At 39.7% G+C, this 288,358-nt stretch overlaps 3 protein-coding genes, 1 long non-coding RNA gene and 1 pseudogene across 16 annotated transcripts in view; 2 read left to right on the top strand and 3 right to left on the bottom strand.

Moving 5' to 3' along the window:
- The window catches only part of KLHL31 (kelch like family member 31), an 18,267-nt gene extending 1,514 nt beyond the window's left edge, over positions 1 to 16,753 (bottom strand). Inside the window, exons 1-4 of one of the 2 annotated variants that reach the window (XM_015136564.3) lie at positions 16,486 to 16,753; positions 8,841 to 8,996; positions 4,975 to 6,179; positions 1 to 3,208 (exon numbers count right to left, since the gene is read on the bottom strand). The exon at positions 1 to 3,208 is cut by the window's left edge and continues 1,514 nt beyond it. In XM_015136564.3, the coding sequence (XP_014992050.1) occupies positions 2,476 to 3,208; positions 4,975 to 6,146 (1,905 nt within the window). In that variant the 5' untranslated portion in view covers positions 6,147 to 6,179; positions 8,841 to 8,996; positions 16,486 to 16,753 and the 3' untranslated portion in view covers positions 1 to 2,475. The remainder of the gene's footprint in view (positions 3,209 to 4,974; positions 6,180 to 8,840; positions 8,997 to 16,485) is intronic. The other variant, XM_001109056.5, reaches the window with a different exon arrangement.
- LOC710769 (coiled-coil-helix-coiled-coil-helix domain containing 3 pseudogene) lies at positions 84,437 to 85,912 on the top strand (annotated as a pseudogene).
- Positions 88,853 to 157,788, bottom strand: LOC114677585 (uncharacterized). 11 transcript variants are annotated; one of them, XM_077999805.1, is made up of 4 exons: positions 156,769 to 157,458; positions 156,104 to 156,226; positions 102,586 to 102,635; positions 98,736 to 99,688 (listed from the first exon to the last, which is right to left on the bottom strand). In XM_077999805.1, exons 1-4 carry the CDS (start codon positions 157,160 to 157,162, stop codon positions 99,566 to 99,568), a joined length of 690 nt encoding a protein of 229 aa, XP_077855931.1. In that variant the 5' UTR covers positions 157,163 to 157,458; the 3' UTR covers positions 98,736 to 99,565. The 11 variants fall into 11 exon arrangements, 2 of the variants coding, with proteins under 2 accessions (XP_077855931.1, XP_077855932.1); XM_077999806.1 differs by having other exon boundaries at positions 98,739 to 99,688; positions 156,104 to 156,172; positions 156,769 to 157,788; XR_013416327.1 differs by lacking the exons at positions 98,736 to 99,688; positions 102,586 to 102,635 and adding an exon at positions 88,853 to 89,551 and having other exon boundaries at positions 156,104 to 156,172; positions 156,769 to 157,701.
- A 103-nt stretch (positions 157,789 to 157,891) lies between these two features.
- Positions 157,892 to 287,936, top strand: LRRC1 (leucine rich repeat containing 1). 2 transcript variants are annotated; one of them, NM_001266506.1, is given in 14 exon segments: positions 157,892 to 158,251; positions 203,610 to 203,727; positions 240,849 to 240,927; positions 245,565 to 245,654; positions 259,580 to 259,636; positions 259,913 to 259,976; positions 260,370 to 260,444; positions 262,833 to 262,977; positions 265,697 to 265,815; positions 267,438 to 267,521; positions 277,253 to 277,368; positions 283,182 to 283,354; positions 284,305 to 284,441; positions 286,459 to 287,936. In NM_001266506.1, coding segments are annotated over 14 exon segments (1,575 nt in total). In that variant the 5' UTR covers positions 157,892 to 158,092; the 3' UTR covers positions 286,618 to 287,936.
- Positions 237,370 to 240,503, bottom strand: LOC144340336 (uncharacterized). Its single transcript, XR_013416336.1, has 2 exons — positions 239,842 to 240,503; positions 237,370 to 238,900 (listed from the first exon to the last, which is right to left on the bottom strand). It is a non-coding gene; the product is annotated as an uncharacterized LOC144340336 (long non-coding RNA).
- Positions 287,937 to 288,358: the final 422 nt, after the last annotated feature.

The raw sequence follows: 288,358 nt of genomic DNA, 5'->3' as shown, positions 1-288,358 counted from the left end.
ATTTTAAATGATTTGTCCAGCTCTAACATGTCTCCAGTTTCATCTCTAGAAAGCCACTGCCAAGTTTTTGCACAATCTATTTTATCAAGCTTTGATAGACGAAAAATCCTCTAGTTTCAGCATCTCTTCTCATTATTCCATCGTGTAATGTTACAACTGATTGATTCTCATTTCATTTCAAGCCCTAGGTCCTCCTTTTCATACAATACTTCCAAGATGTCAATGGGAACACATCTATTAGTGTGCATCAAGGAATTACATCTATTCGCCCACTTATGATGTGTAGTCCACAATAAAACACCTTTTCTCTAAAAATTAACCATATACTATAGGCTTCTCAGTTGTATGAGTGTGTGCGTATACACACATAGACATACACCAAGGCAATATACCATATCCACATACACCAAGGTAAAAGATTCTTTGTGTAGGATAAGGAAACAGCCCAGTGCTTTTACATTAATAACGTCTTGTTCTTAATTTACAGCGTTTGTAGCCCTTACCTGAGTGTTATCATTAAATACCCAGAGATTGAACTTTTCATAAGGGGCAATGATATAAAATTGTTCCACAAAGTGTACTACATGAACCACTTTTCACAGTTCAGATAACATATTTTAGAAATAAATATCATAACTCTAGCAACAACCTATCTACACAAAGTGGAGAGGATGAGATGAATGAAAACCAAATTATATTTCCATATAACTCATGTTCAACTCCTAAATAGCTTGTTTTATTTTTCAAAATCCAATTGCACATAACCCATAATTGATAGGCCACTTCCTCTCCAAAACAAATAAACTGTCAAAGAATAAAGTGATAAATTATAAAAAAGGAAAATATGTATCATTTACTACAGTCATTCCCTTTCCTCAAAACTTGGCAAACATATAAGAAAAATGCTGTCGGCCGGGCGCGGTGGCTCAAGCCTGTAATCCCAGCACTTTGGGAGGCCGAGACGGGCGGATCACGAGGTCAGGAGATCGAAACCATCCTGGCTAACACGGTGAAACCCCGTCTCTATTAAGAAATACAAAAAACTAGCCGGGCGAGGTGGCGGGCACCTGTAGTCCCAGCTACTCGGGAGGCTGAGGCCGGAGAATGGCGTGAACCCGGGAGGCGGAGCTTGCAGTGAGCTGAGATCCGGCCACTGCACTCCAGCCTGGGCGACAGAGCGAGACTCCGTCTCAAAAAAAAAAAAAGAAAAATGCTATCAAGTGGATATACTTTGATTATAAATCCAAAGCTAATTTGGAGCAGATGAGATTAATAAAAATAGGACAGAATGAGCATATATTTTTATATATGTGAGATGAGTGTTTGATTTTTACTTAAGAAATCAGGAGGATCCATATGAAATGGGAAACAATGGCATTTATCAACAGGAGAACCCGTTCATCCAGTTACTACCAAATCTGCAAATTCCAAATGTTTCTTTCATTCTTGTCTTACAAAAGATTGGGGCAAATAAAATTATTATTATTAGTTGTATAAACTTCAGGCTCTCTAAGCTTCAAGCTAATGGTCCTTAGGGACATAGTTTTATTTGGTGATCTTTGCAGGGCGTACATTAGGGCCAAGGTTGCCTTTAACCAGGTTGGTGTAGCTTTTACGGTGAGGGTAAGGCTCCCAGGGTATGTGAAATTCTTCTTTAACAGAGGACAAGGGATAAAATGCAAATCCTTCTAGTTGAAACAACCACATGACTTAAGTTTACACTATAAATTAAATGACTCAAATCAATTCCTTGATTGACAGCAGGATTTTATGGTAGAAAATAAACTGGGGCCTGAGGCATGGAAAAAGAGAAATGTCCGCTAACGCAAAGGTTATCAACTTTACGGTCCCTGGGTGGAATCCCTATTCCTTTTCGGTCAGATCTTGTTTTAAGCTTTATTACGTTGTCATGGGATATCTTTCAAAATCCTTTACTCAATCACATTTGGGGGAAAAATTGCGTTGAAATAGAGAATTAAATCTTAAGTCTACGTAGATCGACAATTTCCATTTTTAAATAAAATCTATATGAATATCTTCAACTTCCTAAAGAAAAAAGAGAGAGAGGAAAATAAACTTTTGAACACGAAATCACTTACATAAACCTCAAGTGTACTAAAGTGTAGAGGAAAAAAATCTCAAATGTGGGTGTAACCGCTATACATTTAGGAAACATGCCGCCTTGGAACAGTGCCTATAACGAATTCCGTCTGCCACCCAGTGGCCGCTGAAATAAATTGTTTCTTTTGTTGGCCATGGCCCTGTATTTTGATTAAAAAAAAAAAAAAAAAAAAAAAGAGGTAGATTATGCCATACCAGGAATTTAAAGCCATCAGGACATGTGCCTCGACATATTTTACAATACAATCAGTGTAGTAAATGTTAAATATTTTCCTTTTCGCGAACTCAGAGGTTAACCACGTGGCTCTATGAATAAATAACGTATTCTTTCTGCGTCCCTGCATCTACCTGGGCTCAGATACTGACTGGCACAGAAGATACCGAACTGGCCCGGGATTCCCGAGTCACGTTGTTGGGCATCGAGAGGGTGCAGCAGGACACGCCGACGGTGGCCTCGGGTAGCTCGTCGTCCTCCGTCCACTCGTTGAGCTCGGGGCTGAAGCACTGGATGCACTTCTTGTACTTCTTCTCGCCCTCGTTCCAGCCCCCCACCAGGTAGGCGCGGCCGTGCAGCGCCGAGACGCCCGCGGTGCTCACTCCCACCTGCAGCGGCGCCGCGTAGCTCCACTGGCCGGTCGCGGGGCTGTAGCACTCCACGGTGAGCACGTCCACGCGCTCCCCGCGCGGCCCCAGCTGGCTGCCGCCCATCACGTACACTCTGTCGCTCAGCGTGACCGCGCAGTGCCAGCCCCTGGGTGTGCTCAGGCTCGGCAGCTCCTGCCACGAGTCGCTGGCCGGGTCGTAGGCGCACACAGAGCGCGAGTATGCGTTGGCGATGTAGCCTCCGGTCACCAGCACGCGGCCGTCGGCGACCGCACTGGCGTGGCAGCAGCGTGCCACCTCCAGGGGCGTCTTCGGCTGCCACTGATTGGTGGAGGGCACGTAGCATTCCAGAGAGGCCAGGCTTCCTTCTGCGTTGCGGCCGCCCGCGGCGTACAGGAGCCCGTTGAACACGCTCAGGCTGAAGTGCGTGCGCTTCTGGTTCATGCTGGCCAGGTGTATCCAGGTGTTGAAGCGGGGATCGTATCTGGAAATGACAGAGAAGGTGTAACAGCTTTGTCGGCGGCAGCTGGGGACCCCATGTTACTCCGCAAACCATAGTGGGAAGCCTGACACTACCCCTGCAAGGAGGCGAGGACCTGGTCCAGCTCCTCACCTGGAGGCTGGAGTTTCTCTCTCAGCCAGTAAAAATGTGTGACACTTGCTAAAGACAAAGCAGGCATTGACTACCCCTCGCCCCCGCCTTTCCTCCGTTTATAAGCACTCCCTTTATGGGGCCGCTTGGAGAAGAGCCCACAGAGACTGAGCTTTCAGCGCCCGTTTCCTCTATATTGAAATATCTACATACAGCGGGATTTATGAGATGTGCACATGGGGGATACTGGGCATTTGTGGTGATCAGAGGAGGGCAACGCCATATTAAAGTCAATTCTGCATATCTTCAGATGCCAACCATTCCCAGCTCCCTCTCACTGTTTAAGATACGAATTGACTGATTGGATTTCTCAATTTCTCGCAAACCCCTTATTTCTACACCTCTCTTGGCCATTGCGACAGTAAAGCCCAAGCCACTCAACAAAGTCTTCTCCTGTCTGTTAGACTGAGAGCAATGGAACTCATGTCTAAAAGCATCATCAAAGGCTTAACTTTGGATACTTTTCTATTTTCCAGCACTTATTGGTAGAGAAGACTTTTTAGTTTAAGGATAAATATATATATATATATATTTTCAGTGCTTGGAACTATCCATGTATAAGCACTGAAATCAATACCTCAAAAAGCGACTTGAGTACTAATAGGTGTCTTTTCAGCAGGAGGAAAATAAGCATAGTGAACTGATGCTTTCCTGTTGACATAGTTCAGATATATTGTAAATACAGAACTCACTCCTTCAGTCTGATGTTCGTCTTTGTCCCATGTAACTTTGTCCCATAGTTAAGATTAAACTTAACTATAGTTACAAATTAAACACTGAAAATCAGTTAATTGTGTTCTTTTCAATGCATACACACATAATGGAATAATAAAGAATATTTTTCATGAAATGCTACACAAATTTTCAGATCTTGCTCATTAGTTATGTTTGACTTCATACTACTACCATGATATAAGCATGATTTTCTGAACATTTCATATAAATGGAAGTTTAATTTTTAATCATAAATATATAAAATAATATGGCATTTGAATTCCATTTTTCTGAAGGATGTGTTTTACTCTTTTACCCTTTTCTATATGTGTCAACAATATTGACACATTTTCTGTTATTCGGTTTTCAAATAAGTATTTCAAAAGAATTAGCTGCCACAGTTTTAGTGATCTCATTCTATTTGCCAATTATGAATTTGACAGTTGTCAGTAGTAGTCACTTAAAATAAATTTTGTTTTATTCTATTCTTTCTTACTACTTAGTGTTAAAAACTAAATTTGTACCTAATTTCTATCAAAAATCAGTATATTGTGACGAGTACCCAACTAGAAATGAGTAAATGTGAATTGCCGCTTACTGGTGTTATAACTTCTCTGGGTATCAGGTTTCTCATATGTAAAATCAGAATAATTATCTCTTCCCCGCCCACCTCACAGGCTTGCTTCAGGAATCTATAGTGCAAAATATATATGAATGCACTTTATGTAATGTAAAGTGCTGAACATACGTAAGGTGGCATTATTATTATTTTTGATTTACTAAGCCAATGGACTAAGCTAATAAGCAAGATTAATTTATTTCTATGTTAGGGCTATTTCCCTATAATATTGAACCATTTCAGTTCCTAATAAAAGATCAAGTACCTGCAGAAATTGCTGACTGCATGCTTGGCTTGATTTCTTGCATCATTCTGGTCTTCACCACCGGCTACATAAAGAAATCCATCCATCACAGCCACACACTGATTAAAACTTTTGGCTGGCATTTCTGTAAGCTTGCTCCACCCATTTTCAGGGTCTCTATACAAAATGTCTCTGCTAAGGGACTTCTCAGTAAGGCCTGGGCGTCCCCCAATGGTGACGAGGACTCGGCAGCCGCCTCGGATTCTTGTTCGCCTAGATTGTAATGTGTTTTGATGATATGGAAGCAAGTGGTAGTTCATAGCATCTACGAGAAGTTTGTGACAATCAGCATCTTGCATCATTCTTGGGACGGATTGAACATAATTGACCAGGTCTTGTGCAGAGATGGTACCAAAGCGAATATTGCTCAAAAGATCTGCAGCGTATTTTACTCTCTTTTGGTCAAATTCTAACCATTTCATTGCAATCTGGAATGCTACTATCTCAGAAGGCAACTGTAAGTCATCATCTATAAGAAGTTCATTAATTTGTTCAAATGTAAGTTTCATAAACTGATCCGATTCTGCAAATTCAAGGAAGTTATCCCGAATAAATTTCTGGGCTGCTGCTTTTGCATTTTTTAGGGAGTATGTTTCAGCAATATTAACAACATACATGCAGTTCTCAACACTCATCTCCCGTATCAGAAAATCACTGCACATCTTTACAAGAGTATGGATCTGAAGATAAACAGCGGCAGAAATAATACTTCCTATTGTATACAAGGAGAGAGTGAGCTTTCCAGTGTAGGCATAAGCAATGACAGTGGCCAGGCCTAGTGGTGAGATATCATTGAGATCCACCCTCTGAGTTGATGGGTCTTTTTTCAGGATGTTGTAAAAATACTCACTGCATGAAGCCATCACTGACTTATGAACGTCAAAGGATTTGGTTTTGGTACCAATGACTAAGTCACATAGGAAGTTCTCCTGCCGCATTTTACTTAAACCTTCCAAGAGGTTGGGGCCATAAGAAGCATCTGTTAGTTCAGAGGAAATGCAGCTAAGGCCATTGCCTCCCTCTAGGAGCCCATTCAAAGCATTCAGTTTGTTTAGGGGGCTATCTTCTACGATTATAGTCATCTCATTGATATCTCCTTTGTTCTTTTTGGCAATCTTCTTTTTGGGTGCCATGTTGGCAAATACACTGTCACAGGCAAGAGCTTGCTAAAAAAAAGGAAAAAAAGGCATAGTTTTATTTTAATTGTGCTTTAGACTTTGAAATACTACACTGAGAAACCTTTTCATAAGATAACAGTTTTCGTGGCATAAAATAGATTAATTTTAAAAAATAGATTTAAAGACATATTAAACTAGATGCACATTTTACAGATAGGTTACTTCAGCATGAAGCATTGAAGACAATTCTAGGAAGATTTATGTTATCAAATGAAATCTCTCCATAACTGTATTGCCAGGTAATTATACAGAAAAAGTGACCACGTTTTCTTTCTTTTTTTTTCTTTCTTTTTTTCTCTTTTCTTTCTTTCTTTTTCTTTCTTTTTTTTTGAGACAGCCTCTCTCTGTTGGCCAGGCTGGAGTGCAGTGGCGTGATCTCAGCTCACTGCAACCTCTGCCTCTCAGGTTCAAGCGATTCTCCTGCCTCAGCCTCCCAAGTAGCTGGGACTACAGGTGTGTGCCACCATGCCCAGGTAATTTTTGTATTTTTAGTAGAGATGGGTTTTCACCATGTTGGCCAGGCTGGTCTCGAACTCCTGGCCTCAGGTGATCTGCCCGCCTCCACCTCCCAAAGTGTTGAGATTACAGATGTGAGCCACTGTACCCAGCCAACATTTTCTGATTGAGCTATACAGTAGAATAGTAGTTAATTATCATTTAAAGGGTTTAGTTTACTCTCATGAAAAAGTGAATTATAAACACTCCGAAGATTTTCCTCAGTAAAATACTAAAATTCAGGAATCCATATGAAATGTAGAAAATATTATCGAAAGATTATTTTATTTGCAGTAGCAATGAAACCTGTTATATTTTAAGAGATATACACACTTGACTCGAATTTAGTGAGACACGTATGATAAGTACTATCAGATTTTGCCAGAGGATTTAACAGAGAGGGACTCTAGAGTCCTATATGAAGAGATGGATGTCAATTCAGTGAAATTTTAATTGCTACCTCTATATTTTTTCTTTTTGGAAATTAATGAAATGATTTCAGAGTTTAACTGAGGGAGTGAGTACAAAAGAACATCTAGGAATATTGTTTAAAAATAAAGGAATTCTTACCAGATGTAAAAAAATTAGAGGAACTAAAAATTTTGGATAAGGAATAAAAAGAAATTCAGTGGAATAAGATAAGAGGTCGAAACCTATAAACTCACCAGAACAAAATAAAGGGTAGAAACCCGTATATGTGTGTATGTGTGTATAGATATATACAGTATATATGTGTGTGCATATTTATATATTTATATAGTGTATGTGTGTGAGTATATATATTAGGATAAATGTGGCGCTTAAAAAATCAGTGGGCAAGAACTTGTAATGATAGCATTAGGTCAACTGATTTCCTACTCTATATATTCACTAAAATAACTTCCAGATGAATTAAATATCTAAGTAACATATACACATACACAAACTTACATCAATCAGAACAAGCTAGGGATCTTGTTTTTGTTTTTGTTTTTACATCTTAGGGTAGGGAAGGCCCTTCTCAGCTGACACAAAATCCAGAAGCCATAAAAGGAAAGACTGAAATATTGGAATACAGAAAAATAAAAACATGAAACAAAACTGACTCTTTAAAAAGCAAGCAACAGACTGGGAAAACAAGTATTTTTAACCTTTTGGTTTTTGAGATAGGGTCTCATTCTATCACCCAGGCTAGAGTGCAGTGGTGTGATTTTGGCTTACTGCAGCCTTGACTTCCAGGACTCAAGCAATCCTCCCACCTCAGCCTCCTGAATAGCTAGGGCTACAGGTACATGCCACTATGCCTGCCTATGTTTTTTTGTATTTTTTTTTTTTTAAGAGAATGGGTTTCACCATGTTGCCCAGGCTGATCTCAAACTCCTGGGCTCAAGCAATCCACCTGTCTTGGCCTCCCAAAGTGCTAGGATTACAGGCATGAGCCGCGTTGGCCAGCCTAATCTGATGATTTCTTTGGTGCAAATACACTCATCATGGCTGATTTCAAGCTATCAACTGCTTAACAATCAGCTTGCCAAATTTCTGAAAATTCAACAATCAGCTCTTGTGAGCCAGTGTAAGCCAGCTCCAACATAACACTATGGAAAACTTATATCAAAACAGGTTTATGCTAATTATTCAACAATTTTCTCTTTTCGCTAGCAGTAACTCATGTACATCTTTCCATAGCAGTATATGTATAAATCCACCTCATTCCTTAAAATTGGTGCATAGTTACACATAGTAAGGGTATATCATACATTGTTCAACTATTATCCTGTTGATAAGCATCTACGTATTTAGGTGGTTTACAATTTTTTGTTTTTGTTGTGTGTGTGTATGTGGGAGGGGAGGGGTGGTGTGTGTTTTAAATCCCACTGTAATTTTATCCTGAGGGGTAAAACTCAGCTTTGGCTCTCCTTGAAGGGTTATCAATTTGATGGGTGGTGTATGTGTTAAAGTAATTTTGTAGCCCTTCTATTGTATTTGCTCCTGTTGCTATCCATGCAGAAGAAGAGTAGCAGGTAGGCAGAAAATAGAGATGGTCTATTTCTTTTCCAGGGCTTTTGTTTTCTTCTTTAAGCTCCAGTTATCATATTCACATTTATATTTTCTACAAGACTATAGCACATATATCCTTCATTCTTTTTTTGCAAACAATGCAAAATGCGTCCTTACCTTGTGAAAATAGATTATGAACCCACTATCATTTTAATGCTCAAATGCATTAATTTATGTGTTGAGTGTCTCCTTGTTGGATTTTCTGGGAGAAGCTTTTGAGTATTTGTCAGCAAGCGGTTATCAGATATCCATCTTGGTGTGGGCAGCACAGTGCTGGGAACGATGGAGCAGTACAAGATGTAATTTATTTTAGAGAGACAAGACATGGCAAATGTAAAATATTAATAAGGAGCTAGGTAAGCATAGCAGAGTAAATTTGGGGGGAAAAGTCCTGTCTGTGTTCCTGGAAGAACTCCTGTGGCCCATTTTTTTTCATTCATATAGATACAGAATTTGTAAATGCTCATCGTTTAGAGGAAATCCTGAGTCTGAGGAGTAATCTGAGTGCCTCAAACTGAAATCCTAAATATTCTGTTATTCATCATTAAGATGTTGTTTCATAAGTAGCATGTAAGGGTCATATTTAAAATATTAATTACTGATAAAACAGGACATCTACTAACCAGAATGGATTCAGGCCACAGTGCTGGACCTGGGTCCCAGTGACTCCCTAGGGTACACTGTGTAATTCTTCAGTTACTAGATAATAGACCCAGGAGAGGGTGGAAGGGTGGGAGGGACTCAGAGAAGCTCAGGGCAGCAGCTGTTTGGCTATTTCAATTTGTCTGATATACACATAATATTTACAGAGAGATCTTAATATTTTAGCATACTTTCTGATCCACATGGAATTAAATTAGAAATTAATAACAATAAGTTGTCTAGGAAAACCATTTAATTTTCAATATTTGAAAATTAAACAATTTCCTTTTACATTATCCATGAGTCAAAAAAGAAATCACAGGAGAAATTTTGATAATATTTCAAATAGAATGACAATGAAAATATAACATAAATACCAATTTTACTACTTATCTGCCGTGTGACTTTTGATAGATTACCTAGCCTGATAGATTACGTAGCCTCTTACAGTCTCCACTGACTTATTTCTTAAGAGAAGATAATAATAGTGCCTGCCTCTAGGGTTGTCAATGAAAGCCTAATGAGGAAATGTCTGTAACAGCATTTTGCAGAGTACCTGACAAAAAGTGAATGCTCAAAAAATTTGAACCATTTTCATGACAAGCAGTAGCCTATGTTAGTTGTCTTTGGGAATAAAGAAAGGAGCCTGTTTAAGCTTTAGAGTGAAGTGAATCAGAGAAAGCCACCACATCATGGACAAGCAGTCGTGAGGAGCAGGAGGCAATATGGGACAGTCACATAGTGACTCAGAAAAGAAGTGGCAAACAGCAACCAAAGGAAGAGTTCTGGAACATGTAAATATTTCTATGAGATTTTTAAAAAACGCCAGGGAGAGAAAGGGAATACATACAAATACACAACCTGAGAAATAGTTTTTCATTTTGATAGGTCGGGCTAACCCCAAAAGTTCAGAAAACTTGGGGCATTTGGTTATAGGTTAGATGAGCAAAACAACAGAGTACATGGAACAGATTGTGTATCTGGATTTAAGGATTCAAATAAAAAGGACTATTGTGGTGGGGTGGTGTTAGAATGGGAGGTTTTGCAGATAACACAAATCTTGTTGGGTCTTGGTAACTGAAGGGTTTTAAAGAGCAGCATGTATAGGAGGGAGAAGGTTATTAGAAGTACAGGAAATGTTTCAAGTTGCAGCAGGGAGGCGTGGCTCAGCCTGTCACATGCATTCAGAGATGGCTGAGGTCATGAGGGAGATAGTTGGGCAAGTAATGTTCGGTCAATACATATAGGAAGTTGGATGCCAAGAAGGTTTGAACCTGATAAATTCATATGCTCTCCGGAAGGACTAAGAAATCTTCAGGAAGAGAGAGAGCAACTTGAGGCTAGATGAAATAGTGAAATCAGTAAAAGCTTGCTCTCTCTCCATTTTCTTTCTCTTACTTCCTATTTTGGCTTCTCTTTCCTCCATTGCCTGACCTTCATGCTACTCCTGGTGTTCCCACTGTTGACCCAGCCCTGGCCTGTTCCACTCACGGGAACTTTCATGCCCTTCTTTTTCTTTATATTCTCTTGCCCTTGTCCTATTTCTCTAAGACCCCTCTGGGTAATACATTAGCTAGTCTGACAAATGAATCCAAGCTAACCAGTTAATGGGCAGATCTACTCTTTTTCTCAGATATGCATGGTTTTTGTTTTATAAATAAGTGTCCTTCTATGACTCACATACAAATTTCTATCAGAGTAGCCTTTGTAGAATACATATATTCATATATATGTACTGACTTGCTGAATATACCACATACATTTCAGAAGAATTTGTATTCTGCAGTTGTTGGGTATAATGTTCTATAAATAGAACATTATAATCAGGGCAATTGACAATGTTGTTCAGGTAATCTATAACATTACTGAAAACGTATAGATAGATACACACATGCACACACATATGTATTTATATTTTTTTTTTTATTAAAAGAAGTCTTTTAGAGCCTGTGAAATCACTTTTTAGAGGTAACTGGCTTACTTAGCTTTCTCCAAAGTGGGGAGAAGGAGAGGAACAGGCAGTAGACCATTTAAGAAACTTGAAGTCAGGCTGGGTGCCATGGCTCACTCCTGTAATCCCAGCACTTTAGGAGGCCGAGGTGGGTGAATCATCTGAGGCCAGGAGTTCAAGACCAGCCTGGCCAACATGGCGAAACCCTGTCTCTACCAAAAATACAAAAATTAGCTGGACCTGGTGATGCGCGCCTGTAATCCCAGCTACTCGGGAGGCTGAGGCAAGAGAATCACTTGAACCTGGGAGACAACAGAGGTTGTAGTGAGCCAATATTGCACCACTGCACTCTAGCCTGGGCAACAAAGTGAGACTTTGTCTCAAGAAAAGAAACCATTGAAATCAAAGCCTGCAAGCAACTTTCTTGTGGCCAGATTTTCCTATCTATACTCATAAATTCAGTCTTTCTTTAGAGCTACCATGATATCTCATTGCCGGGTCTGTAACTCATAGGTAAGGTTGTCCACCCACCCACCCAAGTGTTCTCATTCTGTGCCATGCTCCTCCAATAAGGACACTGCTGCAGATCCTTCAGAGGAACCAGAGGATCAGGATCATTGCTTTGAAGCTGAGCAAAGCTCTGATGTTGACTTCAGGGCTGCAGAGTTGTTCATTTGTTCCTATGTCCTAACAAATGCTCTGCCTGTGGCCCTGCTCCTGCATCTCCCAAAGCCACTGCTTTTCTCAACTTGAGGAGAACTGTGGTCAACTAATAATTAATAAGCCCCATCTTGTGCTGCAGGCCCTGTTACAGAAAAGACTAGCTCCCTCTTTATGGGGGATCAGAAATCAGAGGCTAAGTTCTCATGGGGCATACAGGAAAGGCTTTAACAAACTCTCCAGGCCCCTCACATTGGAGCCTTTCTGGGTACAGACACAAGGCATGTCACACTGGGTGCAAACAAACACACACCTGCCTAAACACACAGCACACCACTTGATGAACCAGGATTTTTCCACAATCATGTTTAAGTTAAGAGCAAGGGCAATCTTCAAGGAAAGAAGTCATAAAAGGCCAGCAAAGTAATATATTTGCACAGGAAAGGAAAGTGGAACAATTTAATTTACTTCCTTTTACTAATTTGGTCATAGTGCTGGGCTTTGAGGCTGATGATATGGGCTAATAGATGACTGGGAAAAAATTGAGTATTTTTAAAAACATATTATCCAGTAACCAGGTCACATGTGGACATGTAGTCAGAGCAATTCCTACAGGAACTCTCACTGTTTTTTCCTACAATGTTACCAATGTTCACTGTGCACTCCTAGGTCATCATCAATGATGGTCACAATGACAGTCAAAATGTGGCTGTGAGGAAGAGGTGTTACAAAAGTGAGTGACATGTATGTGTTCATATATAGAGTATAACTTACATGCTGAGCAATACATTTTGAAACATTCCGTTCTTTTTGATTCAATTAATACTTTAACTTGGCAAAGTTGGATGAGGGTTTTACTTACTCTTTTTTTTTTTTTTTAATTTTTAATATCTCTCTCTTTCTTTTCTTTCTAACAGAGTGAATATCTTGTTGTCAGCTGCTCAGGGCGTCCCAAGCTGGGTAGCCAGGGCCCAAGCTTGGTAGCCAGGGCCATCAGCCAGGATATGATTACTATACCCTAGGGAGGGCTTTGACTCGGATTATGGTCTGCATGGCAAGGCATGCATCTTTGCTAAACTGCCCGTGGCTGGGAGAGTGTGAAGGCCGTTTCTCCATTTTTCCTAAACCACAGCAGGCTTGGTTCTCCCTGGCTACCTAAGGGGGGCTCTAACACGTTGCCTTTTGGGATCAAAGGGAGGAAGAACTTTACAAGCTTCTGCCAGGACTGTTGGTGGCTTGCACTTTTCACACTATTCCTACCATAGTAGGAATTCTGGAAGGAGGAGCAGGTTTAGCCACAGCAGCTGAGGTTGTGTAATGGGATGAACAGCTATTTGGAGGCACTGCCAGTCCCTTCCCTTTTTGGGTCAAAGAAAAGACTTTGCACAGGATGCCGAGGGTTGTAGAAGGGTCCCTATGCTACTGGAGTTATCCTTTCATTCTGTGGAGGAAGCCCAGAGAATTCACCTTCCCTTGCTATGCACTCCACAGTCTCTCTCCTTCTGCTCTATCTGTTATCACGCAGAGCAGCCTCTTGACTACCCTGGAAGAGCTGCCCATTAGAAACTGGGCAGAAGGGTAACAGAGAGGCAATTCCACACTCCCCTCCCCATGCCCACTGCAGATCCTGGCTCTTGGGCCATTTCTAGTGCCATGTATTCAACACCTGATAAGCAGCTGGGCAGAATTACGTAAATCATCACATTTTGCATCATCTTTTCTATTTGCCAAATTTAAGTATATTAATTCTTAAATATACATCACCAAGCAGGAATCTGTGTTATGTATTTAATGTAAATTGATAACTCCATTTTCACCTAAAAAACAGCTATATAGCTAGTGTTTATTAATTGAGAGTATACTACGTGCTGGGCCCCGTAAAGTATGTTAAGTACTTTACATAATTTTAGTTTTTAAATTTAAATATTACAGATATCCTAAAAGTTAGGTTATATTATGTTCATTTTACAAATGAAGAAATTAAGAATCAGAAAGAGTAAAAAAAAAATTGTCCAAGATCACATAAGTAAGTGTGCAGTGTGTGCTGGGGCAAAAATTCAAACCCATGGAAACCCTGGTCCCCTATATTGTCTTCTTTAAATCCAGGGTAGAATAAAAACTGTAGTAGGTTAAAAGTTAGCTTTTTCTACCATGGGAGGATAGAGACAGTGCAAGGTATAGCTAGTGTTTATAAAATTAAAATTTTGATATGGAGAACATGAAATGGTTCATTCTGGTTCCAAATAATGGAATAAAATAGTTACCTTTTTGAATGTAAAATAAATTTGTTTGGGGACACATCGATCCTGTGGATTTCTTTATCCTATCAAGGGTATTAAGAATGTGAAAATCCAATAGGTTAGGTAAGCCAAATAAATAGGGACAAGGAGGGCTTGCATGACTTTGTTTATCAGATAATCAAGCACTTCCTTTAGAAGTATTAGATTGAATATGAAATTATCATTTTTTTGTTTAAAAGCAAATACTTTCCATTTCATATGGTTCCACTTAGCTAGAGGCTGTGCCTAACTTTATCTATAAAGAATACAGACTTTGTGCACAAAGTTAACTACAATTCTATTCTCTAAGGCTGGATATAGGACACAAGGACACAGTACGAAAGTTTTTGTTTGGGTTTTGTTGAAAACTTTAGTAAATTGACTCTTTTTCTTACCTAGTATTTTGTGTGTTGGAGGGAGAGGAGGTTAGAAATTGAGTTTTTGATCATCATAGAACTGAAAATTGGATTTCGGTGTTCATTCTGCTCTAACCGCTTGATAGACCTATGTCAGAACGTCCAACCTATCAGGATTTCAGTTTAATCATCTGTCAAACAAGGAGATGCATTACTTTTGCTTCTATAATTTTGCAGAGAGTTATGAATACACAGCTGACTTTTGCTGTCAGAATTGTCAAAATCTGTTCCTACATCAAATGTCCCTTTAATATGGCCTTCCATATCTCTAGAATCTACTCATTATCAGATAGGGATGAACCGACTGAGACAAGGTTTCTTTACATGGGATCTATATGTATGTCTGGGTCTGAACAGTTGGATTTAACAAATAAAAATACAAGATGTCAAGTTACATATGAATTTCAGATAAACTATGAATCAGATTTTAGTATAGGTATGTCCCAGGCAGTGTTGGGGACATACTTATACTAAAAGTTGATTTGTAGCTTACCTGAAATTTAAATGTAGCTGGATGATCTGACTTGTACCTGGCATTCCTGATCTGGGTTGGGTATCAGGTGAGTCCACGAGTCCTATGGGATAGTCTGAAACATACTGTGTGCATATGTTTATGTGTACTTTCCACACAGTGGGCTCCGCGTTTTCATGAGATCCATAACCCTAAATAGATCCAAAATGACTGGACTGAGAATAATGCTGCCAAGCGATGGCACATAATTGGACCCTTGTCTGTAAGTGGGCAAGTCCATGTGAAAGCATGGCACTTAAATTCTTCCTGGCCCCAACTGATCCCAGAAGAAGGCCCCCAGAACTGGTTACAGAAAAGTGTTGTTACTTCATATTTGAGAACATTTTCCTTCCCACTGCCCTGCACCCGTGCTTCCTGGGAGAGCGTCCACAACAGGGCAAGCTGAAAAGCCATGTGTGCTAAAGTGTCACTGTCACTCTCATGCCAGTATGAACTGGGATCCCAGAATGTCTTTTTGCCAAAGGGGCGAATCAGCTGCTCCTGCTCCCTGTCCTGGCCACATTCCTATCACTGCATCTGTCGGGGCTCATCAGCCCTACCTCCAGGAATAGCAACCCTCCTGGCTTCTGTCGCTTGCCATTTTAAGTCCAGCTTCGGGGTGATGGGGGTGGGGGGTGGTTTCCACTTTACCATGACACTTCCAACATGATTTTAAATATAAAATATATGTCAGCATAATGACATGTGCACATTTAAGACAAATACCTATTTTTTAGCCAAACAACAATTTTTTTTTTTTCCAGAAAGGATATTTCCATTTTGTCAATAGGTTATATTTCTGGGAATTCAGAGTTGTCCGATATCTGTGCTACAGATTTAGTTAAAACTGGTAACATTTTATGCAAACTGATCAGTACCAAATGTTAAAATGATTCTTGATAAAAATAAAGATAGAATTCTAAACTTTGTGAACAAAGCCTAAGAATTTTCTCTCCTTCTCCTTCTCTATAAAGTAGTGAAAGAAAAATATATCTTAAGCTTTAGAGATTTAGAATTTTTGTTAGAAATTACAGGTGGTTTTACATTTATAGCGCATCGCTGTCATGCATTTCTGTTACTGTGACATTCTCCTAACACACTACATTTCTCAGATTTCAAAAAAATGTTTTCTGTCTCCCAACTTCAGATTAGGGACATGAACCACCTGACCCAGCTGTAGACTCCCTTCAGTGAAATAGCTCTACAACCACAAACACTCAGCCCACCGTCTCCCACCCACACATCCACACACACCCCAGGATCTAGAAGGCAGGAATTGGAGACTCTGGTCCCAGCTCCTTACCCTCCTTGGGTGAAGTGGCAGGTCAACTGGAGATGATGAAGTTTTAGCAGGAGACTCCTCTTGGGAAGGGATCTGTGGAGACAGAGAGAGGGAGAAGGAAAATCCAGTGGGGAGCCACCAGCAGCCACCTGACAAGACCCGACTGCAGCAATTTTTAGAGTGACCCTTTGCCGTCCCACTGGATAAGGCAGGCCGAGCCTGCGCTTTGGCCGGGAGCACAGCAGCGAGGGCCCTCCTCGCCGTCTTTGGCCTTCAACTCTCCGGGCCAGCCGGGGGCAGGGGGCGGGGCTCCGGTTGGTGGAGAGGGATTGGGTTTCTTGACCTGACCGGCTGTTCAAAAATAAAAAAAAAAAAAAAAAGAAGGAAAGAAAGAAAGAAAGTCAAGAGCTCAATCAACCTGTGTGAGAGGAAAGAAAATTAACTCGATGGGTGTTTAATTGTTGGAAGCAGGGATTCTAGTAGAGTAAGGAGAAGGGAAGGCTGTGGATTAAAAATTAGTTTTTGGAAAGGTAATTAGCCTGGTCACCTACGGTCTTTTGAGAAGAGAGTGGTTATAAATAGCCTGTTCTTTATAAGAGGAGCACTTATCTATCAGACATGGTACTTTCTACAGCACCTCACATGTGGTTCTAACATTATTAGGTTCATTTTATAGTTTAATAACGTGAGGTTTATGGCCAGCGATTTTCCCGTGATCACAGAGAGGTCTGAGATTAACACACACTCTGGTACACATGCAGGTTGGGAAATACCTACCTTGGCAACACTTCATGAGAAAAAAAAAAAAATTTAAGGATTGTAATTGACTAAAAACTTTTAATGGGCACCAAGAGTGTGAAATGGTTGCTTAAAAAGTTAGCATGATATTAAGCTACAATAATAGAAAAATAGTTCATGGAAAATAAATGTTCTAATTATTCTTCATTAGTCAGACGATGTGTTAAGCATCGCTTTGCCATCTTGGCACTCTGAGAACTTACTCTTCATCCTACAGAAGATAACCGGAACAAAAAAACTTCAGCGGCGGTGCATGTTGGAGGCATCTGAAGAGAAGTATGACAAAGAGAGGAATTTTAAGATAGGTGAGACTCCTGAGAGCAAGTGTTGTGGGGGCTGTTGTACAGCAAGGGGATTCAATCAAAATTTCTGTAGCCTAAAATGTCAAAATTTGTAATGTGCAGTAATTCTGGGGAAATACCTTAAAATAAAGAAGAGTGCAGATAACAGCTGGGTTCTAATGATGACAATGTCAGCCTTGTAAAAGAGCCAGTTCTCTATAATTAGAAGGGTGGAAGTAAAAGAAGTTGCAGGACTGGTGTGACATTGAAGGGACTCTGTCTATGGCTGGGGGCTTCACTGCGTCACATCTGATATCTTTCCGACTCTAAGCCTCTTTGATTCTACATGTACCAGTCTCCAGTTCACCTGAGACTCTCATTTCACTGGATAGCATCTGTCTATTCACTACTTCTGTTGGAATTCCCACCAAGTTTTTAGTAGGAAAAACTATTTTGATTTTTTAAAAAATTCTTTGCTTCCACCCATAGATCTCCAGCACAGAATGCGCTGGGAGTAAATCAAAGAAGTTTATATTATGGTTTGCTTCTAAGCAATTCTACTTGGTCCCACCTCCTTGACTCAGGTAAAGGGTCAGAATATTCCATCTTTTTTTTTTTTTTTTTTTTTTTTTTTTTTTTTTTTTTTTTTTTTAGAGACAGGGTCTCACTATGTTGTCCAAGCTGGTCTCAAATTCCTGGTCTCAAGTGATCTTTCTGCCTTGGCCTTCAATCTTGTTTTATTATAATAAAAGTCAGCCTTATATCAGTATTTATGATAATGATGATATAATGATAGAAAGGGCCTTCAAGAAGATGTTGGTACCAATATTATCATCTTCAAGGGTTCAGGACTATTAATTCCAGTTTTGCCAGAACATCACTGAGATGCTCCTTTCAATAGAATATAGTTTAATGTTAAGATACGAACACAAGTGGAAGAATAAAAGGCAAAAGATGGAAAATCTAAGACACTTTAACACATCATTTTCAGAGTAGCTACTCTCTGTAACCATTCAACTACTGCTATGGTAGATACACTGGAGACACAGCTTGGAACAGTAGGTTATAGTGAAAACTAAGAGATTTTGTCTTCATCTTTAAAGCAATGAGCCTACCAATTGGAGCATATTTAATAAAAAAGAGGGCCATGATGAGATTGGCATTTTAGAATGAACATTCTATAATTTGGGGATGTAACCTTAATGGAATTTAGATTGAGCAATTATTTGTTTCTATTGCTACTACCTGTCTCTCTTCCACCAACCTCCCAATACCCTCTGCCATACAGCCAGCTCAAATGTAAGCTCCATGAAGGCAGGGCTTTTTAGCTGTCCTAAAAGCAGACTTTCTCTTTTGCTGGCTTTGATAAAACCCAGTGCCAGGTTGGAGATGCCCAAGCAAGAAGCAGCCAGCTAGAAACTAAAGCCTTCAGTTCAACATCCCAAAAGATGATGACAATCATCTTTTAGTGAACCTGGAAGTCAGTCCTTCCCCAGTAAGCCTTCGGTTGAGGCCCCAGCCCTGTCTAACACCTTGATTGAAGCCTTGTGAGAGAGCCTAGAGCAGAGGACCTAGGGAAGCTCTGCCTCCATCCCTGATCCAAAGAATCAGTGAGCTTATAAATGCATGTTGTTTTAAGCTGCTAAGTTATACAGCACTAGGTGACTAATATGGTATGCTTCTATTTGCCTTTTACTAGTTTAATTCTTGCAGCATCTTTGCCAGATAAAATTCCTGTTTTATATATAAGAAAACTAAGGCTGTTTTAACTTGTTTCAGATCACATGGCTGGTAAGGGATGGAGTCAGAATTTGGACCCAAGTTGTCAGGCTCCCAAGTGTGCTCTCTTGATTACTTGACTTTACACGAAAGCAGTGGCTGGGTCTGATTTGTTCACAGTTGTCCCATTCTCCAACATAGTGTATGGCACATAGTAGATTCTCAATAATGGTTAATTAATTTCTTAATCTAGAACATTGCTAACTGAATGATGAATAGATTTATTTTGTTCATGCAAGATAATTTTATAAGCATTTTCAAAAAGTATAATTGTGCCTGTTTGGTCTCAGAGGTTTCTTCTTGTTTTGTGGTATGGCTTCTTCAGGGCCACATACTAATTGACTGAAATTTACAGGTGCATTTCAGTGTGTAGAGTAGTGTAATATAAACATGATGCAAGCCACATATGTAATTTTAAATGATCTAGGGGTTACTTTTAAGAAGTAAAAAGAGGCTGGGCGCAGTGGCTCACGCCTGTAATCCCAGCACTTTGGGAGGCCGAGGCAGGCAGATCATGAGGTCAGGAGTTTGAGACCAGCCTGAGCAACATGGTGAAACCCCGTCTCTACTACAAATACAAAAATTAGCCAGGTGCCGTGGTGCGTGCCTGTAATCCCAGCTACTCAGGAGGCTGAGGCAGGAGAATTGCTTGAACTTGGGAGGTGGAGGTTGCAGCAAGCCAAGATGACACCACTGCACCCCAGCCTGGGCAACAGAGTGAGGCTCCATCTCAAAAAAAAAAGAAGTAAAAAGAAACAGGTGACATTTATTTTAGTAAAACATTTTATTGAAGTCAATATATCTATATTACTATTTTAATATGTAATTAATATAAAAATTAGTAATGGGATATTTTACATTCAGAATAAATACTACAGCTGCAAAATTTGGTCTGGTTTTTACATTTTTTAGTATATTTCAAAGATGGAAAACCTAAAACACTTTAAAAAATCATTTTCAGAGTAGCTACTCTCTGTAGCCATTCAACTAGTGCTATGGTAGATAGACTGGAAACACAGCATGGAACAGTAGGTTATAGTGAATATTAAGAAATTTTGTCTTCATCTTTAAAGAAGTAACCTGGATATTCCCTATTACAAGCACTCAGTAGCCATACCTGGCTAATATTGGAGAGTGCAGGTGTATGGACAGTGCATGTGCATGAATGGTGTAGTTGTATAAACAGCGCATTGTGTGAATGGTGCAGGCGTATAGACAGTGCATGTTTTGAATGGCGCAGGTGTGTGGACAGTGCATGTGTGTGAATGGTATAGGTGTACAGACAGTGCATGTGTGTGATGGTATAGGTGTACAGACAGTGCATGTGTGTGAATGGTGCAGTTGTATGAACAGTGCATGTATGTGAATGGTGCAGGTGTATAGACTGTGCATGTTTTGAGTGGTGCAGGTGTATAGATAGTGCTTTTGTGTGAATGGTGCAGGTGTATGGACATTGTAGGTGTGTGAACAGCACAGGTACATGGACAGTGTCAGTGTATGAATGGTGCAGGTGTATGAACAGTGCAGGTGTGTGGACAGTGTGTGTGTGTGTGAATAGTGCAAGTGTATGGATAGTATAGGTGTATGAATGGTGCAGGTGTATGAACAGTGCAGGGCAGGTATGTGAATGGTGCAGGTGTAATGCTTGGACGGAAGAGTCAACCTTTGGGAATCTATGGAATATCCATTCCCCTTGTGACCGCTCTCTCTGTTATAATTCCAGGATACATCAGAAATAGCTCAAAATAAAAACTGAATTTTAGGGACAGAAGTTGTCTGAAAGTTGCTCTTAAATCATATCTAGAACATAAATGACTCATCACTTTGGATACCTGAGAAAGCTTTCATTAATTTTGGGCATGGACCTTCATGTTTTTAAAACTGGGGTTAATGAAATAGGCAATTTCATTTCAGGCAAAAGAAAGGAAAGGTTAAGAGAACAAAATTGCCCAAGATTTGGGTTATTAGAAGGTAAGACTTGAGAAGGTGACCTTTTAGCAATGACTATATTAGGTTTTTGGTTGTACAGAGTAATTGAGGAGCCAGAAAGGCCAGGAGCCAAATAGGCAGTGGAAAGGTGAAGCAGACAGATTTTACTTCCAGCTGCCCCACATCTGAACCTCTTTCCTATGGTGGTGCATTTTCCCACTGTGTGAGGTCAGGCAGAAAGCAGAGTCTGTCTTTCACCATAGAAGCCAAAAACCACATGCTTCATTTGTCAGGCTCCTGTGCAGCTATGGCAAGAAGGGGCACAAGACATAGGCTTGACCTATCAGATGCCTGCGTCCAGCCTAGAAATGAGGAGCTAGTGATGCAAAGAAGCAGGCGGAGAGGACGCTGTTTTGGCAGTGGGGGTTGCACAGACTGAGCAGTATCAGCAGCACTGGTTTGTAGGAACAGCACTGGCAGTAGGGCAGTGGTGGCATCCCTGGGTCGAGAGCAGGAGGCTTTAGGACATGAAGCTGTGACATGGAGGCAGCTGTGGTGTCTGGAGCTGTTGGCCTTGACCCTGGCTACAGAGTTTTCTCTTTCTTTTGCTCCCTCCCTTTTTCTGGCCTGGTTCTCTGATCATACAGCGGAGGTTCTATGAGCTGCCCAGCGCCCTTTCAAAGGATTCTTTCCTCCTCAGTTGCTCAGTTGGCTAGCTCCGGAGCTCAGCTGCTCTGCATAATAAATCGCAGGGGACCTGAGGAAGAGAAGCTGAGAGCAGACAGCCTGGAAAACAGGGAAGCATGGAGTTGGTAGGAGTCTTGTGGGAGACAGGGGCTGACGTACATCACAGGAAGCTGTAGTGTGTGAGAAAACAAGGAATTACTGATGGTTGTGTGGTTGAAGGGCCTGCCACCACAAAGGTGCCTAATGATTCATTTTCAACTGTTTGCATTTTGTTGCAACAAGTGCTCTCCATAGCACAAAAGTTTCAGTAAAGTCTGCTATACATAAATGCCTGGGCGGTGTGTTGAGTGGAATCAATGAAAAGTCACCGCAGTCGGCACAGAGCAGACGTGAGGGGAGAGCTGTGGCTGGGCCATGAGGGGCAGTGCAGCAGAGCAGTAACTTGGAGTCAGTGGTGACAGACATGAGCCTACAACCTGGGAAATTCTCTGAAATCCTGGCAAGGGCACAGAGGTCCCCCATGGCTGTGACTTAGAAAGGTCAAGCCAATTTTATGGGAGACCTCAGCTGACATCTGGGTTACACCAGTGTTAATTTATCCGTCTTCACTAAGAACAGCTGGCTCAGGGATTGGTCACACGGGACAACAAGTGCCATTTCTCATCTTTTATGTGGCAGAAGTAATCTTTGTCTGAAAAACGAACGTTAGTGACTCCCCAAACAAGTGGGAGGAAAGTCTGTATTCCAAGAATTTTCTGATAATAGAAACGAAACATCGCTTTTTTTTTTTTTTTTTTTTTGAGATGGAGTTTCACTCTTGTTGCCCAGACTAGAGTACAGTGGCATGATCTCAGCTCACTGCAACCTCCACCTCCTGGGTTCAAGTGATTCTCCTTCCTCAGCCTCCCAAGTAGCTGGGATTACAGGCACCTGCTACCAGGTCCAGCTAATTTTTTTGAATTTTTAGTAGAGACGGGGTTTCACCATGTTTGCCAGGCTGGTCTTGAACTCCTGACCTCAGGTAATCGACCCACCTTGGCCTCCCAAAGTGTGATTACAGGCGTGAGCCACTGCATCTGGCCAAAATGTTGCCTTTTTAAGGAGAAACAGAGAAATATGTTTTATTATTTCAAACACATGAGTTTTAAATGAGAGGCAATGGCTAAGATAACTCCAGCAACAAGTCAATGTGTTCAAAAGTCTGATCGAATTTTTACTTTGGAAAAATAAACATGGGGCCAATCAATGAAATAAAAACTTTAATGGAAACTGCGGCTAATTTGGGAATTCATACAGCCTATCCCAATAGTATCTAGAAGTGCTAGTTGTACTTGGTCTGTGCTCAATATAGTTAAGAGGTTCTTGACGTAAGTGGGCACTTGCAAACCACATGCTCTGTTGTGACATTTTGGAGGCAGCAGCACCATTCTAGTGTAAAGGCACACTTGCAAAGGAGAAAACATATTTATTGCAAGGATTAACACATTATGGGCATAGTTTTCAAAACATAGAAAACATGTTTTTTTTTTTTTTAAAATCTGCATATGAATGCTGAACTCTCATTTGCTGTAGCACCATCGAAGAGTCAACCCTTAGGCCAGGCGCAATGACTCACGCCTGTAATCCCAACACTTTGGGAGGCTGAGGCAGGTGGATCACGAGGTCAGGAGATCAAGACCATCTTGCCTAACATGGTGAAACCCTGTCTCTACTAAAAATACAAAAAATTAGCTGGGCATGGTGGCGCATTCCTGTAGTCCCAGCTACTTGGGAGGCTGAGGCAGGAGAATCACTTGAACCCGGGAGGCAGAGGTTGCAGTAAGCCAAGATCGTGCCACTGCACTCCAGCCTGGGTGACAGAGAGAGACTCCATCTCAAAAAAAAAAAAAAAAAAAAAAAAAAGTCAACTCTTTTAGGACGTAGGAGCCTATTATTCAGAAAACCTGCTTTCCTGGCATAGCGCTTATCTTAATAAAAGTTAGAGACTGGCTCGTGTGGCCACATTAAGTTAAAATGATTTAACTTTTCCTTTTTAACAAGTTTTGAATGGCTTACCTATTCTACCAATTGCCTTCTTCTTGTGTCTCCTTCCCTGACCTGCATGGGTCTCCCCGACCCCTGCCCATCTCCCAGCCTGTGAAGTGCCTTCTTTTTGTTTCTGTAATGTCATGTGTATACCTGTCTCTCCTGGCACTTACTACATTTTAACAATTTGTTTGTCTCCTTCCTGGTCTTCATTTTTTTAATCTCTCTATCCCCAGCATGGTGCCTGAACACCTGGGCAATGCTCCAGAAAGCCTGTCACTCTAGTGATGAGTCATTTGCTTGCACTAATGACCCTCTAACTCTGGAATTAAACAAGATTGAAGTAAGATTAAACAAGACCCCAAAGATCACCCACACTTTGGTTGCACTGTCAAATTTTCTTAAAAAGGTGATTAAAGGACTAAAAAGTCCCTTCCACTCTCTGCCCTAATGAAGAGATGGCCCTATCCAGTGCTTGCCTGCCACTCTGTCCCATTTCACCCACTTAGCTACAGTCTGACCTTTGACTCTATTAAAATATTTCTGCTTGCTTCACTCTGATCAAGAGCTACATGATTATGGAAGATTTATAGAAGCTGAGAAGTGATATGCAATCCCTTTTAAGTAAAACCTTAGTAATCATTTTTTATTCCTGTTCTTTTTTTTAAGACCCCAAATCATAAAATCTTGAAACCATATTGGCTTGTGTTGAGATCAATTACATGTTGTCTTAAGATAGTTTTAAATTGCAAGAGTTATTTCTGAACAGAAGACTATATTAAAATTACATTCTGAAAGCTTGATGGCAGTCTGTGAGTACTTTCAGGTAACATAGTGACTCCTTACTACCTGGAAAACAGCTGGAAAGAACACAATATGCCTCTGTTCACTGTTAAAAAAAATGCCTCTGAGCTGCTAAAATAGATGTTATAAGTTATAATATCTATTATTCTGAAATCCATGCTTTCTCTACATAGGTGTCCCTTCATATCCTCACTCAACGCGTTTTAACTGTTTTTTTTTTTTTTCCACATGTTCCAATTGAGCTGGTTCCTAAGCAGGCAAGGAGATAGGCACAGCAAGAGGTGACCAGGTAACCAGAATGGAAGAAAGCTAGTGAAAACTAAGCAGAGGAATTCTGACATCTTGTCCGTCTCAGATTATTTAGGGTAGGGCTACCCATTTCTAAACACATGAGGACTCCTAACTATTGCCCTGTGGGCTCAGTTTGGCCTACATGAGTATTTCGTTTGTCTTTTACAGTGTTATTTTCTATTTTATTGAGCTGACATTCAAAATTAAGTAAGTTTTCCATTGACATATGAATTTTAGGCCTTTCGTGAATCATCACACTATCTAGTAATGCTAGGCTTGTTCATCTCATGGGAATGACAGCTGAAGCTGAGTGGTGACTGCTCCCTTTAGATAGGGCAGTTGTCCTTTCTCTTCACAGTTTCCATCACCCACCCACAGTTTGCACTGCACCAAGGCCCTGGGTGATTTTACTCCTTCTTGCCTGGTCATGAAGGCAACTGAGTTTGCTATGAAGGGCTTCCCATCAGGGCACATTTTCTAATTGTCATACAATTTTGAAATTAGAAGCACCTTTATAAAAGTGACTTCCTTGGGTAGGAGACTGGACTAGAATATCCTCAGCAAGCAGTCACCTAACCACTTCTGGTTTTGCAATGACAGGGAATTCTCTGCTCCACCAAGAAGGTCTTCTTGCCTTTTTTTTTCTTTCTAGAATTAATAACTTGTATTTATGTAAAATCAGTGTCTCCTAAAGTATGTTCTTAGAACCGTTTGTTCTAAGGTATGTTAAAATTGATAATACATTTTTTAAAGAATCCAGCAGTCATATATATACACACACACATATATATACACATATATATATACACACATATATACATATATATGTGTGTATCCTATCCTCAGAACAGATAAATTACTATTTTTTTAGTGAAAGACTTCCCAGAGCCTTTAGGTGCTATTCTGCATTGTTGATCTCTAAGCCAAGGATAAATTTGCAGTCTTTTTTCATACATATTTGATCATAAAACTTAATTTTATGGGACTGTCATGTGGCCCAAGTATTCTACAGAATAACCTTGGAAAATGCACATAGGAATTCTTAGTTTTGTCTTAATTGTTCATAAAAGTCAGTCATAAGCAAAGTAAAGCAATTTGCCCAAGAATACAGGAATTGTGGCTGTTATGAAATTGGGTTGGAATTCCAGAATACTGTCTCCTAACAGGAATCAGTGGAGTGTTTCACTGAGTATAATGCACTGATCACTAAATTTAGGGAAATATCCACGGATAAATACACTTGGTTAAATCCAAAAATGTGGAGGAAGAAAGCATTGGTAATCTTAAAAGAAGAATACCAATGTTAAGATAGAATCAATGATCATAAAAATACATAGTAATCATAAAAAATGGGAGATCATAAAGAGATTAAGGGAGTAATTAATGGGGGTTAGCCTTATTTTCATAAAGAGCCTTTCACACTACTTCCCTTAATGTTCACATTTTATATAAAGTATAGTATGTTATCAGCCTATCCTTTATAAAAACAAGCCATTCGATGATTATGGTCTAATTTCTAGCTCCTGTGAAAATTAAGTCCCAATTAATGGAAAATTGAATAGAACAAAACAAAATTTTATAATATCATTATTAAATTATCATTATTAAAAATAAGCAGTCTAGTTAATGATGTATTCTTTTGTATTCAAAGTTTAGTGTTAACCCCAAAAGTAATGGCAACAAAAGCCAAAATTGACAAATGGGATCTAGTTAAACTAAAGACCTTCTGCACAGCAAAAGAAACTATCATCATAGTGAACAGGCAACCTATAGAATGGGAGAAAATTTTTGCACTCTATCCATCTGACAAAGGGCTAATATCTAGAATCCACAAAGAACTTAAACAAATTTACAAGAAAACAACAAACAACTCCATCAAAAAGTGGGCAAAGGATATGAACAGACACTTCTCAAAAGAAGACATTTATGCAACCAACGAACTTGAAAAAATGCACATCAAACTTGAAAAAATGCACATCATCAGTGATCATTAGAGAAATGCAAATCGAAACCACAATGAGATACCATCTAATGCCAGTTAGAATGGCAATCATTAAAAAGTCAGGAAACAACAGATGCTGGAGAGGATGTGGAAAAATAGGAATGCTTTTACACCGTTGGTGGGACTGTAAACTAGTTCAACCATTGTGGAAGACAGTGTGGCGATTCCTCAAGGATCTAGAACTAGAAATACTATTTGACCCAGCAATCCCATTACTGGCTATATACCCAAAGGATTATAAATCATTCTACTATAAAGACACATGCACACATATGTTTATTGTGGCACTATTCACAATAGTAAAAACTTGGAACCCAAATGTCCATCAGTGATAGACTGGATAAAGAAAATATGGCACATATACACCATGGAATACTATGCAGCCATATAAAAGGATGAGTTCATGTCCTTTGCAGGGACATGGATGAAGCTGGAAACCATCATTCTCAGCAAACTCTCACAAGAATAGAAAACCAAACACCACATGTTCTCACTCATAAGTGGGAGTTGAACAATGAGAACACATGGACACAGGGAGAGGAAAACAATCAGCTACTATGACTGAGCTGCTAGGAACACACTATATAAATTACCATCTTTTCCCCTCAAATTGCTCACAAGTCAGTCATGGAGACAAATGAATGATGACTACAGAATCAGAAAAAGGTAAGTAGTATTTTGTTATAATGCAAACACAGGGAATTGGCCTGAGGAAACTGGGGCAGTTTCAGTACAGGGGACAGTGCTTCTGACTGGGTCCAGAAGGAGTTGGAGGAGTTTGCCAGGTGAATGATGGGGACTCCAACAGAGTATGTTTCATCCTGGGAAGGGAATCTACAATGCATTATTGGGAGTCTGGAATTTTATGTTTGACTTTTATTTTCAGGAAAATCTTTTTAAAGTTACTTTTAAGTGTATTCATTCACCTTATCACTGGACACTGCTGTACAATTTCGGGGTCCACATTTTCAAATGCGTTTATTATCACAGGATACCAGGAAACACTTTAGCTATCTTTTGCCTTGCAGGAATTCAGGCCCAGAATGTGGAGAGAGATTCTAATTTCTAGATTATAATACAAGTTGGAAATTCAGCTTTTCGTGTGAAATGTTCTAATTTTTAAATGTTGGCAACTAATTTTTTTTCAACATTGTCCATGGTAACAAAACAAAAACACAGGTCACATGTTTGCAGCTCCTGCTCTTTGGATTTCAGTGTCATTAACAAGGTGTTTTCCACCCAGTGGCTGTGTATTTTTACTGCAGTTTGAAGGGCTTCAAGGGAATTTGCTTCTTGCAGTGTTAACCTTGAAACCCCCAACATATAAAGCCCACCAAAAAGGACAAGGGCCTAACGAGGAATTCAGCAGGAGACAAGAGGTGGTCTGGCCACTGGGTTGAGCTTGCACCACGGGGAAGCCGGTTCTGGAGCAGCGCAGGAAGGAGGGGTAAAGCCCATCAGAACCCAGGCATGGCGCTCTGCTTCGGGATATGTGGCTGAGCTTGTGGAAGGGGAACTGTCTCATAGCTCAAGCAAGGGTATCCGTGAGCAGTGGTTGAACACAGGATGTGTTTGACTGTGACATCAGGTGACTGCCACCACAGCAGTGATTGTCATGGAGACTGAAATTTTTAGTTTTCTCTGCTGGGTTGTGAAAGTGATGCTTTTCTGAGTGAGAAAATCCTTTTGATTTGGCAAATTTGGGGGTCTGGATGAGGAGAGGGCTAAAGAGGGAGAAAACGGATTGTGGCAGAGGTTGCTAGTTGCTTCTCTTAACATCTGTTTTCCTTTTTTTCCTTAGTTATTAGCACTCCCCAGTTTTCAGCTGGGCACACAACCACCTCCAGGTGACTGTATCACTAATGCCTTTTAACGGGCAGAAGAAAACTAATTTTTAAAAAGTTCAACAGCACCATTAATTTCACCTATTTATATTTCAAATCAGCCATCACTGTGAAACCTCTAAGAAAGTCTAAAGGCATTAACTTGGTAATCCCCAAAACTAGAGTAGCAGAGCAAAAGAGTCAAAACCTCCTCCGGTATGAAGTTTGCAAAAATAATAGTTGACAGGTAAAATGTCACCCTTTTTTAAATTGTCTGAACAAAGAAGGCCATGATTCGTCTTATATCCAATAAAAAACATTTTGTAAAATTATGATACATAGTCTCCTCTGTAGGGAGGGTACAGGTAGGCTTGTAGAATTAGAGAGACATGGATTCCAATGAGGAAAGGAGATTACTTGACAAGAGAACAGACAGAATTAATAAGATTGGCTCTTGCCCCATCCTTGGTGGTTTAGGGCCATGGTTCTGAGAGAGTTCAAAGCTCTTGCATGAGGCAAATTGGTAAATATTCAACCTGACACTTCTTGCACAATCATCTTAAATTATAAAGCAGTAAAAAAAGCTAAGACTATTCCATTTTTGTGTCTTTTTGATGTTTTCCAAACTGAATTTTAACAGAAATGATAGCAAATGTGAACATTCAAAGTCAATCTCTATACCAATAGCACCCCTCAGCCCAGCTTCCTTCTCTGTCTATTTAGACTTGTTCTGATAGATATTTCAAGGGTGATCTCAATTGTACTCATGGAAAATAGCATTTCTGGAGAAGATTTCTACAAGGCTGAATTCTTCCTGTTGTCTAATTCTCCTACATATAGTATTTCCATGTATAGCAGCAACTTCGTCCACAGTTGGTCAGATAATTTTAAAAGCCACTTAAAGGTTTAACAGGAACACTTTTGGTCCCATCTGTGGGGGTGGGAGGGCTAGGCTTTAAGAACAGAATTAAACTCATATTTTGAAGTATAGTATGCAAATCAGGTTGCCAAAACAATTGTTTTTTATGACTCTTAGAAGAGATTTAAGATGGAGCCAAGAGTTGAGATGAAGGCTAAAGAGATCAGAGAATGAGAACTGAGGATTCCTAAGGTGAAAGTTTTTGGAGGATTGTGGCATTTTCCCATTCTTTTGCTGAAGGAAGAAGTGTGCTTCCCCTCTTCTTTTTTTTTTTTCTGTTTCCCATTACTTTATTTATTTATATATTTTAATTTTTTATTATACTTTAAGTTCTAGGGTACATGTGCACAACATGCAGGTTTGTTACATATGTATACATGTGCCATGATGGTATGCTGCACCCATCAACTCATCATTTACATTAGGTATATCTCCTAATGCTATCCCTCTCCCCTCCCCTCGCCCCACAACAGGCCCCAGTGTGTGATGTTCCCCTTCTGTGTCTAAGTGTTCTCATTGTTCAGTTCCCACCTATGAGTGAGAACATATGGTGTTTGGTTTTCTGTTCTTGCGACAGTTTGCTGAGAATGATGGTTTCCAGCTGCATCCATGTCCCTACAAAGGACATGAACTCATCCTTTTTTATGGCTGCATAGTATTCCATGGTGTATATGTGCCACATTTTCTTAATCCAGTCTGTCATTGATGGATATTTGGGTTGGTTCCAAGTCTTTGCTATTGTGAATAGTGCTGCAATAAACATACGTGTGCATGTGTCTTTATAGCAGCATGATTTATAATCCTTTGGGTATATACCCAGTAATGGGATGGCTGGTTCAAATGGTATTTCTAGTTCTAGATTCTTGAGGAATCGCCACACTGTATTCCACAATGGTTGAACTAGTTTACAGTCCCATCAACAGTGTAAAAGTGTTCTTATTTCTCCACATCCTCTCCAGTGCCTGTTGTTTCCTGACTTTTTAATGATTGCCATTCTAACTGGTGTGAGATGGTATCTCATTGCAGTTTTGATTTGCATTTCTCTGATGACCAGTGATGATAAGCATTTTTACTTGTGTCTGTTGGCTGCATAAATGTCTTCTTTTGAGCAGTGTCTGTTCATATCCATTGCCCACTTTCTCATGGGGTTGTTTTTTTCTTGTAAATTTGTTTGAGTTCCTTGTAGGTTCTGGATATTAGCCCTTTGTCAGACAAGTAGATTGCAAAAATGTTCTCCCATTCTGTAGGTTGCCTGTTCACTCTGATGGTAGTTTTTTACTGTGCAGAAGCTCTTTACTTTAATTAGACCCCATTTGTCAATTTTGGCTTTTGTTGCCATTGCTTTTGGTGTTTTTGACATGAAGTCCTTGCCCATGCCTATGTCCTGAATGATATTGCCTAGGTTTTCTTTTAGGGTTTTTATGGTTTTAGTTCTAACATTTAAGTCTCTAAGCCATCTTGAATTAATTTTTGTAAAAGGTGTAAAGAAGGGATCCAGGTTCGTTTTCTACATATGGCTAGCCAGTTTTCCCAGCAGCATTTATTAAAGAGAATCTTTTCCCCATTTCTTGTTTTTGTCAGGTTTGTCAAAGATCAGATTGTTATAGATGTGTGGTATTATTTCTGAAGGCTCTGTTCTGTTCCATTGGTCTATATCTCTGTTTCGGTATCGGTACCATGCTGTTTTGGTTACTATAGCCTTGTAGTATAGTTTGAAGTCAGGTAGTGTGATGCCTCCAGCTTTGTTCTTTTTGGCTTAGGATTGTCTTGGCAATGCAGGCTCTTTTTTGGTTCCATATGAACTTTAAAGCAGTTTTTTCCAATTCTGTGAAGAAAGTCATTGGTAGTTTAATGGGGATGGCATTGAATCTATAAATTACCTTGGGCAGTATGGCCATTTTCACAATATTGATTCTTCCTATCCATGAGCATGGAATGTTCTTCCATTTGTTTGTGTCCTCTTTTATTTCATTGAGCAGTGGTTTGTAGATCTCCTTGAAGAGGTCCTTCACATCTCTTGTAAGTTGGATTCCTAGATATTTTATTCTCTTTGAAGCAATTGTGAATGGGAGTTCACTCATGATTTGGCTCTCTGTTTGTCTGTTATTGGTGTATAAGAATGCTTGTGACTTTTGCACATTGATTTTGTATCCTGAGACTTTGCTGAAGTTGCTTATCAGCTTAAGGAGATTTTGGGCTGAGATGATGGGGTTTTCTAAATATACAATCATGTCATCTGCAAACAGGGACAATTTGACTTCCTCTTTTCCTAATTGAATACCCTTTATTTCTTTCTCCTGCCTGATTGCCCTGGCTAGAACTTCCAACACTATGTTGAATAGCAGTAGTGAGAGAGGGCATCCCTGTCTTGTGCCAGTTTTCAAAGGGAATGCTTCCAGGTTTTGCCCTTATTATTTTGAGATAACTTCCATCATTACCGAATTTATTGAGTTTTTAGCACGAAGGGCTGTTGAATTTTGTCAAAGGCCTTTTCTGCATCTATTAAGATAATCATGTGGTTTTTGTCTTTGGTTCTGTTTACATGCTGGATTATGTTTATTTATTTGCATATGTTGAACCAGCCTTGCATCCCAGGGATGAAGCCCACTTGATCATGGCGGATAAGCTTTTTGATGTGCTGCTGGATTCAGTTTGCCAGTATTTTATGGAGGATTTTTGCATTGATATTCATCAGGGATATTGGTCTAAAATTCTCTTTTTTTGTGTCTCTGTCAGGCTTTGGTGTCAGCAGGATGATGCTGGCCTTATAAAATGAGTTAGGGAGGATTCACTCTTTCTATTGACTGGAATACTTTCAGAAGGAATGGTACCAGCTCCTCCTTGTACCTCTGGTAGAATTCGGCTGTGAATCCATCTGGTGCTGGACTTTTTTTGGTTGGTAGGCTATTAATTATTGCCTCAATTTCAGAGCCTGTTATTGGTCTCTTCAGGGATTCAACTTATTCCTGGTTTAGTCTTGTGAGAGTGTATGTGTCCAGGAATTTATCCATTTTTTCTTGTTTTTCTAGTTTATTTGTGTAAGGTTGTTTATAGTAGTCTCTGATGGTAGTTTGTATTTCTGTGGGGTCAGTGGTGATATCCCCTTTATCATTTTTTATTGCATCTATTTGATTCTTCCTTTTTTTCTTCTTTACTAGTCTTGCTAGTGGTCTATCCATTTTGTTGATCTTTTCAAAAAACCAACTCCTGGATTCATTGATTTTTTTGAAGGGTTTTTTTGTGTCTCTATCTCCTTCAGTTCTGCTCTGATCTTAGTTATTTCTTGCCTTCTGCTAGCTTTTGAATCTGTTTGCTCTTGCTTCTCTAGTTCTTTTAATTGTGATGTTAGGGTGTCAATTTTAGATCGTTCCTGCTTTCTCTTTTGGGCATTTAGTGCTATAAATTTCCCTCTACACACTGCTTTAAATGTGTTCCAGACATTTTGGTATGTTTCGTCTTTGCTCTCATTGGTTTCAAAGAACATCTTTATTTTTGCCTTCATTTCGTTATGTACCCAGTTGTCATTCAGGAGCAGGTTGTACAGTTTCCATGTAGTTGAGCAGTTTTGAGTGAGTTTCTTAATCCTCAGCTCTAGTTTGATTGCACTGTGGTCTGAGAGACAGTTTGTTATAATTTCTGTTCTTGTACATTTGCTGAGGAGTGCTTTACTTCCAACTATGTAGTCAATTTTGGAATAAGTGTGATGTGGTGCTAAGAAGAATGTATATTCTGTTGATTTGGGGTGGAGAGTTCTGTCGATGTCTATTAGGTCTGCTTGGTGCAGAGCTGAGTTCAATTCCTGGATATCCTTGTTAACTTTCTGTCTCGTTGATCTGTCTAATGTTGACAGTGGGGTGTTAAAGTCTTCTATTATTATTGTGTGGGAGTCTAAGTCTCTTTGTAAGTCTCTAAGGACTTGCTTTATGAAACTGGGTGCTCCTGTATTGGCTGCATATATATTTAGGATAGTTAGATCTTCTTGTTGAATTGATCCCTTTGCCTTTATGTAATGGCCTTCTTTGTCTCTTTTGATCTTTGTTGGTTTAAAGTTTGTTTTATCAGAGACTAGGATTGCATTCCCTGCCTTTTTTGGTTTTCCATTTGCTTGTTAGATCTTTCTCCATCCCTTTATTTTGAGCCTATATGTGTCTCTGCATGTGATATGGGTCTTCTGAATACAGTATACTGGTGGGTCTTGACTCTTTATCCAATTTGCCAGTCTGTGTCTTTTAATTAGAGCATTTAGTCCATTTACATTTAAGGTTAATATTGTTATGTGTGAATTTGATCCTGTCATTATGATGTTAGCTGGTTATTTTGCTCGTCAGTCAATGCAATTTCTTCCTAGCATTGATGGTCTTTACAATTTGGTATGTTTTTACAGTGGCTGGTACTGGTTGTTCCTTTCCATGTTTAGTGCTTCCTTTAGGAGCTCTTGTAGGGCAGGCCTGGTGGTGACAAAATCTCTCAGCCTTTGCTTGTCTGTAAAGGATTGTATTTCTCCTTCACTTATGAAACTTAGTTTGGCTGGATATGAAATTCTGGGTTGAAAATTCTTTTCTTTAAGAATGTTGAATATTGGCCCCCACTCTCTTCTGGCTTGTAGAATTTCTGCCGAGAGATCCGCTGTTAGTCTGATGGGCTTCCCTTTGTGGGTAACCCGACCTTTCTCTCTGGCTGCCTTAACATTTTTTCCTTCATTTCAAGTTTGGTGAATCTGACAATTATGGGTCTTGGAGTTGCTCTTCTTAAGGAGTATCTTTGTGGCGTTCTCTGTATTTCCTGAATTTGAATGTTAGCCTGACTTGCTAGGTTGGGGAAGTTCTTCTGGATAGTATCCTGCAGAGTGTTTTCCAACTTGGTTCCATTCTCCCCATCTCTTTCAGGTACACCAATCAGACATAGATTTGGTCTTTTCACATAGTCTGATATTTCTTGGAGGCTTTGTTCATTTCTTTTTACTCTTTTTTTTCTCTAAACTTCTCTTCTCACTTCATTCATTTGATCTTCAATCACTGATACCCTTTCTTCCAGTTGATTGAATTGGTCACTGAAGCTTGTGCATTTGTCATGTAGTTCTCGTGCCATGGTTTTCAGCTCTATCAGGTCATTTAAGGACTTCTCTACATTGGTTATTCTAGTGAGTCATTCATCTAATCTTTTTTCAAGGTTTTTAGCTTATTTGCAATGTGTTTGAACTTCCTCCTTTAGCTTGGAGAAGTTTGATCGTCTGAAGCCTTCTTCTCTCAACTCGTCAAAGTCATTCTCCGTCTAGCTTTGTTCTGTTGCTGGTGAGGAGTTGCATTCCTTTGGAGGGAGAGAGGAGCTCTGAATTTTAGAATTTTCAGCTTTTCTACCCTGTTTTTCCCCCATCTTTGTGGTTTTATCTACCTTTGGTCTTTGATGATGGTGACATACAGATGGGGTTTTGGTATGGATGTCCTTTCTGTTTGTTAGTTTTCTTTCTAACAGTCAGGACCCTCAGCCGCAGGTCTGTTGGAGTTTGCTCGAGGTCCACTCCAGACCCCGTTTGCCTGGGTATCAGCAGCGGAGGCTGTAGAAGAGTGAATATTGCTGAACAGCAAATGTTGCTGCCTGATCATTCCTCTGGAAGCTTTGTCTCAGAGGAGTACCTGGCCATGTAAGGTGTCAGTCTGCCCCTACTGGGGGGTGCCTCCCAGTTAGGCTACTGGGGAGTCAGGGACCCACTTGAGGAGACAGTTTGTCCATTCTCAGATCTCAAACTCCATGCTCGGAGAACCACTACTCTCTTCAAAGCTGTCAGACATGGACATTTAAATCTGCAGAGGTTTCTGCTTCCTTTTGTTTGGCTATGCCCTGTCCCCAGAGGTGGAGTCTATAAAGGCAGGCAGGCCTCCTTGAGTTTAAGCTTCCTGGCTGCTTTGTTTACCTACTCAAGCCTCAGCAATGGTTGGCACCCCTCCCCCAGCCTTGCTGCCACCTTGCAGTTAGATCTCAGACTGCTGTGCTAGCAATGAAGGAGACCCTGTGGGCATGGGACCCTCTGAGCCAGGCACGGGATATAATCTCCTCATGTGCCACTTGCTAAGACCCTTGGAAAAGTGTAGTATTAGGGTGGGAGTGACCTGATTTTCCAGGTGCTGTGTGTCATGGTTTCCCTTGGCTAGCAAAGGGAATTCCCTTACCCCTTGCACTTCCCGGGTTAGACAATGCCTTGCCCTGCTTCAGCTCTCACTTGATGGGCTGCACCCACTGTCCTGTACCCACTGTTTGGCATGCCCCAGTAAGATGAACCCAGTACCTTAGTTGGAAATGCAGAAATCACCCATCTTCTGTGTTGCTTATGCTGGGAGCTGTAGCCTGGAGCTGTTCCTATTTGGCCATCTTGGAACTGCCCTCGCTTCCCCTCTTCTTAATCCAAATGAGAAAAACTTTTGGGGAGTCACATAAGCAACTTGATCTATGTCCTCTGGAATTCAGTGGACTAGTGTCTGAACTGTGAGGATAGCTGTTCAGGTTGTACACTGCACAACACTAGAAGGTCCCATTCACATAGACAACAATGTTTAGAAATCTGCAAACTATATTTGGAGATTCTGGGTGTCTGATTCTCCTAGAGGTAAGCTATGGTGGTTGGAGCTGCAATTAATTAATTGCAAAGAGGAAAATAAGGACACTAGGAGCAAGTTGGAGTTTCATCAACAATGAGACAAGGATGTGAGAGTTTTTCAGCTTAGCCATGTGGGTCCATGTAAGGAAACCAGTCTGAAGCCTGAAGCCTTCTTGAGAAGACCCTTAGGGGAAAAAACCTAGAGAGGACCCCTCCAACTGAAAGCCAGAGGGCCAAGTGTTGGTAGTGAAAGTGGCCAGGCATTGGAGTGACTGTCCTCATCATGGACACTGCAGTGGGGATTTTCCATGGGGTAAAGAACCCCATGAGAGTCCACCCTGAGCACTCAAGCTCAATGAGCAGCAACGCCAGATCACAGAGGTTCCATCCGTGTGCCCTTTGCATAGCCCCAGCCCTGGGCCCAGTCCTGGAGGGAATGGAAAGACAGCTTGTGAGGGGAAGCATCAGAAGAGGAAAAGATGCCAACTATGCCCTAAGCACCCAGCCCCTGACTCCCAAGACCCTCACTTTAGGCTTGTTGGCCAAAATCAGGTGTCAGCTCAGGGAGGGTAAAAAATTTGGAATTTGGTTATTACACTAAATTGAACATTTTAATTACTAAAATAAGACTTGTGTTAAGACTAAAGGTGAGCTCAGGATATTTAATACCTTTAATTGAGAGGGAGATCTGCTTGAGACTTCATGTAAGGACAGAGAAAGAATCAGTCCATGCAGTAGGTATAAAGGAGGAGGGGTTGGGGAGGAGTCGGTATTGCTCTCTTTGTAGCCTGTTGAGCTCCAAACCTTCAGTAAGCGGACCTGAAGCATTTTATCTTAACGTGAGACACATAAATCTACACTTATCCCCAATCTTTTGATGTAGAGCCAAGACCTTTTGTGCAAGCACAGGCAACTGATCTTTCTTCAACTCACCCACAACACAGCAACTATGAGTTCCAATTTTTGTTTCCTCACATTGGATTGAAAATGCTAAGAAACTTGCAAAACAACCCGAATATAGCTTAAAATGTATATGATTTATTTTCTCTTGTCTTCCACAGTTGTCTCACCCACACTCTTTTTTTGAAATGAAAATGGGTGTGGGTGAGACAACTGTAAAAGGCCTTTTGAAGGCATTTAGTTTAGTGGTTCATAGAAACAACCACTCTTTTTGTACTCATATGTCATTGGTTTACATAATATTTAATTAAATTATGTAATTCAGCAGCAAGTACTGTTGGCATAAACAGCAGAGCACATGCCCAGCTGACCCTTGGTAAAGGCACATTTGAACTTGTGGGAGTAGAAGCACATGGCTGTACTGGAGAGTAGCCCACTCATGGTGAGCTTTCCATGTGTCCTGATCATCCATCTGCAGATCTTACTGAGAGACAGAGCATGCAGGATTATCTAGGGAGTTGGTAAGTGGACATCAGTCTACTGAGGCACCATTATTTTAGGTCCAATATTTGAGATATAAACACCATCATAAAAGCTACCATCGACTGAGTATCTGCTATGTGCCAGTCAGGGCACTGGGCACTTTAGGCACACTTTAAATGAATAAAACTCATGTAGCTTTCACAGATAATACTTTCCTTCATTTTACAGTTGAGGAAACTGAAATTTACAGAAATTAAATAGCTTACTCTAGGTCACATAGACAATACATGAATAATCAGCGCTTCTCAAACTCTAAAGCGCAAATAAATCACCAGGGGGCTATTATTTAAATGAAAATTTTGAAATTGTGGGTCTGGGGTGGGACCTGAGATTCTGCACTCTTTTATTTTTTATTTTTGAGATGGAGTTTCACTCTTGTTGCCCAGGCTGGCGTGCAATGTGCAATCTCGGCTCACCAAAACCTCCACCTCCTGGGTTTAAGCAATTTGCCTGCCTCAGCCTCCCGAGTAGCTGAGATTACTGGTGCACGCCGCCACACCTGGCTAATTTTGTATTTTTAGTAGAGACAGGGTTTCTCCATGTTGGTCAGGCTGATCTCAAACTCCCGACCTCAGGTGATCCACCTGCCTCGGCCTCCCAAAGTGCTGGGATTACAGGCATGAGCGACCGCGCTTGGTCTGATTCTGCACTTCTAACAAGCGCCCAGATACTGTTGCTGCTGCTGGTCTGCAGACCATGTCTTGAAAATCCTGATATCCTAACTTAACTGCTCTGAGATGGAGCCCAGGCATCCCTGTTTTCTAAAAACTCTTCAGGAATCTTTCGTAAACAAAGTGGAGATAATTGTTCCTCCAGGAAAGGCAGAAAAGTTGTGGAAGTGGATTGACTTAGTAATACTTAGTTTCAAATACTTTAATTTAAAAAAAAATGTGTTTTAAAAATACAATAGTGGCCAGGCGCGGTGGCTCACACCTGTAACCCCAACACTTTGGGAAGCTGAGGCAGGTGGATCACCCAAGATCAGGAGTTCAAGACCAGCCTGGCCAACATGGCAAAACCCCATCTCTACTAAAAATACAAAAATTCGCTGGGCGTGGTGGCACGTGGCTGTAATTCTAGCTACTCAGGAGGCTAAGGCAGGAGAATTGCTTGAACCTAGGAGGCAGAAGTTGCGGTGAGCTGAGATTGTGCCATTGCAGTCCAGCATGGGTGACAAGAACGAAACTCCATATGAAACAAAACAAAACAAAACAAGCAAACAAAAAATAGTAATGAATTTGAACCAATATACAAGTTCATAAAATAAAAGGTAAAAATCTTCCTCCTTTAACAAGAATTTTTAAAAGTAAAATATAATCAAGCTATTTACTGTACACCCTTATGTAACAATTTTCCAATTCCATGATATATCATAAATTTCTTTTGTAATAAGTACATACTGCTATAATCTGCTTCATCTTACTTCACCCTTATTGACAATGCATTATATTCCATAGCACAATGCAACCATTATTCATCTATTCCTTCATAGGTGGGTATTAAGTTGACTCTAATTTTTTTCAGTTTTACAGATAATGCTTTGTGCATATATCCATGGGCATGTGTATAAGTCATTCTGTAGAATCGACTTCTAGATGTGAAATTGTTGGGTTATTTAAAAAGCTATTCTCAAATAAAAGGTTTGCTGAGTTACACTTGTGCCATCACATATAAAAATGCCTCCTTTCCCCCACCACCTTGAAATACTGGGTATTATCAATCTTTTCTGTATTAAGCAATACAATATGTGAAAGGTGGTTCTCAGTGATTCTTAATTTGTGTGTCATGAATGCATGAGGATGAAAATCTTTTAATATGTGCATTAGACTTAGTATTTCTTATTTTATGGCTTGTCTGTCTATATCCTTTTGCTCTGTTAGTTATTTGGTTGCTTATCTATTTTATATTGTTTGTCTCATATATGCTGCAAATATCAGCCTCCCAGCCTACTACTCGCTACTTTTTTTTTTTTTTTTTTTTTGAGACAAGGGTCTTGCTCTGTTGCCCAGGCTGGAGTGCAGTGGTGCAATCAGAGCACACTGCAGCCTTGACCTCCCAGGCTCAAGCGATTCTTCCATCTCAGCTTCTCAAGTAGCAGCTGGGACTACAGGTGCATGCCACCATGCCCAGCTAATTTTTAATCTTTTGTAAACACAGGGTCTCACATGTTGCCCAGGCTGGTCTCAAACGCCCAGACTCAAGCCATCCTCCCACCTCAGCCTCATAAAGTGCTGGGATTACAAGTGTGAGCCACTGCTCCAGGCCTACTGTTCACTTTTTAAATTTGTTTTACAATATTTTACAGAATTGTTTCATTTCTTTATGTCAAATCTGTCAATTTTCTTCCATGACTTCTGTTTTACTTCTTATTTAGGAAAGACTTCCTCATCCCCAAATTATAAAATACATATCCCTGTTTTTTCCATCTATTACTTGCATAGATCTGTCACTCATTAATACATGTGATCATTAATCCATATGCAAAAATATTCTGTATACAAAGTAGAATTATGACTTGAAGTTAGAGGTTTTTTTGTGTGTGTCTTTTACTCCCAAATACCATTCTCAGCACCATTCACTGAACAGACCATCATTAGCCCTGGACTTGAAATGTCCCCTTTATTAAATGATAGAAGTCTCATCATTAAATTTATAAAATGATAGAAATCTCATATGTAGAAGTCTCATCATCTCCTTTCATCCCTTTTCTTCCATGCCTGTCCCAAGTTGTTTTAATTTCTGCAGTTTTATAGAACTGCTGGGAAGACCAGTATGTTATTATTTTTTAGTTTTTCTTCCTTTTTTAAAAACAAATTTCTTCTCTACTTTTCTTTAGATGAATTAAAAATGCCCATATCTTGTTCTAAAGCAAAGTTGCATTGGAATTTTTACTGAAATTTTTTTCTACTGGTCCACTAGTATGGGGAAAATTGACATCTTTATAGTATTGAATGTTTCATGCAGAAACAAGGTATGTCACTTCATTTACTCAGATAAATATTTTACATAGTCTTCACAAATGTAGATTTGCACATAACAAGAGTTAGGTTTATGGGAGGCCGAGGCGGGCGGACCACGAGGTCAGGAGATCATGACCATCCTGGCTAACACAGTGAAACCCCGTCTCTACTAAAAATAGAAAAAAAAAAATTATCAGGGTGTGGTGGCAGGCACCTGTAGTCCCAGCTACTCAGGAGGCTGAGGCAGGAGAATGGCGTGAACCCGGGAGGTGGAGCTTGCAGCGAGCTGAGATCATGCCACTGCACTCCAGCCTGGGTGACAGGGCAAGACTCCATCTCAAAAATAAACAAAAAAAAGAGTTAGGTTTATTCCTGGATGAATATGTATTTAAATGAAGAAATATATCTTTATATATATATATCTTTTTTTTTTTTTTTGAGACAGAGTCTCACTCTGTTGCCCAGGAGTCCAGTGGAGCCATCTCAGCTCACTACAACCTCCACCTCCCGGGTTCAAACAATTCTCCTGCCTCAACCTCCCAAGTAGCTGGGACTACACGCACATGCCACCACATACGGCTACTTTTTCTATTTTTAGTAGAGACGGGGTTTTGCCATGTTGGCCAGACTGGTCTCAAACTCTCAACCTCAGGTGATCCGCCCGCTTTGGCATCCCAAAGTGCTGGTATTACAGGCATGAGCCACTGCACTTGGCCTATATTTATCTTCAAATATATTTACATATATACATACATATATACATATTTATATATATTTACATATGTATATATGTAAATATATGTATCCTTTTCCAAAGCATCATTCTAATTGATTATTGCTGATATATGATAGCTGCTGATTTAAATGTATTTTTCTTCCAATTAAGCAGCTTACCAGAGTCTCATAAGGTCTAATCATGTCTTTGGAGCTATAGAGCTTTTATTTGGCAAAATTCATTTATTAAAATTTATACTTTCAACTGTGAAGCTAATAAGTACTCAATAAAGAAAATTAGAAATCTAGAAAAAAATTACCCCAACAACTGATAAGGACTAGTATAATTTTGCTTGCATCAGTTTTCATTCTTTTTATATTGCGTAGTTTCTTTTACATAATTGTAATCACACAGTACAACAAACTGGGTGTACTTTCTCAAAGAATACATGCCTTCAACATGCAAAGCTCTTTTGCTGGGAGTTTGTTTTATAAGGAGCTGGGTGCTTCTTACTAATGTGCAGAAATGCTAATGCAACTTCTGCTACTGAGAGTTACTGAGTTCAGTTTGGTCCCTTCTTTTGCTGCAGGCCTGGCTTGGTGACATTTCTACCACCCAATTATAGTTCAGCATAACAAACCCTCTCTCTTCGCACCACACATAGCTGCTGACCTCACTGCATACTCAGCCGTTCCATTTCAGGCTTCAACCAGAATCGCTCTTACAGCACAGGTGATGCGGAGATTGCTAGGGGTTTACAATTCCATTTAGAAGGCTGAATAGATCACGATTCACGTAATTGAGATATCTTAAGAAAATTGTCTAAGAACTTAGAACTAAGACTTGTTTACACAAGTGTGTATACAGTTTGGGTTTGGATGGGTTGATTTGCTTTTTCTTCTGGATTGAAATTTGATATCCTCACTTGTTCATTTTGTTACCTATATGAAATGCTCTTTCTTTCTGTAACTTTCTACTTACTCACCTTCACAGAGGATTTCCCTGCCTTGCTTATATAAAATAGAAACCCTAGCTCTAATTCCCCTGGCCAGATCCACCTCAGGCTTATGCACAGCTGGACAAAGGTATAAATGGAGGCCCACATATCCTATGTCTAAGGCCCAGTATGGCTTCATGCACACACACGTTAACACCTCAGTCAGCCCGTCCTAGTGCCCTCGACACGCCTCTTCCAAAAACTACCTTTGACTTCCCACTGGGCCTACAGGCACAGAGGCCTGTGGTAAGCTTCATTTTTGAAAGGATGAGGCTAATTGGGCCCTCTCTTAGTGCAAGTAATTCCACGATCCTGGGCAACTTGGAGCATAATTGTCAGGCAGTGCTGTGGGCTACATGTGGCCATGTTCCCTTGGCTCTCAGAATTCCAGCTCCGTGAGGTGGGTCATGGCTGGAGGAGGCATGTGCGGGGCCCAGGGCTCCTCTTGACTGCATCTAAGGGTCTTGCCCATTGGCACACCCTATTTCCCTTGCTCGACCAAAATAGTTTTCCATTGTAATTACCACCGTTTATTTATTTGTTATTTGTCTCTCACTAAAGCAAGCTCCACAAGAGAAAGAACTTAATTTTGTTCACGACTTTACTCATAGCACTTAGAAGTGCCTTTGATCAGGAAACAATAAATACTTTTCAAGTAAGTGAATGAATGGATTCTGAACTATTGTGAATAACATATATAGCATTAGTAGAGGGAATAACACAGAATTTATATGTCTGAAAATTTACTCCTCTTTGTGAGATAGCAACAGACAACATAATTAAATACGTCAACAGACAGAACTGTGCATTATATTCCCTATGTTTTACATCTGTCATTCCCTAGTTAAATCCTCTAATTTCTATATAACATTAACTGGTGAAGTTATGAGAATTAAACAAGATAGCATGATGGGTCTAACCTGATTTTTTTCTTTTACTTTTTTTTTTTTTTTTTGAGACGGAGTCTCTCTTTGTCACTCAGACTGGAGTGCAGTGGCATGATCACGGCTCACTGCAACCTCCGCCTGCTGGATTCAAGCGATTCTCCTGCCTCAGCCTCCCAATGATGTTTTTCTTATTATTGTCCCCGTTCATTTGCGGAAAAGTCCAAACTTTCCCATTTGTTAGAAATGCTTCTTTAGTAAAATAAATTGAATTTGCTTAAATTGATTCTCGTTCTATTAATTTATTTTTCTACTACTGAACCAAATACCACACTTTTTTTTTTGGGTGGGGGGACAGAGTCTCCCTCTGTTGCCCAAGTTGGAGTGCAATGGCACAATGTCAGCTCACTGAAACCTCTGCCTCCCGGGTTCAAGTGATTCTCCCGCCTCAGCCTCCTGAGTAGGTGGGATTACAGGTGCCCACCACCACGCCTGGCTAATTTTTTGTATTTTTTTTAGTAGAAACAGTGTTTTACCATGTTGGCCTAGCTGGTCTCGAACTTCTGACCTCAGGTGATCCACTCACCTAGGCCTACCAAAGTGCTGAGATTACAGGCGTGAGCCACCTTGCCGGCCTACAACACTATTTTAATTATAATAGCTTTAGAGTATGTTATGATATCTGGAGGACAATTGACACCTCACTGTTTTTTCTCTGTCAAAGTTTCTTCGTCTAGTCTTGTGAATTTTATCTTCCATGTGAACTTTACAACCATCTTAAAAAATTCTCTAAAATAACCCGCTTATAATTCTGATTGGCATATTTATTTCAATGATTGATTTGTGACATGTTGACATTTTTGAATACTGAAGCAGCCAATGCTTTTATTTAGGTCTTCCTTTTATTTTATTTAGGTCTTCAACAAAGTTTCATAATTAAAATAATACAATGTGCATTTAATATTGGTGTGGTTTTGTGACTTTTAATTTTTTACTACAGAATCTTTCTTCCATTACTTTATCTAGTTGATTATTGCTGGAGTAGCAAATGTTTCTAGCCTCCTCCCAATAACTATTCTCTTTTTCCATTTCACCCTTCCTTTTCCTTTCCAAATATAAGATTACCTTTTCCAAACTCTCTTGACCATGTGACTAAATGAGCGCTTCTGGGAAGTTTGCAGTGAGACTTCTAGGAAGTCTCCTTTAATGGGAAAAAATTAATGCTTCATTGTGAAGTAGGTGTTCTTATTAGTGATAGATGCGTAATTGGTTTCTTTGTTTTCTCCTGTGGTTATTGTTCTAGTTACTATTCTGTCTTTTTGAGTTAATCTTAATAATTTATATTTTTCTAGATAATTGAGAAAAATTATATAGATTTATAAACTTATTGGTATTAAGCTGACTGTAGTATATTCTTGTAATTGTCTAATTCTCCACTGTCCTTGTAGTTATAGACTCTGTTTTTTAATCCCTAATGTTGTTTCTGTTTCTTTCTGTGTTGACCATGTTTGCTGACTTAGATTTGTCTATTGTATTTTTCTTTTCAACTTTTGATTTCACCAATTGCTCTTCATTTTTTGCTTTAAATTTCTTATTTATTTGCTTTCTGCCTTTATTTTTGTTATTTTCTTCCTTCATTATTTCTTTTCTTTGATTTTATTTGTTGCTATTTTCCAGTTTCTTAGATTTTGTGCTGGATTCATTTGTATTTAGTTTTCCTTGTTTTACAATGTATATACTTAAAGCTATACATTTTCTTTTAAGTATGATTTTGGTCACATGAGATAGCACATGTCAGGCACTGAGAAAAGTCCAGGCACATAATAGTCACCTCTTTTTAAAAGTTTGTTTTCATGTATCGTGCAAAAAGTATTTAAAATTAAAAGAACTGCTCAAGTTAATATTATCTTATTATCTTGACTAAACATTTTCTTAGTGATATTTCTTTATATATTTACTTTTCTTACCACCAAATTAATGAAAAAATTATTTTTTTATGTTTTGGTCATTCTCAACTGCTTTTTAGAATTACCTGGACAAGAAGGGGACACTTTAAAAAATCCTGATACTGAGGCCTCAACCAGACCAATTTTATCGGAATCTCTATGTGTAAGACACAGTATATTTTAAAGCTCCCTAGGTGATATTAAATTCAGTGTAATTAACTGCCATTTAGATGAACTTGGGCAGCTGTCTATACCCTTTCATCCTACCATCTTTAAATATAAAATGGGATGACCTATCCTGAAGATTTCCTTTAAAGGATAAATGGCACTTAGTAGGTCCTTGGTGAGAGTTTCCACAAAAAGTTGATAGTACTGCTTTTTATCATTTTAAAAACCTTGTGACATTGTTGTTGTTTTTTTTCTTTGCCACAGCGATATCTGCAGGGCTATTAGCCAGTCTTGATGAATTGTTTAGTCAAGAAGGAAGAAAGAAATGCTTTGAGTAGTTGCCGTTGACCTTGGCTAGGGTTATATTTCAGCTGAGCCTGAGGAAAGAAACGTTGTGCAACCAAAATGCTTTCATGGCTGTAACACAATTAACAACAACAACAAAGCATGATGTTCAGCAGTTTTTCCCATTCATCTGCAATAAGTTTAAGAGTGCTTTTGAAGAGTCTGCTGGATTCTAAATATATATATATATGTGTGTGTGTGTGTGTGTGTGTGTATATATATATATTTTTTTTGAGACGGAGTCTCGCTCTGTCGCCCAGGTTGGAGTGCAAAGGTGCGATCTTGGCTCACTGCAAGCTCTGCCTCCCAGCTTCATGCCATTCTCCTGCCTCAGCTTCCCGAGTAGCTGGGACTACAGGCACCCGCCACCACGCCTGGCTAATTTTTTTGTATTTTTAGTAGAGACGGGGTTTCACCGTGTTAGCCTGGATGGTCTCGGTCTCCTGACCTCGTGATCCGCCGGCCTCGGCCTCCCAAAGTGCTGGGATTACAGGCGTGAGCCACTGCGCCCGGCCTCTAAATATATTTTAAAGAAATTAGTTACATTCTTCTTTTGGTCTCCCTTGCGTTATTCATAAAATCTAAATAATCAAAATTATTAGTCCATACAGCAGATTGACTGTCACACCAAGATCATAGATCCTAAGTTCTGAATTAATATGTATTAAAAAGGGCCAAACCAAGAAATATCAGTTACTGAGAAACTTAGGTAGGCACACACAATAATTCAACCCAAGCTTTCTTCTAACTCTCTCACTCTACTGACTAAATCCCACCCTATTATACAAGCATTGATGATTATTTTTTAGTCTACACAAAAGGATATATGGGAAAAAAATGATGATTTTTTTTTTTTTTTTAAAAAGACAAAAGTGTGCCTTACTTGCAAAACAGGCATTATGTAAGGTAAACAACATATTGGTGCATACCACAAAATCAATTTGAAAGGTTAAAATCAGAATATTTTGGTGGGAATTATTTTCAAATCTGTATTTGTACAAACACACAGAATCTGTTTCTTCAAATATATGCAGAAATATATGCTATAAATATCTTCCATACACATACACACTCACATGATTTTTACATACTGAGTATGGCTTGCATTCCTGACTCCAACTCACAATTTATGTGATATCCAAATTGTTTTAATTCATCCATAGAAATAATGCAATGAATGTGACAAACCTATGATGAATGAGATGTCAACATGATGGCAGTGACATGATACAAAAAACTCCAACATGTATATAGAATTATACGTATACAGTTGAGAGATGATCCAATTTTCAGAAAAGATATCTTTCAGTGGGACTTGTTTGGTCTTTGCATTGACACAAAACATTAAAATAGCGGTAGCACGAAGCCACTGTCACCTAAAAGTTTGAACCTGAAAAGCTTACCTTCAAAGTGCACATTTAACCCCAGAATATTCTTAACAGGGTCATAAGAGAAAATCTTAGGTGTTTCATGTGTTCAAACACAATAAAAAGCTTCAAGAAGAATTTTATCCTGATAATGGTGATTTCAGTTTCTTGGTCACAAGGAAAAATTCTTTGGCAGTAAATAGCACTTGCTCGTTATCATATACAAAACCATTAGGGGGTGAGTATGGAGATGCCCTTATCTATAAATTGTTTAATATCACTTTCTTTAGTATTTAAATTATTCGAACCATCTAATTGAAATATCAATAAACACTTTCTTCGTCCTAGTCACTTTTTACCCTCCTACTTCATAAATATCCTAGAAGCACCATATTCTGATATTTATATGTTTTGAGGACTACCTGCATTACAATAAAATGAACACCTATGATGTACTTTCCAATGCTTACTCTATTTCACCCCTTGCCACCTCTTGCCACTGGGTGGCTGTCTCTTGGGAGAGCTATCAGAAAGACAATCAGTCCTGGTAAACTTCCATGTTCCCCACCATTCAAGGGATACTTGTGTACCCTGCCATGCCAAATGGTGGATGTGTAGGGTGTTCCTCTGCTGCTCCCTCTCACTCCTGCCTTCTCTCTCAATTCTCCTTTCCCTGACTCAGCTTGGATAGATCTATTGAAACAGAGAAAAGAGAATCAAAACTCCCTTTCTACCCAGAGTCTGGGGAGAGGAGACTACCTTCCCCTGTGCTACCTGGTTGTCTTCTTATAATGACTAGGATTGGGGTGGATGGGTTGGGGCATAAAGAACTGGTTCTTTAATTGGTGTTACTCTATCAAATCTGTGGCTGGCTTCAGCTGCTAGACGTAGGGTGTAGTAGTGCCTTTTTTCCTCCTCTTTGAGCCTTAGCAAAATTCTCTACAACAGGAGAAAGCATTTACCGGATACACGATTACTCTGGTATAATAGCTATCACTTTGTGAGTTTGGGAGGGTGACATTCAGGGTGTGAGGAAGTGTTTGTGAGCCATTCAAGCATGAGAAGTAGATGATTTTACAATGTAGCTGCAATCACACAAGGGACTAACACTAGGAGTAAACTTGGGATGTGAGCCTGGGCCTTGCTCAAGTGGAAATGAGCTGAAATGTCTGCAAATGGCAGCTAAAATGTTCAGTTAAGATGAGGCTTTTGCCATTTGGAAGTGGGCCAACCTCAATGAATGGCTTTGCACCTGTTTGTCAGAAGAATCTTAAAATGATAATCCCAAGAGAGCAGAAATATTTACCCAGTTGAATAAGTCAGGGTTTGTGTGAGGTTTTTTTCGTTCATGCCAGTTAAACAGGCTTTTACTTTTCTTTTTGTTTCAGTTGTAAATGGTCTCAGTTCTTAGTGTAACTCCGTAGGACCTGATGTGTAATAAGTGGTGAGCTGAGCTTTAGATTCGCATACCTACAAACACTGCATAGAGCACGCTCAGACCTGTACTCCACAAAAGCAGCAACAAGGGTAATCATTTCTAATGAGCTGACTGGACTAAGTATATCCGCTACTAATAGACACCACAGCAGACTCCAGAAGAGTTCTCAGAATCTGAGCCACTCCTCTCCAGCAAGTAAAATTTTCAGTTGAGAGCACTGAGTAGTACAGCTGGACAGAGTTTAACAAGGACAAGACATTCCCAAGACTTATCCTGGCTATTTCCTATGAATTTCTAGATTAGCACAAATCGGGAACCAAAGCTCTTTGCTCACAGCTGGCACTGACCTAAGGCATCTTCATTTGTTGCAAATGGCTGCCAATACTAAAAAAAGAATTCATTTCACCAGCAGCTTAGATTACTGATTAAGGAGGCTTCAATTGAAGCTGTTTTAAACAACCACACTAAAATTAATCAAATAGCTATGTTACTTTAAAATAGTGCCTGAAATATATAGGCAATCAATAAATATGTGCTCGATGGGAGAATAAAGCTTTGATATTTATGAGACAAGCAGGGAGATATAATGAGAAGATTGGAAGAGCTATTGGATTTAATGCCTGTGACATGAGGTTCTGCTAATACCAGCCCTTGTGACAACAGCATTCATTCAGCTCCTCAATCTTGATACCCAAGAGTGATTCGGAATGACTCGCTTTCTTCCCCCGACCCAACAATGTTTCAGCAAGTCCTGCCAGGTCTATCTCCAAAATATCATCAAATTTGCCTACTTTCTCCAACTCCACCACCCCAGACTCCCTGCTGCCATTCACACGCACTCAGCAGACACACAGAAAGTTCCACGTCATTTCTCTGTTACCTTCCTCCAGTGGATTTCTATTGTCAGAGTCCGCACGGCCCTTCATGATCCGACCTCTGCCTCCTTCGCTCACCTCCTTTTGCACCTTCTCCTCCCTTGTCTAACGCATTGCAGACATACTGGCCTGGTTTTTTCCCTCAAACATGCCCTGTGGCCTTTGCATTTGGTGTTCCCTCTGCTTTGAATATTCCTTGTATGGCTTGCTACTACTTCTCCCTCAGGTCACGGCTCAAATGTCATCTCTTCAGAGATGCCCTCTCTGGCCTCCTTAGTCCCTACTCAATCACTCTTCACCGGATTAGCATGCTTTACTCCCTGCAGAGCACTTACCACAATCTGCCGTTCTTTGTGTACTGTGTCCCTCTAATACAGTGACCTTATCTGTCTTATTCATCTCTGTATCCCCAGCACTTACTTTTATCTCAACTAACAGTCGTTGAGTGAATAAAGTAGATGTTACCTTTTCTCTGTTGTTTTCTTTTATCTGGATTGCGACCAAAAAATGTCCGAGAGGGCACCATGTGGCACTTGGTAGGAAATTGAGATCATCTGTTCCCATCCCTTTACTTTGGAATGGGGAAGTAGATGCTGGAGTTCCATGTGACTTGCTCGATGTCACTCAACCCATCAGGGAAGAGTCCAGAATAAAGCCAGGTCTCATGATTAAATCTGGGCTCCCTCTCTACAAAAACTGTGGGCAGAGCCAGCTCTAAAACAATTGGATTTTGTGGCTAAGTAAACAGTAACAAGGAATGTATGATAAAAGGTGGAAGGAGAGGCAGAGAAAAAAGCATTTATAAGACCTCTTAAAACAACAGGCATGGCTGAAAAGATCATGTAATAAATAAAAGAAACTATGTGTGTGGTTCTACGTCATGTACGCCACAACAGACAATGTATGTAGAAAGGGTGTGGTGGCTGCTGGGGGACAGCAGAGATGGGAGGCACTGGACCAGCCTCGGGAGGGCACATCCTGTCTGCAACATTCACATTCACTTCCTAAATGCTTTGTTGGACACATGCAAACATTTTTAAGGGGCTGGATTCAGCCCATAGAGCCAGTGAGAGAATCTTGACTTAAACCCTCAGATTTGGGGTTGATGCTTGGGTAACATATACCACATCTGTAATGAATTTAAGTTGTGGTCCAGTGCTGAGCAGGAGAGGCTTCTAAGTCATCTTCTTTTTCTCTCAAAGTCTTGCCCAGGATATGGCAAATAAGGGACTTAAAGTGACTCAAGCAATGATAAGAAGAGAAGGCTTGCAGGCTGGGCACGTGTAATCCCAGCACTTTGGGAGGCCTAGGTGGGAGGATCACTTGAGGTCAGGAGTTCGAGGCCAGCCTGGCCAACATAGTGAAACCCTGTTTCTACCAAAAATACAAAAATTAGCTGGGTGAGGTGGCAACCGCTTGTAATCCCAGCTACTCAAAAGACTGAGGCATGAAAATCACTTGAACCCAGTAGGTACAGGTTGCAGTGAGCTGAAATCATGCCACTGCACTTCAGCCTTGGTGACAGGGCAAGACTCTATCTCAAAAAAAAAAAAAAAAAAAAAAGAGAGAGAGAGAGAGAGAGAAGACTGACTATGCACTGTGGGCTCTCCACACAAACACCTGTGCACACACGCCCCCTTTATTTTTCTCCATATGTGCTCCAGGCTGTGACAGATGATGTCTGGGCCTGAAGACTGTCAATTACACTAGGAAGAAGTCATCCTTGGTCTCAGGTGGAATCCCAGAATTTATAATTATATTAGGAAGGAATTCCAGGATTAGATTGGAGAGCAAGATCAAGGGAAAAAGTCAGGGGCAAGGGTTCTCAGGCATTCATATCAAGGACGGCTATAGTGAGAGGAATCAAAAGAGTAGAATGTCATTAAATAGAGGAATCAAAAGGGTAGAATGTCATTAAATAGAGGAATCAAAAGGGTAGAATGTCATTAAATAGAGAACCCTGCCTTACATTAAAGGATCTTTGGAAGGTGAGTACATTATTTATGTCTCAGGGTTCCATCAATCAATCTACTTTTAGTAAGTTTTAACTTATTCTCCTTATGTAACAAGCTCTGGGGAGTCTTCCAGGTAAAAATAAAACAAAACCAGCCAAACAAAAGACCTTTACAAGTGGCCCACTGAAGTAGAACTTGCTTTCTTTGTAGGTCAACCTGACCCCAGAGGAATTTTCTGAAAAATAGCAACACAGGATCCTTAGATATGGCTTATTTTTGATGGAAAAATGTTTGGAGTACAATAGAGTATCCTTTAACTTATTGCCCTGGTTACCAATGATCACTGCTGTTAAATTTCAATTCGATTAATAGAAGATGAAGGTCTTTAATAAACTAGGGCAGTACAGAGGAGAGAAGTTAAAGAGTAAAAAGGTTGCTTTGTGGCAGGAGGAGCTGTTTGACATCCAAAGTTTCCTCTCCTGCCCTGCTCCCTTAAATAATGCATATGCTAGCTTGCTGGTCTTTGTTCTTTATTCGTATCACCTGTTTGACAAGGTAGATAAGATTGAAGGCTCAAAGACCAATGAGGAGGCTGTCCACTTGGAAGAGTGGCCTGTTATGGGGTTCACATTGGAGCTCAAGTAGAAGGAAGAGGTACGCGTGGGAGAGCAGCCTGACTCAGGGTGTTGAGGCCAAAGCAGGGTGAGGAAGGTGCCCCTGCAGCGGCTGGCTCAGTGCAGGCCATCAGGGCACAGGTGGCCTGTGAGGAGGGCTCACAGTGAGTGAGGAGGGCTCCCACTCACCAGTGGGGTCTAGCGTGGATATGACAGCATGGGTGGCGTGAAGGGAGCATATGTGGTAAGGGAGGGTGGCAGCAGCAATAAGAACTTGGTTACAGGGAAGGATTGATTAGGTAAGTAAGCAGGTCAGGAATAATGGGTGCCAGCTTTCTCATTGTCTGTGAAGGGCGATATACATATGGAAAGGGAGAAAACCAGAATGAACCTTGTGGTGTTTGAATAGAGTTGGCATTATTGGTGTAAATTTATTTTGTGTGCATGTGCAGATAACAAGATAGAGCTCTGTTTACTGAGAGCCCCGGAACAGCGGCACTCCGTTAGCAAGAAGGCTTTAAATTCTACTAAAAGGAATCATGGTTCCTTGGAGAAATGGCTGATTCCAGAGCCATTCTGGAATCCAGAGCTGTATTTCAGGAAAATATAGGTGTAAATAACCACTTTTATATATTCAGTTTTTTTTTCTTTTGACGTCTCCCATCAGAGAATGCTCTTGAACCAGAACAGCCTATGCTCTATGTGTTTTTCTGTGTATCTCCAGCTTGGCACACAGTACGTTCTCAGTACAAATATTTTTTAAGTGAATAAATGAATCAATGAATGAATGACATGTTTACTTTCATGTTTTAGATGCTTACTTTCAAAATACAGAAAGCTTCACAAAACCTGTGCCTTAAGTCATTGTGAATTAATATCTCCACGCTTAATATTTTAGCAGACATTTTATTTTCAATCAATTTATTGCTATGACCGAGATATTGAACCTGAATAAGTTTATATTGATTACGTTGAGGGAATAGGAGAGTTACACAAGGCAAGATGTTTTCCTTTCCTTATAAAAGCATTGGGAAATTCTCTAAAATTTAATTTTACTGGTAAGTTAAAGAATAGCTTAATTTAATTTTTCTGTTACTCAGTTCAGTCTGGGTCAAGAGATTTCCATGGAATTTTTTACATGCTCACCTCTTGCATATTATTCAGGAATATTTTGCTTTTCTTTGAAAGTCAACTGTCCCTTGAATATGGAAGTGTACTCAGAGAACAGGCAAGTAGAGAACCCGAACTGAAGGAGACAAGCACAGAAACGCTCTTCTTCCTCCCTGCATTCCCTATCTGGGTAATGGCATCACCATCCCTCTGTCACCCAAGACAGAAAACTACTGGTTGTCATAGGATCCTCGCTTCACAGCATGCCTCCCACTAAATACACAGCCACAATGAAGCCCGACATCTTATCATTCTTACTTCTTAAGTACCTCTTATCTCTGTCCAGGGCCAGCTTCACGGGCATCCAACGTGTGCACTTGCACAGGTCCTCTCTCTCAGCAAGATTACTTACTTGGGGTTTAATGCTCTGCACTTATCTTGAAATTCTTAATAATGTTTTCTTCACATTTCTGCTTTGTAAGTCAAGTTCAGTGGGGCAATGGAGCATGTGCCGGGGGCTAGGAGCCTGAGTTCATGCATGATCCCATCTCCCGCCATCTCCACTGGATGGGTTTGGGGCTGTTCCCTCCTGTGCCTCCTAGTGTCCTGCCTGTCCAGCCTTAACCTTCCTACTCAGGACCAGATGGGTCAGACACAAGCCGTGGCGGCTGTCCCTGTCCCAGACTAGCAGGTCTAGGATAGCAGGTCCATGAAGGGCAGCTGGAAGTTGTCTCTTGGTGGCAGCAAGCTTCCCTCCTACCACATCCAGTACCCAGCCCATACTGGCATAGAGGTTTAAGATCCTTGGGAGTTACCTGTCTGCCAGGGTTTGAGGCTCTAGGCTAGTGGGAAGGGGAACCACCTGGTTTGACTTCTCCAGATCCCACCCCTGATGTGGGTAGCACATTGACTCAGTGGCTGGTGGGAGGGGAAGCCCAGAAGCCAACTGACAGAGCAAACGCACTCATGCTACACGTTGTGGGATGAGGCCCCTGGGAAGCTGCGGGAATCTGCACTGGCCCCAAGAGTGTTGTGGTGCCCGGGAGTGCTCCCTCAGCCAGCTCTGTGCCTTGGGACCCTCTTCTCTTTCTTCCATCCTTCCTGAATCTGACCTATAGTTGTCTCTCTGGCCAGCTCCAGGCACCCACCAGGATAAGCCACAAAACACGAATTGTGTGATTTTGGTGATTCTACACATGAGTCGAATGCTCATATTTGTATATAAAACTGGCATTTGCACAGTTTAAATTGCACATTGCATGCTGCCCATCCGAGAAGTCAATTCAGGTAAGATCACCTGAGCTGAGACGTGAAGGGTGAGCTCCTAATATGGAGCCAGTGCCATGGAGTGAGCACTTGAGGCAGAGAAAGGAGCGGTGCTGGGACCCAGCATCGAGAGAGCGTGGAATGCACAGACAGTGAGAGAAATCTTCTGTGGGTGGGTACAGGAGTCACTGGAAAATAATAGGGCTGGAGCAGGGCAGAAGCTAGATCTTACAAGAACTTGCTAGGCTAGAGTGCAGGTCACTAAAATGGTATTATGTAGTTTACACATGGCAGAGAAGACATTCGGAGATGTTGCATTTTTAAAGATTCCTTTTGCAAACTGGAGACTGTGTTGTGGTGGAAGGGTGCTAAGATGGGAGGCAGAGAGATGGTAAGGAGGCTATTGAGCCTGTCCCGGAGGTAGATTTCAGTCTGAACTGTGGAAGTAGCAGTGAGGATGGAGAGGAAGAGGCACAGACAGGACCAGCTTCATAATCTGTGGGGCCCAGAGCAAAATGAGAGTGCAGGGCCCATTGTTCAAAGGGAAAAGTGCCATGATAGGTTCAGATAAAGCTTATCCTTCCTTCCATGATCTCTCTCTTCTTGTCATGATGTCATGATGTTGTTATTTTATATCCTTCTCAGTAAAGAAAAATGAAATTCTACATTATTAGCATGACTTTTACTCCTCAGCATGAATTTTATCCTTCCAACATCAAGCAGAATTTAAGCACGCTTCCCACTGGTAAAATTAAAAGCATTTGGATAATACCAGCCAGGGTGAGAGTATCAGAAACCAGTGCTCCTATAGAAAACTGAGGCACACCTTTCTGGAGGACAATTTAGGAATGTGTACTATAAGCTTTCCAATAATACTCTTTGGCATAACAGTTCCACTGCTAGGAACTTATAGTAAAACAAAAATCAGAAGAAAGCACTAAGATAATGTCATTTAGACTTCGCATGAAAGAGAATTTCACAAAAGGGAAGTTGTTACTTTTTCCCCCATAATGAAGGAATTCCTCTTAATTTTTCTTTCTTAGTATGCAAATAAATTTACTTACCTGAATACATATATATTTTTGGCCCATGACTAAAACAAAGTACTGTAATCTCAGATGTGTGTGTGTGTGTGTGTGTGTGTGTGTGGGGTGCCCATTCCCTTTAAACTACCACAGACTGCATGGCTTATACATGACAGAAACTTAGTTCTCATGGTCCTTAAGGCTTGGAAGTTCAAGATCAAGGTGCTGGAAGACTCAATGTCTGATGAGCCCACTTCCTGGTTCATTGTGTCCTCACATGGTGGAAGAGATGAACCAGCTTCCTTGAGCCTATTTTCTAAGGGCCCTAAGCCTTCATGACCTAATTACCTCCCAAAAGGTTCTACTTTCTAATACCATTGCCTTGGAGATTTGGGTTTCAAAACATGAATTTTTGGGAACACAAACATTCAGACAATAGTGACGTCATTTCATCAAAAGAATCAGATAATATAATGCTCATAGAAAGGCAATGCTAAGTCATTTGGCATCCTTGGGGAACTGTGGTTTGATGAACATACACCTTACTACAAATAAATCATTGTTAGTTTGACCAATATCTGAATTGATTCCAAATATGATAAGGGCATTTTTTGGGAATGTAGAAATATTTTTAAAATATTCAAAAATTAAATGAATCCAATTAAACCAAATGTCTCAGAGGATCTTCTTATTTAAAATGTTGTTTGGCAGTCACAAATCATGGCCTGCCTGAGGCAACCGTTTTAAGTAATATGATTTTGCAAAATCGTAGCTTGGACACTGTGCTGCTTACACCTGCAAGTGATAAGGGTCATATAATATGTCACATGTGAGATGATGCTCCTGGCAGAGAGATTATAAGGCTGCAGGTCTGCAAATATGATTTTTTAAAGTGGCTTAAGTGTGTTTCCATGAATTTTGGAATGTTATCAAACACTAGAGTAGATACAACCATGAAATTAATATTCTGTATTGTGGAACTCAGCAGGGTTCATAAAGGAGCCCTAACTCAACCCTAAGATTTAAGAACACAGTTCTGGCTGCTTCTAACATTTACATAACTAGGAAATAAGTGATAAATTAATTTCTCTGAACCTGTTTCCCAGTCTCCACTGAAGGCAATAATACCATCCCATGAAGTTATTTAAGAGGATTAAATGAACTTATACAGAGATAAGGAACTACAAGCCATGCCTGGCTCACCATAAACCTCAAACATCAACGATCCCTATTCACAATAGAGAGGTGCTATGAGAGGTGGAAATTTTCCAAATTAAAATAAGCATTTAAACCCACTGGGAGAAAAATGCAGTTATTGGGAGGGAAAAAGAGACATGTCTAAGTCTGCCCTTGAACTTCTGGCTTCAAGCAACCTAACCTTTTTGTTGCTAGCCAAAAAATAGAATCAGAACTGCTGATTTCCAGGTACTAGAGGAAGAAGGTAGCTGTCGGGATCTAAGACGGGGAAGAGGTGGGGGCTAACACTATTTTCCTGGTGGGGAGGCCATGGGGGAGAGTTTGTGGAGGCAATTGAAGGGAAGCAAACTCTGACTCAACATAACGGATACATGTTACCTTGGAAGAAGTCATCTCTAGATGGTCATTATTACATAGACTTCATTGAGCTGCTATAAATATTGAGAAATCTATATAAACCATTACCAAAATGCTATTAGTAGTAGTACTGTTATTTCTTATTTATCCTCCAGTACCGAAACCCCTCATTATCTATTCATTCATTCATTCATTTTTTAGAGACCTGAATCTCACTCTGTCACCCCAGCCGGAGTGCAGTAATTATAGCTTACTGCAGCCTTGAACTCCTGGGTTCAACTGAGCCTCCCACCTCAGCCTCCCAAATAGCTGAGATTGCATGTGTAAGCCACTGTGCCTGACCCTCACTATATTTGTTGATGGTCAGCACCTGTTTTTTTCCTCCTTACCTATCCTAGGACCTAATCTGTCATTTTATAGGAACAGCCTCCAACACTCCGGATCCTCTACCACCATGACCTAAAGATTGGTTGCTGAAATGGAGTGGATGCCATGAGAATTAAACTGTATTTCTATGTTGTCAAACAAGACATCAACATTTCTGCAACGATGCTGAAGCTAATATTGGTTGACAGCAACAGCTTTGGAGTCAGATGGCCTTGGGTTCAAATCCTAACTCTGGTATTTGACAGTAACATAGCTTTAGACGACTTAGTCTCTCTCTGCCTCAATTTGCTCCTTTATCAAATTGGGCTCTACTATCTACTGTGCTGAACATCTTGCATGTGCTCTGCCAGATGTTGCCTTATACTTCACCCTGTTCTGTGCTCCTCAAGGCATCAAAAGGCTTCCTTGTCTTCTGGCTTCCATATGGGGTCATACCCAGAGATTAGCTTACATAATGGTTCAGATTTTTTTTTGTTTGTTTTTTGTTTTTTTTTGTTTTTTGAGGCAGGAACTCACTATGTTGCCCAGACTGGCCTCAAACCCCCGGGCTCAAGCAATCCTCCCACCTCAGTCTCCCAAGTAGCTGGGATTCGAGACATGCACAACCATGCCTGGCTTGCTTCAGACTTCTTCAAACAAAGCTCTAATGTCACTACTGTGCACAAAGACACCCGTGGAATAATGTCCAAACATATAGCCTGTAATTGAACAGAATCTGACTCCTAATCTAACAGGAGTCTCACTTTTATCTCTTCTTGTTCCTCCTAATGTACCCTCATGCTGAGGAAACCAGATTACTCATTCACTATTTCCTGCCAATATTTGTGCAATTTCCTACCTTCATGCTTCTGATTCTGCCATTCCCTACCAGGTCCTGACTATACATAATGAAATTCTACCCATTGCTCAAGGCCTAGCTCCAATGCCTTGAAAATATCCTCCCTGGCTCCCAGATTTAGGAATTGGTCTCTTGCAAGAATTCCTATACCACTGCGTGTGTATCTTTCTTTCTGCACTTCATCACTTCTTGCTTATATTATAATTATATGTTTCATCTTCCATGTGTTTTGTAAGGTCTGTGGAGGATGTCAGTGTTTTATTCATCCTGTGCCCCCCACCATACCTGCCCACAGAAGCTGCTCAGTAAACACTTCCTGCATGACCCATGTGGATTCTGTTGGTGGGTGAAGATCATCAAGTAGTTGAAAGAATGATGCAAGCTGGCATTATGAATTTACGTACCGCACTTTTTCACAAGCACTTCTTTGGGGGATGGGGGGTTGTTCTTCAGCTTTATGACTACATGTTGCATTTCTGTACTGTACTGCTCAGGTCAGGTAGGGAGGAGAATCAGTAAATTCATCTTTAATCTCTCTTCTGGATCATTGCTACTTATAGTTCATGACAAAACATTGTCTAAAAAGGCTCACTAGGGGTAACCCTGCATGAATGTTGATATTCCAGAACAGATGGCAGGCTCTGGGGGAGGGGAAAGTGTGAAGGGAAAGTGTAAAGGGAAATTTTCACTCTCCGCCTGCCAAGCAGAATAAATAGAACACATTCTCTACACGGATGTCTTTTAATTCTGTCTTAACATTAGAATGCACCATGATGAATTAACAATTAGGATTGACTCAGCCAAGCTGTATTGAACTTGCACTGTGTCCCAGCACTGCCATGTGTTTGGGGAGGCACCAAGGACTTAAGGCAGGTTCTCCGGTCCTAATTTATTTCTCAAGTTTATGTAGGAAGCAAGATCTAAACACTACCATCAAAATGAGGAGACATATAGATGGCTGCATATCTTCAAGAGTCGAAAGTATTTGAATAAATTTGAAGTCACATTATTGTGAGCCAAATCCTCCATGCCTGAGTTACTCTCTGGTAAGAAGAAATATGATTCATTTCATGGAGCTGTGGCTAAAAATTTGCTTACCATGGGCTTGGAAGTGGGGCCAAATGTTGGATCTCTTCTGAAGCAAGCTTTGGTGACTACCTGCTTTTCTAACTCCAGATCGGCCTTTACCTCTATCCCTCACCTTGTAAACTCAAACTAGCACTGCTGGTTGTGGCCATTTGGGGGAAGTGCCCAGAAGAGTCGTGGATCTTGTGGACAGACTTCAGAGGCACAGGAGGCCTGCCGTGGCTGCTGCTGGCAGGACAGAGGTGCAGGTTGGGTTACCACACACCCAGCAAGGGGAGTACATGTCCTCCTTTCCCCTGAGCTTCCTTTTAACTGGTGTTTAAAATTAGATCACATAGCCTAGGACTAGGAAATTATGAAATGACATTTCCCATTTTTTTAATGTCACTTAATCTACTGGTAACCAATTCTTGCTGTCCTTGTTTGTTTTCCCAGCAACCTACATCATTGGGTGGTTGAGAGGATGTGATGAAGTAGGTGAAAGTGCTTAGCAGAGTGAGAGCACATAGCATGCAAAAATATTAAGTATTACACATAACATGTATCACTTGTTCTGTACCTCAGCCTATCAACTTCCTAAGAGTGGGATCCATATTTGAATCCCTTTTAGTTAAAACCTAACACAAGCATAAACAAATTCTTCACTTCTATTAAGTCTTTAATATTCTCATATAATATGTCATTAAAAAGTAAGTTTTAATATTAACTGTTGTAAATTATTCTTCTTCCTTTTTTATACCCACAAGTTTATTGTAGCTATTTCTAAGTCTGGCACCAGTTGGTTGAGAGGGGAACCTCCATCTCTCTAACAGCAGGACTCACCAGCTTAGGGATGCATTCAGAGTGGCTCAGGGACGGCCTTGGTGTCCCCTCACATGTGGGGACTTTTTGTCATGCATGAACGAACATCAGCTCTTGCAGCTGCTCTAGGGGCCCTGTCCAAAGGAAAGCCATTTTAAAAATAGAATTGAAGGGAACAAATGGTTTGCCTGATAGACTATTTTGAGGTGCAGGAGATTGGAGGATTCAAAAATGAAAGTATGTTATCAAGTAGGATAGAAACATAAAATTTGGAGAAGCTTTGGGGTGTGGTGTTTACCAAAAGGCCATGGCAATTGTATGAATTTACTTTAATCTCTAAAGGTGACACCCAGCCATGAATTGGGTATATGTAAACCCGTCATAATAAGCCTTAGAAGCAAAGGTGAGAAATACCAGTAGCGTGTTCTCAACACTAGATTACACATATAGCAAAGTCCTCAGTACCTTAGAGACACAATTTTAAGTTTTCAGAAGAAACCACAGGCCTTTAAAACGGTGTCAGGAGTCTTCCATTTTTCCAACTCTTCTGGGGACATTTACCTCCCAGGGACTCTTGGTATTACCATGGTAAAAACTGAGCATCAGCCCAGTGCATAATGCCAGCCTGGACTTGATCCATGAGCTCACAGCCTAAAGTCTTACTTAGGAGTTCATATCTTTTCTGTGGGCTTTCAATCTTCCTTCTCTCAGTAAATTGGAGATAACCTAAATGAGCAGTAAGTAAGTCAAACAGCAGAATCAAATACGTACTATTTGAGTGGACTGACATTACATGTGGAAGCCCCTAGCACCATGTCAAGAATCAGTTAATTTTGTTTAGTGTATGTTCTTACATAGGATATTTAATAATTATGGACGTAATTATATTGTATATAGTTTTACCTTTTGCTTTTTCACTTATTTTACAAGTATTTTCTCCCATATTACATCCATTACATCTTTTAAAATGCTTTGTCACAAAATCTGCTTAATTTTAAAAAGTAAATAACATAGAAGTATGTAAAGTCACTGAGTAGTGGCTTGCCTGTAATCCCAGCTACTCAAGAGGCTGAGGCAGGAGGATCCGTTGAGCTTCTCTGTTTCTCTTCTTTGGGGCACTCTCTGACTGTCTCTCCCACACTCTCCACCTGTGGGGTTGACTAGATGCTCTGAGGAACTCAGAGGACTGTGCTTGCAGAGTCTCTAGAGTCCCTGGGACCAGGCCCCAGTTCCAGGAGGGAGGCTTGGAAAGTAGATCATCCTTGTTGTCCAGCACAGTATTTCCTTTGTGGAATTGCATGAGATTGAGCAGCCAATATGAGGCTGACACACTTACTTTGATTGACTCAAATTGTTTACAGAGATAGGCCCATGGCAAAAAACATTTGCTGCTCTTCCACCCATCCCAGGGGCTGCTCAAAAGAAAACAAGTGAGAGGAAGCAGAAAGGAATGAGAAAGCTGGGAAATGAAGGTGGCAAGTTGATGTAGGCCCTAAGGGAAACCAAGAAATCCAGCTGAGAAGGATTTTGGAGAATGTCTAATAATAATAATACAATAAATGATAGCTGATACTTACACAATGTCCTTAATATGGCCAGGCACCTAAGAACTGTACATCACTAACCTGTTCAATCCTCACAATCCTAGATAAGAACAGTGACAACCTCAGTTTACAAAAGAAAGAGAGAGAAAGTGGGGAGTGAGGAAAGGTGGGAGAGAAAAATGAAGAAAAAAATGAAGAAAGGAAGGAAGGAGGAAGGGAGAGAAGAAGGGAGAGGAGAACTGAGGCCCAAGGAATTATATAATTTGACACAAGATCACAGAGTGGCAAGGGAGTGGTAAAGCTTGGTCCATGGAGTTAACTCCAGAATCTATGGTCCATATACTAGGCTAGATGTATCTAATGTGGATTTTTAAGATATTGACTGGGTGGTATGTAATGTGATCACTTCATATTGTCTTAGCTTTCCAGTGAATGCTACTATAACTCATGAATGATTTCTTAAAATTTTGCTTCGCTTAGAAACTAGTAGAGAAGCTGCTTATTCTTTAGATCTGTAAGTGAGGGAGCAGGAATGCCTGGGTAGCAATGAACATATGACAATAAGACTTTTAGGAGTCCAAAGAAACCCATGAGAAGGTGTATATATTCATCAGGATACCAAGAGGGAAAGTTGACATCCTCAGAGGGTTTAACCAAGAAGTGTAATGAAGAAGATGGGGGTAGGGTGAGGCATTAAGGGAAACAGTGAGGGAAGGTGAAGCATCCAGGAAATAGCAATAGAGAGAAGCCTTTACACTCCTAGTCCTTGAGGAGTCAGGGGCAATAACTGTGTTACCCAAGTCCATAGAGAGCTTGGACTCTCGGAAGGGAGGCTGCCTGCCAAGAGCCATGACTGCAGAATGTGCTGCTGCTGGAGCCATGGCAAGGCAGTGAGGAAGTACAGGAAATAAATATCTCTTCCTACTTCCCTGTCCAGCATCTGATATCCTGCAGGTGCTTCCATTGGCCAAAACCAACCCAGAAGCCAGAGGGCAAAGGAGCTCAGCTGATGCAACCTGCAAAGTCATCCTCTGGGTGCACAGAGCATGGCAGGGAAGGATGGAGAAGGAAAATCAAATGAAAAGCAACCGGCCCCAAAATTGGGACATCCATAAGCTCTGAAAGTGGAGGTTCCAGAAAATTTCCCTATGTTTGCAAGTGGGGAGATCTCAGTTGATACCTGAGTTACATTTCTCTTGTGATATTTCTACAATAAAAAAGTGCGTGTGTGTGTGTGTGTGTGCGTGTGTGCGTGTGTGTGTGATTTATTTGTGCATTGGTAAGACAGTAGTTTGGATTCCAGTTTAAGTGTTATTTAGGTAGGGCCTCAGGTGTTCCTAGATTTCACCAAAAGTCCAGATGTATCCTAGGGAGACAGGCAGAACACTTGAAGGGATGTACATGGTCCCTCCAGAAACCTGTGCTTCTCCTCAGGCCTCCCCATGACTGAGAACACTTCTTGTGGCTGCCCTAGTCAGTGTGCTGACCCCAGGGAGTGACTGGGGCTATTAAGCTTCCCGAGGCCATGGTCAGGCACCACTCGCCTCTCTGGTGTCTGTCTCAGTGTCTCTGGACCAGGCCCACTGTCAAAGCGGCTCATCCCACCCCAATGCCAATAATACTGATGAGCATGGGATCCACAGACTTTTTCTAAGTACAGCCAAAGTGTTCTCCAGAATGCTGTGCAGCTCTTATCAGGAAGACAACTTTATAATTCATTTTTATTTAAATTATATAATGTGGTTTATCATCTTGACATGCCATGCAAGTAACACATGATTCTCATCTGACTGGTTGTTTTAGGTGAAATCTTCGCTGAAAATAGTGTTCTTATATTTCATTAATCTTAAAAAAAAGAGAGAGAGAGAGATTTGGAGTTGGAGGGAATGTTTGTTTTCAAAATAAATTCCTCCTACACAGGCTCTCATTTATGATCCAGAAAGTCCAACAAGATTTAATTGTTTGGACTTCAAGTAATATGATACAAAAACCACAATTTCCACCTCCTGGAGTAGTGTCAATATTATCCTGATCACAATAAAATGTGACTGCCATATCATGGTTTTCTATCTACTCTGAAAACCTGAAAACTGGAATCAGGGAAATAGTTAACTGTTTTTAGGAAGCAAACTATTGTTAAAGCCATAGCAACTCATTAGCAAGAATTTACTTTACCAGAAAAGGTCAAGTGTGTGTTGACTGTCCTGTCGCTGGAGGCAGAGATGATTATTTTTTCCTTGAGAACAGTGACGTGAATGAGGGTGAAGTGCTGATGTGACCTGAGTGCGGCAGGCTCAATCCAGACTCCAGTGGCCGTCTTGGAGTCTCCTGGCTTTGCTGAGGCCTCCTTGTACCTTCTGCTATTACTTACATTAATTAATTAATGCAAGTGAGTGTTCCATTTGATTCTGATCTTAGCTTCTGCTCGATATGGGGGCAATCCATAATGTAGCCAATACCATGTCCCATGATTCCTGCTGCAATATGATGCTATGCTGCAATCTATGAAATTGTCTTTGAAACACCTGATGTGTCATTTCAGTCTTGCCTTTTCTCAGAGAAGGGATATTGGCGCTTTATGCTGGGGAGTTCTTGCCTTCAAAACAAATTCCTTTGTTTCCCAGTGTTCCTTATCATCATTGCTTTGGTTCTGTGGTTATTTTAAGGCCACTGCTATCTGAATGCTTTTCAGTGAACTAACCAAGCCTCACATCTCCCAGGCCCAGAGACCTCCCAGAAGACAGGGGGCTGAGTGTAGAGCAGGCTGGAGAAGCCAGAAAACAGGATGAAAGGACCAGATGTCCTCAAAATGCCATTCCGCTAAAAACACCCACATGAAGGATAAATTCCAGCAGATGCATATTTCAATGCATTGCTGAGCTTCCAAGGTATTAAGGGAATCCCTAAGGACAACAAATTTAAAATAAAAAAACAAGTCAGAAGTTAGCATGGAAGCCAGGGCTGTCCTGAGAGCCAATGGAAGACTGGTCTGTTGGGCTATAGTGCATGTTTCCTGCCTTTGAATCATCTCAATGTCTATCAACAGAAAAGTGTCAGTAAAATATAGAAATCTCATTGGCTTATACACAGTTTCCCCTCCAGAAAGTGACTGCTTTGTGCTGCAAGCATTAGCAGTTGCCACTGGCACAGCTATGGAGGAACATCATACTGTTCATGAAATGCATTCAACTCCAAATTCGTACTCTGAGCTCAGTCTGATTGTTTGTTCTGTCTAAAAATCCTAACTGCATGAGTCTCCTTAATCTTTGTACAAAATAAAACAAGAGCATCCACCTCTGGCACCACTGCATTTTACGCAGAGCCTGCACCTGCTTTCCACCGGCAACCTCTGCGAATGTCCCTGTCCTCTCTCCTTGCACTGTAGACTCAGCCTTTCTTATCCACAAGTCCTTCTTATCTTCTTCCATCAAGCTACTCACACTTTTGCTTCAGGTAAAGCCCTGTATTTACTGTATTATTTATTTGTTGGGCATTTAATACATGGTTCTAGTTGCTAGTATTTTTGTAAGAATTAGAATTTTACTAATTCCCAGCTTATGGAGTTGCATTGATTGAATTGCCTATCTCTTCCCCCAACTCCCCTCCCCCACCCCCCATAAGCCATTGCTTTTTTCATGTATGAGTAAAACAACAGAATGTAAAGTGTTTACTTTTGGGAATATATTCATATTTCAAGTTTGGGTGAAAACGTTGGCCCAGAATTAGAACAATGGGGATTAAGGACCATGGGAAGGGAAATGGGAAGAATAAGCCTTGGGTCTACACAAAACAGAGGATGAGCTAAACCTGAAAGCCCCTCCACCCCCTACCCCACAAACAGGTTATTTGCAGAGGCCACAATCTCAGTAAAGAGATAGGCTGGAGAAAATCTGCCTTCAGTTCAAGGCACTAAAAGAGAAAACTATTAGTGGAAAAAAAATGATGTTAGCAACAACAATAATTTCCTCCTTAAGAATCTATAATCATAGGCATACTCTTTCAAGGACCTGGGATTCTACTTCACAGCACCTACTCAGGGATATGTCACATCTGGAGTGGAAATGACCCCAGGAGAGTTGTACCCATGGTACACTTGTGTATCCTCCCTGGAGAGAAGTACCTTCAATCAAGGTCCCACAGGTTATCAGAATATAGGCTTATCATTAAAAGATTCCAAAATGCTTTAAGAAACATGACATCATGAGTGAGACTTATTAATACTAGCAGAAACCACAAAACGCAGTTCTAGATCCCCATAGGATTTCAGATATTAAAATTCTCAGATATAGAGCATAGAATGATTATTTATCCACAAACACATACTTACAGAGATGTTATGTATTTTTACATGTCAACTTTTAAAATAGCAATTTTCCAATTAAAAATACGAAACAAAAATACTGGATAATAACAGTATGCCAGCTGAGAGGAAGTGATTTGAGTTAAAGCATTTTAAGATCTGTGAAGTGTTTGGAAGCAGAATCATGTATATTTTATTTTATTAAGAGCTTCCCTAAATTACACAAAAAAATTTAAAGGTAAACACTAAAGGTGGTGTGTAATGTACAACCAGTAGGTGAAAAAATATCCAGAAGACATCAGGGAGAAAAAAAGAAGCAAAAGCATAGCAAATAGAGGTTATACAACATGGCAGAAAGAAACACAAATTTATCAGTAATCACAATAAATATATACAGTATTTTTAAAAATCCCAACATGTTTCTAGTTGTGAAAGTACCTCCCCTAGGTGTGTGTGGCCTTGAACAGACCCTGAGGATGGTGGCAGGGTGGTTTCCTCCCATGCCCTGGCCTGTCACACCAGGCAGGCCCTAGGGGCCAGTCGTCACCTTAAGGAGTCTGGTCAGCCAGTGGCGGCAGGACTCATCTTGCTGGCAGAGCACCATGGCATGTGTTTCTCTATGATAGTGCCTCTTAGGATGTTTGTTTCTGAGGCCACATTGAATATAAAAAAGGAAACACGCTCCTGAGGGAGACAAGGAAGCATGGAATTTTTGTCTCCAAGGAGGAAATGACCCAGAGGGGTGTGGAGCAGCTCCCAGAACATCCAAAGGATAAGAATCCTTCAAAACCTGGGAACGGATGTCACACTCAAGGAGAGCGCAGAGCGAAACTGAGGGATGGTAAATCTTTACAAAGTGGGAGAAAGCAAATGGTGGCTATCCAGAAAGTCAGGAAAAAGGAGAAAAAATTCCAAAATAATTTTCATTAAAATTTAAATATACTAAAGAAAAGGAGAAAGAAAAGAGATGCAATATTCTGAAGAAGGCACAAGTTTCTGAGCCTACAGAAAAATATTTCCAGGGCTTTTACATAGATTTTCAGAAAGCAGTGCTTTCTGGTGCTTGTTCCTTTAACCTGTACTTAAGATAATGCTTCTAATAAAATGGAAGAGGACAGCCTATGCAAATGTAAAGCAGAAATGAGAAGTACAGTTCATCTCATTTTAATGAATTCACTCTGGTTCCCAGAGATTTAAGCCATAATCATGTATATCCCCCACACAACCTGAAATACCTGATAGAGCACTGAGCTGTCACCATCTGGTAGAATATATTTGGTCTCATTCTCTCTCCCATAAATGTAACTAACTTTTGTATTTTCAGTGCTTGACACATTTGTAAATTTCTTTTTTTTTTTTTTTTTTTGAGCTGAAAGCTCAAATCCAAAGCCATACTTTAAACATCGCAAACTGGCTTTGCCTGTTGCCATTTCCACCAAATAAATAGCTGTTGGAGCTCACAGCAACCCAACCCTGTGGTTGGTTTCTTGAGAAAAGGGTTCGGTAACTATCCACCATCTGGTCAACCATTGGACTAATCAAGAGTCCTTCTATTGTAAGGCAAGAAGTTCAACTCAAGCTGGCTTATGTCCAAAATCCAAATTTATTAATATTTGCTTCTGTAACTGGGAAGTCCCGCTGTGGAGCTGGACTTGAAGACTCCAAGCACTCAAGCAATGTGTGGTGGGACAAAACTGAGATTCCTAAAGCAAGGTTTTGCTTTGTCGACCCCTTCCCCTCACATCATTGATTGAGAGGTACCCCTTCCACAGGGAAGACTAGATTAGTAGAGGAGGAATGCAAATAGCAAAAAAAAAACAAAAAAAAAAAATGGTATTTACCTTTTCAATTTCTAAACATATTTCAAAATCTTCTAACAGAGATTTCAAAAGGCAGAGCTTTAGATTTGCAAAAGCAGCGATATTGGAAAGAAGAAAAACTTTTCAGAATTGAAAGAGCTAAACCCTGAAAGAATCAGGGGATAGAGAAAATGCCTTAAACAACATATTGGAAAGCAAATTAGGGTCTTCTAGATTTGGAGTTGCAAGGGGAATAGAAGGGGCATGATCAAGAAGGATGCTGGTGATCCTATGAAGGGAACAGTGTGTCTGGAGGGGCCTTCCCAAGAAGAAGAGTCAGCAGTGGGAGAAACATTGCAGGATTTTAAACTAGCCACCAAAAGCACTGATGACTTGAAAAAAAGAGAAGAGTATTGAGGAAAAAATCAGAACAGAAATGTAGAGGGGTAATAAGAGCATGTAAGTTGTTCTTGCCAAACTAGTAAATGGGAGCTTTGAGTTTTGGGGATGTGCCAATTACAAGGTCAGGAGAAAAAGTCCCATCCAATAGGTAACCTTGCCTTAGACAGTGGGGATGCCCAAAGGGCCATACCCCTTGCAGGACCCTCTAGATAACATAGGGGGCCAAGGGCAAAATTAAAATGTGGGCTACTTGGAAAGACGACATTAAGATTTTCAAGATGGTGACATCAGAGTATTAAACCAAGTAAAGGGCTGTTCTGAACACATTGTCTTGACCAATCCCTTATGAAAGAGTGAACTAGATGTAAGCCTGAGTCCCATCAACTCCAGCAGACTCTTTCTGTGCATCCACAACCCAGCCTTCATGTGGATTTGCAGCCTAAATTCATACTATCTGGGTCATCCAAAAATACCTCTAGCCAAGTATTTTGCATAAAGGATACCTGGATTGGGAGTGTAACAAGGAGCCAGACGGAAGCAAAGGCAATTTTCTTTCTTGGAATCAGCTTCAGTGCAAAGTCTAAATCAGTCCTTCCATACAAAGTTTCAAGAAAAAAACAATTTCCTCGTGAGAAATCATAAGTTACCCAACGAAGAAAGATGCTATGAATAAGAACTAACAGAAATAAGTATATGATTTTGAAAAAGACCCACAGAGAATTTTCTACTATTGGCATTATCAAATACACAATATTAAAAAGTAGTTTAATGTTTTAAAAAACTGAGGTCCTAGGCTGGGTGTGGTGGCTCACGCCTGTAATCCCAGCACTTCGGGAGGCCTAGGCAGGTGGATCACTTGAGCTCAGGAGCTTGAAACCAGCCTGGCCAACATAGTGAAACTCCATCTCTACTAAAAATACAAAAATTAGCCAGGCATGTTGGTGCATGCCAATAATCCCAGCTACCTGGGAGGCTGAGGCAGGAGAATCACTTGAACGGAGGAGGCAGAGGTTGCAGTGGGCTGAGATCACGCCTCTGTACTAAAACCTGGTTGACAGAGCAAGACTTGGTCTCAAACAAAAACAAACAAACAAAAACCAAACAAAACAAACAAACAAAAAATGAAGGTTCTAGTGTGACACTGTGCTATAGTTTTAAAACACGTTTTATAGTTTCATTACCACCAGGAGAAACTGGGTAAATGGCACATGGGAGCTCTCTGTATTATTCCTTACAACTGCATGTGAGTCTATAATTATCTCAAAATTAAAAGCTTAATTAAAAAATGAAGGAAAAACTGAAAAACCTGAATAATGATTAGGATTATAAAGAAGCCAAACATGCAAGTTTGAAAAGGAAGCAAATACAACATCTAGAAATGAAAAAGAAAAAGAAAAAAAGTCCTGTAGACCGAAGAATTACTGAACCAGAGTCTTCTGAAGAAATTTTCCAGAATGCAGTACAGAGAGAAAAAGAGATGGAAAATCCGATAGGGAGATTAAGATAAAGTAAGTAGACCTAACACATATACAGTTAGCGTTCTCGACGAGGAGACAGTGAAGATGGGGAAGAAAAAATACCTGAAGAGATGATGGCTGATTTTTCACAGTTGGTGAAGGACACTAATCCACACAAAACATGTCATAATGAAAAAGTAGCCAGGGTGAAAGAGGATTACCTTCAAAGGGACAAAATTAGGCTGCTGACTTTTTGACAGCATCTTTAAAACCTTCCCACACATATTGAAAACCTTTCAATGATTTTCTGTCAGTTTCTGGATAGAGGCAAGAACAGCATAGCCTACAACTCTGTGCCTAAGCCTTTTTCCGGGCCACTGTCCCTGCAGCGGTCTGAGCTCCATGACTGTCTTTCAGTTTCTTGTATACTGCTGTCTTTCCTCATGGCTGGGGACTTCAGACAGGGTGTTCTCTTTGCCTGAAATATTTTCTACTTTTCTCCTCCTTTAACCCAGTTAGCTACCACTCGTCCTTCAGGACTCTGATAAAATGTTCCTTTCCTGGAAAGCAGAGTGAAAATTTGTTAGTTTCTGTGTTTGTTTGCTTTCCTGCCCAACATCTGACCTCCACATCCTACTTAAGGGGACTCTTATAAATTATATCCTTTGACTGATAAGGCTTGAAACTTAATATTCAGAATAGCTATCAGAAGGTATTCAACATACTCAATGGGACCACATACAAGTGAAACGTACTTTTCTTACGTATTTCAGTGGGATGTCTCATTACTTAACAATAAGTAATAAGAAAACATAGTATTTTTCTTATGTGAAGTATTTTATCTCCAAGTCTTCTAAATTCCAATATAAATTCAGTTGAAGTACTTCCACAAACACCTTTATAAAGCTGCACGGCCACGTTTAAGAAAATAGATCAAAAAGTCTGTCTTCCTTGACAGGTGCAAAGGGTGAAAGGGTCCCATCCATGAGAGCGAGCCAGGGTCTTAGTGTTTCTCAGTGGTGAACTACTGTAGTCAACTCTTTCTCTGAACTTCGAAGCAAGCTGACTTTGTCTTTAACTACATATGGATTTGGCTCAAGGACAAAGAGGATCCTTGTTTATGGGACTCTGGGAGCGTTCAGTAATTTTTCAGATGGAGGGTGACATGCAGAATTGTTCATTTAAATGACACGCCTTATCAGAAGCCAGAAAGAAGACTTCCTCAGGAAATGCTCTTCAACCTCTGCACTTTCCTAAGATATTTATTGAAAAGGCTCTTTGTAGAAAAATACTTTGAGAGGAGCTTCTAAAAGGTAGTTTTTAAAGTAATAAATATTGATTTTTTTTAACCCAAAGAGGTATAAAAACAAGCTAAAACATGGACCATGATCCCCCCTTCCACTTAACCCACTTATAAACTTAGTCTTTACAGAACTGTACAAAACCAAAAGGATTAGCTGCAACCTCATTCCCTTCCTATCCCCAACATTCCATTATAAAAAAGCAAATATCCTAAAATAGTATCTATTTAAAAAGTACATATTTTTGTACAAAAGTAATTATGCTATCCTGCACTTTGCTGTTTTTGCTTAATATATACAAAAAGGAATTTAACCCTGGGGAGTTCTAATGTATGACTCATTGCTTTATAGTAAAACAGAATAAAAACTATAGGGCAGTTAGAATGATGCTTTTAGCCCAGCCTAAAAATCTCAGAGGCATGTAGCATTGTCAGAAAACTTTTTGGACTACCTTTGTGACCAAAAAAAGGCCTTGGCTACTGTCACGGTTCAGGCTACAGGTTTTACAGGTAGATTTGAATTCAAGCTGTAGAATTAACAAGTTAGGTTGTCCTTGGGCAAATAACCTCCGAACCCCAAATGTCCTTATCTAAACAGTGGAGCAAACAACACTTAGATTACACGGTTGTTGTAAGCAATTTTTTGTTTTGTTTTTGTTTGTTTGTTTGTGTTTTTTTTTAGATTGAGTCTCACTCTGTCACCCAGACTGGAGTGCAGTGGTGCAATCTCAGCTTACTGCAACCTCCGCCTCCCAGGTTTAAGCAATGCTTGTGCCTCAACCATCTAAGTAGCTGGAAATACAGGTGTGCGCCATGACACCTGGCTGGTTTTTTTTTTTTTTTTTTTTTTTTTTTTGTATTTTTAGCAGAGACAGGGTTTCACCATGTTGGTCAGGCTGGTCTCAAACTCCTGACCTCAAGTGATCTACCCTCCTTAGCCTCCCGAAGTGCTGGGATTACAGGAGTGAGCCACCTCGCCTAGCCCTATTGTGAGCAATAATGAAATAATATATACAAAGCACTTAGCACTGTAGTCACATAGGAATCCTGCAGAAATTACAATTTTTGAAAAAAAGAGGTTGGTAAATAGGTAGCCTCCAAGTTTTCGTACTTGCCTTAATTCCATCTTCTGGAAGAAGCATGTGGGTCTTCCATAAAAGGGAGTCTTTCAGGCTCTGCTTCATGGTTTAGTGTCCAAGGTAATGTCGTAGTCCACCAGACAGCACTTTCCTAGCCTGTGCTCTTCAGTCATGACTAAATCGTCTTCATTTGCACTGAAATCTTCTTTTTTATTTTTACATTTTCTACAAGAAGCAATTCCTCTTGTTTGGCAGAACATTGGCAGCACTAATTAGGATGCCTACAACGAAGGGCAAATCACAGAGAACAACTCCAATAGGGTGTCTTCTTGGGCGTGGTTGTAGTTCATGTTGACAAGAATACATGAGCCAAAGCAGATTTGGAACAGAGAGCACAGAAGCAAAGCAAAAAGATGGAGAGTTTCGTTTTAGTGAGTTCAATGCATCTGTGAGGAAATGTCCAAACATTAGGTGGACTGTTGGTCATCAGCCTATGAGAAAGACTTGGGAGATTGGGAATACAAATTTAGAAGTCATCAATGCACAGGAGATTGGACCTGGAAAAAGATACCTGGAGAACTATTTTAGGCACAAAAAGATAAAGGAGAGCCTGCAAAAGGGCCTGGGAAGATGTGATCAGAGGTAGGAGGAAGGTCAAAAGTTTAGTTTTCAGAAACAAGTAGAGGAGGGTTTTAGCAATGAAGACTGGTTGACTATGTCCAATGCTACAAAGAGATCAGGTAAGTAAAGAACTGAAAGATTTGGGATTTCCATCCTCCACACAGGTTCCTCATATTGGATTGTGATAATGGTGTGTATGCTCTGACACTGATTCTATGACTTCAACTGCGTGCCCAACACTTCAATTCCCTTCTGATACTAAATACCTGGAGTTAGCACAGACCCCACATGCGAAGGACTCAGTCCCCAAATTGCCTTCACATCTGACATCAGCCACCAATCTCAGGTATCCCAAGCTACCTGTACTTCTGCCTAGCTGACTACAAATTTGGGGGCTCCCATGACCTCCCTCAGGTTCAGTAATTCACTAGAATGGCTCACAGAACTCACTGAGAATGCTACAGTTTTACAATAAAGGATATAACTTATGAATAACCAAATGGAAGAGATGGAGAGAGCAAGATGTAAGGATAGGGGAATACAGGTCTTCCATGTACCACCCTCCTAGCACGTGTGTTCACCAGTTGGAAAGCTCTTCGAGTCTCATGGTCCAAGGGTTCCATTATGCAGACATGACTGATTACGTCACTGGTCACAAGACTGAACTCCATGTCTAGTCTCTTTCCCCTTGCCACAGGTCAGAGGGTGGAGTTAAAAGTTCTAACCCTCTAATCACATGGCTGGCTTTTCCGGTTACCAACCCCCATCTGGAAGCTAAGGGGCCTTGTCACGAGTCACCTCTTTAGCATAAACTCAGGTACAGTCAAAAAGGATTTGTTATGAATAACCAAATATCCTACTATCAGGAAATTCAAATTCCCAAGCTTTGTGCCAGGAACATGGGGGCAAAGACCAAATGTATTTTTAAAATTAAACCATAATAAAATAAAATAATAATAATTATTATTTATTTTATTTTTTATTATATTATTACCAAACTATTTTTGACCTACCAATTCCACTTTGGAAATTTTTTCCTGGCATACACATGAAATTATCTACGTGCAAGGTCAGTCATTGGAGCGTTGTTCAATAGCAAAAGTTTGGGGAAAAAACATTATCTTTCAACAGGGAACTGGTTACAATTTATGATATGCCCCTAGAAAGGAATGGCATACAGCTTTAAAAAATAGAAAGAGGAGGCTTTCTACCTACTGATGTGAAAGGATCTAAAAGAGACACAGTAGCAAAGTATAAATACTTTGTACATTATCGTATACTTTGTATAGTTTGTTACCTTTTGTATAAAAATGGGGAAGATGGTAATTTATGTTTGTATTCACTTGTATCAGCAGAGAAAAACTCTAAGAGGACAGGACACCACCTTGGACAAATGGTCCCTTAGTGGACATGTTTATGGGGGACTGGACAGATGCAGAGAATTGTAGGAAAATGTTCTGCTGGATACATAAATATTTGTGTTTTCTATTTTCTGGTTTTGGGATCACATAAATACATTATCTGATCAAAAAATAAAATTAAAAATTAAAATAAAAATATATTTAATTGAAGAAAAATGGTGTAGGCAGAGAATGATAGGCTTTGACCTTTATAAGGGTATTAGACTCATATGTGGATTTCTGAAAATAATTCTTAGATCCCGCTTAGAGATTCTGATTCAATCTGCTTGGGGCAAAGCCAGCACCTGTTTTTTCATTAAGCCCCACAGTAATGAAAACACCTGGCAAGCCGCTGCATTGCTGAGTTAGATGTTGGTGTAGTCGGCACAGGTAGAGGGAAATGAGTGGCCCGTGATGGGGTGAGAGCCGGCAACATTTGAATGTTTTCATTAATAAAAGTTCCTGATTGATATGAAGAAAAGAGATTGGAGAGGAAGTATGGAGAGAAAGGGTCACTGTTCACATTGCCTCAGTTATGATTCTTGGAAGAATCTGACACTAACTCCACACATCAAAAGAAAAAAGAAAAGAGCTTTTACCATTCAACGAATGACCTCCACTTTGAGCATTAGGCTTTCTGGCTATGTAGTGTCCACTAGCGGTCACTGTGCTCATGTTTCTGTGGAAACAGAAAACATTGGCACCTGCTGCTGCTTAGCTGTTCAGTTACTTATCTTAACGACTTGTTGAGCTTTGGTTTCAAAATGAGCCTTCCTCATAAAAAACTAAATCCAAAAAGCAGTACACTCAGAAGTCTCTCAACATCAGAAAGAAGAACTCAGAAAGCAGAGAGAGAAATACTTCCAGAAATGTCAGTGAGTGGATAATAAATTAGAAGAGTCTACTTAGTACTGATTTTTTTTTTTTCCTAAGGCAGTAATAAGTTAGGAAGGTATCTGAGACTTATTCTCAATTTTGAATCCTTTTTCTTGACTTTTGAACACTATGAGGTCAATTCTCACTGATTCACCAGATGCAGGCCTAGGGCTGCATATATTTTGGGATACACATAGTGGCTAAGGTGGCTTCACTTAGGCAAATAGGAAATTTGACTCAAGTATTTAAGGTAATACTTATTATTTAACTTTTTGAAACTTGTTTCTATGAAGACCAAATTACTGAAAGCATTAAAAAACAAAACAAAACAAGAACAGGGCATAAGGACACAGAATATCCACAATAAGAATATTTGCCTCTAATGATTTTAACTCAAGGTGACTTCTTTACGGACCTTGTCAGATGGAACTATAACTCATTTCAGGGTTCTCAGAATGGGAGTGATCTTCGGTCTGCAAATGACAGTATTTAAAAGTCTTTCAATGTGTAGCTCCTGAGTTTTTCTTCAACAATAGCAAGACTGTCTTGCAGCCTAAGGGTAATTAGCTGATTGACAAATACCAGGCCTAAGTTCAAAAGCTGTATTAAGCTTTGTGTCATAATTCTGTTGGTGATAATAAAATCAAATGGATTTCCAAATACTATGTTCATTGATTTTTTTTAAATTGGAAAGGCAACACTGTGCTTTAAACGTGTATTTATTATATATAGACAGATAGATTATATTATATATTTTATATATAGGGAGATGCAGAAGCATCTAAGTATCTATCTATCAACTATCTATCTATCTCAATAGTTTTTGGAGTATACGTGGTTTTTGGTCACGTGGATGAATTGTACAGTGGTGAAACCTGAGATGTTAGTGGACCTGTCACCTGAGTAGTGTACATTATACCCAATATATAGTTTTTTAATCCCTTACTCCCTTCCCACCCTTCCACCTTCTGTACATCTGAGTCTACAAAGTATTATATCAGTCTGTATGCCTTTGGGCAGTCATAACTTAGCTCCCACTTATAACAGATAACATAAAGTTTTTGGTTTTCCATTCCTGAGTTACTTCACTTAGAATAATGGCTTCCAGCTCCATCCAAGTTGCTGTAAAAAAACAAATGTATTGTTTTTTATGGCTGAGTAGTATTCCATGGTGTATATATACCACATTTTCTTTGTCTGCTCATTGGTCGATGGGCACTTAGGTTGGTCCCACATCTTTGCAATTGTGAGTAGTGCTGTGATAAACATATGTGTGCAGGTGTCTTTTTCTTTTTCTTTTCTTTCTTTCTTTCTTTTTTTTTTTTTTTTTTTGAGACAGAGTCTTGTTCTGTCGCCCAGGCTGGAATACAATGGTGCGATCTCGGCTCACTGCAACCTCTGCCTCCCAGATTCAAGCAATTCTCCTGCCTCAGTCTCCCAGGTAGCTGGGACTACAGGCACGTGCCACCACACCAGGCTAATTTTGTATTTTTAGCAGAAATGGGGTTTCACTATGTTGGCCAGGCTGGTCTCAAACTCCTGACCACAGGTGATCAGCCCGCCTCAGCGTCCCAAAGTGTGGGGATTACAGGCTTGAGCCACGGGTTGGGCCGCGGGTGTCTTTTTTCTTTTTTCACTTTTTAATAATGGCCATTCTGGCTGGGGCTAGGTGGTATCTCATTGTGGTTTTAATTTACATTTCCCTGATGATTAGTGATGTTGATCATTTTTTCATAAGTTTAAATTGGCCATTTGTATTATCTCCTTTCGAGAAATGTCTACTCACATCATTTGTCCACTTTTTGATGGGACTCTTTGTTTTTTTGTTTTTTGTGTTTTGTTTTTTGCTTTTATTTATTTATTTTTTCTTGCTGGTTTGTTTGAGTTCCTTATAGATTCTGGATATCAGTCCTTTGTCAGACGCATAGTTTATAAATATTTTCTCCCATTCTGTGAGTTGTTTACTTTGATGATTATTTCTTTTGCTGTGCAGGAGCTTTTTTAGTTTAATTAGGTCCCATTTATTTATTTTTTAAACATGTATTTATATTTTGTCCCAGACATTTGAAGGGCCATGTGATCTAGATACCACATGGTGTGCTGGATTGTCTGCAGACAGATCAGCACTGCCTCTCCTAAGGCGAGGGGCTGTTTACCACGATCCTCTTCTGTCTACGGTTCTGGGTAAGAATTGCCAGGAGAAGAATTTGGAGTAAGGCAGATGTGAGCAAGAGGCCATTACCCCTGGAAGGTTATGGTGCTGACGCGGTGACCTATAGACACAGAGGGCCCAGCAGGCACCAGCTTGGCCTGGCTGTTCTCTGCTCATTGTCCAGTCTGTCTTCTCAACTTGCAATCTGGCCAACGAACAGCAGCCCAAGCCCACCAACCAGCACTTGGCCGAGGCCCACAGCACTGGGAGTTCCGTGGCGGTGGAAGTTTCCACAGGCCTCTCTATGAGCTCTTCCTTGGTGGTCCCGTGTTGGTGGCCCATGCACACAGCTTCTCCACATCTTTCCACAAGCTGTCACCCTCCCACCCAGCTGCTGCAGCAACCTGAGGTGGTTAGCAACTTTCTCTGATCCTCCAACTCTCCATCCAGACCTCCTGTACTACTCAGCTCCTCTCACATTCTGTAAGCTCCAATTTCAGTATTAAACCCCATATTCCTATAAGACTTGGAGTGGCTCTGTTTTCCTGTATGAACTCCAACTGATACAGGCTGTTTTAAGTTTGGCTGTGGTTTAAAAAAATAAAAGAGCTTGGTTGAGCACTTAGGGAAGAAGAGATGTGCTAACATTTACTAAATAGTCTCCAAAGCCCTAAGATAGCATCATAATAACTGTGTTTACTGTGGATAAAAACATGGACTTGGTCATCAGACAAATCGGTTTCATCAATTCATAACTATGGCATAACTCCAGGCAGCTTAATTTCTCAGAACCTTATTTTCCTTCTTTATAAAGTGTGGAATTGATTATTCCTTCTTCATGGGGTTGTTCTGAGGATTAAATGAGATAAGACATTCAGTGTTTAGTCAATATCCAGCACAAAGTAATACTAATTTTTAAAAAGCTACTATCATTGATCTCTTATTTAAGATCTGAGAGTTTCTGAGAATATTGCAGAAAACATCCTAAAAGTATCACTGTTAACCTAACTACGAATGCTAGATTAAGACTTAAAAAAAAAATCTTTTAAAATAGACAGTTCACGGTGACGAGGGAATAAGGTAAATCTTCAAAGGCAGTCCATGCATGACTATGTACATGGCACAGATGCAGAGCGGAAATGGCATCAAGGGTGCGGAGAGCTTAAAGGGCATCTTTCCATGCACTGGGACCTGGAACTCTGACTTCAAGAGTTACATGGGAGGCAGGGACCTTGCAAAGTGGATATTCAGTTCAGAAAGCCCCATTTAAGCTTCAATTTCAAAGGGCTGTCCCACAAAGATTGAAAGTAAGAAACTTTGCTGGTCTTGACCTTTCCTCTAAGTAAAATGGAAACCAACAACAAATGAACAAACAAAACCCTCCTCTCCTAAGAATGCATCATAAGAACAAGCTCCTGGAGGCCGGGTGCGGTGGATCACGCCTGTAATCTCAGCACTTTGGGAGGCTGAGGAAGGCCAATCACCTGAGATAAGGAATTTGAGACCAGCCTGACCAACATGGTGAAACCCCATCTCTATAAAAAAAATGCAAAAATTAGCCAGGTGTGATGGTGCATGCCTATAATCCCAGCTACTCGGGAAGCTGAGGCAGGAGAATTGCTTGAACCTGGGAGGTGGAGGTTGTAGTGATCCGAGACTGCGCTCCAGCCTGGGAGACAGAGTGAGATTCTGTCTCAAAAACAAACAAACAAAAACGAAAAGACTTCCGTGCAGGTTTGGGGCTCCAACTCACACTGCTGGCATGGTCTCTCCAAATCCCAAACCAAGAAGGTAAAGTAGTACTAGGCTGGTAGCATTCTTCTCCCTTATGCTCCTGGCCAAAGCAAACAGAAATTCTTTTTGGGGAAACCAAGAACAACCCAGACAGACATCACAGCACTCCTGCAGATAATGCTCCAATAACTATGAACTCACAGAACCAAATACTTTTTTTTTTTGTAAAAAAAGGAAACAAAGTCCAACAGGCAGGAGTTAGATAAGAAAACCTGCAGAGAAATCACGTTGACAAAGATTTCAGATGTTAACGTTAGTGTCTGCAGAATATAAATGATTTAGATGTTTGCGGAAGAAATTAGGAAATCAGAATTACATACCAGGAAGAGACTGTTAACTGACTAGGTAGATTTCAACAGAAACATACTGTACGCTCACCCCTCCCACCGCCCTCACACTAAACACATGACAACAACATTCAATGGATGGATTGAACAACAGATTAGGTGCAGGCAGAGAGTATTGGTGTACTGAGAATTATCTGAAGAAATTACACAGACTACAGTACGAAGACATAAAATAAATGGAAAATATCGCAGACAAGCTAAAAAAAAAAAAAGAAAAAGAAAAAAAAGAGGAGATTTAACGTTGAAGTTCCAGAAGGACAGAAAAGGGAATGGGGAGAAGATACTAGCTAAGAATTTTCTGAAAGCGACATGATATGTGATGTGGTGTGCTGTTCCATAGATCCAGGACGCCTGAAGGACCCCAAGCAAAAAAAACCCTCTCACCAAACACATATTTACAAAGAACTGCATTTAGACCGTGGTCAACTTCATTTTATTACCATGATTGCTCTAAGGAACCGATTCCTACACGCCAGCCATTAGCCCTCGTCATTCTTTGAACGCTGCCCAGGTGGGCCTGCAGTATTGCCAGGTGGACCTCTGCACAAATAGTAGCAGTGACATTCATGTTTTATTTCAGGTAAGTGGGATTATGTCCATTTTGATGTCTCCCCTGGAAGTGTGACCTGAAAGGATTGTATCAACCAACCCTCTTGTCCTCTGGGAAAAGGAGACAAAGGAAGGGAAGGGAAAGGAAGAGAAGGGAAGGAAAGGGGAAGGGGGAGGGGAGGGGAGGGGAAAGAGAGGGGAAGAGAGGGGAGGGGAGGGGAGGGCCGCGTGGTCACCTGGGGCTGGCTGCAACCTAAGATCACTGTCCTTACCAGTTGGCCTTCCCTCCACGACTCTCTCTTCAGAAACCCCATGAGTACTCCCTCCCCTTCCTCAGATTCAGATGTAGTAACAGCTCTGCTGCTAAAGCTCTGAGCTACTTTCTGCACCATCTCATGAGTGTCCCTTGCACCTTGCCCATGCATTGGTAAATAAACCATCCCGGAAAGATCCTAACTTGGGCATGCCATCTGCTTCCTGTTAGGAACCTGACTGAATCACTTTCCAGCTTCTTCAGAGCTCTGGAAACTCTTTGAGAGTTAGAATCCACTTTTCTTGCTTTTGATTCTCTGCATTTAGGGGAGAAATATTCCACAAAGACTGATAGAAATACCAGCATTATGAAATAGAAATATAAAACATGTGCTCACCAAAAGCCTTCCTTAAACTCACTCTGTTTCCATCAAAATGAAACGATGGAGGTTGAGTGCTGTCTATCACTCTTGGAGATGCTGTCTGTGTGGTCCACATGTAGTTGGTTTCTTGGGCTAGTTCTCACGTGAACCAAATCCCTGTCCCTGAGTGTCTCTTATCATTTGCTGCACAAAATTAGGGAAAGCATGGAAGTTTTTGGAAGTGTTTCATGAGACTTAGGAAGGCCACTGTAGCCCCGGATTAGCTCATTTTATATCCCTGAAGTGGACATGTGCCATGTCTGTACTGAAATAAATCACTGTTTCAAATAATCTCAAAATTCCCTTCTCTCCTTACCTCTGAAGCAGCCTATTTCCATGTTCACTGCAGAAAAGTCTCATTACTCAGCCAGGCGCGGTGGCTCACGCCTGTAATCCCAACACTTTAGGAGGCCGAGGCGGGCGGATCACTTGAGGTCAAGAGTTCAAGACCAGCCTGGCTAACATGGTGAAACCCTGTTTCTACTAAAAACACAAAAATTAAACTAGCCGGGCGAGGTGACGCGGGCCTATAGTCCCAGCTACACGGGAGGCTCAGGCAGGAGAATCAAGAATCGCTTGGACCCGGGAGGTGGAGGTTGCAGTGAGCCGAGATCGTGCCACTGCACTCCAGCCTGGGAGACAGAGCGAGACTCCAGGAAAAAAAAAAAAAAAGTCTCATTACTCAAAGTTATTAAATCAATTGTTACCTTTAGTGTCTACCCTTTTCCTGGTCATATTTCAAAGCAACCTTCCTTGCTGGATAATTTATTCTATGCTTGTTTTATGAACGGCTTCCCTGTGACTCCTCGAGCTGCTGAAATCCCGCGCTCCCTAAATGGTGCACTTGAGCTGCTGCTCTGCCCTGCGCTGTCCTCTAGCGGCACAAGTGTGTCAGAGCAGCGGATCCCCCGCCTTCCGGCAGCAGGGGCTGCCAGTATTGAATCCTCCAGCCCTCACCATTTCTCGGCCTCCAGTTTCCTGTTTCTTGCCAGGGTTCTCCCTCGCTGCAGCCTCTTGACCAGAAGAGGATCAACTTGAATGGTCAGCGGCTTTCTTGAACTCTAGTTTGAGTCAAAGTGCCCCCGAAATACAGAAAATCTTGCTGTATACCGTACACCACTTAGGAGCAACTCTTTCGGAATGCAGCCCCTTTGACGTTAGCCTCCCATTCAGCAGCCCTGGCGAGCTGAAAAAAAGCTGTGGCTGAGCCAGATTCACCACCCCCACCCCCACCTCCTCTTACATCTTTCTCCACCCTCCCATCGCACTCTCTCCCGACGGAAAGGAGCTATTTGGAAAGACAAAGTAACATGACAAAATTAAGTAATATGTCAGCATAATAATTGGAGGTGAGTGGTACCAGCAGTAAGGGTTATCAGTCTTGTGGATGCTTTTTTTTTTTTTTTTTTTTTTTTTTTGACGGAGTCTTGCTCTGTCTCCCAGACTGGAGTGCAGTGGCGCGCGATCTCGGCTCACTGCAACCTCTGCCTCCCGGGTTCAAGCAGTTCTTCTACCTCAGCCTCCCGAGTAGCTGAGACTACAGGCATGCAGCACCATGCTCAGCTAATTTTTGTATTTACTTTAATAGAGACTGGGTTTCACCATGTTGACCAGACTGGTCTCAAACCCCTTGCCTCAGGTGATCTGCCCGCCTCGTCCTCCCAAAGTGCTGGGATTACAGGCGTGAGTCACAGTGCCTGGCCCTCGTAGATGCTCTAAGATGAGGAATTCCAAACTGCTAACCGTCAGCACACGTCCTTCATAAGAAAGCACAGCAGAGGATGCCATCCAGAGTGGAGGATGCCATCCAGAGTCCAGGATGAAGCCAAGAAGGAGCCTCCGGAGCCGGTAAATCTCTGTTACTCAGTGATGAGGCTGGGACTCTCAAGGAAGGGCAGAAAGGCACCCAGAGGATTCTGAAGGGAGAGACCAAAGAGAGGCGCTTTCCAATGCCTATCTGAGGGGGACCCTTTACAAATTACAAAGTGACTAATGAAAAAGGTAAAAATGAACATCCTGCAACATTGTCTACCCTCTATATACTCATTTCTATTTTCATATTGTTTTCTTTGGGATAACATATTTTACCTGCGAACTATTTCAGGTGTTGAATTGCAAGTTAAAAAATTACATAAGGTCAGGCACGGTGGCTCATGCCTGTAATCTCAACACTTTGGGAGGCCGAGGCGGGTGGATCACTTGAGGTCAGGAGTTCAAGACCAGCCTGGATAACATGGTGAAACCCTGTCTCTACTAAAAAATGCAAAAGTTAGCCTTGGTGGCACAGGCCTGCAAGCCTAGCTACTCAGGAGGCTGAGGTGGGAGAATCATTTGAACCCAGGAGGTGGAGGTTGCGTTAAGCCAAGATAATGCCACCACACTCCAGTCTGAGAGACAAAGCAAGACTCCATCTCAAAACAACAAACAAACAAAACTGAGGTGTAGACTGTAATCTCAAAAAAAAAAAAGTTACATAATATTAAAGTAGAAGTTTCAATTATTTCCCTGGTGCTAAAAGAAAATGATGTTGCCCGCGTCCCTAGCTGGCATCTTAGGTTTCCCCTGTGAAATATCACCAGTGTATAACTCAGTAGGCCTCAACCCTGACTGCACTGTAAAATAACCTAGAGAGTTTTCAAACACTGAATCAGAACAGGGAGGTAGAGAGAAAGCTGGACATCTGAAAGTTCCCTGATTGATGTGAATGTGTGGCATGGATTGAGAACCACAGTAGCGTTCACCATTCCAGGTACATTTAGTGGCATGTCAGAGGAATGGGGACATTCCAACATGATTGCTGTGAGGACACCACCCTCACATAGCAGCCATCAGCCCTCATCATTCCTAGAGGACTACCCAGTCTGGTCCACGGCATTCCCGGGTGTAACTGCTTACACAATAGGAATGATATTCAGATGGGTTCATTTCAGGTCAACGTGGTTATGCTGTTTTCTTCCGAAGTTGTCTTTACCCCAAATCTTCTGACAACTAGAAGTTTATGGTTAAAACATAACAGGTTTTAGTTCTAGCTATTGGCTTTTTTTTTTTTTTGAATTTGGATATTAATTTTCTCGGTTATATATTATTATACTGAAAACTTTCTCATAAAAAAAAGATTCCCTCTTTTTCTTGTCTCTCTCCTTCACCCAGTGACTTCTGATTTGGTCTTTGAGCCTCTAACACTCTCAGCCATCCCATCTGCTCACCCCACCTGAAATCCCAGTTCCCCTCCTTTGAGCTCATATTGCATTTGGGACATTACCGTCTCTTGATTAATTAACTTGTCTGTCTGCCCACCTACACCATAAACCTATAGAGGAAAATAACAAAGAAATACTTGTGTTTATATCCCCAGTGCTCAGCATAGTCTCTGGCACATAGAAAGGGCTGGAATATTTTAGTAAATGAAAGTTATCAAAGTTATGAAACTTCAGATTTCATTGGAAGAGTGTTTTCTTCCAGTGAAATCCTGTTTCAATGCAATTTACGTAGTGCTTGCCTGTCCACTCACTGCTCTGCTCCTAAACTGTGGAAGGGTGAAGTGCAGGGGTGGGGATGCTTTTAAGTGTGAAGGTCTGTCTGTTCAGCATTCAGCCTATCCTTCACGGTAACTTTCAATTTCCTTCCGGGAGAAAGCGTCTGAAAACAGAAGTGGTCTGCCCTGCCCTCTAGCGGTGGTTCTGTGGCAGAACACTTTTAAAGATTGTCTTTGGAACTGCTAAGTGAACGCCCTCCAGAGTGGTATTGGAATGCCAGTCTGTATAATAACCTGTATATTATCCAGTTATTATTTCAGCTTTTCGCCACTGTTTTCTATAAGGGAGCCCTTTGCTCAAGGGTCTGTAGTTATATTCAGCAAGAACACCTCCCCAGAAGGAGGTTTGTGTGTTTAAGAACAGAGTCCTCGATCGGCGCCTTCTCCTTGCTTCTGGGGTCGTGGCCTTGCTCCCGCTGTGCGGGAAAAGAATCCAGGTCCTTCCACGCGCGTGTGAGCGCGAGGGCCCCGAAGTGCTCGTGGTTCTGCGCTAGGTCTCCGCTGGGGCAGGAACCGGAGCCATGGGTGGGACCACCAGCACCCGCCGGGTCGCCTTCGAGGCGGACGAGAATGAGAACATCACCGTGGTGAAGGGCATCCGGCTTTTGGAAAATGTGATTGATCGAATGAAGGAATCCTCTCCATCTGGTTCGAAGCCTCAGCGGTATTCTGGTGCTTATGGTGCCTCAGTTTCTGATGAAGAATTGAAAAGAAGAGTAGCTGAGGAGCTGATATTGGAGCAAGCCAAGAAAGAATCCGAAGATCAGAAACGACTAAAGCAAGCCAAAGAGCTGGACCGAGAGAGGGCTGCTGCCAATGAGCAGTTAACCAGAGCCATCCTTTGGGAGAGGATATCAAGCGAGGAGGAAGGCGCTAAGGCGAAGCACCTGGCTAGGCAGCTGGAAGAGAAAGACCGAGTACTAAAGAAGCAGGATGCATTCTACAAAGAACAGCTGGCTAGACTGGAGGAGAGGAGCTCAGAGTTCTACAAAGTCACCACTGAACAATATCAGAAAGCTGCTGAAGAGGTAGAAGCAAAGTTCAAGCGGTATGAGTCTCATCCAGTCTGTGCTGATCTGCAGGCCGAAATTCTTCAGTGTTACCGTGAGAACGCCCACCAGACCCTCAAATGCTCCTCTCTGGCCACCCAGTATATGCACTGTGTCAGTCATGCCAAACAGAGCATGCTTGAGAAGGGAGGATAAAAACTTTCAGAACGAGCAAAACACCATCAACGTTAATTCCAGAGATGGAACATTTTTTTTCCTAGTAAGAAAATAACCCATATGAAGAGAAGACCACTAATGAGAAGACCACTAAAGACAGACAAGAATGGACTCAGCAGAATCATTTCACATTTTGAACAGCAGCAATTTGAAGGGCCAAAGCCTTGATCAGGGATCAGTCATTAAAGGACGCACTTCAGTATTAGTAAACCCTCTTATGATGATTAAAAGAGAAGGGCAGCCCTCTCCACCATTTGGTACTTTCTATTCAACTTCCACTGACCATAAAATGTTTCTCTTCTGAGCAAGCCCCATCATTTGGAGAACCTCCACCCTAACAAAGCAGAATGGGGTGGGGGGCTAAATTCATTGGAGTCGGGTGAGGAGAGAACCAGAAAACATAGATCTGGGGACAGCAGTGCCAGGTGGAGAGAGTGAGAAAACAGATCTGGAGGTCGCAGTGCTGGGTGGAATTGTCTAGAATGTGGCATGCTGGCTTTCTCTCTCTTTCTTTTCTCCTTTGATTATATAAGAGCTGTTTCATTTTAACTTATTATGGTGATTATATAGGTAAGAAGACAAAAAGGAGAGAAAATGTACCTCTTCTACTGGAATAATGTTTATGATTACAAGTGAGATACGGTATTTTTATCAATATGAAGGCAACCTTGGCTGATATAACCTCTATAGTGAATACTTACATCTTTACTTCACTCACTATCAATAATAAATATATTTTCTGACAAAGACCAAAAAAAAAAAAAAAAAAAAAAAGAACAGAGTCCTCAGCACTAGAAATCTCCGAGGGGTTCCTGGCAGCATCCCATAGGCCACTTGAAATGTGTTTTTTTTCTTTCATACTCTAGATCAAGGGTGTCCAATCCTTTGGCTTCCCTGGGCCACATTGGAAGAATTGTCTTGGGCTACAAATAAAATACACTACACTCACGCCTGTAATCCCAGTACTTTGGGAGGCCGAGATGGGCGGATCACGAGGTCAGGAGATCGAGACCATCCTGGCTAACACGGTGAAACCCCGTCTCTACTAAAAATACAAAAAATTAGCCGGGCGTGGTGGCGGGCGCCTACAGTCCCAGCTACTTGGGAGGCTGAGGCAGGAGAATGGCATGAACACGGGAGGCAGAGCTTGCAATGAGCCGAGATCGCACCACTGCACTCCAGCCTGGGTGACAGAGCGAGACTCCGTCTCAAAAAACAAAACAAAACAAAACAAAAAAACACTACACTAATGATAGCTGATGAGCTAAAAATAAACAAATAAATAAATAATTTCATAATGTTTTAAGAAAGTTTATGAATTTGTGTTGGGCTGCATTCAAAGCTGTCCTGGTCTGCATGTGGCCTGCAGGCCGGGCACTGGACAGGCTTGCTCTAGGTATTTTTCCTTATGGTACTGGAGTATTTGGGGAGATCAGGGCTGAGTAAGGCTCTCGGCATTACAGTCCCTCAGGGTTCATACTCAAATAAAATTCTACAATAATGACCCAATGTGGCCCAATACAGCTGACCCACAGTACATCATGAGGTATTTAATCAACTCTCTTTGGCTTAAAGAAAATATTTTGGTTTCTGAGTTTTATCGTGGTTGATAGTGGTGGTGTAGCAATTTGCTTATTTGTTTGCTGGGCTTTTTAATCAATCATGATGATAGAAAGCTGTTGTTGGGGCTTAGGAGAAGAAATGACAATCTAATCTGAAATGTCACCGAAGCCAGCAACTGTAGGGAACCTACCAAATAAAATCTGTTGATAAAATAAGAGGATATTCGGATTCTGATCTGACAACCTTTATTTTTTATTTCTTCCTTTTTTTTTTTTTTTTTTAGATAGGGGCTATCTAAATAATAATAATAATAATAAGTAATGCGGAAGGTAAGGGAAGGTAGAGAAAAGTGTATAATATCTGCAAAAAGATTATTCCCATTGTAGTACCATTCAGGACATAGGCATGGGCAAAGACTTCATGTCTAAAACACCAAAAGCAACGGCAGCAAAAGCCAAAATTGACAAATGGGATCTCATTAAATTAAAGAGCTTCTGCACAGCAAAAGGAACTATCATCAGAGTGAACAGGCAACCTACAGAATGGGAGAAAATTTTTGCAATCTACTCATCTGACAAAGGGCTAATATCCAGAACCTACAAAGAACTCAAACAAATTTACAAGAAAAAAACAAACAACCCCATCAAAAAGTGGGCAAAGGATATGAACAGACATTTCTCAAAAGAAGACATTCATACAGCCAACAGACACATGAAAAAATGCTCATCATCACTGGCCATCAGAGAAATGCAAATCAAAACCACAATGAGATACCATCTCACACCAGTTAGAATGGCGATCATTAAAAAGTCAGGAAACAACAGGTGCTGGAGAGGATGTGGAGAAATAGGAACACTTTTACACTGTTGGTGGGATTGTAAACTAGTTCAACCATTATGGAAAACAGTATGGCGATTCCTCAAGGATCTAGAACTAGATGTACCATATGACCCAGCCATCCCATTACTGGGTATATACCCAAAGGATTATAAATCATGCTGCTATAAAGACACATGCACACGTATGTTTATTGCAGCACTATTCACAATAGCAAAGACTTGGAATCAACCCAAATGTCCATCAGTGACAGACTGGATTAAGAAAATGTGGCACATATACACCATGGAATACTATGCAGCCATCAAAAAGGATGAGTTTGCGTCCTTTGTAGGGACATGGATGCAGCTGGAAACCATCATTCTTAGCAAACTATCACAAGAACAGAAAACCAAACACCGCATGTTCTCACTCATAGGTGGGAACTGAACAATAAGATCACTTGGACTCAGGAAGGGGAACATCACACACAGGGGCCTATCATGGGGAGGGGGGAGGGGGGAGGGATTGCATTGGGAGTTATACCTGATGTAAATGATGAGTTGATGGGTGCAGCACAGCAACATGGCACAAGTATACATATGTAACAAACCTGCACGTTATGCACATGTACCCTACAACTTAAAGTATAATAATAATAAATAAATTAAAAAAAAAAAAAGAAAAAAGAAAAAAAGCAAAGACGTATCTCCTAGAAAGTTCATTGTAGCACAGTTGATTATACATTATGTATCCTAGAATGTTCATTGTAGCACAGTTGATTATACATTATGTATCCTAGAATGTTCATTGTAGCACAGTTGATTATACATTATGTATCCTAGAATGTTCATTGTAGCACAGTTGATTAACTGTACAGATAACTTATGTGGCCAGATGTTGGATACTGGCAAGATTGTTTCAACCATACAATCATCATGAAGACATGAAAAATGATACCTTGGAAGAATACTTAATAAAGTAGAAAAATACTTATAATATGTAAAAATAACAGGTTTCCAAGAAGTGTATTCATCCTAATCTATTTTTTCAAAGTATGTATGAGTGCATACAAAAAGAATATATAATAAAATGTTATTGGTTTTCAAAAAAAAAAAAAAAGATTATTCCCATTGCCTGTATACACCATCGTTTCGAATGGACTGCAGTTTTGCTGGCAAACTGCAAACACCTTCTCCAAATTGCAGACACATTTTGAGTCCCAACAATGAGCATGGTTCACAAAGCAATTTGTAGTCATGGTTTCTTTTACAAAATGATGATGTTTAAGAACATCTTGTAATTAGGTCAAAGGAAAACAGTGTTTATTTTATGAGCTGAGGATGGGCTGCAAGTCTGAGTTCTAATTAACACAGTGGTTGAGTCACTAATGCCAAGTGTCTGTTGTTAATGAAGACATGAAAGCAGTCCCACAGGTAACATTTTGGAAGGGGCTTCTTTACAACAGCCGTTCACTTGGGCAAGCAGCGATAACAATCCATGCCCTCATCCAGACTAATGAAATGCATAGCTATTTACGGGATTCTTTTTACCTCAAACCCACTTGGGAGAAAATAGAGATTTTTCCCAATAAATGTGTACAGTAAGGCCTTTGGAAAAATGCAAGTATTCATAGCTACAAGTATTAAACCATGCACTTTGAGCCCGTATGAATAGCAGCAAGGCTTAGGAGAGAACGTTCTTTTTTTTTCAATGCTAGATCACAATGGACTTCATCAGAGCCCTGGAGAGCTACAGTCAGAATAGGCGGAAGCAGGAACTCTTGCTCCACATTATGCTTTCTTTTTGCAGCATTAAGGCTTTGGCTGAAGTGCTAATGACGAAAACTATCTCCTTGGGAACCTGTAGGTTTCCACCTTGTCCCAGGCCTGGAGAGATTAAAATGTTGTGACAGTTGTGAAGTCCGTTTCTGGTAAAGCTCCATGATCCTGTGAAAAGTGTCAAAGGAGATGAATGAAAACAGAGAACCTCACCTGACCTCCAAGTTGAAGACTGAAGTAAAAAGTTAACCCTAGTCACTCCACTGCAGCAGAAATGTTACATATTCCTGCTGCCAAAATTCCTCAGTCCACTCTTGAAAACACAATAAACACATTCTCTCTCTCTCTCTTTCTGCAGAGCATGTTTTCTTTCTGGTGTTTCTTTATATGGGAGACAGGTAAAGGAGAGAAAGGATTGTTTAAGTGGATGAAACAGGCTATATTTAAGAATTTTAGGCCAGGAAGGGTGGCTCATGCCTGTAATCCCAGCACTTTGGAAGGCTGAGGTGGGCAATAGCCTGAGGTCAGGAGTTTGAGACCAGCCTGGCTAATATGGTGAAACCCTGTCTTTACTAAAAATACAAAAACATTAGCTGGGCGTGGTGGTGGGCACCTGTAATCCCAGTTACTTGGGAGGCTGAGGTATGAGAATCACTTGAACCCGGGAGGCAGAGGTTGCAATGAGCTGAGATCATGCCATTGCACTCCAGCCTGGGTGACAAGAGCAAAACTCTGTCTCAGAAAAAGAATTTTAATCCTCTTGCCAAAGGCATATGCCTAGATATCACATGGTTCTGACATCAGTAAGTTTATTATTTAAAAATTTTTAAAATACACATATTTTTTAGAAATAGAGATGGGGCCTCGCTGTGTTGCCCAGGCTGGTCTTGGACTCCTGGGTGATTCTCCTGCCTTGGCTTCCCAAAGTGCTGGGATTACAAATGTGAGCCACCGTGCCTGGATGCTTAGTAAATTTAGACATGAACCCAAACTAAACCCACCCTCAGCTCCTACCTTTCCCACCTGTCCAGAGCTGCCTGCCCTCATTCCTTCCTCCCTTTACTGGCATCTGTTACCTTTCTACTCTTGAAGGAAAGCTTACTTCGGGATAATTTTCCTTCTCCATCTGCTTCTCTTGGCTCTGCAACTCATAAGAAAGGATTGGAGAAAACATCACATGGATCACATAGCTTTGCATTTCAGAGACTCTAATGCAGTCATCTGGTGCTAGTCAAAGAATCTCAAAAGATCCACTTCCTCCTGAGTCTTCAATCTTGCTGTGAGATAAGGGAAGTTCAAATGTGGTTTCACCTTTTAAAATATGGGTTACTGAGGCTGAAAATCTGACAAAAACCAGCTCCAAGCATTTGCTATCTTCACCATTTTGCTTCTCTACTCTCCCTTCAATTACTTTTCCTTCCTTGCTATTTCAATGCAGAATCTTCCATGAGGAAGTTCTCAGCCCTTCCACCTTCCACCCCTTTAGCAGATCACCAGTAGTTTCCTGAGGCATATTGTATTGCAACAAGGGATATTCAAAGGTTTTAGTTCCTAGCAGTGATAAGCTGGTGAGTGAGGGCCTTCTCAGTTCCCTAGGATCATGTCCCAGTAGAGACTACCTTGAGGTGAATGTGGTCAAGTTTTCCCTGGAAAAGGCAGCCATTCCAAAAGCCTGTTCTGGGACATGGCTCCATCACTAGCACAATCTGCAAAGTGTGGATTTTTTTTTTTTTTTTTTTTTTTTTAACAATAGACTGACAACGGTTACTGGTATGAAATTTCTTTCTCTTCATTTGCTTTTCATCTCCGAGCAATTTCTTTTTGCTTTAATCAAGCAGCTACTGTGTTCATGAAACACAACTTTTTTTTTAAATATACAATTTTTTTTTTTTCAGATTGTTTCAAAGAAAAGAAAAAACCTGGAAGAGCAAAAATCTGGGTCCCTGTTTTTTATCTGCCACTTGAGAGCTGTGTGACCTTGAGCAAGTCATAGCCATTCCTTCTTAAAACATGAGAGTGCCTGGTATATGCCAGGCACTGGGGCACAATGATGAGGAGGAACAGGAAATGGACCCAAGAAATTGGCCATTACACTTGCTCTAAAGAGTTGACCAAGATACTCAAGAGCAGAGAGGAGAAAACCTCTAAGTCTGCTTGGAGGATGGGAAGGATCTTTCATAAAACAGGTAGAAGAACGTTGGCTCTGGTGCTGTGAAATACTTGGTCAAACGCACTAGAACACAGTGCTTTTTATGAGCACTTTATTGGTTTGAAAATTATATAGTTCATTTCTATTAGTGGTGATACTTACAACTTGATCATGCACATGTGACTTTCAAAATCTAAAGTTAACAAATCTATCTACCTACCAAAGAATAGAAAGACTTTAGAACACTCTAAGCCAATGATCTCCTCCATTTTGTTTTAATTTCATCCTATTGTATAACCACAAAATCAATCACTATTATGATGTTGCTTCTTATAATCAAGATCTATTTAGATTTATTTATATTTTACTAATTTCCTTGCTTACAATACCTTTCTGCATCTCACTCCTTTTTTTTTTTTTTTTTTTTTTTTTTTTTTTTTTTTTTGAGACGGAGTCTCTCTCTGTCGCCGAAGCTGGAGTGCAGTGGCGTGATCTTGGCTCACTGCAACCTCCACCTCCCGGGTTCAAGCAATTTTTCTGCCTCAGCCTCCCGAGTAGCTGGTACTACAGATACACACCACCACGCCCTGTTAATTTTTGTATTTACTTTAGTAGAGATGGGGTTTCACCATATTGGTCAATCTGATCTCGAACTCCTGACCTTGCGATCTGCCTGCCTTGGCCTCCCAAAGTGCTGGGATTACAGGCATGAGCCACCACGCCCGGCTTCACTCCTTCCTTCTGAGTTCAACTTTGTTTTTCCTGAATTGCATCCACTAGTAGGGTCCTTTAGGGGTGCACTCTCAATTATTATTATTTTAATGATGGTTTAGTTGGACATAGAACTTTAGTCAAAATCTATTTAGATTTATTTACATTTTACTGATTTCCTTACCTACTATACCTTTGTGCATCTCACTCCTTCCTTCTGAGTTCAGTCTTGTTCTTCCTTATTGGCATCTACTAGTAGGGTCCTTTAGGGGTGCACTCTAAATTATTATCATTATTTTAATGATGGTTTAGTTGGGCATAGAACTTTAGTTTGATAACTATGCATCTCAAAGATATTAGTACACTTATAGTGTTGCTTATATCAATGTAATTATTGTTCATTTTGGTTAACTGACTTTTTGCTTATGAAGATCTTTGTCTTTGACATTTTGTTGTTTCACTACATTTTGTTTTGTTGTTGATATTAGGAATGAACTTATTTTTATTTTTCTTGATCAGGACTTCTTAAATTTTGTGAATCTGACCATTTACGCTTCAAAAAGTTTAGACAATTCTAGTCATTGCATCTTCAAATTTTGCCTCTTCCCCATTTTTTCCATGTTTTCTTTCTGGAACTTCTATTGGATATCTTTTCATTTTATTCTCTACATTTCTCCCTTTTTCTTCATGTTTTTTTTTTGTCTCAATCTCTTTGGAATTCATGCTCAGAGATATCTTCCAGTTTGCTAATGCTTACTCCAGTTGCATATTCCAGCTAATGCTATCTTCCAGTTTCCTTTGCTCTTTCTAATGCATCAATTAAGTTTTCAGCTTCAATGAATGTACTTTTCATTTCTAAGCACTGTGTTTGTTTATTCTGTCAACTTTGCAGTTGCATTTTTCTCCTTTTTTTTTTTTTATTGTTTTATGTCTTTAATCATTCTAAAGATACCTGTTTTATTGCCTGTGTCTGACTCACCGGAAATTCCTAGGTATCCAGTCATGCTGTTTGTGGTATCTGTTGCTTCTTGCTCCTGGTAGCTTGAGTGTTTCATAAATATAGATTGCGAATTTATCAACACTGAGCCTTTATCTGTGAGGATCCTGTGAGGCCTGGATCGAAGGTGTGATCCTGCAGCAAAGTTTTACAACTGCCTCTGTCAAATGCCCCATGGGTAGAAAACCAGGCTCCATTTTTACATGAATTGCTTGATTGACAGTACTTGAGCTATAAAAGACAAGCCCTGAATCCATGTGGGGGCAGGTCTTGATCAAGAACTCTCAGGGCAGACTTTCTTTTTCCTCACTCAGAACCCAGACTGAAATAAACAAAATACCTTGTCATCTCCCTGTCAGTGGGTGGTTTTATTTAAGGACCTCTCAATTACTGAAAATAGAGTCCTTCAAGAGTCCCCTACTGGCATCTCAGTTCCAACTCCCAGCCTTATATATGCGTGGAGCCAGGACCTCATCTGCCATCTCCACGCAAGCATTTGCTCTGAGCTAGTGCGATGGCGCCCCCTTCCTGTCTCCCACTTCCCTCCCAGGACAACCACAGGCTTCCTGTCTCTGTGCTGCTCTGGTTTTCAGTGACCTTTTTCAATTTTAGCTCCTGAACATTTCTTGTACTATCTTATAAAGTCAGCTATGCTTTTAAAAGTATGTTTCCCCCCCCAGCATTTCTAGATGTTTTATAATGGGAGGCTCTACACTTTTCTATATTGTTAGAAATGCAAACTCTTATATATACTTTTACTAATAGATCCCAAAGAAGTTTTTAACTTGGTGAAATCATCTTGTTATGTGAAAAGGTGGCCGTCGTAGCTGGCTAACATGCTAAAGAGGATTAGCCTTGGTGAACACGCTACTAACTCAAAAAGTTATAATAGGGTGCTTGAGAGAATACAGGAGAAACATAAAGCCTTTTGAGGGAATAGTCAAGCCGAATATCGCAAACTGAAGGAATCTTGGAGATTAATGTATTTGTTCATTCATTCATTCATCAGTTACCTGATGCATGCCTATGACCCAGAAACTGCTGGGTATGCAGTTTCTTCTCATCAAGATCACCTTCTGCAGCACACGGTTAATAATAAACAGATGGTTAAGTAGCATAGTTATAGATGGTGGTAAAAGCTCCACACTTATCAGATGAAGACTGGGAGGTATCAGCCTCCATGAAGAAGTAACAGTTGAGCTGAACCCTAAACCATGAGAAAGAGTTAGCCATGAGAAAAGGAGGAAGCAGCACCTAGACGGAAAGGCAATGTGATTCAGTTGGTGGGCGGACAGCACAGGAAACTCCAGTGAGAAACCAGAGCAGACAGAGGGTTCCGAGAACACAGAAACCAACTTAGTCAGAGTTGGCCCTGGCGGGGCTCTGATTATACCTTCTCTATTCTCCAGTCCTCCACCCCTCACATACCACTAATGCCCTTGACAGCTGTCCTATTCAGCCTTGTCTTTAAGCAAGTTGTTATCTACCGCATCAAATACCTCCAAGTGCCCACATGAGCCATAAGAAGACCTAGAACACCTGCTTCTGGGGTATTTTGGACCTCTTGCTCCAAATCCATAGAGCCTCTGCAATTAATGAGATTATCTAGGAGTTCTTGCACCTGTTGTTTTTATGTAATTCTGTCTGTGCTCACTCCAATAACTACTAATTATGTTCTGGCATAATAAATAAAAACTTGCTGTATGGTTTTAGAAAACAAAGAAAGTGCTTGATATTTAAAAAGTGCTTTTTATTAGAAAAATATCTATACTAAATTGTCAAATTTTCATATCTTTTTGTTATATAGAGAGCTATCTATACAGCCCTGCTCCAGTTGACAAGTATATATACATGTATGTATACATATATGTATTTATATGAGCCTGAAAAGAAGAAAACAAATTTTATTGTCTTCTTTCTAATATTACTGATGAGTAACTGCATCCTATCAATAGTTTGGAAACTATTGTTCACTTGATTTCACTTTATTTTCATAATAATCATGGGAGGTTAATAGTATTATTTTCCTTCTTTACCAGAAAAGGAAATCAGTTTCCTTTTATGACAATGGTGAAGCAACATAAAATATTACATAGAATAGATTAAGGATAAAATGTGCACGTTAAGAGTTAAATATTCATCTCTGTTCTAAGCGAGTAACACCAACATTTGCATCTCATTTTGTATGAATTGGGTATTTTGAATAGCTATGTAATTTCCTACCATTATTAGTAGAAAAGCTGTTGTGCATGCTTTCTTTTAAAATAAACATGCATTGACCAAAATTCATTATCGAATACAAAATCAAAATCAACATTTCAATTTTTATACTTAGATATGATTTCATTTTCTTTACCTTATTGTTTTGAAGGCCTCTCTACAGGAAGCCAGAGTCTTATGAATTCTAGGATGAGATAGATTTCTGAGACATTAACCACATTAGATGGAATTATTTTCATTAATCCTTTGTATAGCAACTGAAAATAGACCTGGAAATAAGTGTTGAAAACATAAAGCTTAGACATGAGAAGCATTCAATAGGAGGAGAGTCCTGGCATAGTTGTGTTTTCCCAGGGCACTGTCTTAATTTAATCTTACTGCCACAAATGGAGTGGCTCTTTGAAATATTAGGATTTGTCAAGTGACTTTTCTCAGTAATGGTGTTGCCTCTGCCCGTCTGTCAAACTCTTTTCAACATATGTTTAAAGGGCAAGTTAGAACACAAATGCAGAACTGAAAAGCATTCTGATATATCTACACTGTATTTTGGATGTTGTTTTACTTGCTCTAGTTCAGTCTCTTCAGTTCTTGATGATAACATACTTGGCCCATTCTAGCTGCCTACAAAACACATCAATCAGGAAAATAAACTGTTTATAGAATCACACACATGTGATTTCTAACCATCCCAGTTATTCCTATCCTTCAAAATCCTGGCCACTGCCACATTGCTACTTGATTGTATAAAATTTTTTGACAGGTTGTATGTCAAGTGCTTTATATGTAACATCCATCAAACCTTTACAATTACCCAGTGAACCTGCTACCTTAATTAGCCCCCCCCTTTTTTTTTTAACAGATAAGGAAACAGAGGTGTACAGATGTTAACTATCTTACCGAAGGCCATGCACTCAGGATGGAATGGGGCAGGATTCGAACCCAGGCAGTTTCACTCCAGGGCCTGAGTGTTTAGTCACTGATAAATGGAATGTTGCTTGCAGATTATGTGCAGAGCATCATGCTGGGCATGTATCTCATATTCTACTGAGGAAGTAAGTTACGAGTCTAGGAGGAGGAGGCAGGATGCAAAGTCCAAATCCCTTTGCCTACTCCTCATGGCCCTTTATTTTGGGATTCAACTTATTTTTCTTACCTAATTGCCTACCACCTACCATTTTTCTACTTGAACTCTGGACTCATTGTGAGGTGTCTAGAGAAACCCTCACCTTCCCAGCTCCATGCCTTTGTTTACTTGATGATAACATGTTCTTCTCCATCCCCCACACAAATCCGTTTTTCTTTAGGTGCATCCTAACCAGTCTCCGTGGAGCTCTTCTTTCACTTGAACTCATAACATTCCTTCCCTCCTTTTTCGGTAACCATATATGCTAGGTATTATTTCATGTGCTTCATATCTATCCCTGATGCAAGCCTCAAGGTTACCTAGAAGAGTATACTAGGAAGAAAGAACGGAAAATGCAGAGGCCTTAAGGCCAGAGTGTACTAAGCATGTACCAAACCACAGGGAGGCCAGCAGCATCTAGGAGGTATTTTTTAGCTCCCACAGGGCAAAAATGAGCTATGTGGGTACTCAAGGCCAGCAATCTATTTCTCCAAGCTGTCTTTGATGACTCTACACTCAGGCTTGCCTAGTGGAGTGGCTGTCTTATCTCTTTTATAAGGGCATTAATCCCATTCAAATGGCAGAGCCTTCAGTCACTTTCCAAAGGCCCTACATCCTAATGCTATTACCTTGGGGGTTAGGATTAAAACATATAAATTTTGGGAGGACACAGACATTCAGACAATAGCAGTGGTTCTTTGGAAGCCTATCACTCTAGTTTTTCAGTATTATATGTAACAAAAACTGGGCGCAGCTATCATCTAGTAACAAAGCCTTGAAGTACATAAAACAGTATTTTCAGAACTAAAAGGAGAAATAGACAAATCCATAATCATAAGGGGAGATTTTGGTGCTCCTTTTTCAGTAAAGAATATAAATAGAATGAACAGACCAAAAAATAGTTAAAAACATAAGGGTTTGAAGAACATGATTAACAAACTTGATCTAATTGATACATACGTGTTGAAAACTAACACCCAACAAGAGCAGACTAGAATTTTTTTTCAAGTACATGTTCTATAGAATTTTATTAAAAAATTTGACCATATGCTTGACCATGAAGGAAGCCTTAACAAATATCAAGAAACTGAAATAATATGGAATATGTTTTCTGACCACATGTAATGAAACCAGCAATAAATAATAAAAATGCCATACTAAAACCTCACATTTTTAGAAATTAATAATGCACTACTAAATGATTCAATAGGTCAAATCAAAATCACAATAGGAATCAGAAGACATTTTAAATTTCATATATTAAAAATGTAACATATCAAAATGTGTGGGCTGAATTTGAGTCAGTGATTCAAGGGAAATTTATAGGCTTAAATAAAGCTATTAGGGAAGTAGAAAAAATGGAAATGAATCATCTAAGTATCCATTTCAAGAAGTTTGAAAAAGAAAAGCAAATTTTAACTCAAAGAAAGTAGATTACGTAAATTATAAACAACAAACTAGAAACCAATGGAAAAAACACAAATAAACGTATAATGAGGTTTAACAAATCCAAACATTGTATCTTTTTTTTTTTAAGCCTTAAATTGACAAACATCGGACCAGTCTGATCAAGAAGAGAGAGTGAGAATGTGCAAATAAATAATTTCAAGAATGAAAGCTCGTTTGAAAAAATCCTAAGAAGTCTATGTGACTTTTATGTCAATAATTTTGAAAATTTAGATAAAATAGACAAATTCATAGAGAATCTCAATGTACCAAAATGAGAGTGTCAGAAATAGAAGGATTTGAATAGTTCTGTATCTATGAAAGAAATTGAGTCCATAACTAAAAATTTTCCCATCCTAGATGCTTCCCTAGTGAAGTTTACCAAATATTTAAAGAAGTAATCACATCAAATTTACAAAAACTTTTCCAGAAAATTGAAAAGGAAGTACTTCCCAAATAATTTTGTAAGACCAACATATCCTTGATTCTCAAACCTGACAAGAACATACAAGAAAAAAATAACAAGCCACTGTCATTTGTGAACATATAAGCAAAAATTCTAAAATAAATAAATAAATAAATAAAAGAATCAAACCCAGTGTTACACGAAAAGAATAATACATCATGACCAAAGTGGGTTTATTTCAGATATGTAAGATTGTTTTTAAATTAAATAATCAATGTAATTTACTGCAGTAATAGAATTTTAAAATCATATGACCATCTTAATAGATGCAGTAAAAATTTTTTATAAAACCCAGGATTCATTTATTTAAAAAAAACTCTTGCCTTCACAAAGATATCTGGATAAACCCCATTAAAAACATCATACTTAAGAGTTTTTCCTCTAAAATCAGTAACAAGGCAAAGATGGTTGCTTCTTTTCCACATTGTTTTGTAGGTTCTAGCTAGTGCAGCAAAGTAAGAAAAAGAAAAGAAGAAACCTTATTGGAGGACTGGAAAGTAAGAAATAAATCTGTCATTATTCACATACAATTATACACATAGAAAAATCCAAAAGACCTACAGAAAAACTATTACAATTAAAAGAGGAATAAACCAAGGCCACTGAATACATAGTCAATAAACAGTCCTGTACTTAGTTTCCATATGTAATTAAGTTTTTATATGCTAGTAACAAGCAATTAGAAAACAAAAATTTTAACAAAATATCATTTATCAACAGCATAGAAAAGTCACATGTCAAAGAATCAATCTAAAAAATGTGCAAGACCTCTACACAGAAAACTACAAAACATTATTGGGAGAAATTAAAGAGAATCTAACTAAATGGAGGGATGTATCATATTGTTACTTCTGTCACATTCTGATAGTTAGAGAAAGTCACAAAGTTAACCCAGATTCAGTGCTGGAGGGGACTATGCAAGGACATGAATTCCATGAGGTGTGGTTCACTGAGAGCCATCTTTGGAGATTAGCTACAGAGTTCATGTTCTGGCCTTTTATGTTTTACATTCTTCACCGGTGAAATATACTTACACTTATCTCCCTTTAGACTCCCAAAGCCTCATCCCATTATGGCACCAGCTCAAAGTCCAGTATCTGATCATCTAAATCATGTTGGCAAATCCAGATAAGGCTCTTCGAATATATTCCCTCTGGTACTACTCCTTGGGTGTGGGTCCTTGGGTGCAGATACTGAATTGTACAGATTGTGAATTAAAAAGACTAGCTCTCTCAAACCTCACCACCAACACACATATACACTCCCATAAATACACAACATATATTCATAAGATAGGGCTAGAATAAACAAATAGACACTTGCATTTAAAAGGGGGGCATGAATAGGAGGCACAGAGCAAGCATCCATCCACAGCAATTCCAACATCCTCTGAGCACATTTTGCCAGCCCTGCTACTTGGGAGTGATTCTCCGTGGCTCTTGACTCCGCCCTCCATGATATCCTGCCTTTTTCATTAGAAACGACCCGTGCTTGCAACTGAGAAACGTTCTTAACCTGCTTACTCCTCATAGAAGTTTGAGGACCCAGAAGCTTCTTTCATTTTGAACTGTCTCAGTCTCTTTCAGCTCTAGCTGATACAGTTCTTTTGGAAATGTTGTGGTTTTCTGAGATATCAAATGATAAATCAGCTCTCTTAGATAAAAGCCCCTCTGTACTTTTCTGCTTCACTCATTTATTACTCTGCAACAAACTCCCCAAACTAAGTGACTTAAAATAACAATATATGTTTTATGATTCTGTGGGCTTTCTGGAAAATATTGAAAAATTGGACTACATTAAAACTATAGGCCAAGCACGGTGGCTCATGTCTGTAATCTCAGCACTTCGGGAGGCCGAGGTGGGTGGATCACCTGAGGTCGGGAGTTTTGAGACCAGCCTGTCCAACATGGTGAAACCCGCCTCTACTAAAAATACAAAACTTGGCCGGGTATGGTGGCATGCTCCTGTAATCCCAGCTACTTGGGAGGCTGAGGTGAGAGAATTTCTTGAACCCAGGAGGCAGAGGCTGTAGTGAGCCGAGATCGTGCCAACGTATTCCAGCCTGGGCTACAGAGCAAGATCCCATCTCAAAAATAAAATAAAATAAAATAAAATAAAATAAAATAAAATAAAATAAAACAAAATAAAACAAAATAAAATAAAATAAGTTATAAAGAACGCCTGAAGAATCAGTAAGAATCAGATAATTTAATAGAAAAAAGGGGGAAAGATATGAACAGGCACTTCAGAAAACAGAATATCTAAACGGTCAGTAAATATATATTATATAAAAGAATTCTCAATCAGTCATCAGAGAAAACTCACATTGAAGCAACAATGTGATACCACTGCATACTCAAAAAGATGGCTAATGTTAAAAAGCCAACTACAAGCAAAATTGCTGGGGAGAGTATAAACTGAAACAGTCACCAGTTTGGGAAACTGTCAGTATCTACTAAATTTGAATATAATATACCTTATGACTCAGCAATTCCACTTTTAGGTATATGTCCAACAGAAATGCATACACACATATGCACTAGAAGACTTGTGTATAAATGTTCAAAACAGCAGTATTTGTAATGCCCCCAAATGAAAATAACCCTAATGTCCATCCACAATCTTAAAAAACACACCAACACGTGATGTAGAGCCATAAATCAGATACCATACAGCAATGAAAATGCATGAACTGCTGTATACAACACGAGTAAATCTCACACATATAACATTAAGCAAAAGAAACCAGACACAGAAAGTACATACGATATAATTTCATTTATATAAAGTACTATAAAAAAAGGTAGGCTGGGCGCGGTGGCTCAAGCCTGTAATCCCAGCACTTTGGGAGGCCGAGATGGGCGGATCACGAGGTCAGGAGATCGAGACCATCCTGGCTAACACGGTGAAACCCCGTCTCTACTATACAAAAAACTAGCCGGGCGAGGTGGCGGGCGCCTGTAGTCCCAGCTACTCGGGAGGCTGAGGCAGGAGAATGGCGTGAACCCGGGAGTCAGAGCTTGCAGTGAGCTGAGATCCGGCCACTGAACTCCAGCCTGGGCGACAGAGCCAGACTCCGTCTCAAAAAAAAAAAAAAAAAAAAAAAAGGTAAAACTTCTTTTATAAGGGAGTGATGATGTTATGTTTTGACCAGGGTGAAAGTTATACCAGTAGTTCTTTTGGTAATAATTTACGGAACTGTGCACCTTGAATGAAAGTCCACTTTACAAAGGGGTACATGTTTTGAACTTTTAATTTAGCAGAGCATACAAAGGGGAGTAATCAGTTGTTCCTGGGAGAGGCCTGATAGCTGAGTTATGAATGAGGAGGAGAGGTGTATCATGCAACCAGGGAGGGGCAAGAAGCAATCCCAGGAAGAGGAAGCATCTTGAGCCAAAGAATGAAAGTGCGAAACAGTTTGACATAAACTGGGACTCTCCAAGCAATTTCATATGGGCTAGGAAGAAGGAGGATGAGATCAGGTGGAAGAGGGAGGAAAGCCCCACACCAAGTATTTCCAATTTTATTATGCTTTCAGAAGATATTGATAGGTTTTAAGCTTGGAAGTGTAAGTTCTGGTTGGCATTTTAAAAAATCTCTCAGGCGACCAGGTGCAGTGGCTCAAGCCTGTAATCCCAGCACTTTGGGAGGCGGAAGCAGGCGGATCACGAGGTCAGGAGATCGAGACTGTCCTGGCTAACACGGTGAAACCCCGTCTCTCCTAAAAATACAAAAAAAAAAAAAAAAAAAAAAAATTAGCCCGGCGTGGTGGCAGGCGCCTGTAGTCCCAGCTGCTCAGGAGGCTGAGGCAGGAGAATCGCTTGAACCCGGGAGGCAGAGGCTGCAGTGAGCTGAGATCATGCCTCTGCACTCCAGCCCGGGCGACAGAGCCAGACTCCGTCTCAAAAACAGAACAAAACAAAACGAAAAAACACAAAACTCTCAGGCTGAGGCGGGGTGAATTGCAAGGGGGTGCCTGGACCTATACCCTCCCAACTTTTTTTCAGAGTTCTTCCTTCATCCAACTCCAAAGGCTGAGAGAATAAGAGGTCAGATCATGGAAAATAATGAAACTCATGGAGGCACTCACCCTCTCTGTCCTTGATCTCATTAGCACCAGAAAATCATCAATGATCAAAACTGGAAAACAAGTACAAAATTCTTAATGAAAATTGCTCCACCGAAATGTCATAATGGTGATGGAAGGATTGTCCCCAAACTGAAATACCAGAAAAGACATGTATACTCTAAAGTATCTGTCCATGCACTCATTTGCTACAACTGGTTTTTCCTGTCCTTCATCAAGTCAAAGCTAGCTGTTCCTAGGCTTTTCTTCTTAAAAACCAGTTTTACCTGTTATGATACTTTACCTGCTATAGCTAGATTTTTAAAGACATGTTTTCTCCATACTTGCAAACTGGAAAACCTGCCTTGTTAAAGTCAGGTAACTGGGAATGTAATTAGCATATAAATAAATATTCAACCTCACTATTTAATCAGATAATTGCTCATTAAAATAAAATGTTATTTCACAGCTATCATATTGAGAAAGATTTAAAGGTCTGATAATGCAACTGTTGGAAAAGGAAACTCACACACTGCAGAAGAGATTGAAAATTGGTTTGACCATTCTGGAGTGCAATTTGTTTATATCTTTTAGAGCTGAAGATGCACTTATTCATCAAGCCGAAATTCAACTTGCAGGTAGAAACCATGCAGAAAGTCTGAAACTATCTGTAATAAAAAGCCAAGTTTTCTAAAAATATTTCCAACTTGCTGAGGATCAATGTCTTTGTAAAATACAATGAAAATGAATAAATAAAATTTTGGCTGGGAACAGTGACTCATGCCTATAGTCTCAGCATGTTGGGAGGCTGAGGTGGACGGACCACTTGAGCCCAGGAGTTCGAGACCAGTCTGGGCAAGACGGCAAAGCCCCATGTCTATAACAAGTAAAAAAAATTAGCCAGGTGTGGTGGTGTGTGCCTGTAGTCCTAGCTACTCTGGAGCTGAGGTGAGAGGATCGATCACCTGAGCCTGGGAGTTTTAAGGCTACAGTGAGCTGTGATTGCGCCACTGCACTCTGGCTTAGGTGACAGAGTGAGACTCTATCTCAAAAAAAAAAAATTTTAAAACAGACATACAAAATACAAAACTCAATATTCTGTATTATTGGATTCAATAGACACGAAAGTACTCAGTTGGATTGCTATTAAAGTTTCTAAATGAGTATTGTCAATTTCCATGCTTAATTAGTTATGAACTGGTAACGATCTTCAGGTCATGGTTTGAGAAGCTCACAGGAACAAGGAGATAGATATAAGGAAAAATGTTCATTGCAGCACCGTTTAAATATTTAAAAAAGTTTAATTCACAACCAAAGGAAAAAATAAATGTTATGGTCGTACAGTAAAACATAACACAATAATTAAAATGAACAAACTAGACCTACACATATTGACATGGATAAGTCTTGAAACCAGAACATTCAGTGAAAAAAACTGCTGACGGTCTTTATTGTATAAGTCCATTTATATAAGTTTCAAAAATACTTAACACAATATTACATAAATATCTTATGAATATGGATAAACGTATTAAAATTAAGGAATAGAAGTAACTAACTTCAGAATAGCCATTTTCCTCTGGGAAGTGTGAGAAGAAATATAAGATTAGGAAACTTTGATTTTACCTGTGATGTCTCATTTCTATCAAAAAATTGAAGGCCAGGTGCAGTGGCTCACGCCTGCAATCCCAGCACTTTGGGAGGACGAAGTAGGCAGATCATGAGGTCAGGAGTTCGAGACCCACCTGACCAACATGGTGAAACCCCGTCTCTACTAAAAATACAAAAAATAGCTGGGTCTGGTGGTGCATGCCTGTAATCCCAGCTACTCAGGAGGCTGAGGCAGGAGTATCGCTTGAACCCGGGAGGCGGAGGTTGCAGTGAGCCAAGATTATGCCACTGCACTCCAACCTGGGTGACAGAGCAAGACTCCATCTCAAAAAAAAAAAAAAAGATATTGCATAATGTAAACATTTATTAAATCTGGGTATTGCGGTACATGCATGTCATGTTATTTCCTATTTTAAAAATGTTTGAATTATTTCTTAATTTTTAATTTATAAAAACAATAAAAATGGTTCAAGGAAATTTACTACATCTTTGAAATATTGAAATTGTTTAAGTGTCATGGTTTACTTGGCTAGAATACACATAGACATAGACAGATAAACTTAACCATTTACTTCTGGTTTCAAAGTTCTGACTTAAAAACTGGAATACCTCACAGACTCGGGAGGGGTAATGGAAAAGCTGTCCCCAGGTAAACACAGAAAACCTGTATTCCAGTCTCAGCTCTTCATGTACTAACCCGTGTGAACACCAAAACATCTCAAATTACAGAGGAGAACTTACAGGTCACCTACTACAACGTGCTCACTCTAAAATAAACTAGCTCACCAGGCTGTGAATTGTCCAAGGCACACACTCATTGTTGGTGGAATTAAGATAGGGTTTGAATGTTTTCTTCATTAGAAAAGTCACAAGTCATGTGGAAACAAATGAACAAACAAAAATAATGGTGTTTGGTTACTGCTAGTTGTTTCTACAAGGCTTGATTTCAGACATTCAAATGCAGTAGCTCACATTGCCTCTTCAAGAGTAAGCTGAGGGATCACATGTCACATGGGAAGCAGGGGAAAGACCACTGACTTTGAAGTCAAGCAGGTCTTGCTGTGAGTTCCAGCTGTGCACTCTGTGATCTAGGGCCCAGGTTTACTTACCTGTAAGTATGGGGAAGAATAAATTCCAAATCACATACAGAGTTTGTGGCAGATGTTGAACATAATGAATGGCTAAGGAATGTTACTTCTTTCACCTTTTTTAACTACTAAGACACGGAGCATAAAATGACTCTATGTCTGCCTTGAAGTGGTGATACAGACACGTAACAAATATATTAGAAACTCCCACTCTCCCCAGGCATCCAAGGTTTCACTTTCCAAGGTTTCAGTCATCCATGGTCAACTGTTGTCTGAAATTAAGTGATTATAGTACAATATCATATTTTGAAAGAGAGAAAGAGAGTGTTTACATATTTTTTTTTTTTTTAAGACAGAGTCTCACTCTGTTACCTAGGCTGGAGTGTGGTAGCATGATCTTGGCTTACTGTAAATTCTGCTTCCCAGGTTCAAGCAATTCTCCGGCCTCTGCCTCCTGAGTAGCTGGGATTATAGGTGGCCGCCGCCATGCCTGGCTAATTTTTGTATTTTTTTAGTAGAGTTGGGGTTTTGCCATGTTGGTCAGGCTGGTCTTGAACTCCTGACCTCAGGTGATCCACCCGCCTCAGCTTCCCAAAGTGCTGGGATTACAGGTGTGAGCCACTGCACCCACACGTAACTTTTATTACAGTATATTGGTATACTTGTTCTATTATTAGTTATTATTGTCAATCTCTTACTGTGCCTAATTTATAAATTACCCTTTGTCCTAGGTATGTACGTATAGGAAAAAACATAGTGTATGTAGAGTTTAGTACTGTCCTTGTTTCAGGCATCCACTGGGAGTCCCAGAAGGTATTCCCGGAAAAGAGGAAGCTACTGTAATTGCAGTAGAATGTGGTAAAGACCAACCTAGGCACATGTGGAATATTCCAAGGCAATTGAAAAAGCAGCAGGTAACTACTACACTATACTGTGTTGCCATTTAACATATCTAGGGCTCCATTTGTCCATAAAATTATTCTCTGCTTACAAAAGTGAGAGCATTTAAAAAAAAAAAAAACAAAGAAAGTGTTTGGCTTGTAATAAGGTGTATACTAATATGAGGCATTGTTATTTTTTTCACCCATGAACCAAGTAGGGGAAAAACCAGAATAATGGGCAGAACCAAAACCAGAATAATGGCCTCTCAAAGATGTGTACATCCTAATCCCCAGAATCTGTGAATATGTCATGTTATATGTCAAGGAGGAATTAAGGTTGCTAACCAGCTGTTATTAAAATGAGATCATCCTGGATTATCTGGGTAGGCCCAATGTAATCATAAGGGTCCTTTATGTGTGGAAGAGCGAGGCAGTGTTCAGATTCAAAGATCTGAAGATGCTACACTGCTGCCTTTGAAGATGCAGGAAGGAGCCACAAGCCAAGGAATGCAGTTGTACTCTAGACTCTGGAAAGGGCAAGGAAACAGATTATCTCCTAGAGTTTCCAGAAAAAAAAGCAGACATGCAAACAGCTTCATTTTTAGCCCATGAGACTTATTTCAGGATTCTCATTTCCAGAACTATAAATACATTTGTATTGTTTTTAAACCATTATGTTTGTGCTGATTTGTTTACAGCGACAATAGAAAATTTACTCAAACTACAATCTTGATACTTTGAAGACAGTAGCATGAGCAATTAATTAGTCCTGAAGACAGCATTGAATGTGAGTTCCATTTTTTCTTTAATGTACTTGTTATCACCCTAGAGACACTGGGTTCAAATGGCTTCTGCATGATCAATATGGGCCTACAGTCAGCAAGATGAGGTCTTTCATTAAATTTTCTCTTGATCTATTTAGCTGTGGCATGCATAGACTGTGCTCTTCTCTATATACTAATGGCCCTGGTGCATTCCGTGACAGACACTGAGCATGCACCTTGTACAACAGTCCCAACTACTTTCCCTCAAAACATTTCTGTTAGGCCAAATACTGTGTATTAATATTTCTTTATTTCTCCTGATCCTTATTTCAGATGTCTAGTTCCACCTCATAAACTTGTAATCATCTTTCAGGATGTAGATCAAGGGTTCTCTTTTGTGGTAAATTGAATTTTTTGCTTAATTTCTCACTTCCCTCCAGCAGCATTCACACCCACACATGGCTGAATGGTAGGTATGCCCCTGGCCCTTTACTTTGGGCTTGGCCATGTTACCTGCCTTGACGAATGGAATTTTTACGGCTGTAACAAGAGCAGAGACCTGAACTGTTTCTGCACAGTTAGTCTCTCTTCCTCTGTAGTGACCCCACAATGAGCACATATTCTGGTCCATGGGGGAGGAGAGTCATATTGAACAGATCTGATCCCAATCTGCAGCTCAAAGTTGGAGCTCAGAGCCTGGCGCCCAAATCCTGAAACCAAGCACAGCCCAGCAGTTTGGTCGTTAATTTGCAGACATGAGCCTGAGGATTACTATTTTGAGTTACTATGTCTTTGAGTGGTTTGTTGCACAGCATTATTGTGGCAATAGCTGACCGATATACCTCCCAGATAAATGCGTTTTAGCTACTCTCGCCCAGTAAAGCTAACTACCTCCTCCTATGCTTTTTGTGCTCATTGTACTGTTACAGATTTATATACTGTCTTCTCCAGTGGACTTAAGTCCTATGAGAGCAGATACCAGGTGTCACTTGATTTTGTATCTATGATCTCCAGCATGATGCTGAGAATATAGTAGGCCCCTAATACCTTACAAGTGAACAAATAAATGAATACAAGGAACACACTGTCCCAGGCCTGAGACTCTTAGGTGGAGCAGGTGAGAAGGAATAGGAAATTACAGATTTCTGAGCTGCTGCGATTGTCATCAAATACAAAGGGGCCAAGCTTTGTTGGTAGACAGAATAAATAATATTTTAAAACACATATGATTTGTTTTTCAGGTATTTATAAAGGCTATTGTTGTTAATGAAGTGAAATAATTTATCTCAAAGTAATAAATTAATTGCCTATTATCATCATGTATTTCCTCAAATGATGGATGTAAAAAGAACAACTCATCTCAGGTGAGGAACGAAAAGTTTTGACATTAATAAGAGCCCTCGTATTCGGAAATGCTGGGAAATGCCATTCTAGACTATTTGAAGTCACAGAGAATTCAGCATTGTGCTGAATCTTTTCTTGCTTGTTTACTGGTGGTCAATGTGGCGGTGACTTGGCATGTCTCTCTGGCTTCATCTCTCCCGAAACTTTAGGTCACTGCAGATTGACATCATATGGGTGGGGCCGCTGTCAGACTTTGAGACATCTCAAAGAAAATTATAAGCTTTCATTGTTTCTCCACCCTTTCTATCACAAAAGCTGTCATATCACTGCAGTTTACAGCTCAGCTTTGGGTTGTAATTATAGTCATTGCCATAAGAATTCTTCCAAAAGAGAGGGTTTATTTAATAGGGAGAAACTCACATACACAAAAGAAAGGATTGCCAGCACAAGAGTATTGATTGAACATTGATAGTTTAAAACATGAAAACTATACATTGAGCATGGCAGGGAGTTGGCTTAAACCATATGCCTTCCCATCCTAAATATTTATAGTAGCAAGAGGCTTCTGTGCAACTGTCGAGGCCTTTTTTTTTTTTTCGCTCTTTAAATGTATTTTTTCCCTTCCTTTTAGTTCATTTAAAGGATGATATTTCTCATCTGTGGCTAGAATACTGCAGAGGAATGTTTAAGGGTTTAAAGGCATGTTAGGAGAACTGGAAGTGGAGGTCAGGGGAGGGGGAAGCAATAGACAAGTGGTGACTTCACTTAGAATCTTTATCTACTTATAGGCAACGTTCAAGGTCTCAACTTAAGCCATGACCCAGGCATAGCTCCGTGGGGCTGACAGAACTAATAGGAGACTCTGGAAAGGATATTTGATAAATATTTGTTAATGAACATGTGAGTAAGCAAAAAATGAATGCTAAAGCATTCATTATTGATAAATATTGATAAATATTTGTTAATGAACATGAGAGTAAGTGAATGATGAATGCTTCAGCCTGCCCCTTCACTCATGCTCCTTTCATCATCCTCCACTAAGCACTCCATACTCTTGTGGCAATGAAGTATTTGCCATTTCCCAAACATCATGGTCCCTCTTGCTGTAACTCCTGCATTCTTTATCTCCTCATGCAGCCTACCATAGCCTATCAAGTTCCTACTCAACCTTCAAGTTATAACTCAAGCTGTCATAGTTCCATGCTCTAGAAATGCTTTATGCATGTATAATAACTCAAAACTCATTATGTTATAATTTTCTCAGTTCACGTGTAGGAACCATATATTTTAATCATTGCAAATTAAGCAACTGGCTTGGTGCATGGCACGTCATAGGTATTCAACTAGTGGTCACTAAATATCTTTTATGCTGTTTGACCCTTCCAGTGCCTTCCAAAACAGACAGTGAATTACTGTGCTGTGGGATGGTTTCTTCTACAATTCCTTATGTAGAAGAATTCTTTATTCTTTATTCTACATGTCCTCTTTTCCTAGGATATAGTAATTTTTCACTCTAGCTCAGAACTGATGAAGCAACAAGATGAGTAAGACCCCGTTCTAGATATTAGGGTTAAGAAAAGGAAAGGGAAACCATTGAAAGAAGTTTAAGTGGGAATGACATCATGATATTTACCTGTGGGAGTGACACATATGAGTTTAGACAGCATATTTCAAAGTAGACAAGAAGGTCATTGTAATACTCCAGAATAGAGAGTTGGGGATATGTATACATATACATATTTTATATATGTATGTATTTATATATGTGTATCTATTTTTATATATAGAGAAATTATATATGTTACATAGATAATTTCAGAAATAGCACTTCTAAGATTTGGTGGGTGATTGAAATGGTGCAAAGGAGGGAAGGAATCGAAGATTATTTCAAGAGAGCTTGGGCAAATCCTATATTCTGCCACTACAATGGGAAATGCAGGAGGAATGACTTTACTAGCAGAAGGGTGGAGGACCCTGAGCTCAATGCTGCTTTTATCACAAATGAGGGACCTGTGGATCATCCAGAAGATAACTGTTCACCAGTAGACAGTTGTTTTGGAGCTCAGCAGAACAATCAAGACTGAAGATACAGATTTCAGAGTCATTAACAAGCAAGTAGAAGTTGAATTTTAGGTTGTAACTTACATTGTCCAAGGATGCTATATGGAGTAGAGGTTCTAGGGGGTTGGGTAGGAAAAGGTTATGTGGGAGTTTCCATCTCTGAAAATTGGAGACAGTTGACTGAAACCACATGCCTTCCATTGCTAAATATGTGTAGTGGCAGTTTTTAAAAAGTGGGAATTATTGAGAGTCTTGTGCCCTGATCCTCGGTGTAGTTTTGTGTATAATTTAAAAAGCTCCCTATGTGTGCTGATATAATCTCACATCTTGAGAATGACTGTTGAATATATTTTTATAATTAGACTTACTATGTAAATTTATATAGTTGACTCATCGATGAGATTTGAATCACCTACGAGATTCTGCGTTACTTGAGGGCAAGACTTTATCTTGTACAAATCTATATCCTCAGTGCTTAACACAGTATCTATCACACAGGTATTCAAATGTTTTATGAGTCAAATGATCTAATTGATTGTTTATTTCACAAGGTAGGGTTTGTCACTGACTTTTTAAATGTACGGACATGGAGGCTGCACAAGATACAGTAACTTGGTCATGGCACACAGCTAGTAAGTGGTTCAGCCAGTTGCCCCAGTGCCGATCAGTGTTTTTCCACAATAGCACACTGCCTCTGCTCATTCCTAAATCTGCCACCACCATCGAAAGACAGGGAAGCAGGGTATTTAGGAACTGGATGTAGCCTTACTAGAAGGCCCTGTTAAATTAAACTCAAAGTGCCCTCTAAGATGTGTGCGGCTTACCTTGTCACTCCTTACTAACTGACTTCTTAAACTATCAGGTGAAAAGAACATTAAAGGAGGAGATATTTCATATTGGACCCATGTACAGAAATACTCAGATGAGCCAGGAAAGTAGGAGAAATGACTAACTGAAGGAAAATTGTGTCACAATTCTTTATATGCCTCACCCCTTTTATCTGATTAAACAAGGAGTTTGTTTTCACATGTTCTTTGCATGAATAATATGATCTTCCAAACAGGAAATCAAAACCTTTGCTATACTCTAGGCCTCTCCTTAACCAAAAACTTGATACGTGGATGCTGTATTTAATATGTAGAACATGTGATAAGACAAACAGGAAAATGCTGAGAAAGGAAGGGGGCTACAGAGGAGATTTTATGATGGAAAAATATAGAGGGGACAGTATGGAAACTCCAGTGACTGTGATTTCTGACCAACAGTCCCTGAGTTGTAAACATCTAATACCTATAAGGTAACCTTGACTCTTAGCTGGCCAGAGCTCCTCCAGGAAAGCTGTTACAGAAACTCTCACAGCTTCCAGAGAGTCTATGGATTTAAAAGTAAAGACCCTAAAAGCCAGGAAAGTTGGTTGGAGCCATTTTAATGAGTTTATTCTCATGGAGGATGATTTGATTAGAGATTTGTCTTTGTGAAACAAGCTTCAATTAGGCAGAGGTATAAAATATTAGGAAGGTAAAGGTCCAGCAGTCACTTGAACTTGTTTGGGTTTGAATAATCAGTTTGCTTTCTAACAAATCATAGCACCTTCAAAGGCAAGGGAGTTGGATTGGGAAAACATGGCACCCCTGCCTGCTGCTCCAAGTCAGGAAATGTAGGCAGGCTTACAGCCAGGTGAGGAAACAAAGGATGAAGGCAGGAGAGGTGTACACAAAGAAGGAAGGTGCCAAAGGCCAAATCTGCCAAATAAATTTGCTCAGGGCTTGACCATGCACCAGGAAAGGGAAAGGAATTATCTTTCTGTTTTACCACAGACCTGGAACCTTCCCTGACCCTCCTCGGCTGGAAGTCCCCTTTCCCTTCTTGGTGCCCCATGGCTCTTTGCTCATCCTTTCCCTATAATGACTCTTTTTGTAGTTATCTGTCGTGAGCCCTAGATTTGAGCCTGTGAGACAGAAACAACAGTTAGCATTAATCAAATGTGCCAGCTACTCTAAAATTGTGATTTCATTTCAATCTTGTAACAATACTATAAGGCAAGCACTCTTATTATCCCCAGGAAACTGAGGCATAGAAAGTTAAATATTTTGTTCAAATTCACAGAGCATAAAGGGCAGAGCAGAAATTCAAGTCCAGGCATCTAATCCAAAATCTTTCCTTTGGAGACTCCCTGTTTTTCATGAAGCCCAGAATCCCATCTTGCACATCACTTTCTCCTCATAGTACCTACATGGTCACTTGGACATGGTGAGTGCATTCAACACATATTTATTAAATTGATTTTGAGTTTGTTAGTCTTTCTGTGGGGGTGACAATTTTCATTGAATTGACTCCAGGGTATTATTAGTATTATTAAGTGAGAACATACGTTATTAAGGATGTGCCAGACACAAACCTTTCCTACCTTCCCAGATTCTCTCATCTGCCTCCTGCCACTCTCCTGACTGGCACCTCCCCCACATGCCTCCACTCCACTTCACTCCACTCCACCCCACTTCATCCCACTGCACTCTGGGTTTGGATGAACGACCACATTTCAGGGCATTGGAGTCAGCTTCTGGGGAGGCTCCAAAGAGCCAGATGGCCCAACACTGAAATGCAGAGGAACTAAGTTCGAATGGAATGAAACTCAACCAAACGTAAGTGAGAGAGAGAAGGGGAGTCAGGCAGATCAACTCTCCATTCTTTCTTTTCTTGCAGCTTTTGTGGAGAAGGTCTCTTATGCTAGAGAACAGACCTGTGCTCAGCAAAATACCGTGCTTTCTTAGTTGAGAAGCAGTGGCCAGCATGATAACTCATTGCCTTATATGGCTTTACATTTTTCCTCATCTCGTTTCCTTTTTTCCTCACTGCACTGCCCTGGGCTTGTACCTCTCAAGTAAAATGGCAGCATAAGACAAGGAACAAAGAGAGACATGGTATGTCATAACAGTAATAATCCAAGAAACTCTAACAAACAAGTGCTTATCTGTACTTCACAACAGAGACATGAAAGATATTTATAAAGAAAACAATTGGTTCCACTGAGAGAGATTGGTAAACTCTAAATCACAGTGGGAGATTTTAATATGCCTCCTCAAAGCTGATAGAGAGATGTCAATACTCTTCCGTTTGAAAATGAGAGATCAATAAAACAAAAATTAGTAAGTCTACACCAGATTTAAATGAGAAAAATAATGGAAAATATCCTTGAAAACTCAAAGGAGCCCAGAATCCTATTAAACAATCATAACATAGCTTCTATGGCAATACAGGTTTGGTGGTTCAAGAAAAGTATTACCATACCAACCTTTGGGACCTGACAACTTAGTTTGAAGGTAGGAGAGACGCCAGTCCTCAAGGTCAGGTCCAGTACTCTGGCACCTAAGATTCCCATGGGCAGACACTCACTGGCCCTGTGCTCATGATTCACTCTACAGGTAAAATCTCCCAAAGGCACTCAACACTGCTGGTCAAAGCCCACATGTGTGCCATCAGAAGAGAAGGTGGGCCTTTGAAGATTTATGGCTTTTATCCCGAGCCTCCCACTTCTTTAACTATCTCCATGGGCTGAATCTCTTACTTTTCAAGCGATGATAACATTAATAATGCAGAAAACTTTCAGAAAGTTGTTTTGATGCGAATGCTATTACTAAGTTGTGCATCTGAGAGTCTTGGTAGTCTTTTATCAATGAATAAACATCAAATTTTACCCTGTCACAGTTTTTCTCTTCTGCTAGATATTCAATTATTATTCACTTGAATTCCTTTCTTCCTGAACATTTTATTTGGAATTTTCCCAATGACACATTTTATTAGTTTAAAAAACACTTTCCATTTTTTTCTCATTATCAAAACAAACTGTGCTCACTGTAGCAAATTTAGTAAATACAGAAAAGCAGAGAGAAGAAAATAAAATTCATCCTACCACTCGGTAGTAGTCACTTTCACATGCCATTTTAACCCTGCGACAACTTTTTGAAGCTTATGGGTTCAATTTTCCTGAAGTTCTTAGGCTTGGCTTTTGGCTCCCACCTTTGTCCTTTCTTTCTGTCCTTATTTTTTCCTCTTTCCCTCTCCCATTTTCTTTACATCTGCCAATTTATCAACCAATAACAAATAGAAAGGGAAAATTAAATTTTTAATCTTATTATAAATATCTTATTATCAAATTAAATTTAGGTGTTATAGAGCCATGTGTGAAGACAGAAATTTGCCCATCAATTTTGATATTAATGGTAACTCCTCACACTAGGCATCTCAGGTATGAACTCAGTGAAACAGGAGTAGATCAGTTCATGGGGTTATCCAAAAAAGCTCACTTTCCCCAGCTCTACAGAATCAACAGTCTGAACTTCTCTAGAACAAAGGCTATTTTATTTACTGTGTTTTAATAATAATGGCACACTCACCAAGCATCAACCCCTGATAGAACTCCTTTACATATATTAATTGATTTAGTTTTCACAATAATCCTGTGGCAAATGCTAGTAATATTACTCCCATTTTGCAGATGAGGATACTGAGGCACAGAAAGATAAAGTGACTTGCTCAATGTCTCACAGCTTATAAGGAATAGAGCTGGCATTAGAACCCTGGCAGTTTGTTTCCAGTGTCTGTAGTTTTAAACCACTGCCAAGCTTCATCTAAAGTGTTTGCATATTTTGTAAGTTGTGATTTCTATGCCATATAATGTTAGAAATAACTTTAGATGGTTCATGGAGTTATTTTTAAAAATATTACAGTGGCTCATGCCTGTAATCCCAGCAGTTTGTGAGGCTGAGGTGGGCGGATCGTGAGGTCAAGAGATCGAGACCAGCCTGGCCAACATGGTGAAACTTCGTCTCTACTGAAAATACAAAAATTAGCTGGACGTGTGCGTCTGTAGTCCCAGTTACTCGGGAGGCTGAGGCAGGAGAATTGCTTGAACCCGGGAGGCGGAGGTTGCAATGAGTCAAGACTGCACCACTGCACTCCAATCTGGTGACAGAGTGAGACTCTGTCTCAAAAAACAAAAATTATATGTTATATAATGTGTGTGAGAAAACTATATCTTACACAAAAAATCATAAGTATTTCTGCTTAGGATGAATAAAATTTTAAAGCCAATTTCAAGAAAAAAATAAGTAATTAGCAGTATAAATGGTATGTAAAAGTTGCAAAAATAACAAAAGTGAAAGTGACCTGCTAGTTAACACTGTTAATGTAAAAACTCAAACCATTGGCTGGGCACGGTGGCTCACGCCTGTAATCCCAGCACTTTGGAAGGCTGAGGCAGGTGGATTACCTGATGTCAGGAGTTCAAGACCAGCCTGGCCAACATGGTGAGACGCTGTCTCTACTAAAAATAGAAAAATTAGCCGGGCGTGGTGGCACATGCCTGTAATCCCAGCTACTCAGGTGGCTGAGGCAGGAGAATCGCTTGAACCCGGGAAGTGGAGGTTGCAGTGAGCCAAGATCACGCCACTGCACTCCATCCTTGGGGAGAGAGCGAGACTCTGTCTCAAAACAAAAAACAAAAAACAAAAAACAAAACTCAAAACAAGATCTCACCTCTAATTCAATGTGGCACCTGGCAGAGATTCCCCACCAGCAGAGTGGATCAAAGATGGTGGGCCCAAACTCTCACCCATATTTTATCCTGTAGCACTGTGAGTGAGGCTTCACTGGTTGAACTTTTTTTTTTAAGTAACACCTTTTGCTTTTTCATACATTACAGTCCTATTAGCTTATTACACATTTTCTGCCTTGAAAAATTGCCAGTCTGAGTTTCTTAGACTGAGGTTCTACCCAAGGAATAGGCAGAGAGCTGAAAGTTATTCTACTACTAATCTTTACTGTATTTTATTGACTTTCAGAGAAATATGTTAGAAGTAATACCAAGCCAGCTGTGGGGTGGCTTCTTGAGATGGATAGAGACCTCTCTTTATTGAAGTGTACATAAACCCTGTCCCTACAAGAATCAGGGTCAAGAGACACAGTGTCATGGCAACTCAGATAGCCTTTTGCAATGGATAAGATAAACATGCGCTGTCTGTTCTTCCTTGAGATTTATTTTGAAGAAATAAATTCATTGAAGCTGGCTTCAATGACTTGATGCTGTAATCCTACAAAGCTCTTGACTGTACAAAAGTTGAGCATATTTTTTTCAAATTTTTAAAAAAGGTCCTCTTTATGATGATGCATGAGGCACTTTCTCTTTAATTGCAGTGACAGGAAAAATAGACTTGGTTTTATTTTAGGAAATTAGGAATACAATCATTGTTTTGATATAAGAAATCTTAACAGCCAAGATTGTAGCCCTCATGTCTTAGAAATGAAGGGCTCTCATATCTCAGATATATAGAATCTATGGCATGCAGTTTTTGACTTCTCTTTTATCTCATCATTTTTCTGCTCATTTTTCTTTTGACCTATTTTATTCATTCTTTTATTCAAAATTTTATTTCTTTTTTGGCATACAAATGCATAAAATACATTTTACATGGTGTAGGGAATAAAATGAGATGTAAATAATGAGATTATTATTGTCCAAATCCTACATGTTGGATTGTAATTCAAATTACCAAAGGCAGCAAAAGTGTAGAAAATGTTTTTACTGTCAATCTCAGCTAAATTCTGTTTGTGGGCCAAGCCCAATTTATAAGTCTTTGCCAATCCCACTCCCAGGCGCATATATTACAGTAGCATTTGACATCATGTTTTTTCCTCCTTCTGCTTTGTGCCTCAATAATTGAACTGATTGCCTGGGTGTGGAGCCCATGCAAGCAAACTTTTCCATTTCTTTTTTCTATACAGGCTGCCTGATCTATTTTAGACTGGGTTTGGGTATTTGTGGTAATAGTCATGATTTTTTCTTCTTCTATTAAAGTTCATGGTCATTCTAGATGATAGATTTACTTTAAGTTAAAAGGAAGTTACTAAAGAAATTCACAGTACAAAGAAAGAAGAAAACCCAAGTGCTAGTCAAAGCACTTCTTTGAGACTTGTGTGTAAAAGCCTAAATAAATATCTTTGCCATGTCCTCGTAAAACTATTTTCAGGTTAGCCTTTTTAATTAAACTGTCTTCAGTACTTTTTAAATATCCTGCTCCACCCTCTGTCTGTTCTGAAGATGATGGAAAGATGCATATATGACTCAAGTTTTCAGTAACTACTTTAGACCCAAATTTTATCTGCCATGGACATAGGGAATCCATGTTATGGGCGTCTGGAGAATATATGAACTACCTGTATGCAGAATTTTGTAAAGACAGAAAAGTGGCCCTTAGCTTTCATTAAATTCTCAAAGGAATCTGTCACCTAAACAAGGACTAGCTGCTCTGGAAGCAATTTAAGAAATGTTTATGCTCTCTTTGGTACTAACAATGCCCTTAGCATCCCATCCTTTGACATTGAGCCAGCAGTGCACTCACTATTGATTCAATTCTGTCAACAATTCTTAAGCTCTTCCATTGGCAAGGCACTATTAGGCCCCACTGGGAAACAAGGATGGTCTGGTGTAGTCCAGGCTTTCCAGGAGTTACAGCCTGGAGGGAGAGGCAGACAAGCATCTCAGATCTTAGTGTGTGAGAGTATCAACTGGGGAGCTTATTTCTTTGCAAATTCTGATCTAGTAATTTTGGAGTGGGGCCCCCAATTCTCCATTTTCTCACACACAGAAAGAAAGAAAAATTATTATCTATTAGAATAAGATCTAATAGATATGATTAAGATCTATTATTCTATTATCTATTAGAATAAGATCTAAAAAGTAAGAATAAGTATCACATACTTTACTCATGTACCTCACTGGAAGCAAAGAAACTCAGTGTTGGCAAACTCAATGATGGGTTTATTCAACAGTTAAACCAGGAGCTTATCATTGCTATATTAAGTAATGCATCATTTGCTATGTTGGTTCTCATCTGTGCCACATATTGGAATCACCTGGGAATCTCTAAAAACTACTGATGCCTGGCCCCCATCCCCAGCCAGCTGACTTAATTGGCAAGGGTGCAATATGAGCAGGGCATGGGGAGGTTTATAAGCTCTAAGCTCATCCTAATGTGCAGCAAAGTTTAGAAACCACTGATCTAGTGGCTCCCAACATTGTCTTTGTGTCTCATATCCAAAAGTGATTAGCAAAGTTATGATAAAAAACTTGATCTACCTGAGCTCTGAGTCTCCCACCTAAAGGGACCTTCTGAGCTTTCATTTCAGACACTGTATATCCATTTTCTATAGTTTCTCTGTAGCCTTTTCTAGGACTTGACTCTTGTATTTTCCTAGTATGCTAAAGGCCAATAATCAAGCACAATCAGAAGAAATAAATTGTTTAAGGTAACATGAGATCTATTTGTAAGAATGATCTTAAATAGTGTAAAGGACAAAGAATAGTTCAAAGTAGCATTAAAAGCTGCTTAGAAAGAAATGAAAAATTTCTATTAAAATATGTAAAGTCTATAGGAAAAGATAGTAAAACTTGGCCAGGTGTGGTGGCTCACACCTGTAATTGCAGCACTCTGGGAGGCTAAGGCAGGAGGATCTCTTGACCCCAGGAGTTTGAGACCAGTCTGGGCAACAGAGTGAGACTCCATCTCTACCAAAACAAACAAAAATTAGCCAGATGTGGTGGTGTGGACCCATGATCCCAGCTACTCAGGAGGCTGAGGTAGAAGAATCACTTGAGCCTGGGAGGCTGAGGCTTCAGTGACCCATGATTGTGCCACTGCACTCCAGCCTGGGCAACAGAGCAATATACTGTCTCAAAGAAAAAAGAAAAAAAAAAAAAAAAACCAGCCTGGCCCACATGGTGAAACCCCGTCTCTACTAAAAATACAAAAATCAGCTAGGCATGGTGGCAAGCACCTGTAATCACAGCTACCTGATAATATGCCAGTTAACCTGATGGACTAGGAGTCAAACTCCTGTTTGATTCTCAGCTCTTCAGTTGATTAACTTCTTGAATTCGGACCAGAACTCATGGAAATACCAAAGACACAGCACACAATCAGGGCTCACAAAGGTTTTTCAGGAGCCAACACAGCTGAACATCCGGAACATCCAGACCAGTGATTTCCAAACTACAATGTGCAAATTACCTGGGGATCATGTTAAAATGCAGATTCTGATTCAGTAAGTCTGAGATTTGGCGAGATAGTCTGCATTTCCCACAAGCTCATGGTGATGCTGATGCTGCTGGTCTTGGACCACACTTTGAGTGGAGAGGATCTAAATTTCTTCAGCAGTGAGTTATTAAACCCTTTTCTAGTGCACCGCCAACGTCGTGGTTCTTTCTCTGTCTCTGTGTCTTTCTATGTATCCGTAGCTTCTATCCCACCTCTAATCACTTGTATCTTAATTATTAATTCCACAAGAGAAAAGATCAAATTGATTTATCTCAAGGCAGTGGAAATATAGGCATCTCTTTTTAAAAAATATTTTTTATTTCAATAGCTTTTGGGGTACAAGTGGTTTTTGGTTACATCAATGAATTATATAGTAGTGAATTATGAGATTTCAGTGCACCCATCACCTGAGTAGTGTACATTGTACCCAATATGTAGTGGTTTTTTGTTTGTTTGTTTTTGTTTTTTGAGATGGAGCCTCACTCTGTTGCAAGTATGGAGTGCAGTGGTGTGATCTCGGCTCACTGCAATCTCCGCCTCCCAGGTTCAAGCGATTCTTCTGCCTCAGCCTCCCGAGTAGCTGGGTCTACAGGCACGTGCCACCACGCCCGGCTAATTTTTTGTACTTTAGTAGAATTGGGGTTTCACCGTATTAGCCAGGATGGTCTCGATCTCCTGACCTCGTCATCCGCCCACCTCGGCCTCGCAAAGTGCTGGGATTACAGGCATGAGCCACCGTGCCTGGCCCCCAATATGTAGCTTTTATCCCTCACCCTCCCACCCAACCTCACGTTTCTGAGCCTCCAAAGCCCATTATACCACTCTGTATGCCTTTGCATACTCATAGCTTAGCTCCCACTGATAAGTAAGAGCATGCAGTTTTTAGTTTTCCATTCCTGAATCACTTCACTTAGAATAATGGCCTCCAGCTCCATCCAAGTGCTGCGAAAGACATTATTTTGTTCCTTTTTATGACTGAGAAGTATTGCATGGTGTATATATATCACATTTTCTTTTTTTAATTTTAATTTTAATTTTAAGTTTTGGGGTGCATGTGCAGCATGTGCAGGTTGGTTACCTAGGTAAACATGTGCCATGGTGGTTTGCTGCACCTATCAACCCATCATCTAGGTATTAAGCCCAGCATGCATTAGCTGTTTTTCCTTATGCTCTCCCTCTCCCACCACATCCCCCAGGAGGCCCCAGCGTGTGTTGTTACCCTCCCCGTGTCCATCTGTTCTCATTGCTCAGCTCCCATCTGTAAGTAAGAACATGCGGTGTTTGGTTTTCTGTTACTATGTTGGTTTGCTGAGAACAGTGGCTTCCAGCTCTATCCATGTCCCCACAAAGGACATGATCTCATTTCTTTTTTATGGCTGCATAGTATCCCATGGTGTATATGTACCACATTTTCTTTATCTAGTCTATCATTGATGGACATTTGTTTTGATTCCATGTCTTCGCTATTGTGAGTAGTGCTGCAATGAATATACGCATCCACGTATCTTTGTAATAGAATGGGTTATATTCCTTTGGGTATATACTCAATAATGGAATTGCTGGGTCTAATGGCATTTCTGCTTCTAGATCTTTGAGGAATTGCCACACCATCTTCCACAATGGTTGAACTAATTTACATTACCACCAACGGTGTAAAAGTGTTCCTATTTCTCCACAAATATCACGTTTTCTTTATCCACTCATTGGTTGGTGGGCCCTTAGGTTGGTTCCAGATCTTTGCAATTGTAAATTATGCTGCAATAAACATACATATACTTGTGTCTCTTTAATATAATAACTTCTTTTCCTTTAGGTAGATACCCAGTAGTGGGATTGCTGGAACAAATGGTAGATCTACTTTTAGTTCTTTAAGAAATCTGTAAACTGTTTTCCGTAGAGGTTGTACTAATTCACATTCCCACAAGCAGCGTATAAGCCCACCCTTTTCACCACATGCACACCGACACCTATTGTTTTTTCACTTTTTAATAATGGTCATTCTGACTAGGGTAAGGAGATAGTTCACTGTAATTTTAATTTGCATTTCCCTGATGATTAGTGATGTTGAGCATTTTTTTCATGTTTCTTGGCCATTTGTATGTTTTCTTTTGAGAAATGTCTATTCATGTCATCTGCCCATTTTGGATGGAATTATTGCATTTTTTTCTTGCTGATTTATTTGAATCAAATTTGTTTGAGATTCTTGTGGATTTTGAATACTAGTCCTTTGCCATATGCATAGTTTGCAAATATTTTCTCCATTCTGTGGGTTATCTCTTTACTCTGCCGATAATCTCTTTTGCTGTGCAGAAGCTTTTTAGTTTAAATAGGTCTCATTTGTTTATTTTTGTTTTTGTTGTATTTACTTTTGGGGATTTAGTCATAAATTCTTTGTCTAGGTCAGTGTCTAAAAGAGTTTTTCGGAAGTTATCTTTTAGAATTTTTATGGTTTCAGGTCTTAGGTTTAAGTCTTTGATCTGTCTTTAATTGATTTTTGTGTTAGGTGAGAGATAGGGATCCAGTTTCATTCTTCTACATGTTGCTAGCCAGTTTTCCCAGCACTATTAAATAGGGTGTCTTTTCCCCCATTTACGTTTTTGCACGCTTTATTGAAGATCTGTTGGTTTTAAGTATTTGGCTTTATTTCTGGGTTCTCTATTATGTTCTATTGGTCTACGTGCCTACTTTTATACTAGTACCATGCTATTTTGGTAACTATAGCCTTGTAGCATAATTTGAAGTCTGGTAATGTGGTGTCTCCAGATTTGTTTTTTCTGTTTAGTATTGTTTTGGCTATATGGACTCTTTTTTTGGTTCCATAGGAATTTTAGGATTTCTTTTTCTAATTCTGGGAACAATGATGTTGACATTTTGATGGGAATTGCAGTGAATCTGTAGATTGCTTTGAGCAGTATGGTCATTTTCACAGTATTGATTCTCCCAATCCATGAGCATAGGATGTGCTTCCATTTGTTTTTGCCATCTATGATTTCTTTCAGCAGTGTTTTGTAGTTCTCTTGTATAGATCTTTTACTTCCTTGGTTAAGTATATTTCTAGGTATTTTATTTTTTTTGCGGTTATTGTAAAGGGGTTGAGTTCTTGATCTGATTCTCAGCTTGGCCGTAGTTGGTGTATAGCAGTACTACTGATTTATGTACATTGATTTTGTAACCTGAGACTTTACTGAATTCATTTATCAAATCTAGGAGTCCTTTGGAGGAGTCTTTAGGATTTTCTAGGTATATGATCATATCATCAGTGAACAGCGATGGTTTTACTTCCTCTTTTTCAATTTTGATGCCTTTTATTTTTTTTACCTTGTCTGATGGCTCTGGCTAGGATTTCCAGTACTATATTGAATAGAAGTGGTGAAAATGAGCATTCCTGTCTTATTCCAGTTCTCAGGGGGAATGCTTTCAACTTTTCCCCATTCAGTATGATGTTGGCTGTGGGTTTGTCTATATGGTTTATTATTTTGAGGTAAGTCCCTTCTATGCCTAGTTTGTGGAGGGTTTTTACCATAAAAGGATGCTTTGATTTTATTGAATGCTTTTTTCTGTATCTATTGAAATAATCATATGGTTTTTGTTTTCAATTCTGTTTATGTGATGTATCACATTTATTGACTTGCATATGTTAAACCATCCCTATATCCCTAGGATGAAACCCACTTGATCATGATGAATTATCTTTTTGATGTACTGTTGGATCCTTTTAGCTAGTATTCTATTGAGGATTTTTGCATCTGTGTTCCTCAGAGATATTGACCTGTTTTCCCTTCCTCCCTTCCCATTCTCTCCCCTCCCCTCCTGTCCCCTCCCTTCCCCTCCTGTCCCCTCCTCTTCCCTGCTGTCTTCTTTCTCTTTTCCTTTCTTTTCTTTTTTTCTCTTCTTTCTATGTTCTTTCCTGGTTTTGGTATCAAGGGGATACTGGATTCATAGAATGAATTAGGGAGGATTCCCTCTTCCTCAAACTTTTGTAATAGTTTCAGCAGGATTGGTATCAATTCTTCTTTGAATGTCTGATAGAATTCGGCTGTGAATCCATCTGGCCCTGGGAATTTTCTTGTTGAATTTTTTTTCACTACTGATTTAATCTCACTGCTTGTTATTGGTCTATTCAGAGTTTCTGGGTTTTTTTCCCTGATTTAATCTAGGAGGGTTGTATGTTTCCAGGAATTTATTCATTTCCTCCAGGTTTTCTGGTTTGTGTGCATAGAGGTGTTCATAGTAGTCTTGAATGATCTTTTGTATTTCTGTGCTGTTGGTTGTCATGTCTCCAGTTTCATTTCTTCATTTCTAATTGAGCTTATTTGAATCTTCTCTCTTCTTTTCTTGGTTAATCTAGCTAATGTTCTATCAATTTGTTTATCTTTTTAAAGAATCAGCATTTTGGTTTATTGATCTTTTGTATTTTGTTTGTTTCAATTTCATTTAATTCTACTCTGATCTTTTTTTTTTAATGCTAGTTTTGGGTTTAGTTTGTTCTTGTGTTTCTAGTTCCTTGCAGTGTGACATTAAGTTGTCAATTTGTGATCTTTCAGACTTTTTGATGTAGGCATTTCGCACTATAAACTTTCCTCTTAGCAGTGCTTTTGCTGTATCCCAGAAGTTATCATTCATTTCTAATAATTTTTAAATTTCCATCTTGATTTGTTAACCCAAAAATCATTCAGGAGCAGACTGTTTAATTTCCATGTATTAGTATAATTTTGAGAATCCTTTTAAACTTGATTTCTAGTTTTATTCCACTGTGGTCTGAGAAGATACTTGAAATGATTTCAATTTTTAAAAATTTATTGAGACTTATTTTGTGGCTTACCATATGGTCTATCTTGCAGAATGATCCATGAGCTGATGAGAAGAATGCATATTCGGCAGTTTTTGGATAGAATATTCTGTAAATATCTGTTAGGTCCATTTGCCCTAGATCGTAGTTTAAGTCCATTGTTTCTTTGTTGAGTTTCTGTCTTGATGATCTGTCTAGTGCTATCAGTGGAGTATTGAAGTCCCTTACTATTATTGTGTTGCTCTCTGTCTCATTTCTTAGGCCTGACATTAATTGTTTAATAAATCTGAGAGCTCCATGTTGGTGCACATAAATTTAGGATTGTAATATCTTCTTGTTGTATTGATCCTTTTATCATTATATAATGACATTCTCTGTATTTTTTTACTATTGCTACTTAAAAGTCTGTTTGTCTGCTATAAAAATAGATACTCCTGCTCACTTTTGGTTTCCATTTGCATGGAATATCTTTTTCCGCCTCCTTTATCTTGAATTCATATGAATTTTTACATGTTAGGTGAGTCTCTTGAAGATAGCACATATTCAGCTTGTAATTTCTATTCATTCTGCCAATCTGTATTTTTTAAGTGGAGCATTTAGGCCACTTAAGTTCAACTTGAATATTGAGATGTGAGGTGTTGTTCCACTCATCATATTAATTGTTACCTAGGTACTTAATTTTTCTCATTATATTATTGTTTTACAGACGCTGTGAATTTTATGCCTTCAAGAGGTTCAATTTGGTGCATAGTGAGATTTTGCTTCAAGATTTAGAATTCCTTTTACCATTTCTTCCAGGGCTGGTCTGGTAGTGACAAATTCCCTCAGCATTTGTTTGTCTTAAAATGACTTTATTTCTCTTTCATTTATGAAATTTAGTTTTGCTGGATACAAAATTCTTGGCTGACAGTTATTCTGTTTAAGGAGGTTAAAGATAGGAGCCCAATCCCTTCTGATTTGTAAGGTTTCTGCTGAGAACTCAACTGTTACTCTGATAGGTTATTATGTAAACATTATCTGCCTTTTGTCTCACTTCTCTTAGAATTCTTCCCTTCATGTTGACTTTGGGTAGCCTGATGACTATATGCCTTGATGATGACCTTTTTGCAGTGAGTATCCCAGGGATTCTTTGAGCTTCTTGTATTTGGATATCTAAATCTCTAGCAAGGCCAAGAAAGTTTTCCTCAATTATTCCCTCAAACAAATTTTCCAAACTTTTTGCTTCCTCTTCTCCTTCAGGAACACCAATTATTCTTAGGTTTGGCCACTTTATATAATTCAATATTTCTTGGAGACTTTGTTCATTTCTTTTTATTCTTTTTTCTTTATTTTAGTCTGATTGGGTTAATTTGAAAGCCTTGTCTTCAAGTTCTAAAATTTTCTTCTACTTGTCTAGTCTAGTGTCAAAACTTTCCATTGCACTTTGTAATTCCCTAAGTTTGTCTTTCATTTCCAGAAGTTCTGATTGGTTTTTCTTTAAGATATCTATGTCTTGAAAAAAATTTTCATTCATATCCTAATTGTTTTTTGATTTCTTTATATTGGTTTTCACCTTTCTTTGGTATCTCCTTGAGTAGCTTAATAATCAACCTTTTGAATTCTTTATCCGGTATTTCAAAGATTTCATCATGATTTAGATCCATTGCTGGAGGGTTAGTGTGATCTTTTGGGAGTGTTACAGAATGCTGTTTTGTCATATTACATAATTAGAAGAAAGAGTATTTCTTCTAATTATTCTTGAATTTAGTTTTGATTTGACCATTTTTTAAAAAAGTATTCTCCCCATCTCCTTAAGGATGTGTCTTTAATGTTTATAACTTATTATAGCCTCATTTGGGTCTTGGTGCTTTCAAGGGTGAAGACTCTATACGAGTTCCTTAGTTATAGAGAGTCTTTTTATGATGGCTTTCTCAGATGCTGGTTATAGTAGCAATGTGCTTGGTGTATGAGCAACTTCACTGTCTCCTATGGGGTTGGAATGACAGAGGTCTCTTGTAGCTTATCTCATTCCCCCATGGTAGGTACTTTTAATTTTGCCCCCTGTATTTTATTTACTGGGTTGAATAATTCAGGCTTCAGGCCAATAGGAGGAGTGTCCATGGGTAAAAACCAACTATGGCTAAAGCAGTTGGGTAAATGCAATGCCCAGTGGTGAGCTGAGGTCTCCACCTCAATAGAGGTGGCTGGGGGAGCTCTCAGTGAAACATACTGAGGTCTTATTAGGAGGCAGGGTGGGGCCACCTCAGCTCCCCTGCCAGGCCAGCAGGAAAGCTATCCACCTCCTAGACACACTCCTGACCCAGCGTTCTGCCTGTTCAGATCAGACAGGCATCTCCTTTTCATCTGCAGGAATATTGATGTTTTAAGTAAAGAGAAATTGTGACTCTAGCTCTCATGCAAGCCTGAACCTGGAGGGTGCTCCTACTATGGGGATGCATTCACCCTGAAGTGTTCCAGAAGGGCTGTGTATAGGTACACCACTGTTGAGCTCCCACGGGAAAAGCTCTAGCTTTGTTTGCAATGGTGGACAAGAGACAAAAGAAGTCCCCTTCTATAAGCCCCTTCATGAGCACCAGGGCTGCCTGACTATTGTGACAGAGCTGCAGACTTTCCCTGCTGAGCCCAGTATTGCAACTGTGCCTCTGCTGGAAGAAACTTCCCACCAGCAGAAAGATCTAGGACTCAAGGATTCTTTTGTTGTATAGGGTGTTCCCTTGATGTGGTACATTCCCCCTTCCCTTAGTAATAGGATTCCCTGAGAGCCAGACCACTGTGAATACAATTATTCCTCTGGGTCTAGTCACCCAGTGGGGCTGCCACACTCCAGGCTGGTACTAGGCAATGTCTGCAAGGGATCCAGCAATGGGACCTGTCCTCAAGTTTCCCAGAAATAGGTACCAGTACCAGCTCTGATGGGGGTGACAGGGGAGTGACATAGACTCTTTGTTATTCCTTAGCTATAGACAGCCTTAGTGTGGGGGCTTTCTCAATGCCAGCTGTAGTATTAATGAACTGGTCACATAGACAGACTTAGGACCTCCTGGTTAGCTAGGGTGGTGCAGGCAATGGTGCAGCTGAGGTCACACACAAGTATTCTCTTTCTTAGGCAGTGTTATTCTACCTGAATATGCTGTAATGAACTGCGTCAGTTGGCTTCCAGCCAGAATGTGGTGCTTGCAAAAGAGCACCAGTATAGATATCCTTTAAAATAGTCTTTTATACCTTCCAGATGTTCTACAATGAGCTAGCATTACTTATATAATAAGAATTTTTTTTTCTGCTATTTGTAGCTAACAACATTACCACTTTGGCTGCCTTATAGGCAATGCAGGCCAAACAAGATCCCTTCAGAGACCCACAGAGCTGGAGAGAAAAATACAGATCTGAAGAGCAGGGAATAGAACCCAAGAACCCAAGTGAAGACTACATCCTTGGAAGGAATTACTGGATTCCAGAGAGGCCAGCAAACAGCATTTTATCATGAAGAGCCCTGCTTTCCTAGACTGAGGAGATTTCTAACACTCTTATATGTGGGAGGGTTCAAAACTGCACTGCATCTATGTGATCTCACTGTGGACCTGGAGAGAATCGACAGCGTGCAGTGGCAGGGAGAGTAAATGAGGGGAGTTAACCATGAATGACTCCAGGGGTAGGAGCAGCAGCAGAAATAGGGAAGTGGGAAAGCAAGCTGATCTGAGTGGGGAGACGGGCAAGTTTAAATCAGGCTTTCATTTCAAGGCTAGTGAGTTAATGTCTGGCACAACTGCAGAATCCCACTCCTTTTTGCTCCACATAAACATGTGATTTGGCTGAGACTACACTTTCCCTAGCAATCCAGAGAACTGCATGCAGTTGGTTTACCATGTATTTAGTAGCTTCTTCCTCACATTTAATTAGTCCAAATTGACGTTATGTATAATGAAGTCAAAACGGACATTGACCAAGATCAAAGACCTTCAGAATCCCCTCCTCTGATCATTCTTGCTTTTTTGTAGCAATATTAATATTCACTAAGTTTTGAGCACCCACTATGTGTGAGGTGTGGGTTGGATGTTTTACCTACATTCTCATTTCATTTTCACTGCAACCATACAAGGCAGACTTTATTAATTTCATTTTCTGGAAAGGAAACCTAATAATTTTGGTTAACTCAGTACCCAGATTTATTTGTACAGAAAATCTGAGGCTCACAGAAGCAAAATATATTATCCATGGTCATACAACTGGAATTTGAACCCATGTTTGCCAAACTCCAAGTCCTGTGCTATTTATGGTACATTTCCCAAATTTTACTGAGCATACTCATTGTCCTCATCCTGATGTTCTCTCTCCTTTTAGGCCATAACCCATATTCTGGCTTCCCTTATTTCAAGTATTTTATGGTAGCATCCCAGGAACCAACAACTCCACCTACATTTCTTGGTTTTCACTTTGCCCATCCGCATGCCTAATTCTTTTTTTTTTTTTTTTTTGAGACGGAGTCTGGCTCTGTTGCCCAGGCTGGAGTGCAGTGGCCGGATCTCAGCTCACTGCAAGCCCCGCCTCCCGGGTTCACGCCATTCTCCTGCCTCAGCCTCCCGAGTAGCTGGGAGTACAGGCGCCCGCCACCTCGCCCGGCTAATTTTTTTTGTATTTTAGTAGAGACGGGGTTTCACCGTGTTAGCCAGGATGGTCTCGATCTCCTGAACTCATGATTCGCCCGTCTCGGCCTCCCAAAGTGCTGGGATTACAGGCTTGAGCCACCGCGCCCGGCCCGCATGCCTAATTCTTACCGTCTGATTTTTGTCCTCCTGCTCCAATGTCTAGTGATAAAATAATATAAAAATGTGGAGTAAATCCTTTGGAAACTGGAAGATTTATTTAGCACCTAAAAGGTTAACTCCAGTGCCCACACAGGTGTTGTTGATGGGTGCCAGTCAAAAGCAGCTAATGCTCAAAGAATAACTCAGTCTTATAAAAACACAGCCAGACCTTTTAGGAACCAGGCCAGGACCTGAGCACCAGTTTCAGCTATAGACCAAAAGGGATGAAGACTGAGTCCACAGGGAACATTCCAGGAATCACATAAATACCTGAGACTTAGTACCAGGGTGTGAGCAGGGCTTGGATCTAGAAGAGCCTGGTACGGCCAGAGGTCATACTATAAGCATCCAAATAGACAGGGTGTAGGCTACAAGAAACAGTGGGCTAGCTGAGTGTTCTGCCTCTTTTCTAAGGAGTGGCCTGTGGCTACCCACTATGTTTACACTCAATTGTGCAGAGTCTGAAGCAAAGTATCTAAAGTTAATCTTCAGTGGCTTAGGCTGAGGACTCACTGAAGTCAGCAATCCTTGAATCAACTCTCTTGATTTTCTATTACATTCCCTACAGCATTTACCCAACTAGTTTCTAGTCACAGCCTCTCACCCATTCTAAACAACCCCAGCATGACTTTACTCTGAATTTGGAGATGTTCCTTGTGAGCATCAGTTTTCTTCCAGCCCACCTTAGCAAATTCTTCAGCATTTTAATTTTTTAAATTCATCTTTTCCTTCCATCCTCATGCCTTCCGTCTTGGAATTCACACTTGCTCCACCACTGCTGCTTCCTTTGATGGCATCTTCTCTTACCTGCCTTGTCACTGGTCTCCTCTCTCAGGTTCTTTCTGTTACTCACGTCTTTCTTATCCTAAAGGGTTTATGTACTTTCAATTTTCTTGCCTATTTAAGGCACTCTGTTTCCTCATGCCATCTTCAGTTTCTACTTCCACACCTCCAACTATCAACCCTTTGCCACTGACTTCTGCTAAAATATCTCCTTAATCAGGGACATCCTAATTGCCAAGACCCCTGTAGAGCTGTGGATCCCCTTGACCACTTCCTTCCACTGGCAACTCTCACCTCTATGGTGCTGAATCCCCTGGTTCCTCCCCTGTTTCTTCTTTGCTTTGTTTTACTGTCTCCTCTTCCCACAGCCCACATATAGGCAAGTCCTAACATTTGCTTTATCCCTAATGATGATAAAAGCTTCCACTACTTAAGCCATATAGTCTACACATCAATCCAGTTTCAGTGTCCATCATTGACCTACTGAATCCAGCTCTGCCCTTTGAGTTGAGTTTATTTTAGTATGGTTGTCCTGATTGGGACTCAAGGTACTCATCATTTTCTGTATGCCCTCCCTCCTAACCTCAGATAATAATAGTTATCATAATTATAGTTACTAAGTAATATGTAGATGTTATATATGTGCTTCTATGTGCTATAGGTTATCCATTGCAATGCCAATGGCATCTCAATGAGGCAGGTGTTTTTATTTTCATTTTGTAAATGAGAACACTGAAATCGTGATATAACTGGCCCAAGTTCATACAGTGCAGCGGGGATTCAAAGCCAGATCTAACTGCATCAACCTATATTAACTTTTATGCTTTGAGGAAGTTTAAGATAGTAGTTAAACACATGGCAGCTGATGCTAAATTTTCTAGGTCTCAGTGCTGGCTTATGTTGAGATACCCTTGCAAGTTTTATTTGATCCTTAAAGTCTTTGACAAAACAAGAGAAGCTTCAGGCAACTGAACCTGTATTCACTGGTAGGCTGAGAGAAAGTCAGAACTGCTCCCCTGTGGACAGTCTTTTGGCATTTGAAAGATCCTTCTCCTCCTCCTCTTCCTCTTCCTCCATCTTTTAGCATCTGCACTGGTAGCACAGTAGTCATCTGTCAAATATTTGTTGGATGCTGATTATGTCCCAGACACTGTGCTAGACACATAATGACATCAACAGTGAACTCTCAGATATAAATAAAACTGCTTTCTGAGAATGGGACAGTGTGAGCCTTAGCCAAATTGCAAAATGACAAAGATAGGCTCTATACCATTTCTCTTCTCCTCTCATTATCCTTTCGGCATGGACCACACTCCTCTTCCAAAAGCCTAGGCCTTTGCTGCCACTCCCTAGATTTCTGAAGCAAATAGCATGTTAGCTGGAAAGAGGCATTGGATCAGGGCTCAGGAGACCTTTCCTGATACTGCACTGTATTTATTTGGTCAAATTCCTTTATCACAAAGAGTTTCAGTGTTCCCCGCTGTAAATGTGAAGTTGTGTTGAGGCTGCCTGGAAGATAGCACCAACCTTCATCACTGAAGAAGTATCTTAGGCCCTAGGATAAACATTTTAGAGGGAATCTCTAAAATAAGCTAGTTTTAATGGTAGTCAAATTGCTATTAAATTTAAGTTTCCGAAATATTTTACTATTGTTAAACTAAGGTTTCCAAAAATATTTTACTCTTCAAAGCAAATTAACAGAATGTGAGTATTACAGCATAATGGCACAAATTTTTATTTTTTCTCAATTTGTTTCTGGCATTTTAAAGGCATCCACTGTGGATAATTGGCATTGTTTAGTTTATTATACAGAATAAAAGCCTTCTTTTCTCCATGTCCCCTTTAGTTGGTTAAACTCATTGGGAATCACTTTGGATAACCCTTTAGAAAAATAAGTTAGATTAAAAACCTTTATTTCTATTATACATTTATGTAAGTAAGGCAGAGACATCGTGAGACTTTCAAAGGAAAGAAGGAAACAATAAAATGTATGCTACAAATTGAACACAATCCATGTCAATACTTTCTCAGTTTGAGCAGTGAATCTCAACTGGGACAGTTTTGTGCCCCCCTCCCCACCCACTCCTCCCCAGAGGACATACGGTAATATCTGGAGATATTTTTGATTGTCACAACTTGGCAACTTGAGGACAGGTGTTACTGGCATTTAGTGGGTAGAGGCAGGCACGCTGCCAAGCATCCTGAAATGCATGGGACCCCTCCACTCCCCACCCCCTCAACAAAGAGTCATCCAGTCCAAAATGCTAATAGTGCCCAGGTTGAAAACCCTTGACTTAGAGACACAGCCAGGGTGGTTCAAACTTGTCTTCTAGTTTCTAAACTGGAACGCTTCATGGGTATATGAACTGAATTCTGCTAAAAACAAACAAAAATAAAAATCATTTTGGAGCTTCTCTAAATTTCATAGGGACAGAGTTGGTGGCACTCCACTGATGGCAAAGTAATCACCACTTCTGTATTTTGGAGTCCAGAGCTTAATTATCTGCAACAGCACCCACGGAAATTGTCATGATGGTATGAGAAGAAATAGCCACCCCCAAAAGTCCTGGAAAAGTTTTAACGAAAGTGGTAGTCAGGAGAAATGGAAGAGGTAACTGTCACCCTCTTTCTAAAACAACTGAGGGCTCCTGGAGGCAACTGCCTTCAGCCATGCTGTGTCAAAAAGACCTTGTCAAGTAAAGGCTGTAATTGCCCACAACTTCCCTGGGAAAAAGGGAAAGAAAAGTTTCTGTGACTCTGTGAATTGCTTTAACACAAAGCACAATGGGTGGGCGGATGTGACAGCTTTTAAGCAGACAGTTGCTCTAGGTGAGCCAACAATAGAGTGACCCTGCAGATGTTTAATGAGCTCAGTGGAATGAGCTCACTTTGCTCCCCTCCACTAGCTGTGAACTATTCTCACCAAGAAGCACTGACTCAGGGTGCAAATATTTTTGAGTAAGATGTGTAACTTCTCTTGGTTGCCTATAAATACATTGTAAAATGTATAGCATTGCAGAATTATAGTCTGTTAGAAACATAAAAAGGTAAATAATGTTAAAAGATAAAGAAATTAAAGATACTATTTATTCCTACACGAGACAGAAGAGACAAGAGCCTAATACATGGAGAGTGTATGAAACATCAGGGACCTTAGGGTCAGGAAACAATAGGTATCTCCTCTTTCTTCCTCCACACCAGAAAATACCCCAAATTGTTGACAGTGTTGCCTCAATGCTTTTCCAGTAGGTGGTAAAGGATTATAGGTAAGAAGCTAAGAATGGGGGAAATATGTCTAGTGGGACAGAGTCTTGGGGAAGGGAGCACATCCAGGGAAGAGATCAGACTCTAGAATGGCTTCCAGATGCTGATTTCCAATGTTCCAAGGTGAGTGCCCAGAGACAGGGGTACATAAATTCCAGCCACTAACCCAAATGTGACTCTGAACACCAGAAAAGGGGTCCCACCCTCAAAATGCTTTCCCACTGTTTTTCAGAAAACTGTCATAATTTTATCATAAGTTTACAGTGACTGCTATGTCAAGGGCACACCATCCCCAAAGTTATGCAAAGCACAGTCTTCAAAACCATAAAAGAGCAGCTCTGGTGAAGATAGCAACGGTCAGAAAGGCTGAAGTTTTAAAATTCAGTGATCTTAGCTCATCTCCAGTAAATGAGAGAAAGCTCTTCTTCACAGAAGAATGCCAGCTAACAAATTTAGGAGGAACAATAGGACTACAAAATCATTTTTGCTCTTCCCATTGAAATATAACTGATGCAGATAAGAATCATCAATGAATGCTAAAACTATGAGGTGGAGAACAGAATATTAATGTGGTGCCTGAATCACCCTACAAATTACTTATTTTTAAAAAAGAAACAAATATGTCTTTACAATGGAGAAATCTGGTGGCTGCCACTTTATTCAAGGAACCACATTTAGCATCACCAATCTCCTGTGGTTGTAAAATGAAGTACACAGCATCACCACATTTGGAGTATGCTTAACAAAAATGTTTAACCTGAATCTAATCAAGCCTTGTCTTATTCCATTTATGCTGCCCATAACAAAATATCTGAGACTGGGTAATGTGTGACAAAAGAAATATATGTTTCACAGTTTTGGGGGCTAAAAGTCCAAGATCAAAGTTCTGGCAGTTTCGGTGTCTATTGAGGGCCTAGTTTCTGCTTTCCATCTGGCACTATTGCTGCATCCTCTGGAAGGAACATAATGCTGTGTTACTACATGGCAAAAGAGATGGAAGGGTAACAGGGACTAAGAGCTCTCTAGGTTGGGTGCGGTGGCTGGCCACGCGTGGTGGCTCACGCCTGTAATCCCAGCACTTTGGGAGGCTGAGGTGGGCGGATCACAAGGTCAGGAGTTTGAGGACAGCCTGGCCAACACAGTGAAACCCGGTCTCTACTAAAAAATACAAAAAATTAGGCAGGCGTGGTGGTGGGCACCTGTAATCCTAGCTACTTGGAAGGCTGAGGCAGGAGAATCACTTGAACTTGGGAGGCAGAAGTTGCAGCGAGCTGAGATCGCACCACTGCACACCAGCTGGAGTGACAGTGTGAGACTTCGTCTCAAAAAAAAACCTCACCTCTAATATTATCATATTGGTGATTAAGCTTCTACATATAAATTTTGAGGGAACACATTCAGTCCACAGCAAGCCTTTTTATCTAATTTCATTTCTATAGAAAATACAAAAGAAAGATACAGAAACAAGTAAAATAACACCATGAGAAAAAAGTTAGGTAGATTCAGAATGTAGGTCTGGTCTCTGACAAAGTCATTGTCATAGAATAACAATAATAAATTAACTTCTTTGTTGCCCCAAATTACAGAACATATTAATATGTTTCTGCAGTAGTGATGGGTGAATGGCAACACCAATATCAAAAATTCCCCTGGCCAAATATTATAGATCCTTTTATATTTGATAATCATTTTTCAGATTACTTTTTCTTTTTTCTATATTAATGAAACACTTAATCAAAATATACTTACTCTGGTAAAAAATGTTTATCATTTAATATAAAAGTTTATAATAAAGTACAGCAATTTTTGCACTTATCAGTCCCTACCTCCCCAAAACAGTCACCTTTAGCAATTTTGGCTATGTTTTAAAAATAAATATTGTCATAGCTCTTAATAACGTGTTTATACTATAGTTTCTCAGTTTGTCAACTTAAGAAAAGCTAACTTCTGCTACAAGCAAGGATTTTATTATTCTATATTCCTATCTCATCTATCCTTTTTAGTTACATCATTTTTAGTTAAATTAATAAAGGATAATTTTATGTAAATGTCATTGCAGAACCAAGTGGTATCCTATGATTACACTCTTTCTTGTACACCAACAAGTTTCTTCTCATCTTTTTAAGTATCTTTCCTTTGTTTTCCAGTATCTTCTTTATAACAATCACTCAGTTTTATTGGTCATTTTTTGTTTATTTCTTCCTTGTTCTTGTTTTTCTAAAGCACATATTTATCTGGTGCCATTATTTATTTATTTATTTATTTATTTATTTATTTATTTATTTATTTATTTTGGTGAGACTCTCATAGAGCCCTCTGCCCCGCTCTAACCACTCCCTGCTGATTTCTAGGTCTGCTTTATGAGATGTCCCTTGAGGATCTCCTACATTCTTGTTTTTCACTTTTGTGGTGTACTATTTTGTTTTGTGCAGCATATTTTCTGGAAATTTCCTAAGACAGGAAAGAATTTCTGAGGCTTTGCATGTTGGAAAATGTCTTCATGTTATTCCCATACTTGAATAATAGTCTTGCTGAATGCAGACCAGGAGATGAGAAACCATATCTTTTCATCTTTGGAAGGTTAATTTTTGGATTTTATGTTACATAGGTATAGAAATATAGTTGAATTTTGTATACTGGTCTTGTATCCTGCAACCTTGCTGAACTTGTTTATTAGCTCTAATAGTTTTTCAGTGAATTCCTTAGGATTACCTATATACAAGATCATGCCATCTATGAAGACAGATAATTTTACTTCTTCCTTTCCAATATGGATACATTATATTTGTTCTTCTTGTCTAATTGCTCTGGCTAGAACCTCCAGTACGATGTTGAATGGAAGTGGCCCACAAGAGTAGACCTTCTTATTTTGTTCCTGATTTTAGGGGCAAAGCATCTAGTCTTTCACCATCAAGTATGATGTTTTCAGTGTTTTTTTTTTTAATAGATGCCCTTTATTAGGTTGAGGAAGTTCTCTTTTATCCCAAGTTTAAGTATTTTTATCATGAAAAGGTGCTGCATTTTGCAAATGCTTTTCCTATGTCTACTGAGATGCTCATGTGGTTTTAATTATTCTATTGATATAGTATATTACATTAATTGATTTTTGGATGTTAAAACAACATTGCATTCCTGGAATAAGAAGTCCTACTTGGTCATGGTATAGAATTCTTTTTACATGTTGCTTTACAGATGTATAATTATTTTACATTATTTCAATATATAAATTTCTTTTTATATGTTTATACATTGCTTTTTAATGTCTTTTTATAGGTTTGCTAGTATTTTGTTGAGAATTTTAAAATTCATGCTCCTAAGAGGTAATGTCCATGGTTTTCTTCAGTTGTCTTTATGTTTTTGATATCCATGTAAAACCAGCCTCAGAAATTAGTTGGAAAATAATGTCCTGCCCCTCTGGGAATATAACCCTCTGACTGCAACCTTGTGGGAGAGGAAACTTGTATTCTTGGCTGAACCTGCCTGAAGTGAAGCTTCCATCTCACTGGGTGGGAAGGGGAGAGGGTGAGCCTTAATTCAAGTACCACAGGCTTTCTGTTCTTATGGAGTTTCACTAGGTTTTCTTGAGTAACTATTTCTTCATTTGCTGTATGGCTTTAGGATAATTTCCAGAGATTTTAAATGGTTGGGTTTTTCTACAAAAAATATTATTTTTGGCAATTTTGCCGGGCAGCTGGTCTATAGAATCTTTTATATTGTCATGTCAGAAGTGGAATTCCAGTTATCTTCTTTTCTTATCTCCTCTAACATATTTCTTTTCCAGTAACCTTGGTTGCTCTGTTTAATATGGAAGGCATTCCTGAAATGTCATGTGATCCTTGGTTGTCCCTTCATATTTAAACTGAGACATTGTGTTAGTCCATTCAGGCTGCTACAACAAAATACCTGAGATCAGATAATTGGTAAACCACCAAAATTTATTGCTCAAGGTTGTGGGGCCTAAGAAGTCCCAGATCAAGGCACAGGCAGATTCAGTGCCTGGTGACACATCATATAATAGATCATGGAAGGGCGCTAATCCCATTGATGAGGCCTCCACATTCATGACCTAGTTACTTCCCAAGGCCCCAGCTCCTAATACTATGACCTTAGTGGTTAAGATTTCAACATATGAATTTTGGGGGACACATATATTCAAACCATAGCATACTGAAGAGCTAACTGCTCTGTAGAAAGGCAGAAGGGTACATCAGATTTTTATAAAATAATTTCTACTCATACCTGTTTATCTCTTTGACTATTTATATTGCTCATATATTTATCAACCTTCTATCTGTATATATGCACAGAAACATGTCTATAATGATGTTTGCTAATTGCTAATGCTGGCTGTTTCTGTATGGCAGGAATTGGGATGCTATATTATTTTTTCTCAATTTTTTTTTATTGATTGACATTTTAAATAGGCACATATCATTAAAAAAAAGTAATTACAATGCAAAAGCAAAACTCAACCAACCAACAGAACCACCCAACCAATCAGTCAGGGCGGGGACTAAGGTGAGGCAAGTCAGGTACCTAGGGTATAAAATTTAAGGAGGCACTTCCTCTCAGGGTTATCTAAGTACAACCTAGGCTCCTCAGTTGCCTCCCTATAGTCCCAGAAAGCCCTTTCAACAATACAGGGGGACTACAGATCAATGTGGATTAAGAACTACATGTTTGGAATCCTGTGCAGATAAGTAAAGCTACTCTTTCTCCATTATAAATGATTGTTTTGCTTTTTTAACTGTCTGCAAAAGAAATCATAGCTTTTACATTTCAGAAGTTTATTGATAAGATACTCTTAAACTAACCAACACCAAGTTTTCCTGTTCTTTTCCTCTCCCTCAATTCAACACATGGGTGAGTAAGTCACAGCCTCTGGCCAGGGCCAGGGAAGGATGCTGGAGAGGGGCATGCTGTCTCCAGCATTTCTTGCTTTTCCCTCAACTAGGACTCTCCTGATCACCTTAGCTAAGGCAGCACATCATCTTACTATGTTTTCCAGCCCATTTTTCTGCTTTAACATCTTCCTGGTGGTTATCCTACTCCAAACATATTCACACTTTACATATATAGTTTTATTTTGTGTATTATGTTTGATTTCTTGTCTTGCCTTGTTAGAACATAAACTCTGCAATGCTACCCTCATGGAAGCATGATGGCACATAGTGGATTTTAGTTAATATTTGCTGAATGGAAGAATGAATGAGTTCATTGGATTTTCAATGAATGATTGTGAACCTGATACTGTTCTTGGCAACCTGAATGTGAATAAAATATACAGTCTTTGCTCTCTACAGAGAGTCCACATGCCAGACTCTCCCTGCCTCTGCTCCCAGCCCTGTTCATTTGCCTCAGACAATCTTATCTAACAAACACTGAACTTTTGTTTTTACCCCTTTTTCCTTTTCTTATATTCTCTGTCTCCTTGTTTTCCCTCAACTTTTGCCCAATTATAATAGGGGAATATTTTTTCCTCCCCTAAAAAAATCACTCACTGATGAACATTAAAAAATAGTGTTAGTAATTACACATTTATCAAGAGAATCAATTTTGGAGAGAAAACAGTAACAATAGTATTATTGGCTGTGAATGTCTGTTAAGTGCTTGCTATATACCTGACTCTGTCAAGCAATTATGTGCATTGCCTAACTTAATCAGTACAGATAAGAAAACCGTGGTGCGAGAAGTAACTTGCCCAAGCCACAAAGCTGGTAACTGGTCTGATCCAGATCTTGACTTCTCCCAGGGGTAACAGGGAGGCTGAGTTGCTAATTTCCAGTATAATCCTCTCTGTGGGGTTTTTCCTCCATCCCCTCACACATTACAAGGAGAATGAGATGTTGCTTTCTTCACATTCCTACAGCACTCTGCTCATACACTACTTCAGCTCTTATCACATAAAATGTTTGGTATGCATCTGAAAAGTTCAGCTGGGTACATTTTCACTCATTACCAGTGTTATAAACTATTTGATCCCCTTTTCATTGCAATTAGGGTTGTAATAGAAGTAGGAGCTTCAGGTTTAGATACACTAGAGTTCAAAAGCTGGCATCTGCTACTTACTAGCTGTGTCATGCTGGGAAAATTTTTAACCCTTCTGAATCTTAGCTTACTCATGTGTAGCATGAAGATAATGATACTTGTGCAATGGTGTAATGGGAATAAGCTAAGATATGTCTGTAAAGGGCCTGGCATTGTGTCTCACACAACATAGGTGCTCAGTGAGTACTTTTTATCTCTCTCCTGCCCACCTCGACTCTGATTCTCCCATTGCATCTTATATAGCATTTCAGCTATATTACATGTTATCTGATATGGTTTGCTTAGTTTTCTATTACTGCTCAACAAATTACCCAAACTTAGCAGCTTAAAATACAAACACTTATTATCTCAAATTTTCTTTGGGCCAGAGATCTGGGACCACCTTAGCTGGGTAGTTTAGGTCAATCTCTTATGAGGTTACAGTCAAGATGTCAGCTGAAGGTACAGTCATCTCAAGGCTCAACTGGGGGGAAAATCTGCTTCCAAGTTCACTGCCATTGCTGCTGAGATGCTTTAGGAGATCTGTGTCTTAGTTCATTTTTGCTATAAAGGAATAACTGAGGCTGGGTAATTTATAAAGAAAAGTTTTGTTTTTGTTTTTGTTTTGGCTCATGGCTCTGCATCTGTTGAGGGCCTCAAGCTATTTTCACTCAAGGAGGAAGGGGAAGAGGAGCCAGTGTGTGCAAATCACATGGGGAGAGAGAAAGTGAGAGAGAGGAGGTGCCAGGTTCTTTTCAACAATCAGTTCTGTGGGAACTAACAGTGAGAATTATCTCATTCCTGTGAGAATGGCACAAAGCCATTCATAAGGGATTTGCTCCTACAATCCAAACACCTTCTGCCAAGCCCCATTTCCAACATTGGGGATCAAATTTCAACATGAGACTTGGTGGGGACAAGCAAACCATACCTGGATTATAACAATCTGCTCTAAGCTTACTCCTGTGGGCTTCTCTGTAGGGCTATCTCAGGACATGAAAGCTGGCTTTCCCCAGAGCAAGCAATCCAAGAGAGAGTGAGAGAGAGCACCCAAGATGGAAACCATAGCCTTTTTATAATTTGATCTTGAGAGTGACATTCCATGACTTTTACTGTATTTTATTCATTAGAAGTGAGTCAATAAGTCTGGCCAACACTCAAGGGGAGGGAATACTGCAAGAGCACAAATACCAAGAGGTGGAGATCACTGGGACCATTTAGAGTCTGCCTATACCACATGGTTTAAATAGTCTTACAGAGCTAACCTGAGGATTGTGAGCCAGCCAACCTCATTTCATAACTTGGTTTTTTTTTTTTTTTTTGAGACAGAGTCTCACTCTGTTGCCCAGCCTGGAGTGCAGTGGCGTGATCTCGGCTCACTGCAGCCTCTGCCTCCTGGGTTTAAGTGATTCTCATGCCTCAGCCTCCCAAGTAGTTAGGATTACAGGCACGTGCCACCACACCCAGCTAATTTTTGTATTTTTAGTCGAGATGGGTTTCCACCATGTTGGCCAGGCTGCTCTCGAACTCCTGACCTCAGGTGATCCACCCGCCTCGGCCTCCCAAAGAGCTGGTATTACAGGCGTGAGCCACCATGCCTGGCCATCATCTCATTACCTTTTATAGAAAAGTTAGTCTTGCCTTTATAAAAGGGACTTACACACCTTGAGAATACAAATATTACCAAACTGGGTAACATGCTATACCAGTAATAGAATTTCAACACAATCTAAAAAATAATGATAATGATACTGGTGATAATGATTTCTTTTGCATAGAATTAGAAGTTATCACACTATTTTTCCATTCCTATTCTATGTAAAACTATATTTTTTCTTTGATTCATTTTTTTAAACTATTTCTTCTAAGGCGGTCCCCTTGGTACATTTTACACTGTCTTTTCTTTGGTCTGTAGACACACACACACCCAGCTTCCTTTCTCAGGGAGCACCAAAGGTCAGGTAGAAAGTCATGGAGAAGGCCGGGCGCGGTGGCTCAAGCCTGTAATCCCAGCACTTTGGGAGGCCGAGACGGGCGGATCACCACGTCAGGAGTTCGAGACCATCCTGGCTAACACGGTGAAACCCCGTCTCTACTAAAAAATACAAAAAACTAGCCGGGCGAGGTGGTGGGCGCCTGTAGTCCCAGCTACTCGGGAGGCTGAGGCAGGAGAATGGCGTAAAAACCCGGGAGGCGGAGCTTGCAATGAGCTGAGATCCGGCCACTGCACTCCAGCCTGGGCAACACAGCAAGACTCCGTCTCAAAAAAAGAAAAAAAAAAAAAAAGAAAGTCATGGAGAAATAAAAATACCACTTTCAGCCCTTACTGAAAGGGCAACTTGTTTGTTATTCCCAACTAAGCCACAGTGTGCTCCAATTATCTCCCCAGAGCAAAATGTCCTGCCTATGACTTATCTTGTTTCCTGTTCCCCCTTTCTCTTGCTGGCTGCCTTTAGTTATGGCACTGCCTAGTTGCATTAGTCTCTAGTTGCAACTAGATGCCTAGTTGCATCCCCTAAAGGGGATAAAATTGATCAAATTTGATATTTATATCCATTCAGGTTTATAATAAAGATTATATAAATACTAAAGTATGTAAGATATAAGTAGCAAAACATATTTAAATATACATTAAATTTTTATTTTATAATTATTAAAAAATATATATAGTACATATATATTAATCTCCAAGCAGGCTGTGTATATATAGTAGATCCAACAATAGAGATATGATATATCATGTTCTTCTATTTCTATGAATTACTGAGAACAAATTTTATTTGAGAAATAAGGTATCTATAACTTTCCATCCTCAACTAATTCTGCTTTTGCATCATTCTTTCTCAGTAGAAAGAAATAAGAAGCCAGATGAATATACAAAAAAAGGAGGATAAGGGACTATGGACAGGTGAATATATATTCTGAGATAAATGAATTTGACAATGACAGCTACTTTGGGAACAGGGAAAGAAAAATAACAATGGGATACTGATCATGAATCGTAAAAGAAAATGTTACAAAAATGAAACTTGATAGGATAATTTACTTGTGGCAGACTTTATGTCATTTACTTATGCTGAAATGTATTCCTATCAGAATGTTTTGAGGAAGAAGAAGAGTTAGAGGCTTTTAAGACTTGTCAGGGAACTTACATCCATCTGCTCTTGTTGGAGATGCACAGATGAGGAATAAATGAGGAAAATCCTATGAGGTTCAATGCTATTTTGTTGAAGTGCCAAGACTGAGACTCACTGAATTCATAATTCAGTGGCTTTTATTAATAATTGTACTTTCTTTCCTTCTTTCTTTTTTTTTTTTTTAGAGTTAAGGGTCTTGCTATGTTGCCCAGGCTGGATTTTAATTCCTGGGCTTAAGGATCCTGCTACCTCAGCCTCCCAAGTAGCTGGGACTACTGGTGCATTCCACCACACCCAGCTAATAATTCTACTTTATATCCTGCAAGAGAATTGGTTTAAGTTTTTACTTATAAATATCAAGTTTCTTATTTTCTACATTGCTTAAGACATTAAAAAATCTGAAATAAGCCTGTCAAGTGAACTTTCCTTATATCCCATGTGAAAATTATACTTTTAATGTAAATTTTCCCCAATTCTTGTGATACAGCATGTCTGAGAAAGATCAAAACTGTCTGGTATCAGTTCACATAGTGATTGGCTTAGGACTTGCAAAGAGTAGTATCCTCACAGGTATTGGTTGAAATATTCTTTTTTTTTTGAGACAGAGTCTCGCTCCTTTACCCAGGCTGGAGTGCAGTGGCATGACCTTGGCTTACCACAACCTCCATGTGCTGGGTTCAAGCAATTTTCCTGCTTCAGCCTCCCCAGTAGCTGGGACTACAGGCATGCACCACCACGCCCAGCTAATTTTTGTGTTTTTAGTAGAGATGGGGTTTCCCCATGTTGACCAGGCTAGTCTCAAACTCATGACCTCAAGTGATCTGCCTGCCCTGCCCTCCCAAAGTGCTGGGATTACAGATGTGAGCCACTGCACCCAGCCTGGTTGAACTATTCTCAGACAACATAATGTCATATTGATGTGTAACATGTCATTGGTGCAGATTATAACTGAAGAAACTACATGAAGTCCACACTACTGAATTCACCTAGAACTAAGGCCAGTGTATCCCACCAAACCTGCATCCTAAGATCCACTCATACAAGTAAGTCTTTCCCGATGAAACTTACTCCGTAAAATCAGAAGAAGAGACTTTTTCACCAAATGCTTAGAAATCAACATAGGAACACATCAAACATGAAAAATCAAGGACACATTACTCTTCCAAAGAAAAACAGTAATTTTACAATAACAATAATAGGCAAATACATGAAATGGCAGAAAAAGAACTTTTTAAAAATCTTTAAGAATTTCAGTGATATACAAGAAAATATAAACAGACAATTTAACAAAATGAGGAAAATAATTCATGATTTGAATGAGATATTCAACAGAGATCAATATCATAAAAAAGAACAAAACAAAAATCCCAGAGCTGAAGAATTCAGTAAAGGAAATAAAAAAATACAACTAAGAGGTTCAACAACAGATCAGACCAGAAGAAAGAATTTCTGAACTTGAAGATGGGTCTTTTGAAATAATAAAAGAAGGCCAAAAAAAAAAAAAAAAAAAAAAAAACCAAAAGTGAAGAAAGCCTACAGAACTTATGGGATAGAAGTAAGTGAACAAATGTTGTTGGTATTATGGGTGTTCCAGAAGGAGAAAACATGGAAAAAGGTGAGGAAAACATATTTCGTGAGATAATAACCGAAAACTTCCCAAGTCTTGGGAGAAAGACCAACATTCAGGTCCAGGAAGCTCGATGAACCCCAAATGGATTAAAACTGAACATATCCTCTCTGAGGCAGATTACAGTAAAACTGTCAAGAGTGAAAGACAAAGAAAGAATTTTAAAGGCAACAAGATAAAAGTTTTGAGTCACATATATGAAAATCTCCATTAGATTTTTCAGCAGGAATTTTAGAGACCAAGAGAGAATGAGATGATATATTCAAAGTAGTGAAAGAAAAATACTTGGCAGGCACAAACATTATACCCAGCAAAGCCATTCATCATAAAAGAAGAAAATGAAATATTTCATAAACAAGCAAAAACTAATGGAAATCATCACCATTAGATCAATTTTTTAAGAAATACCCAAAGGAGTCTTACATCTAGAAATGAAAAAAACAATAACCACCACCATGAAAACATGAGAAACTATAAAACTCAATGCTAGAGCAGATACATAAAGGAGAAAGGGAAGGAATCAAAACTCGTCACTACAGAAAACTACCCAATAGTAAAAATAAACAATAGGAGAGGAAGTAAGGAACAAAGGATACACACACACACACACACACAAACCTAGAAAACAATCAATAAAATGACAATATTAAGTCCTCACCTATCACTAATAACCTTGAATATAAATGGATTAAATTCCTCATTTAAAAGATATAGACTGGCTGAATAATAATAATAAAATAAGACCCAACTATATGCTGCCTAAAAGAAGCTCACCTCATCTTTAAGGACAATCACACTGAAAGTGAAGGGCTTAAATAAAAAATATTCCATAAAAATAGAAACTAAAAGCAAAAGCAAGCAGGAGTAGCTATACTTAGACAAAACAGACTTCAAGTCAAAAGCTGTACAAAGAGACAAAGACATTACGTAATAATAAAGGGATCGATTCAGCAAGAGAATATAATAATTGTAAATGTATATGTGCCCCAAACTGGAGCACTCAGATATATAGAGCAAATATTATTAGATCTAAAAGGAGAGACAGACTCCAATACAATAACAATTGAGAACTTCAACACCCACTCTCAGCACTGGATCGATCATCTAGACAGAAAATTAACAAAGAAATATTAGATATAAACTGCACCATAGATCAAATGGACCTAATAGACATTTTACTTAACATAGAACATTTTACTCAACAGCTGGTAAATACAAATCTTTTTCATCAGCATGTGGAACATTCTTCAGGACTATGTATTAGAACACAAAACAAATCTCAAAAAATTTTTAAAAATTAAAAACATATCTACTATCTTCTCAGACCACAATGGAATAAAACTAGAATTCAATAACAAGATGAACATTCAAAACTATACAAATACACGGAAATTAAATAACAGGCTCCTGAGTGACTAATGGATAGAGAAATTTAAATATTCCTTGAAATAAATAAAAATAAAAACACAATATACCAAACCTAGGGGACATGGCAAAAGCAGTATTAAGGGGCAAGTTTATAGCAATAAATGCCTACATCAAAAAACTACAAAGATCTCAAAAAAACAACCCAAAGGTACATCTCAAAGAACTAGAAAAGAAGGAAGAAAGTAAACCCCAAATTAGTAGAAGGAAAGAAATCAGAGAAGGAAAGATCAGAGCAGAAATTAATAAAATTGAGATTAAGAAGAAAAGTACAAAAATCACTGAAACAAAAAGTTGGGTTTTTTTGGAGAAGATAACCAAAACCAACAAACTATTAGCTAGATTCAGAAAGAAGAGAGATGATCCAGATAAGTAAAATCAGAAATGAAAAAGGAGATGTCACAACAGATACCACAGAAATACAAAGGGTTATTAGAGAGTACTATGAATAAATACATGACAATAAATTAAAAAAAAAAGGAAATAGATAATTTCCTGGACATAAATAATCTACCAAAATTCAACCAAGAAAAAACAGAAAACTCAAACAGGCCAATAACAAGTAACAAGATTGAGTCAGTAACAGAAAATCTCCCAATAAAGAAATGTCAAGGACTGGATGGCTTCACTGCTGAATTCTCCTGAATCTTTAATGAATTAGTATCAATTCTTGTCAAACTATTTCACAAAATGAAGCAGAAATTTTTTTTTCTAATTCATTTTATGAGGCCAGCATAACCCTGGTACCAAAAGCAGACAAGGGCACAACAAAAAAAGGAAACTATAGGCCAGTATTCCTGATAAATATAGACACAAAAATCCTCAACAAAATACTAGCAAATCCAAATCCAATCCAAGAACACATCAAAAAGATAATACACCATGGTCAAGTGTGACTTATCCCAGGAATACAAGGATGGTTCAATATATGCAAATCATTAAATGTTACACATCACATCAATGGAATGAAGGACTACTAAAAACCATATGATCATCTCAATAGATGCCAAAAAAGCACTTGATAAAATTCTACATCTGTTTATAATAAAAACTTTCAATCCACTAGGCAAAGAAGGAACATACCTCAAAATAATAAAGGCCATATATGACAAACTCACAGCTAACATCATATTAAATAGGGAAAAGCTAAAAGGTTTTCTTCTAAGGCTGGAAGAAGACAAATATGTCCACTTTCACCATGCTTATTCAACATAGTACTAGAAGTATTAGAACAATTAGTCATGAGAAAGAAATAAAAGGCATATAAATTGGAAAGCAGGAAATCAATTTGTCCTTGTTTGCAAATTCCATGATCTTATGTATAGAAAAACCTAAAGACTCTATCAAAAAACAGAATAAAATAAATTCAGTAAAGTTGCAGGATATGAAATTAGTATAAAAAAGCAGCATTTCTGGCCGGGCGCAGTGGCTCAAGCCTGTAATCCCAGCACTTTGGGAGGCTGAGACGGGTGGATCACGAGGTCAGGAGATCAAGACCAGCCTGGCTAACATGGTGAAACCCCGTCTCTACTAAAAAATACAAAAAAACTAGCTGGGCGAGGTGGTGGGCGCCTGTAGTCCCAGCTACTTGGGAGGCTGAGGCAGGAGAATGGCATAAACCTGGGAGGCGGAGCTTGCAGTGAGCTGAGATCTGGCCACTGCACTCCAACCTGGGCAACGGAGCAAGACTCTGTCTCAAAAAAAAAAAAAAAAAAAAAAAAAGTAGCTTTTCCATACATGAAAAATGAACTAGCTGAAAATAAAATCAAGAAGGCAATCCCATTTGTAATTGCTACAAAAAGTAAAATACCTAGGAATAAATGTAATCAAGGTGGTGAAAGACTTTTATAAGGAAACTACAAAACACTGAAGAATGAAATTAATGAAGATACAAACAAATGGAAAGACATCTCAAGCTCATGGATTACAAGAATTAATATTGTTACAATGACAATACTACCCAAAGTAAACTACAGATTCAATGCTATCCCTACCAAAATGCCCAGGATATTCTTCACAGAAATACAAAAAGAAATCCTAAAATTTGTATAAAACAGCAAAAGACTCCAAGTAGCCAAACCAATACTGAGCAAAACAAACAAACAAACAAGAAAGCCAGCCAGCCAAGTTACAGGAATCACACTACTAGCCTTCAAAATATCTTACAAAGCGGTAGTAACCAAAACAGCATGATACTGGTGCAAAAATAGACACATAGACCAATGAAACAGAATAGATAACTCAGAAATTAATTCATGTATCTATGGCCAACTCATTACTGATGAAGGTGCCAATAAGGCACATTGAGAAAAGAAGAGTCTTTTCAATAAATGGTGCTGGAAACACTGAATATCCATATGCAGAAGAACAAAACTAGACTCCTACCTCTTAACCTATAAAAAAATCCACTCAAAATAGATAGAAGACCTAAAAGTAAGACCCCCAAAAAAATAAAGCTTCTGAAAGAAAACATAGGAGAAATGCTTCAGGACATTAGTTTGGGAAAAGATTTTATAAATAAGACCTTAATAGTGCAGGCACCAAAAGCAAAAGTAAACAAATGGGATTATACTAAAGTACAAAGCGTCTCCACAGACAAAAACAACAACAATCAACAGAGTGAAAAGACGACCTACATAATGGGAGAAAATATTTGCAGACCATTCATTTGACAAGGGGATAATGTCCAGAATATACAAGGAACTCAAACATCTCAGCAGCAAAAAACAAAGTTTAAAAATGGACAAATGATCTGAACAGACATTTCTCAAAAGACCTAGAAATGACCAAAAACTCATGGTTAAAACTAACAAATATGATGTTAAAAAATGTTCATCATCACTAGTCATCAGGAAGATGCAAATCAAAACCACAATGAGGTATCATCTCACTCCAGTTAGGAGGGCTATTATCAAAAAGACAAAAAACAACAAATGCTGGCAAGGATGTGGAGAAAAGGGAACTCTATACACTGTTGGTGGGAATGTAATTTAGTACAGCCACTATGGAGAACAGTAAGGCGATTCCTCAGAAAACTACAAATTGGACTACCATATGATCCAGCAATCCCACTACTGGGCCTTTATCCAAAGGAAAGGAAATCAGCATATTGAAAATACATCTGCATGTTTATTGCAGTAGTATTCACAATAGCTAACATATGGAATCACCCTAAATGTCCAACAACAGATGAATGGATAGAGAAAATGTGGTGTATATACACAGTGGAATACTATTAGGCCATAAAAAGAATAAAATCCTGTCACAGCAACTCCCTTCCTCCCTCCCTCCCTTCCTTTCTTGTTGCCCAGAGTGGAGTGCAGTGATGTGATCTCGGCTCATTGTAACCTCTGCCTCTCAGGTTCAAGCAATTCTCTTGCCTCAGCCTCTCAAGTAGCTGGGAGTACAGGCACATACCACCATGTATTTTTAGTAGAGATGGGGTTTCACCATGTTGGCCAGGCTGTTCTCAAACTCCTGACCTCAAGTGATCCACTCACCTCAGCCTCCCAAAGTGCTGGGACTACAGGTGTGAGCAATAATATATAGTTTCAAATAGCTAGAAGGAGGATATTGAATGTTCCCAACACAAAGAAATGCTAAATGTTTGAGATGATGCCCATGCTAATTACCCTGATTTGATCACTATATGTGTATGGAAACACCACTTTATACTCCATAAATATGTACAATTACTGCATCAATTAAAAAATTAAGTTTAATTTTTAAAAGGTGAATACAGTTACACTTAGCTTTGTACATTAGAAATGTACCCACAAAATTGTATGCAACTTAATTTTTTGGTAAATAAAATTGTTTCAGTTGCATTAAAATAATGATCCATTTAAACCTTTTAGTAAATCTTTTTGGTAAAGCAACAAATCCTAGGACAACAAGAATCATCTCTGCATTGAAAATTGCTATGAGATTACCTATCTTCATGCTTGATTTTGCTTAAAACAGGACATATCTGTAGAGTTGCCTTCCTATAAATTAATTTGACTTGTCTCAATGATGGATTTATAATAATATCAGATACTGACATTTCCACCCAAACTCTCTTAATTTTTACCTCCTTTAAGGTGCTATAATTAATGCAATGTATTTGTTTATAAACTCCTCACATATTAATAAAAACTTTAAAATAAATTGATGTTCTTTGAAAACATTTCTCCCTTGTATTTCACGGGAAGAAAACAGCAAATAAAGTAGATTTGTCAGTTGACCCAGTAATAGAAAATAGTATGAATAAATTAGAATTGCAGAGATGTCTGCAATTCTGAAATAAATGATTGAATGAAGCCTGAATATTATACTTTTAAAAATATATGCTGATCTGATCTTTATTGTTTTATTAGTAACATAAATAAACTATTGTGGTATGCTTAAACAGTGAAATGTTTTTGTTAGCCTGAAAGTTAATAGTTTTCTTTATTTCTTTTAAGACAGCATTATTAATAACATATTATTTCAAGTGGACTAGGCCTAAAAAGTATCTTATTCTCCAGTCAAGTTTGCATGAACTTCATAGAGAGTGCTAACTTGACTGGAGAAATAGGAGATCTTTCAGGCTTATGTTAGTTAACTGATCAACATACTTTGATCACTAATGGTCTTTGAATTGTTTGAATGACAGTGCTCAGTAGAGTGGTTTCAATCATAGGTATCATTTTTACTTATTACAAAGTAGACCTTGGCCTTCAGTGAAAACAGTGTCTATATTGATGTAGTTTATATTATAGGAAATGTTACTATAAAATAAGAGTAACATAAGAAGAGACACGGCTATATGATTTTCTTAAAACTTTTGTGGATGAAGGTGAAAAATAAATGAGGCATCTATGTTTACTTAAATGATTAACAAGTACATTTTGATCAGATGAGGCAATGTATGCTAATGTGCTCTTTTTAAACGATAAAGCATTACACAAATGTAAAGCACTGCCACAACCTGAGGAAGTCCTGTTTGTGAGCTGCCTCTAAGCTTCACCTGAGACATTCCTGTTTTATCGAAGAAGGAGACCATGAGGCTGAGGCAGAGGCCTGGAAAAAGATGGATTCAGTGGCAGATACCTGGTTTTCATTTGGCTTCTTTGATATAGTCTCTTTCCTCTTGAAATACTTTATAGTCACATATCAACTGATATGATAATTTATATATTGTTTACATAAACAATGTACTCACTTGATAGGCTTTCTTTTGGCTGGTAACTGAGCAAAGAGTACTGACAATTAATAATGCCTAATGTGTTGTGTTCTGCAGTATAGAAAACTTTTTCCATTACATTAATCCATAATCCTCTCAATAACCATTTGAGGGTGGCATTTTTCATGCCTTTGTAGAAATAAAGAATATTAGAGTTAAATATAATTCACCCAAGATCTCATCCCTAGTAGTGGCAGATCCAAAAATTCAATGCAAAATCATGAGTTCTTTATACCACCCCACACTACAGGTAGTTTTGGCTCACTGCCACTAAGGCAAAATGCTGTTCAATATTTGACTCATCATTAGCACCTTTATAAGGAGATTGAGAAAAACAGAAAAGCAGAAAACTCAAATTGCTCATTTGTAGCTCCTATGAATGGAGGGGTAGATTAAAATCTTAGTAATAAGAAAATTTGGATTGTCCATATACTGTTACAATCTGTGAAGCTACATGAACAAATGATTACAATTTATAAAAAACAACTGAGTGGTTACTACATGACCAACTCTCCCACAGATAACAATTATAGTGCTGAACAAAATGCAAAAATCAACTATCTGAAGGTACTGGAGAACGGCCAAAACCAAGCAAAAACTGAAGGAAAATCTATACTAGGAAGAAGAGTGAATTTTCTGTTTTTATGACTCTGACAAGCATACACTAGTCTCTATCACATAGATCAGCTAAAACTCATATTTAGAGCAATCTGGCTCAATGTATCATACATACATCAGAGTTGGGGTGACAAAACCTCAGACAGGATTGAGTGAGAACAGAAGCTCCAGATTCTGCATATAAATACTCCAAATATTTGACTGACCTCTAAATTATGCACGTGTAGTTCAGCTTTTAAGCAACCTAATTAAGAATAAAATAACTGAACACAAATTTCAGCTGCCATGTACCACAGAGAAAATAAGAGTTTGTTGTTTTATTTCATCCAAGCTAACAGGCTGCTAAAACAAAACAAAACAAAAAATAAACATTCTTTGGAGGACTATAACAGAATCCAGAGATTTTATTATTTACAATATCCAGGACATAATCCAAAATTACTAGGTATATGAGGAGACAGAAAAATGTGACCTATACTTAAAAGAAAACGCAATCAAGGCAGAATGACTCTAAGATGGCCCAGGTTTCAGAATTTGCCTACAGAGTTTAAAGCAGTGATTATAACCTTAATCAAATACGTAAAGGAACATAAACTCTTAATAAATGAACACATAGGAAATCTCAGCAGAGAAACAGAAACTATATAAAAAAAGAACCAAATGGAAATTTCAGAACTGAAAAATACACCATCTGAAATTGCATTTCTGATGGGCTTAATAGCAGTTTGAAGATGATAGAAGAACCAGTAAACTTGAAGCTGGAACAGTATATATTATCCAATCTGGAAAACAGAGAGAAAAATATTAGGGAAAAAAGAAGCAGAACCTCAAAAATATGTGGGACAATATCAAGAGGTCTAACATTTTAAAAATTGAAGTATTAAAAGGAAAGAAGAGAATGGGCAAAAAAATGTGAAGAAATAATGGCTGAAAATGTTCTAAATTTGGTGAAAGTTATAAATTTACAGATTCAATAAGCTCAGCAAACCATAATCAAGATAAATATAGATATATAATAATTAAACTGCTAAAAACCAAGAATACAGAGAAAATCTTAAAAGCAGCCAGATAAAATGATACATTACATACAAATTAGGTCCAGTTTGAGTTGTTGCTGACTTCTCATAAGAAATCATTAGAAAATGGATTATTTTTAGAGTGCTGGGGGGAAAAAAAAACAGTAAACCTGTCAATCCAGAACTGTATATCTACTGAAAATATCTATAAAGAATTAAGGTACAATAAAGACATCTGCAGATAAATCTTTAACAAACTTCCAGGCAAAGAGACATGATAAAAGATAGAAATGAAGAGCACTATTTCCTCTTATTTCCTTAAAATAAAAAAGAATTTTAAAAGAAAATACATAAAATTTTGTGTGCGGTTTATAACATATAAATGTAATCTGCATACAAATTGCGCCAGAGAGTTGAAAAACAGACATAGATAATTGCAAGGATCATATGCAAGGGTTTATATGAATTGGTATATTTACTCTAACTGGACTATGAAAATTTAAGGATGCACATTATATTCCCTAGAGCAACCATGATAGCTAGAAAGCCAATAGATAAAGGGAGATTATAAAATATATTTATTTACTTAAAAGATGTCAAAAAAAGGAGGAACAGAGGAAAAAAATCAGATAGTATACACGGAAAACAAATAATAAAAGAATAGATTTAAGTCCAAATCATCCGATAATTATATGAAATGTAAATGGATTAAACATTTCCACTAAAAAGCAAGGGATGGGGATAGACTTTCAACTTAAATAGTAATACGAATCAAAGAGATTTTAGGGTAATGACTTTAGTTCTGATCATAAACATTGCTGACTTCTAAACTAATGTATCCATGTAATTCTGTAGGCTCTCAGGTTTCTCAAATTGTTTGAGTGTAGGCTTCTCTTATAGCAGGGATATATAATCTTTAGAAAATATCCATAAACTCAACCTTGGAGAATCATGAGTTGGGATCTGAGTGCTTCTTCTCTGAGAGAGGGCTTTGGGATTCATATACAAATCGATCTGTCTTTCTATTATCCAGATTTGTATATCATTAAGATTTAATTTGCTATTTAACCTGCTATATAAATACCTCAGAGGGTCACTTAAATAATCTTTTATAGGACAAAAGGTCATCCTCTCTAGATTGAGAACAAAAGCTGTTTTACACTACAATAGTACTGATTTATAAGTTCCTTGATAGTTGCCTTTCTTTCAGTAAGACTGAAAGCCCTGTCTTGTTCTTTTTTGTCTCTCCAGCAAATTAACCCAGTGCCTCGCATGTAGTGAACAAGTAAATATTTATTGAGCAACTAATACAACACGACTAACCCTAGATGTAATTTACAACTACTTGTTGGATACATTCACCTGTATACTTTTTAATTTTTAAAATTAATTTTACTGATACATACATTTTATATAATAAATGTTTCCTATTTTAAGTATACAGTCTGATGAATAAAGTATACACCCACATAACTACACCACAATCAAGATATATAATATTTCCATCTCCCACTTCCCCTACAAATTCCCTGGTTTTCATCACCAATCTTTATCACCACAATCCTTCCTACAACCCAACTAACAGGTTCTAGGCCACTGATTTAGGTTGTGTCACTTTGTTAGTTTGCATTTTCCAGAATTTTATATATATGGGATCATATAGTATGTACTCTTTTGTGTCTGGCTTTTGTATAACATAGTTTTTGCCATTTATGCACACTGTTACATGTATTAATGGCTTGCCCCTTTTCATTGAATGCTAGTCCATTGTTTTACTATACTACACTGTATCCATCTGTTGATGAATATTTGGATTGTTTCCAGTTTGGGGCTGTTATTAACAAAACTGCTCTGCACATTTGTAAACAATCCTTACTTGGACATATGTTTTCACTTTTTCTTGTGCAGATACCTAGGAGTAGCATGGCTAGATCATCAGGGCAGGCATATGATTACAATAAACTGCCAAATTGTTTTACAAAGTGGTTTTACCATTTTACACTTCTATCAGCAATGTATGAATTCCAGTTGCTCCATTTTTTAAAATTTTTTTGAGATAGTATCTTGCTCTGTTGTCCAGGCTGAGTGCAGTGCCCGGCTCACTGCAGCCTCTAACTAACTAGAAGACTCAAGTGATCCTTCCACCTCAGCCTTCTGAGTACCTGGGACTCCAGGCACATGCCACTATGCCAGGCTAATTTATTATTTTTTGTAGAGATGGGTGTCTTCCTATGTTGCCCAGGCTGGTCTTGAACTCCTGGCCTCAAGCGATCCCTCCACCCCATTCTGCCTTGGCCTCCCAAAATGTTGGAATCGTAGGTGTCAGCCACTCTGAGGGCCAAGTTGGTCTGTATCTTCAGTGACATTTGGGATTGTCTTTTTTTTTTTTTTTTAAATTTTAAGTCATTCTAGTGGTTAGGTGGTGGTACCTCACATTAAAATTCACATGCCCAAACCTCTGAATCTCCATTTTGACCCTATCTTACAAGCTAACATTTTGGATTTTCACTTAAAAAAAATTAATGACATCATGCTCAAAAAATTAATGACAATGCAACAACAGACCACTAAGTATTTATCATTCTCCTACCTTTAGAGAATAAGCTTCATGAGGTTAAGACCTATCTTGTTTTTTCTTACATTTCTAGTATCTAGCACAATGCCTGGTACATAGTATGTACCTTTATTAGTTATTTGTTGCTGTGTAATAAATTACTCCAAATCTTAGCAGTTTAAAGCAAAAAACATTTATTGTCTCACATAATTTCTGAGGTGCAAGAGTGGGGAGCAGCTTAGCTGAGTGGTCCTGAGTCAGAGGCTATCATGAGGTTTTAGTCAAGCTGGTGCAGCAGTCACTTGAAGGCTTGACAAGGGCTGGAGAATTGGCTTCCAAGATAGCTCACTCACATGACTACTGCCAAGAATCATCAGTCCCTTGCTAGTTGTCCCTTGCTAGTTGCCAGCTGCAATTCTTTGGCACGTGGAGCTCTAGATTTGCTCAGCATGGCAGCTGGTTTCCCCAAAGTGAGTGTGATTCGAGAGAGAAAAGATTGGTTACACAGACCAACCAGGAAATGGTGGATGTTGCCCCCAACTTCCTGGAGGCTGGCGAATAAAGTGCATAATGAATATTTATTGATTAAAGTAATATGTGTCTGATACTCTACTAAGCATCTCATATCTTTCATTTCATTTAATCCAGATAACAATCCCATGAACCATTATCCTCATTTGAGATATGGTAAAACTGAGGCTTATAAAAGTTAAGTCAACTGTCAATTTCTACAAAGCTAGTGGCATAATAAGAGTTCAAACACAGATCTCTTTAGCTCAAAGGCTGTGAAAACATGCTTCACAGTATAAATGAATAAAAGAATTACATTATTCTAAGAATAAATTGATTTAGGTGGTCTTTTTAAACTTTGTTTAAATTGAGTCAAACTCATTTGTATGTGGTGGAAGAAACTAGATGTTATATCAGGTGGGAAACCCTAAAATTCTTCAGGTGAATAAAAAGTTAATTGCTTCCCTATTCTGTAGTTGACAAGGTGTTGTTTCATTTTTTCTCTCTTACTATGCTGTTTCAAATTCTTGGCAGATCCTTGGAAACAAGGAAAGTCAAGAATTCGCCTACTGACTACCCACAGAATTAAATCAACAAAAACTGTTGATCATTGACTGTGCATATGGCATTGTGGCAGATTCCCCGATCTACAAAGCAAGTGAGACAGTATCTGTTGTTCAAGAGGTCACAATCTCTTTCGAATTAAGCTGATACAAAAATAACACAGAGAAACTGAAGCATCATGGAGAGGCACACAAGGAATGCTTATTGAAGTTTGAATTTTTAAAAGACTGGACACGTCTTTAAAATACATTTGGTGTTTGTTAAAATAATCTAGTGTGATAATCTCTGGAAATCAACATTAGATTAAATGGAGGGAGCCAGCCTTCTTTAATTTTTTTTTTTAAGCGGTTGGAAAACTTGAAGACGGGGACTTACCAACCTTCCCACATGTCTCTGTCAGGAACCAGTTTTCTAGGAAGGGTGGCAGAAATGAGCTTCATATGTGTTTCTGGAATGCAAGAATGTAGAAAGTGGGGTGGAGGTTCAAAGTCCAGGTAGCCCTCTGTGAGAATGCAGGAATCAAATCAGGACAAACAAAAGAGAGGGAGAAGTGGGTAGGGCAACGGAGTTTAGGCATTGACTGGAATGAGAGTTAAGGTGATAAGGCTGGGGTAGAAATGAAAGTCAGACCCCTCCTTACGGACTGGGAAGAAAGGAGCCCTCCTAGCAGAGTTGAAAAGACCAAGTGTCCTCTTCTCCATTTCACCGGGGAAACCCTCCTGTGCCCAGTTTTAAGATACGGGAGAGTCTATGGAGCCAATGGAGAGTCTAATGCAAAAACTAGTTTCCGACTAAACTTTGTCTTGGCCACTGAGCATGCTCAGCTTTGTCTTCTATAGAAAAGTGAACTCCGTGGCTCCAGATTTTAGCTATAGCAGCTGGAGGGCGGGAGTGAGGGTGGGAGAGCCAGCGTGGCAGCGTGGCAGAGGCCACAGGTGGAACCTGGAGTTTGAGTATGCTTGAAAGGGAAAGTGTGGAACGAAGGGGCGGCCGGGTGGGGAGTCAGAGGAGCCCCCAAGGAAATGATTCATCATTGTTACTGACCTTGACTTGAGCAACCCTTCATGAAAGGAGAAAATCTTGTTATTCGGAGATGGGGATTGTGTTGCAAACAGTTACAGGTGAAGAGGGGCAGTTCAGGATTCCGGCCGTGGTCCGCTGGAATGAGTCGGGGCGAGGGAATGGTCGTTATAACCCAATAGTGAGCCTCCCGGTTCATCCGGGCTGGACGGGACCCGGGTTGCAGCAGAAAAGCAGGAGCTGTATGCAGGATGCTCACCTGGCAGCCTCGACCTGCCCCTCTTCCCTTGCTCCTCCCTCCGCACCAACTCCAGCTAGTTGTCAGGGGCCAACATCTGGGCCGGGCTGGAACTGGCTCAGAAACTCGCTTTTGCCTGCTTATTTCTGCAGCTGGGCTCCTGGCCAGGTGCAACCACATCTATGAGACTCTCGCAGACTCTCAGACTCCTATGCCTTTGGTGGTACAGGGAGGAGGATTTACTGTCACTCACTGCATAAACCATGATCACCGGAGATGTGCTCCCAAGTTACAAAGCCTGCAGGCGGTGCCCGAGGACCAGAGGGCAGGGCAGGGGCCGGGCGCGGCCCGCTCACACTTCTGGAGCAGCCGTGAGCAGCGGGCACACGGGCAGCCACGAAAGCAGCAGCGAGGGCGGTGCAAACACCTCAAAACTACACCGAATCTCGTAGCGCCTGGCGCTCCAGGCGCGCAAGGTACGCTTTCGGGGCGGTCCTGTCTGACCCCGGAAGAGAAAGTTGTTTTGGGGAAGGGGAGCAAGGAGAGGAGTGCGAGTTAAATAAAACTAAATATCAAAGTTGTTCTGCTCTGCTCAGGCCGCCTCTGCTCCGCCTTATCTTTGCCCCAAGTCCTTTCACAGTCTGCCTTCCTCAAAGGGCCCGACGCGCCCCCGTCCTAGCCGGAGTAAGCGGACCTGCAGCAGCCGGCCCGCAGGTCTGTGGACCCTCTCCGATCCAGGTCGCCGGGAAAACCCGGAGCGGAGCATCCCTCGGGCCGGGAAACGCCCTCGGCGCGCACCCACTGGTGCGCATGCTCAGTCCGCGCAGCTGCCGCGAGTAGGAAGCTCCGCGCGGCGGCGGGGGCGGCGACTGGAGGGTGGGAGGGGAGGCACCGGCTGGCGGGCGGGGGTGCAGGGACGGGGCAGGGGCTCCCGCCCGAGGTTCCTTGAAGCGCTTCCGACCGCGAAGCCGGGCGCGAGAAGCGAGCGAGCCCGAGAGCCAACAACGAGCGCGGAGAGGGCAGCGGGCTGAGCGGAGCCGCCGGGCAGAGCGGGCTCAGAGCCCGGGTCTCCGCCGCTCGGGACCCGGCTCGGCGGCGGCGGGGGCGGCGATGTTCCACTGCATCCCCCTGTGGCGGTGCAACCGTCATGTGGAGAGCATCGACAAGCGCCACTGCTCGCTGGTCTATGTCCCCGAGGAGATCTACCGCTATGCCCGGAGTCTGGAGGAGCTGCTGCTGGACGCCAACCAGCTCCGCGAGCTGCCCGAGGTAAGGGTCCGGCCTCACCTGCGCGCTCTGCTCTCGCCTGTTGTCCCTTCCGCTCTCTCGTCCCCTCTTCCACCTCCGGGTCCGGCGTGAAGGAACCGTCCCTCTTTTATGCATTCACCTGCTTCTTTCTCCCCGTGTCTCTTTACTTCCATCCTTTCCCAGTAAAAGTTCCTTTTCATTTTATTCAAAGTGACCGAATATTTTCCGCGTAGTCACTGGGGCTCGTGCTATTGGAGAAACGTTCTGGACTGTTAAGTAACTTAGATCCATGTCTAGGTACTGACACCTGGCACTTGTGCCCGGGCAGGTGAGAAGCCGGGTGATTCAGGCTGTTTCCATTTGGAAGCTACAGAGCACAGCCTCCCGCCCCCCTCCACTCCCCGCGGTCGTTCCCCCACTAAGGGCCGGGCGCGCCTCTCCTTTGGTCGAGGCTTGTCCCAGAGGACCTTGTGACCTGGGCAGCGCTCAAGCGGGCCGCACTATCTCGGCATCTTGGGAGGAATGTGCTCCGTGCTTTATCGCGGGTGGGCTTGGCCGGCTGGCCTGCAGTGGCTACGGGGGTGGACGCAGGATGGGGGTAGGGGAGAGCTGGGCCTGGAGCGCTGGGGGCAGGTGCCCAGATGCCGGCCGCCCGGGCCCTGCCTGCGTGGACCTGTTGCGTGGTGGGAGCTGCGGTGAACGTCAGCAGAGGCTCTGCCCGCGGGCCAGCCTTGCAGCCTCCTTTCCCGGAGTGGCCGCAGTCGTCCTGCCGACTTTCTGTAGTTGCAGTGATGCGTTATCTCTTCAAAGTTGTTTATGTAAATTGATCACTCCACTGCCGCCGAACTTGTCAAGTGACATGTGCTGATGGTGCTTTGACCGAGAGTAGGGGGACAGCGAACTTCCTTCGAGCTTGTCTCGGAAACTTAGCTAGAGTAACCCTTCAGGGGGAAGGTGTCTCAAACCCAGGTGTGTGCAGGAAGTCAGTGTGCAATAATCCAAAGGTGTGCAGGAAGTAGGGAGACTGCTGGGAGTCGGAGATCGGACCTGTGTAAGGGCTGAGCGTTGGAACGCAAACATCTTGCTTGTCCTTTAGTTAACACAAGCCAAATCATTGTCACAGAAACACTAGTCAAGTGTTCTGGCTTGTTAGAATGACCTGATACGTTCTCCAGCGCTGATGGAGCATTTAAACAATCAGAACTGTGTGTTTTTCTCAATATTTTAAGTGGTGGTGTTCTTCTTGGATTAACTTTCCTGGGTTCCTGTGGAATGGATTGGGTGTTTACTCTGTGTAATCATAGAGATTATCCTCACTAGGACCTTTGCAAAGCCCCCCAGGCTTTATTTAGCTTAGAAGCAGCAAAGCCATCAGGTTCCCTCAGGCTTTTATTATTCTGCAGGCATTTTCAAACACGTGATTTTTTTCTGGCCTTTCACATCATTAAAGATTTCACTTACCAGTCGTCAGCTCACTCACTGCTTTAAGTTGTGTAGTTTTAGGCAGTGATATCACCAGGAATATAGAATATGTAATTTAATACTTTTCAGGGGCTTCAGAATGACATTATTAAAGATGGAGTGAAAAGTTATTCACTAGAAATGATTCATTACTCTTTGTGGTATTTGTTTGTTTGTTTTCTTTTGTAGAACTGGAAGATTTCCTTTGACTGGATTGGCTTTTCACTCCCTTCTGCAGGGTTTGTGGGTTTTCCTGTAATGTTGGGGAATTCAGCTTGGCATGGGAAATTACATAATTTCCCATGCCAAGCCAAAATGTCAGGTTTTTCTGTGATCCTAAATGGAAACTTGTCAGAAGCTCAAAATATAGTCTGATGGCACTCTGTAAATACGGTAAATAAACAAGCTTTTCAAAGGTTAGAGGTGAGCTTGCTAATGGATTATTATTGCTCTAACAGCTCTTAAATTAGTATTAAAGTTTTTAGGTTGTGTGAATTCTGCTTCTCCCTGACTTACTGTGTGTTTTGGTGCCTGGGTGTGTGCATGCCAAGCATGAGAACCACCTTGAAAACATAGATATCTGTTCCATCCCTTCCATTTTTTCCTTGGGCTATCTGTTGTCTCACCTCTGAGATCTGTATAACTTATTACCACTGCTCTCTGCTGCTCCTGCTCCAAACCCCTATCTCCTTACCTGCCACATCACAAGCAGGTCTCTTGTTGACAAGCCTCAAAGGTCCTTATTTTGGTGGCCATACCAGCTGTATGTTCTCCTCTCTATAATTTGTTTGGAAGCACAGCTTAAGGGGAAGCCCGTACCCCTTACCAGGGCAGCAAAGATATGCAGTCTCTCCAGGCTTCAGTGGTATAACAGCCACCTTCTTTCCACTGAAAGGCCTGCAACCTCTGGTTTGTGCCAGTATCTTCATTTTACAAATTCAGATTCAGGATTGAGGTGACTTTCTCAGGGTTATCCAGTGAGTTAGATGCAGTTGCTGGTGGGTGCTGTTCATCCAGATGTCAGCCAAATACAATTACTTTGGACACCTAGCAGTAATCTTCTATCCCGCTTCTCACACCCATCAAACCTTTATTTAGTCTCTCCTATTTTACTCATGTCGTTATAACTTGGCCTTAGCCGAGCATTTATTGAGATTCCATTTTTGCAAGTTATTGGGAATATAGAGATTAAAGGAGGCATGATTCACAGCTTTGTGAGGAGGCAGATTATTTTAATCCAGATGTGGTTAGTGTGGGGTGGAAAGGGCACCACAGTTAAACTGCTCCTAAGCTATGGACTTGATGGTTACTTCGCTAATGTTTTAAGCCTTTGCATCAGATCCCTCATCTTCAGTTTGGTTCCAGTTGGGTGATAGTCTCACTATTCTTTATGCATCCACCGACTCCTCACCCACTACCCCCAGTTTGATCCCTTATGGCTCTGTGCTAACAAAGACAGTCTAGTTGTAACCTTCTTGAGATGTCTGTGTTTTTGCTTACCTATGTTTATTATTTGTTTGTTTGTTTATTTATTTTTGAGACGGAGTCTCACTCTTGTCGCCTGGGCTGGAGCGCAGTGGCGCGATCTCCACTCACCGCAAGCTCTGCCTTCCGGGTTCATGCCATTCTCCTACCTCAGCCTCCCAAGTAGCTGGGACTACAGGTGCCCGCCACCACACCTGGCTAATTTTTTAGTATTTTTAGTAGAGACAGGGTTTCACCGTGTTAGCCAGGATGGTCTCGATCTCCTGACCTCGTGATCTGCCCACCTCGGCCTCCCAAAGTGCTGGGATTACAGGCGTGAGCCACCGCGCCCGACCTTACCTTTGTTGAGCAGAGAATCTCACCCTGTGGCACCCGATAGGTCTTGCTCAATAAACAGTTATTTATCTGTTGAATGAATGTTGCCGAATCTTACAAAAATGTTCCTCCCTCTGCTTCTTTCTCTTCCCTTAAGCATATCACTGCTCTAACATCAATCCTTTTCTAATATAGTCAGAATATGCAAGTTGGAAGCAACTTCAGAAGAAAAGGTCATTCATAGGATGACACTGTTTTGTCTTACTTGCCCTACAGGAACCTTGGCTTCCCCTCTGTACTTCCTCAGCCTTTCACATGCCATTGGTTTTCTCCTCAGTGTGCACCAATTCTCAGATACCTTCAAATGCATGTGTTTTCCTGTAATCTCCAGCACCAATATAGCACTTCATGTAGTAGTAGGCAGCACGTATTTTAAATGAATATACTAAAGGCTTCACAGCTTTAAAAAATTGAATTTCACCTTGCCACAGAGTTCAGTTGATCTTTTGTTGATTGCCAGATGGCATTATCTCAAATACCTGCCCCCTACATCATTCTTTCTCATATTCTGCTTTATTTTTTCCTGTCCTTTAGAGCACATATCATTACCTAACTCCAGACCATATACTTGCTTTCTTGTTCTTTGTCTCTCTCCCTAACTAAAACATAAGCTCCATGAGTGCAGAGGTCTTCACGGCTGGACCTAGGACAGTATTTAGTACATAGTGGGCACAAAGATGCATCGATGAGTCCTAACATGGGTAGGTGGGCCCTGTTTCTTAGCCATTGTAATTCACCTTCATATGGTCAGACTTTTCTACACCAATCTAGTGACACTATTGTTGACACAAAGTCTTCTTTCAGAATCCAGTGTCCTTGTCTTGCCAGTCTTTGTTTTCCATCTCTTCTGTACTGGACACCTTTGATTGCCTTATCTTCGAAAGAATCTTCATGCACTGTAAACATACTTTCTATGAATATGACTTCAAGTTTAGTATCTCCAGCTGTGATCTGTTAAGGGAATATCCATCTCCACTTGTGGTAAGTCCCTTTTGCCTTAAACCAACCATGTTTTAATTTAGGTCTCATATTCCAAACTGACTGCTTTTCCCAGAAGTTCCATTTCTAGGGGGCAGGGCACCTATTCTTTCCATCTCAAAGGTCCAAGGACTTACCTCTGATCCTTTCTTCTCTGAATTTTGTTGCCAAGTCCTGCCATTTCTTTTTTCAAAATGCCACCTTTTCTCTCTCAGTCCCTCACTCCCATCTGGTTGGCTTCATCTGGATTTATATTGTCCATTGCTGGTTGTCTTCTGCCGAGGTTCTTTAGGGCTTGTCTTGAAAGGGCAGAGAGCAGAGGTGCTGGATTCAGAGCGTTCAAAATGCTGCCCCAATACTTGGAGACTCTGTTCAAGCCTCTGTTTCCTTAGGTGTTCCCTACTTTATAGGGTTATAGAGTTATTAAAGAATATGCGTGAAGCACTGAAAGTGTCAGCAGAGAGTTAGATCTCAGATGTCTAACATCTTTCTGGATACTGTGGCAAGATCCATTTATTTAAAAATAAAGTTTCTCTTTTTCTTTTTTTTGAGACAAAGTCTCTATGTCACCCAGGCTTGAGTGCAGTGGCACGATCTCAGCTCACTGCAACCTCTGCCTCCTGGGTTCAAGCAATTCTCCTGCCTCAGCCTCTCGAGTAAGTGGGATTACAGGCTCACGCCACGACACCCAGCTAATTTTTATATTTTTAGTAGAGATGGGGTTTCACCGTGTTGGGAAGACTGGTCTTGAACTCCTGACCTCAAGTGATCTGCCCGCCTCCATCTCCTAAGGTTCTGGGGTTACAAGCATGAGTCACCATGCCTGGCCAAAATAATGTTTCTTAAACTGGAGTTTGAAGACGTTTTCCTGGCAGTTATTTTTTAAAACCAGAATTTCATTTTTAATATTCTTTTCAATAATACTTTTCTTTTTTTTTTAGACAGAATCTCACTCTGTCGCCCAGGCTGGAGTGTAGTGACACAGTCTTGTCGCTACAACCTCTACCTCCTTGGATCAAGCCATTCTCCTGTCTCAGCCCCCCGAGTAGCTGGGATTACAGGCGTGTGCACCCACACCTGGCTAATTTTTGTGTTTTTAGTAGAGATGGGGTTTCACTATGTTCACTGGTCTCAAACTCCTGACCTCAAATTATCTGCCCGCCTCCGCCTCCCAAAGTGCTGGGATTACAGGTGTGAGCCACTGTGCCTGACCAATAATACATTTTTTAAAAAATCACAGATTCTGTGACATCTTGATGACCTTATAAATGAGCAGTGCCAAAAGACTTTATTGACTGTGTTTGAGCCTTCCTTTAATTGTCTCTAGCTAATGGGGGAAGAAGAGATGTGAGTTTATTGCAGAAATGATTTGTTGGTGTCAGAAGATGGCTGGAAGTTGTATGAACAAAGGTTTCATATCAATTTGTTAGACAGAAGTGTTGGGTAGCTGAAGGGGTCACAGCGCACATTGGTGTCAGTAAGCAGAATGTGAATGCAGGCTACCTGCTCCATGCCGCTGTTTTATTTAATACATTGCAAGCAGCCATACAGTGTCTGCAAAATTGCATCACTGTTATCTGTCATGTTAAATTAATGTTGAGCTTTCTTTTATGTGTTTTTACCAGATTTAAAAATTATTTACCTTATAGTTGTATAAGAACTAAAGCATATAGAAGACATAACCTAGTTTTATGTTTGGACATACTTCAATAACATTATAATAAATGTAATTTAAGTGAATGCTTAGGGGAAAGGGGATCCAAAGGAATATTTCCCCTTTATAGTGCTGATCTATACATTTCTCAAGTTAGGGAAACAATTCTCATTTCTCAGATACCCTGTTACCATCACACAATTTAGCATTTAATTATTTTCTGTGTTAGTCCCCCACCCCCCACCCCACACCTCTCCTCACCTCTCATACTTAAAAGTGAGAAAACTGAGACCTAGAGAAGTTGTCATTTGTCTGGGGTTAGTGGAGATTAGAGTCTCTGGTTAAGAAATGTTTAGTGAGTATCTGTGACATATTAGTAATAATTATAATGGGTTAGTGGAGATTAGAGTCTCTTCAATTAAGAAACATTTAGTGAGTTTCTGTGATGTATTAATAATAATTATAATTGTCACTGCTTATTGAGGTTTAACTGAGTTTTAAGCATTGTATTAAGTGCTCTACATAAATAATTTCTCTAAAATGGAATAACAGTCCACTGTTACAATTTCAGCTTGGCAAATGCAGAAACTGAATCGTAAAAACCTTATTTAAAAGGCTTAAGGGCCTTGGTTAAGGTTAGTTCTGGAGCAAGCATGAAACTCCTGCAACATGTGTGCATTTACTGGTATGCCGTACTGCCCGCCTGGGAGCAAGGAGGCATGGCGGTGTGAAGAGCCTCTGCAGAATGCCATGACAGATAATGAGATGAACTGTGCCTGTAGGCAGAGGAGCCTCAGGGAAGGTGTCTAAGCAGAGGTGAAGTATGGAAAGATCTTTGTTTTTAGAAAGATCATTCTGGGGCAGAGGAGAGAATAGAGTCCGGGAGAGCAGGCAGGGGCCGGTTGCAGTGGTTTAGGCCGGAGGAAAAGATAGAGTACTGGTGGGATGCTCTGGGACATGGCATCATTAAAGTTTTTGCTGCTAGGAGCCTCTCCCTTCCGGTCTGGTGTTCTTTCTACTATGCCGCCTTGTGTTGTGCTTCATAAATTTGTGGGACGCCAAATACAAAGCATTGTCCTCCTTTCCGTGGACATATTTTCCTTGATTGTGGGGTACCCTTGTGTTCAACTTGTAAGATGCTCACTAAAACCTGGCAAGTTTTGTAGTAGGCGTTGGCTTGGGAGGAAGATGGACAGCCAGATGTGTTATGGGTAGGAAGAGTTTGCTTATTTTTGGTTTTGTTTAGATGAATGGGATCATTAAATTTATAAAAATGTACCAGCAGTGACCCTGGTAACCCTGTGGGTTCTAGTTTTCTGAGTAATATGAATGTATATTTATGTTTGTTCTATACTATGAATTTTAGTTTCATCGTCCTGTGCTGGAGTAGAGGATGCTTTCAAAGACAAATACTTGGAGAATATTTATTATTCTAGAGTAACTTGAAACTCATTGCTTGTATATCTTTTTAAAAAGTAGCTGAAGTCCTTGAGAAAAACAAACCATTTGGTTAATGAAACTTTATGAGAGTTGACAAAGATTGAGTCATGCTTTTAGTATGGTAAAACAGCAAAATGAGCCTGCTTCCACAATCCCAGTTCCCTTTTCCTGGGGCTCCCAGCGGAAAGGGAGCACTTTGACTCCACATCACAGGCTTCCAGTGAATTTCCCCTGTTGCCAGAATTTTGCATCTTTTGTACTGTAACAAACAGGTACTTGGGATTTCTTTAAAATGGACCGTTTACCACAGACTTGAGATTTTAGGGGTGAGCCACTGTTGAGATTTACACAAGAGTGTCAGAAATAGCAGTGTAAACATTTCTTTGCGATGATGGCAGATCCCAAACATGGTCTTGCTGTGCCATGGAATGAGGTGTTGCGTTCTTTTTGGGTGAGGATCCAGTGAGTGCTGCAGGCTTTTCACTGTGCTCACTGAAGTCTAGGGCAAGTTCACCTATTTTAGGACTCTACTCAGAACGCAGAGCTGGAAATGTTTGCCCTCTGCTTCATAAGATAGTTATGAGGGGTGATGAGACCATGGGCCAGATCTTCATAAATGCATAGGAGAAACTTCTGAATGTCCATTAACTTTCTCTTGGGTATGGTTTAGTGGACAGGAATGGTAATTTACTATTGCATGTGGTATTTTAGAACATCTAATAGGGTGTGTGTGTGTGTGTGTGTGTGTGTGTGTGTGTGTGTAGTGTAAAATAGTTTGGACTCCTAAAATAAGATGTAATATTTAAAATTTTTCCCTCCTCATTATTTTGATCTAGACTATAATGTTTAGATTTCAGGGAAGTTGACTCAGTTGGAAGAAATTTGGTGTTTTTGTTTCTAAAAACCCCAAGGAATGAATTTGCCATGTGGTGAGTGGAAGGTGGTGTTACACCTAATTACAGCATGTTCCAGACTGACTCCTTGATTGTGTGGCTGAATGGAGAGGACTCTGTCCATCTGGACACCATGGGCACCTTTATTTCCGCAGTCTACCCCCACTTCTTGGGAAGAGATAATCAGGAGGCTGTCCACTGGCTTATGGTGAGAACCAGGTGCCTGAGTCAAACGAGCTGTTGTGAGGCCCAGAAAGTGGCTTCAAACCTCTCAGGATGTAACATGGGCTCTGACTGCTTGACTTGATCTGGAAGATGCTGAATAAATGCCTTTGAGGCTCATGTTGTTAGTGCAGATGACCTTGACTATGGTGTTGTCTTGTGTTTATCTTATTATGAGAATAGTATGTGTTGGATGATTAAAATAATTCAAAGAACAAAAAGAAGAGTCACTTGATTTCCTTGAAATGATATCATCCATTAACAATTTGATTTTATTAAAATTTTTTATTTTATTTTTAATTGACAAATAATTGTGTACATGTATATGGTGTAACATGTTTTGATACATGTATACATTGTGGAGTGATCAAATCAATCTACTTAACATACCCATCACCTCACATATTTATTATTTGTGGTGAAGACATTTAAAATTACCTTTGTTTTTAGGATGTATTCTTATGGATTGTTTTCTTCTTCATGCATCACCATGTATTTGTTGTTATTAAAACAAAAATAGGACTCCCACTATATAAATTGTTTTGCTGCTTGTTCTTTTTATTTAACACCTTATCTTGGACATTTTTCATACCTATATATATATATAGAAGTGTTACTGCATTATTGCGAGTGCTATAGTATTCCATTGTATTGGATATAGCACTGTTATTTATTTTTTAACCCTTCTCCTATTACTGGATATTTAAATAGTTTCTAATTCTTTGCAATGGTGAGCCATGCTGGATTTAAAGTTCTTATATGTATTACTTTGTATACCTGTGCAAATGTTTCTTTAAGATACATTTTAAGAAGCATAATTGCTGGATCAATGGATATGTACTTTACAAAATATTGCTAGATTTTCATTTTTTTAGTCAGAGTTGGATGGAGGCCTAGAGATTATACAAATCTAACCTGTCATTTTGCATCTAAAAAGCTAAAGTATAGAGAGGTAAAATGATGTATTAAAGGAGAATAAAGATATGGGCTACACATTCCTGATTCTTGACACTGAAGTCCTGTGATCCTTGTGAGATCTTGAAAAATGGCCCTAGAGGCTGTCTTTTTTTTTTTCTTCTTTTTATCTCTGGGCCCATTGTTCTTGACTGCAATTCTTTTCCATAGGTCTAGAAAAGGTCTTAGGTAGGCTTTAGTCAGTTGAGCAGGTATTTGTGCCAGATCTTTGGAAGACTAACATCTAATACTTGCCACATGAATGTGCATGCCAAGAGTTGCTGTGGGCCCTTGTCAGAGGCTTGTTGCATTTGAGGTGTAGGAAAGCAGGACTCCGGCTTTCACTGCTGCAGGGCTTAGACAGGCTGGGGAGGGAGGAGGGCATTGCAGACAGGCAGCTTTTGTAAGGTGATATATGCTGTGTTTGGAGCATAGATTCTTACTGTGGGTTGACTTGGTTCTCTTTCTGGAGCGAGAGGGCAGGGTGGTATGCAGGATGTTTGGGGACACAAAGCTTGGTCATTAACTTGTGATGACTGCATGGATCAGCACCCCCACCTCAGTCTCTTCTACTGAAATCTCCATTCAGGCCAGATCCTCTTACTTGAAGATGAAATATGCATAGTTGTTAGGAGATTGTCCTGTTCATGGTGACCCCTTGGATAGGTAACTTGTCTCTCATTGTACTTCAGTTTACTCATCTGTAGAAAGAAGGTAATAATAGTCCCTACCTTATGAAGTTGTATGAAAATTAAATGTGCTACTCTGTAGACAGTCCTGAGAACACTATCTGGGAGATAGAAAGTACTCAGTACAGTTTGATCATTGTTATCAATGCTGACTTTTGTGGTAGAGGCCCACACTCCTTCATTTGTCCTTCCTTCAAATCCTGTCTCAATACTTGGTCAGAGTGATCTTTCTAGGACACAAATGCGACAGTGATTGCCTGCAATGGTGGCTTCCCCGCACCTGCAGGGTACAGTTTGGCGGCATTCTGCACTCCGCCTACTCCTGCCATCTTACCTCCCCTCAGCCTTGTGTTTCAGCCCCAGTTAGCTGCCCTTAGTTGCTGACGTATTGTTTCATGTTCTTAGTCTTCATTTTTTGTCGTTCTGCCTATGGTGAAGTACTCTTCTCACTTCTTTGCCTGTCTCACTGCTCGTCATCCAACTGGACAGAGCTCCGGAGCTAACATTCCTCCAGGAAGCCCTCCCATCTCCTCTGTGGTCTCTGGAGACACTTCTGACTTTATTGTTGCATCTTTGTAATTATCTCTGTCCCTCATCAAAGCGAGTTTCTTAAAGCAACACATCTTTTCTTTGCATTCCTGCTGCTTAATAGGGTGGTTGGTGCAGAGCAGGCATTGAATACATATTTGAAGGGCATCTTGGGGAAAGTTTTCAGCCCTTTTGAGGAGCGGATTTAGTAATGGCTTTGAACCAGACTTGTGAGGGAGAGCTTGAACATGACACCAAGAAGAGCCAGGCTGTCTGTAGTCCTTGTGTGTATGGGTGGCACCATGATGGAGCAGAAACAGCACTGGCCTGGGTATCAGCCCTGGGTTCTTGTCCTGGTCCTGTCCAACACTAGCATTGTGACCTTGGGCGGATCATGTACTCTCTTGAGCCTCAGTTTCCTTACCTGAGTGGTGTCAACAAAGTCCCTCTGTGTGTTGACCCTCTCTGATGCTAATTTTATGACTTGAGGTCCCAGAGTGAACCTTTGACGAGTGGTGCTGCAGTTGTACACATACTCTGTGAGGTTGCTTCATGAGGTTTAGTAGAACCACAAATCTAGGCTTAATCATTATAATCAAGGATTTGATAATAAGGAAAAGCTGTTCCAAACACTTACCCTCCTGTGGTCAGTTGTTGATTCCCAGAACCAATTAAGGAAAAAAGATCAGCAGATTTTCTTTGGTTAAAACACTCACACTCCCTCACCCCCAGCAACCTTTGAACACTGAAGTTTTTCTCTTTTGTCAGTTGCATTTTCCCAGCTTTTCGAAATGAGACAAAATGGGTGAATTTGGCTGGGATCTTTTTTGTGTCCTTATTAAATGAACTCAAGCAATTCAGAGGGGGTTGTTTGAAACTTCCCTTTGTGTTGATTTGAGTACCTGAGAGATTGTATTTTGGGAAACTTAGTTTGGGGGTTGACCATTATAAACATCTATGGGTCAGTGTCAGATTGAAGTGGCTTTGCAAGGAGTAAGTTAGGATCAAAGGCTACAGCTCTCCAGTCTCCTCCTGAATAGCTGGCTTCTCTGATGGGATGTTGGTATCAGGCTTCAGAGACATCTTGATTCAGGAATGGGGACTAGGGATGGGTCTCTGCTGGATCCTGACAGCTTCTCCGTGCTTCCCTCATTCACTCCACATCCTGTTGAGCACTGTCTGTGCTTCAGGCATTGTTCTATCTAGAAAGGCAAATAAATCTCTGTCCTTATGGAGCTTCCATTCTAGGTAAGGATAGAAAACAGATAAGAAAATATGAATTTCAGATAGTTACAAAAGCTGTAAAGAAAACAAAACAGAGAAGCCGGGCACAGTGGCTCACTCCTGTAATCCCAGCACTTTGGAAGGCTGAGGCGGGCGGATCACCTGAGGTTGGGAGTTCGAGACCAGCCTGACCAACATGGAGAAAACCCGTCTCTACTAAAAATACAAAATTAGCCAGGTGTGGTGGTGCACGACTGTAATTCCAGCTACTCGGGAGGGTGAGGCAGGAGAATCACTTGAACCTGGGAGATGGAGGTTGCCATGAGCCGAGATCATGCCATTGTACTCCAGTCTGGGCAACAAGAGTGAAACTCTGTGTCAAAACAAACAAAAAACCAAAAAATAAAAATAAAAAATAAAATGAAGACCCCAAAAAACAAGGAAGTGCTATAGAGAGTGATGCAAATGGAGATTTCTATTTAAGGCCTCTCCAAGGAAGTGACATTTGCACCAGTGGAGTGGGGCAGCCATGTAAATATGGCAGAGCTTCCTGCAGAGGTTTACAGATGCGCTTGGTGAGTTTATGGGCAGAAAGAAGGCTAGTGCGGCTGGAGCCCTTGGCATGAGCAGTCCGAAATCCAGGTGAGGATATTGGCGGGGCCTGGAGGGCCTGGCGAAGAGATTGGATGGATTTTCATCAGTGAAGTGTGGCAGATCATAAGCTTATAAGATACCTGATTTATGTTAGAGAGTTCACTTTGCCTGCTGATTAGAGATTAGATGATAGGAAGAGAAGAAGCAGGGAGACTGGGAGAGGGGGCTTTTATTGAGAGGTTCTAGTGAAGTGCTGCTGGTGACTTTGACTGTAGTGGTAGCAGTAAATACTGAGATAGCTTGGGGGTAAAGTGGACAGTACCTGCAGGATGTAGATTTTTGGTTTTATTGATGGGGAGTGGGCAGCAGAATTATTTATTGATTTAGGGAGCACTGGAAAAGGGAACTGCTGTATAGGAACTATAAAGTACTTGAGTCATGGCAGAAGTTTTTATGAGACCTAGAATTTAGGAGAGGAAACCTGCGTAATTGATAATTGTAATAATGATAGCATTTTATGAGCAGTGTGCCTCAGTCTGCTCTAAGCACTTCCCGTGATTAACTCATTTAATCCTTACAACCATAGCTATATTTCACATAAACTGGTTTATTTTACAGATGAGGATACTGGGACACGGAGAGGGTAAATAACTTGCCAAGGCCACGCGGCTGCTAAGTAGCAGAGTAGCAGAGCTGTGATTTGAAGTGATGCAGTCTAGCTCCAGAGCCAGTGTTCCTTATCACTGGACCTTCCTGCCTCAAGGTCAGACATGGGGAGACAGTGTTGTCTGCACCAAAAGCCACCTGATGAACCATAAGTTGCATCTGTTCTGTGAAGGGGAACAGAGAGACCCCCATGACCCCTGCCTGAGTGACAGAATGAGGCCCTGTCTCAAAAACAAATCAATAAAAAGAAAAGAAAAAGAGCACTGAGCCTAAATATCATTTAAAGAAAGGGGTCACTAAATATTAATGAGCTCATTCAAGCATAATCTTTCAAAGATTAGTGACATCCATTCTTTGGTGCTGGATTTCTTACGTTCGGGACATAACTCACAGCTGAATCCTTATATACATACTTGAAGTCAAAGCACATCCGTCTCGGAAAACAATAGGAAGCTCACTGAACAGCGGTGAGCATTTGTTTTCTCATAGCAACTCCCATGGTAAGTCTGCTCATAATTATTCAGCTGTTATATACTATTTTTTCCTGTTCTCAAAGCATATCAAGTGATTAGCTTATGAGGAAATCATTAGTCTTGACTGTAAAGGTCAGTATTTTAAAGAGGCTCTAATGTGCTTTCTGGAACTATACATATTTCCGTTACAAATGGATGCTAATAAAAATTAAGGGAAAACAAGCATTTTACAATAGGTCCGTCTTATCTAATAACATCTTACACTTATTCTCATACCTTGATTTTTGATAACTTCATTGCAAAATGGCAGGAGGAGGAAGGGGCCAGTGTTATTTATGCCCCACACCACAGGTAATTACAGTGATTCACTGAAATTGCATGGGGACAGGAGCAAAGCAAATCAGGTCTCTGCTCTTCAACCCAGTCACCATCCCTCTTTGGTAACTTACTGTTTAAAAGGAAATTTTGTGTTTTTGGTAAGGTAGAAGGTGGTTTTGGTAAGGTAAATATAGCAGAAGATATTTACTTGTGATGTGTACTTTATTTATTTTTTAAAAAGTTTATATATTCTAAAATGTTTATTTCAATTTTCAGATATAGGTACAAGGTAAATCTGGTCCAAGAGAAGCATCAGGTAACTTCTGTGGTTTCAATTCACTGGTAGTTTCCCCTTAGTGGAGGGTTCAGCCCTAGGGAGACAGAGAAATGTATGTGGAATACTCTGGACTGCAAATAACAAAAATCTCAACCTAAAATGCCTTTAATGAAACAGGTATTTAGTTATCTCACACATCAGGAAGCCTGAAGGTAGGAGCAGTGGTGGGTGCTTGTATGACTTCCCCGTGACTTGATCCCGTGCTGGTACCCTTAGCAGAGAGGAAAGGGATAGATAGAGTCACAGGCCAGCCCTGGCCACCAGCAAGGCTGACAATGACAGTGTCTGGTTTTAAAATTTTATTTTAAATTTTGCCTCTGTAGCGGGAAGCAGGTGGGCAAGGAATAGTTGGAACAAGAGGTTGGAAACGGGTGTGGGGTGGGCACTCTGCAGTGTCTGCTGCAAGAAGGAAGGCAGGAAGGAAGGCAGGCAGACGGTGAGAGCTTGCCTGGTTCTTGCAGACACCCTTCTTTCCCATCAGGGAGTAGTAGATAAATGTTATGTCTCTCGTTTAACCCTATGTCTTCTGCCAAAAGCGTAAGGGCCATCTGCTCAGGAAAGATCTCTAGCAGGAATGATTTCTGTTTCAAAGTATTCTTAAAAAAAGCTTTTACATGTAGACATTTTCCCTAGATTTTATTCTCACTACTTGTGTGAGAAATTTTGAGAGAACAAAAACGTATATAAATAGGGTATAATCAAAATGAAAGTGATCAATACACTTAGTTTCTAACTTGTTAATTTTCTGTCACTCAGTGATAGGGCCAGCTCTCCCAGCCTCTGTGCCTTTCTGGGTGCTGTCCACTCTGCTCAGAATGCTATTCTCCAACGTCAGTGCTGCCTTCTCTGTGAAACCCTCCCAGGTCTCCCAATCTGTCAACGTCTCTCTGCTCCCCCAGCCTTCGAGGTTTACTTTTCTAATGAGATTCATCAGGACAGGACTTAGCTGTGTATCTGTTTGTTTTCTGTCAGCTTATCATCAGGGACTTACTTATGCGTTTCTACCTCAGGCATTGGGAAATTCAGTGCCTTAATCACAGAAATGCTCCAAAAGCGTATTTTTTCATTAAAAAATAGATTTTGTGTGGAGTAGTTTAGATACGTAACTCCTCAGATATTTCCACATTCTCATTGTGTCTAACCGCTCTGTTTTAGTGCCTTGGCATAATGAGTTATTCTGAGGGCTCGGTGATGACAGGAGCACAGCTTTAGTTTCTGTTTGAGACAGGCGTCTGTCTCGGGAGGAACTCTGCAGGCCACAGACCACAGCTCTGGCCCCAGCTAGGCGTGTTCACATTTGTTTGCTATCCACCTGAGAGGCAGGTGACAGTGCTGGCTGAGTCAGCACATCCTGCTGGCAGAGGGTCAACAGTAGCACAGAAAGATAATATGTCATTAGTCATGTTGACAGAAGGACGTTTCTTCTCCCACTTGTCTATTAGTTGAGGTGTTAATGAGGAGTAAAATGGCCAAAAGGCAGGGAGCTTTCTCTCAAAAGAGACGGCCTGAGCTGCTCACACACAGCACACACAGGATAGGAAGGGTTGACTACAACCTCAGTTGTAACTTTTAAAATACCAATAGCAGCTCTTTATTAGCTGCATACGGTATTCCAGATGTACAAGTAGGCACTTAAACAGATTTTGTCCTGCCCTCACATCAGCCTTATGTGTGAAGTTTTTTAAAAGTCACACTTTACATATGGAGAAACTGAGGCTGAGCACTTTGCCTGGGGACACTCAGCTAGGAAAAACCTGGGCTGGGGTTAAGCCCAGGTCTGCTAGGCGCAGGCTTTTACATGTGAGGTACTAATCTGACAGGCCCTGTTGATTGGGTGGCACCCTTGAAATCCTCATGCAGTGAATGCATATTGATGGCCTGCTGTGTGCCTTAGGCACTGGGGATGCAAAAGTGAATGCACAGTCCCTGCCTTGACACCTGAGCAGATCAGATCGTGGTGAGCCTGTGTTGTGAAGCTAATAGCAAAGTCTTCTTGGAGGTAGAGGGCATTGCATACGCAGGCAGGGGCACCCTAGAGCCAAGTGTTGTTGGAAGCATGGGGTGTAAGAAGATGGTGTCAAGAGATAAGGCCCCATCATGGACAGCCTTGAATGCTAGGTTAAGGAGTTTGGCTTCTATTTTGTAGATAGAGGAGTGTCTTGTTAGACGTAATTTAGAGAGCTCAGCCTAATGGCAGCTTTTGGATGGATTTGAAGGGAACAAGACTGGAGGAGATAGGGTTAATATTTAGAAAGCAAACCAAGGCAGAATTTCGTGACTGACTGGATTTGAAGCCGAGAGTACCGTGGTTGGGGGAGTGAAGGATAACAGTTGAATTATTGGTTTGAGTGACTGGGTACCAGCATTGGAATTTGAAGAAAGAGGGGAAGGATGCTTGTTGATAAATAAAAGATCAAACCTGGTGGCTTTAGTTTTCTCAGTTCAGGATGAGATAGGACACTCTGCTAGGTGAGGGAGGTGGAGGTGGAGCATGGGGTGCCTTGGAGGTAGTGGAGGGGAAGGAATGGGAGGGGGAGCTAATGGGCATTGCTGAGGTTGGCATGAAATTTTGGTGGTGCCAGGCTTCTCATTTTTTTTTCCTCTACAGAGCTCAACTTTATAGGCTTAGGATAGAGAAAGGTGGATTGTGGGTGCTGGTTGTACCTATGAAATAGGAAGTGGCTGGACGAGAGTGGGATGGGGCCACTGAGGATGCAGATGAAAAAGTACTTGGGATGCTGTACAGAGAGAGAAGGGAGTTCCAGAAGGAATGGGTGGGCAGAGAGAAAAATGGAACAGCAGCATAGTGGACTGGGGCTATGGGAGAGGTCATGGCCAGATCCGGGATACTAGAGTTGAAGATTCATAAGAGGAAGCAGCTGTGGGTGAGGCCGTATTCTGGGGTGTGACTCAGGAGTGGACCGTGCGGATTGGAGGGGTGTGGTGGTCATTGCCCTTAAGGAAGCCCAGGAGTTGCTATGCTTGCTTGCTGGGTGAATCAGCTCCATGAGGGACCAAAAAATCAAATACCTGTGGCAGGGCCAAGTCGGCAAATTGTAGGATAGGGCAGGCTAGTTATAGACAAACCTGTGCAAACCGTAGAGTGCATGCCCCCTCTACAGAGGACAGCTGCCCCTGCCCAACTCTACCAGGTAGGAGGTGGGCCTGCTGTTACTGCCTGGCTCTGTGGTTTTCTTTCTTTCTTTTTTTTTTTTTTTTTTCTGGAAATCAGTTTTTATGTGCAGCTTCCTGATTTTTAAGTGTTCAGTAATTAAAAATGGGCAGTTATCCAACAATTGGAACAACACACTGTGAGCTATAGGAATCAGGTATACAGGTTGGGTTTGACTCTGTGGGCTGCCTGTTTGCACTCTCTGATCTTTGGACACCTCAACAGGTCGTAGGACTGTGGCAGGGAGTAGAGTAGGGAGGTGATTTTGAATTGGATTCTGTAGTCTGGAAACACCTTGCCTTTCTGGTCATCTCATCTGGCTTGAAGGTTTTAAAGATAAGGAACTAAGTAGCTAAATTAGTTTTTCAGTAGCAGCTAATAGGTGATGATAGTAATCTGAAGCCTGTGGCTCAAAGGAACTGCAGATTGTGTTGGAAATTTTGCTAGCTCCTTCTGAAACCCTTGCATCCTTGCTCCTTTCCTCTATACAGAGTGTCCTTTGGCTCTCATGGTTTGTTTCTTGATTCGTACTTCCTCTTTTGCTTATTCACAGCATGTTCTTCTCTACTCCCTTTTCTCTTCATTGCTCATTTACTTCTCTAACTCCAACTCGTCTTTTATAGGATTCAGCTCAATTTAGTTGGCTAAAGTAATGTGTAGGTCAAATGATTGTTGTATTGATTTGTTTAGTAAAATCTTGTTTTCTTAGTTTTTAAACTCAGTGAATTAACTGAATTGTTGTTAGATGGTAGTGAAACTTTTTTAAAAAATTAGCAGATTAAAAGGTGCTTACACATACAAATGCATATTTTACCCTTAAATTAATCACTCTGTGGGTTTTACTCAAATTTCAAAACACCATTTAACCTCTTTGGGAATTATCCTCATGCCACCTACACATATCTGTCCGTTATTGGTGTTTGCAAATCTTTGTTTCTTTGAAGGTCTTTACATTTGATGGTCGAGGCAGACTAAGAACTGAGTCTAAACAATAAGAGAAGTGATTATGAAGTACTGACACAGTGTCTATCGTTCTGCTCAGCAGTGAGTCCCCAAAGTTGGTCCAAACAAGAAGGTGCACAGATGTTTGCAGAGTGAAGCCTGGTCAGAGTATGTGCTACCAGCATAGCTTTGAAAACCTTGCTTCCAGACTTGCTATATTTATTAAGCTAACATTGAATTTTCTTATTTTCAGACATTTTAGTTAGACCTTTGGTTAGTGTTTTGGAGATAAATATGCAATTTCGATTGGCCTTTGAAATGCTAAAATAGACTTTGAAACCTGCATTACTGTCTTTCTGGGCCCGTTGAGCTCTGGATATTGTAGAAGAGGAAATATTAGGGTATGGGCTTCCCTAAGTGTTGATTTTAAAGAATGATGTGCATGTGGCTGTGTGGCGGCAGCATTAGTGTTGAACAACACGCATGCAAACCAGGCTTACCGCCGAGCCTCTTGTGTATAAGGAACCAGTCTGTCTTTCTCTGGCTGGTCACTTGTTGCGGGGAGCACAGCAGTAGTTTGGACTTGATTCTTTATGAGAAGCACGTGGGGAGTTCTTTTTTAAAATATGGATTCTAGAGCCTTATCTCCAGTAATTTCACCCATTATGTTGGGGTGGGGTAGGAGTCGTGAGTGGGACCAGGAGTCTGTAGTTTTAGCTAGTGCCCCAGGTGACTGACGCTCATGGTCCTGGGGCTGCACTATGAGAAGGAGTGGGGCACTGGGCTTTGGGGTTGAATGGACCTAGGTTCATGTCTTATCTCTATCCTCTAATGGTTATATGATCAAGCAAAGCTACTTATCATCTTCGAGCCTCATTTTTCTCACCTTTAAGTGGCAATGATGGTTCCATCAAGCACAGCGTATAGCTCCAGGTCATGAGTTTTTCTTGGGCCCACTCCTGGACCATTATTTGAGATTTTCTTTTCTCTTGTTCTCTTTTCTCCTCCACTCTAGGGCCTTTTTCTCCACCTACTTGCGTATGCACACACAGTGAGCGTGTCCTGAGGAGCTAGTACCCAAAGCCTGCCTTAGGTCCAGTTCTCTACTCTTAGGTTATTGAAACATGGTGACAGTTGTTTATAATTTTGTCCTGCCAAGACCCAGAAACTCTCCAGACTATAAATTAATTTGGTCTGTGCATGTTGAGTCTGTAGGGAATTAAGGGCATTTGTTTTCAGGGGACAAACTTAAGCAAGTTCTCTCTCCTCCTGCGTTCACTTGTTGAAGATAAGAGTTCACTGTACACAGATAGTCATCCCTGTGAAACTTTTTGTTTTGGCCAATGTGATCTTGATCTTCCTGGAAGATAGGCAGGCCAGTTTTTAAAAATGTTTTATTTTTGTTTGTTTTTAATGCTAGCACTGAAAAATAATACTTTGGTCTTGGCCCATACTGCTGTCAAAACAAAATACTTCCTGTATCCAGGATATAAGTAGGTTTAACAAGTACCCAAGCATGTTGCTGCTTTTAGTTTTCATCTCTCCTTTGTAACTCTTGAAGTGGAATAACTCTGCATTCTTTTCTTGCTAATCACTTAACTTTTAATTGAAAGTTTTGCTTTTATAACGTGAGCTCTTTTGGCAAATGCATGAAGGTGTGTCTAATGTAATTCCAGTTTCAGAGGCACTTTTTAAAAAAGTAAAAGAGGCTTTAATTTTCAATGCTTTTGACACTGGGCTATTTATTAGGTATTTTTAGTTTATAAATTACAGTGAGCGTGGTACCAAAAGGCACGTTTTTTTTTTTTTCTCTGTTTGGTGTATTTCCTGATTCTTGGCTTGGTAATTATATTCAGGATAATTTAGTCTTGGACTATAAAATAGATGTTGGGTCTATATTCTCTACCTACTATACGTTAAAAATTCCGAGTTCATTACATGACAGAATATATAGGTATATTTTAGTATTAGAATTGAAGCCCTTGGTATCTCTGTCAAAAGCTTCTTGAATCTCATATAAAAGAAATATGTAGGAAAGAGAAATCATTGGGATGGAAATGCTAAGTGCTGAGTGACTGTAGAAATCAGTAACAAGCTTTTTTATGTTGCTGTAGAGTTACTCAAATCAAAACAGAGCAATATTTGTAGTTGTGGCCTTTAAACGTAGCTTTCTTACAGTCAGAATATGTAAATCATAGGTTAAAGTTTCTTATTCAAGATGTTATATATTTTCTAGGATACTTTGTAAACTGAATATTTCTTTCAAAATAACCCCATGGAGGGCTAGAGGGAAGGATAAAAAAATCTGCATAACACCTCTTCTTTCCTTGTATTTCTGATTCCTCTGCAACTTGTGAAGACTTTCATATATGCCGAACAATCTGAAAGTCGGAACCTCTGCTAAAAATCCAGCTGTCTTCCCCTTTTAAAACATTTCAACACGTTGGCTTCACTTAAGACAAAGAAGATAGCCAGAATTTTAATTAGTGGTTCAATTTGTGAGCTGAAAACGTTCATTTCAGCTGATATTTTTGAAAGAGATTTTTGACCCCCAATTATGGACATGATATTGACGCCCTTTTAAGAAACTTTGACAAATACAGAAATGTTTAAAGACATAGAAGAAAAAGTCACCCACAATCCCCACCTAAGATTACAGCCCCTAATTTCAATCCGAGATACTGGTTGTCTGATGACCCACTTGCATACCACCTAGCTGGCTCCCTCCCTCATGAGCCCTGGGGCATCCTTCACCCAAGCATCATAGCTGCCGTCTGGCACTGTGCATATCTGGCATGCATGTCTTTTTCTCTATGGGATTCTGAGCTTGAGGGAAGGGACTATCTTCATTTTTTTTTTATTTTAAAAAAATTATATATTGACAGATTATAGTTGTATATATTTGTGGGGTACAAAGTGATGTTATGATTTTTTAATACAATGTGAAATGATTAAATCAAGCTAATTAGCATATTGCCTCAAATTTTTAACATTTTTGTGATGAGAACATTTGAAATGTTCTATCTTAGTGGTATCAAAATGTACAGTACTCAGTTATTAGCTCTATTCACCATGCTGTGCAACTGACCTAAATAAATCAAACTTATTTCACCTAACTTAAACTTTGTACCCTTAAGAATGAATGGGGATTATCTTTGTACCCGCTTAAGAATGGAGATTATCGTTTCCCCATTCTCCTCACCTCCAGCCTCTGGTAACCACTATTTTACCCTCTGCTTCTATGAACTGAATTGTTTTAGGTTCCACATGCTATAGGCATAATGGGTTAAGACATATGGTACTTCTCTTTCTGTGTTTTGTTTATTTTACTTAGCATACATAGTGTTCTCCTTGCTGCAGATTGCCTCAGTTTTTGTATCCCTAGAATCTAGGGTAATGTAGGTACTAAAAAAATGATTAAGCTACATCCTATGCATTTTAAGTTCATATCATTTAATTGCATAAGGCCAATGCCATGTGTGCTGTATGATCAACACTTTTTTTGAAATGTCTACAAATATTTTAAAGAGCATTTTATATTTTGCATGTGTAATGTGTAATATATGGACATGGTAAGACATGAATACAGCACAAAAGATGCACATACAATGAAAAGTGGGTTTTCTTTACATCCCTTTCCCAAGTCTGTGCTTCCTTTCTAAGAAGAAGGCCACTCTTTTATTACCTTTGCATCTTTCCAGAGATGATCTGTATTAATGCTTATATACACACGCGCTGTCTTCTAAAAATATCTGCCTTTGGGATGTAGGGCAATGGTAGACATGTGAATGATATGGCTCTTTTGGAAGTCATTCTGGCCTTATCTATTAAAATTAAAAATCAAGCCTAATAATTCCAGTTCTGGCATTCTGTTTTATAAATAGAAATACCAGTGTATCAAGATAGAAACGGAAGGATTTTTGTATCAATAGTGCCTTTTTTTTTTTTGTGGTGGCAAAAAAGAAAGGAAAAAGAAAAAGGAAATACAGTGAATGCCTGTCAATGAAATTGTTGAATAAAATGTGGTACACACATACCATGACTATGGTGCAGTCCTTACAGAATTAAATAAAGTTTTATTATTTGTCACAGAAGAACTTTCTTGGTACATTTTTATATAAGAAAAGAAAGGCAGATAAGATTCCTTGAGATTCTGTTTTTACAAACAATGCTAAATTCTGTATGTGACTGGATGTTTATGTATGATGGTATGAACATGGAGAAAGATAACAGGGGAAAGGAGTTAAGTAAAAAATGCATTCTAAATTAAAATTCTAAAAAATGTGCCCTTGAATCTTTTCCAGAATAGGCATCAAGGTAGTTGAAGTGATTTGCCAAATCTACTTCCTTTTACTTCTAGGAAATGGTGGTGGATACTTAACCTCATTTAATTTCATTTCATAAATGCTTTTATCTTTTGGGGTGTGAATTACTCAAGGCAGAGCATAGGAACTCATGTAGAGTAGCTAAATGCTTTGATACAATGAATGCACCTTGGGTTTCAAGTTGTCAGGGAGGCACTGACCCTCATAAGAGTACAGGACTGTGGGGGTCACAGCACAGTTAACTGCACTGCAGGCTGAGAGACTGGAGAGGTGGTAGCACCGACCCATGTGGGGGTGATCAGAGCCTAAGTTAAAGCTCCATGGGATCGGAAACTATAAATGCCAAGAGCTGTGGAAGAGAGAGAGGCAATTTAGGGTCAGATGATAACTTGAGTGTCTTGTCAGAAAGGTGAATTAAGTGGCAGAATGATGCAATGATGAAGGGAGGCATTTTGGAGAAAGGAAGTTCGGATATCTTTTCTGGATTTACATCCTAACACAGCCCTTTGTTGCCCATCACATTTATCTTATGATCCTTATGATGTATGCTTCTGGCAGGTAGAATAGGGAGGAGGAGAAAATAAATGTTGTTTAAGGGGCTTGAAAAGCAGTTGAAGAAGACATTATGTTCCTACCCTCTTTTCACAGAAGTGCCTAAATACTTACTAAGTGAATACATAGTAAGCCCACGGGAAACACCTAAATTTCTGTTAGCAGAAACTTAAATTATTTAGTCTTGGATTGAGGAGGTACTTTGTCTGCTTGGACATCTGTAAAGGAGGAGAAAACCTCTACTTTCTGGACCACAGGATTGTAAAGTCAATTGGAAAGGAAAAGAGCACATTGAAGACTGTATATGTATTTGAAGGATGTATGCCGCCATCCTGTCCACCCATAAATTCACCCTTCTCTATTCTATATAAACTTATCTTCAGTTAAAGATTTTTTCTAGTTTGTTTATTTTGTCTGATTATGCTACCACATTTCACCAAAGTCCTTAAAATGTGCTACCCCAAATGAGATTTATTAGCAAGGGCAGAGAACTGTCACTCCCCTCATCCTGGGCTTAATACTTCTATGAATGCGGTTCTAGAGCATGTGAATACGTATGTGTAATTATTGGATTCATATTGAGTTTCTAGTTCAGTTAGTATGTATAACTCTTGGATTCACTCTGACTTTCTAGTTAAATCCATCCCAGCATGTTCATGCATGCTGCCTTTGGGCCAGATCTCCATGATTCTGTACAGAATGTTAGGTTTTTTGGATTTAAATGCAAGATTTCACATTTCTCAGATCTAAATTTAATTTCATTAGATTGGCACATTAGCTTCATTGCAACTGCCTTTCAAGAGATCTTTTTCCACTTGATTTTCATACAACTTACTGGCTAGTTTCAGGAACCCTGAAAATGAAATAAACATCATCCAATGGAAAGAAATAAGAGCTGGAGACTGAATTCAGACTTCTGCCATTTGCTAGCTGTATACTCTTCAGCACGTTAACTTCTTTGAGCTTCCATCCCCATATGCTTTCCTAGCTATGAAGTGGAAAAAAAAATCTCTATTTCACAGGCTTGTTAAAAGGGTAAGGTAAGTCAGTGTGTGTACAGCATCTAGTATGGAGGTTTGCACATGGTAGGCACAGTGCTGGTCAATATCAGTAACTCAAATTCACAAGTTAAACTATGGAACAGTGTGAAGCCCTGAACCATACTCTCCAACAAGCAGATCATCAGGTCACGAGCCCACTAATCAGCATTCTGTGAATCGACTTTGATTGTTCAACAAGTTTTGAACCTCTCCGCCCCCATTTTATCCTTCAGCCCATGTTTCTCCATTGTGTTCAGGATACTGTAAGAGGGTTATCAGGTTATCACCTACCTTAGTGAATTCCAGATGTTCTGTTTAAGGACATAGGAAATTATTTGTGATGTAATATATGTAATAAGATATTGAAGTCTGTTAGAAAAATGGGAACATTTTTCTTTCTTTAGTTTACTGGTATTTGAAGTATTTGAAGTGTACATGTAGTAAAATTAAAACTTGGTAAATATTTTTAAAAAGTGAAGCAGATATGACTAGGGGAAAAAAGAACAGGGCCACACACTAGAATGTCGATACTTACTATGGGGACAATATGGGCTACTACTGTAGTACTCCACAGTGCCAGCGACATAGGAGGATCTCAAGAACCTGTTGACTTATTTCTTCTCTATTCAGGTACCACAGCTTGTTCTCTCTTTATTATTCCAGAGAGCACTTATGAATATGTCACTTACACCATGCTTTCTTTGAAAAATTGAAAGCAAAAAATTATTTTTTTCCTTTATGCCTATTGTAATATGCAGGGTTCATTGTTCAGCTCTCATTGCAGAAAAGCATTTGTGCTAATGCTTACATGATTTGAATGCTTTGTGGGTTCTCATGTGTCCACCTTGGATCTTGAGCAACTTGCCTTGCTAGCATCTGCTTTCTCTCTAAGGACAGAGCTGTGTATGACTTTTCTGGGCCCTAGCATAGGCACTTTGCCTTTATGGTCTCCTTTCTCCATTAAAAAAATTTATAGGTTATATTTTATTACTGCACTAGTCAAATATTCTTTTTACATATTATTATATTTATTTTTCTTTTGATTTCAAAAGAAATGAAAACATTTTTTGAAGACCCTGAAAAGTATCATGGGCCCTCAGCACTGTGTCTTCTCTGCCTAATGGCTAAGTCACCTGGCTCAGGAGTGCCTGTCACGGAGGGCCTCCTCTGCACACTGAGGCGTGCATGATTTATGATGGCAGTGCTTCTCTGTTTTTATCCTCATTTGCTCTTAGAATATTGGATGATCATGATTATTATCTGAGAAGTAATCACTTGCGTTTCTCCTCTTAATACATTTTCTCTTGTCCCCTTCCCAGATTATTGTTCTCTGGTAGCCTTCCTCAGATTCTTAGAACTCCTGCACTATGAAAGATGGCTCTAAGGGAATTTTTTTTCGGCAACTGCTTTGTACCATTTACAGATGCAACATTGTGAGACTGACTTTGGAAAGGACCTGAAGGTTAATGCTTTGCCTTCTAATGCTAATAATGCTAGGTTTTTTTTTTTTTCCCTTTTCTTTTTGTTTGTTTCTCTTTTTTTTTTTAGTGTGGTGAGGTTGTTATGTTCTTTTGATTTTTGAATGGGATCAGTCAAAAGCATTTAGGCATTGTCCGTGGTGATTTTGAAATAAAACTTGTTAAAGAAAATATAATTACTGTACTTGTCACGTGCTGAGAGACAGTTTCTCTTTGTTGTTACCCTAGCTGTGTATTTCTAGGTCTTGTAAGAATAGCTCCTCCAGTGTTAAAGTGTCTGGTGGCTAGAAGGGAGTACAGATCCTTGACAAGAAGAACATAGCAATCGAGGGAGGAAAATTGCAGAGGAGTTGGGGAGGATACAGCAATAGCAAAAGCTCAGATGCCAGAGAGAGACCAAGGAACTTGGTTTATACTTGCTTCTTTAGTGTTTAAACAGATGGGCAACTCTGAAATAAAGGTCCACATGAAGCCAGAGAAAGTAAATTTTAATGAAATACACCCTTGGAAGGGAGGAGGTCAGGGAGAAGTAATACAAGGTTTATTCCATGAACGTTGCTATAGCCTAACCCAGGAGGATAGCTTTAGCATTTTGAGAGCCAGGAAAGTTGCTGGCATTTCCATTGTCTTCATAAGTTGTTGGCATTTCCATTGTCTTCATAAATAAGTGACTTGAAGCAGTGAAAGCATGTCTTACTAAAGGTTGTTGGGGAGGGTCAGTTTTCCACTGCTCATATAGTTGCTGGGCTTTAGGCCAGGCCCTGATAAATGTGTGGACAATGAAGTGGTTGGTTCACGTTTTGACTGTGGTTCACGCAGGATTACCAGACAAATGGCCACCTCATCTGTCACTGGCAAAAAATTGAAATCTCACTGACTGTAACTAAATTCTCTCTCACTCAATTGTTTCCCGCTCTTGGTCCTGTTGGAATATGCTCCTTCATAATGTGGGGGAAGAATAGCTACATAAAGAATTCAGTCTCTGTGACTGTTTACAGACATTTAACCCCGATGTATATTCTTGGGAGATGTAGGCATATTCCCATGAGTGAGGAAGGCTGAGTCCAGTTAAGGTGCAAGCCCTCCCGTGTCCTGGAAAGTGTCATCAGAGCAAATGCTGTCATATGATACCATCCTTATGGCTCTTCCAGCTGAGCCATCACAAATACGCAAAAATAGCTTGGATGCTTGGACACATCTCCCAACTTTAAGCTATTAGGGTTTTCAAAATTCTCCAGGTCCCTTGATCCTCACTGTGACTCTGGAGTGTAAGTTTTGGGTAGGTTGCTATTGGTCTGAGCCTTTCACTCAGACATGTCATTACCAGTCACATTGCTATTCTTGTCTGTGAGACTTGTTTTTTAAATTTAAAAAGAAAATAAGCTCCTATTAGTGTGGACTATATTGATAGGAATCAAAATTTCATATTTAAAAGTTCTTTGTAACTCATGAGGGGAGTACGTGAACTCCCTTATTAAAGAACTTTTCTCCATTCTGTAGGTTGTCTGTTTACTGTGTTAATAGTTTCTTTTGCTGTGCAGAGGCTGTTTAGTTTAATGAGATCCCGTTTGTCAATTTTTGCTTTTGTCACAATTACTTTTGGTGTTTTGGTCATGAAATCTTTGCCTGTTCCTATGTCCAGAATGGTATTGCTGAGGTTGTCTTCCAGTTAACTTGAATTTTGGATGCTGTTTTATGACCCCAGAAAACCTGAAGTTTGCTTTTCTGCTTCATGCAAATGCTGTACTTGGTGCTAATTATAGGCCAAAATGCATATCAGGTGCTGTTATCTAGGAACCTTGGTAAATTTTGAGTAGGAAGAGGGGAATGTGCATGGAAACTGAACTTGCAGAATCCTAGGGTCAAGAAGGTAGTTTGTAGATCAGCCATCCAGTTTTTCAGTTCCTTTGATAAAACCATACTAAGGGGTCACCTGGCCGGTACTTGAATGGGGAATTCACTGTATCCCCAGAGGACCCTGACCTTTTAGCTCACTGTGTAGGGGAACATTTTTCTTTCTTTAGTTTTCTGGTATTTGGCCATGCCAAGCAAGTCTGATTTTTTCACCATGTGACAGACTTTACATATTCAAAGGACATTTGATGTTCCCTGCAAATCTTCTCTTCCATATCTCATCATAGCCTTGCTGTCCAGGTGTGTTCCGGTGTGTGTTTCAGTGTCCTCTGCACTACTTAGTGTTTCTGGTAAACCATGCATAGGGAGAGAGAACTGAATTTTTCTTTGAAATTTTGGTCATGTGTTTTTTAGGTATACTTCATAATGGCAGTAGGTTCCAGGTATTGACTATGTAATGATGGAGGTATGCACTTTGGATGTTCTTGTAGGTCTATGCAAAGGAATAAATCTTTGAAAAGTGACCAAGTTATCAAATTTGCCTGTCTTGCCTTAAAGATGTAATTGTGTAAGAGCCTGCTAAAGTGGGCAGTGGTCAGTCCTGCTAGAGCCTGGGTGCCATGTCAGCCCCTCCCTCTCATGTTCTGCTGCCACTGTTTTGAAAGTTAACACTGGGAATTGGCAGAGAAGTCATTGGTATGGGAAATAAGGGATTTTATAAACATTATAAGTGTGCTTTGGGTTCCTGGAGTTGTAGAATCAGGGAAAGGGGCCATCTCCAAAGTTGGTAGTGCCTCCCAGACTTGGCTGCTCATGAGAGTCACCAGAGAACTTTGTAAACTGCAATGCATTGCCTCACTGCAGACCTACTGAGTAAACTCTGAGGGTGAGGCCCAGGAGTCTGATGATAACGCAGCAGGTTAAGAACTGGTTTGCAGGCGTTAAGTGGGGAACAGGTGATGGTCCAGCTTTTAGAGCCACAGACTAGGTAATCTTTAAGCTACTCTCTGGTTCTGAAATTACAATTTTTATATCCTTTTGATTGTTCTTTATGCTGTCTTTTTATGGTGTGTGCTTTTTTATTGCCTTCTTTTTCTGTTGCTGTGTTCTTTCACTTTCCTTCTCTGGTTATTGTTGGCTTGTTTTACCCATTTGAGTCACTTACTGGCTGAGTGTCCTCAAAGATTTTTCAAGCAGAAGAATGGCATGATCACAGTTTTCATTCTTGTCCTTGCTGGCCTGTGATGACCATTTTTTCTTCCGTCTTTCTAGTGTGTCTAGAAAGAACACACTAGATCAGAGCATCCTTTTGCTAGGGCTTCCACCTATACCTGCTAGCACTCTGCCTACACATGGGCTTGCTGAGGCATGATCTTTATGTCTCTTCCACATATCTTTTTTTTTTTTTTGGACTCCTGATCACAACTGTCTGGGTGTTGCTTTTGAAATGGATCTGAATTTTTAATTTTAACCCTAAAGAGGCCATGCCTTCTTTTTTTTTTTTTTTTTTTTTTTTGAGACGGAGTCTCGCTCTGTCGCCCAGGCTGGAGTGCAGTGGCCGGATCTCAGCTCACTGCAAGCTCCGCCTCCCGGGTTCACGCCATTCTCCTGCCTCAGCCTCCAGAGTAGCTGGGACTACAGGCGCCTGCCACCTCGCCCGGCTAGTTTTTTGTATTTTTTAGTAGAGACGGGGTTTCACCGGGTTAGCCAGGATGGTCTCGATCTCCTGACCTTGTGATCCGCCCGTCTCGGCCTCCCAAAGTGCTGGGATTACAGGCTTGAGCCACCGCGCCCGGCGAGGCCATGCCTTCTTACAACCCAGAGCCTAAGTTTGGTTTATGTTAATAGACGAACCTCCCCAGTCTTTCCAAGCCAGCTTGAAATAATAAAGGATGTCTCACTGCACCCTCCAAGAGAGACCACAAAAGGAGAACAGAGAGCCCCTATTACTCTCCATTGATAACATATTAAAAGCTTGTATTTGATAAGGTGCCCTGTTCTGAAGGTGCCCGTGTACAGTCAGGCTCCAGCATTCATGTCCATATCATCTTTGAACTGTTTCTCAGTTAGCAAATCTTTACTCAACTCAGAGCAACTGTAGGACAAGTATTTGGGAAAAGGGGGATATCTTCTTTTATGCAAATGTCAAGAGTGATTGACTTTTTTCATCATCTTAACCCAGAGTTCCTCAACCTTATTTTCATTAGATCCCCCTCCGTGCCTCTTTAGACATACATTTTGTAATCTCCCCTTCGATTATGAAATCTTAATACCACTGATAAACTATATATCTGCATGTATACTGTGGCCCTTTGAACAAACACAAACATTGTAATAGCTGAGACTTTTTTTTTTTTTTAACACTCTTCCTCCCCCCATTAGTTTCCCTTTCCTGGGTGACTATAGATGCCTCTATTGTAAATGCATGTTTTAACCCACCTGCCCAACCCTGGCCCAACTTGCATAAGGTATATTTAAGCCAAGTGATTCTAATGTGCATCCAGGCTTAGGACCCAGTGATCTTACCCACTGTTTCCAAAACCTGGCTTGATCATAAAAATTAACTGGGAACATTTGTTAAACAATCATATTCCCAAACCCTTGTGCCTGGAGATTATGCACTGAGAATTCATATGCTTAACAATTGCCTCAGTAATTCTTAAAATGTGGCAGATTTGGTTCTTTCTGTTCTGACCCAAAAGCTGCTCTCTCTGCCCATTTTCCAGCCTAGAGGTTGTGAGGGTGGGGAATGAAGTTGCTTACAAAGCATATATATATTCTGAATATCCTGAGTTGGAGCTTAAAGTGAAACCGAATAGACACTTTCACACACACAAAAAACCAAAAACCAAACAACAACAACAACAAAAACCCATTGAAATAGTGTCATGTTACTTCACTGGACAACTGGCCTTGAATATCTATTGAGTAGAACTGTAGCGGGTATTCTGAGGGATGCCTTAGTGTGTATAATATGGTTTATTACTACAGGGGGCTCATTAATCTCTTGAAGGAGCAGAGACAAAATGCATTGGAGGATCACCTTAATTTTGCCCAGGTAATTGGGTAAAGGCCTCAGAGAGGTCATGGCATTTGAGAATGAGTAAAATGCTGCTGGCTAGGGAAAGGTTGTTAGGAACAGGAACGGCATAATGAATAATGAATGATTCACTGGTGCCAGAACATGGGGTGCATGAGCCTATGGGTGTGGGAAGTGAAGTCAGAAAGGTCACGGATATTTATGGGACAGAAGTTAGAAAGGACACTAGACTTGAAGCCAGAGAGGTTTGTTGAAGGTGTGGCTCTGATACCTTCCATGCCTTGTCTTTCAAAGTTCAATTTGTGATAATGATTGCTCACTGGGCAGTTGTGTTGGTAGCGTAAGATATGAGCAAGCATTTTATAAGCTCTCAAAACCTACAGAAATGTTGATGGTGTTATTTATGTGCAGGTCATGAGGGCCCTGAATATGGAGCTGAGGAGCTTGTGCTTTGTTCTATAACTAGTAGATAGCCATTGGAAAGCTTTGAGAAGGCCTGTTTATGCTGCATTAGGGACTGAGCAGACGTTTACAGGCTTACTTAAAGACTTAATCACAATCTGTAATGGTCTCATGCATGCGGAAGTGCATTCTGAACTTCTAGCTCTGACCTACAAATGGATGTTTGGAATAGAACCCATTGGAGAGTTGGAGGCCCTTAGTTCAAAGGCCAAAAAAAAAAAAAAAAAAAAAAAAAATGGGTAATTTGTCTTACCTGCTTTCCTTTCTTTTCATAATTATAGAATAGAGAATCACAGGCTGTTGATGCTGGAAAGGAGCACAGAGGTCTAGTTGAGTTCATTTACCATCTTGGGTGCTCAAAGCTTTGCTATTAGTTATTCACAGGGCTAGGACCTGGGAGCCCTGTCACAGGGCAGCACCCATCTGGTTCTGAGCCAGGCAGGCTAATGCTGGAGGGGCTGGCCTAGCCAGCCTTGTCTCCATTTTCCAATGTGTACAACTGTTTCTCCTGGGCAGGATCTAGGCCTCCTCTCTTGCCCTGTGTTCCTTTTATGCACAGTTTAGGTCCACCCTTCATTCAGTGTTGACTGACTTTGCACTGTCTAAGTTGCTGAGCCTCCCTGAACTCCTTCCATTCCTTTCATGTATGTTTTAGTTCACTTGTTGCTTTGGTTTGATGATTAGTATGAAAAACATTTTTTAAAATGTACATGCCATGTTTGGATAGTAGCTTGAATACTTGGTAGATTGGGTTGCTGGACTTGTTAATTAGTCCTGAGACCCTTTAAACATTTGGTCCCTGTGGTCTGTCGATTTCTGCGTACAATATCTTTTTGTTTGTGGTCCTTCTCTGTTTTTGAAAATGAAAGAAGTCTTAAAATGTGTTGGCATGATTCTTGTTTAGCACTTAGCCTCATCCTACCAGTATACTCCAAGGGCAACAAGGTGTTATCATTAGATCTAATATTTTTGCTCTTGAAAAGTTTGGTGACTTGGATATATAGGAAGATGTGGTATGTGGTGGGTTTAATAGTAATAATTAAGGCTAACATATATTAAGCATTTCTCATGTGCCACATACCATTCTGAAAACCTGTATTCACTGTATTAAGTAACTTGTATGAGGTCACACAAACAGCCAGTAAATTGTTGGGGAGTTGGGATTATAGAGTTTGGGCTCCACAGTGCACCTTCTTTGCCTTGGTCTTCATAGTAGAGATGCTGGGACTTTGAACATGAGTCTGAATGCTGGCACAGACACGTCGATGTAATCTGGACCCAGGCATGTAATCTCTCTGTGCTTTAGTTGGATCATTTGTGAAATCAGAGTAACTGCCTGGCTTAGGGTTGTTTTTAGGGTTCAATGAGATTATGTATGTAGAGCCCCTGGCCTAATGTCTGCCACTTGAGAGGCATTTCTCATTATTTTGGAGATGTTCTTGTAAAAACTAATGTTGTAAACTTTTTGAAATTGGACTTTCAAAATCTGTCTAGTAATAAATCATTTTAATGTTAAATTGCTGTCACTCACGCATATGAGATATTCTTCATTAAAAGAAATCTTTGATGAATCATGGGCCTGGAATATCAGGCTGTGGAAAGTGCTTTCCAGAGAAAAAGGGGCCCGTGGTACCAGGACACGGTATCTCCCTGGTTGGTGCTAATGATATGATATAGTGAGTCATGACATGGGTGATCTTGTTTCCTTTTATTATACAAATCTGGGTAAAAAGTTGGACTCTTAGCTAGGAGTAGGAACCTGGGGAAGTGGTAGCAAAGAAGCTGTTGGGACACTGAGCTACCTCAGAAAATTGTCCTGGGAGCTTACCAAGAACAGATTGTGCCCTTTGGTCTGAACACCTGGGAGATGTTGCTTGCTTCCTGGTGAAGGAATGCTGTTGCTCTTAACACTTTACTTTGGGATTATGATTGGGAGTTTCCTACAGAATTCCTGCATTCCTCTTTTCTTGAATATTCTTTTTGGTTGCATGTCACAAAGAGAGGTTTCTGACTCAGAGAACCCTTGAGGTGATGTGCTGAACAAGGTACTCACTAGATAGTGTTTCTGCAGAGGAACCAGCTGGTCAGCAAATACAAGCACACCACCAGAGTGTATTTTAAGAGCTGAGTTGCAATGAAAGAACTGTGTCCTTAGATGCTGTGGTAGTGAGATGGCTCATTGGGTGGCCTGCGGGTCACTACCCAACATTTCTGCACATTCTTACATTAGACAAAGGCCAGGAGTGTTAGTTGGCTTACCTAGGTTGTTGGTAAACAGTAGAAATAAAATGTAAAGACTGTCTGTCAAAAGGAGCAGTTTTTAAAGTGGCTCTGAAGGAGCTTTGCCTTTTCTTGTCACAAAGAAAGCAGACTTGTTAGACGTTAACATCTCATCGGATGTAACTTCAGGACATGGGAGCTGAGTAGAATTTGTTGGATACTAATGGTCTGCCTTGTTCCTTAAACAGTAGGGGGATTCAAAAACTTTGCAGTTAGGCCTTGTCTCTGTGGTTCTTCATCTGGATTAATATTAGAATTTAATATTTAAATTCTGTTTGTGGAGCCAAAATGTGGTGATCAGCATGAGATCTGTTTTGTGTTTGCATAACTGTTTGTGAGTTGCTAGGGAATATACTCTCAGTTTTTTCCATCTTGCCTTTTTACTTAACTCTTGGTAAACCAGTAGAAAACTGTGTGAATTTAGTGTGTGTGAGAAGTTTAAATATAAGAGAACATTTATTTTCAAGGTACAAGACTGCCTCTTACAGGAGCTGTAAACACTTCGGGTTTTGCCATTATCTTCAGTGGCATTATTCAATAATGCCATTATTGCAATTAAAATTGTGTGATTTTATTATGTTGGTGCAAAAGTAATTACGGTTTTTGCCATTATCTTCAATGGCATTATTCAATATTCCATGGCATTATTCAATAATTATTCAATAATTTTCAATAATTTTTGAATAATGCCATTGAAGATAATGGCAAAAACCGTAATTACTTTTGCACCAACATAATAAAATCACACAGTTTTAATCTTAAATTTTGATTATGGAAATGCCACAATATATGTTGTAGCTTACGTATATTTAGAATATGTTACAAGATGTTTGGAGGCAAGTTAAGCCCTTTTCCACTATTAAATTCTACAGTGGTTATAATTAGATCATTATGTTTCTAAATACCTGAAATCTGGTTAGGGCCTAACAACCTGAACAAATGGCATTAAACAGTCAATCCGGTTCACATGACTTCTTTGTAAACGCAAAAAGCTAAGTTGCATATTTAAATTGTTTGGAATCCTGTGGGATTTCAGTATGTACGCATCTGATGCTTGGGTTATTTGTTCTCCTAGTGTTTGCTGTATTCTATTGCTTGACCATACCCTGCCGCCCCTTTTGGAAAAGTGCTTTGGCATTCCTTGAAACAAAGTTTCCAGAATAAATATAGCGATATCATGGTTACCATTGCTGGGCTTAATCCGTCTTGCAGTTTGTTAAGAGATGAATTCTTGGCTGCATTAAGTTGTATTAACTGGTTAGTCAGGTCCCTCCCTGACCCTTCAAGATCTCCTGATAATGGTTTAAAACAGTTAGGTCATCTTCAGCATTACTCAGAGTAAGAGATAAAGTCCTTTTCTTTCCTCCATTACTTACAATTTGTATGCACTCAAAGTGCCATTAAATGTTGTCTTAGAAAGTTATGGGCCATTCGTGAGTGATTGTAATCTGTCAACTCAGATTAATTTTTGAAGTACTATGTCAATGCCTGAGTCTTCCATTTCTTGCTTGCTGTCCAGAAACATCAAACTTTGGCTAGGGGCGGTATCAGCGTATTGCTTAAGGAGATTAAAAACATTAACTAAGGTATTCTGTCATGGATAATAGGTAATCCTAAAGTATTCTGTCATCCATGATCAGGACTTATTACTGTTGCCTATGTGAGTTTTTTTTTTTTTGCTCGGCCTGTCACTTCAGAAGCTACTCCGAGTGCTGATTTTAATGTTGGTGTATTTACTGAGAAAATTCAGAAAGAATCTTCCTAATGCAGTTCCTCTGAACAATCCGTTCTTATTTGATGCCTCATAGGAATCTTTGATCCTATTGGTATGATGTGACTGACCATAAAATAGCCTAATTGGGTTTTGTTTTTTTCTCAGAAGAAGCATAACAGATACAGTTTATGATGACAAGAGCCGTTTGTTATCCATTTATGGCAGTTTGTGCCTCATTATGATTTTCATTTTCCACCTTATGTTTTAATTATTGATCCACCTGTCCTGTGTCATTTCCTGGATGTCCTTTAGGAATAAGGACTACTTCTTATTTGAAATCTCCTTCATTTTCAAACCTTGCACATAGTAGACACAGTATGTATGTAGTGCTTGTTGTTACTATTAGCTTGGATAAATTGTGAATCCATGGCACAATGCCCACTAAACAAAATTTTATTCCATTTGAGTCATGTAATGCTTTCCTGAGTACAATGTGTGAAAAATGCAACCTTATTGAGAATCCCACGTCAAAATATAAAGAACACTTTAATAAACTTTATTGGATATCTGTTTGACTGCTTGTTGAAAGAACCTTTTTCTTTTCTGTATGTAAATAGATTATATCCCCCTCTTTTCAAGTTTTACTTGATGATACATTTGGTTAAAATGTGCAGGAAAAACAACTCTTTCTAGATGAGTAGAATCTTTGATTTTCTGTGGTACAAAATATCAATCCCAAGAAGTTGAATGATCCTCCGTCATCTGGCCTAAGTTCTTTTTTTCTCAGCAGATTTACCTTTTTAAAACAGTTTTTCCCCCTAAAATTTCTATTACATTTTTTAATAAAATAGGACTTATACTGTACATATATACAATTTTACATATCTTTTTTCACTTAACCCTTAAACACAGTGTTTATTATATTATTAAATATTCTCCGGAAACATGATTTTTAATGGCCATATAATAGTTCATTGTATGCATTTGCCATCCTGTGTTTAATCATTCCCCTATTGTTAGTTTCAGTTCGATATATTTTTTCTCTCGTCATAGTTGATCTTTCCCTCTGCAGTACCAACCCTGCTTGGTCCAGCTCTCATCAGTTCTCCATCTGCGCCATCAGTCTGGTCCTCCCATGTCAACAGCTCATCCCTTCAGTCAAGTTACCAGTAAAGTAATGCTGCCCTGATCCATTTTACTTTTAGTAAAAGCTTCTTTTCTCCAAGTGATTGCAGTTGCCACTACTAGTCTGATCCACCCTTCTGATCATAGCGCAATACAGAAAACATGCCTGGTTTCTTGGTTTTCAAAGTGATTCACCTTTGAGCTCTTTTAATTATGGGGGTCACCCTTGGGGCATTTATATCTTTGTGTAGGATCATTAATGGTGACAGCTTAATAATGCGTGAAAACACCTTGGAAGCATTAAAATATACCATCAAATGAGGGGATAAATTTATTAGGGGAGGCCAGAAAAATTAGAGAAAGATTTTGAATAAATATTTTGAGCAAAATAAATGTAAGCATCTTTATTATACATGCTCAAGCACACACATACTAACACTCAGTGGAAACTAATTTGCTTCTCTGAAATTTGGTCATGCAAGGAAAGGAGTCAGCACTCTTTTCTTTGTTGCATAAAGAAAAGGGTACTTGTGCCTCTGAAACATGAACTTATTAAAAATTTTATTTTAGAGCAGGACAGGCTTTTTTTCCCCCTGTGATCTCTTTCATGTATTTGTCTTCTGGGCAAATAGATGGGCAGGGAAAAATATCTCTTCAGATTATAGAAGAAATGGTTAGTTTTATTTAGAGATTAAACCCTTTATCTTATTTCATATTTATTGTCTATCACCTGGCCTATTAGTACATGAATATAAACTTTCTATTTTTTGAATCAGTATTTCAAATTCTTAAGTATTTGTGATTCTCCTGAATTCCATTCTGTGTCTGTGAAAATTGTTTAGCATTAATAAAATTCTAATTCCCAGTTGAACAGTGTCATCTTTTTGAGTTTCTCCAGGACTGTCCTGCTGCTCTGTGATACCTCCCCCTTTGCCTTCAGAAACTAGACCTAGCTGAGCCTTTTTTCTTTGTATGCCCTTTTGCTGTATCATATTATAAACTTGTATCAAATTTTGTCTTCTGCTTTCCCTGTTTCTTTCAGCCTTCCCTTGCCCAAGGCTTTATCTGGATGTTTGTTTTGTCTCTGTGCCCCTGATCCTCTAGAGGTTGATTCATTCTTATCTGTCTAGATTTCTTGCATGTCTACCCTCTCCGTCTGGATTGGATTGGCAGCAACCCCACTTATGTGCTCTCACATGTAGGTTTCATTAGCATGCTCTTTTCTTCTGCTCGCAACTTGTCAATCAAGATGGAATCTGACAGCATTGGTAATTTTAGTAGTTATTTCTTTCCTAGCTTACCCTCCCACCTCCACCTCCAGCATGACTTAGTTTTGGTTAGCTGATTAGAATGTAGTTTCACACCAGTGTTTTTTGTTTACCAGGTAGTTATCTAAGGATTTCTACTGTGTGATCCTCCAGCATGGCTCTGTTTGGGAATTTTTCCTAAAGAATATTATTAACTGGTGTGCAGTATCAGGGAAGCCAGTAAAGTTACTGGACTTCAGTTTCCTTATCTGTTAACTAGAGATAGAAAACAAAACAAAACAAAACAAAACTCTACCTCACTTGGTTATAGGGATTCAGTTAAATAAAAGTATCTGTGCTTGTAATCCCAGCACTTTGGGAGGCCGAGGCAGGCGGATCACAAGGTCAGGAGATTGAGACCATCCTGGCTAACATGGTGAAACCCCATCTCTACCAAAAATACAAAAAGTTAGCCAGGCGTGGTGGCTGGCACCTGTAGTCCCAGCTACTCAGGAGGCTGAGGCAGGAGAATGGCGTGAACCCGGGAGGCAGAGCTTGCAGTGAGTGAGCCGAGATTGTGCCGCTGCATTCCAGCCTGGGCAACAGAGCGAGACTCTGTCTCAAAATAAATAAATAAATAAATAAATAAATAAATAAAAAGTATCTGTGTATCCCCAGCCCAGTCTTTTCTTACTAATAGGAAGTCCTTCTTCATTCATGTCTACCAATTCTGTGCATTTTTTGACATCTTTATTAAGATATAATTCACATACCATACGATTCACCCCAAGTGTGCAATTCACTGGTTTTTAATAAAGTCACAGTTGTGCAACTGTGTTGTTCAACTACTCTAAATATATTCTAAATAGTTGTGCAAATATTCTAAAATGACCGCGATCAATTTTAGAATATTTTCATCACCCAAAAGAAACCCCATATCCATTAGCAGTCATTTTCCATTTCCTAGGCAACCGCTAATCTACTTTCTGTAATTTTATGCATTTTAACTTCATGCTTAATGTTATATTGTGTGCTAACAGGATTTTCATTTTTCTTTTGGCACATGGAAAGTATTTTGAAATGCAATTCTGTAATTTTTAGAGCTACAAAGAGCCCTTTATCATTTAATACTTATTTTTTTCACAAGAAAACAACAGGACCAGAGAAGTTAAGTGATTCACCCAGGGATATTCCTATTCCACACCTCTACCAAACACACTGACAAAAAGTGTGTCATTCACACTTATTTAATATTTATGAGTGTTTGCTAAAACCCTTTCAAACTCAAATTCTGGGTGTGAGATATGATTGTTTGAATTCTCTGCTTTAACCAAAGTAGTTATTTCACTATTCTGTGAATCTTTCTTGACTTTTTCTGTCTATATCCTTTTTATATATATAGAATCTTAGCCAAAGTTTATTCAGTATATTATTTTCTCTTCTAATTTGCTTTAGAAAAGTCATTACTCTGTAATCAATCATAGCATTTTGTACATAATGTACCCAGTTTTCATGTGTGTTCTGTGGCATATCTGAGGTTTCTACCTCATTTAATCTACCAATTTTTTCCCACCCTCTCCCTCTTTTTAATATGATTTTTGCCATTCCCTCCATCTATAAATGAAGATGATTTCTCTGCTCCCTTAAATATGGGCTGACTTTGTGACTTGCTTTGACCAATGGAATGTGGCAGAAAGGACAGCATCATGCAAATTTCAAGCTTAGGCCCCAAGAGTCCTTTCAGCTTCTGCCATTACCCTTTTGGAATGCTCTCTGAGAGCTTCATATAAGGAAGCCACTCTAGCTTAAGGGAGGAGGAGGGACAGAGGCCTTGTGGAGCACAGAGGAGCTCTAGCTGACAGCTGGCACTAACTGCTAGACATAGGAGTGAGGCCAGTGTGGATCTTCCAGCCCTTCTGACACTAGCCAAATGTGGATGCGTGAGTCCACATGAGAGCAGCAACGCAGCTGCCTCACCAACTCACAGAAACGTGAGACAAAAAAAATCCATGTAGTTTTGAGCCACCAAGTTTGGGATGGTTTGTTAATGCAGTGAAAGCTAACTTACATGTGTCGGTGTCAGCATTGTGGCAACCTTGAGATGATTAAAGAGTGTAATCCATGTGAAGTGTTTAGCTTACTGCCAAACATAGAGTGTCCCTCAGTAGAGGTTAACTGCTGTATTATTATCATTATCATTGTTGTTTTGGTTATAATGGTCACTTCTCCCTACTCCTCCTCTAGATCTAATGCCATTGCTCTTTAATATTGTTAACTTTGATGAATTAAGTAATTGGGCGTCCTTGGTGCTAATTGGTATTTTCCTTCCTGATTAGTAAGTAGTCTAAAACTTTAAAAAGTTTTTTTATTGTGAAATAAAACACATTTATAGAAAAGAACTTTAAGCATAAATTTATAGCTTACAGCAAATTATAAAGTGAACATCTGTCACTGCTATTCAGGTTAAGAAACTGAACATTACCATGACTCCAAAAACTTGTATCAAATTATGTATTCTGCTTCCATTGAATGCTTTTCCTGATCATAATCCTCCCTCTTATATCTAGAGGTATCCACTAACCTGATTTTATAAGAATCACTCTTTGCTTATCTTTTTGGGTTTTATTACCTCTGTATGCATCTGTAAAATTAGTTCAGGTGATTTATTCAGCATATAAATGAAATAATATAATACACATTCTTGTGTGCTTGGCTTTATTCACTGAACATTATCTCCAAGATTCATCTATATCATGACTAACAGTAAGCTTTCATTTTCATTGCTGTGTAGAATTTCATTGTAATAATGTATAATACCTCTATCAGATCTACTATTTATGGGTGTTTGGGTTTTTACAGTTTTGGGGTATTATAAATAATTTTTTCAAGCACATTTTGTATATGTATTCTGGAAAAATATATGTGAGAGTTTTTTTTAAAAGATCTATACCTAGTAGTATAATTTCTGGGTAACAAAGTCACAGTCACTTTTTGCAAGTCTCACAGAAAAAAAAAATGTCAGATGACACAAATGATGTATATTGTGCATTTTAGCTTGAGATTAGAACCGTTGGTTTACAACCACATACAGGTGGTTGACCAAAAAGGCAGTCTAGGTTGATGGGGACAGGAGTGGGGATGGGATGAGAGTTATGTAAGATGAAAAGGGGTCAAGATTTATGTGATAGATTAGAATGTCTCCAGGAAGGAAATATGTGAGTAAATTTTGTGTCATTATAGTTCGGAGTCCCACAGTTTTTCAGGAATTAATAGCATTCTTTACACTAGTTGTTCTCCATGTGAATCTGTAACAATGGTTTATGTTTTCTCTATATTACGGAGGAGAAGTTTGGGCAGCTGGGGGACAATTGACTGATCCTTGGCCAAATGATAATAAAAGGGGGCACAGCTCTTCTAGGACTGAGATTTTCATTGTCTCTTTCTAAAAAGCAGAAGGGAGGTACTAACACTCTACCAAAAAAGAAGGAAAAGAATCTTGTCAGAAATGGAGAATGGGAGAACATTTATCCAAATTAAAGGCTGTATCTACTGAAAGCAATGGTGGCTATAAGAAGATGGGTGTAGCATAACAACCCGAGGCATTTTGGGTTCCTTTGCATATAATTGTACAGAATGTGCTCTAAGTGGGTTAGTGAGCTATAATCAAACATGGTAGAGTTGAAGAACGGTCTCTGTGTGTTCTGTCACATGGTTGCACTGCACTGAGGCGTCCTGCCAAGACGGCTACAGGAATTGTTTTTCATGTGCTCTGGCTGATCTCAAAGGCAAGGCAGAAGGGTTGATAGCTTAGTGAGTTATTTTTCCTGACTCTCTGAGGAAGTTGAATATTTGGGAATTTAATACAGTTTCGCTGGCTTGTGTTGATCTTTGGATACCATATTAAGATCACATCAGGATAATGAGAGAAGGATTAAGGAACTACTGGTTTCATTTGGGATCATGTCAGATAGGGTTGTTTTTACATCTGGCAGGTACTTCCCAAATTGAATAAAGTAGTATTTGTGACAGGCTGTAGTGGAGGATGCTGGTAACATGCAGAACCAAACCTTAAATTTGCGTGCTATTATGACTTCTATTGGATGTGAAGATTGGTAGGTTATCGTTTCCACAGATGTAAAGTGAACTTATTATTCACTGTACATCTAAGTACCTTATTGTCTTGATTTCTTGTCTTATTTCTGAATGGTCCCAGAATGTATGGAAATGGTGATGGGTTTTGTAGTTTTGCTATTATGCCTTTCCTGGAAAACAAAGTGAGCTTTTCATGCTTGAGTAAACACATTGATGTATTATGAAACTGTCAGACTCTGAACAATTGGCATAAGCTCAATTATTCAAATATGTGACTCTATTGAATGGCTTTTGTGCTGGCTGATGCTTTAGTACAGGCAGTATAAAGACGTTTTAATATCTTTCCTTAAGAAATTAAATCTCAACTGCATGAGTAAAGAAATCCAAAGGATTAGTCCTTTAGTTGAGCACTTTCCTCATTATCTTGTATAGCTAATTGGTAGCATTCATTTGCTGAGATTTATAGTTCATTTTATTTTTTAAAAAATATGGTTTTTAAATTAAAAAGTCATTCATGCATTATCCTTGTCACCTAACATAACTGCTTTTTTCTTCTTTGTTCTCTTCCTGTCAGTCCACATGCACATATGCTTTTTAAATGTAGTGTATCTGCAATTTTGTTTTCTTTTTTAGTTATATTTGCATGGTAAATCTTTTTCAAGTTCTGTGGTCTTTATAATATTTATTTTTATTGTTGCATAATATTGAATTATTTAATAATATGCAATCATTTTTCTTCTTTGAAATGTATGTTTTCTAGTTTTTTATTTTTACACATAATAGTGCAAAGATGTATTTGTGCATTATTTTCAGTTATGAGGACAGATGCCCAGAAGTATTTCAGTGGACTTGAAAAGATTTTTTTCTTTTATGTATTGCTCAATTGCTTTCCAAGAGGCAATTGTATGATTATATAAATATGCAATCTTTTTTACCCACCCAAAAAAGAAAGATGAAGACTATTAAATGTTAGCATCCTACAAAATTAACATTTGGAGTATCCTGGAATCTCAGTAGAGACTTCTTCATTTGTAAATTCAATTTCCATTTTTAGCAGAGTAATGTATGCAAATAGTTTAAAAAATCTAATAAGCTGTTTAGTGTGACAATGAAAAACAGCAACCTCTTGCCTCCTTCCCCACTCCAGTTTCTGGCTTTTGACTATTTCTGCGAATATTTGCCTCCATGTTGCTAAATGACGTACTTTTGCGGCTTGATTTTTTTTCCTCTTTGAGTTATTTATGGATTTCTTTTTATGGAAGATGAGGCTTTAGTTCTTATAGTTTCTTTCCCATTCTCAATATTGACATAACATAAATTTTGGTTTTACCAATATAGATATTATAATGTTATGACTGTAAGTATTGTTCATAATCAGATTTTATATTATGATTATATGTTCTTTCACTTTATATTTTCCCTGGAATTAATAACCCTCTTTCCTTTTGCTTGCTTTGTTCTCTCTATGCCTATTTCTGATTTATCACCAAACATTCTGAAAGAGTTGTAAATCTCCTTTGATGCTTCCAAACATATCAGATAATTCCTCAGGTGTGTTTTTATTTATTTTTTCAAAACTTCCCTCTGGGAGCTGCCTTATTTTGCTCCAGTGTAGATGGTTTGCTCTTGGGGCCTGATGTTCAAGCTACATCTTGGAATTCCCTTCATGATTTTATCCTGGGAATTTCCTTTGCCTTTCTTTGTTTTGTTGATTCTCTGTTTCCTGGATCTCAGGTTGTTTTTCTTTTAAGTTTATTTACATATTTTGATGGAGTCCTGAGAAAGGTACAAGGAAACTAAACTTTTTGATACCATGTGTGACTGAAATGTTTTTATTCTGTAATCATACTTAATTGATAGTTTGGCTGGGTATACAATTTTAGGTTGGGAATAATGATTTTTTAGGAATTTTGAAGGCATTGCTTCATTGCCCACTTACTTTCAAGGTTCCTTTTGAGTCCAGTGCCATTCTGATGCCCAATTCTTCGTTATGTTCTTTTTCTTTTATTTCCTGTCTCTGGAAGCTTTTAGAATCTAATTTCTGGAGTATTCCTTGGTATGTACTTTTTTATTCATTCGTTTTATTGGTTACATGGTGGGTCCTCTCAAACCAGAAAAAGCATGTCCTGCAGTTCCCTGTATTTCTCTCTTTGAACTCTGAATTACTTTGTAGTACCTTGTGAACTGGTCCATTCATTTTCTTCTCTTTTTTTCTTCTATTTTCCCATCTTTTCATCTTTTTATTCCACCTTCTGCGGACTCTACTCACTTTATTTTTCACCTCTTTTATGGGATTCTTTTATCAATGCTACAGTATTTTTCACTTTCTGAAAGCTTGTTTCTAGTTCTTCTAATTATGCTTTTCATGGTGTTGTGTTGCTTCATCTGTGATTTCTCTGAGGATATTAATTATATTTTGGTTGAGGAAGTTTTTTTCTGCTCCCTGCATCATGTTTGTTTCCTCTGAGATGTGGGGTGTGTGTGTGTGTGTGTGTGTGTGTGTGTGTGTGTGTGTGTGTGTGTGTGTATGTGTGCACATTCTCTTTCTTGCATGTGGCAGTGGAGATCAGGGGAGGTGGGCCTGTTTGGAAGCTCCGTGTGTTGGTTAGGCATATAACCTGAAGCTTCTCTATAGGAAGATTGGTGTCTGCAAGTCGGTGCTCATGCCCAGGAGCTGGGCTGCGGGGAGAAGAGAGGGCGGGATCTTACTGGCCAGGCTTTGACTCAGTCCCCTGTTTTTAGCAGGGTTACGTTACCCCTCCCTTCAGCTGTGCTTAGGTGTGTTTGGACTTACCTCTTCTGGAGAGGAAATTTCCAGGCTCCTGCCTGGCTCTGCAGGGTAGAGAAGAGAATATGGCAGTTTAATTGTTCTTTATATAAATTTTCAATCAGTTCTTCTTTCCTCAGAGGTACATGGACCTAGTTTATTATTGGCTACTCACCCCACAGGCTTAAATTCCAGCTTTGTGTCGATTTGTTGGTTGGTTACCATTCATCCCTCTTGTTTTCTAGCTTAAAGGATTTTGTTGCATAACTAGTTTGCTTTTTGTACTCTTTCATTTTTTGTCTTCATGGGCTTATTTCACATTATATTTATGTTCATGTGAATTCCTTTAGTGTCATTTTAATACAGTTTTTAAAAAGTGTGGGGAAAGAACACATACTCAGTCTGCCATGGTTGATGGAAGTATCCAGTGCAGACTTTTTAGATTGGTCAAATATATATTTTTTGCCTGCACACATTTGTGGGATATTTATTATACTTTCTGATATATAGTAATTTCTTTTAAAAATGTCTTTTAAAATATTTTAAAAATATTTTAACATTTAAATATTTAAAGATATTTTAACATTTAAATATTTAAAAATATTTTTAAAATGCATTTTTACTTGTCTGTTTTTACGTGTCTATTTAGCATTGCAGATTTAATGTCAGTTTTCATAAGTCAATGTTTATGTCTACTGGATAGCTTAAAGGAGTGACTGCTCTTCTCATTAAGTTGCTCATTGATTTTTAAAAACCTTTTATTTTGAAATAATTGTAGATTGATAGGAAGTTCAAAAATAGTACTGAGAGGTTCCTTATACTTAGTTTTTCCCAGTGGTAGCATCTTTACAACTACAGTACAGCCATCAAAGTTAGGAAATTGATGTTGCTACAATCTTCATTAGTTTTTAAAAAACATTGTTTTACATTTCATAGTAGCCCAAAAGTTTATGATACAAACACATGTGAAATCTATGTTAAACTCTTTTGTCTTTCAGCAATTTTTCCAGCTAGTCAAATTACGAAAGCTTGGACTTAGTGATAATGAAATTCAGCGGCTCCCTCCAGAAATAGCAAACTTCATGCAGCTGGTGGAACTAGACGTGTCTCGAAATGGTAAGAAAGATTCCACTTGGGTTGGCCATTTATCTCTTCAGATGCTGGGAGTGTTTTTAGTGAATACAGCTAGATAAATATTATTGGAGGTGCTTTCCCTGATAGTCATGGGAAAACTGTATGATTCTTGGGGTGAAATTAATGCCATTTTTGAATAGATCAGTTAACTTATAGGCATTTTCCAAAAAAAAAAATTTCATAACACAAGTTTTGGAGACAGCTTTCTCCAAATAAGTTCAATCTGATTCCTAGAGTTAGAGAGTGGGCTGGGAAATCATTTAACCTTGTCCACTTATTTTGCTGAACATGATACTGAGGACTGGTGGCACGGTTCTTGTCCAGTGCTTGGGTGCTGCTGTGGCAAGGGAAACCTGCCCTGCGGAAGGGTTGGTTCCTCTTGGCTGTGTCTCCGTTGCTTGGTATACTCTCCCTGTAGTGAACAGACCTGCTTGCATTCAGGCATCTTCTGTCTTCATTTGTTTCTAATTAGGCTGCTGGTGGTTTTGCCCACTTCAATTTGTGTGGTATATTTGTGAGTTGATTTTTATTTTCAGATCCCACTATTGATTCATTTTTATTGAACATTTGAATAGAGCATCCTAATAGATACCCCAATGGGATACTCAAATGCCTTTCATTTTTAAATGGGTACCTTGGTTTAACCCTGAGTTTTATACCGCTTAGAGGGCTTCCCACATGGGCTGGTATTGCTCCTTGTTATAGCATATTTGATTTATTAAATTAAAGTAGCAGCTCCCAGTGGTCCTGTCTACTGATGGAATTCAGTTCTTGTAAGGACCCTGGTATAATTTCCTCACGATAGTCTCAAATATGGTCTGAATTATTTATTGAAAAGATAATTCCTTTATTTATCTCCTATTACATCCCTGATTTATTTTGTGTTTTGCTTTTGCTTTCCTACAAAAATCTGTAGGTTTCTTCTGAATCGATTATCTTTAGGTCTGTATATTTCTGTCTGATATTTTTGACAAAAACCCCAGGTCCCAGACATAGTATTCTTTTGTGGGTCATTGTTATAATGCAGCAGTCAGTACTTGGTCGGAAATATGGTGAAGAAAAAATGATTCCTCCTTTCTGCCAACTTCTAATAGGTTTTAAATTGCTGTTATCTATTACATTCCATAAATTAGAAACTGTCTTCTGGCTTAGCCATGTGATCGTGACATACTTTTATTTTGCATGAAAATTATTTCTTACTTTGAAGGTACTAGAAAAAGTAAAACAAAACAAAACTTTTTTTTGGGAGAGTGTCTTGTTTTAGATGGCTTATTTGGTTGCAGGGAACCCAGATCTACCTAGGTAAAGTGGATTTGATTGTACGGAAGTAGAGGGTGGAGGGAATTAACATATACCAAAAGCAGTGGCACCAAGCTTGCATTTGACACTATCTTGAGGGTTTCATGGCCTCTCTTTTCCAGTGTGTCTGCGTCTGTTTGTGGGTTCTCTGTACTTCCCTCCTCAATGACCTGCTCTGTTGTAACTGGCTTGTGGTGGCCTCTTTTTTGTGATTTCTTTTTACGTACAGTTTGGCTTTTGCCCCTGCTGCAGCATTTGTTTGCCAGTGAAGGATTTCTCAGTGAAGAATGGTTGACCCAACTTATCTTTTTATGCCAACTGTAAGACATAGAGTACAGGTCAGGTTACCAGCCACCCTGAAGGTTGGCTGCCCTGGGAGGTGGATGGCAACCAGTACAAAGCATGGCCCTGCCCCTCAGCTCAGAAGGTGTTGATGAGCAGCTTCGCTTACGCTGGAGTATGGGGTGGGGTGGGCATGTGGGGTCTGGCCAGGCCAGAATTGCCTCAGAAACTAGCCTGTATAATATTTACCCGAAGTATATGTGATTGAAATGATTCTCTTGTCTTAGCAGTTATCTAAGTTATAAACAATGACTAGCTATTAACTCTGCACGGAAGCAGTGACTTTGTAAAATGGTCACAGAAATCACAAAATCTGAAGAAATACATAGCAATTTTGAAATGGGGATTAGAGATAAACAGAAATACTTAAGAAAGACGAAAAGTTTTGGCTCTCACTCTTTGAGAGGAAGGAAACCATACAGCTCAAAAGTTCCCAGTCCCGTAATTAACTCTAATGGGATGCTCAGTGGAAAGTCAGAACTGGTCAGCCGCCAGTTTTACCAGTTCCCACATCAGCTCTTTCAAACACTTGTAACTAGAAAGTAGGGCTCCATGCATCTTCCCGTGTGTCCGCTTTTACCTTCCAGCACGTTGATAAAAGAAACTAGTCTTTCACTGAAGGCAGTATCAGAACACAAAAATGTTTCTGCTCCTTGAGACACCTACACTGCTTTTTTAAATTTTATTTTTTCCCTCAGTTTCAACCTTTCCTTCTGCAAGTGTTCGAGTTTTGTGAAGGATCCTGCAGAACATTCACCTTCTTACCCAGCTCTCTTAGAAATGCTGAGAGGAAGTTAACTGTTCCCTTCCCTTCTTGGCAGGGCCTGGCTCTGGCTCAGTAGCATGATGTGTGTGGTGGATGTGGGGGTAGAGGGGAAGACAGCATGGAAGGTTCGGGGCTTTCCCGGAGGTTGTTAAAAGAAAGAATGAACCTGGGCTGGGTGCAGTGGTTCACGCCTGTAACCCAGCACTTTGGGAGGCCAAGGCGGGGGGATCACGAGGTCAGGAGTTTGAGACCAGCCTGACCAACGTGGTGAAACCCCGACTCTACTAAAAATACAAAAGTTAGCCAGGCTTGGTGGCACGCACCTGTAATCACAGCTACTCAGGAGGTTGGGGCAGGAGAATCGCTTGAACTTGGGAGGTGGAGGTTGCAGTGAGCCAAGATCGTGCCATTGCACTCCAGCCTGGGCAATAGAGCAAGACTCTGTCTCAAACAAACAAACAAACAAACAAACAAAAGAAAGAATGAATCTGTGCAGATGACAAAGCAGAAGAACAAGGTCACTATTTACTGTAACCAACAGGTATAGGGGTCTTAGGCCATTTCTTGGTCTGGCAGATCTCAGTATGCTTCCTGTCATTTTTTGGACAGATAAAATCATATCAATCTGAATACCCTAGGCAAGTGAGTAGGCAAATAAAAGTCACAAAGCCTGCAGCTGGAGAGTTAGTGTAAGAACCTGACTTTGTACAGGTGCAGACATTTGTGAGGGTTTGTGACTGGTGCCTAGAGGCCTGTGTGGGCCTCTGGTCTTCTGTTGCCCCACCTGACAGTGCCCACTTTCGGATCAGAGGCTGTTCCTTTGGGTCCCTGCCCAGCCTCAGTGGTTTGTAGCAGGGTTATAACCAGGGCTGGCCACAGTCATGATAGGACCTTCCTTAGTTCTTGATTTTGCATTGCTTTGACCAGGGAGGAGAAAGTCCATTGGATTAGTGCTTGTCATACTTCAATGTGCAAGGAATTATCTGAGACTCTTGTTAAAATGAAGATTCTGATGCAGTAGGTCCAGAGTGGGTCTGAAGATTCTGCATTGCTAAGAAGCTCCCAGGGAATGCCAACCCTGCTGGTCCCCAGCCACACCAAGAAGGATCTTAGACATCACCACCTGCAGGCTTGCTGCTAACTTTCCTTCAGCAGCTTCCTGTGGTTAGGAGCCCACATTCACTCCCTTCAGGCACCCCTGCACCCTCCCATGGAAGGTGGGAGATCTTCCGGTCATTCCTGGTTAAAGGGTAAGATGCTAGAGCTGACTTTAGCTCAAATTTGCTTTGATTCTAAAAGCAAAACTAACCTTTCCGGATGTTTCCTTGCTCAAGTGAGGAGAAAACTCAGGTTTTGCGTTTCTCTTTAAAGAGGTTTGTAAATGAAGAGAGAAGTTTTTACAGGCTCATTTTCTGGGCCAAGAAGAACTGCCAAGACCTTCAAACACTGACTTTTGTGGCTTTGTTTTCTGACATTTCAGGAGCAAAGTCAAGGGAATTGTGTGCTGTGTTGGAAAAGAGAAGCATGAGTTTAGGGAAAAAGAGGGCAGTGCTTATGGATTATCTAAACTGCAAGGATTTTTTTTTTTTTTTTTTTCTGAGGGACAAGTAGAGAGCTTTGGGATGAGCACAGTGCATATGGTCTCTTCCCCAGAATGACTAGATGTGCTCAGCAGAGAGGACCCTGGCTCGGAGCCCTGGCTCTGCTGTCAGCACGCGGTCGACTTTGGGCAGGCCCCTTCTGATGCCGCTGGGCCTTGTTTTGCGGAGTGGGATAAAACCCTGCTCCCTGTATGTGCCCAGTGAGAGTCGAGGAAAGCGACACACTTCTCATGTCTTAACTTGGTGGATTTTTTTTTAAAGCAGGCAAATGTCTAAAATATATATGAGAAGAAAAAAAGTAGGTGTTTCCCCTGAACATAGAGTAAAGGATGATTGGAGTATATGAACTAGATATCTGAATTTGCTGGTAACATTTTGTCTACAAAAAGTAAACAGACTTAGAATTAAGTTCTGCAGCAGTTTTCTGTGGTGAAATGCATATGCTTCAATGCTTGGACCTTATATCTGCTTTCTCTGCTCACTGATTATTAGCTGCTTGAGGAAAATGACCTCTGATTGTGTGAGAAGTGGTATTACCTCTTTGTGTGAGAAGTGGTATTATCGCTGGCTGCTTGAGGAAAATGACCTCTGATTGTGTGAGAAGTGGTATTATCGCATAGTAGGATCTTGCTCTTCAAGAATCTAGGGCAGACTTTCTTAATGCTTCATGATTCCTGCCTCAAGGGTTAGTAATTTGAATTTTATAGTCTATACTGTAATTTGACTTACATCACAGTACTATATCATTATCCATTTAGTTCAGTTTTCCCCAAATTGTAAGGCGTATACTACTAGCACTGCTAGAGATGATTTTAACTGGTGCTGCAAAACAGCAATTTTAAATTTTGAGTCATGGTGAGAAAGTTATCCTTTTAGTTTCAATTTTGTTCCTTTTGGATTGCATCTGTAAAATTTGATAACACTATATTGTATTTGCTACATTTATCTTTTATATCTAGTAGTGATAATAGCTTTGAATTCATGTTAGTGATTTAAAACAGTTTTCTTCCTTTAAAAATCTCATCCAAATTTTAAAAGTCAGTTTAAAAGAATGAGGCAAATGATAAAGAATGCAGGGGCTACACCAGGATGGCAAAAATTGTGAAGGTGGAATAGAGATGGCTGAAGTTAAGGAAACACTTGTCAGTATTAGCATAATGTGCCAAAGAGATCATGAATCTATTTCTCTTATGGGGCAAATAAAACTGCAGATAGAAAAATCATATCCAGAGAATGCATGCCTTCACTAATTATTTCGTCAACTTGAGTTAACAAGAACTTAAAGGTAAGACAGTTTTAGTATAATCATCACTAGCACCAGGACAGCACTGCAGACTGAGTGGACTGCCTACCAGTGGGGACATTGTCTCATCCTCTTCTAGAGGCTGGACTTCGAGTGCATGATTGGGTTAGTTGTCCTCTGTCTAACCACCAGATGCTGATCCATGTTTGGTCTGTAGTTATGGATTTGTTTCATAAAATCTGAAACCAATCTCGAAGCCTGCTGAAATGCAGAAGTACCACGATAGCATCAAATCGTGGTACTTCTGATTATGCCCTGAAAAGAGCTCGTTCTGGCAAGTGTAACTCTAGTGTGGTTAAAAGTCCTCCTACTTAGTTACGAACAATTAACCTTTTTTGATTGTTTGTAATAACTATATACACGCACATCAGAAGTGTGGCGGAAGCAAGTTTTTACCCATGTGGACTTCAGACTTGCCATAGTTAAGCCATTGTTCTCTCTTTTCTTGCTGCTGAATTTGGGCCCAAATTTAGCACTTTCCTGAGCAAACTACCCCAGTGACTGGACTTCATACGTTACAGTAGGAGAGTTTCGTTGTCACTGTCATGGTTAAAATATCACAGGAGACATCCAGCAAAGGGAGCACACCTGTATGCTCACTGTACCTTAGGTTGTGCTGGCTGGACAGTGTTGAGCCCAAAGCTTGCATTCTTGCTTTGCAAGTACATCCGCTTTCCCATTGTGAGCCTCCTCTCTGCCTTAACTTTTACCTTCCCTTTTGTTAGGAAGAAGAGTTAATGTAGAAAAAAAAAAATCGCCTTCTACACACGTTTTAATTCCAGATAATAATTACCTTTAAAGTGGGGGTGAAGAGGAATCAGGCTTCTGTGATGTTTTCTAATCACCTTTCCATTCTGCAAATTTCAGCGAGCATTGTTTAAACATGAAGATATGGTTTTCATTTCAAACGCTGAAAAAGTTGGGATAAACTTTATACATGCATCTCTTTTGATGAGTATATTTTACACTTTTTACCTGTTTTCTTCTTGCCATTCCATAGTCCTTTTCTCTTCCGATCTGGAAGGGTCTTTTTGGTCTGAGGATCAAGTGATCTTCCTTCCACTTGCTTTGTCAGAACATATATATGGAAGAGTAAACTACTGTTCCTCTTTATTCTGTTAATATTGTTAATATTCTGTAATCAGAAAAGTTATGACTGATGAATAAGTTGTAGGCTTATATAACTTTTTTTCTTTTAATCTTTTTTTTTTTTTTAAGACGGAGTTTTGCTCTTGTTACCCAGGCTGGAGTGCAGTGGCGCCATCTCGGCTCACGCCAACCTCTGCCTCCTGGGTTCAAGTGATTCTCCTGCCTCAGCCTCCCGAGTAGCTGGGATTACAGGCGTGCACCACCACGCCTGGCTAATTTTGTGTTTTTAGTAGAGATGGGGTTTCTTCATGTTGGTCAGGTTGGTCTTGAACTCCCGACCTCAGGTGATCGCCCGCCTTGGCCTCCCAAAGTGCTGGGATTACAGGTGTGAGCCACTGCACCCGGCCTACGCTTTTTTTTTTGTTGTTGTTGTTGTTAATTAGCAGGTTTCTGATAGATCCGAGTTTGAGAACAACACCTTTGAATATGTTTTTAGGTCAACAAGTTCTTCATTCAGTTACAGGTTCTTTAAATGTTTTGTCTATTTTAAATAGCTCCTTATCTTCCTACCTCCATCCCTCCCTAGCTCATTCATTCACTTTATCCGTATGTGCTACGCTCTGTGTTAGATCTTGGATATTCTAAAACAATGGCGGATTTAACCCAACAGGCTAAGTTATGGAAGGAAAAATAATTGCAGTGGTTTCTCCGGAAATAAAACAAAACCCTAACATATGGGATGACAGTTTCTGCTCACTTTTTAATTAGGCAATTTCTGTAGGTATCAGGTTGATGGTTTCCAGCCACAGTGCTGGCATCATTTTGATTTTGAGGCCACCTATTTTGTTATGTGAATCTGGCTGAGCCAAATGGTGCTGAGGCTCCAGGCAGCTGAAGGCTGGATGGCATCTTTTGGTCAGGATGGTGACACCAACATGCTCGCACCACTGCAAACAGTGCTGTCCTCTTACTGAGCTAGAAAAGACAAATCTTGGAAAGGAACTTGAGCCAAGAGGGAATGAAAAGCTGTACTAAGAACTGCAATTTGAGGATTAAATATAGAAATGATATGATTTTTAAATTAGCTTTTTAAGTGTTGAATAAGTCCTTAATCTAACTAAGATGTCGGCTCAAAGTGACTAATGAAAATGATTCTTAAAAACATAGTGGTGTGTGACTGTTGTCCCAGCTACTTGGGAGGCCAGTTTGAGAGGATCACTTGAGTCCAGTAGCTTGAGTTTACAATGAACTATGATTATGCCAGTGTACTCCAGACTGAGTGATAGTGCAAGTCCCTGTTTAACAAAAAAAAAAAAAAAAAGATTCTGTATTCTTTTCAGTTTGAAAAAGCCTAAAACTCTGGCACTTTAAAAAATGCTTACAGTTAACAACTGTAGCTCATAATAAGACTTTTTTTTTTTTTTTTTAACTTCAAGCAATATTTATTGAGTACTTACTAAATGTAAGGCTCTATACTAAAGTGTTCTATACCTTAAGGAAATAACGAACAACTCTACAGGCACAACAGACAAATATAATGACTATTATACTATGGTATAAATGAAGTGCTCATTATGTTCGGAAAAGTGTCAGTAACTAGGATCAGTAGCAACTGATGTGAAAAAGACATGAAAGAAGAGAAAGGCATTTTTGATTAGATGTTGGTAACAAGCAGTGTAACAGTTCTTATACTTTGGCAGCAAATTTAGAGGGAGTCAATGAGTGGATTTCTCAGTTGGGTTGTCATTTGTTGTTTGTTAGAAATTTATTTCAAATGTTTGTTGTAGCTTTATGGAGTCAACAATATCATTAAAAATGCAAATATCATAGTGCTTCTCTGTGAACTATTCACTGAAAAATTTAAGGTTCTCTCTGAGACAGATTTATTAGGAATTGATTCATATAGTTATGGGGACTGAGAAGTTCCAGGATTTGCCCTCTGCGGGAAAGCCAGTGGTGTAATTCCAGTCCGAGTCTGAAGGCTTGAGAACCAGGAAAGCCAGGGGTGCAAATTCCAATAGAAAGGCAGGAGAAGATGCCTAGTTCAACCAGGCAAGCATGAAGCAAAAAGGGGCAAATTCCTTCTTCTTCCATCGTCTGTTCCATTCAGGTCCTCAGCAGATTGGATGATGCCCACTACATTGTAGAGGGCAGTCTACTTTATTGAGTCTACCAATTCAAATGCTTATCTCATCCAGGAACGCCCTCACAGACACACCTAGAAATCAATACTGTTTTAATTTGGCATCATGTGGTGCAGTCACGTTAACACATAAAAGTAACCATCACACCTAGTAAACGTAGATACCACAGACACACACACAGACACATAGACACACACAATCTCATTACACTTTAACAACTTCCTAGTGAGTAGCATGTTTATAGGAAACTCAGATGCCTGTCCAAAGAGGACCGGGTAGCCTGCCTTCCCACAACTGTACATAAATGCATAAACCTAGACCTAAGTTAACATAATTGATGGCCACTGATAAGTTAATAGTTACCATAAAGCCTATGCAAGTGTTTGTGACTTTTTTATTTGAAGTTTTAAAAACTACATTCTTAAAAAATATGTTTTAGAAACTAGAGGTTTATATTTGAGGAATCCTTGAAGTCCTTCGCTTGAGGCAATATGTCATCGTCATAAGTGTGTGAGCCCAGGGATCACTACCTTGGACAGATTACTTAATCTCTCTTTTCCTCAGTTTATTCATCTGTAAAATGATTTTAATAGCACCTACTGTATAGAGGTGTTTTTGACTCTTAAAAGAGGCTGTGCATGTAAATACCTGCACTAAATCAGAAGTACGCTTTTTGTTAGAAAAATTAACATAAACAACTTAGAGTAGTGCCTTGTGTAGAATGAACATTCAGTATAGGTGCTATAATTCTGTCATCTTTCATTTTGGATCATGAAAATCTGAACTAAGACTGAGAGGACTGTCCAAGTGAGAATACAGGCATGAGGGATAGAGTGATACAGGTGAGTTTTCGGCTCAAGATGACTTCTAGATACTGTGCACCATATGCCAGCCATTGTTCTGCTTCACCACATGTATCATTTAATCCACACACTAATTCTGTGAGATGCTATTAGCATCTCCGGGATGGCTGATGAAGAAACTGAGCCTTAAAGAAGTTGTCATGTGCCCCAAATCATACTCCTAGTTAGTGATGGACCTGAGATAAGGAACCCAGGAGGAGTGGTGCTTTTCATTGTTTTTGGAGTTTATTGAAGATAATAAAGGCAGATCTAATAGTTTTATTCTATTTTGAGAGAAAGGATGGACAGTGTATAGGCTAGTCACCCTCTGAATTTGAAGATAAAAAACTGGAAAAAGTTATCCTAAGACATTTAAACTTGCAAAAAAATCCATAAAACTACTAGTGAATAAGTTCAACCATCTGTAGAAATGCCCCACCCTAAGAGGTGGTGCCTTTGTTTGGGCTGCTATTAAAAAATGCCTTAGACAGGATCATTTATAAACAAGAGAAATGTATTGCTAACAGTTGTGGAGGCTGGGAAGTCCAAGATCCGGATGCTGTCAGATTCAGTGTCTCATAAAGACTTGTTCTCTGCTTCACAGACGGTGCCTTGTTGCCATATCCTCACATTGTGGAAAGGGCAGAGGAGCTCGTGTTACCCCCTTCTGTTTTCTTTTTATTGTTCCATCTTCTTCTAGTTGAGTGTCTTTTATAAAGGCACTAATCCCATTCATGAGGGTAGAGTCCTCATGACTTACTTCCCAAAGGCTGTACCTTTTAATAGTATCACATTGGGTATTAGGTTTGAACAGGTGAATTTGGGGAATACCAACATTCAGGTGGTATTACATAAATAACAGGTGGTTCATAAATCTTTTTTTTTTTTTTTTTTCTGAGACGAAGTTTCACTCTGTTGCCCAGGCTGGAGTGCGATGGCATGATCTCTGCTCACTGCAACCTCTGCCTCCTGGGTTCAAGTGATTCTCCTGCTTCAGCCTCCCAGGTAGCTGGGATTACAGGCGCTCGCCACCATGCCCAGCTAATTTTTGTATATTTAGTAGAGACAGGGTTTCACTGTATTGACCAGGCTGGTCTTGAACTCCTGACCTCAGCCTCCCATAGTGCTGGGATTACAGGTGTGAACCACCATGCCCGGCCCATAAATCTTTTATGGCTAGAAATGGGGTATCATTCCACGAAAAGTAAAAGAGCTTTCTCAGAAAGATCTGACATAACATTTCTGAGGTAACTGTTGTGCTGTCTTGGCAAAAGGTTGAAGTGTTGCCAGAAGTGTAGTGATAATCAGGAAAGACAAAAACTAGGAATGTATGGGTTTTACCTTTGAAGGAAAAGTAAAGAGATTTGGTAACATGAGTGTCCCAGGTCCCTTGGAAGCAGGTGTAGCTCTCTTCTATGGAGATGACTTTGTGCATCTCTGATTACTGATGATGAAAATCATACTGTGGTCCTTTCTCAGGGTGTGGATATTCACTAAGCACTGTGATGGGGCATCTAATTTTCTGATATGGGTGCTGAGGACAGGTAATATGCTAACGTGATGACATCAGTACCTAGTTCCATTAGCATTCACATTGGTCACTCAGTCACAAGGAAATTGTCTTAGTGTGGCACATTTCCATAGTCATATCTTCTCTGGGAAAACTGACTGACCTGGCAGCTGGTTAACTCTGACCTGGTTAGCCACTAAGTTTTGTCTCACTGGTGGTATACTACACGAGGCTCTGCTTCAAGCAGCCAATAAGCTTCCCTCTTTGAAGTTCTTCTTAGCAATATAGAGTAGTGTTAATTCAGGTTTCCTTCTTTCAACTTGGTATCAATGAAGTGAGTTAAATTTAACCTATCCCTGAAGAAGACTAAGAAGAGCACTCCAAGAAGGGTAGAGAAATCAGTTGTTAGGATCATTTATTTTCTGGTTTATGTTCTTTAAAATACATGTTCCTTGTTGAGAATTAATAGTGAAATATAAAGAAACATTGTTGAAAAGCAAAGAGAACTGTGTGAATCCTTCTCATCAACATATTTATTGGGTGCTTACTGTGTACCAGGCATGAGGCTAAGTACTTCATATGTATTATATTTTCTGATTTAATCTTCAAACTATCTCCAAGAAATAAGCTTGCCATCTTCTTGTTACAGGTGACAGAACTGAGTCTCAGGTTAGAAACTTTGATTGTGTGACTCAAGAGTAGTAGAATTGGTGTTTGGTCTCAAGTTTGTTGAACTCTAAAATCATAATTCTGTCTCCCCAGTATAAAAACATTTATATCCCACTACCCAGAAATAATCATTAGCGTTTCTGTACATTTTATTTATCTTTTTCTCTTTTCATTTCTGTTTTATAAAATTGGGATCACTTAACAAATAGATATTCCTATCTTGCTTTTTATTCACTTAACATAGGTTGTAAGCATTTCTCATGCCATTATTTGCACTTAAGCACAGTTTTTTTAAAAGGCAGATTAATCAATAACTTTTCCCTTTTCTATAACATGAACACCAACAGGAAGCTATTAGGTTTCAAAGGTAAGGTTGGTATATGGTAGATAATCGACAAGACAGGGGGATTTCCAGAAGGTTGTGATAAGTTAAAAGTCAGCCAGACAGAGTGAAGAAAGAGGTGAGTAAGCAGTTTCGAAGTCTTTACCTGATTTGGGCTTCTTGTGTTGAAATAAGTTAGGGAGGCAGGTACCCCCAGGGCCATGTAGGTACAGAGGGAAAGAATGTGGGCAGAGGCAGGCCAAACACATGTGCAGCTTTTAAAAGATACTCTGAAGCAATCAGGCCTGTATTTACCTAACAAAACACTCTGCTTGTAGAGGTGCTTGGTGAAAGTATTATACCATGCACATTAACAGTTGATATCTTGAAGTATTTAATCTTCGTTTTACAAAATGTTGAAGAACAAGCCTTCCATTCAGCAAGTGAATGAGTGAGTGCTGGGTTAAGATGAACAAGTGGGTCTGAGCAAATTAGGCAAAACTGGGAGGTTGAGTGCCAGTAACTCAACACAGGCCCAACACAAAAGGCAGCCCAGAGCCAGTGGGGAAACCCAAGTAACACCAGAGGGGCTGAGGAGGACTGAAATGAAGTTGGCATAGCAGCAAGCACCTCGGGGACCTGAGGGAGTCTTTGGAATTTCCTGCTCCCTCATCTTACATTGAATGTGCTGCCTGTATTGTGGTCTGCCTGTTTACCTGGGTAGGAACTGATGGGCCACAGCATGGCAAGGACCTGTGCCCATTTGACGTTAGCCATGAGTGGAGTCAAATGCCATGGAAACTTGCTTTATCACAATCACAGGGAGCACCTTTGCTTTAAGAAGGCCTTCCTCACTCCACCCCAGCCCTGTTTTAGGTCCTTGCTCTATTCAGGAGCTATGCATGATGTCGCTGGAGAAGATAAATTCCTTCTGCTCTTCCTCCTGATCAGGGCCCTGCCTTTGGGTCTTGTCTCAGACTAGTCAGCCTTCAGGTTTGACCAACTGGAGCTTGGTAAAGAGGTCTCCTTTTTGCAGTTCATTGGCATCTTCTGAGCAGATGCTTTGGTCTTCTGGAGCCCTTTCTTACTGCAGCTGAGTTTATTCTTATCTCCAAAACCCTTCTTTACTGTGCTAGCAACTGTTCTGTCCTTCCTTAGGGATCCAAATTGAAAGAGATAAACTCAAAGAAACATTCTAAATAAAGGCCACATATTTCATTATGAATAGCACAGAAAGCACTAGTGAAAGTCTTGGCAAGAGTGTATGCTTCATTGTGATAAGGGACATAGGGACAGTAACAGATTTTTAGAATGAGTTTTATTCTTTCATGAACATTTATCCAGTGCCATGAATATGGGTTCTGTGCTAGAAGCTAGAGATAAATCAGTTTAGCAGTGGCTCTTGAGGGATTTAGGCCGGAAGGGTGGAAGGGCCAAGTCCATCCCTGATGACACAGGACAGTGTGGAAAGTCCTATCTCAGAAGTATACCTGAAGGAGCTGGGAGTTTGTGGGGCATGCTCCATCATTTTGGGGGAAGTAAGCAGTATCAAAAAGACTTCCTGGGAAACATGACACTTAGGCTCTGAGGGGCAAGTTGCGGATAGAGACAAACAAGTGTGAGAAGGTCATTTCTGGGCAGATGAAATAGCATGAATGCGTGTCTGAAAGTTTGAAATAGCATGATGAATTTGAGGAAATGCAAGATATTACTAGAGCCAATGGAAAGAGATAAAGCTAGAGAGGTAGATGACAGCAAGATCACAAAAGGCCTGCGTGTTTGCTAAGGAATGTTTTCTTTTTTTATTTTTTCTTTTTGAGACAGAGTCTGGCCCTGTTGCCCAGGCGGGAGTGCAGTGGCACGATCTTGGCACACTGCAACCTCCACCTCCCAGGTTGAAGCAATTCTCCTGCCTTAGCCTCCCGAGTAGCTAGGATTACAGGCACCTGCCACCACGTCCGGCTAATTTTTTGTATCTTTAGTAGAGACAGGGTTTCACCATGTTGGCCAAGCTGGTCTTGAACTCCTGACCTTGTGATCCACCCGCCTCAGCCTCTCAGAGTGCTGGGATTACAGGCGTGAGCCACCGCGCCCGGCCGGGAATGTTTTCTTGAAAGCTGTGGGGAGCCATGAAAGGGTTTCAGGTAGGGGAGTGGCTCACATATCACCCTGGCCCTAGCAGGGAGCATGAAGTCGATTAAGGACAGTCTGGATGTGGGAGGCCAGGCATCTATGTCAGGGGTGGAGGGACCTGAGAGGGGATCAGGAGAAGAGAAGACCTTGGACCAGGCATGAGGACAACTAGCCGGTAGCTTGCTGGAGTGGGAGTGAGAAGGTTTTGGGTCTGGATAAGTTCCCTCTTCCCACCACAGGCAAGATGGGGGAAGCTGAAGAAATGATCAGGTCTGAGGGGAGAAGATGAGTTTATCTGTGGACATGTGGAGGGTGAGATGCCATTGGGGTGTCTCGATGGAACTGTTCAGTAGGCAGATGAATATAAAGTTCTGAGGCTCAGGGGAGAAACTTTAGTAGGAGATACAGGTTTGAGAGCCATCCGTCTGTCGGTGATGGTTCGAGCCACAGGTATCAGTGACGACAGTCAGGGAGAGGACATGGAGCTGGAAGGGCAGATGAGCTTGCAGAATATCCCTGCTCAAGGGAAAGCAGAGGAAGAGAGGCCCTTGTAAGATTCTGAGAAGGAACAACAGCAAGACTGGTCAGCAGTGGGGACTGATAGTGTGGGGGCCAAGCAACAGAACGACAGAGCAGAGATCATCACGTTAAACCTTATGGGGGTGACTGATTGCATGGGCTGGAGCTAGTGTGCAGATTAATGGATGAAGCGTTGTCATGGATGAAACTGCCCAGGCATAACCTATAGAAAAGCAGAATCCTTGGGAAGTACCATCGTTAAAGGACTGGTGAAAAGAACCCTGAGTAAGAGACGGGGAAGCAGCAGGCAGGGAAACAAAGACATTCTCCAGAGCTTTTATAATGGAACTTAAGGCAGGGCAGCACATTCAAAAGGGCTGTGGTGTAAAATGGGGCAGAGTAGTCAATAAACGTGCACTGAAAAGTTTCCATTGGATCTGGCATTTGGGAGGTCATCTGTGACACCAAAGACAGTGTCAAAAGTGGTTCACAGCACACATTGCTTGTTGTTTTGTGCTTTTTCCCTTGACTTTTTTTGAAAGATCAGAGGAAGGCGTGAAACATATCCACAATTACCTGGAGGAAACAGCAGCAATCACTGTTTCCTGCTGGATCTGCCAGTTCTAAGGGATGTGAGCAATTATGCTGGTGGTATGTGTCTTGGACAGCTAACAATGATATAATTAATGGAGGAATTTCATAACACTCTGCTCATAATGTGTACGTGTTTGATCAGTGTCTGGCATGGGTGTAAGCCATCCGGGCATTGCTGTTGCCACTGCAAGGCAGACCCAGTAGACAAAAGGTGGGAGTAGCCAGTCACCAATTATCTCCTTCTGGAGTCTGGTCATTGGCCATAGATAGGACCAGGGTGGGCTCTGGCCATTTCAGGCCTGTTATTCAATGTTAAGTGTTGAGAACCACAGGCAGATAGTATTCCCTTCTTCTAAGACTCTAATAATTGCATTTATCTCATTGTGTTTCCAAGTTTATTTCACTTTGGGATTTTTTTTTTTTTAATTATGAAAGCAATATGTGGTCATTAGAAAAAGTCAATGGAGGCAAGTAAAAGAAAAGTCAACAGACTGCCCTTCCCACTTCCAGACTCTCCCTGCCCTGGTGGAGGGTTGCCAATGTTGGTGTCACACTGTATTGGGCTTATTTTTATGATAACCCTCTCCCCCACTATGTTATGAGATCATAATGGGCAGGGACTGTCCCTCTTGTATTCACCTTTGCCTCCTTACCTTCTGCCACATGGCCTGACATAAATAATCAGGGCCCATCACATAGCAGTTGCTTAAGTAATCAGATAAATGAACAAATGAGTGAATGGAGTGATTTTTTTTAGGCTTTGCCGTTGGGACCATTGTTTCTATCCCTTTCATTGTAATTTTAGAGATAAACTGGATACAAGAGGAGACCACCATTTTTGTCACTTTTTGGTTTGTAGGAATGTTTATACAGATGGTGCTCTGTGACAAGGTGTAGGGTCTACAGCCCCTTTATCCTGCTAGAGGTACAGATTTATGAATTATGTAGATAAAGTTAATCTTATTTAGAAACTGGTAGATGACTGGCAGAGAATAAATCAGAGATGATGGGCTTAGCACTTCCATGGAATTATAAGATGTGGTATTTGTAATATATATTAAGTTTTTAAAATGCTTTTTTTAAAGAACTTAAAATGTATTATAAATATCACATCTTATAACTAGTTCTTATATTACTTCTGTGTAGTCTAGAAACTTACTATGCACTCTCTGCATGTCAGGCACTGGGATATTATCACAAGTAAAGCGGAAGGAAGGTTCTTGGCTAAGAGAGGACAAAAGTCCTATCCCCAGAGACATTCAAACCACGTGGGCAAAGCTGCCTCTGTAGATTTGAAAGGGAAGATAGAGAAAAATATCTTGAAGATCAGCACAGAGAAAGGGGATGTTCAGGAATGATGGAAGCAAGAATTATTTTTACTTAGATTTTGGATTATGGCCTGTTTTCCTTCACTTGGAGCAGTTGTTTCTCCAAGTGGGCTCTGGAACCACCTACATAGAATTCTTATTAAAATTGCATTTTTCTACCTCCTAAGGAATATGCAATCCAAATTTCCAGAGCAGGAACCCAGGAATCTGCATTTTAATCTTTAAGAAAATTCATGCAACTCTAAATTGCAGCCAGGAGCCATTCATAAAATAACACGACAGAACCTAAACATTTCCTGACTGGGTCAAGACCCTAAACAGCATTTAGACCGAAAGGATGTCTTTACATTATGGTCTTTTTCTGACAAGCGCATGGAACAATGGTTTTACTAAGTCCAGAAAATGAAATGATTTTTGCCCAGTTCAAAATTCAAGCGTCTATTATAATGACCTGGATTACCAGGCCATTGTGACACCAACATTGGTAACCTCCTGCCAGGGCAGGGAGAGTCTGGAAATGGGAGGGGCAGGTTATTGACTTTTCCTTTACTTGTTTCTATTGACTTTTTATAATGGCTATATAGTGCTTTATAATTTAAAAAAATCCCAGAATGAAATAGACTTGGAAACACAATGGGATAAATGCAATATTACAATCTTAGAGGGAGGGAACAGTGTCTGTCTGTGGTCCTCAACAGTTAACGTGGAATAACAGGCTTGAAGTGGCCAGAGCCCACGCTAGTTACAACCATAGCCAATGACCAAGAGAAAACTGGTGACTGGTTACTCCCACCTCAGCAAAAGATAACATTTCACCTTCTCTCTCCCTTTCACCCTAAATTTGGATGAGTGTGTCTATGAGAATTGCTTTAGGACATAGAAATTGATCCAATATGCCACAGTACATCATTTTCAGAGTGAGATTCAGCTGAAACACACTATATATTTTATTCTGATTTTCAGTCTTGAATTTTCTATAATTCGTAAGACAGTACTGGTTCTGCAAAATTTTCTCATAACAGTACGTCATCATAAGCACCACTCATTATAATTCTAAAAAAGGACTCTAGATAGCGCCACTGAGCTCCAGCCTGGGCGACAGAGCGAGACTCCGTCTCAAAAAAAAAAAAAAAAAAGGACTCTAAAACATTCATTCAATGGCAGAGCCAGAAGAATGTATGTGCATGCTTCATTGATGAATACTTTGAAGGGGATAATACCAATTTCTGATATGTTTCCTTTTAAGAAGTTTAAATGTGTTAGAAATATTTTAGCTTTTCATCTGTCAGTTGACAACTTATAATTTTTAAGCTCTTAAGCTCTTTACAGTATTTCTTTGAAAAATGTGGATATGTTTTTGAGTTCTTTTTAGAATGCTTTTTGTACTCCCTTTTCTGGTTTAATCTCTTTTTTAAAGGGTTACTTTTGAAAAGATGTACTTGTATTATAGTAGAAGGATTTTTTAAAAATCAATTTTATTTCAAAATGAGAAGTCAGTTAAATTAGATCCAAACAGTACCGCTTTTCATCCCTTTCCCACCACCTCCTTTCCCCATCCGCAACTAAACAAAACAGCTTTCCCTTGTCACATTGCTATTGTCACTTCCCGTTGGAGGCAGTTTAACAAAGCCTTCAGTGCAGGCTCTAAAGGTTGGATCTGCTTCAATGTAAGAGCATAAATAGCTTTATTATGGGGGTGAAGTGTTAATGGGAGCCATGAGTAATTGTCAGATACCACACTAAAATGGGCAGGGCAACATGGACGGAGCTGGAGACCACTAGCCTACGGGAATTAACGCAGAAACAGAAACCCAGATAATGCATGTTCTCACTTATAAGTGGGAGCTAAACACTAAGTACACATGGACACAAAGAAGGGAACGATAGACACTGGGGCCGCTTTTCAGGTGGCGGGTGAGAGAAGGGTTGAGGATGGAAAAACTACGTATTGGGTGTTATGCTGATTATCTGGTACACCAAATTCCTGTGACACACAATTCACCCATGTAGCAAACTTGCACGTGTACCTTTTGAACCTAAAATACAAGTTAAAAAGAAAAATAAAATCAAGTGACCAGGTCCTCATTGGCAGTGGTTCTGAGCTGCGTGTTAGGTTCACCTTCCTGCATGTGGTTTTGTTGTTATTGTCCTTGAACAGTACCCGAGTCCTACCCCAGGCTGACTTGTCCAATTCTCAGGTGATGGTGGTCCCATGATTTTGATCTCAGCCAGAGCTGAGAGCCACTAAAGTTATTTTTTTAGAGGTTGCCATTAGACCTCCTTTATCTGAATCTCCGGGAATGCTGGGTTAAAGTGTATATTCCTTCTCCTCATCCTAGATCTGCTGAATCAGTCGCTAGGAGTGGGATCAGACCATTCTTTAAGCGGGTCACATGATTCTTTTGTGCTCTGAAGTTTGAGAATCCCCGGCCTCTGGGACACCCAGTGGTTATATTAAACCTGGATTAGGGATGTGATTTGGCGAACAGTGGTGAGACTATTGAGAATCAGTGTTCTAGCTAGTTTATCTGGGCTAAAGGGCTTCTCCTGCCCTTCTGGAAAAGTGTGTTCACTCCTGGCCCTGCACCCTCCTTTCACCTACTCTGTGTGTTACCCAAAGGTTTTTTGGATCTGAACGACTCATTCAGCCTGTGGCTGAGTCTCTAATGGACAAACACTATGGTGTGGGCGAGAATACATAGTAGGATGTCTATCCTAGCTGATGAGAATCACAGATCCTATTTGGAAAGATAAGTGTTGCTTAGAAAGGCAACACAGAGGGCATGGAAGCTGGTACCATTGAATTCATGCCGAAAGAGTGAGCCTGGCCATAGAGGCTTATTTGCCGTTCAGGGGAGGAAAAGATTCCCATGGCCTAAGGAAGGTGGAGAAGACTTCGGAGAAAGTTAAAGACTTCATTTCTGGATCAAAGCATTCGTTCACTGGAAGACTCCATTTCTCTAGACAATTTTGGTATAAACATACCAGTAGTTGTAGTTTTGGCCATATTAAATGGGAATGATTAATATGAGCTGTAATGTTGAGCGAAAGATATGTATCAGATGAATACAACTTTTTTCCCCTTATTTTTGATATTTGATTGCTGTCTTCTTGAAGTAGCCATTAGCCTGAATCATATGGGGGTGTGTGTGTGTGTGTATGTGTTTGTGTGCATGTGTGTATGTATGTTTATGTATATAGTTTTGAAAGAAGAGTAAGTAAAAAGTGCCAAAGTGGCCACATTTTTTTTCTGCACATTATCCCATATGAAACCTACCATTTAATATTCTGGAATTCACCTTTACTTTGCGTGTGTGTGAATCAGCATCTTGTACCCCAAGACATGTTTGTGTTTATTTAAGCCAACTCTGTGTGGGAGGAAAAGCTGAGGTATAAGGGTTATTTTGGTAATTGTGGCTTTAGGTGAAAACCTTTTTGATTAGGAAAAATTTTTGCCAGCACAAGTACCAAGAATTATGCAAAATAAAATCTAACAAAGGGTGTCTCTCTTTCCTGCCTCCCCTCCTGTACTGTGGAGAGACCCATGCCACTCAGCCTGCGTGTGCCCTGGAAAGGCGCTTGGAATTATGGCTTTGTCTACAAGGCTGGCTGCCTCCTCAGTGAGTCTGTGGTGGTTGGAATAATGTGATAAATGGGATGCGTTTGAAAAAAATTCTCCATTTAGCTTCCCCCCGCCCCCCCCCCCGCACACCCAGAACAACAGCTGTGGTAGCAAATGGAGACTTGGCTCATGGATTCATATTTAGTCTTGTTTGACAATTCCAGATATTTTTAAGCAGGATTGAGTCAGGCAGCCCACAGCACGGCATTCAAACTGTCTTAATCAGCCAGCCTGTTTGGCACACAAGGACTTTGTTTTATCCTAGTAGTAAATAATACTAAATCAAGCAATATGATGTACTGAATGTACCCAAAGTCACAGCATTCAGTATTTTACTACAGCCTGTCAGCGTCTCTTTTTACATGCTTGTTCTGTTCACTGCTGGTTGTTTTATTCATTGTAGCTTTTGAATTCCATCCTTAGCCAGGTCTGGATTCATGGTTTTCATACATAATAGTCTCCTATGTTTTCTGCCAGTGTGGCCCTTCCTCCTTGCCCTCCTCCCTTTACATAGCATTGCCAAGTAGATGCAGCGTTCATTTTTGCCCAGAAGGGTTTCCTATTGTGGCACCTCATTTCCTTATTAAGATCATGGGATTTTGTCATTTGCCTCTTCTGTGGATGAGTGAATCTCATCCCAAGAGCCTGCTCTCGATGTATGGGGTTTCTTACACTGTTCCAGGTCTTCCGTTCCCAGGCTCCTCTTCATCTCTCCAGGTAGGTAGGTCTCTGAAGTCTTCACGTTCAAGCCCTCCCTTCAGCTCTGTGGCTGTCCTTGCTGCCTTCTGAAGAAGGACTTTGTTTGTCTTGTCTACCTCTCTGCTAGCTGCTCAGATTTTCCGGATAAGTCAAACCCGAACACATCAGAATGAACTTTCCCATTGACCTTGGTATTCTCCTCAAGCTATTCACCCTTTCTCTCTTCTGATTGCCAGGCTTTTTGAAGGCATACTCTACCCCATGTTCTCAGATGTGGAGATTTAACAGAACAGTTTAATTTGTTTAATGGGATCTGACACAGGATTGCTAATTCTTCATTTTGATAATAAAAACATATCACCATCATTTAGTAAAAGACAAAGAGATTTCAACCCACTAGTCAGAATATAATCTCAGATTAAACAACAGTCCTTTTAAGTAAATACATTCAGCTTTATTATCAGAAAACCTTTCTCTCTGCTTCTTTCATTTTGCCAACTGTGAATACTGTGTCTCCGACTAGAATTTGACAACTACTGTGTACGCTCACTCTGTCTGCCTCCTCTTTATCCACTGCCTTCTCAACCTTTGTGTTAATAGCTCGGCATCCCCTCAGACCACTCTGCCCTTGTCCTCTCAAAGATGACCACAAATTCCCGACAGCCAGGCCTGCATCTGTCTTGCCTGTTGTGTTGCCGCAATGATCCACCCTCTGGGTGACTCTCTGCTCTTTTGACTTCTGGGACGACTCCGCAGTTCTCTTCCCCTCTGCCTCCTGGGTCTCCACGGAAGCTTGTGTCTTGTTCCCCTCTTCATAACAGCAGGTTCACTTCCCTGCAAACTTGCTTCCTCTCTCCCCACACTGCTCATCCACCCCCATCTCTGTGTAAAATGAGTACCAAATGGTATCTTGGAACCTCAGGCTTTGTTTCTGACTCCTCACTTTCTGTCTCCCTATGCATTCCTTCAGCATTTTTGACTCCTGCAGTGTGTCTGGAGCTGATCAAATCTGACTTCAGACCCTCAACCGCTGCTTTGCAGTCTTCCTTGGCCACAAGGCAGATGGCTGGAATTTCAGAGCCCTGCTCTTTCACATGTCAGCAGAATAACCTTGGACAATTTATTTAATGTTTCCAAGCCTGCTTCTGCGTCTGTTAATGGGACTCCTGCTATCTATCTCAATACTTGTGGCAAAGATTAGAGAGAATGCATGCAAAATGCCAGTCATTATACCTGGTACGTAACAGGCCCTGAAAAATGGCAGCTCTTCTTATGTGGAGTCATATAGTCAAAGAGGGCTTGGAGGGAAGTAATTCATTCCCCTTTGCACTTTTACTGATCTGAGCCTGTCCTCTGCTGTTTCTCCCACTGCCTAGGACTTACCACTTATGTCTAAAGTAGCAGTGACACCAGCTGTCAGGTGACTAATTTTAACAAAGCCTTCTTTGACCAATCGATAGTTGGAAGGCGATTCCAAATTTTCATTGGGGAAATAGAAATATTGTGCTTAAAAGATATGAAGTGTCCATATGGCTGAAAGGAGGGGATTGCGTGTTCACTCTTGATACCATGGCAGCCAGCTGGAGCACAGGCGCCAGCTCAGCATCAGCCAGGATGAGCCATAGTGCACATTTTCTTAGCAGGAATTGCTCTAGCATTTTGAGAATTCAGTGTGCTAACAAGAATATTAATCTGCTGTAATAATTCCTCTCCTCTCATTGTAGAGGACAGTGTTGTATGGGAAGAAGATGAAGTTCTATGTAATCTTGCTTTTGCATTATCCGTAGCACTTTCATATTGGTAAATATAGAAGGTGATCAATACAGATGTTAATAGTTTGCATGAGAAGTGTGAGAACGAAAACCTAACTGGGCTTACCTGTAGGTGCATCTTGTATATTTTTTCCTTAAACACTCAGAACACAAATGTAATTAGACTCAAATGGGGAAATTGTTTATCTTGAGCAAGTCCGGAGGTGACGTAAAGAATGTCTATGCAGAAGGTTGTTAGTCTTTGTATCCACATGCAATTGCTGATTCCTGTTAGGGTTGCCTTTGCCTCTGGACCTCTTGGTGGGACAGTTCGTGGAGTAGTTTTATTGTGAGTAGTTTTATTTGTGAGGTACCATTTGTTTATGCCATATTATTTTTTGTTTGTCTCCGATTTGTTTTAACATCAGTGATGTGGCAGTGAGGGTACAGTCTTCAAATTCTTGATTGCTTATGCAGTTACATGTTTTTAAAATCTAATATTGGATACTAATGACAGAGAACTTAATGACTCAGTCTTTTTTTTTTTTTTTTTTTTTTTTGAGACGGAGTCTCACTCCGTCACCAGGCTAGAGTGCAGTGGCGCGATCTCGGCTCACTGCAGCCTCCACCTCCTCGAATCAAGTGATTCTCCTGCCCCAGCTTCCTGAGTAGCTGGGACTACAGGCCCGCGCCACCATGCCCAGCTAAGTTTTGTATTTTTAGTAGAGATGGGGTTTCATCATGTTGGCCAGGATGGTCTTGATCTCCTGACCTTGTGATTCGCCTGCTTCAGCCTCCCGAAGTGCTGGGATTACAGGCATGAGCCACCGTGCCTGGCCAAGACTCAGTTCTTTCTATATTGACAGAGTTCTTGATATTTCCTTCCTCTGGTTTGAGTGTGTCCAGGTTGCTTTCTATATTGACAGAGTTCTTGATATTTCCTTCCTCTGGTTTGAGTGTGTCCAGGTTGCTTTCTATATTGACAGAGTTCTTGATATTTCCTTCCTCTGGTTTGAGTGTGTCCAGGTTGCTTTCTATATTGACAGAGTTCTTGATATTTCCTTCCTCTGGTTTGAGTGTGTCCAGGTTGAGAGGAGACCAAGAAAGCATATGCCCCAAGCCTTACCAGTTGGTAGGAAAAGTGACCCACATATAAAAACCATCCTGGGCCACTTGGGGAAGGTTGCCTTCCTCTCCCTTATAATCCTGTATATTTGTGTACTTTACCAAGTTATAATGTACATTCTCACTTTACCTATCAGTAGACTTGTGAGGTGGATGAGACAGAGATTCCAGATCCCTTTCACAAGGAAACAGAAGCCCAAAGTGGTTGAAGTTTACCTGTATTAAATGAAGATGCTGGCTGTGGAGTCGTTCTTGATTCCAGACCCTGTGGGGTTAGTCAGTACGTGTTGTCAAATGCCTGCCAAGGCCCCATACTGTGGCGATGGTAGGGCACAGTAGAGAACAATATAGGTGTGGTTCCTGACCTAGTGGAGGATACATCTAGTGGGAAGGTTATTGAATAGATTTTATAGATAATCACTGCTGAGAAAAATGCTTCAAACAAGGAGTATTGGGCACCATGGAAGGCCTCATTATTTGGGGGATTCATGGAAGATTTAATTGAAAATGTAAGACAGTATATTGCCTTTTTGTTAGTAGTGCTACATTAAGTAAGAAATAATTATGAAACATTTTAACATCGTGTACTGAAATACTAAGTTGTAATCCAAAATTGATAAAGATTATTCATACTAAAGAATTAAATAGGGTTAGAATTTTTAAAGTTTCTTTATTACTTTGATTTTTAAAATTATATATGTTGAAAATGAATTTCAGTTTGGCCAGTTTAATCTGAAGAATTAGGTAAAGAAAAAATTTAAATCTACCCTAAGTCAGATCAGATGATGCACTGGGTCCCTAGACTGAGCTGCTGAAGATTCAGAGACAGTGTTATCCTTAGCTTTGGCAGGTGGCACACGTCTCTTCACCCTCACTTGTTACTTTCAGAGGCAAGATGGCTTTGTGGGCAAGATCATGGGGCAGGACTGAGATGGCATAGGGCCAAATCCTGGCCTTCCCAATTACCAGCTGTGTAAACTTGGGTAAGGCCCTTACCCATTTGGTGCCTCAGTTTGCTGATTCAGAGAATGGAGATGATAGTAATAGTACCTCCTTAACGTTTTTGTGAAGGTTTAAATGAGTTCATTTTTGCAATGTGTTCAGAATTGTGCCTCACACTTAGTAGGCACTCCGTAAAGTTCTGCCGCTACAGTTTTATGATCAGGGTGGTAAAGGGGCCTCTGAGTGCAGTGAGGCTGGAACCAGGAGAAAGAAATTGGTCTGTGCCTGGGCGGAATCTAGGACCCTGGCCTTGTTAGCCCCTTGTACTAATTAGGCGAACATAGGCATCTTACTGTAGGGATAGTCATGCTGATGCAATAAGTATGGATGGTTGCTTATATAGTGCTTGCCCCCTTTTCGGTAGTAAAACTTCAACTTACCTTCCATATCATAGGTCCTGAGGTTTAGAATGTTATCCTTTGTGATTTTACAAAAAGACAAATTACTTGAAGAAGGCAATTATTTGCTTTCTTTAAGCCATTTAGTTGTTTTATTTAACTTTCTTTTGCCAAATGCCATCAACAAATATTTGGTGATCTTAGAGAATAGCCACAAAAAATATGTAAGACTTAAGTTTTGTTTTGATTTGCATTTCATGGTATTCCCAGTGGAAGGAAACTAGTATAATAATTTACTAGCATCATATAGGTCTTGAAGCCAGGAGGAGAAGAGAGGCTATTTATATAGAATAAGAAGAGATACCAGTGAGTAACTGATTTATTCAAAAAGAATTTACTGTGCTGTTTAGACCAAACAGAGGCCGTCTCCCCATAGTCCTTCCCAAAGGAGATGCCCAGGAGTTTCCAAACTCACATATACCTAGAAGGAACTTGAGAAATCACTTAATCCAGTCTGTCTCCATCAAAGAGGGACTCCAAAATGGTGATAGCTTTTCAGAAAAGGTCGTGAGTACACCTTAAGGATTCTGGGGATGTGGGAAAAAAGCCCGAATTTCTTACAGAAGAATATAGAGTGAGCTTAGGCATTACTTTTAGGATACAGTGGGGTGGAATCTCAACTTGGCATGTTCAAAAACGGCTGCTGAGGAAAGAATATGAGTACCAGGAGGGCAGGGAATATCCTTTTAAATCACTTTTTAAGTGATGGTATCTGTTGTGAAAACTATTCTCTCAGAAGCCCTCTGGCAAGTAGCGCCAGGACTGTTCTCCTGGCGGCATTGAAGGAGACTTTGCATGGACAGAGCTTAGGGCTGATTATGAGTTTTCTATGTACAGGCTGTAGTAATGTTTATATTGCCAAACTACAGATTTCATGTTTTTATTTCTAAAGTATGACTATAAATCTCACTAATTGAAAACAATTCGAATTCAGAAATAATAGCTTCTATAGAGTGGGTCAGAATTAAAGGTTAGTTTAAGAAAGTTGTAGGAAAAAAATTAATTTTACAATCATTCTTAGACATTTTATACATATCAAATTTTATGCTTTTATTCCTGGTGTATGTAGAACAAGCCCAATTTGAATTAATGAAAAGTATGATTAATTTTATTTTTATTTTTTATTTTATTTTCATTTATTTATTTATTTTTTACCAGGAGTGGTGGCACGCACCTGTAATCCCAAACACTTTAGGAGGCTTAGACGGGAGGATTGCTTGAGCCCAGGAGTTTGAGACCAGCCAGGGCAAGACAGTGAGACCCTGTCTCTACAAAACATTTTAAAATTAGCTGGGCACGGTGGCGTGCACCTGAAACTTCACCTTATGTAAAAGCTTGAACTGAGTGTTGGCACGTAGTAATTTTGGGTTACATTCCTTAATGAGCAGATGGAAATCTCATTAATAGTACTAAGTATTATTAGTATGCTAACTATATAATAATAAGTATTTCTAATACTCTAAGTTACGTAGATGCTTATTCAGGGTTTAATCATTATTGCTTCTCAAATAGTTAAAACTAGCAAAAGCCCTCTAAATGTTATTTCTATTGGTAATGCTACTTTTTTTTTTTTTTTTTTTTTTTGGGACAGAGGCCCTTAGGCTGGAGTACAGTGGCCCTATCTTGGCTCACTGCAACCTCCACCTCCTGGGTTTAAGCGATTCTCCTGCCTCAGTTTCCCGAGGAGTAGCTGGGATTACAGGCATGCACCATGACACCCAGCTAATTTTTGTATTTTTAGTAGAGACGGGTTTCCCCATGTTGGCCCAGGCTGGTCTCGAACTCCTGACCTCAAGTGGTCTGCCCGCCTTGACCTTCCAAAGTGCAGGTATTACAGGTGTGAGCCGCTATGCCCAGCCAGTATGATGCTACTCTTCAAATTATTTGGCCTTGAATGGAAAACAGTGGTCGTCTCTTTTGATCCCCTCACCCAGTGTTCTAGTGTGCCATTTACTTTACCCCCCTTTATCCTACTTATATTGTAAGTTGGAGGTGTCAGTATCATCTTTTTTTATAGGAGAGGGAACTCCTTGTCTAGCAGATTAATTGTGAACAGATCAAGGTGGCATATGGTAATCTGCTATCAAGAGATCTTTCCAGCCTTCTCTCCAGATACTCTCATTTTGATACCCTGTTGTTCAGGCAGACTGTACCATCATCCCTAGGGATCACCCTCTCATCACTGTGCATCAAATATCACATTCATGCCTGTGCTTCTCCTTTGCTCTTATTTATTTGATTCAAAGCATAACAGGGTCCTTCTTTGTCTGGCTTCCTCCCTTCTCAACTCCTGCAGCACTTAACATTATAATATACTAGCGTTATTTAAAAATACTTGCCGATGATCTATTTTACAGATAAGGAAATTGAGGCACAGATAAGTAGTTTACCCAGGGGCACAAACCTAATAAGTGCAGAAAACTGGTGCAGATATTGCTCTTATGGCTGTTCAGATTTGATGGAGGATAAATTGAATACAGAGAGAGACCATTTAAGAAGCTATTGTCATCATCTGGTAGATTGGGGCCTGAACTATGTTGATAATAATAGGAATGGACAGAAGATGGACAGGAAAAATAATTAGAGAATACCAAAAGGATTTGGAAATTGGATGTGAGTGTCAAAGAGGGAGATGGTGGGGTCTGGGGGAAATATTCAAATTACAATTTTTAATGGGGTATTGTGGTCAGGCTAGACCTCATTGAGAAGATTTTTTTTTTCTTCATACATTTAGTTTTAAACCTCACATTTGTCCCCAGCAGAACATTTGGGAATCAGTTAAAAGTGATTTCAGGTGGGAATAACCTGCAAGCTGTATAGTATCTCTTGTAAGAGATCTGGCACTGAGCGGTTTTCTTAGTGGTAAAATAGAGATACTATATACCACATGAAAGAACAATGTTCTCATACAGTCTTTGTTGCATATGTTTTCTTATCCATTCCTTCAGGACCTATGGACTGCTTACAATATTCTTAATACTGTGTGGGCTCTGAGAAGCTGCAACTGACAAGGCCAACATGGTCTCTCTTCCCCGGGGATCTTAGAGTTTAGTAAGGGAGATTTACCATCATCAAACAATTAGTTAATTAAAACTGTAACAGATCTTACAAACGTGAAACCCAAGGAACTTGAGAACTGGAGAACCCAATCTAATTTTGGAGTTCAAGGAAACTCCAAGAGGATTTGACATGTTAGTTGAGTATTTCAGGGTAAGCAGCTTGCTTAAAGCAAACCAGCAATCAAGACCCTTTAACCCACACTATTGCCTTTCTTGTCTAAAGTTTTTATTTTACAGGCAAATATATTCAAAGGGTCAAGTTAGGAACATGCGTGTAATGGAAAGAAGTGGTGTTGGGAGTCAGGAGACTTGTGTTCTGTTTACTATCTGCTACTTTATGCATACAAGCAATTTAGCCTGGAGAGAGAATTCACCTTCTTATAAACCAGACTTCTAGGTCAGCTGTGTCTGGACTTAGTCCAGCTGTGTTTTCTGGCAGTTAATTTTTGTTATCCTCTGATCCCTGAATTCTGGACCAGCTCAACCAGAATTTCTTACAGACACCATTCATGTGATTTCTCGGTTGGCCCATCTTCTCAGGTCTCAGTGATGCTTTTGTTACTCTGAGCAATATTGAAGCCTTCTACCTAAAAGACATACCTTTCGTCTTTACCCTCTGCTTCTTTGATTTTTATTTTTTGTTGATAGAGTAGTAAGCCACTGTAAAATTTATATTTTAATGTGTGGCTTCATCCTCTTCCTCAGTACTTGTGAGACACCTCTTTTCAAATTTTTCTTTCTCAGCGCTGTAATTTATTAGGAGGTGTCTTTTTTAGTTTTATCTTTAATGGACACATAATTGTACACATTTATGAAGTGCAGTGTGGTGTTTTGATACTTTTATTCAATGCATATTGATCAAATCAGGATAGTTAGCATATGTGTGACCTCAACATTTATAATTTCTTTGTGGTGAGATTGTTCAAAATCTTCTCTTTTAGTTATTTTGAATTTAATATATTATTGTTTATTCTAGTTACCATGCATACTGTGGAATGGAACCCTAGAACTTATTCCTCTTATCTTACTGTAACTTTGTACCTGTTAGCCTTTTTCCCATCCCCTTCACCCCACTACCCTTCCTAGGCTCTCTTAATCACTATTCAACTTGCTACTTCTATGAGATCAACTTCTTTAGATTACACATATGAGTGAGATTATGTGATATTTGTCTTTCTGAGTCTGAGTTATTTCACTTAAATAATGTCCTCCAGGCTTATCTATGTTGTCTCAAATGACATGATTTCATTCTTTTTTATGGCTGAATAGTACATTGTGTGAAATATACACATTTTCTTTATCCATTCATCTGTTGAGGGACACTTAAGTTGATTCCATATCTTGACTCTTGTAAATAATGCTGTGGTAAACATGGGAGTGCAGATATATCTTCGATATGCTGATTTCATATCCTTGAGATATGTGTCTGGTAGTGGGATTGCTGGATCATATGGTAGTTCCATTTTGAATTTTTTGAGGAACCGCCATAATTTTTCATAATGGCTGTACTCATTTACATTCCCATCAACAATGTATAAGAGTTCCCTTTTCTCTGCATCTTTGCCAGTATTTGTTATTTTTTGTCTTTTTGATAATAGCTATAATAACTGGGGTGAGACGATATCTCATTGTGGTTTTGATTTGCATTTCCCTTGTGATTGGTAATGCTGGGCTTTTTTTTCATGTACTTGTTAGCCATTTGTATGTCTTCTTTTGAGAAATGTCATTCAGATCAGATCTTATGCCCATTTTTAAAAATCGAATTTTTCTTTTTTGCTATTGAGTTTTTTCTGTATTCTGGATATTAACAATCCCTTGTCAGATGCGTAGTGTGCAAATATTTTCTGTCATTCTGTAGGTTGTCTCTTCATTCTGTCGAGTCTTTTCTTGGCTGTGAAGAAGCTTTTTAGTTTGATAAAATCCCATCTGTCTGTTTTGTTTTGTTTTGTTTTTTGAGATGGAGTTTCACTCTTGTTGCCCAGGCTGGGGTGCAGTGTCGTGATCTTGGCTCACTGCAACCTCTGCCTCCCAGGTTCAAGTGATTCTCCCGACTCAACCTCCTGAGTAGCTGGGATTACAGGCACGTGCCACCATGCCCAGCTAATTTTTGTATTCTTAGTGGAGACAGAGTTTCGCCATGTTAGCCAGGCTGGTCTCGAACTCCTGACCTCAGGTGATCTGCCGCCTTGGCTTCCTGAAGTGCTGGGATTACAGGTATGAGCTACCGTGCCTGGCCTGTTTTTTGCTTTTGTTGTCTGTGCTTTTGAGGTCTTGTCCAAAGAAATCCTTGCCCAGACCAATGCCGTGAAGCATTTCTCTTGTTTTCCTTTGGTAGTTGCATAGTTTCAGGTCTTACATTTAAGGCTTTAACCCATTTTGAGTCAATTTTTGTATATGGTGAGAAATAGGGATCTTGTTTCATTCTTCTGCATGTGGATATCTGGTTTTTCCAGCACACTCAATGTGTGTTTTTGGCACCTTTGTCGAAAATCAGTTGGCTGTAAATGAGTGGATTTATTTCTCTCTTTTTTTTAAAAAAAATTTTTATTTCCATAGGTGTTTGGGGAACAGGTGGTATTTGGTTACAAGAGTAAGTTCTTTAGTGGTGATTTGTGAGACTTTGGTTCAACCATCAACCAAGCAGTATACACTGAACCCAATTTGTAGTGGGTGGATTTATTTCTGGGTTCTCTATTTCATTGGTCAATGTGTCAGTTTCTATGCTAGTACCATACTGTTTTGGTTACTATTGCTTTGTAGTATAGTAATTTACATTCTCACCAACAGTGTGTAAGAATTTCCTTTTCTTTGCATTCTTTTGAAGTCAGGTAGTATGTTGCTTCCAGCTTTGTTCTTTTTCTTTAGCATTACTTTGGCTTTTTGGGGTCTTTTGTGGTTCTGTAAGAATTAGAGGATTGTTTTTTTCTATTTCTATGAAGAATATCAATGGTATTTTGATAGCAATTGCATTGAATCTATAGATTGCTTTGGGTAGTATGGACACTTTTAACAATTTTTTTCTTTTTCCTTTTTTTTTTTTTTCTTTTGGAGACAGAGTCTTGCTCTGTCACCCAAGCTGGAGTTCAGTGGTGTGTTCTCAGATCACTGCAACCTTGGCCTCCCAGGTTCAAGCAATTCTCTTGCCTCAGCCTCCAGAGTAGGTAGGATTACAGGCATGTGCCACTGCGCCTGGCTAATTTTTGTATTTTTAGTAGAGATGGAGTTTCACCATGTTGGCCAGTCTGGTCTCGAACTCCTGACCTCAAGTGATCTGCCTGCTTCGACCTCCCATGGTGCTGGGATTGCAGGCGTGAGCCACCATGCCTGGCCACAATGTTAATTCTTCTAACCCATAAACACAGTATATCTTTCCATTTATTTGTGTCCTCTTCAATTTTTTTCATCAGTGTTTTATAGTTTTCTTTGTAGAGATTTTTTACCTATTTGGTTAAATTTATTCCTAGGTATTTTATTTTTTGTAGCTTTTATAAATGGGATTGATTTTTAAAAATTTCTTATTTAGGTAGTTCACAACTGGTGTATAGAAATGCTACTGATTTTTCTATGTTCATTTTGTATCCTGCAACTTTATTTACTAATCCTCACAGGTTTTTTATGGAGTCTTTAGGGTTTTCTATATGTAAAATTATGTCATCTGCAAACAAGGACAATTTAGCTTCTGCTTTTCCAGTTTGGATGCCCTTTATTCCTTTCTCTTGCCTAATCTCTCTGGCCAAGACTTTCAGTACTATGTTGAATAAAAGTGGTGAGAGTAGATATTCTTGTCTTGTCTAGATCTTAGAAAAAAAGCTTTCAACTTTTCTTCATTCCATATGATGTTCATTGTGTATTTGTCATATGTGGCCTTTATTGTGCTGAGATAACGAGGCACCTCTTTTCTCAGCCTTATAGACTGCTCCTCCAAACCAAAAATAGCGACAACAAGAGAGACTCTCATGGAGTATTCAGGCTGACCAGCGCTTTTCAGATCATGGCAAGCCAATGGCATGGCATGGCCTCACTTGCCTGAACAGTGATGCTCATCCTGTAATGAAATTGCTTGTTTCTTCTTAAGCATGGCAGTGCCATGACTTGAACATGGGAGGGCCAGCACTCAGTGAAATAGATGTGTAGTGATGGTTGAGTCACTTCGTCTCTCTGAGCCTTAGTGTCTCTTTTGTATAATGAAAGTTAAAATAGTTTATTTTGAGGAGATTAAATAAGATAATGTATATAAAAGGGCTACAGCTGAATCTGTACTAAGGGTCCACAAATGTTCGTGAGTTTTAAAAATCGATTCCAGATTTAACTATAGATTCAACAGCTATATATATATATATATATAAAACAAACACTATGGTCCTACTTTCACAAATAAGCTATTATATTTATGCTATTACTTTCATAAATAGGTGATTATATTTATATAAACTAGGACCATATTGTTTGTTTTTCACTACCTCATTTGACCATGCAAGGCAGAAAATAGTGTGAGGAAAATGTCAGCATAGATCCAGATGTTTTACGCTTTTAAATTTGAACTAAAATCTTTCATGGAGCATCTGATTCCTGTGAGGCTGTTGGAGCGAGACATCCATTTTCCCTTTAATTCTCCCTTTTCCCTGCCACCCACAATTTAGAAATATTAAGTATGTTTTGGCTCAGATTGCATTAGTCAGACTGGTGGAAGAAACAGCAAGAACCAGGAGAAATCTTTCTATTTTAGCCCTTCTCAATGTTAATACGTCCAAAATAAATGAATCTTTGAAGTTAAATGCTACAGACTAACATTTTAAAGGCCCAAAAGATATAATCTCAAGTTTTGTATCAAGAAAGGAATTTAAAATAACAACTGGTCATTTAAAAATCACAATATTTAAAGGCCAGTAAATGTGGGGGAAAATATTCAGCTGCATTAGTAATAAAAAGAATATAAAATAAAATGTTGACATACTATTTTAGCAATACAATTGGCATTTTTTTTAATGTAACAGAAAGAAAAGAGGAGGAGCGATGTTGAATAGGGCATCTTGTACAGGCTGATGAAAGTTTAAGTAGGCATAAGTTGCTCCTTGCAAAAGCAATTTAACAATATTTTTCAAGCGCTGTAGAGATGTTAATGCCTTTGACACAGTAATTCTACTTCTGGGAACATAGCCTAAGGAAATAATCAGGAATGCACATAAATATAACATCAGGAACTTTGTAACAACCTAAATGCCCAACAGTGGAGGATTGATTAAATGAAGTATGAAAATATATACAATGTGCTTTTCTGCCATTAAGAACAGCAAACTACTTGGAAAAATAATGATAGGAGAAAAAAGCTTGTAAAGTAATGTAAAGTGCAAAAAACAAATTATCATGAACTTAGTATTATGGAATATAATCTGTTTATACACATATTCTGTGTGTGTGTATATGTGTGTACACACGTATGTGTGTGACAAGTTAAAAAAAAAATCACAATAAAAGATTACCTCTAGGTGATGAGAGTGTTGGTGGTGTTTATTTTCTTCTTTGTATATTTTCCAAATACTTATGTTTATAATTAGAAAAAAATTCGTAATTTAAAAGTACATTACTTTAGAATACCTGGTACTGATACCACCACATGAAAACATAAGGAAAAAAAGTCTAATGGTAATTACAACAGAATGCCATCAGTGCTTTTGATAGAGTGGTGGGACTTGGTGGTGGTAGTGGTGGTTTTTGTTATTTTATTATTTAATTGATCTGTTAAATAATTGTACATATGTATGGGTACATAGTGATGCTTTGATACATATGGTGTATTGTGATCAGACCAGGGTAATTAACATACTCATCTAAAGCATTTATCATTTCTTTGTGTTAGGAACTTTCAATATCCTCCTTTCAGCCATTTGAAACTATATATTATTGTTAACTGTAGTCATCTTATAGTGCTATACAATAGCAGTTCTCAACTTTTTTGGCACCACGGACCGGTTTTGTGGAAGACAGTTGTATTAGTCCATTTTCACACTGCTGATAAAGACATATCTGAGACTGGGCAATTTAAAACAGAAAGAGGTTTATTTTGACTCACAGTTCCATCTGACTAGGGAGGCCTCACAATCATGGTGGAAGACAAGGAGGAGCAAGTCACATCTCATGTGGATGGTGGCAGACAAAGAGAGCTTATGCAGGGAAACTCCCCCTTATAATAGCTATCAGATCTTGTGAGACTTACTCACTGTCATGAGAACAGCTCGGAACGACCTTCCCCCATGATTCAGTTACCTCCTACCGGATCCCTCCCACAACACATGGGAATTCAAGATGAGATTTGGGTGGGGACATAGCCAAACCATATCATTCTGCCCCGGCCCCTCCCAAATCTCATGTCCTCCCATTTCAAAACCAATCATGCCTTCCCAACAGTCCCCTAAACTCTTAACTCATTTCAGCATTAACTCAAAAGTCCACAGTCCAAATCTCATCCAAGACAAGGCAAGTCGCTTCCATCTATGAGCCTGTAAAATCAAAAGCAAGTTAGTTACTTCCTAGATACAATGGGAGTACAGGCATTGAATAAATACATCCATTCCAAATGGGAGACATTGACCAAAACAAAGGAGCTACAGGCCCCATACAAGTGCAAAATCCAGCAGAGCAATCAAATCTTAAAGGTCCAAAATGATCTCCTTTGACTCCATGTCTCACATCCAGGTCATGCTGATGCAAGAGGTGTGTTCCCACGGTCTTAGACAGCTTTGCCTCTGTGGCTTTGCAGGGTATAGCCCCTCACCTGGCTGCTTTCACGGCTGGCCTTGACTGGTGGCTTGTCCAGGTGCATGGTGCAAGCTGTCGGTGGATCTACCATTCTGGGGTCTGGAGAATGATGGCTCTCTTCTCGCAGTTCCAGTAGGCACTGCCCCAGGAGGGACTCTGTGTGGGGGCTCCAACCCCACATTTTCTTTCTGCACTTCCCTAGCAGAGGTGTCCCATGAGGGCCTTGCCACTGCAGCAAACTTTTGTCTGGGCATCCAGGCATTTCCATACATCTTCTGAAATCTAGGCAAAGGTTCCCAAACCTCAATTCTTGACTTCTGTGCACCCGCAGGCTCAACACTACATGGAAGCTGCCAAGGTTTGGGGTTTCCACCCTCTGAAGCAACAGCCCAAGCTATACTTTGGCCCCTTTTGGTCAGAGCTGGAGTGGCTGCGATGCAGGGCACCAGGTCCCTAGACTGCACATAGCATGGGGACCCTGGACCAGGCCCAGGATACAATTTTCTCCTGGGCCTCTGGGCCTGTGATTGAAGGGGCTGCCATGAAGACCTTTGACATGCCCTGGAGACATTTTCGTCATTGTCTTGGGGATTAACATTCAGCTTCTCCTTACTTATGCAAGTTTCTTCAGCCAACTTGAATTTCTCCTTAGAAAATGTTTTGGTTTTTTTTTCTGTCAAATTGTCAGCCTGTAAATTTCCCAAACTTTTATGCTCTGCTTCCCTTATAAACTGAATGCCTTTAACAGCACCCAAGTTACCTCTTGAATGTTTTACTGCTTAGAAATTTATTCCACCAGATACCTAAATCATCTCTCTCAAGTTCAAAGTTCCACAAATCTCTAGGATGGGGCAAAATGCTGCCAGTCTCTTCGCTAAAATATAACAAGTCACCTTTGCTCCAGTTCCCAACAAGTTCCTCATCTTCCACCTCAGCCTGGACTTGATTGTCCATATTGCTATCAGGCTTTTGGTCAAAGCCCTTCAACAAATCTGTAGGAAGTTCCAAACTTTCCCACATTTTCCTGTCTTCTGAGCCCTCCAGACTGCTCCAGCCTCCGCCTGTGAACCAGTTCCAAAGCCGCTTCCACATTTTTGGGTATCTTTTCAGCAGCACCCCACTCTACTGGTACTAATTTAGTCTATTAGTCTGTTTTCATGCTGCTATAAAGACATACCTGCGACTGGGCAATTTATAAAAGAAGGAGGTTTAATTGGACTTACAGTTCCATGTGGCTAGGGAGGCTTCACAATCATGGTGGAAGGCAAGGAGGAGCAAGTCACATCTTACGTTGATGACGTCAGGCAAAGAGAGCTTGTGCAGGAAAACTCCCCCTTATAATAACCATCAGATCTCATGAAACTTACTCACTATCATGTGAACAGCATGGGAAGGACCTGCCCCATGATTCAATTACCTCCTACGAGGTCCCTCCCACAACACATGGGAATTCAAGAAGAGATTTGGGTGGACACACAACCAAATCATATGAGCGGTGTTTCCACAGACCAGTGTTTGAAATGGTTCTGGGACAAATCAAGCTCATTACATTTACTGTGCACTTTATTTCTATTATTATTACATCTGTAATATATAATGAAATAATTATGCAACTCACCGTAAGGTAGATTCAGTGGGAGCCCTGAGCTTGTTTTCCTGCAACTGGACAGTCCCATCTGGGGTTGATGGGAAACAGATCAGATCATCAGGCATTAGATTCTCATAAGGAGCACACAACCTAGATCCTTTGCATGGGCAATTGACAATAGGGCTCATGCTCTTATGAGAATCTAATGTGGGCGCTGACCTGACAGGAAGTGGAGCTCAGGCAGTAATGCAAGTGATGGGGAGTGGCTATAAATACGGATGAAGGTTCGCTCACCCGCCCGCCGCTCACCTCCTGCTGTGCATCCCAGTTCCTCACAGGTACTGGTTTGTAGCTCAGGGGTTGGGGATCCCTGCCATAGAACACTAGAACTTATTCCTCCTATAGCTATAATTTTGTTAGAGATTTGATGTTTTTAATATTTTTCTTTAATGTGCTTCTGTTGAGAATATATCTTATATTAGGAAAACAAATATAAATGTATTAAAATACTTTATAAATCTAGGTCATGTTTGAATGGAGGTAGCATTTCCAGCTGTTCTCTTGTGAGTGTGATCTATCTTGAGAATGATAAAAACTGTTAATAATGGTGGCAAATTATAGACATTTTCTCTACTCCTACAGAGATTCCTGAAATTCCAGAAAGCATTTCATTCTGTAAAGCACTGCAGGTAGCTGACTTCAGCGGAAACCCACTGACTAGGTAAGCTTTCTGCTTACTTTTCTATCTATAGTAGTAAGGATATCTTTTTTGAGAGCCAAGCAAAGAACACAGTCAGGTTAACCATCTTGGAGGTACCTAGATGGCTCACTATCTTTATCACGGATGGTTGACTTTCACAGATACTTCTTTATAAATAGCCCTGTACAATGAAAGGCACACTATTCTATTGATAGAAACCTCAAAGGATGTTGTAGGGATAAGGTGCAGCACAGCGAAGTGTACAAAACAGGATGAGGAGTGCATTTCTGAAGCAATGTGAAGAGTTGTAGTAGTTTATAAACCCCCATTGATCTGTCCTGTCTTGTGGGGTAAGGCAGGTTTCTAAACTCCCAGAGAGCTTACACCAGAGTTATCCAAGGAGAAAATCATATTACAGTTATTTTTTTGTACTCCAGTAATGAAAAGTGTTTACTATCTTTTTTTTTTTTTTTTTTTTGAGATGGAGTCTCGCTTAGTCACCCAGGCCGGAGTTGTGTGGCACCATCTCAGCTCACTGCAACCTCCGCCTCCTGGGTTCAAGTGATTCTCCTGCCTCGGCCTCCTGAGTAGCTGGGACTACAGGCGTGCACCACCACGCCCGGCTAATTTTTGTATTTTTAGTAGAGATAGGGTTTCACCATATTGGCCAGGATGATCTCAATCTCCTGACCTCCTGATCCACCCACCTCAGCCTTCCAAAGTGCTGGGATTACAGGCCCGAGCCACCTCACCTGGCCATACTATCTTTTACTGTCTTAACTTTCCTCTAACTCTCCATTAAAAACGAATGAACATCAACAACAAGAAAAACAAAAACCTCCTATGAACATCATTATTTCTTTAACAATAGCTGTGGGGATTTCTTTGTTTTTGTTTTTGTTTTCCTTCAAATAAAGCTACTGTGTCAGTTTTACTACTTATTCCAGCTTTACCCTTCCTCGTATGACACAGTCTGTTACCCAGGCGTGGTTGAGTGGCATTGCTGTGAGCTGTTCCTTATGGCTCCTGGCTTAGTCATGAGTCCACTGACCACTGGCTTCCAGGCATCTTGTTAGTAGGATAACTGAATTGTGCCCGCGTGGCAATGCAGAGATAGCCCTTGGGTGTCTGTTTTAGATGTCTCTTTGGGCCAGGTGGGTCCATTTATAAGATTTCTCAAGAATCTGAAAGGAACCTCAGAAGAAATGCACTCTTCCCATCCCTTCTTTTCTGTCTTTTCTCTTTTGATCTAGGAAAATTAAGATTAAACTAAAATTTCTGAGTCATCTCACCCACTTCAAAATTGTTTGGGACTTCTTGGGTATGGAGTGCTGGAGAATGCACTATTTAGTTTTATGTTTCCAATACCTTGTTATTGCCAATAAAGAAATGTGTTTTCTTTTTAAAACTTTTTCTGATTGTCCTCCTTTGAATTGTAGTGATTAAGTTACACGTAACATTTATTACTGAAGAATAGTAATCTAGTAAGCTATACTCCAATAGCTTTCTTACTTATCACTGTCCTTCCAACCTTATCCTCTTTCTCCACCGTCTTCCATTCAGCTGTCTCTTAAAACCTTTCTATAGCTCCCATCTCTGTAAGATAAAGTCAGAGCTCCTCCCTGTGCTATGTGAGCCTCTTCTTGCCCCTCCATCTGACCCTGGTCTGTCTCTCCATCTTCATTGACCTCAGTTGCCTGTGCTGGACGTCAGTCTCTGCTGTAATATAAAGTGCTTCTAGTTAGTTCATTTCATGCCTCTGTCTTCTTGACAGTACCGACCCTTTCACCTTCCTTAAGATGCAGTTTGAGCATCATACACGTTTTCGGGAAGGCTTTCCCAGTTACTACCCACAGGCCCCTCCTCTGGGCTCCCGTAATGCTCTCTGTGTACTTTTTTCATAACACTTGAAGTTTACCCTTAAGTTATTTCTCTGACTAAGACTCCTTGACCAACCTGAGGAAATTACTTGTATTCTTGGAATGGAGTAAGTGCTCAATAAATGTTTGTTGAACTGGACTAAGCTGAAGGCAGCTTACAGGGTTTGGCAAGCTGGGAAATACTCATTATGTTGCTGTTGAGTTTTTTTTAACCATTCAGTTGCTTCTTCCTTTTTTCTATTTTTTTTTGATTTTCCTTTTCTAATGTCTGCTGACATTTGACTTTACTATTATTTCAGTTCTCTCTCAACTGGAGCACACCTAGATTGTGTGAGGCTTTACTGTTTTGTTTGTTTGTTTTAATTCTGGCTTTCTATTTGGCAGGTTTCTTAAGGTGAAGCCATTTTAATTTGGCAGGTGTGCTGTTTTTTTAAGATTTAAGATGATATCTGTGAGTTGAAGGGACCTTAAAAATGATTTAGTTTGGCTTACTTATTTTATGTCTCAAGAAACTGAGGCACATGTAGGTTAAATTACCTTTCAAGATCATACAGCTAATGAGTGGGAAGCTCGGACTGCAGTTCATTTCTCCTAACCTTGGGTCTGTACTTCCTTATCACCTCTGTACTAGTTTAGCTCTTGTGTTAATAGCCAGTAAAAAAGCACCTATTTAAATCAGCTATTTAAAACTATATTTTTCTTGTGTTTAAGAACATCTTAGCTAGTTTTTAAATTATAAAATGATATATACGTTCTGGTAAAAACTCAGGCAGAACAGATAATTTGCATCTTTTGAATTATGAGTAAAAATCTTACCTCTGTTAATTGTGCCTCAGAACAAATTCCAGTGATTATAAACATTCCAGTTAATACCCTGATCTTGCGGGTCTGGATTTGGTTTTGAAGTTTGGAATTAACCTATATTAAATATCAAACATAATGTTACATAGGCCTTTTTTTAAAGGAACCTAGAAAGATAAAAATGAAAGATTCTAATCTAGAGACCATCACTAAAGCCAGAAATCTCTCCCTCACTGAGAAAAAGTGATACTTATATGTTCTGTTGTCTTTGTTAGCAGATTTATGTTTAATAACCTTCAGCATTTTAAATGCAATGAGATCCTTTGCCTTTAGTTAGGTTTTCCCTTCCCTCCCTCAATATGGTAACCATAGAAATATTGAAACTAAACTTTCTTTGTAAATTTTAAATGATGATTTTATTTTGAAGCCTTGTTATTCTGTAGAGTTTAAGGAACATATAAAATATCCCTTTGTGTAGAACATAGTAAAACATAAAATTATTTCAAGTGGTTGGCAACTTAGGCCGGGCACGGTGGCTCAAGCCTGTAATCCCAGCACTTTGGGAGGCCGAGACGGGCGGATCACGAGGTCAGGAGATCGAGACCATCCTGGCTAACACGGTGAAACCCCGTCTCTTGGCCGGGCGCGGTGGCTCAAGCCTGTAATCCCAGCACTTTGGGAGGCCGAGGCGGGCGGATCACAAGGTCAGGAGATCGAGACCACAGTGAAACCCCGTCTCTACTAAAAATACAAAAAATTAGCCGGGCGCGGTGGCGGGCGCCTGTAGTCCCAGCTACTCAGGAGGCTGAGGCAGGAGAATGGCGGGAACCCGGGAGGCGGAGCTTGCAGTGAGCCGAGATCGCGCCACTGCACACCAGCCTGGGCAACAGCGTGAGACTCCGTCTCAAAAAAAAAAAAAAAAAAAAGAAACCCCGTCTCTACTAAAAAATACAAAAAAAACCTAGCCGGGCGAGGTGGCGGGCGCCTGTAGTCCCGGCTACTCGGGAGGCTGAGGCAGGAGAATGGCGGGAACCCGGGAGGCGGAGCTTGCAGTGAGCTGAGATCCGGCCACAGCACTCCAGCCTGGGTGACAGAGCGAGACTCCGTCTCAAAAAAAAAAAAAAAAAAAAGAACTAAAAGAAAAATGTTAAGAAAGTAGCAATTGTCACGGTGGTTCACGCCTGTAATCCCAGCAGTTTGGGAGGCTGAGGGGGGTGAATCACTAGGTCAGGAGTTTGAGACCACCAGCCTGATCAACATGGTGAAACCCTCGTCTCTGCTTAAAAATCCAAAAATCCCAGCTACTCAGGAAGCCAAGGCAGGAGACTAGCTTGAACCCGGGAAGCAGGGGTTGTAGTGAGTTGAGATCTTGCCACTGCACTCCAGCCTGGGCAACAGAGTGAGACTCTGTCTCAAAAAAAAAAAAAAAAAAAAAGGGAAGTAGCAATTGTCTGTCAGCGGATCAATAAGTACTCCGTAGCTTTCCCCTAGGTATTATAAACTACAGGAAGAAAAATTATGCAGTAGCTCTCCTGTGTTTTATTATAATCTCAAGGACTGATGAAATTTTCTCTTTAGTTTCCGCTAATCAATAAAGTATTTTTACTCTTAGGCACTTTTAGCTGCAGCAATAATTCATCATTTTCTTTCATAAAGTATTCAGTAGTCCCAACATTTTTTTTTGCCTTTGTTCTTAGAGCTTGCGTGTCTTTCTACTTTATTTCTAGATCACCGTAACAGTAAGTATTTATCATGCCCCTGTACATCTACTATGTATATGAAGTCTTTGTTTTTTCCTTACAAGTGTCTTATTTATAGGAAGACAAGGCAAACATGCCATATATAATGTCATTTTTAGGAGGTTATTTCAATTAGCACATAGAATAAATCATTATTATTTATGCTTGGTATACACTATACATGAACTTTTCTTTTTTAATTTATAGCATTTTTGTTTGTTTGTTTGTTTTGTTTTAGGTTGCCAGAAAGCTTTCCTGAGTTACAGAATTTAACATGTCTTTCTGTAAATGACATCTCACTGCAGTCTCTACCTGAAAATATTGGCAAGTAAGTTTTTTTGTGAAGTTTGGGTAGATCGGGGTGAAAGGGGGTTTATATCATCAGCTCTAGCCTCCTTTCCTTTTAAAGCTCCTATTTGTCGACTCAGAAAGCCATTTACTCATTCTTTAATATGACCTTCAAGAAAGATTATAGCCAGCCTCCTATGTTTTTGCATCTAATTGTCCCTAAATTTTATTGGTTAAAAAGGGTGCTGCTACTTGTTACTAGTAAAAATCCTAAATTGTTTGGAAGTGAAACTGATGTATGGCAAAGTAGTTAATTTAAGCCACGTACTATGTGTCATGTAGGTGGTCAGTAAATACTGGTAGAAACAACCACTCAGTAATTTTAAACCATGCTGGAGAGCCAACAAACAACTCCATTAAAAACGTAAAGTATGTGCTCCTAAAGAACAGCTACGTCTGACAGTATTTGTGAACTGTGGATCCAAGAATAGGGAATGAGAATGGTGTATTTGGAGAGTGGGAGTAGAATTGGGAGAGGAAAGGAACGATATGGGCATATTCCACGTTGCCGGCTTAGAGGTTGTGGAGAACTTAGTCATGGCAAGAAATAGAATCCATTGAAGACAGTGTATGCTGGTGAATAAATGTTCTGTTATACCTTCCCACAGATGAACTAGTTGAATTGTCTTTGCAGACCTTTTTCACTTTTCCAGGGCATACAGTGGGTTAAATCAGGTTGATGCAGTAGCTCATGCTTAACCACTTAAAAATAAAGGTCTGACTTGTCTGCCCTAACCTGGTAGACCAGTGTTCTCTACCATCATAAATGATTTTCCTTGTTTGTAGCTGTCCTGTGTAAGTTCTAAGACAAAACAGAAACTTGCTCTTTGAGAACCACAGTAAGCAGTTGAGCACAGTCTATCTGATATGTCTGTTTTGCAAAAGTTCTCTTTCCGGAGGTTTATAAGAAGATTTGCAGACAGCTTTTCCCTCTCCTTCCCATCCTCTTCAGGCAAATGACAACTAGCTGACACCTGTTCAGCCAGCAAGTTGGTGTTTTTCTGAAATGCACCCTGATGTTTTGTCTTTATGCCATTAGACTTGCTAATTAAAAATTGTGCCCTTAAACTCTCAGGAGGAGAAGAAGACAGGAAACCCTCAATACACTCTAGGTTTAAGGTATCAGTTGCAGAGAAAACAGTGGTATTCTATTGTGAATTTCATGCATGTGCAATTCACTTTTGCTGTATCAAGTGTCAGATATTTATAATGTAACAACTTTTGTGCCGGGCATGGTGGCTCACACCTATAATCCCAGCCTTTCGGGAGGCTGAAGTGGGAGGATTCCTTGAGCTCAGGAGTTCAAGACCAGCCTGGGCTATCTTTTGTAGAGATAACCCATCTCTACAAAAACAAACAAACAAAAAATCAGCTGGGCCTGGTGGCATAAGCCTGTAGTCCCAGCTACTTGGAAGGTTGAGGAGGAAGGATCACTTGAGCCCAGAAGGTTGAGGCTGCAGTGAGCTGTGATTGTGCCACTAAATTCCAGCCTGGGTGACAGAGCGACACCCCAACCCCCTTTTTGCCCCCCCACCACACAAAATTCTTAAATACAGTAGCTGTTTAAACACCCAAACTGATGCTGTCCTCCTCTTGCTCCTCAGGATATCGGGAGCTTAATTCCCTTGTTACCTTCCTTTCAGTTCATTCTTAGTCTACAGCTGCCTAGATGGTTCTTCTTTCTAGCCTCCGATTCCTACCTCTCTGCTTTTTTCCCATTTTATGTCTTTTTAAAAAAGTCTTAATGCTTTGATATGAAATATGTTATTAAACCAGAGTGTCCCTCTCCCCCTCTACTGAACTATTTTAATGGAAAGTATAATTTTAGAATATGTTTTTTACAATGTTCATTATTATATATTTTCTGTTAATATCCGTACCTGTTTTTGTCAAAGTTCAAGACGTTTTTGTTTTGTTTGTAGACTTAATCAGCTTCTGTTACCATTATAGCATTGTGGATACTGATTGTTTACTGAATAAAATGCCACTTTGATCTTGAAATTAACTGATTCTTATTAGGTCAGTTTGTGAAATTAAATGAAAAAGAGAGAGAGTTTTCTATTCTTGGTTGTTAGTAATTTTATTACCAGAGCAAGAAACTATGATTTCTTCCTCATGCATACTCAAGTAATGGCCTGTTCTCACATACCAGAAAGAAACAATCAAAGAACAAATTCTTCCTTGGAGAAGATTGGGCACACCTGGTGTCCAAGACCTTGTAGAAAAGGCACTTGAAACAGTGAATTGTTCAGGAAATCTCATATATGCATAAGTGTACTACATTTTAAGCAAATTATTATTTGAAACTTGCAAGCTTTCCTCGTGGGAAGGCTTCATTTGTTTCTCAAAGAATTTCCAAATAGTTTCTTTAGAGCATTTAACACATTTAGTTAACCAATATTTAGTAACCAGTACAACTTCTCGGAGATAGAATTGTTTTGTGTGGAAACATACCTGTTTAATATTCCACAAAATTTGAAAGGACATGGAATGACCATTGGAATGCTTGGTGTGTTATCTTTGTGGAGTCTGATGTGGAATCTTTGCATAAATTACCTCTGCTTATGTGGTCAGATGGGTAAACTACGTTAGCATTGGCCTTTCAAGCATCAGTGAAGATAGGACTTCATTTCTCCTCTTGGCACCTAGCACAGTAGTTGGCATTAACTGGGAAAGCTATGGATGTCTCAAGGACTTGGGCCCCCTCAGGATGGTCAGGGGTACTCAGACTAAGAGGGGAGGGCAAAAGTCTTTATATAGATAGAGTGAGCAGACTTGTAGTGTCTTGAACCTGGGGGCACCTGGACACATCTCCCCCATCACGTGTTTGGTTTGCCTATGGTCAGTTAATTTGAAGAAGTTTTTAGGAGTTGATGGCAGAGCTGGAACTGGACTACGGCTCTCCAGGTCCCGGTCCTGTGTTTTTTCACTACTCCACCCTGCCATTGCTGCAGGACAGTTGGTTCCTGGGGCCCTTGTGGGCTCAGTAACTTTCTTTTAATACTCCTGGAAATATCTAACAGTTCATTAAGTAGGTCCAAACATCTTAATAAGTGTTTATGTCCTAATAACCTGGTAGCTGTTTGAAAAAAGTTATACATATGAGTGGAAAGAATACATATTTTTATTTCATTCTTAAATATTCCCAATTATTCACAGTGAGTCCTCATGTAACATCATCCATAGGTTCTTGAACACTGTGACATCAAGTGAAACAAAGTATTATGAAGCCGAGTTTACCACAGGCTAATTGATATAAACAAGAGTTAAGTTACAGGGGACTATTTCTGATCAGAAAAACATCATCAAACTTCCAAGCAAAAACCCAAAACACTTCTAATATTAAACACTGACATAAATATGAGCTATACATACATTTAAGAAAGGGTAATAAAAAGAGGTATAATTATTTACCTAATTTTTGGAGAACCTGTAAGGGATGGCAGTTATAATGGTGGTGGATTAAGTCAAGGAATAAATGTTTGCAAAGCAAAAATTTTAAGGAGCACTTCCTATGGTGCAGTTCAAAGACATGAATAGGGTAGGCTCGCTGATTATTTTTGTACTGCATCATTTATTTTTGTGCATTTGTATGATTTTCATACACTTTGTTAATTTTTATTTTACAGTAATTTGTATTCATTCATTCATTTTGCTTCCTGCTTATTCCAGTTCAGGTGAATGTTAAAATTTTTTACCTGCCTTGTCTGTTTCCAAACTGGCTGGGGTGTTTCATTTAATGATTGAAATGTTACATCTTTCATCATGCCTTCCCCAATGATTGACAGGCGAAATAGATCCCAGACTTGCAGGTTCCCTGACCCCGTCATACCTCCCACACAATAAGTACTTTAGTCCTTTGTCTTTACACAGAAGTGTAGTTGTTCATTGCTTAATTGTATGTATATAACTGGTACATGTACTTGGATCACCTTGTACTCTGATACTACAGGGACCTTGGTTTTCTAACTCTGTTTGTGTCTGTATCTACCCTGGCATTGTTCTCACATACTAAACAAATACACGTGACAAGGTTAAGAGTATTGCCTCCTTTATTCCACTTGTTTCCAACATCACATCATAGGCAGTCAAGTTCAGATTCTGGAAGATTTATGCTGGGATCACTTTAGCCTGTTCCTGTATTGTCACTTTTTTGGCCTGATGCAGTTGTACTCAATTTCTAGAAAAAGTTGTTTAAAAGAAGCAACTATTTAAAAAACAGCTTCTGTTGCTGTAAAGCCTTCCAAGAAAAAATAATTATTGTCTATTAATATTGCTTAATATCTCTGATATAAGGAGCTATTAGGGAGACAATAAATTATTTTTAAGGAAACAAATGCCTTACCAAAAGAACTGGTAAGCTTCTTCCTTTTTAATAATATTCCTTTTTAATAAACATTTCTAACACTTATTTTCCTGCCTTTGTTGCCCATAGGCTTAGAGCTAATTCTGATAATCAATGAGAACGGCTGTGTTCCTTTTTGTGCGATAAAGGGAGAGGTGATGCTGACAGTCTCAGTGGGGCACGGACTCTTTGAGGTGCATACACTGTCTCATGACACCCTTCCTCCTGAGGCTAGCTTTACCCATCCTGAGCTTTATCAGCTTCCTCTGTGAAATGGAGATAAGTGATCTGCCCAGGTGTGCATTGCTGGTGGGTGGTAGAGCTGGCATTTGAATTTAGTTTCTTCCTTGAAGATACTGCATTTTCTTTACTGCCTGCTTCTCATAATGAACACATTAGTGTCTCCCCTCTTTCATGGCCCTAACGTCGTTTCATGAACCTTTTTGCATATTTGCAATTTTAAAAGACTTACTTAAATCCCCTTTAGAAAAAGTTGGGGTATAATTAAGTGAATGACTTTCTGTGTCACTGCAGATGCTGGTTGGCACGGGATAGCACGTAGTGGGGTCTTACTCAGTCAAGTTCCAGGTCTTGGATGGGCTTTCAGAAAACTATCTGAATAAAAAAATTTGGTATTTTAGATATGCCCTTAAAAACAGTGCCTAGCGAATAATGGCTTTTTACTTTACTATCACTAAAAACACTTGTAAGATTCCACTGGTAAGGCCAGGAAGGATAATTTAAGGAGTTTTGAAATGTTGGTACAATGTGTGAATATATTTGTCTTTCAAAATACTGAAAATATTTTTCTTGGGATCAGTTGTATCAGGTTGTACTCAAGCCACACACTTTGTGTTTTACTTTTTAAAAATGAGTTACTGTTCAGATGACATGATCTTATATAGAAACAATCCTAAGAAATCTGTAAAAATTATTAGAGCTAATAAATTAATTCAGGAAGATAGCAGGATACAAGATTACAAAACAAAAATCAGTTATATTTTTATATATCAGCATTAAACAATTCTACTTACAAAACACTAAAAAGTGTAAAATACTCAGGATAAATTTAACAGAAGAAATGTAGGACACGTCCATGCAAAGTATAAAACATCATTGAAATAATTAAGGAAGACTAAATAAGTGGTAAGATAATGTGTGTTATGGGTTGATACTTAATATTGTTAAGATAGCAGTACTCTACAAGTCTATCTACAGACTCATCTTAAGCCCCATCAGAATCCTTACATATATCGTTAATTGATTTTGACAGAGGTATCAAAACAATTCATTGGAGAAAGAATAGTCTTTTTAACAAATGTTGGGAAAACTGACTATGAACATACAAAAGAATGAAGTTATACTCCTACCTCACACCAGACACAAAAACTAAATCAAAATCAGAGATCTGAATATAAGAGCTAAAACTGTAGAAGTCCTCGCCGGGTGCAGTGGCTCATGCCTGTACTCCTAGCACTTTGGGAGGCCGAGGCGGGCAGATCACGAGGTCAGGAGATCAAGACCATTCTGGCTAACATGGTGAAACACCGTCTCTAATAAAAATACAAAAAATTAGCCAGGCATGGTGGTGGGTGCCTGTAGTCCCAGCTACTCAGGAGGCTGAGGCAGGAGAATGGCGTGAACCCAGGAGGCGGAGCTTGCAGTGAGCTGAGATCACGCCACTGCACTCCAGTCTGACACAGCAAGACTCCGTCTCAAAAAACAAACAAACAAACAAACAAAAAAACGGTAAAAGTCTTATAAGAAAACAGGGGTAAATATTTGTGACATTGGATTAGGCAGTGGTTTCTTAGCTGTGACACCAAAGTCTGTGTAACGAAAGAAAAAATAGATAAATTGGATTGCATCAAAATTTAAAACGTGTGTGCATCAAAGAATACTATCATGAAAGTGAAAAGACAACACACAGAATGGGAGAAAATATTTGCAAATCATATATCTTATCAGAGTCTAGTTACCAGAATATATTTAGATCTCTTACAACTTCGTAATAAAAGAACCAACTTAAAAATGGGCAAAGGATTCCAATAGGCATTTCTTCAGAGAAGATATACAAATAACCAATAAGCATATGAAAAGATGTTTAACAACATTAGTCATCAGGAAAATGCAAGTCAAAACCACAATGAGATACTACTTTATACCCTCTGGGAAGATTATAATTAAAAAGATAAATGCTAACAAGTGTTATTGAGGATGCAGAGAAATTGAAACCCTCATATGTTGTTGATGGGAGTGTAGAATGGTTTAGCCCCTTTGTAAAACAGTTTGGGGAGGTTCTCCTTAAAATTGAACATAGTTACCATGTGACCCAGCCATTCCATTCCTAGCTACGTATACTCAAAAGAATTGGAAACCTAGGAGGGTTATTATTGACATTATTTATAATAACAAAGGTAGAAACAACTGAAATTTTCATCAGTGGGTAAGTGGACAAACAAAATGTGGCATATGTATACAATGAAATAGTATTACTGGATGAACTTTGAAAACATGTGAAGTAAAAGAAGCCAGACACAAACAATCACATATTCTATGACTCACTTTTTACAAAATGCATACTATAGTCAACTCCACAGAGACAGAAATTAAATTATTGGTTGTTGGGGGTTGTGGGGTGGAGGAAGATGATAAAGAATGACTTCTAATGAGTATGGATTTTCTTTTCGGTATGATGAAAATTTTCTGGATTAGATAGTGGTGATGTTTATATACCTTCTGAATAAATATATTAAAGACCACCAAACTGTACACTTTCAAAGGTGAATTTCATAGTTTGTGAATTATGTCTCCGTAAAAAGAATGGACCTTAGGCAAATTTGAAGCTGGGTACTGCTGCAGGGTGATGTTATACCTGGGAAACCGACCCCGTTTATTTTTACAGGAAATGCTCTATAATGTAACCTTACAAGTAGTGTGCTAAGATCATTTTGTTTAGTTACTTGCACGTGGTGATCAGGCAAGTGCACATAGCCAGAGTCTCCAAAATGCTCAAGTGATGCAGAGAGAGAGTGGAGGTCGAGAGGACATAAAAACTCAGGTGGCAACTGATGGAAAATTCTGAAGATCTGGGAAGCCTATGATGGTGTCTGAGAGCATGCTGCTTTGTCTTTAGTTGATATGCCCTTCCATGAGATTCCATATCCTTTACCATTAAAGAAATGAATACCCTCCAATATGTTAGCCTAAATATCTCTACTCCCTGTTTAACTGAACTGTCTTCTCCAAAAATAGCATTCTTAGAGGAGAAGTAATATATGTGATGAAATAGTCCAGTACCCGAGACAGTTATTCAGTCACTAAATAGTCATTATCAATAAACATTTAATTATTCCAAGTTGCTGATAGAAGTAGCATGAGTAAGCCCTAGGTTCTCTGGCAGATTGAACTAGAGCGTGTGGGTCTGATTTTATGTCTGCTGAGTCTGCTGCCCTTGGGAATGGTGACCTTAATTTGAGTGAGCTTGAACTAAGTGAGCCATGTGGCCCCCACTCACAAGGCCTAGTGCTAGGCAGCTTACCTATATCATAAGTGCATGCTGCCTAAAAGGAGTAAATCCTTTTTTTGAAAACTATTACCATATTTAATGTTCTTTTTTGAGGTCTGAGAATTACTATAAAATATTTATTATTTCAAAAACAAAAAGATTAAAAAAAAAAAAGTTTTCTAGAGCAAAGCCACCATAAGAAAATTTGTAACCAGAGGTTTCTTGAATACTAATTTGATGTTGAAAGAGTAGAAATATTATGATTGTGTAAGCAACTCCCTATTCCCCCATTAATAGTTTTCCCCAATCAAATAATGTTGCCCTAAGTAGTTGTTGTTTTATATATTAATGGTTTTATAGTGAACCGCCACTTGTTTGTTTGGTCTACCTTAATGTGTTTTACTCTTTATTTTCTTAATGATTTTGGCCGCTAAAATGGAAAAAAATTAACTCAAGTGGGTTAGAAAGGGATTTGCAAACATAGTGGAGAACAGATGTAAATTCCTTAAAGTAACCATTCATACAGTCACTGAAATAGAATCCTAAAAATACAGTTGGCCTACATTCTGACTTACAAAAGAGTACAACTTTTGTCCCTGCTATTATGAACAGTGTGAAACATTAAGAATTAGTGTGCTGAGAAGAAATACTTCATGCACTCTTTTCCTGCGGGAGCTTGTTAGGTGTGTTCCCCTGCCCCCCAACTTCCTTTGTTGGTAAAAATGGTAGGGATTGACAGGGAGGATAGAAAGTCATGTTTTTTTTGGTAGGAGGAGGAAGAAGAGGTCATTCCAGCAGTATTATGTAGAAATTAATTTGTCAGAAATTAAAATTGAAGGATGAAATGTTTGTTAATAGGGTTCTAGTTAAAACAAGGTATCCATAGACAGTAAGATACTGTGCAATTGTTGACAAAATACTGGTATGTACAAATAAAAAATGAGACCAAAAAATTCTGGTAAGTGAGGAAAGCAAAGTGCCAGATATATGCAGAATGCTACCTTTCTTGTAAAAAAAAAAAAAAAAAAAAAAAAAGGAAAAGAGGGAGAGACTATATACATTCACACCTAAAGATTAAAGAAAGCCCCACATGAACACATGAATCCATACAAAATTTTTAAGTTTTTAAGGTAATTTCCTCTGAAAACGTTTGGTGTTGGGAAGCTGGATTGATGTGGGAAAAGAAGGAACTCTTTACTGAATATATTGTAAATATATATAAATTGGCCGGGCGTGATGGCTCATGCCTGTAATCCCAGCACTTTGGGCAGGCCTAGGTAGGCGGATCACCTGAGGTCAGGAGTTCGAGACCAGCCAGGCCAACCATCTGGTCTGGTGAAACTCCATCTCTATTAAAAATATAAAAATTAACCAGGTGTGGTGGTGCATGCCTGTAGTCCCAGCTACTTGGAAGGCAGGGGCAGGAGAATCACTTGAACCCAGGAGACGGAGGTTGCAGTGAGCCAAGATCACACCACTGCACTCTAGCCTGGGTGACAGAGTGAGATTCTGTCTCAAAAAAAAAAATATATATATATATATATATATATATATATATATATAGTGTGTGTGTGTGTATATATATATACGTATATATATATACACACATAAAATAAATATGTATATCCATAAATATGTTATTACCTATTTGCAAAATTGACATACCAACTCAAGAGTGAGAGGCAGCACAACATAGTGGTTAAGAATGCAGATTCCCTGGTGAATCCTGGCATTTCTACTTGGCAATTTTGTGAGACCTTGTTCAAGCTTCCTCTCTGTGCCTCAGTTTTCTCATCTGATAAGTTAATTCTCATAAAGAAGTTATAACAAAATTTGTCATATAATAAGTTGCCAGTATTAGTAGTAGAACTATTAAAGTGTTAAATTTTTAAAATCACATTTGTAAAAGTATTAGAAATGCCTGATTCTTTCTTGTACCTCTGTAATACCATGTTTAACTGAAATAGCGGATGAAGGCCTGTGGAGTTTGGGTCTCCCTCTCTCTCTCTTGACCTTCTGATTAAGAGCTTGGGCTGTTCAGTACACAGGATGAGGTTCAGATCCCACTCCCGAAGCTGCTCAGGAGCATGTTCCTTATGGGGTGCTGTAAGAGATGTGAAGATACTTGAATTCAGTGGGTTGCTTTGATGGGACAGGTACTTGATTGAAGATATTGTATTCTGAAAGACCAGAAGAGGAGATTATTCATTCATCCACTTTTGTGTTAATGTCTCTGTTCCAATTCTGCATTTAGGCTGGTTCGGTTTTATGTCAGCTCTGTTACTACAACAATTTGGAGAACCATGTTCTGGAGTGGGCTGGTTGGGTTCTGCATTTTGGTGAAGGACTGTCCAAGGCAAGCTACTGATGTGAACCAAACCCATAGTTTCATTCTAGCATCACTTAGTGATACTTGGAACTGAGAATGATGTGTGCAGATTATGCTGTGAGGTTTGTGCTCATACAGGAGGTAGGAGTCTGTAGTCAAAGCCTTTGTTTGCTTTCTGTTTCTTCCAGTCCAGCTATGGACAATGTTTGATGAGTTAAAAATTGGCCAATGCCAGATGCGGGGCCTATCCTTCAAGGAGTTTTTTAGTAGTGGAGATGACGTCTGTGATTAGTAGCATCTTGTAGCAATCTTTTTGAAGACCCTGACTCAAGGCACACACATTTGTAAGGTACCCAGCTGCACTTAGGGACAAAGGGTGTCTTAAGGAAATAAGGCAAGAAACTGGTTCTGTTAACTTGAAGGGAAAATGTATTATGTTGTAATTGCCATAATAGATATGATTATATTTATTTTAGGGAAAATCGAGATTCAGCAATAAACACCTCAGGCAAGCAAACCTAGCTAGTTAGTGAGGGACAAGCGGGATTCAAGCCTGGGCCCCAGGCCTCTCAGATTCCATGTGCTCTTTTTAGAGTGGCTTTCATCAGTGGGTCTATAGAATCTGATGGTAATATCTAAGTTTCTTTATTTTAAATAGTTTAAAATAATTGGGGAAGTATTACCTCAGAGTATAAGGATATTACTTTATATACAGGTTGAGCACTCCAGGTCCAAAAATCTGAAATCTGAAATGCCCCCAAATCTGAAACTTTATGAGTGCCGAGCATTTGCTCAAAGGAAATACTCATTGGAGCATTTTGGATTTCAGATTAAGTATATCACAAATACTCCAAAATCCAAAATTTGAAACACTCACAGTTCCAAGCATTTCAGATAAGGGATACTTAGCCTGTACTTTAAGTTAATTTTTACTTTTGAAATATTATAAAAATATGATATTTTTGGTTGTTGATGTATCACCCATACATCCACATTTTATTTACTTCCCCCAACCAGTAGAAACTAAGAGGTTTTGTAGCCAGAGCTTTTTTACTTAGCAGGATATTATATCTGGGTGTTAGCATGATGGGGGGTGGGAACTAGGGCATTTCAGCAGCATTTTTGCTCAAGTGTTGTTTGCTTCTAGTAACTGTGGCCTGTGCCATTTGCTCTCAAGACAAAATTTAAAGATAATTTTAAAGCGTGTATCACATTCTTAAAATCAAACAGCAAAAATTCCAGTGTCTCTTGGTGTGTTTAAAAAGGTAAGACTTGGGCCGGGCGCGGTGGCTCAAGCCTGTAATCCCAGCACTTTGGGAGGCCGAGACGGGTGGATCACGAGGTCAGGAGATCGAGACCATCCTGGCTAACACGGTGAAACCCCGTCTCTACTAAAAAAAAATACACAAAACTAGCCGGGCGAGGTGGCGGGCGCCTGTAGTCCCAGCTACTCGGGAGGCTGAGGCAGGAGAATGGCGTGAACCCCGGAGGCGGAGCTTGCAGTGAGCTGAGATCCAGCCACTGTACTCCAGCCTGGGCAGCAGAGCGAGACTCCGTCTCAAAAAAAAAAAAAAAAAAAAAAAGGTAAGACTTAAGTGTATACCTAAAACTGAGAGGTGTTTTTCAAATTAAAATGAGAGAGTTCTGAAGAACAGAGACACCTGGAGATGCCTCAGTCAGTGAGGGTGAGGGCAGAAGCTTTGGCATTTGGCCAGGGTCGAATAGTGGTTTTACCTATTTCTAACAAGTGGGCCTCACACAAAACCTCACGGTCCTAATCATGTCATGGTAGCATCAACTTGCTGGGTCATTACTAACCAGATGAGATGGCTCATGGAAGGTGCCCTGCACAGCTCCTTCTGCCTGAGTAGGCAGGGTTCTCCCCATTGGCTGTGGTCTATGTTTCAGGCAGGAGATGCTGAGACCATGGCTGTGGAAACTTGGCACAACACTCAGCATGAGGCTGTGTGAAACTGGTGCTTTCAGTGATCCCCAGTGAGTCAAGTTTTTGATGCAAAGAAGGACATTTTCCTTCTTTCATTAGTGGGTCTCCTTGGTTTGTTAAAATAGGTGTGAAAGTAATGGATACTGAATAGATAAAATGACAATCCTAACGTTGATTTTTAAAATTTAAATGTGAAAATAGCCGAGGAATTACTGTCTTCTTAATGAAACTGGTTAGGCGTTACATGGAAATTTAAAACTGAAAACAAAGCCCTTTGTTTTTAAATTTTTACTTTTTAAGTAAAATTATTATTTACAGATTGCTTTTGGAAGGAGATACTGAGTGGTGTACATCTCATCTTCCTCCCCTTCTCTTTGTTGTTTCTTCTACATAAACACTTGGTCAAGAGAAAGTAGAACTAGAGAACTGCAAGTCCGCACCGAGTTACATTTGATTTGAAGGACGCTGGTGTTAGTTTCATGGTGACATATTAGCAGGGAGTTTGTTTTTTAAAAAATAAATTGAAAGTTTTGTTCTTGCTTTAAGTATTAAAATTATTTGGTTTTGTAAAATTGGAGAAGATGCAGGATTTGTACATTTCATAGTACAGTTAAAATATATATTTTTCTGGCAAACAGGTTTTAAGCATGTATGTACACTGTTCATTTAAATTTACATTTCTGGATGTTATAAAACCAGCCTTGTTAGTACACGTGATTCTGGCTTTTTGGTCGGAAGGAGGGAGAATGGAGGATTAAGGCAGATTAGAGTGTTGGGATAATGTCTGACTTTTTGTGTTGTGTGCGCTCAGAAATGAAATTCCTCCATATCTGGATGTTACTATGGTGATATTAGCAAAATGTGACTTTTTGGTTGGTATAGTTACTACAGTGCTTGTAGGGGCAATATACTGAGTCACTGATTTCCTGAATCAATATGTTTTGCCAGTGCTGACACAACTTCATGAGGGTTTCTGGTGATGCAGAATTGCCACTGCCTGTCAAGATTTGCCCCATCTGTCAAACATCTGTCCCATTCCACTGTGCTCCTAATAGACTGGATTACACCCGAGAGGCTGGAGAATCAGATGAAGAGAGCCTCATGCTAGGGTTTAATAAGAATAAAAGCAATATTATTATAGCTACCATTTATTAAATCAGTCTGTGTTCCAGGCACTGTGCAAGATGCATTATGACATTATCCTGAATGCATTTAAATGGAAGTTACTTCCTAAGCTTAGCTGCCGCTTGCTGCATGAATTTATGATCTTAAGTAGATGAACTTGGACTCTCTGGACTGAGATGCCCCCTACTTTAAAACAGGGATGATCTCTCACTGATACTGGGAAGAAGAGCTCTGAGCTCTGCAAGATTAAAGGTGCTACTGTTTTTATGGTAACAGTGCATTTTTGGCATTTGAAAGTCTATAGACGCACACATTCGGCTTCTATCTCAGCCCTGAGAATGGTTGTGTTTTATTGGCTGATGAGTTATTTCCACATATCACATATAAAGGTATTTGAATGAAGGTGCTTTGTAGTCATGACACACTACTCTTTTATTAATTATTAATACCTTAAGATTACAATTTGAGAGGTCGAGATGGTATTGTTTTTAATGGGTGTGGGTGGTGGTGGTGATAGGCATTTTTACCCTGGGAAGTGACCTACTTGGTTTTATTAAGTGTTGCAATTTGTCCAGTATGTGTATGGGGGAGGGGAGGTAGGAAGAATCTCAGGAATTTCTCTTATACTTTTTTTTCCTTCTGTTCATTTCTAGTCTTTATAACCTGGCTTCACTGGAACTGAGAGAGAATCTTCTTACATATCTTCCTGAGTGAGTCTTTAGGGAAAATAAGAGGAGATTTTGTGCAGAATGAATTTAAGTATTTAAAAAAAAACAGGACTACAGTATTACGTCAAAAGATTTGTGTGTTTTGGGAAGTTTGGGGGATGCCAACCGGCCTTTTCTTAACAGTCCTTCCTGTGCAATATTTTTTACCATAGAAATCAAATTGGACCTTATTTTTGAAGCTACTCCAAGTGAGGGATACTATATTGCTCAGCATTTCTAAGTATTCTCTAAGTGCGCTTTGTTTATTTTTTAAAATAGCTCTCTTACCCAGCTTCGGAGACTAGAAGAACTTGATTTAGGAAACAATGAAATATATAATTTGGTAAGTCCGTATTTGAGATTTGAATTTAACTTTGTTTTTAGTTATGATCGCACAGTAGTTGAGGGAGTTCTATGGGGATCTATACGAAGCCAGTATTTCCATAGATGTAGCTTGGGAACACTAGAGAACCAGCTTCATTTCACACAAGTTAGGAATTATGATTCATGGGTAGGGGAGGTCAGGACTAGAGATGATGGACATAGGTGGAAACAACTGGCATTCTTGGGGAAAGTTTGGGCACTTTGAGGAAAGGGACTCGATGTTAAGAGAAGTACCAGTGAACATCTGCTAAGGTACCCAGTTGTTAACAGATGAATTCAGATTCTTTCTTTCTTCGGGAAAGACTGAAAATTGAATCTTTGTTACCATACCTTTTTTTTCCTTTTGTTTTAGCCAGAATCAATCGGAGCCCTCTTACATCTAAAAGATCTCTGGTTGGATGGAAATCAGCTGTCAGAATTACCTCAGGTAAGTGGTAATTTCACAGTGTCTCCCCAGAATGTAAAAGAGCAACAATAAGCTTTGAGTATTTCCTGCTGCCACATAAGGTTCGCTATAAAAGGATCTTGAAAACCAAAAACATTGATTGGAAAAAGCACATTTGGGAAAACATATTGAGCATGCATCATTCTCCATTGCCATATGAAAACTGAAAACCTCAACCCACCATTTGTAAATGTAGTAAATATTTCCTTTAGTTTGTGAAATCTGTTTTTTATTGTGTCCTTGCTACCCATATAGCTTACTTCAAGCCCAGCAGGTTAGTAAATTGCCAGGACCCATGATTCTGATGGTGTACCTTTCTGCCACTCCGTGATGTGCCAAGTGCTTTTGGGATAATTTGACCATGTTTTGCCCTGTAATAGTTCGTGTTAAAGCAATGTTAAATGCTTTTATTTCATATTTTTCCAAATGTTTCTTATGGTTTAGCTGGCATGTCGTAGTGTTCAGGCCTTTCCTACTGTTCCCAAGTGGAAGAACCACGTGCCAAATGAAGTGGAGTCTTGTGTAGACTTCTGAGCACATAGTCATCTTGTGGAGTCCTAGCAGACGGGCCTACATTCTGAGACAGAAACTGAGAAACCTAAAACAAACAAAAACCAACAGGCATTTTCCTCTTGTATTTTTTTCTCCAACTGTTACTGAATTTTATTCTTTCGTGTCTCTCATAGCCAGTTTTTCATATGACCAGTTGTAAGGCTCTGTACTTTCAGTGGGGAATGCCATATCAATGCAGGGAACCCTAATACTAGAAGAAAGCACTTTAGTAAATTTTTAGTTGTTATAGCGCTGAAGTTGCCATGATGTCACCTAATGACTAATGGAACTAAGGAACTAATTTAAGTCTGTTTATGAGATCTTGGCTACAACTGGGGAAAGGAGACAGATTAGCAACTCTTGTGGGTAGAGTTCGATTAGTACTTGGATTTTTCTAGGAAATATATGGGACATCCTGGTTGGGAGAATGCTAGTTACTTTAGAAGTCCAAGGATGGCAGAAAAATATCATGACATTATCAGGAAAGTAATAAATCTGTGGGACATAAAGGGGAAAGGAAAGAGTTGCGTATGTTCAGATGTGTGTAAATGACTTTGTGCAGAGTATGATATTCTAAATACAAAGAAATTAAAATTGCAATGATTGTGCTGTGAATGGTTATTTAAAAATGTCATTTGCTCCTATAGTATAAATTTGTGTTAAATCAGCATTAAACACACAAAAAAGTCTCAAATAATTAGAATGATTTTTCTTATCTTCAATGATGATGGAAAGAGAAGGATAAAAGGGCATTGTTAAAAGGAGTTAATGAAGAGTAGAACAACTTCAGGGATCTGGTCTGAAATTAGTAGAAATCTAGTCTAGTTTCCTTTAGACAGGAAATACAGGGACAGGATCATAAGGCAATATCAGGTGGATGATAAGCTGAAAAGAATAGATCAGACCAAATTAAATGTAGATGGAGGAATTTGTACTTAGATATTTTTTGTAGATATCAGGGAGCCACAAGATATTTTTTGAATAGAAGGTCATCCAGTTATAGGACGAGAACTGGCTGTGTTTCAGGAAGGAAATGAGGAAGCACAGTTTATGGAATGGTCTCAGGAACGGGGAGTTAAGACTAGAGCCCAAGAGGCAGAACTGACAGTCAAGGTAAGGGAGTAATGAGGGTAAGATTTAATATTGGGAAGTGGAATGGAAAAGTGGAGGCAGTGATAAGAGAGAAAGCTTGGACTTTGGGAATGGAAAGAAAGGTAGGTCTTGAATAGAATGTTAGACTCGTGGAGGTACTTTACCTTATCCTGGTAGACTGTTTTCACTAAAGGCAGTATGCTGCTTTTAATGTTAAAGGTACAGATAGATCTGTATGTTTCAGTTTTGCTGGGGAGCAATTGCATTGATGTTTGTGCTAACAAATGCTACCTGTCATGGAAGAAAATACAAAGTAGGTAGGTTCTTACCAGAGGAAATCCCAGGGTCACCCTACAGTGTAAGCTACTTAGATTAGTTCCAAACTTGAAAAGCTAAATTCTAGCCTCCTTTTCCTTTTATGATTGTGTGACCTTGTAGTTGTTTGTTCTCCTGTATCTTTACCTATTAAGTGGGAATGATTCCTTGCCTGCCTGAAAGGTGGAGGGCTTTTTGTCCCTGCCAGCTCTGTGTCTGTGATTCATACAACTTCGCACTTTCATTGGAAGGGGATCTAGGAATTTGCCCCTGCCTTCAGATTTGGATTCATGCTAAAGATAACATCCTTAGGACCGCCCTGGGATTTAATTGTGAAAAATCACTGGAACAAATGCCTCTGCACTGTGGCAGGTTTAAGTGTGCGTTTCTTTTTCCATGTCATTGTTATAGGAAATAGGAAATCTGAAGAACCTGCTGTGCTTAGATGTTTCTGAAAACAGGTTGGAAAGACTTCCTGAAGAAATCAGTGGCCTGACTTCATTAACGGATTTAGTCATTTCCCAGAACTTATTAGAAACTATTCCGGATGGCATTGGTAAGCATTGGAAATCACTAACTGCTAAACATACTGCCTGCCGTCATCTTGAGCATTTGGAGCACACTTTGATCCTTTGGTCACCACTTTCAGATGCTGAGAATGTGGCTCCTTAAAGTCTCCTTGCTGTTTGTTTTTAAAGAAGGAAAGCAAAGAGCATTTATTACAGCAGAAGTTTCTCTATATGCAGATGTTTCTGTCATCCTGGGTTGGTATCTACCTGCTTAAAAGTAACTGCTGTCATTACTTTTAAGCATTGATTCATCTTTACTTCATCTATGTCTTCTCCCAATGATTTCATGAGGGATTAATTACCCCAAGTAATAAAATGTATTTAAGGCATATGAGCAGTCACTAAGAAATTTCTACTTTGGCATCCTAATAGCTTATTTATTTTTATTTATTTATTTTTTTAAGATGGAGTCTTGCTCTGTCACCCAGGCTGGAGTGCAGTGGCGCGATCTCGACTCACTGCAAGCTCTGCCTCCCGGGTTCACGCCATTCTCTTGCCTCAGCCTCCCAAGTAGCTGGGACTACAGGCGCCTGCCACCACACCCGGCTAATTTTTTTTTGTATTTTTTAGTAGAGACGGGTTTTCACCGTGTTAGCCAGGATGGTCTCGATCTCCTGACCTTGTGATCCACCTGCCTCAGCCTTCCAAAGTGTTGGGATTACAGGCGTGAGCCACTGTGCCCGGCCAGCATCCTAATAGTTTATGAGAAAATAACTGACTTTTTCCATGACCTCAGGGAGGTGCTGGAAGAGTGGCATAACTGAATTGAACCTTTGTTTAGTACATTGATAATCCTTTAACCATTCTGTGCTATTTTCTTTAAAAACAATCAATCCAGACATTTTCTTTACTATGAAGGAACTTATTCCAGTGTGAGAAATAAATGGAGAGAAGGTATAAACAGATACGGACTTGGGAGCTCCATCATAGCAAAGCCACTTTGAAATTGAAAGAGACTTTATTTAACCATGGAGTTATCATAGGATTGCTGTCTTTAATTTTATTCAGAACATCAAGGAAGCTTCTGAAAGGTTTTCAATAGTTGGAGAACTTGTATGGCAGAGGACCACTGCCTCCGTGGTATGTGGTCAAGATGAAAATTTCAGTAGAAATTCAGACATTGTATTTTGGTTAAACCCGGCTAGAAAATCGATAGGGATTTTGACTCTATGCAGAGATGTTCACTGAGAATCGTTTATGGCATCTGAAAAGGGTTGTAGAGACTGGGCATGTTTTGTTGCTTGGAATGGGAAGCAGCAGAAAGCATGACTTCAAACGTTTAAAGGACTGCCTTTCAAAGAAAGAGATGTATTACAGCTTTCTGATCAAATGAGCAAAATGAAAGGATTGTGAAGCTCAATTTCATTTAAGAAAGAGCTTTAAAAAGCAAAGATGGCTGGGAATGGCTCACACCTGTAATCCTAGCACTTTGGGAGGCCAGGAGTTTAAGACCAGCTTGGGCATCATAGTGAGACTTCCCGTCTACAAAAAATAAAAATATTAGCCAAGTGGGTTGGCACACGCCTGTAGTCCTAGCTACTCAGAAGCCTAAAGGGGAAGGATTGCTTGAGTCCAGAAGTAGGAGTTTGGGGCTGCAGTGAACCATGATTGTACCACTGTACTCCAGCCTGGGCAATAGAGTGAGGCCCTGTCTCTTAAAAAAGAAAGAAAGAAAAAAAAAAAGGAAAGATATGTTACAAATTCATTTGGGCTGCTTAGTGAAGAAATGAGTACCTTGTCACTAGAAGTATTCAAGGGGAGGCTAGAAGACTGGTTGCCAGGAGACTTCTCTGTTGGGATGAGATGTTTCAGTGCTTGGCTGTGCTATTCAGTATACCCTGCAGAAAATGCTAGTGGGTCTCCTGACAGTGAGGGCAGGTCGAAGCCCTCCAACGACAGCGTTAGGCTATTGACTATGCTAAATAAAGAGCTTAAGAATTGGTTAGTTCTTCTATCTTGCCCTGTGGCTGCACACGAGGCAGGATACACCTTTCGATATTTTTCTTTCTCCAGCTTTATGACTGCGTTAGAATAGAGGCTGTTTTCAGTAGAGAATGAAGGGTGCCGCTTAATCCCATGACTTGTTGAAGTGAGAATCTGAATGACTTTGCTAGTGGCTAGTGGGGACTCTGAGGAGGCTGCAGTAAGACTTGTTCTTCTTTCCCATGAACAGTGGGTATCACCAGGACGTCCTGTCTTCCTGGCCTGAGTGAAATAGACTCCGTCTTTAATATGGCTTTCCTGAGGTTACCGCTTTATTCTGGACCTATAGAAATACCGCGCTGTAGGGCTCTTCACTGAGTCATTTTCATTCATAGGTGATTTAATAAACTATTTCTTTTGTTTATTGTAAGGGTAATTCTTGGAGTAAAATGAAAGTCTCCTCTGTGCATGAAACACCTCCATGGAGAGAAAGCTGTTTTGTTTTTCTGTAAATTTCTTGGCTTTGCTGTGATGTTTTTATGCTTTTTAAAATGTTTTGTTTCTAATTGCCAATCGTTTTTGATGTTCTAAACAAATTATTTTAACTCCCAACCTTCATGGTCTAAATGATAGAGTTTCATAATGTGAAAAGCTAGATGAGGAAAAATAAGTAACTGTTTGAAACAAAAAGAACAGCAGATAGGAAATTCCAAGCAGTGATTACGAAAATAATTGTAACTAATGAATTTGATAATAATAATAATACTAATGATGCTTTTACAGGAAAACTAAAGAAACTGTCAATCTTGAAGGTGGATCAGAATAGACTCACACAGTTGCCTGAAGCAGTTGGGGATTGTGAAAGTCTCACTGAGTTAGTTCTTACAGAAAATCAGCTCCTGGTAAGTGTGGTTTGTACATACATCATAGAGACTTACTAGGGTAGATTCTACTTATTTGTAATTTGAGTGGACTAAATGGAAATTTCTTGATATTATATCCCAGAAGGGTCTTACAAAGCAAATGCATGACCTAAAGATCAGTTTTTAATCAGCTTAAGCAAAGAAAGTAGTGCTTAGGTTTCCCTGTTGAGCTTGTGTCCCAGTTGTGGTGCTTCGAATATAGGGACTGAACAAATGCCTCACAGATGTCTCCAGTGAGGTGTGGGGATAAGCTACTCTCAATGGATGTGTTGATGCCCCAGCTGTGGTGCCCAGAGACCACCACTGGGAATATTCATCAGGATTCCTCTGGCCTCTCCTTGGGTTCTTTGAGCAAATGGGAAGAACAGGAGAGATGAGAAAAGAGATGAACATTGTCCAGGAAAAGCCTTGGCAGGATGGGGGCTGGGAAATGCTCTTGATCAGGGAGCCGTAGGATGGTATCTAATGGGCTCTGGTTAAGGCAGCTTCTTATTAGAACTTTGGGGTAGAGGAGGGGTTCCTCCACCTGGACCAGGCTTCCACCAGACAAGGGCAGGGGTTATGTGTGCACCCCCTGGCAAAGGGTGGGTGGGCAGGGTGGCAGCAGATCTCAGTTGTCTTTTCCTGTCCTGCTTCCCCCTCTGCTTTTGTCAGTCCTTCAGTTGTCACTTCTTCTTCTTCCCCCCTCTTTTAGTTGTCATATAGCCACTCTGTTTTCTTCAGTTTACTCTCCTACTTTTCTCTTTTCTTTTCTCCATCTTCATTTTGTCACTTTATTTTTTTTTTTTACTCTCTTTTCCCTTTTCCTTTTCCCTTTTCTCCTTTATCTATAAATAGAGTAAGTAATGTTCTTTAGGTAGAAAGAGCAAAAAGGACAGCAAGAAAGGATGGAGTGCACAGATGTGGGTGGGGAGCCCAGTAGCCCCTCCCCTCAGAGAGCTCAAGCAGCCAGCCTCTGGCAGGTGTGGCGGGAGTTACCAAATCTTCCAGTCCTGCTTTGTGATTTTAGGCTTGCAAATAGTAATCATAACAACTGTAAAAATAATATTCACCCCTGGATTGCACTGGAGTGTTGAAGACTCCCATGTGGGTGCCAGCCTGGTTCTGGTAGAGCTCTGCTCCCCACTCCAGGATGCTTACCTTTCTCCCATCCCCATAGCCCTCACCTTCCCCTGCCCATGTGGCACCCTGCTCTGGGTGCTGGTTCCCTGCCTCAGTGCTGTGGCTTCCACGGACATCTAAGCCACTGTCCCAGTGTGGTCCTTTAAGGTGCAGGCAGGGCGGGAATGAATCTTGAGGGTGCAAATTCTCACTCACTTGAGTTGAACAGCATTTATTTCCCTTTACAAGATGTTTCCCTGTTCCCAGGTCTCTACTTTTGATTTCATTCCTTTAAAACAGACTTACCATTTCAACAAAAATTCAAAATACTTAATGTCACACCCCCTAAGTGAACATTACAAATATCTAATATTCAGCAAAAGCTATTGCTTCAGTTGCTGGATGAGATTATATTCTTTAGGTCCTTCCAGAGATCTTATTTACTGTGAGCCATGTTAAAAATATGTGTTACATTAATAATGAAATTGTTATTTTAACAGACCCTACCTAAAAGCATTGGAAAACTAAAGAAGTTGAGCAACTTGAATGCAGACAGAAATAAATTAGTGTCCTTACCAAAAGAGGTATGTGCTTTTAGAGAAATCATGTGATCATAATTATGAAGAAATAATCACAATACATAAGGGATCAAAAATGTCAAATGCTTTGAAAAGACGCATGTGTTGCTTTTAAAGGTGTGAACTCCAATCTGTGAGTATAGAGCCGACTGGAGGAATTATGTCAAAGAATGGTCATCAGTAACATTAAGGAGAGTTGGGAAAGGTGAATTTATAGGATTTTAAACGGGAGAAAGAAAGAGATTGACATTTTGGGTTTGACATACAGAGAATGGTGACACCATTGGCAGAAATGGATTATTTGGGAGTTTGGCAGAGGAAGTGGACGACTTTAGCTTTGATTTTTTAATTTAATGTGGAATTAAGCTCTATCCCATAAGCAATTGGAATTATAAAAACTGATCTCAATGCAACCATATTTCTAGGCAGCGATTTACATTGGGCCATGCTCATGTCTTGGATGAGTTTGAACAAACTCTTCACAAAGGCATACACATAAAGGAAGGTGAATGGGAAGCTAAAGCCAACTTCCTAGGATTTTTTTTTGGTCAGTGGTCTAAGCACGAGAAAACGAGATGCCACCGTCTGTTGTGGAGAGTAGCTGTGTGGACTTAGAGGTATTTAAATTCTGGCAAGGGAGGTGGAAATGCTGACAATGAGGAGGAAGCTTATAGTGGGTCAAACAAGGAGGTGTTTAGTGTGTTGTTTAAAAAGAAGGCTTACAATTAGCCAGGCGTGGTGGTGGGAGCCTGTAGTCCCAGCTACTTGGGAGGCTGAGGCAGGAAAATTGCCTGAACCCAGGAGGCTGAGGTTGCAGTGAGCCGAGATCATGCCACTGCACTCCAGCCCGGGTGACAGAGTGAGACTCTATCTCAAAAAAAAAAAAAAAAAAGAAAAAGAAAAGAAAAGAAAAAGAAGATGACTTACTTTCTATTGGGTACTAGAGGAGCTTGGTTGGAGAAGGATAATACTGAACTTGATTTTTTTATTAGCAATAAAGCTTAAAACTAGCTGTTGATGAGCCTTCTCCTTTGCTGGGTCCTCATCTAGAAGGGTATGGTATTTCCTTGTATGATATGATCACTGGCCGGGTGTAGTTTGCTTCATATTTCTGTTTTGACTTTTTCTAACATCTATTTTGGAGTAATTTCAAAACTGCCATCCAGCCAATCAGAACACGTGGCCTTCTTATTTTCCTATGGCCACATCTCAGGGTATCTGAACTTCCTCTTTCCTTTCCTCATCTTGGTGTTTGGCCCACAGTGTCCCAGTCTTCTCCCTGGGTAAGGTGGCCAGCATTTCTAAATGGAGACATGAGAATATTTACTATAAACATGATCATATTCTGAAACATCTTTTATATGAACACTGGCATCTAAGTAAACTGTTTCCGGCTGAAAGACTTAAGTCTGTTTCTCAGCTAAACTGGGACACAACTAAGAGATTCTACTAATTAGAAAAGTTGGGTTCTAGTTTCTAAGCAATAAACCAAAATACACAGCTGATATTCTGAACAGTTAAATTTACTGTTGCTGGATAGTGGCAGATGGATAGTAGATTGGACATATAAACACACATACAGATGTAGAAAAGATTTCTTTCTTTCTTTTTTAATGCCAGGTAACTGTACTAGATGCTTTCAAGTGTTTGTTGTACTTGTTGAATCCTTACAACAGCTTTTGCAGTCATGATGATTTCCTCATTTTATGAGTGAGGAAACTGAGGCAAGTAAGTTCATTTTCTTACTTGGGCTCACACAGCTGGGAGTTGGTAGAACCTGACTCCAAAGATGAGTCTCTCAATAAACACATGACCACTTAGGTAATGCAGGCTCAGCCCAACCTTTCCATCTGTGACCTTGAGGTAGGGCAAGCCCCTGATTTGTTAAGGAAAGGCCAAAGTATCTTTAGTTTGGACACTACAGAAAGTTAATACATTTTAGGTTTACTTTCAAGGCAGATCATGAGGAGAGCACTTTTAGGTGTAATGTTAATTCCCAGCAAGTTTCACCACCCATCCCCAGCTTCCCTGATCCCCTGACTGTCTTTCACAAGATTACGTTCTAAACAAGAACCTTTTGGAAATTTACTTTCATAGAACTTTCACCATCATTTCAGCATCAGTTCTCTTTTCGCTTTAAAAGAATGAAACACACTCAAGTGTTTCTGTCTAGAGGGTTATATCTAATCCATGCTATGTGTTCACTAAATTTACTAGAACAGTTTTTCATGATGTGAAAAGTGAAAATATCGTGAAAATATTTCTAACTTCAAAGCCTTTTAGTCATATTTTGTCCATTTTCTGAGAAATTATGATTGGTCTTCTGGCATCTGGCATTTTAGAAAGAAATAGTCTGTGCCTTTCCCTTCAGCTGTCTGATAAAGCAGAGAATGTTTAGGTTTTTAGGAATTGGATCTTTTCTAGATCGCCTCCTACTCACACACACTCAGCTCCCAGAGTAGGAAATGTGCTGAGCACATGTCTCCAACTCTCCCACGGATCACAGTTTGCTGCCCAGCAGAAATGGTTGAGTGCTTGCCTCTGACCACTGGGGCTGAGCAGCCAAATCACCGAGAGCCTCCTGATCTCTCATGCATCACGTTGGCCCAGGCAGCACCTTCATGTCATGAGTCTCTGTGCAGTGAGCGTAGTAGGCCCTGTGACTGTGTGTATGTTAGCTCTTCCTCCAAGCTTGATGCCATTTGATCAAATCTTGCATTTTCCTGATTGGATTCTTCCAAAAATGTATTGCTTTCTCTTGAACAGTTAAGTTGCATACATGACATCTCTAAACTGAAAGACTGACCAATTCAATTCATATGCCAAAAACCCATAGTAGTATTAATTGCCATTGGTCTGGTATGCTGTGTAGTTCTTCCTATATTTTGTCCTTTAAAAAAAAAAATTTATATTATTGTGTGTTGCTAGTTTTAGGGCACAGCTCCTTAGTCTGTAGCAGCATTTATTTGCATTTTTTCCCCAAATGGTTGAGGGGAAAATGTTTGTACTGTGTGGGTCACAATAATGGATTCTGTTTGTGTTTTGTGGTGTTATTTGTAGTAAACATTTGCAAATCAATGAATGTCTTTTGTTTTCTTAATTGTTAGCTGCTTGGAAATTTAGAAAAGTCAGGTAAACTTGTTATCTTGTAAGTATTGTTCAGACCACAGTTGCATCTCTAACTTCCATTCTGCTTCTTAAATGCATGAAGATTCAAATCGGCTGACTGCTTTGTGTGCTCTTCATTATAAAATATTGGACATTTTCCTCTAAATTCAGTTTTTTGGTTTTTTTACGACTGCATGGCCTGGAACCTTATTTTGTTATGTGTTTTTCATGTTTGTTCAGATTATTCACTCTCAAAAGAATGCTTTTCTGTGAATTACATTTTAAGTTATTCAGAAATCTGAAAGGCATCATTTGGCAGCTCATCTGTTTTCACTAAATTGTAAGTTTGTTGGCACAAATCTGTCTCTAATGGAAAGGCTAGATTTGCTTTATTTGCTACACCTGGCATGCCTCTGATTTTTCAAGTCACTTATTTGTGTCTTTTATTTTTCATCCTGTTGCTTAAGTATATATACTTCTGGGAAAAGGAGATTTCTTAAAAACTCATAGTGTTGGTGGAGAGGAGAGTTAAGGAACATACTGTGCAGTAGTATGATTGATTCATGGATAGATGGAGTTGGTGGTATATGTGTGAGCATGAGTATGATGAACAAGAGCCAGACCGTAAAGAATTTTTGGCTAGAAGAAATTGAGCTTATATCCAAGTTTAGAGTCCGTTTTTCTTTTTGTCTCCATTAAGTCTGAATGAAAGTGACGCCAACTAAGCCACACTTACCCAGTGAGATGAGGCAAGATAACATTTGCAGATCATTCATCAAAGCTTTTTTTAATCAGACAACCTGTAAATATTAATTACCCATAAATATTACTATGATACTCAGAAATGCCTGTGGTGATAGAATATTCATTTTGCGGATAGTTTTCTGCCTTCTTCTTATTACAATTTAAAATTATTTCAGTATGTTTCCATTATATTCTAAAATGAATTATTGATTAAAGACATAATATAGAATATAAAAATATTAGATAAAATATAGTTGACCATCAGATTTCAAGGTGGAGAAGTCATTCCTAAACTTGAAATAAGTCATTAAAAAATAGTTGATGGATTTGTCTACAGGAAAATTCGATTTCTGATCTTCAAGAAGGTAAAGATAGCCTTTACTTTCTTGAAAGGGGGCAGGGAGACATTTAAGTATCTTAAATGAGAGATCTGTCTTTACTCTATTAGAAGTTCTTTTACACCAATGAGGAAAAGATGTATTAAATACATCTATAGAGAAGTAGATAAAAACAAAGAAACTTCCACAAAAACCAGCAAGTGATTCACAGAGGAACAAATAGAAATGGCAACTAATGTGAAACAATTTCAGCCTCATCAGTATTCACAAAAAAATTAATACCAAATTTTGGCAAGGGTGGAGGGAAGTGTATATTATCATGTAAATATAAATTATTATGACTTTCTGGAAGTGAATATGATAATAGTAAAAACTTCAGAAATGTGTATACCCTTTGATTCTGCAAGTCCACGTCTAGGAAAACATTCATGGATATACACTAAGAATGATGCACAAGAACATTTCTCACATTATTCATAGGAACAGCCTACATGTTCCAGGCACCATACCAAGTGTCCATAGAGGCAGCTAACATGTGCCAGGCACAGTGCCAAGGGCTTTTGCATTTATTCTTATCTAATTATCACAACAGTTCTATGAGGTGTAGGTAAATCATTATCAGTGTCCAACAGATTGTGAAACTAAGACTGAGAGAGGTTAAGTAACTTCTCCAGAATCACACAGCAAAGAAGTGGCAGACCTAACTAGCATTGTCTACCCTGGGCAGTTTCTTAAATAATCTGTGATACATCCATAGAAGGAAATAACTATATGGTCCATAAAAGTCCTCTTAGAAACATTGTTAAAGTGTGTATGTAGAATCACAAATGAATGGCAGTGGTACTGGAAGATCGTTCCTTATAACGTTAATACTGATTATCCCTTTGTGGTAAGATTCGATTTTTTTTTCATTGTGGTTTCCTGTGCGTGGATGTATGGTTTTTATTTTTTTAATCAATGTAAGGTACTTTTTTATAATCAGAAAAAAAGAATTCCGTAGCTGTTAGTGGATATTTTGATGTCAGTGGCCCCAGAATTCAGGGAATCCCAAAGCCACATGATTTCCAAAAATGTTTATGAAGTAGGGAACATTTGAATAATATGCCATAGATGATGGAATTTTAAAATTATGTTTCATATTATTTTTGCTCAGATTGCATTTTGGCCAGATTTTAATTATTGTACATTTTTCTTTTTTTGCCAATGGGATGTGGGTTCAATTATGTTACAAATAATATTAAAAGGAATATACTGAAGGAAAGTGAAAGTTCCCTTACACTTAAGGCAAGCATTTAAAAAATAGAATATAAACAAAAGTGACTAACGTAGGCTCCCTTTTTGAATCACTGAATCTGTCTCATGATCTTCTCCTTGGGTGAGCTAACCTGCAGGCAATTAATACTTAGTGAAAGTTGACCTGAGCAGAGGTTTGCTCAATAATCTGCAGATCCTATTTTCTTGAGATGGGTTAGATCAATGCCTAACAGCTAAGGAGACACAAAATGGCTGGACAAAGATTCTCAGCTATATTCCATAATTCTCAGATAATCCAAGTCCAACCCCTTGTATTCTGGGAAGGTGCTATTATGTGGTTTAAGGGAGGCTTAAAAATACCAGCTTCCTACATAACTGGTAATAAGTTTTTTAAAGTCTGCTTCCCAGAACTTCTAAATGATACAGATATTTTATCCTGATGACAACTAAGGAACCTGTAAACTCTGCCTCCTGAACCCAAAAGAGAAAGCCAAAATATATATGAATGATGTGTATAATGTCAGTGTTCACTATTATTAATACAAAGTGTCACTGCGATACATCGTTAGGGAGATAGTTTTTTAAAGACATTCAGGTGAGTTCAGGAAAGAGACTGCCAACATCAGTACAGTTCTAAGAACATAGTAGGTATTTAGGTGTTGATTGTACTCATCATTTGGATCTGAGGTTTTTACTTCCCGGAAAAAAAAATAGCTACCACATTTATTTGGCAGCAGCAAAAGGCCAGTTTCTATGATAGGTGCCAAATTATATACGTGGTTTCATTTAATTTAATCATTATTGTTACTTTTGGTTAAAGTAACACATCCAAACCCACAAAACATATGACTGAGCCTAAATTCTAGCCCAGGTCTGTATGATCTCAAAGCATCCACTCCCTCCATCATACCGCATCTCCCTCTGCCGTCTATAATGAACTATATCTTTTCAGTTATGGGTTTGAATGCTTAATAATCTTTTCTAAAAACCAAAGGTTTGTGCCATCCCTTCCTGGCTGATTTGGAAAGAGGGCTGTGTTTGTGTGAATGTTTGCTGGGACAGCATGTGCCTTTGTGGGGTGATTAAGGCATCCCTAGCACACTCTGCAACAACATGTGCTCTTTGTTGGCATTGTTTTTCAAAAACCATAGACAATAGAGATCAGGAGGTCACACTGCCTGCTCTGACAATCCAGAGGGCCTAAGAGGCTCTTGTACGCAATTGCGTTCCACCCCTTGACGTCTCAAATGGGTATGAGATTAGAGTGGGAAAGGAAAAAGAAAAATGAAACAATAACACACAGTAGATAGCTCACACATTTCATTGAAGTTTACACTTTATCTTCCTAAATGATTAATGGATCTTGTCCAGAACATTTATTTAGAGCCCTCTGACCCACTTTAATTAGTTAATTAATTTTTTGGACTACATAATACATGCACATGATACAAATTGAAAATGTTCACATGGTATAGCAGTAGGGCTGCAAAACAGATATCTTACAGGTTGGTGTGGTGGGAGGGCAGTGGACAGCTTCATGACAAGATGCCCACAGTTAAAATGCAGTCCCAGCTCTATATGCCTTCCAGGAGCTGATTATCCCCTCCAGATGATCATATGAATAATAATATCTGCTTTGCCCCCCTTGGGTCACTCATAAATCCTGTCTTTTCAAAGGTAGGTCAGGACGCTAGCAGGGGTCTTCAGCCTCAGCCAGCTGCTGACTTGGAAGCCCTCCTTCAGGGCATGTAGCCGTACCTCTGAACCCCAGCCTCATGCCGAAGCTCCTCTACCTGGGAGCAGGGATGCGGGAAGGGTGCCCCATGGGAACCTAGTCATTCTTTCTCACAAGTAGATCTTTGTCAGGATTGTCTAAATTTATCAGAGACTCTAATAATATTGATCATCAAAGGGATCAGGGTTTTGATTGCTTTCCTTCCATGATATTTCTGGGCATCTAAGTAGAACTGTTGATTCCCTTCCTTAAGGGAGGGAGAATGTGCTCAGCCATATGGGAAATCCAGTTGCACATTTCTTGTAGGACACTATATTGGGGCTATATGTTTATAAAACCTAAGAGAGGCTACTCTGGTGATTCTTACTGGAACAAAAAAGAGTTTTGTTGTCTCCACTGCTGCACATAGAGGCAGGTAACTTTTAAGTAGAGGTCTTTCACAAGTAAGTAAATAAAGTGTCTAAATATACGTAAATGAGAAATTTAGTGGGCAGAGAGGCTATGCATGGTGGGTAGACAGCATGAATACTATACTTGCCAAGTACCCTGAGTGTACATAAACATGTGCAAATTAAGCAGTAACTCAGGTAAATGATCTTAGGGTTCTTCATGTGATATTTTATGCTCTCAGAGGGTTAGACCATAATTATGAAATAAAGGCAGAGAGCATTTTATTATATGGACCAAAGGGTTCTGTGAAGGCTCTATGGAGGAACAGAGGATGTTTAGCTAATTTTGGATCATTGGTAAGATTTAAAAAGGCATTTCTATAAAAAACAGTGGGATCAAAAATATAAAAATGTATTTAGGGTATAATGAGTAGACCATTTTTGCTGGAATGAGAAATATGTGAATGCGGGGACTAAAGGGGGCAAAATCTAAAAGCCTTTCTACATATCTGGGTGCTTTCCACATGACCAGAGACAAATTTTTTTTTTTTTTTTTTTTTTTTTTTTTTTTTTTTGAGACGGAGTCTCGCTCTGGCCCAGGCTGGAGTGCAGTGGCCGGATCTCAGCTCACTGCAAGCTCCGCCTTCCGGGTTTACGCCATTCTCCTGCCTCAGCCTCCCGAGTAGCTGGGACTACAGGCGCCCGCCACCTCGCCCGGCTAGTTTTTTGTTTTGTTTTTTTTTTTAGTAGAGACGGGGTTTCACCGTGTTAGCCAGGATGATCTCAATCTCCTGACCCTGTGATCCGCCCGTCTCGGCCTCCCAAAGTGCTGGGATTACAGGCTTGAGCCACCGTGCCCGACCTGACAAATGTTAGCCTACATTTACTTATATATTTATTTTTCTTTTATATACATTATGGTTAAATATTGTGGTTCAATACATTATTTTGAAATCTTTATATTTTTAAGGGAGGAAATAAAAAGATTATGTATGAAGGTAATTATGTAGCCATTTACAAATCTGCGTTCTGCTTTTGAGGATATTATATACATATATTAAACACATGTATAAATAGAAAAGGGCAGAAGATATATTCAGATAGCATTAACCATTCAAGTCTTGTGCTCTTTCTCAAGTGGGAGCCTCTGGAGTAGTATTTTTCCATGTGTTGGAGAGACATCAATAGGTTCCTTCATGAGCCCTTCCTAGCAGTTGTCCTTAGTCAGGAGAGTGAGTACAAGAAGAATGTAGTACTTTATGGAGTCCTGCAGAATGTTGTGTCTGGGATCGAGCTATTTTTCCGCCCTCTTGATTCAGTTTTCCTGACTGTAAAAACCACCACCAATTTGTTAAAGAGAATCATTGGATTTTTGTGTGTGTTTATGTTCCTTTTTGAAGACCAGACTCATACAAAACTCAGTTACCTTTAAATTGCTTACTTTTAAAAAATGGTAATCAAATTTGGTGTGGATGGAGGTGTTGATCTGTGTGCCTTTACGAGCAGGCCACGGCTAAAGAAATGGATGTATAGATTTACTCCGTTCACTTTTTGTGAAGATACTGCTGATTTTACATCCATCAAAAAAAAAGTGAATTTACCACATTAATTTGTGAATGACTAAAAGCTATTAAAAGATGTATGGTGGAAATTAATGTACTATATAATCTGTAAGATACCCCTTTTTTTTGGAAAAAAAAACATGGAGAGTGCTGAAGTTAATATAATGGGCAAGTCTTGAATTGTGTGTTTATCAGGATCACCTTTGACCTAACTTTTGAAACTACAATTGTTAAACTTGCATATTACCACATAGTATTTTTCTGGATTGTATAGTTTGGTTAACATATTTAACAGATGCAGTTGGGTTAGATATCAGCAGTGGAAAATGATTTCTTCTTTAGAATAAAATTTTTAAAGTGTATCATTGATTTTCTTGATTTAATTTAGAACATGTACATCTAACGTTTCACAGAGATTTTTATGAACATATAGGGCTGTGTTTTGTATGATTTAAATTAATGATTATTGATCATCAGTGAGACCAGTGAGTTATGTGGTATAAGTTTATGCATCCTTTTTATACTGTTTGGTAAACAAGGTACTCTGATCCTACTCCATCTCCCCTAGAAAACTGGAAAAAAAGATTTATTTCCTTTCTCACCATAGATCGGCGGGTGCTGCAGCCTCACTGTGTTCTGTGTGCGTGACAATAGACTAACTCGGATACCTGCAGAGATGTCACAGGCAACAGAACTTCATGTGCTGGATGTGGCAGGGAACAGGTAAGCCTGTTGTATGCTTTGCTTGAGGGAAACAAATATGCATACATCCCAATCTTTGCGTGCATCTTCAAATTTTTGTCTTTGCTTTATCTTACAGAATATGATCCCAATTTTTCAAATGACCTAGGCCTCAGGGAGTTCTTCATATGGGGGCTAGAGTGCTTGAGCCCAATGGAGCAGAGAAAGGGGAAACCTGAGCATGGGTTAAAGTGTCAGTGGACACTTTTGTAGAAATGCTTCCTGGAATGATGGTACAATGATGCCAGGGAAAGAGCACTGAACTAAGAATGGGGAGACTTGGGTTGTGGCTTAGCTCTTCTAAGTAGCTTTTGTAAGTCATCATGGGCTTCAGAGTTTCCTCACCTGGAAAGTGAGCACAAATGAGTTCGAGCTCAGTTTTAACCAGGGGACCTTGACATACTGACTCTGAACCCCCTGAAAATACAAACAAAATTGTGTATTTAGGGAAGTGTTTATAGCTAATGTCAGAATCTCCAAATGATTCATAATACAAAAAAAGTTCAGAGCTGCCAGACTAGTATCCCCAAGGTCACAGCGTCACCATTTCTCAAGTTCCGGAGCAGAGGTCATGTTGGACTGAGCGCCATTTTCTAGAATATGCCTGTTCATCATCTTTGTGGAACACATTTGTTTCCGTCATTCCGAGCCAATTTCAGCGCCCTAAATGTCATATGCGCCTTCTCTGTGAACAGAAACAGGCTATTCTTTCTATTGGGGACCCTCTTCTCTGGCTCCTTGACTCTCTTCTTCATCACTCAAGCTTTATTTTCTTGAGGGAGCCTCCTTTCTGAGTTCGCATTTGGGAAAATTCCCCTGCCATGGCAGTCACAGTACCATGTGAGAATTGCCAGTTTTCATATGGGTAACCCTTCTAAGCCTGAAGTTACCTAAAGTTAGATGTTCTTCTGGTTTATGTGTCATTGTATCACTTGTCAGATGCAATGACAGAGTGCCTGGCACATAACAGATGCCATTTTCAATGGAACAAAAATGTTAATAGTTTTACAGGATGAATAGCAGGTCACTGCAGGATGGCTTATATTATAGGCTTCCTTGCCAAAAGGAATTAAAAATTGCTTTTGAGTGTAATATAGTTAGGAGAAAAAGGTTCAACTGCTTGGGGGAAGATGATCAATGATCTTAAATGGTAAAGGCCAGCAGTCTAAAGAGTGTTTGGGAGACTGTCTTCTGAGTGCTGATTAGCTGATCATTTTGGTCAGGCACAGGTCACCATTTTTTATTCTTGCTAATGGATTATAGACAGCAGGGCTAAATAAACAGCAGTTCTCAGCTGGAATCTAGAGGTGAGTTATAGCCTCAGAATGCTCACCTTTTCAAAGTTAATGCTTTCAGGACATCTTGATAGATTCTTAAGACCACTAACTGGTTGCCGGAAACCCAGGATTAAATTGAGTTGAACCTCGGATTTCTGCTGAACTAAGCAGAACTAAGGCATGAGCCTTTACAGCTTGAGGAGGATACTTCTTTCCTGATCTTTATCCTCTAGCAGTAGAAACTCAATGAGTCAACATTTGCTGGTTCTTGCCACACTACTGAGCATGAATTTGCATCAATTCTTGAGCAGAAAGATGCCTGTGATGGCGAAAAACTGTTTTTACATGAATGAAGGCCCCATTTCTCCAGTTCTCAGAAAAAGAGAAAGTTAAATTTTTATTATGCTTGGGCTGGGATGGAGAAAACCCAGTTAAAAAGTTGAGTTACACAGTTGTCATTTGAGTCAGTTAAGTGTGTCATTTAGTCCATGCATACGTATGTAGATTCATAATCAAATTTTTTTTTTTTTTTTTTTTTTGAGACGGAGTCTCCCTGTGTCTCCCAGGCTGGAGTGCAGTGGCGTGATCTCGGCTCACTGCAAGCTCCGCCTCCCGGGTTCACGCCATTCTCCCGCCTCAGCCTCCCAAGTAGCTGAGACTACAGGCGCCCGCCACCACGCCCGGCTAGTTTTTTGTATTTTTAGTAGAGACGGGGTTTCACCATGTTAGCCAGGATAGTCTCGATCTCCTGACCTCGTGATCCACCCGCCTCGGCCTCCCAAAGTGCTGGGATTACAGGCTTGAGCCACCGCGCCCGGCCGATTCATAATCAAATTTTAAGCCTATTAAAATATTTAATCACTGCTTATTAAAAGTATCAGTATAGAAACTAATTTTTTTAAAAAGGGCTACCTGGTCAGCCTTTTAGCTTGCAGAAATGTCATACCATAGGATATCATACTAAATCATATTAAATGTAACAGAAGCTTCTGCCTCTTCTTTCAAGTATATGAAAATAACACATGGCAGCAGGAAACGTACACTGTGAGTTTCTAGAAACTTTCTTTTGGAGTTTGGTAGGATAAATTATAGCAAGGATGACTATAACCTGTCACTTGGAAACTAAGTATTAAACCTTCTGTGACAGTAAAGAAAATGTCTTATATCATCAGTTACCCGAGCACAGAACACAAAATTCTTTAATACTTAGACTCTCTCCCATAGGAATATCCATCAAGTGTGCAAAACTCAGCATTTGAGGATTTTCCTTACTTGCAATATTAGTAGTACTGAATATTAGAAACAATGGTTGTCAACTGGAAAATAGGAAATAGCTTACACTTTTTAATTTTATACTATGTATGTATTACCCAGTCCAAAGAATTAAAAATATTAAAAGACAAACAACAGCGTACTGTTGTGGAATACTAAGCAGTCAAAGAATGAGATATTTCTCTGTGCAGTGACACAGAAAGAGACCCAAGATACTGAGTGAAAAGGGAAAATGTTGAGCAGTTTATAGAGCTCTCATTTTGGTGGGGTTTTTTCCTTAAAAAAAAAAAATCACTTATTTGTGCATTGTACCCAAATAATAATAGTAGTTCCCCTAGATGAGACTTGAAGGTATAGGGAGTTTTCATTTTAGATATTTTAATATTGTTTAATTTTTTGCCAGTTATGTTCTCAATTTATATATATTTTTAAACATTTTTGAAAAGTTTGCTTAAAACTAAAAATTCTGGTAGAAAGTAACAGAAAGATGAAACATTACATTGTAAGGCGTATTCAGTCACTGGTGAAGTTAATATTAATCAGTAGGCCATGCTTAGATATTAAATAAATTTGAGAAGGCAGTTGCTATAGTAGTTCACAGGCATGGAAGGTCTGGGGCTGGGTTGGTCATGGATATAACTGGAGACAAGAGGCTTACAGTTTGGTCATTCATTTGCTTTAGTTCTTGTACCATTGGTGTGAATAGTAACCACAAGTTTTTTATTTCTGGGCGCATGTGGTCCTAAATAGAACACAGAGATGCCTACGGGCTGTGGTTTCTTGTGTGTTGATTCTGTTTATTCTATAGTGTACAGAAGGTACCAGAATAAACCAAAAATGTATTATTAGCTCCTTTGGAAAGCAGGAATGTATTTCTCATCGATTTTCTGACTTGTAGCTGGGATGGTTTACCCAAGAGAGACAGAAAAGCATGTGTATGTCTTTTTTTCCCCAGGCTATAGTGAGTTAGAGGATTAGCCAGCCGGCAGAATCTCAGTGGGCAGACTGTTCAGGGAACAGGGTGTTTTTTTCTTTTGGACACCACTGGCAACACTTCTGTCCGCAAGACAGTGGGCAGCTCATATGTGGTGTGGACTCAGTCAGCAGCAGCCACATTCAAGCTGGCACTTTGATTCTTTGCAGCAAAACTGGTGTTTCAGGCAACTCATTAATCTGAGTTGAAATATGTTGATAAGATTTGTTGTTGTAGAGTCTAGTAATTTATTTAGCTTTTGTCATATGGTTTGTCATCCTTAGAAGTTGTTATTTATTAGTATTATCGATGCTCTTTTTAGCCTCTTATTTATACTTTTGCTTTAACATTCAGCTGGCTTCTAGTCTGAGAAGTTACAATGACCACGTTTGAGTATCTGTGTTTTGTGCCAGTTTTCAAGTCTTGATTTTTTTTCTTTCTGTTCTCATGAGTAACACAGGTACAGATGCTGACTGTAAGTGTCTTGCCCAAGACTTGAAACTTTAAACATTCTAGTGGATGTTAGCTTGCTTCCTCTTTTAAAAGATAGACGAGAAAAATTTTAAATAAATTATATTTTTGTTCAATAAAATGAAAGAGTTTGATGTACTTCAAACTTTAACAGTGTATAATGCCTATTTAAAAAATCCTTGTCACAGTACCTGGCAAATACATGTTTTTAACTTTCTTGCATTTGAGTTTACATGTATGTAACGTTCTTTGGATAGAAAGAGAAAGAATTTTTGTATAAGCAGAAGATATTTCAGTTCTATCCCTTAAAGAACAAATATCTCAGAGTAAGAAGAAATGTAATTGTGATTCTGCTGTTCCCTGTGGTTCCCTCAGGTGTCCTTCTCTAACTGTGAGCATATGGTGGCACTGGGTGGATTCTAGGATTTGAAAATATGTATTTCTCACCTCATACTGCTCTCATTAGTGAAATATTATAATGTACAATTCATAGTCTTTTCAAGAGTACTTTAACATAAGCAGTTCTCGTGGATACACTGGCTTAAGAACCTCACTCCCACTTAAGTTACAGTTTCACAGTACTTCCTCAGTATTGCACGCAATACATATGCATGAGATGGACTCAGCCTTTACTGGACTATTGTTAAGGAAAAGAAAATATTTTCTCATCTTTGAAACTAACACAGAAATCTTGCAAAATGTATTGTTACTGTGAAAAGTTTGTTAATGATGCTTTTGTTGTTAATACTGTCCGTGCACTCTTTGATTTTTTTTTACTTCTTTTATTAAAGTAATTTAACCAGTTTATGCCTACCTTTTCCTCTGATTAGTTTTGTGTTATTGGAATACAGCTTCTTTTCATATCTTTAGAGAGTTCTAGTTTATTTCCCATAAGTTCTGTCAATTGAAATGGTATGTGCGTCTGAGAATTCACTGTTAGTCTTTTGGTAAGATGTATAGGTAGATTTCCTGCTAATGTTAACTGGAAATAGGTGTACATATGATTTCTGGCAGTGGTCTTTACTAAATAGATTCTACGGGTTGCAACCAATCTGTGAAGTCTTTGTGCAAACATAAAAATAAAACTAATCTTTAGGTGTCACATTATAACATTTAAAGTACTTTCATACATACTACCTCATTTGAAACTGAAATAATCTGATATAGATTTTAATTGTCACCTAGGACTCTGAGAAGTAAGAGCTTCTAGAAACTGAGAGATAAAGGTTTAGAAGGGAATACCTGAAATAATCTCCCTAGAGAAACTAGATGGAGTCCATACAATGTGGGGTTTAATCTTTATTTTGGCTGCAACTTAAATGCTTTGACACCCCAGGCACCTCCTTCCTCTTGGCCTGATTCATCAGGTGCTCCTGGAAACAGGTAATCCCGCAGCTTCAAAACCAGCCCTGTCAGTGAGGCTGTCGCCATCAGAGGTAAAGAACCTCCTCTGGGTCCTTCCAAAATCACCTTGACTTTTTTTCTCTCTTTACAATGAAACCTAGTACAAGACCCTAAAAATGTGTCCTACAATTTTCTCTCTCTTTTTTTTTTTTTTGCCCTGTAATCTGGAGGTTCTCATGGGAGAAGTGAGAGCAGAAAAGGGAAGCACAGGAACCTACTGAAGAATCCACTTGCAAAGAGTATGTCAAGTGTCTTAAAAACATAACATCGTTTTTACATTTTGAAACCAATCTCAGGAAGCTGTTTTTAATTTTTCCTCATTTTATGGATAGGGATTGATTTGATTATAAAATTTGAGGTTGTAATGTCTCTTTTTTTTAAAAAAAAAAAAAAAATAGGTTGCTGCATCTACCTTTATCCCTGACTGCCTTGAAGTTGAAGGCTCTGTGGCTATCTGACAACCAGTCCCAGCCCCTGCTTACATTCCAGACAGACACAGACTACACCACGGGAGAGAAGATTTTAACCTGTGTCTTACTTCCTCAGCTGCCTTCTGAACCTACTTGTCAAGGTGAATTTAATTTAAGGACAGTATTCACAGGGCCACGAGATTGAGTAGGACCTAATGTCTGTCCATAAGGCCTCTTACTCCTTCATGTGATTGTGTTATATCCAGTCTGCACCTAGAGCCGGCTCGGGTGAGGACACTGTGGGACTCTTCCGGAAAGGTTACCCTACATCCTTGCAGAAGGGCCGCTCATATCTATTTATCATGTTTGAAATTCCATAAGCAGTTTTTTGGTTTTGAATTATAGCTAAGGCTGAAAATACAATACTTCTAAAAGTGGTAACAGAGTCTCTTAAAATCCAAACTGATAGTTCAGGGGATTAGTACTAACACCACTGGCATACTGTTTTTAAGCCATTGAATTATTTTGAGTCATTGTATCTTTGTTTTGTAAACCGCGTGGTTAAAAAAAAATTCACGTTAACATCAAAATGCTATCATAAACCCCTTGCTGAGGGCTGGGCTTGGTGGAGGGGAACCGGAGTGCCCTGGGGGAATGGGAGCCCAAGTGGGAGGACTTTAAGACCCTAAGGGAAAACGTGGTAGAGTGTGTTACTGAGGAAAGTACTGGTGTCCAACCTGTGCGGCCACATCACTGTCAGGACAGTTTTGAAGTTGCATAAAATAAGTATTTTAAAAGGGACTCTAAATTATGACATTCTGTGATGAAATATTAAACATATTAATTTAGCAGATATTTTATATGATCTCAAATAGAGTTATACATCATTAAAAAAGAAGGGGCCACCTTGCCCCGGGCCTTTTTCTTTTTGTTTTTGAATTTTGTGTGTGTTTGTGTTTTAAAGCCAAACTTGCCACAGAACACCACCCTTCTTTCTGGTGTTCTACCCCTGGTCCTCCGCATAGATTCTGCCTTGTCAGCTGCAAAGTTCATGGCTTTTACCGGTCACATGAACCGCAGTTCCCTGCTGATGTGGTCTTTGTCACTGCAGAGAATCTGCCTCGCTGTGGTGCGCTGGAGAACTTGGTAAATGATGTCTCTGATGAAGCCTGGAACGAGCGTGCTGTCAACAGAGTCAGTGCAATCCGATTTGTGGAGGATGAGAAAGATGAAGAAGACAATGAGACGGTATGGAAATGCAGATACTTTGCCTCTGTGGAAGTTCAAAATTAAAAGATTGAGAATGGCACCTAATTAGGATATTCTTTATTTTGAATTAGTATGTTCTCTGCCTTGCCTTGCCTTCAGCATTTAAGAATTTTTTTAGAAGACAAAACTAGGTAATTCTAGGTACTCAGTCACAAAAGGTAAATGAGGCAAATGGAACTCATTTTTTTTTTCTTTTTTGAGACAGAGTCTCCCTCTGTCACCCAGGCTGGAGTGCAATGGAGTGATCTCAGCTTACTGCAACTTCCACCTCTTGGGTTCAAGCCATCCCCCGACCTCAGCCTCTCAAGTAACCTCTGCCTCCCAGGTTCAAGCGATTCTCCTGCCTCAGCCTCCTTAGTAGCTGGGATTACAGGCACCTGCCACCACACCCAGCTATTTTTTTGTATTTTTAGTAGAGACAGGATGTCACCATGTTGGTCAGGCTGGTCTTGAACTCCTGACCTCAAGTGATCCACCCATGTTGGCCTCCCAAAGTGCTGGGATTACAGGCACCTGCCACCATGCCCCTCTAATTTTTGTATTTTTTGTAGAGATGGCATTTTTACCATGTTGTCCAGGCTGGTCTACAGTTCCTGGACTCAAGTGACCTCCCCACTTAGCCTCCCAAAGTGCTGGGACTACAGGCGTGAGCCACTGTGCCCGGCCTCTTATTGTTGTGTTGTGCTGCTTTTATGGTGCTGCTTTTTATTTGTGATAGTTTTCCCTCCCACTGAAACATTTTTTTTTTAATTGTTCCCAGTGAATGCTGTCTCTTCCCATGTTGACTCCATTTACTTGCCATGATTTGACTTAGTGCCAGACCTCTGTGCCTTCTTCATGTAACCAGCTCACCTTAGTCTTCTTGTAGAGGGCTTAGGATCTTAGTTGGATTAGTTAACAAGTTTTTGTTCAGAAATTGGAAAATACCAGTCACCCTTACTTTCATCTGTACTTGAAAATGTCTCTCAGACATCCAGCATCTCTAGGTGTTGGTGACAAGGCTTGACATCTTCCTAGCAGTTGACTTTGGTTTCTTAAATTCCTTAAACTAATTGAGATTTTTCCTAAGCAGAACTTAAGAGGGTACTTGCAGCCCCCAAAACAAAGGCAGTTTTTAAATTTTTGCCTACAGTCTTTGTTATTCCAGTTGTCACCAAATGGGATTTTAGGCCTATACAATCATAAAGGGCAAAACGCAAATTAGGGATGATAAAATTACTCACTGTCAATGACTCTTTAATACTCACCTCAAGACTTGTTAGAGTGTGATTATCACCAGTTACTTCATTGCCTCTTCCAGTATTTTGTTAAGCTAGTTTGGTTCCCCCTAAAGCGCTTGGATAGGCCGTTTAAAAGATGTACACGCTGTTTTATGAGCTAAAGATCATGTATCATATTAAATAATATTTTAAAAATTACTCATACCCTGTTACTTAACTTCCAGTCTTTATTAGAAGAGTGTGAACTTTCATCAGTAGGTCATAGAAATAGTACACACAGCAGCAAAATAAGAAAAGGAAATATTTCCCTCTTGATTTCCTTCTTCTTGCATGCCTCAAGGGTTGAAAAAAGCCAGAATCGCTTTGGGTAATAGTAGAACATTATAGTGACTTTAATTTAGGATTTTTTATTTACTCTTTTATCTTTTTCTTTCCCCACACCCTATAATTATGTCCTAAATTTTAAAATAACTGTTCTTGCTGCTTATGGAGATTTTTATTTTATAGTAATTTCATATATTTATAAGTATTCTTTTATTCTAAAAGTAATCCTTCTATAGTAACGAGGTAAGTTATATGGAACACTTTCCCTTTCCCTTAACTACCAGTGAGCAGTTGATAAATGCACATACCTCCAAAGAAAGCTTTTCCACCCGCTTTAACTCAGAATTTCTAAGAAGGTAACATTTGTATTGGAATGCAAATGCCTTGAAGCTGCATGTTTTGAAGAAGTAGTGGAATAAAACCAAAACACTCACTCCACTGTTTGTTTTTAGAGAACACTTCTAAGGCGAGCCACTCCACACCCAGGGGAGTTAAAGCACATGAAAAAGACAGTGGAGAATTTACGGAATGACATGAATGCTGCTAAAGGACTGGACTCAAACAAAAACGAGGTCAATCATGCCATTGACCGAGTGACCACTTCTGTGTAGAGTTTCACCTCCGAGTTTTACCTCCTGTGTCTTCCTCTGCTGTCCAGACGTTCCTGTCTGCTTCCGGGGAGCCTCACGTGCTCCTTGTCTTAGCTAACCAGCCCCCGCGCGCCATCCTCCCGTGGAGTGTGGGGAAGCTGCTGTCTCCCAGGAAGTGCCTTACTCGTCCCGCAACCAGTCAGCCACCAGTGGTCTCCCGGCGTGATTTTTTTTTTTTTTAAATTTCAGTTGTTTGTAATAAGTAGAATACACTACTGTAAACATACGACCTTTGTTTTTGTCTTATGTTGGGATAAGGGAGAGCAGAAAGGGGAATTTTTATCCTACTCCCTTCCATAAAGTGCTGGGACATTTTGAATCCCCCAGGTTCCCTTGGACCTACTGATGAGAGATAGTTTTATGTATGGGGAAAAATGGATACTTTTTAAACCTTTTTTGGCAGCTCAGATGGTGTAAATTTTAAAATTTTGTATAGGTATTTCGTAACAAAAATATGTATTTCTTTTTTGTTATTTTATCTTGAAGACGGTACATATTTTAGTATTTGTGCAGAGAAACAAGTCCTAAAGTATTTGTTTTTATTTGTACCATCCACTTGTGCCTTACTGTATCCTGTGTCATGTCCAATCAGTTGTAAACAATGGCATCTCTGAACAGTGAGATGAGAATAGGAATGTGGTATTTTAAAGCAGTGTTGTATTTTAATCAGTAATCTACCTGGCGGATTTGTTTTTAACCAAAAAGATGAATTATCAATGATTTGTAATTGTATCGGTTGATTTTTTTTTGAAAAGATGAACCAAAGGATTTGACTGCTAATATTTTATTCCTTACACTTTAACTTTTTCTGAATAAGTCTCTCATAATGAGCGCAGTGTCAGACTGCACCTACTCTGATGGTATGTGCCATTTGTAAAATAAAATAGATCAGAAAAGCACAAAAAGAGAAAACTGGTTCAGACATTCAGTGGGCAAATAAATTATGTACTGCAAAAGAATGATTTTTATTCAAGAAAGCTTTAAAAGTTTTATATCCAGATATACAACCACAATAAAGCAAAATAACCTATCAAAATAGAAATGTTGCTATCTTTATAAGTGCAATTTAATTTGTAAATAGAGTTTGAATCAAAGTATCAGAAAATACTGCTTCAAGATTTAATTTTAAATCTGCAAATTTAAGGGATATTGGGAAAAGTTTTGGTGTGTTTCTGTTGACTTCTTTTTTGTATGCTGTGATAAAAGAGAAATGAAAAGTGCCAGTCACTGTGTGGTGTCTAGGAAAATCATATATATATTTTTTTTCTCCAAGAAATAAATTCTTCCTGGACGTTGGCCATACAGCTTTTAAAAATTATTACTTTGTATGTTCAAGTGATAGCAGGTAGCCAAATTCTTTGGCAGTGTGCTCTGGTCTATTACATATTTAAATTACCCATCAGTTGTGAGTGACCTCCTGTGGGACTTGCATTCACACAGGGCAGAGCCCAGAATTGCCTTTGACTCTGGCTGGTAATTTTGGGTTGTGGCAGTCTGGCCAAGTGGACTGCTTAGAAACCCGTCTTCAACCAACCAAATACAATACTTTCTTTTACTTCTATATATTTACTTATTGGGTTCACTTAGCTTTTTTGGCTGTGTGTATGTAAATATGTGTGTATTTTAAAAACTATTTATGGAGCTGAAAGTACGTAGCATATAAGTGAGTTTCGGCTGGTCAATTTTATACCTTGCTCCCTAA

The sequence above is a fragment of the Macaca mulatta genome, chromosome 4 (genome assembly GCF_049350105.2).
Source record: "Macaca mulatta isolate MMU2019108-1 chromosome 4, T2T-MMU8v2.0, whole genome shotgun sequence".
Classification (NCBI taxonomy): domain Eukaryota; kingdom Metazoa; phylum Chordata; class Mammalia; order Primates; family Cercopithecidae; genus Macaca; species Macaca mulatta.
This window is presented reverse-complemented; position numbering and strand designations above follow the sequence as displayed.

Excerpts from the sequence above, each read along its gene's own strand:
- LRRC1 (XM_077998670.1), top strand. The coding sequence starts at position 175,629 with ATGCCCCCTCTACAGAGGACAGCTGCCCCTGCCCAACTCTACCAG. Across the intron at positions 259,637-259,912 it reads CTTCTTACATATCTTCCTGA|CTCTCTTACCCAGCTTCGGA; the intron begins GTGAGTCTTTAG and ends TTTTTAAAATAG. Across the intron at positions 265,816-267,437 it reads TTACAGAAAATCAGCTCCTG|ACCCTACCTAAAAGCATTGG; the intron begins GTAAGTGTGGTT and ends TTATTTTAACAG.
- LOC114677585 (XM_077999805.1), bottom strand. The coding sequence starts at position 157,162 with ATGTGGTTGCACCTGGCCAGGAGCCCAGCTGCAGAAATAAGCAGGCAA. Across the intron at positions 156,227-156,768 it reads GAAGGGTTGCTCAAGTCAAG|AGGGCTACCTGGACTTTGAA; the intron begins GTCAGTAACAAT and ends GCATTCTCACAG. Across the intron at positions 99,689-102,585 it reads TGAGATCAAGGACAGAGAGG|TATCTGCACCCAAGGACCCA; the intron begins GTGAGTGCCTCC and ends TGTACAATTCAG.